Source organism: Drosophila novamexicana, unplaced genomic scaffold (assembly GCF_003285875.2).
Source record: "Drosophila novamexicana strain 15010-1031.04,08,12 unplaced genomic scaffold, DnovRS2.1 tig00001385-arrow-arrow-pilon, whole genome shotgun sequence".
Classification (NCBI taxonomy): domain Eukaryota; kingdom Metazoa; phylum Arthropoda; class Insecta; order Diptera; family Drosophilidae; genus Drosophila; species Drosophila novamexicana.
This window is the reverse complement of record NW_020824853.1, coordinates 664,231-946,496: the sequence shown is the minus strand read 5'-3', so window position 1 is coordinate 946,496 and position 282,266 is coordinate 664,231. Positions and strand designations below refer to the sequence as shown.

Sequence of the window (282,266 nt, the reverse complement as noted above, 5' to 3'; positions counted from 1 at the left end):
GTTGTATATGCGGCATAAATCCAATATCCCCATTCCCACATTTATTGCAATGTGCATTCCCATCGCGCATATTTATTGAAACCTTTTTTTCTGACATTTTTATTGAAACCTTTTTTTCTGACATTTTCATCATTCGTTTGGCGCGTCCTGTAAAAATTAGCCAGCCCATTGTCTTAACATTTGTGCAGAATCTATAGTATCATACAAATTCTGGTGCCTGGACGAAGGCGCAATTTTGGGAGTCAAGCTGGCTGCAACGATGAGCCTGGGCGCGAAAAGCAAACAACAACAAAATTTGTATTCAAACGTAATAATAAAGCATATATATTTTTTTTATTTTTATTATGTGGTTTTTTAAATTTTACTGTTACTATGGGAACATATGTAAACACTATGTTGTCTATTCCATTTTCGCCAGGAGCTTTTCTAGTCTTAAGCCCTTTTATGTGATCGGAGACTTTTTTGGCTGTGATTGGAGCAACTTTTCTGTGCACGTTTATTCTATTTGATTTTGTAATCTATTTAATGCAAATGAAACCTTCAAAGCCGTTTTAGGTTTGTTCATTACACAGCTCAATACCAATACCCAGCTTGTTGTACAACTGCTGTGCTACAGGGTATACAATTTTCAACAAACACCTAATCATATTACAAACGAGGTAAGAGTTAATGTCGATGCTGGCATAAAGATGTTGTGCGGCATATGTATTTGCATTTGCCTCGACAAATTCAAATTAACTGTCATCGAATATCAGCTGCAGCAAATGCTGATTGTAGATAATTATGGGAAATGTGCTATTAATTAACGTCAGTAACTATTGGAATAAATTCGAAACAAGGCAAACGTTGTAAGCGCAATAAATTCATTGCAATTAGCTGTTGATGAATTTTAATAAATGTACAAAAGTAAATAATCAAATCAAATAGCAAATAGCAAAAAAATCTAAATATATTATGCATAAACATTATATTAATATGTATTGGCAGCTCAATTATTTTGAAGTAAATTGACAAAGCCGACCGAATCAATAATTTTCAATATGACTGCAAACAACGCTACCGCACCCTCCCACCTTCCCACCGACGCGCTGCTGCAAAGGTAAATCAACCACATGGAATTTTCAATTTGCTAACCACAAAAGTAGCCTACAGCAACGCCCAGAAATCGACTAGACTTGCCTCACATTTGACAAACTGCGCCGCATATACGTATTTTTGCACCAGTGTTACCAACTACGAGAGCTGTCCAGTTAGTTCTTGCAGAATTGTATATCGTAGTGGTGCAAAACGCTTGATGTTAGCTCCAGTCGATGAAATCGATAGTCGGCAGCAACTCCCATTTTATCAGTTACTGTGACAAATATAAAAGTACACATTCCACCTGACCCAAAGAAAGGCGTGGGGAGGGGGGGTTTGGTGCGGATGCTTAGCATTAGATGTTTGGCATTCCAGAAGCAACTCAGAGACTCGCCAGAGCGCCTGCCAGCACAGTTCTTCAAAGCAAGGACTTATGAGAAAACGATTATGTTTCCTTAGAATTGCAGGACATTCGTTAAGAAGATTCTTATTTGTGTGTAGGTGTTTTATCCGCACAGCTCCGACGGGTGTCAGGGTGGGGCACCTGCAGCTTTTGATGCTGCAGTGCCTCGTTATTTCTGGACTTTGATAAACTTACTAAAGAGCCCTCGCTTTTAATGCAGAGTGTAGCGCTTGTAATCTACGGCTTCGCATCATGAAACTTATGATTGAGCCCTTAGCCACGCAAAGAAAACGGAAAAGCTGCTAACCGCATCACAGACCATGAAATGTTAAGTACACAAGAGTCTAGTCAAATGTCCAGAGACCTTGCCGGGCGGTGTGTGCTTGTGTGTGTGTTTGTATGTGTGTAAATAAAGCAACAGTTTGACCAGAATCCGAAAGAATACTTGCCTAACCACAAGTCAATAAAGCAATGTTCAACAGCCCACCCTCTGCATGCAATTGAAATCAAAATTAAATTTTAGATTCTAGCATTGAATCGTTGTCAAGAGCTTTTAACTTTATCCAACTACTATATTCAATCTGTGAGCCTTAAATCGCCTCCTATCAATATCATTTTTATGGAATCTCATTACATTTTCCCTTTAAATACGAATCAATTTCATTTTAAATCTGACGGAGTTCACTGTGAATTTTAATACAATCGCTTACCAACACTTATATTATGCCTAGATCTTAACTAAAGCTTAGGATTTTTAAGTAACTGCACAAGCCTAGATAAGACATATATTAAAATACTTCATTTAACTTCGATGACTATTTCGAAAATAAAACATTTTCAATTTATGGTTATCGAATTTACGGGCTCAAAAGTAATTATATTGAAATTGTAATATTTTTCAATACTTGTTTAGAAATGACCCCGTTCGTCAGCTCACATATGCTTTCCATTAGTTTGGATAAAATAAACTTTCCAAGCTTTTCCAGAATGTTTTTTTAAATACTTTTTTCTTGTGCAAAATCCAAATGTATGTAACAGGCAGAAGGAAGCATCTCCGATCCCATAAAGTATATATATTCTTGATCAGCATCAATAGCCGAGTCGATCTAGCCATGTCCGTCTGTCTGTCCGTCCGTCCGTATGTATGAGCGCAAGGATCTCAGAACCTATAAGAGCTTGAAATTTTTGATGTAGATGCCTAGGAGCAGATCTAGTTTGCTTCCGATAATCAATAACTTACTCCGTTTCTAAGCAATCGATAAAAATCGATATCGATATCCTGTTTTTTGGGCCAAAAACGGTGGACTTTGCAAGCGAAACGTTTTTTGGCCAACAACTTTTTTTTAATGAATGCCTTATGATAGTAGGGATCCGTACGCATTTAAAAAGGTATAACATTTTAAAATGAGATTATATTTACCCGAGATTATAAAAAAAAACTTCAAACAAGTTGAGATATTCGAACATACCCCGATTTTGGAAAAAAAACGTGATGTAACCCCTTGCTTTTTGGTCGATTTGGCTAAAAATTTAGATTTTTCCTTTTCTGATGCCAATCGATAGTACTGCTCCTTACGAGTCAAAAATAGTATAAAATTCCAAAATCTGAGATTATTTGGCAGAGATAGTCTAAAAAAATTATCAAATAAGGTTGATTTTACAAACGAAACGTTTTTTTGGTCAACAACCCATTTCGACCCATCAATTTTTAATTTGTTTGAATGGCTTATGATAGTAGGGATTCGTACGAATTCAAAAAGGTATAACATTTCAAAAACAGGATATATTTACCCGAGAGTTAAAAAAAAAATCGTCAAAAAAGTTTGTTTTTTTAATTTATATATGTTTATTGTATTGAATCAAAAAATAGCATACATTTTTATTACAAAGCCGTTAACTTAAGTATGTCGCCAATCCTGGTTGGCTCCTCAGGCTTTATCGTGGACAAACGTCAAAGCCGTCTTCTTTGAGTAAGGCTGCACCGTCACGTAGGTAGTCGGTGGGCTCTGGGGCTGCTCCTGTGTCGTGGTTGGAGGAGGTCTCTAAAGGATCTTTTCTTGAGCCTTCTGACTACACACCTCTCAGCGAGGTCTCTTGTATGGGTTGGCGAATGCTTCGACTCTGAGATTACTTGGCCGAGATAGTCTAAAAAAATAAACAAAAAAGGTTGATTATACCAACGAAACGTTTTTTGGTCAACAACTTTTTCCAACCCATCAATTAATCAATTAATTTCTTTGAATGCCATATGATAGTAGGGATCCGTACGAATTCAAAAAGGTATAATATTTTAAAATCAGATTATATTTACCGCAGATTTTCAAAAAAATATTCAAAAAGGTTTTGATATTCGAACGTACCCCAGGTAATAGCTCTCGGGTAATAGCTCTCGACTAATAGCTCCGCGTGAGATATGACGTACCAAAACGACATAACTCCGCGCGGAGATATGACGTTCCACAACGACATAACTCTGCGCGGAGATATGACGTTCCACAACGACATAACTCTGCGCGGAGATATGACGTTCCAAAACGACATAGCTCTGCGCGCAGATATGACGTTCCAAAACGACATAACTCCGCTTGGAGATATGACGTTCCAAAACGACATAACTTCCCTTGGAGATATGACGTTCCAAAACAACATAACTCCTCGCGGAGACACAACTCGGTGCGAAAATCGAAACTTTTTCGATGATTATACTCTGAACCCATCAAAAATGGCTATAATTTTTACTTTCTTTAAATGCCATATGATAGTAGGGATCCGTACGAATTCAGAAAGGTATAATATTTTAAAATCAGATTATATTTACCCGAGATTTTCAAAAAAATATTCAAAAAAGTTTTGATATTCGAACCTACCCTGGGTAATAGCTCTCGGGTAATAGCTCCACGCGGAGATATGACTTTCCAAAACAACATAACTCCGCGCGGAGGTATAACGTTCCAAAACGACATAACTCCGCGCGGAAATATGACGTTCCAAAACGACATAACTCGGTGGGGAGATATAACGTTCCAAAACGACATAACTCCGCTTGGAGATATGACGTTCCAAAACGACATAACTTCCCTTGGAGATATGACGTTCCAAAACGACATAACTCCTCGCGGAGACACAACTCGGTGCGAAAATCGAAACTTTTTCGATGATTATACTCTGAACCCATCAAAAATGGCTATAATTCTTACTTTCTTTAAATGCCATATGATAGTAGGGATCCGTACGAATTCAAAAAGGTATAATATTTTAAAATCAGATTATATTTACCCGAGATTTTCAAAAAAATATTCAGTTTTGATATTCGAACCTACCCTGGGTAATAGCTCTCGGGTAATAGCTCCGCGAAACTTTTTCGATGATTATACCCTGAACCCATCAAAAATGGGTATATGGTATTTGTGCAAAATCCAAATGTATGTAACAGGCAGAGGGAAGCTTCTCCGACCCCATAAAGTATATATATTCTTGATCAGCATCAATAGCCGAGTCGATCTAGCCATGTCCGTCTGTCTGTCCGTATGTATGAACGCAAGGTTCTCAGAACCTATAAAAGCTAGAGACTGAAATTAGATGTAGATGCTCCTAGTTCCCGCGCAGATCGAGTTTGTTTCCGATAATCGATAACTTACTCCGTTTGCAAGCAATCGATAAAAATAGATATCGATATCCTGTTTTTTTTTTTGCCAATTTTGGTGAATAATAAGAGCTAGAGCCACCAAACTTGACATATTTTTTTTTTTTTTTTTTTTTTAATTATATTTTGTTTATTAAGAAATCTGGTATCCTGTTACTCTATGTTAGCAACTTTTATCAGAGTGACATAATTACTTAGCTTAGCGATGATTGTGGTTTTACAATTAGTTTTACAATTAGGTTAACAGATTACAGAAACATATTTTGATGTAATTAACGAAGCTTGTCACTCGACATATACATAGCTTCTAAAATAGAAAATATATACATTTGATGTTGGAAGAAGAAGGGTTCAGGGTATCCCCTAGTCGGGAGCTCCCGACTAGAACCTCCTACTTGTTTTGATAATGCATTTGTTAGGAAACTTACCAAATAGTTATTTTCCGTTTTAATGGTAATATATGTGCTATATACATGTTAATATACTTAAATATGTACATTTCTCCTCTTGCAGTTGTAGAAGCACATATAACATTCTCCTTTACAACACTAATTTTTCGTCAAAACGCTGTCGTCCTTGACTTGTCGTCCTTTTTGTATTTAAAGGCAGATTTATTTTCCGTAAAATTTAGAAATCTGAATTGTGAACTTATAGAACAAAGTTAACATTGCCTGGGCACTCAGTTCTTTAGCAATACAATGCACAATTTTTGATGTATCACTGTCGTTTGTCTAAAATTCCAATATTCCCAATTCAATAAAAGAAAAATCAAAAATTATAGCTGCAGCCGAACTTGGTCGGAACAGGGCACAAAACGAAAAGTCTTTGGGCACACATCACGACAATGGCCGGAACTCGGGCGCGCATCAATATCTACGTACCAAGTGAGTGCCGCTTCCCGGAGCTGACTATCGTCGGCGGTAATAGGGATCCGGTACAATGGATGCTGCCCCGTATAAGTGGCGACAAGACGGAGCAGTCTGTCGTTGCCGAGGTGGCGGCTGCCACCAAGGAGGGGGATGCCGGTGTCAAGGGCAGCGGTCGCTCCCTCTATGTCTATGATAGCGAGGGACGTATGCTGGAGCATGTCCGTTACCAGGGTAACGATTATCGCAGCGCCCTGCGTGCCGCCATCAGTGCCACACCCAACCACTGGAGGGATTGAGCGCGTCCCGGCACACTAAACATCCAGATATAAATCAACATATGAGCCATCGTGCACCACCAAAATTCCACAATCAAATTTGCAGTCTCAATCAAGCAACCAAAATCCACCCACTCGAGGATTATTGCAGCGGGTAAATTCATTCATCAAAATTGATCGCTACAAAAACAATAACTAGAAAACAATTACAAAAACAATTGCAACAAAAAAAAAAAAAACAAAGAAATGAAAAACGAATTTTTTATTTTATAGCCACGGCTGCGGCCTGCCTTATTGTACATATACACATAACATATATGTACGTATCTATATGCTTCTACACGCGCTGTACGCACTCCATAATCATCTGTCACAAAATATATTTTTGAATTTACAACACTTTTTGACGTGAGCCATATATTTTGATGCAATGGGGACTCTATTAGACATAGCAGGAGTTAGATATGTACTGACTGATTGATTGAATGATTGATCATCAGCTTTTGGAGCTGGCGAGCTGCAATTTGCTCAGCACTTTATGGGAAATATTCTGGCCAAATTGTTGGAAAATTGGCACCGAAAATCCTTTTCTTTTTGTTTGTTTCCTGATTCGATTGGCTTTAAGCCATATACGGCACGAGCTTTCATTTGTTTTTTTTTTACACTTAATATATATTAACAAGAGGCTCAAGTCGAGAGCTCCCCGTGGAGTTATGTCGTTTTGGAACGTCATATCTCCGCGCGGAGCTATTACCCGAGAGCTATTACCCGGGGTAGGTTCGAATATCAAAACTTTTTTGAATATTTTTTTGAAAATCTCAGGTAAATATAATCTGATTTTAAAATATTATACCTTTTTGAATTCGTACGGATCCCTACTATCATATGGCATTCAAAGAAATTAAAATTTGATGGGTTGGAAAAAGTTGTTGACTAAAAAACGTTTCGTTGGTATAATCAACCTTTTTTGTTTATTTTTTTAGACTATCTCGGCCAAGTAATCTCAGAGTCGAAGCATTCGCCAACCCATACAAGAGACCTCGCTGAGAGGTGTGTAGTCAAAAGGCTCAAGAAAAGATCCTTTAGAGACCTCCTCCAACCACGACACAGGAGCAGCCCCAGAGCCCACCGACTACCTACGTGACGGTGCAGCCTTACTCAAAGAAGACGGCTTTGACGTTTGTCCACGATAAAGCCTGAGGAGCCAACCAGGATTGGCGACATACTTAAGTTAACGGCTTTGTAATAAAAATGTATGCTATTTTTTGATTCAATACAATAAACATATATAAATTAAAAAAACAAACTTTTTTGACGATTTTTTTTTGAACTCTCGGGTAAATATATCCTGTTTTTGAAATGTTATACCTTTTTGAATTCGTACGAATCCCTACTATCATAAGCCATTCAAACAAATTAAAAATTGATGGGTCGAAATGGGTTGTTGACCAAAAAAACGTTTCGTTTGTAAAATCAACCTTATTTGATAATTTTTTTAGACTATCTCTGCCAAATAATCTCAGATTTTGGAATTTTATACTATTTTTGACTCGTAAGGAGCAGTACTATCGATTGGCATCAGAAAAGGAAAAATCTAAATTTTTAGCCAAATCGACCAAAAAGCAAGGGGTTACATCACGTTTTTTTCCAAAATCGGGGTATGTTCGAATATCTCAACTTGTTTGAAGTTTTTTTTTATAATCTCGGGTAAATATAACCTCATTTTAAAATGTTATACCTTTTTAATGCGTACGAATCCCTACTATCATATAGCATTCATTAAAAAAAAGTTTTTGGCCAAACAACGTTTCGCTTGCAAAGTCCACCGTTTTTGGCCCAAAAAACAGGATATCGATATCGATTTTTATCGATTGCTTAGAAACGGAGTAAGTTATTGATTATCGGAAGCAAACTAGATCTGCTCCTAGGCATCTACATCAAAAATTTCAAGCTCTTATAGGTTCTGAGATCCTTGCGTTCATACATACGGACGGACGGACAGACAGACGGACATGGCTAGATCGACTCGGCTATTGATGCTGATCAAGAATATATATACTTTATGGGGTCGGAGAAGCTTCCCTCTGCCTGTTACATACATTTGGATTTTGCACAAATACAATATACCCTTATACCCATTTTTAATGGATTCAGGGTATAAAAATTAAATTGGAATAGCGTACTTTAGGTAAAAGGCATTTTGCAGGCGTGGTATATTGATGATATTGCCAGATAAATCCTGCTAGCACTTTATGTATATAATATTCTTTACATATATTTTATCTATACTCTATATATATTTTGTATTATTCTGTATACCTATTCCATAAATACACTGTTTGGCCTCCCTAGGTCGCTGCAGGCTTGGAAAATTGTTGAAATTACCAATTAAAGACGGGTAGTTTCGTATTATATTTGCCAGTATGTCTGTTTTCCTATTTCACATACACACCTTTTCGACCGTTTCATATATATATATATATATATATACGTGTTGTGCATATGTTAAGTGTGAAGATTACTTGACGACGTCTAGGGCAGACGTGATCAAAATAGATTGGCTGAGAGGCATTTTTGAACTGTGAACGGGTATTAGGCTGTTGGTTGCACTCGACTGCAACATGCATGTATAAACAGATTTCAAAATGTAAATTTCATAAAATTTTATAGCGATTTTGTAGCTGCATTGGGAAAGCCTAAAAGCATGCAACAGTTGGCCAATTAGGTGCAGCAGCGGGCCAGCAAGCCGCAGTCCAGGCGCAAATTGGCTGAACATGCTGAAAATTGGCTTAAATGGCGGATGCTGCCACCCAAACAGAAGCAAGGCCGCAGCAGGTGCTGCGATGTGCAGATGTGCCACATGCCGCATGCCGCATGCCGTGCGGCCCGTTACTTGTGCCGCGTCTCGACCCCTTTGTTGCCGGCCCATTTAAAGTTTCGAGTTGCGACGCGATAATGTTGCACACATGAACCCATCCTCCCGTTCCAGCCGCCTGTTTTGGCCGCCTGCGACAGTTGGCACGCCCATGGTCATGAACCTCATTGCCAATCCCCTCAGACTTAACTTAATTTATGACTTTTGGCGTTGCCAGCCCGCTGCCCGCTGCCCCTTGGCCTCCTGGCACCTGACCCGCCGCCGTGGCGGATGAGCTGCCCTGCGTGGCGGGCATTATGTTAAATTTTATGTGACTCTGCCATGGCAACAGGTCAAAGAGAGTGCTTCGCATTCGCATTCGGACACGGGGTCAGGCTTTTGCTGCAGGCTATTGGATTTTGGCTTGCGCCTTCTGGAATCCCGGTCGGAGTTCTGGCATCTCGCAGCAACGCATGACCGCACTTGGAAGTCTTGCATATTATACAACTTCTTGTTATATCCTGTAACCATTAGAGATCTGTAAGACGGTATATTGAAGCCGCGCAAATGCCAAGCACAGAGACATTTCCAATACCTTTTTATCAGTATTTATTGTTCGTAATATTATTTAAATATTATTAGATTCGGAATTTATAAGTTCGAATATTCGATGACTCTTTCCTCCAAATCGATTAGAATCGATATTTATAAGAGCTTGCGCTAGCATAGCTTAGCTTGTTTAAAATGCTAAAAAAATTTTGAAAGGCAGAGCCTAGCTCATATTTATGCACCGAAAATTGCATAGATATCGGACTACACATTCAGGGTATATCCTAGTCGGGTCATGCGGTCTGGAACCCTCTTGTTTCTATCTTTTTTAGTTGCATGCGTTCTCGAATTACACACACACACATACACACCCCACCACACGGGCATGCACACCCACGTGTGTGCAATAGATACCAACACCTGACGCATTGATGAACCCGCGTCGCCATGGAGCGAGCTGTCCATCTGTCGTCGTAATTGGTAGCGATGATCAACTTATGTAAGCACCACGTAGATATGATTGTGATTCGGTAACCAATGGAATCACGAGCACGCCAATTGAGCTTATGAAACGCTATCAAATTCAAATCAATTGTGAAATGTTGGCTCTGACAAGTAATTGGGGGTCTGTGGCTGGACACAATATTTATTGCAGAATGCTTGAATTTTTGCTTGCAGCTGCATTCCAGCAAATGTTTAACCATAATTCTGATTGGCCTTGGCAGTTAAAGAGAGTTAAATCTTTGTAAATGGAAATGTAAATGATATGTGAGAATGGTGGAGCTCGGAAATTCTGAGCTTGTTATCTATAAAATATCTTGGAAAATCTTGCCACACAAAAACTCTTTGCTCGTTTCATTTTTCATAAGATTTGGCTCATATTAAATCGACAGACTCTAATGTGTAAGTGCCAAACATGGCCGGGATATCTTTAAAAACAAAAAAGGTATCCATACCTGCTTCTCTACCGATAATTCCTAAGGCAGCTTTATGATATCGTGGTCTGATTCGGCCGATTCCGACATATGTACTTATGCGGTCGGAGTTTGAACCTTCGATGCGTTACACATTCCACGACATAATTGTAATACCCTTTACAAGGGTTCTACAACTGGTTATTTATGAAACCAAAAGGTTAGCATAATTCTGAAACTATTAAATTTAACATACTTAACTCTGTCTATTAAATACAAATACAAATACAAATAAATACAAATTGAAGCACAGCTCAAAACAAATTAAGTTAGCTTTTATTTAGTTAAACAATCATGTATTAGATATTTTTCGCCAGGTCACGGACATTACATTTTAATCTTGAATCATATATCATAAGTTTTTCAAATGAAACTCCCTTGGACTTTCTACTTAACTTACAACTGCAAGTTTATCTTGTATACTTACAAGTTCAAGGTTGGTTAACGAGAAACTGCTTAGGTTTCGATTATTGCTTAGGACTTTGTTATCGATTGTTACAGCCGAAACACAAAAATCAGCATGTTTTGCAAGGGCTCAAAGAGAGAGTGTGATTCCAAGTGCAGGCTGCCTTGGCAAGTCCTCTTCCCTCAGCCCCTTGCTTTGCCCGCTTGCATGAAAACTCTTGTGTGAAGGCGTTCTTTGCCGAAAACAACTACCAAATACTTATATATTTTGTATGCAGTTGGCCATGTTAGAGTTGGATATTAATCTATATGACGGCACGGCTTCTCTAGTGCTATAGAATATTCGTATACTCTTAAAAAGACAATTTTTTGGACACGGAGGAAGCTATCGTGTATCGGAAATATCAGCTCTAAGATTCTCACGTTCACATATACGGACGGACCGACGGACGAATTGATAGACGGACAGTCAGACGGACAGGGCTAGATCAACTCGGCTGTTGATGCTGGTCAAGAATATATATACTTTATGGGGTCGGAGATGCTTCCTTCTGCCTGTTACATACATTTATATCCTTTTTACCCATTTTTAATTGGTCCAGGGTAAAACTAATGTGAAGATTAGGGCACAAAATGGGAAAACAATTCAAATTTGGGGACAAACAAAATTCAAGAAGAAGTAGCTACCGCTGCTGGTCAGCTTATTCAAATGCTATGCACTTGGCTATGTTTAGAGAGTTCCGCTGAGATGGGTTTGCGGGCACGGTGGCTGTGGAAATCCCTAGCGTGCCGCAGCGAGCACGGATTGTGCGCTGAGCATTTAATGCGCGACGCGCTTAAGCTGCCGGCCAGAAAATATCTAATTAATTAGTAGAGTTGAGCGAAATGTTGCCCCGCCGTACGGTGGGATGGGCAGCATGACAGGGGTGGTGGCGGCGGTAAGGGGGGTGTATTGCCAACCACAAGCAACAGCAGGCAGAGCAGCGCCAAGGCAGCGGCAGCTGAATGTGAGCGGCCAATGGGCTTTGAGCAGTTGCTGCCCCGTTGGGCGCCAGACGCTGGGCGCCTCGGCGTCTGGAGCATGCGCTGAATGTGAGCGAGCGGTGCATGGGGGCTGCTGTGCGAGCGAGATAGCTGCTCAACTGTTGCTGGCCTTGGCGTTGGCGTTGGCGCTGGCAGCGGCAGCGGCAGCGGCAGCTGTGTCTCTTGCCCAAGGTTAACCTGTTGAAAGTGCATATTGCGCATACGCCTCGTCGGTCACGACCAGTGTTCAAATGTCCAACAGGTAAGCCACATGTGAGGGCGTTGCAGCCCCGCCCACACTTAAAGCATACGACGCACAATTGCATTTGACGGACAAGTCGAAGGGGTTTTGTTTTTGATACCCATTAAACATTGGAAAAACGGGGATATATACAGGTTGTGCACGTTGTGCATTTAACAGGCAAAATAAAGCATTTGCGACCCCAGACGAAAAGACAAATATTTTCGCTTATTACTGTAGTTTTGATAATTATAATACGTTAAAAATGGTCTCAAACTAAATTGCAGGCGCCATCAAACTTTCATATGCATAAACGGACAAACCCATTCCAAGAACATTTAACCATTTGTCATATGCCCAAAAGCATTAAGTGAATCTGCCTTAATTACTGTCAATAATGTCGACTGAATTCTGTGAAGAAGCCCTGAAATGTTGAAAAAGATCTGCAAAAGAAGCCAAAAGATATTCACGAAAACATTTCAGAGAGAGCAGAACCACAGCGCCTGCCCAAAGTGAGACGCGAGCTCAACTGTCTGAGTACAGGGCATCTGGTAGTCAGGCACAGCACAGTTGGCTTAAATGTTTTTACTATTGTTTTTGGGTGGTTTTCGTATTGCGTGTACGCACGAGCGGCGCCGCTGCTGTTTGCTGATTGGATGCATCCATCGTCAATAGCTGTCCGTTGTATATGAATTGCAGTCTATCTGGACTTTGATTTACATAGCCTCGCCACAAATATGCCAAATATGAAAAGTTAATTAAAAACACAAGAAAGAATTAATTAAATTTCAATTTTTGCATATTCGATTAATGCGAACTGCAATATATTAACACTCTTGCTGTGGTTAGGGCTTTGCCTAGATGCCCCAAGGCTTACAGCTTTGCATTTATTTGCATTTTACCAAAAAGACTCTTAGAGCTAGAGTTTTGAAATTTAGTTTGTAATAACTAACATCCAAATCATAATTGAGACTTACGTTTCTAGGCCAGAAGATTCTACTGCCCATTCATAATCCCATTTTATTTAGAAAATTCGTAGAGCTTGTAATATTGAGTATGTGCACTTTTAGGAACTTAAATAAGCTGGCATTATAATGTGTATTTCTACGCAAAGCCCAACTATCTGCTGCTACTCCTGGACAAGAATTAATTATATTTTTGATTAGTTAGACATGAGTAAGGTTTGTCACATGAGGTGCAAAGCGGTTGCAATCCAAAGGAACATTTAACCTATCTTTATATAAAAATATAAAGGGAATTCAATAAAATGTATCCCAAGTTTAACCTCTTGAGCTGAACTGAAAATAAATTGTAATTCTTAATTATTTTGTTGAGTTGGAAAAATGAGAGAATACAATGTCAAGATAATCCAAGATATTTCTTGGGCCTTAGGTTGTAAATGCCTTAGGCCTATGCTAACGCTTAGCCTCAGGCCAAATGGGAGCACATCTGTCTGACTGTGTGTGTGTGTGTGTGTGTGTGCGGCACAAGGCAAAGGAAAAGCCGCCCACGCGTTGCCAGCATTTCCCCAGCAGAAGACAATTCAGCGAAGCGCTGAGCATTGGCTGCCCCTGCGCGGCGCCGCCGCAGCATCGTCAGCAGCCACTGCCACACACGCAGACACACCAACACAACACCAACACCAACACAGACGCACACATACACACTGCGAAACCCCAAATCCCAAGAGCATGGAATCACCTGGGCGCACTGGTTGCCTGTTGCTGAAACGCCGCTGCCGCAGTCGCTGGCGCTGCCGCAGCTGGCGTCGTTGTTGGTGTCCTTCAGCAGGCAGCTGCTATAAAAGGAGGCGCAGACAAACAGCAGCGATTAGTCAACTGTGCATCGTGGGGCTTGTGTTATATATTTTTACAACGCGCCGCAGCAACAGCAGCAGCGCTTGCCACAGTTGCCACTTGTTGACGAAGGCCCAAAACAAGGACGAGCAGCATTGGAGAGCGGCAGCGACAGAAAGCGAGAGAGAGAGAGAGAGAGAAGGAGGTAGAGACTTAGAGCTAGTGAAAGAGAGAAGGGAGAGAAAGAGCGAGAGAGAGAGAGAGAGAGCAAGAACAGGACAGGGAACGAACGAATGCGATGCCAAAGCTGACGCCGACGCTGACGTTGACTTCGACAAGGCTGGCTCGTTAGTCGGGCAGCGTGCCACGCAACAGATGCTGTGCAACATCCAAGCCAAAAGGTTGTGTGCCACACGCCACAGCGCCGACAACAACGACATCGACGACGACGACAGCAGCAACAAGCGACTAGCGACTAGCGACAATCGACGAAGGAGCGACGCCCCCGCCACCCGCTGCCCGCTGCCCGCTGCCCACCGCCCGCAGCCAAAGTCCACACACACAAGTCCCAAAGTCCGTGCCCGCCACATGCGCAACGTGCAACAAGTTTTCCTTCCTGTTTCTATAAACTTTTTTTTTTGGGTGATCTAAACAAAATTTAAAGAGAAAAAAAAAAAAAAAACAAAACAAAATAACTTAAAACATAAATTTTTCTTGTACATTTTTTTTGCTGTGGTGTACGTAAGATAAACAAAAAATAAGTGTCTATTAATTGGTTTTTGTTGTTGTTTGTTGTTGTTTGTAATAATTATTGGTGCCGCAACGCGGACCGTCAGTGCTACAGTAGTACCTAACTACAGTAATCCAGAGGTACAAAAACATAAAATATATAGTATATAGAAACGCAAAGAACACTGAAGAACTTGTCGATCAGTAAACCCAACGAAACTCACCTGAAGCCAATCTTAAGTACAAGAGAGCGAGAGAGAGAGAGAAACCGAAGAAGGTATACATATACTAAGTAAATCTCTAAACTTAAAGGCATTTGAATATTGTATATATATATATATATAAAGCTTATCCATAATACTGAAGAATTATTGTTGACAACAATTGCGTCAAATTGAGCCCAACTGTTGCATTTCTTGTTCGTGTTCAGCATTGTTGTATTAACTTTAAACAAAACTTAAAAGAACCGAAATTAAAAACAGAAGATTTAAAACAATAATTTAAAGAAAACCCTAGACTATTATAAAAGAAAAAGAAAAACTAAAAAAAGAAGAACTCAGTCTACAGTAAATGCCCAAGAGAGGCAGCATACATATGACAGAAAGTCTGGTCAAGACCCAGCCAAATCCCAGCAGTACTTAAAAAGAACTTAAGATCAGATTAAAACCAACAAAACAACAAAACAACAAAACAACAAAAGAACAAAACAACAACACAGCAGCCAAAACAAAAGCCAAACAACTTAAACAACAAAAACAACGCGTCGCGCAGATGAAACAAAAATCAAAGAAAATTATAATAATAATTTAGGTAAAGCAAAGCAAATACTTCAACAGCAAGGACAACAAAAACAGCCCAAAAATGTGAGTATTGACATTTGAAGATATAATAGAACATATTTGAAATATATACAAATTTGGTATTGATTTTCAAACTTTCACATAACAGAACATTAATTTTGTTTTTAAATTAAAATAATTAACATACTATTAATTATATTTAACTGCAGAGCGTATTGTAATTTTATTATATATATATATATACGTATATTTTACATATTATACATATATTTGAAGAGAACCCTCATTTATATTGATTTATATTGATACAAATGTACAGAGAATAGCTGATAAGATATGACAGCATTTATCAAGTCAACCTGTATTCTGCAGGCTTTCATGTAAACCATATACTCTATATAAACACAATTCGACCAGCTCTCTGCACTATATCTTTTGGCTGTCAAAGCAGCAATTGATAGAAAGGTCTGAGAATATGAAATAGATGTGATATTAAGAATAGTTAATATACCTTTAAAATTTGAGTAGAATTTCTTAAACATTGCAATTACGGAACCCATAAAAGATTTGTTTATTCTGTGGCATTTTTCGAATAACTCAAACAAGTCCGCCCAAAGTAAGGGTAGGAAATGCAAACTTAAAACGTTGACCTTGCATTGAAACAATGAATAAATTAAATGTATGATAGAATACGCATCCTTGTGTAAACTTTCATTGAGGCAAATGGCAAATGGCAGCCCAGAAATAGACAGAGAGAGAGGGAGAGGGAGAGGGAGAGAGAGAGACAGAGATCTTTGTGGTGTGAAATTAATTTGATGCAAACACAAAATGCAATTATTGTGGGCATTAATTAATGCAAATGCATTAGACAATGCGCGGATGGCTTGTCCATAATAATTATACATATGTATACGTAAATAATTGCATATCGCTTACATTAGATGTATGCACACACTAATTATGCATACATGCATGTATATATTTACATAAAATTATGTTAAACAAATTTTGTGCAGATCATTTGATTAAATTAACTGCTCGCTCGTAAATGAATGAGCCAGCCGTTCAACGATGCCAATTACAACCACCGAAAATGAGTCTCAGGTAAACGAAATTGAGATTTTCGCCCCCCTTTAACTCAATTCGCGATGGGGAAAAACAGCCCACGTCCCTTGCCTGGTATCCAAGACAATTGCGTTAACTTTGCTTCAATCTCACACTTATTAAAAGATTTTCAACGTGATTTACTTTGTGATTTGTAAATTACCGAAACGGTGGTGTAAAACGTGATATCATGATAATGAATATGACTCATCTTTTGACTACGTCAAATTAAAGCATCTTCTTTCTATTTTAGAACATTTGCATTTGCCCAACAACTTTCTATGTATTACATATGTGAAAACTCTGACACTTTCTTCTTCTTAATACTCATGTAATGAAAACTGATGAAAACTAATGTTTAATTATTGGATATCAATCCAGCAGTTTCTCTCAACTTCTTAAGTACTCTCTATCCTTTCGTTCGATACCTAATAAATATAAATACTTCTTGCTAAATAGGAAACCAGTTGAAGGCGTTTAGATAAGGCGTCAGTTCTTTTTGCTTAACTAACCCACTTTTAAATAGTTTGAGAATATACCACAGAATATCATATGCCAGCTTATTTGGGTCTAGGGCTCCAGTTTGTATGTTAAGTAATTTTGGTAGAGGTCGCAATTGAACATCTCGTATCGCCCACAGGTAAGTACTGCCTAGATATAAGTAAAGCGAGAAACAAACCATTTCACAATTGTTCAGTTATTATTCATAAATTGCAAAATGAATAAAAGTGATTCTTAGCTTGAGTAAGCTTTTGCCTCTTACGTATTCTACAAATTCGTTTCTAATTCCCAAACAGTTTACGCTTAAGCCTGTCGATATTTCGAATTAAGGCACCTTTAAAGTGGCAAATGCCTCATTTACATGCCAATTATATATTATGCCTCAAGCTCTAAATTTGCGCCCAATTAAATATGCATCAGCAGGTGTTGACAGACTATTTTTAGTAACTGTTGACAGCCACACAGAAGACCAAGCAAATCGCACGGCTGTGTCAAATGATTAAATGACTTCAATGGCTGAGTGTGTGCTTTGTCTGCTGCTGTGGCATGTGTGCGTGTGTGCGCGCGTGTGTGTGTTGTATCCATTGTACTCATTGTACTACATTTATATTGTACTCGATTGTGGAAGCGATAGGACAGACAGACGGACAGACAGGCAGACAGCAAGACGGGACGACAATCATTTGTAAAATCAGTGAGATTAGTCGGCTCTGTCGCTCATCAGTGGAGCGATTGCCGTGAATCCTCTTCTGCTCATTAGTAGCACATTTGCCCAGTACGTGATTTAGCTGCAAATGTGCAGATACACAGATACTCAGATATCCAAGCTACAAGATACATTTCCCTGCACAAAAGCCAGAGCCCAGGCGTTAGACGTGGAGTCGAGCATGATAATAACTGTTTTCTACCAGCTGAATTTTATGGCTCAACTAGAGTACATCACATGTCCGTTGCTCTGACAGTGTGTGTGTGTGTGTTGTTGTGGGTGTGTAGGGGCGTGTAGTGTAGTGTAGTGTAGTGACACACTAGGGAATTTCTCATACAGACCTGCTGCCACATTTGCATTCGGGGCGTGTTGCAATTGAAATTCTCATACTGTCTGAGTTTCCACTGCTGTTGCTGATATTGTATGGTTCGATTGCATGTATCACTTATGGGGATAAGAAGTCTATTTGGAGCACTGCACACTGAAGCGTTCCGCAACTGTGTCAGACGCCCAACTAACGCTGCCCCTGCCACCAACTCTTTCCGCTCTGGGACAATGCTAGCAACAAGGAGAGCGAACTAAATGCAATAATTTAACGTTACTTTTAAAACATTTCTTTTCTTAGCCAATACCTTTCCAAATTGTAGGCATATTTTGGCCGGTTCATCATTTAAAGCTCAATACATCTCGGTTGGTAAACATATCAATATAGTTATTTCGGCGTAACCGACTAGAAGATACCCTAACCACAAGAGCGACTTAGCTTGACGTTCTGAACGAGAATATTTACCATTTTCACTTAATACCTTCGAAAATGTAACCTAAAAAAAACTTGAGCAATTTCCAGGCAAATACCTTTTTCAATTTTGATTATCTTTTTGTTATGACATCACAAATTTACTGGCAGCTAAAAGCTTCAAATTTGATGGCAAACATTTTTCACATTTACCGCAAAATGAAATCTCTTTTGTATACTTTTGGTTATTTCCTAGCCAATATTAAATCGTTCGCTGTACAAGTTTGCAATTTATGCTGACAAAATACGCCACACACACACACACACACACACACACACACACACACACACACACACACACACACACACACACACACACACACACACACACACACACACACACACACACACACACACACACACACACACACACACACACACACACACACACACACACACACACACACACACACACACACACACACACACACACACATGTACACGTACGCACACACCGATCAATGGCTGTCACATTTCCGGCTCATGGCAGAGCTTCCGATTTTTATCGTCGCTGTCTCTTTAGCTGGATGACAACTAAGGCTAAGGCTCTAAGTTGATTTACGCCATACGCAACCTCCGTTACAATCAGTACAAAGAAGCACATATCCACACAAACACACACACACACACACACACACTCACCTGCGCACAGTCATGCTTATGCCTCAGTGAAAATGTTCACTCAATTACGCTTTAAGACTTAATTCACAAAATTGGAGCAAATGTTGTTAACGGAAGTGGGCCACTGGGCGCCAGGCCAGCTTTCCAGCAGCAACAACAACAACAACAACTACCGTTGACCGCACACACATACGCACACACACACACACACAGCTCAGTCTATTGTAGCGTTCGCTACATATTTTCCCATTTTTCATGAGTTCCTGCCACTCAACTCCTGTTGTTTAGTTTTATAGTTATTTTTCCAAGTATTTTTTGTTTATCATCGACACTCAGAGAACTTAAACCTACACACATATGGTCTCTTATAACATATGCAGAGAGCGTATATTATATGCTAATAAGCTATGCTCTAGCTGAGGCAGTGTAAATAACGGCAAGAGAACTCCCAGTCTTTGGGAGTCCATTCGATTTAAACTGGTCACAAAATGTGTACACCCCATAAAAGGTCAGGCCAGTTTTATAGAGTATCGCAATCTAATTAACATTATGCTTTATGCCCATGTTGTGGTTTGCGGCCATAGCTATTTTTCGAGAATATTTTATAAATTAAATGCCACTTGATGGCTGCTATTTGGATAACAATATATTGTTAGGAATACATTAATTGTGGCTGGCTGTGTGCATTTTATGCACATAAGTGTTCAGTTTTTGCTATTTAGCTATTTATCCATAATTGAAATGTTTACGGAGCGCATAAAAATGAGCATAAGCTCCATGTTAACGCGGTGCTGTTGTTGCTAACATATTAGATACAGCTGATATTAGCGCAATCTACTTAAGCCAGCTGCTAATATTTTATCTGAAGATAAACAACATTTACATCTTAATAGAGTGGTTTATATTTGGATTTATCAACACACAAGTTCACTCTGCTTCTGTGACTAATTCGTTGTCGGCCATTAGCTCAACCAGAGCTGAGCTGGCAATGACATCTTGACTTGATTGGGTTGTTGGGCTCAAAGTTGGATAATAGCCCATAAGCTGATTTAGCAAACAGATACGAAACGGAGACAGAAGAACAAAAGCACACACGGCCAGCTCGATTAGTATTGTTGCCAAAGCATCAAATGCATCTCAATTTGTGGGCCAAATATGGGAGTGCGACTTCAATCTATACTACTTCACATCTGCCCCGCCGCACAGTGAAGAGAAAATCCGTTTGGTCGAGCGGCCTTTGAGGATTAGTTCGACTGTCTTATTTGGGGCCTCACCAAAGACATTCATAAAATACCCAATTAGAGTTATTAGCAGGCAGGCAGGCAGCTATCCAAAGGAAAGGAGATTCGCAATGCTCTATAAATTGGACTAATGCAAACAAGTTGGGCGGCTGAAAGCGACGCGTGTTTTGCCTCGTTTACCGCTGGCTTCAAGTACGCAGTCAGCAAGACAAAATTTTCATCAAAACAGGTGCCAATGAGCTGAAGGTATAAATAAATGTACGTTGAGCACACACTCACATACACATACACACGCACACATGGGGCTAAATGTGTGTCACCCTCGCTCTGGGATGGTACAGATATGCACTGGAGTGTTAAAATGCTATCGATTCGATGCTAAAAATAAGCAAAACGCCAAACAGGCATAAAACACACACAAACACACGCACACACACACACACACAGGTCTATATTTATGTGCGTGTGCCTTGAATGGGCCTAAGCCTGGCTTACGGCTGGTACAAAAATATTTCAGCGGCTAATTCAAAAAAATATTTAAGTTAGGGATACGAAACTAGTCGCACTCGATAAATTCAATAGGCGATAATTGACTTGATCGATACTTTCTAAAAAAATATATCGATAGCTTAACATTTTATTTGCTAAACGAGCTGTTGTCAAAGCCTATCGATCGCCATGCTATCGATTTAGAAACAACTATCGATGGGTTCAAATATTAGCTGAGATGATCATGTTTTAAATAATCCAAAGCGACTATCAACAGTTGACACCATCGAAACTATCGATAGCTTGATATATCGATGGCAGATTTTTATTTGGGATTTTGAGTAGAGTCTTTTTCAAGCTTATGTATAAATATTCGCTTTTGTTTCTATTATTTCAAAAGCCAATAGTCCAATCTTTGCCAATAATTAACATTCAAGAGCTGACGAAACGAGCTCATGGATTTCCAAAACTTTTCCTAGAACACATTATGTCAAATGAACTTAAAAGGAAGCCCAATTTGTATCAGCATTCATGTGAAATATGCAAAAAGGAATCAACAAAAAAATAAAAAAGCAAAAAGAGCAAAAATAAAGTAGAACAAAAATTAAAAAAATTGACGTCAAAACTCGATTTAGTGGGTAGGGACTCAGAGGGTAATTGGCAGGGGGTGTGGCTGTGGAAATAATTAAACTGAAATGTGACACGCGACATCAACGAAATAACCGAAAAATAACTGAAATGTTGAAAAGAATTTCATATTTACTTTGATAAGTCGCAAACGAAAAAAAAAAAAAATACATAAAATAATAATAAATGTTAAAGCGCTGTAAACAAAACAGAAGGGAATTGCTGACGCTCTTTTGAGTCAAATAGAGGCGAGTATGCGAATAAAAAAATTATATATCTCTTTCGAGCATGTTTCAAAGAATTCAGATGAAACGCAAACAAGTTTTAGGGTCCTTTGACAAGCATCGAAAATGTTTGAGTTATTATGAATACTTCTCATTCCCAATACTTGCAACGTATTCGCACAAAAATACTTGAATTTAAATTTAAGCACAAGCAATAAGCTTTAGACTTAACTGAATCGAACTAAATAAGTCTACATTTTGGTGTAACACACCTGTAAATTTATTCCTGATAGGGCTTCGAGCATGTTCGAGTGCAGTTTGATTGGCATCAAACATGTTTGATTTATAATTTAATTTCTACTTTTTATAAATATTTCTGTGCATGATTGCTGCGTGATCCGAACTGGCTTGGCGCCATCTGACTGCACACGTTGTGGATGCCACAAAATGAATGCCGCCAAATGAATGCCGCAAAATGCATAAGCTGAGCGAACGGTAAATTTAACACGAGACATTTCATTGACAGACGCCTACGGGTAGCGTTGTTGTGTGGCAAAAGGGCTACGGCATGTTGTTAACTTACATATATTCTTGCAGCCTGAGGTGCACACACACTCACGCACGCACACACAATGCGTGTATGCAACACTTGCGGCTGTCCGGCCGGCTGCTCCATTCAGTCGGGAGCATTCAAGTATGCCCCATACAATTTCCAAGCTGAATGCATGTCAGCAATTGTATAGGTGTTGCCAGATCCCAACATGCCCCTGGCCCACATTGTAAGCTACTGTGTGCCACACACAGACACAAACACGACCACACACACAGATTCATCAGAGGACATTCCCTACCCTTGCCGCATTTTCTGGCATGGTGCAAGCGTCAAGGACAGCGCGTTTTATAATAGCCATAACTAAACTATGACTTTAACATAGCAGCTGCTGTCTGTCCCAGCTGCCACGCTGCCGCCCTGCCGCCCTGCTGCTGCCGCCTTGGCTGCATCTTCTTTCTGCCGCTCTACATGGCGTATGAGCAATCAGTTTGGCCAATTAAATAGTTGAGCCCACGCGGCTGCTAGCTCCAATGATAGTCAAATGTCTAGCATATTACAAGCTGCTTACCTAAATCCGAATGGAAATACAAATGTGAACACAAATACAAACAGAAATCCAAACACAAGCCCATACCCTAGCCCACCGCCTAGCGCCTCTAGTAAATGGTGTGCCACATGTTTAATCCTGGCCGGCTTGTGGCAGCAAACCACATGACACACACACGCACACGCATATTTTTGCTGACAAGCCAAGCGCATGATTTACCTGTGCCGCATGTTCGACTCGGCTATGCCCTTTAGTGGCTGAAAGCTACAGACTAGTTAATCACCGTAAGCCGCCCAATATGAAATTGCTCACACGTCTCATACGATTCGCCACAGCGAATATGCCCCAACAGCAGATACCCTGCGAATTCTGAAACACCAGCTGCGCAGCCAGGAACATAAATATGCATGTGCAACATGCAAGTCTAGTGCCGTTCGCTCCCCTCTTTCATTCTCTCGCTCTCTCTCTATCTGTCTCTGTCTTGCTGTTTCTCCGTGTAGCTAGCATTTAAAATAATTACAAAAAATAAAAACAGCAACTATAACAAACATTAAAGACAACATCAGAAATGCCAAATGGCAAAATAGTTGCCAGCTCGAGTGCAAATATATGAAGTATATCAAAAAGAAGACGGCTAAAAAAATAATAGAAACATTTGCCACAACACGCAGAGCACTGAATACTCTTGCTGCAGCTGTTGCTGCATCCGCTACTATAGCTAATATACCTCATATCGTTTGAGAGTGAACTCATTTTTAACAAATGGCTTGGCAATCGGATGGGGAACACAGTTGCGGGTGTAAATGGTTTTGAAGCCGATCGGGTGGTAAACAAAAATTTGCATATAAACGTTTTTCGCCAATTTACCACAGTTACAGGTGCAATTTTCAAAATCGCTGAAACATGCATTCATTAATTCTAATATAGAGCTAGTTTATTTGATTTTGCGTTTCAAATGAATTTTCAGAAAGATCCTTAATAATGATTTTAAACCCGATCAAATCTCTGAGTTTCGAAATGTATGAAACACTCCTTTAAAAAACTCTCTCAGCTTGAGGCACGGCCGTTTTTCGCGATTTTTTCACACTTGCGCGTGGAATTTGCCAAAACCCCCTTCTTCAAGTGAATATCTTGATGATCAAACAATTTTAGTCTCTAGATCTTACGGTTTCGGCTGGTCGCTGAATCAGTCAGTGAGTCAGTTAGCCAGTGGGGCAGGGTAAACAGTTTTAAATAAAGAAAACGTATGGATATTGATTTTGTGTACACGATTCTTACTTAGTTTGTGGCTCTAGTCGATGGCGATGAATCGGCTCACTTCGATTTTCTTCCTTATTTTGTTGGCCCCTAATCTATGTTCATAAATAGTCGGGTGCAGAGCCGATTGCTCGGATACATGGATGGCAGGATGGATGGGTAGATGAATGGATGGATGGATGGGTGGGTCAATGGATTATTCGTTTGCTGAGACAATGGCTGGTGGCGGAGCTAGATGACAGACAGAATGAAAGTGGCTCTGGCCAAGGTTGATTTCAATCATGGCTGCCACAATGCGAAATATGTTTTACAAAGCCTGGTGAGAGTTCAATAATAAAAGGCAAAAGCTAATATAAAAACTCAAACGCAATCGCAAAGTAAGTTTTAACAGACTGCAAAAACTAGCGCAAATACGGCTAATGCAATTGGATAAGCTTGAAATTTACCACAATTGAGAAGTCAAGGGGGAGGCTTAAAGGATACTAGAGATACGCGGGCTAATAAGCTTTAACAAACATGAATAAAATCAAAAGCTGTTAAAATAGAGCAGCCCACAGACTGTTATGTTATAACTACAATAGCCTTACATTTAACAGTGCGCTGTTAACATAGCAGAAAATGTCATGCAACATTATGTTGCTAATATAACAGAATATGTTAATAACATTTAACTGATTGTGAGCATGATTAAATACCAACTAGTACTAACTAACGAGTATATGTGTAAAGGGCTTATAATCTCTACTGACACATCAGAGTCTTGAATAACTGAATACCCATAAACGGTTTGAAAACAAGCACAGCCAGAGTAATTAACGTAACTGGTGTAATTAGCAGTAATTTAAAGCAATCAGCACAACATACTACGTGCATATTTTAATAACACAGCTGACTATTGAAAGGGCGAGTCCCCATTCAAGTTCCTGCTAGTCAGATTTCAAGTAATATGCTCAGATTTTAAGAACCAGCACTTTGTAGAATGTAAGCACACATACTTATATTAAGTTGTGAAACGGAGAGGAGATGGCTGCGAGGGCCGGGTACGTCTTTTCTATGGAAAGCAGCGAATGGACAAGAATCGGTCGTGGCAACAGCTGCCATTCAGGAAAAAAAAGGGGGCGCAAATTGAGGTTATGTATATATTGCCACAAACTCATGGCATGAGCTGGGCATTTGGGGGTCAGTTGTGTCGAGGCATCTAGCTGGAGCAGCATCAGCTGCATATTTCTACCAATCTGCCCAAAATTCCAATAGCAAAAGTTGAAAATATTTGATCGTTAAACAGAGGCCGCCACCGCCGCTGCCACAACCGCCAGACAATTTCTATCAGCCGGCTATCGAGATTGCAGTACCCGGAATTCAGTAAATATTTTGATATCGTGCCATCATTTTCCCATCTGATGTGCGCACATTTTCGTATATAGGCAAATATGTTGTCATACACAGCAGCAAGTGGGGCGCGGACCTTGGCTTCTGATTTGTTGTGTTTTTATGTTTTGATTGAAATTTGTTCCACATAAATTGCATTTTATTAAAACTTTATATCGCACAAAACAGTTCGGGTTTTTCTTGTCTGCGGGTGAGCAATTATTGAAGCTTTATTACATTTTTAATAAAAACCTAGCGCGTAAAATATATATAAATTTGATTAAAAACTTGTCATGTTGCGTGTCAAGTGAGGTATTCATTTTTGACATATATAAATCTATATATATATATATATATTTATGTATAAATATAATATTTTTCATATTTTATTGGTTTATCGACGTAGTAAATTATATTTGGATATTTGACTATGTTTAATTTTTGGCCACAGTCAGTTCCTTAACAGGTTTCTGTTATTGTCAACAGCTCTGCTAGTTGGCTGCTGCCCCCCTCTTCAACCCTTTCGTCATGCTCGACCAAAATTACAATTGCAATTTATGCAAATAACAGAAACGGAAGCGGGCCAGCCAGCAGCAACAGCAGCAGCAGCAGCAAAAACAGCAACGGCAACAGCGACAATAAAACCCAATTGTAGCAGAGTTTTTTGGTGAGCTGTTTATTACAGACTCTGTTTGATTGCCAATATGTGCGTGGGTGTATGTATGTGTGTATGTGTGTGTGTGTGTGTGTGTGTGTGTGTGTGTGTGCTATTGACAGATGCTGGCGAAATTGATTAAAAATTGGCGGACGCAGAGCAGATAACGGAATGCTTTATTGCAATGCAGCAGCAATTGCATACTTTGCGACTGGTTCAGGCAAATTAACGAGCTCATTGCGATTACGTGGCTGACATGGTCAATAATGATATAAATGGAAATGAAGATTTTTGCTGTTAAGGAAGCCGAACAATATCACACAATTGTGGGGAATATATTACAGATATACAACGCGAAATAGCTTACTGCACTTGTTCCTTACGCTACGTTAAGTTAGCGGCCACAACAGCGGCTAATTATGTTATCGAGGAATGTTAATAACATATGCCGGTCTGCTTAATGTAAGCACATGCGATCGTAAGATATATTTTGCAATTTAATTCTCTTTTTGTGACGCGCTCACGAGCACGCCAATGCCAGCGTTATAACATTGTCTGGTTTGCGAGTCACTGATCCGAAAAGTGTTATTTTCGCACTATTACACAGTACTGGGTAATGTGGTAATGTCAAGAGCAACTGCAACTGCAACTGGCAATAAAGCTCGACTCGTTGAGTCCACATTAGTTGCACTATTTATGTAAGGCCCAACAGAACCAATTGAGTATCACATGAGTTATGTACGGGGCAAACATGTTATTTACAAGCATTTAACAGTACGACATTTTGTTTGAGTTGTGCTAACGTTCCCTCCGTTTGTGTGATCGAGGATTGCAGTATATTAAGCTTAGCAGTAATTTTATTTGAACAACACCTATTTCTGCTTAAGCTGAACGCCTTCACGTGGCAAAGGATGCCAACTCTAACAGAAAAGAGATTTTCATCTAGCAGCACTGCGTCCTTTGCTGTTAGCGGCTATTGAAGAGCAGTCGCGCCATGTTAATTTGATTATTTGTTTTTTTTTTTACTTATTTATTTTTATATTTATTATTTTCTTTGACCCACTCAACGTTCTCCAGCGACAATCGGTGTCCTCGTTATTCAGGATGTAACTGGAATGTCTCTTGCGCAAAGCTTTTCTGCACAGTCCTTTTGACATTTGGCTACCTTGAGGCAATGCGAGGCAAAGCAGCAGCAACTGGACTAATTAAAGACTCTAAAATGCAAATAGCAGACAGTTAGGCGAAGTGGGCGTGGGGAGCTTGCCAAGTCGATCAAGAGCTGTCTCAGCGAATTCCTTCTACTTCTCTCTTAATGCACTTTTTTTTTTTTTTGATTGTTTTGCCGATTTTAGATGATAGCAAATCGCATTAGCATACAAAAAAGAAACGGAGCCAAAGCTCCGAAATGCGGACGGCTGTCACCTCATGTGGCTCATCTAGATCCAGAAACGGACCCGGACCCCGACCCAGACCCAGACCCGGACCCATCAGTACTTGTTGTTCTTGCTGTCATGTTTCACTTTATTTTGTTGCCTGGCCCATAAGGCCATACAAATGATGCACACACCCATGCAAAAATAAAACATACACCCACACACAACCTAACATATGCACCCTCACATAGACACACACATACACACAAACAAACACACTCTCAGATAGAGAGAGAATCACCTGTGGGTTGTCTTTTGAAAGGCAAATTTTAATGCCAACATTGACAGGTAACGCCATATGCCCTCAAGTGTTCGCGAGTGTGTGCCGCGAGGGTGTGTGTGTGCGTGTGTGCGCAGGGCAACGAAGCGTATAAGCCAGGCGGCCAAAAGCGAGCGGGAGTGGGGACAACGGAGCCGGGGTTTAGGTCGACTGTGTGCCAATGTAGCCAGCCACTCAGCCATTGCACTGGCTACTGAGCCAATTTTGAGAGCACTCTCAGTTGCCCCGCAGTCCACACACACACACACACACACACACACACACACACACACACACACACACACACACGCACACATACACAGACAACACGTTCCTCCCCCCACACCGGGCACCGCCGTCCCACCCTCCCCCAAGCTTACTGTCTCTGGAGTCACTTTGCCCGCTGTGTGTGTATCTCGTTATTGGCGGATTAAGCAGCTTGTGTGTGTATGTGTGTGTGTGTGTAACAGCAAAGGAACAAAAAAAAGAAGGAACCTGGAAACAAATCGAAAAGTATTAGCGGCATATTCCTTTTGATTTTTTATTGCGCGATGTGTTTTTGCCATTGCACACACGCACACACACACACTGATGGCTTTATGTGTGTGTGTGTGTGTGTCAAGGTAACACCCCTCGCGTATGAGTGTGAATCAGCGCTTTAAACCTTCAGGCGTACACTCGTTTGAATCTAGCCCAAGGTGAAAACCAAAAAATGTTGCTAAAAGCACCAAAAAAAGACAAAATGAACAAAAACGGTTAACAACAAACAAGTGTTGCAAAACGGTGTTAAACAGAGTATAAAAATGCCAAAGAGCAAAATTATAAATAAATATGTGTACGGCTAGGTAAATAGAAAAAATAAAAACAATAGAGAGAGAAAGAAAGGGGCAATGCCTAAAAATATGTTTTCATAATCAAGCCTAGATTTTTTATAGAACCAACGAATCGGTTTAATTGCTGCTTAGCCAAGGGACTAAACTAACTAAACTAAGGCATAAATATTAACTAAAATCCTAATTATGCTTGGTTAGCTTATGCCCGTGGTGGGGCTAGAGCCGCATGTCTGGCATTCCAGGTGCTATCGGCATGTCTAGCCCGGGTTGCAGCTCTTCAAAGCAAGGATTCTCAAGAAAATGAGTCAGTTTCCTTGGAATTGCGGCAGAGGCGTTAAGTAGGAGCTTATTTGTGTGCAGGTGTTTTTATGCACACAGCTGCGACACGCGACAAGGTGCGGCATTTGCAACCTTTGACCCACACGCAGGATGATGCAGTGCCCCGTCATGACTCCACCCGTAAGCCGTTTATGGTTCTTGTTCTTGTTGAAGTGCAGCAGTTCAAAAGCCCGCTTGGCACTGTTTTCCGACCATAAAATGAAGCAGCTTGGCCCAGAGGCCCGCTGCCTCTTTATCTTTAATAACGTATATGCAATTTTAATTTACATATAGTTTTTTTCTTTACCTCTTTTTTTTTATTATTAATATTATTATTGTTATAATTACTATTCATCTGTTATCCTAGAGGAACCTGAAATCGAACTCTGAGTGCCTGAATGTAAGGCTCTTTATATACTAGAGTCGTAGTGCCAAACTGAACAAGGCAAAAGCCAGTGCTCATCAAAATCGTATCTCAGAAATTGGGGCATAGTTTCTACCTGTCAGAGCACCCAAGAGGCGTGTTTTTGGTGCGTACATATAACAGCATAGCATAACAATAACAATTCCAAAACAATCTCATGCAACTAGGGTCGTTTTGGTCCCGATTTCGAGCAGATTTACTGTTGCATACTTTTTGGAGCACAGATTCGTGGCGTGCCACGTTTATTATGAAATTGTTGAAGTGCTAACAAGAAATATGTTATGGAACAATTGAAAGTTGGCTGCGAATTTTTGGAGTGTTCAATTACATTTCATGTGCTGCACAAACAAAAGTGGCTGGAGTGGGCGGTGCGCTGGCCGGAGATGGCGGGAGGCAGTACTTAACGCCTCTTGTTGATGGTGTTTGCTCGTGTGTTGCCAACTTTTCCAGCACTGTTGTTGTTTATTGTTGTTGCTGTTGCGTAAAGTTGTTTGCATATATTATTTCTATGCATACGAAGCTGAGGTTGACACAAAGCGCCAAAGACACTCAGCGACTCATGCGTGTGTGGTGGCTGGAATTGGGATGGGGTCGGAATCGCAGTCGTAGTCGGAGTTGGAGTCGGAGTTGGAGTCGGAGTCGGAAGACGGCAACACCCACGCATCAAAATTAATGATATTTTAATGTAAAAACAATTCCAGCCACTTAAGCCCCATTCATACCCATTGTGTCTGCATGTGCATGTGTGTGTCCGTATAAGTGTGTGTGTGTGTGAGCATTTCAATTTATAAGCCAAAGCCCATGACGTAGTCCGTATTGAGCATGGCCATGGAAATTGAGCCCCGGCAACGAAAGGCAGCCCCACACAATAGCACGTCAGAAAGTTTCAGTAGAGCGTACTCAACTAATTGATACCCTGCAGGCAAAAAGTAATCTCTATCGCCAGGTCGATAATTTGGCGATACTTTCAGGAAGACTTGCCACATAATTTGTTCATGGAGAAAAGCATGTTATTGTATATTACACTTATTAAACACAAGGCTTTCATGTAAGGTTTTCAAAATGTTGCGAAACGTGTGAAATATCTATCAAATAAATTTATACAAAATTCTCTGAAGATAAGTTTGGGTTTGATCGAAAAGAAGAAACACAAGTTTCATATAAACGCTATTCGCGATGTTCCACACAGGCGGAAGCTTTCTTCTCCCTTCCTACGATTTGGGCTGTGCTTTGAACACCCATCAATCAATCAATCATCATACAGTCTTTCAGTCAGAAAAGACGCTTATTTATGTACACAGACTTCCGGTAGCATCATAAATGCCCATTCGTCAGTAGAGCACACTTCTGCATAATTCCAAAAGGGTGCAGGGTATTCAAAGACAAGAGGGAACTTTCCCATTTTTGGCAGCACAAGTTAATCCCTCTTAAATAATAGCAAACTACAGTGCTTCAAAAATCAAATTACATATAAAGTTTTTTTATATTTTTGATATTTTGTTATATTCACTTTTTTTGTTTTGTTGCTGGCTTTGCGCAGAATGTGGCACAGTTTTTCGGGCCGCAATTGTTTGTTCTCGTTATTATCATGCTGTTCGTCTTTGTTCCGCTTTTGTTGTCTGCCTCTCAATCTACGCGCTTTGTACAATGTACAAAAGGGTCAGCGGGTTGGGCAGAGTCAGAGAAGCGGACAAAAAATATGAAATGTAAGCTGGGAACGTAATATTGAAGTTGCCGCTTTGTGTTGCATTATCCGAGTGCTGCCTGAAGGGGGCCGCGACCCTTTCGAAGCGCCATCGACAAAAAAAAAAAAAATATATATATATAAAAAGTATTCAATTTTCATTTGATTCTGAATGACAAATTGCGACGGACAAAACGCAGAAGAGTTAGCCGGAATGGCACACAAGATAATTGACAAAATTGTTCAACATTTGCCCTAACTATATATGCCCAAGAATTGACAAAACCGAAAGTGAAACTTGGCGTGAAATATCCACAACAGAGATAATTTCTGGGATGGCACGTAAATTTATTTGCTTCGTATTTATGAAGGGTCGACAGTTTCGAGTTTCAACCCATGCATTTAGTATATGCTTATGAAGTTTCAATTAAAAGCAAGAGGCCTAATCACAATACGACAATTTCTAATAACATCCCCGACACCTTCGGGTCCGACCAGTCCCATTCTCACAGCTAGTTTGGAGTCTACAGCTTAAGAGCAAAGTGCTAATAGAGAAAATAGTATTCTGAAGTAGTTATTAAAATTAAATCTTAATTAACTATCAAAGTTGGGGAAAAGGTAACTAAGGAGAGTGAAGAAATTCGTATAAGAATAAAGACAGATGGAGCAACACAATAATGTAAATAGGTTACATTAAATAGAAATATGGGAAATCACTGAAAAACATAACTGTAACTGATTTGCTCAATAGGAGTTTTGATAGTCTACTTAAGATTTCAAGTCATCACAAATGACTCTGAGAGAGTCTAAGACCATTTTATTATGTTTCGTGTATTAAGCCTATTTGTTTGCTATTTCAATTGAATTCCATGTATAACAAAATTGAAGTCAAGCTCGAACCAAGGCCTCAGTTGAAAGACATGACAATCCAGAGTAACCTAACGAAGCAAGCCAAAAACTTGGCTCGAACCAAGAATCAAATTAAACAAAATTTGTAAATGACTTGCAACTTTAATACCTTTCAATATGATCAAAATCGTCAAGGGTTCAGCTCCTATAAAGCACAATCCATAGTGCACTCACAATAAACTCGACACAAATGTTCCGATACATAACTAACTTTAGATCGTTCAATTTGCTATAAAGGCTTTCCTAGTTTTAATAATCATGCGCCTGCCGGCAAGGCAACTGGGCGAGCTTTGCAACTGGTCCCAAGAAGGAATCAAATATAATGTGAGAGTACGTTAAGCGCCGGAGCTCGAGTTCTGTGTGCAGATGGATTTAATGTTATATTATGTAGCAAATGTTTTGCTTTGGCATTTAATGGACTTTTTGATCAATTTGCTGGAGGGGCGTCGAATATCAAAGCGCCAACTTGTATCCAGTTCTCTGACAATTTAATGAAATTGGAACTGAAACCAGTTCCTGGTACTTAGAGCCGCAGGCGCAAAGAACTCAACAACTTGTCCATAAGTGTAATTAAATTTACGCATGCGACCTGTTGCTGTTGTTCTTGTTGTTGTTGCCTGTTTTGATGGGGCGCCTCAAAGCAGGCTTTGATTTTGAGGCTGGGGCAAAATCAAAGCCCGAGCAAGACAAGACAAGACAAGCCGACGACTGACAGCTGCTGGGCGGGCAGTGGGCGTGTCAATAGGCATTAGTACAACCAGCCGCTAAGCTCAGCATGTGTGTGTGTGTGTGTGTGTGTGTGTGTGTGTGTGTGTGTGTGTGTGTGTGTGTGTGTGAATCTCTGTGATGTGCGCTTTACTCTCTAGAGACTTAGCGCTAATTCACTTTTACGCGACCAACTAAATTAATTGCAGACATTTTGCCAATCATACGCAGTACACACATAAACACACACGCACACATAATCACACACACACACACACATAAATAAACACACACAGACGCAAGCACACACCTCAGCCAGCAGTACGTGCGTGGCAGTGAAATTGTCAACTTGGGCACTCGCCTCACTTGCAATTGCCAACAAATTTGCCAACTTTAAGTACGTGCTGGTGCACCTTTGCCATGGCACTTGCCCTTGCCCATTCATGCTCATGGCCAAAGCCAGGCCACCTCCCGCCGCCCACACCTGAGATCGCAGCAAGTGTGATTTATATATTGTGGTGTGCACAGTTACTTGCAGACACCGCCATCTGGGCCGTTTCAGCCGTCTGGGCTTGTCTCGGCACCCACGCATGAAAAATCGACGGCAACATCTGAAATGCGCATAAATTACGCACAGAAGACCAGCTCGGACCTACCGCCTCGCACTCTGAACCACGTACCTTGCGGAGGGCCACCAAACCGTGCCCATTCAAGCGTCTAATAGCTATGATTCAATTAGAGGTCCAGCGGTGTCTTGAAGAACTTGCTCTTCTCCTGCTGCTGCTGCTACTGCTGCTTTCTCATGTGTGCTAATCAATTGCAAATTGGGCGCCCATGGAATGCATTGAGCAGCTCTTGACCTTCATCTGATGGGCGCCCATTATTGGTCGAGGGGGAGGCAGGGATAAGAGCTTGTTATTTGCTTAAGTGCTTTGGCTTTAGCGGGCAAGCTGTTTTACATTTGCCTGATCATTAATTATAATGTCTAACAAAGCCAAAAACGAGCTCCAACTGACTTTAAAATGTTGCCCAAATATTCGCTTACCAAGCATTCTCATCCCTGCCTAAGAGCCTTTTTAGATAGAAGAGCGAAGCACTAGAAACATAATCGGTAACTGTTTCGATAGAGACTTAAACGCATGTGGAGCTGCACATGAACTTATTTAAATACCCTTTAGATGAACTATAGTTAACATTTCAAGTTTTACTATTCTGGTGAATTAGCTGTGCTTGACTAAATACATAAACATAATAGTAGATACCACAAGCTTGCATTCCAACATACTCAACTGCATCATAGTTTACCCATCTATTTGAAGCAAGGTCGTATGCAGAAAGGGTTCTAATCAGGTTTTGAATTGCTGACAAATTTACCAAATATTCTCTGCCTCGGACATTCCTTATTTTTAGATAAATATTTGAATTTCACTCACCAATCTACTCATTTTAGGCCGAGCCAATTGTTTAGGGCTAGGTTAGACTATCTGCTAACTCGTAGAGAGCGTAGAGCGTGATCAACTCACTTCTCATTTAAAGAAATCAAATCAGCAATTGGTCATGATATCCAGATACTGGAGTTTATTATAGTTACATATAGGCATCTCTTTGCCGCTGGCGACGCTGACGATCCTTCTCCTCCATATAGGGTATAATCGAGGCCTTTGTAGGCAGGATGACCACAATGGGCAGCATTTTTTTGCACTTGTCCAATACATGATTCAAACGCTTCGCCGAGGGATAGTCAAGCAGAATGATGCCGATATTGGGGCGTTTGTATAAGGCTTGAAAAAACTCCTCAAGCTCGTCGAGCGTGGTGCCTAAAAAAGAGTATAGAAATGCAAAAATTGATAAGCGATCAAAATGTATTGACAGTACGAACCATGTTCAACCATTAGATAGTTGCGAAAGTTTTCACGATGATAACCGATGCCGGCAAGCAGTAGACCCAGGGTTACCTCCTGCAATCGATAAATGTAATATGGTATATGCATTTTGATATTTTATATAATCGATTTAGTATCATTGCTTTGCTTTGTTTCTAAAATGTTGTACAAATTGTATATCTGTTGGAGGTACAGCTTCACTCACAGAGTTCATTTGGTACGTTAAGTGTTAGATGGTGAGGTATTTGGTATGTGGTATAGGGGCATAGCAAGTTCCGAATGTTAGCTGTACTTACTGTATCGGCTATGACACCGATACGTATTACTGAAGGGTCCTCGGGCTCCTCTACTATCAACTCCTCCTCATCGGACTCCTCTTCGCTCTCCTCATCGCTTGCGTGCTTTTTCTGCTGAGCCTTTTCACTCATTGTATCTGGATATTAGATTTGTTTTGTTTTATTTTATGTTGTGCTCAAACTGAATGTGAATAGCTTTCTATCGGAGCACTTTGTTTAGTTTCGTTTGTCAGTTGAAAGTTGCGTCAAAAGTGCCACAATTTTTAGCTGAAGCCCTGCCCTGTTTCCGACATTCTGCGGGTGCTAACTCGAACCCCAAGCTGCTGTGTTTGCCCATGTTTATTTTTTATGACTTTTTAATGAGTTTCCAATAAATAGCAGTTACCACACAGCCCCGCCCTCACAACCACCCTGCAACACACACGCACATAAAGCAGCCCGAAATTGCAGAGCTTAAGCCTTAAGCCGGCAGATTGTGGCACAGCAATGGCTATAGATGGAATCCAAACTGAAGCTGGAGCCAGGGCGCTTTGTTGCTGTGTTGCTCCGTTGCTCCGTTGCTGGAGTGCCAAAATTAGTTTTTTCCTCTCACTTATTTTGCATTCATTTTAATTATTAAATTTGCGTTGGCTTTGGCCTGCTGCCTTGCCTCGAAAAATTGAGCCCAAAATGAAAATTCAATTATGACATGAGTTTACAGATTTCCTTGCCCGGAGCCCTCTTTGCGAGCGTGTTGCCCAATGGCATTGACGGCATTGAGACGGCATCTTTGTGGCTACTTTTAGAAAATTTATTAACTGCGACTTAACGAAAATTCGTTTACTTTGCGTTTTTTGTTATTTGTTATCCAGTTGATTAAGTCACTTGCCCCATCCCCAGCGCTCTGCCACCGCAAACTGGGCCAACCCTACCTTCGAATCGCAGACACTTGTAGCGCATCCCTATTTGGGTTCGATACATCGAACATTCTGTAAAGTTTAACATGTTTATAACTGTCTAGAAATAACATTGCAGCGCTTTCATAACAGCTGCACGACTGTTAAGGGGCTGTTAGCCAACAAGTGTGATAGCTTGTAACAGTTGAGCTTGTTGAAATAGAAGAAAAGGGGGGGCTAGTCATTTCCCTACCTTCCACATACGCATATACTTGTATCAAGCTAAAATAAACGTTTGTTTTCGGCTGGGTTTTCAAAGGGCTTCCTTCACCTCTGACACAGCGCTTAAGTATTGCGGTAGATGAAAGGATGTAAGTATCAGTGTCGCTTCAGAGAATTACCAAACTCTTCAATCATAATCTATAAATAGCTTGGCGCCTGCTTATTTGCTTATTAGGTAACAACTTCGATGGCGACTGTCAGACGTCTGATTAATCTAACCGCACTGAAGGCGTACAATCAGTTGGCCAGAACTGGGGCTGACAAGGAGGCTGAGACTGAGACTGCGACTGCGACTGAGACAGGCAACTGACAACTGACAACTGGCAACAGGCAACAGGCAGTCAAAGTTCAAATTGTTTTTGTTTTACTTTTATTTTGTGCTTTTTCTTTTTGCAACTCGTCAAGTTACATAAACAAGTTAGCCAGCAGAGCCCACACACACATACACACACACAGACACAAGGGGGAAGCCCAAGCGCAAAGAAAATGTGGCAGAAACAAGCAGAAGACGTAGTCTGAATAATCCAAATTACGCTATGAATAAAGCTAGTTTATCTTTATCAAGTAGCAAATGATTATCTAACCAAATATCATAGATTTTTTTTGTAAATATTTGGACTATCTTTGTATATTTATTTGATTTATCTAAATGCTATAAAATGTCGTGTTTATTTTGCAACAAATAGCTTAAATAAAACATTTTCAAGCTCTAGCAGCTGTATATTCAAAGTTCCTTGGGGTCATTGAGTGTATTATGACTCCTTTTGACACTGTGAGAACAGCTGTAGATTATCTTAAATTCATTTTACAGTTCTTAGAAGGAAACTACGTTGAAATCTTAATTATTTTCATGCTCGCTTGGTATGAATATGCCTGTAAAGAAATTTTGATAGCTTTGGCAGCCAAAAGCATTGCGTTCATCTTTTTGTGTCACCTTAAATGTAGCTTTCAAGTCGATAGGATTTGCGATACTTTCTTTGCCGCCCGCTTGCACATATTTGCATGGCCTTTTTTCTGAAGGTGAAGGGGGCAGGGACAGAGACAGAGCCGAAAAACAAAAAACCAAAAGACAAATTGACAGGCGCCATTTGGGCATTGACTTTGGCCCCCGGTGCCAGGGGGCGTGGCACGCAAGCTGACAGCAGAGTTTTGTAAATGAAAGTTATCTGGATTTTCATTTGGATTTGGATTTCGATTTCAATTTAATGTGAGCAGCTCTCAAAAGCCAAACAATACACGAAAATGCCGAAAGACAGAGGACTGAGCGACTTCTAAGGAGCTGGTTTAACTTAAAGGGTTGTTGTTGCCAAAACATGTTGTTCATGTTGTTCATGTTGTTGTTGTTGTAACGAAAGGCAACCACACACACACACACACACACACACACAAGCAGATAGACAGGCAGACAGATGGTAAAATTATTATGTTCAAAGTGAATATTACGTTAACCGTAACATGGGTCGTTGGGACGGACAGACAGACAGACAGACAGACAAACAAAAAGTCTGGCTGAGGGCAGAAATGACACAGTTACAAGGCAAAACATGCGGCAAATTGTAGTTAAGTATGAAGTACGTGAGCGAATATTTTAGAGACTTTTATGATTATATTTCAGTATATGGCTAATACGTTTAGGGGGCGGGGTGCTTGGCAATTGCAGCCCTGGGAAACTGGATCAAACAACTATTTGATGTAGCATCAAAGAATTCTCTTACTAAACAAGAGAGCGGGACTGGGAGAGAGGGAGAGGAAGTGAGGGATAGGAAGAGGCAGAGGGAAGTGAGCTGGAATAGGTCGATAGGTATACCTTCTGCAGCCCAGCCGTATCTTAAACTTTTCTTTTTCTTGAACTGGAGTTGAGTTAACCCAACACAAGCGATAGAAGATTCACAGAAAAATGTGAACTGGTCTCGTAAGTGAAATTATGAACCTGCTTGTCTTAGCTACAGGGCATCGGATAGTCGAGCTAACTGCTTTTAGGCCTGCAGCGCAAATGAACACAACAATCGCATAAGCGTGCATTTCAAAAAGGCAGGCAGACAAATTTCAATACATTTGCGCATTTTTGGAATTTCCCCGTTTGCCGCCCTGCCCTGCCCGCCCCTGGCACCACCAGCTATGACCTGAGCATAAAAAGTGCTTGCAATGTGCGCTGCAGGCCGTCGACTGCAAGCAGCAAAGCCTTTAGGACCAACCCCCCCCCCACACACACACACAGACACACACACACACACACACACACACACACACACACACACACACACACACACACACACACACACACACAGATTTTGGATTGTCCTTGTTGTGTAGCATATGTGTACACGTGGGTGGGTGGGTCAAATGTGGTGCGGCTTTAATAACAGCGTAAATTGCGTAAGCTACCAACAACCATTAATAACTTTTCTGCACCTGAGCGCAACCAAAAACAGAAGCTGCCAACCAGCGGGCGGCCGAGACCAGAAGAGAAGAATTGAGCAAATGGCCAAGGAGGGGGTGCGATATGGTAGAGCGGCGCACTGGGCGTATGCTCAATTTCAATGGGGAAACAAAAAAACTGACGTGCGCGTGGGTGTGTCTTTGTGACTGTGTGTGTGTGTGTGTGTGCGAATGTGTGTGTCAATTGTTTGCCTTTTGCTGTCTGCTGCTATTTCATTCAACGGATACACAAGCCCACACAAAATATTGTATATTTTTGTAGACATTGTATAGGCTGCTCATATACCCTGCACAAATGCGGCCGAGTCTAGTGGGCTTAGGCTACAAATGTAGACATGAAGACATGAGACATTTAAGGCTCATAACAGCCTCTATCCCTTAATGGATGAAAGGAAAGGATTAAGGAAGTCAGAGGCTCCAGGAATATTGATAATAATAATAATAATAATAATAATACTTGTGTGCTTAAATTGTCTATAAAAACAAAAAAAAAAACAAAATAATTCTATATTTGAGTTAGACGTTGTGCTAGTTTTTTGACGTAATCCTCACCCAAATGCGCCTATGCCAAAGTAACCCCAGTTCCAGCTCAAAAGACTCAGAGGCTGACAATGGTATTTGGTATGCCGACTTTCATCTGACATGAAAAATTGTTTGAAATTTTAAATAATCCTGAAAGTCCCTCAATATTATAAAGCTTTAATGTGTATATGTGACACGGGGCGTAATTAAATTTGTTTTCGTGCCATACTCAAAATATGCCGGCAAATGAAACTCGAGATGCTAGATAAAGGATGCTCTCTAGAGAGAGTGCAGGGTGCAGACTTGTTAAGAGCACTCTTATGTTTTCTGTGCGCGCGTGTGTGTGTGTGTGTGTGGGTGTGATGGCTGCTGCCCATTTAATTATTGATTTCAACATTGAGGTGATTAATATTTTCGTAACGTACCCGAAACGAAACGAATCGAATTAAATGGCCTCGAGTGGTTGTTGATTGTTTTTATGTGGCGTCATAATTGCATTTCCTTGTTACAGCCATTGTGCGTGTGTGTGTGTGAGTGTGTGTGTGAGTGTGTGGGTGAGTGTGTGGGTGGGTGTGTATGTGTGTCTTTGGGTGTATGTAGCGACTAGTGCACTTTAGGCATACGCACCGCAGGCCAAATGACAAGAGCAGCGGCTAACCACAGCTGAGTTGCCGCAGATTAGAATTGCTAATTGTCGAACACTGAAACGGCAGCGCCCTCTGGCGTTCGGATTGTGCAAATTGCTTTTTGTGCTAAGCAAGTATTTTTACATTTTCTTTTACTTTTTTTTTTTTGATTTTCAATCCAAAGTAGCAGAAACACTTTCAATGCAGCTTTAGATCTGAGATAAAGTTCTTTGCGCGTTAAGGTTTTTCCTCTAGTTTTTCCCTGTGTGTGTGTGGGGGGGGAGTATTGGGGAAAGTTAGTCGCAGTTGCGGCAAAATTTTTTTTTTAATACTAGTTACAATTGTAATTCTGTCATTTAATTAAAGCAACACTCGATTAACGGTTGCCCAACTGTTGCCTAATGGCAAATCCATTCAAGCGACAAACCCGAAAAAGTATGCTACAATTTTGCACCCCAAAGAGAAGACTTACTTGTGTGTCTTGCCTGGGTGTGTGTGTGTGTGTAGATGTGTTGTTACATGGCAAATATAATACACACCAGCTGTAAATTACTTTAGCCAAATACCCCAACCTCAGCCCGCATTTACATATGTGAATGTGTAGCAAAAAAGAAGAAAAGTTTGTTTTTTGTTTTATTCATTTTTCTTCTTATTCCTTTTGGGCATCAATCTTCCTCCATCATTGTCAGAGACGGCCCCAATGACGATGACGATGGCGATGACACAGCAGCAGCTTAAGCACACACAGCATCAGCTGGAGCCCACCCACACACCCACACACACACACACACACACACGCACAGCCCGACACACGCATATAAAATAAATGAAATATCATTGATGCAATTTCATAATTCTGCTGGCCAACAGGAATATATAGGAACAATTTCGCTTACTCCTCAGCCAATTTTGTTCTTTTTGTCCTTTGCCAGTTTTTTGCGGCGTATTTGCGACCTCAAATAATAAATTAATTATTTATTTACATTACCATCAATATTAATTTAATGCTTTTTGTTTGCCCTTGTTTCCCTTCAGCTTTGGCGCCTGCGATGAAAGCTTTTCGAATACTGCTGCTGCGGGGGGCAAAAAAAAAAAAAAAAAAAAAGAGAGAAAGAAAACCAAAAACATTTAAATTTCATTAAAAAGTTGAGCTTCTTAATTATGAGATATATTTTTTGCACGCATTTTATTACATTTATTTAAATATACTCAACATTCAATTCGATTAATACGTAATTAAATAGGTTAAATAATTTTAATGCCGCAAATTACTGGAAAATGCGAGAACTGACGCCTTCTATAGATTAAAGACCCTTTGCTGACATTGAATTGAGTAAGCGAAGTTGCTTTAAAAAGTCATTTAATTCTTTATTGACTTGTTTTTAAAGAGGATCAAATTAATTCATTTCCCTCGATTGCTTCTACTTTTCGATAGGGTAAATAAATTGCAGAATAACTACCCGTATCTTGCTGGGTAAACGAGACATTTGAATGCATTTCCAAGCACCAAATACTTGAAGCCAATAGAGCTATAAGAACAGCAACAGAGAGGTTGAGAGCGAGAGAGAGAGAGAGAGAGAGAGAGAGAAAGAAAATAATATGCTCAGTTGTAGCTTCGGTTGCATTCGTTTGTTCCTTCAGCTTCTTCGTGTGAAGCAAGTCATTCGAATGATTCGCAAATGCTAACACTTGCAATATCCATTTGAAGAAAATATTAACGAAATGCACAAATGAATTTGTTAGCAAAGGCCAACGAGTTGGTAGCGAGAACTGAGATCATACAGTTTATATGGCAGGTGTTTTTCCCAACAAATCAAATGCTGTCGTCACGCAAAACAAAAAAAAAAAAGAAACACAATAAATAAATAAAAAACAAGAGGAAAAACATAAAATAAAGAAGAAAGTTAAGCTTCCTCTTTATGTAGAAACTCATAATTTTAATGCAATAATTCACTTAGCTCGGCATAAACAAATTGGAAAACTTTTTCCAGGAGCTTTCACTTTACACTTTTTTGTGCATTTCGTGTTTGAGACAAGCTCTCCGTCATACCGAACCTACTCCCCTTTCATTTCAAACCATTTTCGCTCGGGGCGACCGCAGTCAGACAGACAGACAGACCGACAGACAGACAGACCGACAGACAGACTGGGCAGACATCCGGACGGACACGCCCCACAGCCCGGAGCCTGGAGCCCAGAGCCCAGCACAGCGCACACATGGATTGTCGTAGCCCGTTTAAATATGCCATGAACTAACATATGGGCGGATATACTATGAACTAAAGTCTGCCCCGAAAAGTTTTAGTTTTACTTTCATTCTGTTTCTTTTTGGCAACAGTTTTTCCAACCGGTTTGAAATGTATTTGGTTACAAGAAAGCCACAAGAAAAACCACTAAAAAACTAAAAGCAACAGAAACAAAAAACTGAGCCACAAAATAAACGGACTATTTTATGTTTAAGTGCAGCATTCAAAATGATGAATTTCATGGGACTGGCTTACGAAAAGTTTTGAGCTCAATCTAAAAACTTGAAAGAAGTTTGTTAAAGTGCACAAGCTCTTCGAGCTCTTTTGTCATGTTCCCAAAAACATCTGAAGTGCGCAAAACTTTTTCAAATTAACCCAAAAGAGATTTACGGTGCCAACTGAAAATTGTGTTAGATAAGTGCAGCTGTGCTTTGCACTACTTTCCAGAGGTCAAATGCAAATCGAAGCGATATTGAAGAAAACTTCGTGAGCTAACTTCTGGAGAAAACAACTGACAACAAGTTCAGGTTGATTCAATTATGATGAAAGAATTGCATACAATTCCCAACTTTTGCATATGTTTGCCGCTTTTAAATACTTTAATTTACATTTTAAAAAAATGCAAATTTGTGGAAACTATTTGAGAATACATCTTCGTAGGCTTGCAGTTATTCTTAAGCATACAAACAGAGGGCGGGATGCTGGCGAAACCATTTTTAAACCCAGCCCAAAAACATGAAGGCCAAACAAGTGACCATTTAAATGCAACACACAGTTGCCCAGTTAATTGAATTTAATGCTTCACACACACACACACAGGCATCAGAGTAAACATACATAAGGACACACACCCAAACACATTCACACACTCACACACACTGCAAGCAATAATATATATAAAAAAACATCGTCTTAGGCGCTTACCTGGCGCAGGCATTTTGGTGTATAATTTAAAATTTTGTTTGCGCTCGAGCTTAGGCCCGGCCCAGCAGCTGCCCCAAAAGGCAGGGCGAACTGAAGACGACCCCCGGCTCGAGAGTCACCCTCTCAAGCCCTGACGGCCAGCCAGGCAACAGGCAACAGGCTACAGGCAACAGGGAGACAGGCGAGGAACCAGCTAAAATATTTCTATCAAATTTCAATTTGTTGAAATTTGTTTTTTACAATTTCGTAAAGGGGCGGCCAAAGACGCATAGCCAGTGACAGCAATAGAGAGACAGACAGAGACAGATAAAGAGAGTAAGAGAGCGAGAGAGAGAGAGAGAGAGAGAGAGAGAGAGAGAGGGTGGCTGGGCTTAGAAAACTGTGAGTCGAAAGCTGCCTGCCACATAATTAAGCTACGTTCCAAAAACTTGAGCGAAAGCCCACAAAAGCCAAGCAAGCGCACGGCGGCTGTAATTAGAAATCCCCCTTAAAAATGTGAAAGATACCAAAAACGAAATACGCAATTCGTAGAAAAGGTACAAACAACAGGAACAGGCTATGGAGTTGGTGTATGGCACATAGAATATGGAAAATGGAAAATGGAATATGGAATATAAAGTAGGCTATACACAAATCTCCAAGATTTGCCCGAAGATGCTCGTCAAAAAGTAATGCAAAGCTTAAATAAAAATATAAAAATAATTTTTTATGCATAATTAATTACCTAGGGACTGCTGGGTGTGTGTGTGTGTGGGTGTGTGTACGTGCGTGTGGGTGTCTGTGTTGCCTAGCTAGAATGGCATTTAAAAGTGCGCCAAGGGGTTGGCCAAGCTTCAAGCCGTGGCTGCTGTTGGCCAAAGTTGTTTGACTGTGGCCAAACATTTGCCAGCGCATAGGCGAGTGCGGGTTATGCGATACTAATTAGCGGACAGTCGGACAGAAATTCCGCACGAGATGGAGATGCTGAGCCGTAGAATCCACGCAGATAGCATCTGACGTGCGGAAAAGTTATGGCGCGCTGCGGCAGCACTTAAGCCGCATTAAATGCGGATTTTGTTTACATTTTTACTCATTACTTTGACGCCAGTAGCGAGGCAAAAACAACAACAATAACAACAACAACAACGACATGGCCACAAATCCAGCTAATTTGCTTGTGTTCACATTGCGTGCCACACACCGTCGCGACTCTCCTCTCCAGCTGCTGCTGCCCCGCTGGCCAGGTGTCTCCAATAATGGTCAGCGAAAATCTCTAGTTGCTTTGACAGTGTGCCACTGTGTGAGTGTGCCACTCAGACGCACGGCCACACCACTGCTCATACAAATAGACACACAACACACAAATCAAGCATATTTATTTCGTACAGATAGATTTTGGTTGGGCAAAAACCATGCTCCAAACTAGCTGAAATCGATACTTTTACTAACTTATGAGTTCTCAACATATTTGAAAACAACCACAAAAGTTTCATAGAACAAATTTCCACGCATATTCCTAGCGTTCGAATGGATTGAAGAATGACGTCTAAAATGAACGTCTATTAAATGCAAATGGAATTTCATTTCTAGAAATTGCAACAAGTCTACATACATATCTAAAATCTTTTTATATTAATAGAACAAATTTAAGTAAGTTTTCGCATAGAATCGAAAAAAGAACAAGGAATACCAAAGCAGGGAAACATCTATGAAAATATAATACGTTCAACGCGAACTGTTACCAATCGACGCACTTGTTCTATCTTATTTGTAAAGAAATATGTTTTTCTGTGCTGCAACTATTAAATTGGTCTGCATTGTGCTTGGGCAGACACTAACATTCAAGCCTGCGACTACATATGCCAGGCCCAGTGTCCAGGAAACTGGGTGTTGGCATGGAGGCAGCGTTGAATTTCCGCTTGTGTTAATACAATTTTCTGTTACTTTACTTGCCTGTGCGTCGGTTCCTGTGACTGTTGATACCCTGCACAAGCCGCCCGGCTTGTTATCACAAAAAAAAGTAAACATGTATACTACTGGCAACTTGTTTTTATTGGTTACCCGCAACAGGGTAACTACTAGTCATAAGTCCTGTTCGCCTTGCGTTGAAGCTGCGACCTGGGACGTGGACAGCTGGAAGCCTGTCGTCGAAATATGCTTTGTCCACATGGTAACAAGGCACACACACACACTCACACACACACACAGCCGAACATACGGCTACACACACACGCACGCAGTGGGGCACTAATTGCATCGTTAGCAAATTTCAAACTGGCCTCAATGTCGTCCTGTTTATCCTTGTGTATCCTGTGCGCTTTCGGCTGCTTATACGAAGCTTTCATTTGCCACGCCCGCATGCACCTTCTTATTTATTCATGAGCTGTGAGAGCCACGCCCCACTTTTAATACCCTTGTAGAGGATGCCAGAATCATGTCGTAAGGTGTGTTACAGGAGACATCCTCGACCCCATAGCGTATATATATACCTGATCAGTGTCATCAGTCGTGTCGATATTTGTTCGTCTGTTCGTCTGTCTGTCTCTGAGCCTTAAGTCTATCGTTTTCAAACTTTGCATAGACCCATCTTTCTGTGGTCTTTCATATCTCGCTCGGAGAGAATCGGACCACTACACAATCTAGTTGCCATATGAAATATCGATCGAAAGTAGGGTAGGGTAACTCGGCCTTACTATTCCCACATATCTGCAAAACCATAAGATAAATGTCTGCAAGGGTATTAAAACTTCGACGTGCCGAGCCTGGTTGTTTTTTCTTGTTATTGATTGCCATTGCTCAAAGTTATGTTTACTCTCGAGCCAGCTGCGTCGTACACACACACACACACACACTTACACACACACATCAATTTTTAAAGCCTCTAGTTGATTTTTTACACTCGTTGACAATCATTTTGCAATAGTTAACTTCTCAAGTTGTTGATAAATGCTATTCACAGTGTGCGAAGTTTCATAACTTTTGCCTTATGAAATGGAATATTTTCCAAGTTTTAATTTTATGGAATTCAATTTTACGCCCATTTCTGGCTGAATGACATATTCATGTTTTTCAGTTTGCTTTTTCATCAATATTATCATAATTTTTAGTCATTATTTAGTGCAAGGTTTATGTGTCCTGTCCTGAAACCTGAGAGCTTCTGACAATGGTTGCTGCTGTCGTTTCTGTTGTTGCAGCTGTTGTTCTTTCAGTTGTTGTTGTTGTTGTTGTTGTTGCTGCTGTCGCTGTTGTAACTGTGTCCACATTAACCGCATTGCTTTGCAGCCCCGTTTGCCTCTCGTTTCGTCCTGTCGCGCCTGACAGCATCTAACTTTATTAGCTCGTTGCTGTCGGCGTTGAGTGCTGCCTCCGCGTACGTTCCACACCTCTGCACAGCCCTCTTCCGCTTGCCATGTCATGCCACATTCTCAATTTCTCCATCGCCTTTGTCTCTGTCTCTTTCTCTGTTCTGCCTCTGCCTCGCACGCTGTATCTGCCTCTGTCTCTGTCTCTGTCTCCAGCCAGGCAACAGGCGAAAAATGCGGCGTTAAATATGCCAAGCGCCATTGCGGCAAAATGTTCAATTTCCAAGTAGCGTCAAAAATGTTAGACCACAACGAAAACAGCACGAACAATGGGGCGTGGCTGGCGGACAGAGGCTGAATGGAAAGAGACAGGCAGCAGGCGGCAGGCGGCAGGCAGACAGGACTCTTCATAGGCATAGATTAGAGCAACTTGTCTTTAAACTCAACATTAAAGTAACCACCAAAGTGGGCCATAAAGAATTGTGATGCTCAGCTCAAGAAATCCATAAGCAATGCGGCTGCGGCTGCGGCTGCGGTTGTCCACCGAATGTGTGTGTGGCTGTGTCATCTGGAGTGTGTATCTATATGCATAAAGGAGCCTGTCTTGATTGACTGACTGACTGACCGAGATTCTTAAAGAAGTTTCGCTTTGAGTTAAAAGTGTGCAGTCATTCAGTTGGGAAAGGGATTCCATGAAAATCATTCAACTTTAAATGACCCTGGCTCGGTTAAGTAGAATCCGCAGATTTGCGATTCGAATACGCAACACTCTTCAAAAAAAAAAAAATATATATATATATATTTAAAACAAAGAATTATGTGAAAACGCGAGATGTTTGTTTTGAAGAATACAAGTCGATTTGGCAAGGAATCGATTATATTGTGCCTTTGCTACTAAGCGCTGCAGAATTGGCTTGTTTTACTCATTTCCACGCTCTTAACATCTTTTGTATTTATATGCAAATATTTAATAATATCTCGATTATTTCGCCACATTAACGCCTCCGCCTCGGGCGCTCGATCCACAAGCTAACAAGCCCAGCCCAAGAGGCGGCCAACAAATGGCTGAAGTTAATAACCTGAAAAGTGTCTTGCAAAAGACCAATTCTGGTGTCAATGGTGTCGCAGCTAAAGAAAGTCGCAACAAAAGGTGAACCGGCCAAATTAAAATGAAAATATCTCAGCGTTTCCCAAAAGTTTTTCATTATGCTCTCTTGCAAGGGGTTGTAATGGACGGCAAGTTGCCAAGTCGCCAAGACGAATACACGAATACCCTCACCAAGTGAAAAGCTCTGTTGTAAAATGAATTTGTAAAAGGCTGCGCAAACGCCCTGCGCAAGCTTAAATGCCCTCATGTAGGGCATGAAACAAATCAAACAAATTGTTTCAAAAAAAAATACGCTCATTAAACTTGCATTAATTGAAACAAAGTGATGCCCCGCCATACAAAAGGCCTTTTATTAAAGCCAAGAGACCTGGCCATGCCCTGCAGCTAACCCGGGCCACTCGACACGAGTGTGGGGCTGGAGCTGGAGCTGGGCCTCGGTCATTTGGCTCGATTACATTCCATTCCGTCAAGCAAATAACAAAATATCAAATCAACATTGAGCGCTTGTAAAATGATAATTAAATGCCGGCGAATTCCTCGGACTTGTCCGTAATTGTACGCATTCCTGGCGAGCGCTACACAAATAATTCTCCGTCATAAGCATTGCAATTACAATCACGAAATTATATAATTAAAGCAAAATTTATTGACAAATAAAACAAGCAAAGCTTCTCATATTAAATGACAAATGGAAAAACGCACTCAACGAATTATTACTTTTAAAAAAAATCGAAATGGAAATGAAACAAATAATAAGCTTTCCATAAGTACAGCAACAGACATAAAGGTCGTGAAACCTGTGTGGGTAAAAGTATATTTTTTAAATGAACAACTGAAAGCTGATAAAAACCAAAAACACAACAAAATTTGAGCGCAAAATGTTCCAGGAGGTGGAGCAAAACATTTCACAAGAATTTCTAAATGTTTTCACAGTATTATAATAGTTGTTTTGCCTTAATCCCGAAATGCGTCTTCAAAATAGTATGCAACTGTTTTCTCCGAAATTTCGCTTATATTTTCTTTGCAAAATTGCATCGCTTATGGGATTATTAATCATGTAACTATTTCCAGAAGCCCTCATCCGAATCAAGTGGTTGAGTTGCAATCATTATTTTTCAATTGCTAATTATCCAGCGAAAAGCCAAGCATGTTCGCCTGATTAGCATAAATCAGGTCCAATTGGACCAACAAACAATTATGGCCCAATTCCACTCATGTTCCGCATATCCCGTCGAGTGCTTGTTAGCCGGCGAGTGTATTTCCTACAATTGTTGATTTGTCATCCCCAACAGCACATCCTTCTCATTGGCATATAAGTATTATGCAGGCTAAAGCTAGCTATGATAGTGTTTTTCTTAGAACTATCGAGACATCAGCTTAATGCCATCCGCATTGTTTTCTGATTGGCAGCAATTTTCTTTAAAGAATTCGATTAGCTCTGATTGGAAATTTGTTAGCTTATTAGTGTGATAGCCCATTTAATAAATTGCATTCAACTGCCTTCAACGCCGAGGCCAAAGTATAGATATTTAATAACTTAATTGTTAGCTTTAATAGTATATATGCAATCAGCAGCGATAAGAGGATGAATAAGCACAAGAGGAGGAGGCGGCGTGTTGCAAAATGCTGCAAATTTAAAAGCCGAAAGCAGAAATTATGCTAATGAATTCTTTTGCTGTCGGAATCACGTTACAGGTGCCCGAAAAACGATTAACAATATGTACATGCATAAATCAAAGCCGTCCATTATGCTGCCAGAATGCAATCCGGCTAATAGGATGATCGGGCACGGGGCGAGGCCAGCCGCAGACGGGGGCAATCCCTTGGCTCGACGGGCAGCAAGAAAATCTTTAGTGAAGTTAACAACGCGCTACTTAACTGAACTTTAATTGTTGTTTATGTAAAATACCCAAAGGAGCTGGTGAGAGGGGAAAATGGAAAGGGAGTGGGATAGGGAAAAGGAAAGGGACGGAGGGCAGGACGCATGCATAATAATAATGCTAATGCAATAACAATAAACGGAAGCGGCGGCGCAAAGAACAACAGGCAAAAAGCAACAGGAAATGGCGCATGAAACGAATCAGTCGAAACGGAAGGAAATGCTTAAACGATATGAAAATCCTGCCGGCATATGCTGTAAATTTCCAGCTATTATTACTTGACGCCATTTCTGTTGCTGTTGTCGTTTGAATACCCTAACAAAATATTTGGGCCTATTAGCATTAGCTCCTTGATGCTGGAAGTGCCATATTGCATAGCAGTAAATCAGGATAATCGAATTTGATTTCAAGTGTTGTTTAACGCCCAAGCGATAAGTGCTTTAAATAATATATTTGTTTTGTTTGTGGTTTTTAGTGTTGGTAAGTCAGTAAGCCGCCTGCCGATAACAAGGATATTTCTCGTAAAAGTTTGAAATGGAATATTTTATGGTTTTTGATTTTTAGTGTTGTTAAACGCCCTACCGGAAGCAAGAATTTTGCCCGAGAAGTGGCTGAAATTATATAACTCTTGCCTTTTAGTGTTGTTAAATGCCCAACGGTAACAAGAATATTGTTCGTAAGAGTTTGAATTTTGTTTTTAATGTTGTTAAAAGCCCTAACGGAAACAAGAATATAGCTTGATTAGTGTATTCAGGTCTTAATTCAGGTGTTGCATAATGCACAAAAAAACACAATGCATATTGGCTTGCAACACTTAATCCTGACTTTATTACCATATAACTGAAATGTTGTGCAATGCATATATAAGAAAACACAGAAAGTGTGATTCTAGTGTTGAGTAATTCTAATAACAAAAGAGCTTGATGGATGGAAAAAATGGAATAAAATAAAAATATCTATACAAATTTGCTTTTAAGAGTAACCGAAATTCGTTGAATGCAGATTGGCTTTAAGCAGTTAAGCGAGTGGCTTCTGCTGCTGTTGTTGCTGTTGTTCTTGTGTTTTTGTTATTGCAGCTGTACTGAGGTGAAGCTGTGGGGGGTGAATGAGGACATTGACAACGACAGGTTAATGCTTTTTTCAGGCTCAGCCGCTGGCTGCTGTCGCTGTTGTTGTTGTTGTTGTTGGTGGTGTTGGTGGTGGTGTTGTTGTTGCTATTGTTGTTATTTCATGGCAGTTTTTAATAACGGGCTGACAGGCAAGTCGATGCGGCTGCTGTTGCTGTTGCAGCATCAAATTTTATGGCCACACTTAAACAAACAAACACACACACACACACACACTTACACCCAGACGCACACACACACATAAAGTCAAGCGCTGGGCTTGTGTTTAATGTGCTCGACACGGCGGCAATTAATAAACAAGCTACTTGCAACGATGGGGCAGGTTTTTATGTGGCACATTCTGCCATAACGCTTTCACTTTTTATAGTTTACTCATAAACCAACTAGATAAATGAAAGCAGATGCGAAAAAGTGACGGAAACAAAACGAGAGAGAGAAAGAGAGAGAGAGGGGGAGGAAGAGAAAGAAAGAGCAAGTGTGTGCGCAAGCGAAAGCATTTGGGAAAACTTTTAAGGGTAGCGCACAAATGTATGCTATGAAAATGTTTCTGTGATGCTCTCACACCAGAATTATAATTTATCTGTGGTTAAAAGTTGCTGCAAGTTGTGAAAGGACTTTACCAAAACTAAGACCATTTAATTGTCATCAAAAAAATACATCAACACGTACGTGCAGCAATTCTGCACAATTCTCAGAAGCTAAGTCCGAAACAAAACATTTGCCAACTAAAATAATTCGCATTAAAATTTAATTGCATTACATGTGCGCAGCCACTCTCTAAGCCAGCATTTTTGACATGGCAGGAACGGCATTTAGAATATTTCATATTTTAAATTTAAGCACTATTTCAGCAGCAATTAGCTAGTTTGGCAGGAATATTTCAAACGAACAGTTGAGCCCCTTCTTGTTGCCTCCCTTTGCAGAGGGTAGCATTTAGTTGGAAATATATCGTCATAATACCTTGCCTGAGTTCCTTCTGCAGTACATACGACCGGAACGGACTCTATCAATAAGCTGACATAGAAAAGATTGGCCGAACAATAATTCCTTATATGGAAAAGGGGTCTGGCTTTTGCAATGTTTTCCAATGCACAACAATTAGCAGCGACCTTTAATGCGATTACCTAGAAAAACAAGTTTATTTGGATTGAAAAATGCGAATGCATACAGAGTTTTCGGTTTATAAAAGAGCAAGAAACAAAGCAAAAGCAAAGCACAAAGCACGAAATTTCACTTGAAACAGTGCCTAAGTCAAACCCTTACTCTGACAATCATATTGATAGTTTCGACATCATATATTTTACCTTAAGAAATTTCTCAAGCAAAGCAATTAAAAGGTTTCCCAAGATTTAAAACCGGAATAAATGGATTTAAACGGAGCGGCTTTAGGCGTGTTCCCAAAAAGAAACTGAATACACTTTATAATTTTGTTTATTTGCACGCAAGCTACAACAGCTGGAGCAGCATACCAGGCAACAACAAATCGCTTAAACAGTTGCCAAAGTTTCATTTTCGCCTGTTCCATAAAATTTCGTTTTGAATATTAAACGACTTTTCATTAGAAGCCCAACACGCACACACGTACACACGCACACACAAGTGCTTTGCTTGAAATGTTGTTGATGACCAGCAAAGTGCACGAGTCAGGGGGCGCAACTCAGAAGGGCAAAAGGGGGGATCTCTGATTCTGTTTGAAGTGGCATTCAAGTGTCCGTTGGCCCGTTAGCGGGCTTCAGCTTCATTCAAGTGGACGCCCCAAAAATGTGTGTGCCTTCAAAAGCTGACAGCAGCCAGAGTGGGAAAGATGAATACAGTGAGAGAGAGAGAGAGAGAGAGAGAGAGAGAGAGAGAGAGAGAGAGAGAGAGAGAGAGAGAGAGAGAGAGAGAGAAAGAGAGTGAGTGGAAGAGAGAGAGAGTGAGCGAGAGCGAGAAGTAAAGCAAAAGACAGAGCACTGTCAAATGTCATGCGAGCAAACAATGCTAGCTATGCGAATGCATTTTAATGGATGATGCCACCAACTTTTACTGCGCTAGCCCACCCGCCACGCATCCCCCCCCCACATGCCCACAAGCGAAGCCATCACACTGGAAAGGTTGACTACTGTCAGCCAAAGCCTGGGCAATGGGAGCACAGGACTTGGCTGGCAACAATTACAGTTTCGCGCAAAATGCACAACTTTCAGTTTTTGAAACGATATTCGTGGCGCCCTTCGGAACAAAAGCGCGTTAAAGAAAATGTTGCCAGCGGCGACAGCGACAGACAATGAGAAAAGGCATATGGAAATGGAAGGACCCAGTACCAAGGACATGGAGCGTGGGGCGCAGGGCGTAGGCAGTGGGGTGTGGGGCGTGGGGTGTGGTGCGGACCAAAAGGACCAAAGCAAGTTGCGATGTTGGACTCTGAGGCAGTAAAATGCTCTTTTTTGTTGGTATTTTATGAACGCTTAAATTGCACGCATTGTAAATGCCAATGCACGTAAATACACACACACACACACACACCCATACACATAAACAGACAGACGGGCAACAGTTAAAAGTGAAAACAAACGTAAAATCATCGCAGGGCCTAGCACAAAAAGAAGGGAATAAAAAGCAAAAACGTGAATTTCATATTGCAAAATACTTGAATGCAGATTTTTTAAGAGCCTGCCCCAGACTTAACGACTAAACGACATTAAGTGCCACATGCAAAGTGGCCCAAACAAACACAATATGAGCCCAAGTGCTTAGGTCCCGCTTGAGGCCAGTTTTCAACTTTCATATCATGCAAACAGACCGCAATTTGGGTGTCCTGTCAGACAGTTTAATACAAACAACTAAATTGATATTATGACTAAGTTGGGCCGCGGCTGGCGCGTACATCCGGTGCCCATAACTCGTTGCGGTAGGAATTTAATAGGAAATAATCAAGCCTAACATATTTTCATTTATTTCATGAGAAATACTTCTACTATTTTATATTTCTTTTTATTTTGGGTAAAACCTGATTCTTTTTTTTTTAAATTCCTTAGTTGTTTCTTCAAGTATGGGCATGCAATTTCAACTATAATATGACAGGTATATACATATAAAGGCCACGCTTTATCAAATGAGCAAAGCTTAAGGGATATGTGTCAGAGATCAAGCTTGTAATACTGTAGCAAGGTCTTAACTATACTATGCGATTTCATAAACATCTTGAGAAAGTTTAACTTTACTGCAAATTGGCTTGCTCTAACTCTTACAGTCTCTATCGAGCGCGATCTTCGCCTAACAAGGGTCGGAGATCAGATAAGCCTCGTCAGCAGCCAGGGTCCTGGCTGAGACTATCTCAGGGAGCCGCCTGCACCCCAGCGACGGAAGGTCGAAGAGGCGAATCCTCTAAATATCTCACATTATTATGCTCCTCCTTGCCCACCTTCCGCTTCGTTGTCAATGTAAATATCATAACTATACTCACTTCACATTCATTCGCTTGGTAGAGATCAGAAGGTACTAGTCGATTTCAGCGCTAACTAAAGCAAGTTGAAAGCTCCTAAAGTCGCCCATTTCCAAAATGTGTTTGTTATCATAGTATTTAACTCTAGCTGGTATTTAGAAGAGAAGAAGCCACTAACTGAATTTACTTTCTGTAGATGTTCTACTTTCAGACTCCAATGAGCTGAGTATTAAGCATATATAAGACTGTTTGCCCTGACTGACTGACTACCTGACTGACTGACTGACGGACTGACGGACTGACGGACTGACGGACTGACTGACTGATCGGTGATCAACCCAAACCACAAAAAGCTACGAAACTGCAATTTTTTCTGTTGTTACATTGTGTGGTAAAGGTGCACGTTAAGACGGGGCTTCTGGAAATTCCACCTTCCTTTGTATAAAACTCTTTCCTAGTTCGATGTTATTTAAATATATTTACAAAAAAAAATGCAAATCAAGATGGCAAGGCAATACCCACAATTCTAAGCACAACATACTATAACTACCAAATTTTTGACAATAATATAAGTTTCTAAAAACTATTTGAGATTTTATGTGCGTTTCGTGCTGGAGAGACTGCATAGTTGCTGTCTTCAGTATGACAAATATTATTATACATTAACAATCGCTCACAACAGAAGATAGATGTGCTGCAAAATATGGTTTCATATCATAAGAGCATATTTCATTTGTTAAACAATAGACGAAAGCCGCAAATTGCATGCAACTAGATTCAACACCAGCCACAAAGCAATTTAACCAAAATGTGCTCATGATTTGTGTAGAGGCAGGAGACGAGAGATTCATTATGGTTATCTCAGAGCTACTTAGTTAAGCTGCTCAGTTGCTAAAGTAGTTGTTAATGCTGTCCAACAACAGCAGCTCGGAGCGCAAGCTGAACGACAACATCAACTGATTTTCCAGGAATTAAAAGCAGTTTTAGTGATATGAACATGTCAACCCAAATGTGATGGCACGGACGCCAGCAAGGGGCTGCCTTGATGGACGGCAAAGGACACGCACTATGGCTCGGACTCATATATTTTAATTATCATAATGATAATTACCTTTGCTCAGAGTGCGCCAGTGTGCTGTGAGGAGTCCTTTGAGCGCTTAGCATTCGGTTAAGTTCCCAATTTTTCGTTGTTGTTGTTGTTGTTGTTGTTGGTGGTGGGCGTCGTAAGGCCTGAGGGGGCTTGATGGGCTAGAGGGGCAACCTAATTTGTGTGGCACATTGGGGCAGTCTATTTAATATTTGATCGCCTAACGACTGAGAGGGAAGCGGGCAGCGGGCAGCGGGCAGCCCAATTCATTTACCTTTGATGTATCCTGCGCCTAATTGGATTGCAGCCTTATTAAGTATACGCAATGTTGCCGCAAGATTTTCAGCTTTATCTGCCAGTTGATTCTTTATTATTTATTTTATATCTATGTATCCAGATATATATATATATTTGTCATTTTTTTTAAGCTCACTTTCACAGTTTGTCAGCTTGTCAGTTTGCCAGCTTGTCAGTTGGTCTGTTTATCAGTTTCAGCGTCTGTTGCCTATGCAAATGATGTTTAAATAAGTTGGGGCAACGGCTCTGCAAAATAATTAAAATATGCTGGCAAAGGCAAATAACATTAAAAACAACAAACGAGGCAGCAAAAAACACGCAAAACAAATTGATAAATATGCAAATTTAATAGACTCCAGCGAGTATTTGCATAAATCTACACAGCGCAAAAATAAATAAATAAATTTGCAAGCGCTGGTAAAGGCCCGTACAGCCACATGCCCTGCCATACCCCGCCACACGCACACTTTACCCAAGGCAGATAAAAAATAAATTGAACACAAAGTCACGGCTGTCAAAGACCAAAACAAAGAAAACAAAATGTGTTCGACCTGGCTTATGCCCTATATCATTATTTGGAGTTATTTAAGAAATGATTTTGAGCAAAAGCCATATACAAATTGCCAGACTTTGCTCTTAAACCTAGGAAAAAACAAGAAAATAGAAATGGACTATGCCATTTTCTTTGTTCTCTAAGTTCGATGAATTTGTATAGCTTGAAGTTAGATGATACAATTATTAGATAAGTGCAGGATACTGTTAAACGCATTTTCCTTGAGAAGCTTGCCTTCTCCTTGAGATTCAATTTAGAGTTTTTAAGTTTCTATAAATATTCTGCATATAATACCAGTACAATATATGTCAAAACTATTTAAGATCAGAATATTTTTGAAAGCATTTAACTGGAGAAATTTGCCTTCAAGATATTCAAGATAGATTTAATAGAAAGCTTACAATTATATATCTATATAATATATTATTTTATTATATATTATAAGTATATTTGGCATATCGAAAAAGTTGAGAATATTTTTAAACGCGTTTTCTTCAAGAACTTTGCATTAGAAATAATCTGCTTGATATGCAGTCTACGATTTTTCAATATCCATATCTTACTATTTTTTTTATCAAATATTCGGCATATATGTATTTAGTGTATCTGTCTCTGTCAGCCGCCGAGCTCCAAGAGTTTCTATAGGGCTTTTGCTATGAATTTATAAAATGATAATATTTGGAGAGATTTTGTAGATGCGCTTGTAAGCATATTTTAGCCAATTATTTATGACGTAAAAGAGCAAGAAATCTTTTGGTATGACATATAATACTTAAAGCATGAATTTTTTGAAGTAGATAGATATCCTGTGTATTTTTACTGTCTCTTAATATACTATCTACATAATATATATTCGTAGCCTAAAACATTCTTCAAAAATAAATATGGAAATAGATAAATACATAAAGAAAATGAAAGAATAAAATAAAGTAATGTGAAGAAAAGGCTTTTCTTGAATCGACTCCATTTGAATGGGTTGCGTTAAGTGAGTGCTTACTGTAATTGCACACTTTACATACTAACTAACATCCTCCAACTGTGTTCGTGGGCCGAACAACAATTTGGCCAAATTCCAGCAGAGAACACAAATTCTTGGCATGTTTCGTATATTTCAGTTGGTTATTTAAATTGATGTTAAGTGAAAGGCAATCGACTGTGGATGCATTTGGCGCACAAATCAGCTATAAATACACACACAAAAGTACATATATGTATATACATACACACACACACACACACGCATACACTTGCACATATTGGCAGCTAGTAAAGCACTTTGTAGATATTGCGCATACGCCACGTTAATCTTGCGCCCGCTTCAGCAGACACACAAGCACACACACTCCCAAATCATACAAGAACAAAAAGATTTGTTTCTCTTCGGCTCAACTGCGCTGTTTATTTAACCACTCACTACCCCCGTCACCCCCTCTCCAGCCCGTGATCTACGCGTGTTTATTAACGTGCACATTATTTGTATACACGAGTGGCTTTTGCATATTAAAGGCGCGTTTAATGGGAGCCATAGAGCTTTCGAGGCATTCGATATATTCTTGAGCAACAAAATTTGCGGCGCGCTTTGCATATTTCCAGTGAGCGGCCAGGGGCAACCGACGGGGCCAGACGGGGCGCCGGGTATTGCAGCAACGTTGGCAACGTTGGCGACTTCAACGATTGTTTGGTGTTTAGTCAGTTGTGAAACGCCACAAGCCGCATTCAGCAGAATCTTTTGCCACAGTTGCTAATAAACCCATCAATGGTCAAAGCAGCATGGCAACGGGGGGCAAACGGCGGGCCAACGTGAAATGGAAATGGAAAACGGCATGTGGAGAAATGTCGTAATGCTAACTCGAGGCCCAATTGGGTCAGTTGTCAGTCCAGCTGCAAAGCATGTATTTGACGTGCTGCCCATGGGCCGACATGAAAAACATAATGAAACAAAGTCTGAAATGTGCAGGAAATGCCAGCAGAACGTGCGCATACCCTGCACACTTGCCAGAGAGGGCAACAGAGAAATAGCTGAGAAAAAAACAACTTAGGCTCAGCCCGAAGCAAAACGTATTTTCCAAAAATCAGTAGAAGAAAAGCAGCTGCAAGAAGAACTTTATATTAAAATACAAATAGAAATGCGATTGAATAAATTATATGTTAAACATTTTTGTCAATAAGCAAACGTCGAACGTGGTAAATCAATTAAAACTACAGGGTATACTTTAGCCACACACTACTCAAGCATATATGTAGTACATGAGAGGCAGATAGTACTCAGAAACAGGCATTTCCCTGGACTTTGAGTGGGCTATGTGAATTTTGCAATTCGTCACATTAAGCCCGAGCTATGCGAGGGCAAAAGAAGTCTTGAGTTTGAATCTGCAATTTTGGAAAAATTTCCAAGTCTTTTTCAATAGCACTTGCGCACACATGCTATGAACTCCACATGTGAAGCAGCACATTTGCCTACCCCCAATCACCCCCTTAGCTGTAAGCCTTGACTCGGATGGGGACAAACATGGGAAAACACTTAAATGCTCATTCGCGCTTCAACGAGCAACAAGCTCTGAAAATGCCTACACGACGAGTGGTAGGCGCGTGGCATGCCCCAGCACATGCGTGCCAGCAGATACCCTGTAAATATGTTAACCGACTTCGATTTGAATATAACGTGCTATTTAATGGAAAGAGAATTAGGGCTATATCTGAATATTTCATGCCCACAGCTGCCGACTTCCATGGTAACTGCTTTTCGAACTAAAACAAAGAAATGCACAGATTTAGTCGGCGGTTTGACTATTTTGCTTATTTAAATATATAAATTTGAAAATGAAATCAAAAACATCGCACACTTGCGCAACTTGTTGATGCCCTTCTTTTAGCTATAGAAATTGTTGCTCCTTTTGATTGTTTTTTTTTTTTGTAATTACAAGACATTTTTATGGAATGGCCTGTGGGGCAGCATAAACATAAATGAAACGAGAATTTGGTCAATTGGCACCTTTTGCTAGCCAAATAGCCCGCCATTGGTGCACTTGACGCACATTCTTGGCCATCAGCGACAGCGAAGCGACCGTGAGTACACCAAGGAAAACAAATACGTTGCGCCTGCTCAAAAGCCAGTCGAAGATGGAGCTTTTTGCTGGCGCCGCGTGCATATGATCTTGCTGCTTTGACACCTCCAGTTGCCATTCCTCCCGATCCAGCTCATCCTCCTCGTCCTCCTGCTCCCCCAGTTGCTGCTGTCGTTGCTGCTGTTGCTGTTGCTGCTGCTGCTGCTGTTGATGGTGGGAACGATGGTGCTGCTGTTGGTCCAGTTCCAGTTGCTGCTGCAGCAGCTGATTCTGTAGTATCTTCTTCCACTGGCGCCGCCGTATACCCTGCATCTTTTGTGTATAGTTCATGCTATAGATGAGCAGATAGCGCACCTGCAGCAGCTGGGGCAGCTCTGGCGATGCCTGGCGCAGTTGGCAAACGGCGATGCTGCGCAGCAGAGTGCCGCATATGGAATAGCCCCAGCCGGGACACCATTCAGCCATGCTGCATGCCTGCTCCAGATCATCGTAAAACTCCAGCTCCGAGCTGCTGATATCATGACTGCCGGCGGCAATCAGCGCATACAGCTCCTCCATGTCGCCGCAAAAGTAAACGCAATTGGTCACGTCCAGTGGCTCGACTGGCTCCGAATCCTGATTGCGCTGCTGTACTCGAAACACCAAATGTGGCCGTGGCTCTGGCTTTTGCTCCAGCTGGCGCCACAGCAGCAACTGATCGTTGCGCTGCAGCTGACGCAACTGAGGCGTGCCGCTCTGTATGAGCAGCCAGTGGAGCAGCTCCACCTGCTCCGGCGGCAGCACATTCTGCAGCAGACGGCGCTGAAAGCTGGCCAGCTCCGACATGGTGCCGGCCACATAGCTCAGCGAATTGATGTTGAAGCCGGCGGGTGTACAATACGCTGGCGGATACGGCACCAGCAGCTGCTCGTAGCGATAGCTCTGTATGGCCATGCCGAATAGCACCCATTTGGCATCGACGCCCAGCAGATCCTTGTCCAGCTCGGCACGCAGCTCGTCTATGACGCGCAAGCGCCTCGATTCGTTCATCACATGAATCAGCATTGGGTCCATGCTGTTGCGGGGCGCACAGACGCAGATGCGACCACGTCGGCCGCAGCTGCAGTTTCTCCACTCATATGTGTGCCGTCCACGTTCCATCTCCCACAAGATCGCTCGCTCGCTCTTGCTTTCAATCTCTCTCTCTCTCTCTCTTTCGTTCTCTCTCTCTCTCCCTATCTTGTCTCTGTCACTGTCACTGTCACTGTCACGCTCGCTTTCTCCAACACTCTGTCAGCGGCTTCGAGGAATTTAATTAATTTCTTTCAAATATATAGATATAGATATTTTCTTTATGCTTTTGATATGATTCTTAGCCGCCTTCGAAAACTCCTTGGAAAGCGAAGCAAAATTTTGAAATAGTGTTTTTTGTCGTTTTCCTCTTTTTAGTATTCAAAAGTAATATTGGAGTGGACTGTGCTCAATGAAAAGTTCTGCTTGGGTATCGGATACACGCTGCATATCACCGACAACTTGTCCCGCGACAATGCGTGAATATAATTTGGAAAAATTATTTAACATTGATATTATAATACAATAAATATAATAATATTCTCCCAAGTTTTTCGGCTGTATTGGCTTAGTGTTGTCAATGCAAAAGCTGAAAATTTACTGAATTGCTTGCAAAGCTCTCGACCAGAAAACATCCTACAAAAATGATACGAATTCAAAAGGCTACTTTGGCACTTTGGAAGCTAAACATCAAATTCCCTCCTCATTGTATCTATTATAACTATTTCTTAATAGAATTAATGCAGGGCATGGAACCGTTCGTGACTCACATCTTGAGCAGTTTTGTAAAGTTGTAAACCCTTTCGCCGGGCAGTTTTTAACAATTTATAATCCATTTGGAGATCTTCGCTCATGTGAAAAGCCAACTCACAAAAAGCAGCTAATGTGCGACAATAGAAACAACATTAAATCTGTTTCGGCGCACACTTTAAGTCGATTTTAAGCTCTATTTACCTCGAAGAAAAAATAGAAAACGTACCCAAATCGATTAGCCAAATAGAAAAAGGGGCATTCCCGCCCAAACGCTTGCTGCCCAAGTTTCGATCGGATGGAATGCTCTTTTAATAGCAAATAGACTTCTATATATATATACTTATATATATGTATATGTGTGTGTGTATGTGTGTGCGTTTCTATATAAGTATGTTGGCAGCGCCAATTCTGAGCTTTTTTAGAGTTAATTTTCTAGACGCTTGGGCTTTCTTCAATTACGAAAGTTTAGCCAACAAAACTTGGCCAAGTAAATAACATTTATCGCTCTTCATAAAACATGTGTGTGCGTGTGTGTATGTCCTTTTGGGCCAGGCTAAAAGTTATTGCAACAAGTTCAACCTCTTTGCCATATCCGGTTTCCGCATGGGATCTATTGCTTGCCCACCGCCTACCTCTTGCCCACCTTGTATAACTTGTAGCCAAACAAATTGTGCCGCACACACACACACTCCAGTTCTTAATAGTTGAGCAATTCCTTTTAAGTTCCTTTGCGCTGGTCGCCACTTGCCAAATTCTCGTGGGGATTCGACCCGCTGGCAGCTTCTGGCCTTCGGCTGCCCTGTTGCATTGGGCTAATTGATGGCTGACGTTTAAGTTTTTCATTTTCATTTTTGTTATCGTCTATTTATTTGTATACCCTGAACCCATTTAAGGATGGGTAGAATCAACAGCCAAGGCTATTTGGCCGTGTTCATCTGTTCACATGTGTCTCAGAGACTATAAGAACTAGAGACTTGCGAGCTTTAGCTGAACTGCTCCGATTACCCGCTAATTATCGACGAATTGTGGCCGCAGCTCTGCGCAGGCTATTTCCTAGTCGGACACTTCGGACTAGGGACTTGTCTTCAGCGAACAGCGGGATTTCCGACATTACTCGACAATTTTCTTAAGCAAATTTCCGCTTTGGATTTCCTGTCAGCGTCCCGTCAACGTCCATTGGCAAATCCGTCGACCATTCCGTCGGCCCGGCATAAATTATGCCCGGCAGCCATCAAGTCGGCGTTGGTACGCCCCCCTTGCCATTTTTTTGGTTGATCAGTGGAGCACAGCAAACAAACCAAAAAAAAAAAAAAAACAAAAGGAGAAATAATATGCATAAACATACTGAAAGCTGTCAGTAGCCGAACCGGAATGGGAACTGGTCGTTCGATGTGGGTGCCGGCAGCTCAAGAGTCAGTTGGGGGAGGGGGTCGGGAAACCAGGTGGGAGAGCTGGGATTGCGAGAGGTGAGAGAGCTGACCAGGCAAAAACCATGACATGAAACATCAAAGTAGCATTTGCCAAGTCTGTCCCACAGCTTTGCCGTGAGCATATCAAATAAAGCCACGCCTCCAGCCCCGCAGCCCGCCAGCCATCCAATTCAAACACTCCAGCCCTCGCCACGCCTCTGCGTTGGTGGCCCACACAATATGGTTAACTGGCGGCGGGTGGCGCAACCGCAACTACAGCTAACACAACTTTGCCACATGCTTTGCAATTTCGAAGGCAATCAATCGATTTTCGGTATGGAACTTACACTTCTTTACACTTTTTCTTCTTCCTGCTACACACATTAGCACAAATCCATGATACTTTGTTTTTTACCTTTCTCCATCAATGGGTGCAGGGTATTGTCAAAGTGGAACGGAGATAGAGAATGGCAAAGTGGGCGTTCCTTGCAAAGATTTGCTATTCAGAAAAACTTCTGACATGGAAGCACCATAAATAGTCCTTGCTTTGATATTTGTCGAAAAAACTGAGAAATGCGGGACAAAAAGGTTTTTTTTTTTTGAATGATTACAAAGATCGAAAAACAAGGAAATTGTAGTGTTCAGTTTCAACAGTTGACGAAACTTCCTTGCAGTCATATTGCTCGACTAAACAGAGCTAATAGAAGCTCAGCTTTCATTAACTGCTGCTCGATTGATAATAGCCAAGGACTTATTTATTCAAATGGAAAATCCGTTTTTTGGCCGTTTAATTTTTGAGCTTTGCAACTTGAGAACTTCATTTTCTCTTCAAATGAACTCAAGGCCGATTGGAATATAAGGAAAAGTCAGTCACTCAGTCAGCTGGTAAGCTGATTTAGCTTGGCGTGAGAAGCTAAGCAAACAGTCATATTGATCAATCAAATGGCCAGAAACTGGCTCGAGGCTCAACTTCAATCAACATGATGTACGCGAGCCGACGAGCAACGCGGCCAAAGCACAGCTGCCTAATTGAGCTGCCAGACACGCGCACATTGACTGTCGGCTTAGCCCAGGTAACAGGCCATGAGTGGGCAGCCCACTGAACTAATTTGATTGAGCAAACAATTGAAATTTATTTGATGTGTTGTTGATACGGCATAAACAATGTGATTGATGATTCAGCCAGCAGGGAGCCTGGTTTCCCGCTCACATCTCCTTCCCCAGTTCTTTTCCTGTTCCCATGCCTGTCTCTATTCCCAGCTACATTCCCCTCCGCACCCGCATCCGCATTCGCATCCGCATCGCTGCATTCGCTATTTATGAAATCGTTGACCACCTCACGATAATCGCTCTCGGTAAAGGCAATCGACTTGACCAGACGCCCATCTGTGGCGCAGATGTACATCTTATAGAAGCGCTCCTCTTGTGGCTTGATTGGCTCCAACGACTGCAAGTCGCCATCGGGCAGACAGGCGATCACGGTCAAATCCTTGGTCAAAGGATGTATATGCTGCTCCAGCTGAAAGCTGTATACTACGTGCTTCCGCTTTCGCTTCGGCTGCGGCTCCGGCTGCGTCTTATGCGACGACAAGTTCGTCGGCGATTGCGACATGACTTGAACACGAACAAGACAAAAATTCAGATACAAATTTTTACAAAATATTACAAAACAAAAGCAAAAAAAAAAAAAGAACACCAAAATTCCGAAAAAGAAAAGATTCAAATTGAATTTCGATGAGAACTGTTGCTGTATGTGCGAGTGTGTGTGTGTGTGTGTGTGTGTGGATTTCTGTGTATTTTGTTGTGCGGCCCTGACAGAGGGAGACAGGGAGCCACTAGATTCGAGTTGAAACACAACGCCTACAGAGTTGACTGGTAAGCAAGATGCCAACTTTTTGGCAACTCTTCAAGTTGGCCCAAAGGGCTAAAAACATGCCCCGCATAATGATGAACCGGGCCAAGCCGCAAAACTGGCCAACAACAAAATCTCGGCGTGTGCATGTGCGCGTATCCAAGCGCCTTGCTTCCTACCTTACAGCCCCCCCCCCCTTTCGTGTGTCTTGTTTACATTACTTTGCGCCATGCATGCCCCAGGCTGCTGGCAGCAGCAGCAGCAGCTCACATTTCCACAACTGCCCCCACAGCCTCAGCTCAACTCGAAACTCAACTCTCGACACACGACTCGATGCTCGACTCGGCTTTTATTATCATCTTTGGCAATCGCCTGCGGCTGGCCCTGGCTGAAAAATATGAAAACATGAAAACTTTTGCCCACAACTTCACAAGCCAGCCGAATAAGAATCAACAACAACAAAAACACTGAGATGGCTGCTCTATGAGCATTCCCGACCGGCATATACCCTGTGGCATGCTAATTTATATTGAGACTTCGCTTCAAGCGCATTTATGCGCTCGTTTTTCATATAAACGCTCTTGTCAAAAAGTATTATTTTATTGCGGAAATCAAATCGGAATCAACAAATAAATATTACTTGATTGAATACATGTATATGAAAAACCAGGTACATGAACTGATTTTTAAGGCGAGGCACTGACTTGAACTGTGAACCGAACCAAGGAATTGTTTGTTGCCTTTGCAAAAGGATAGCTTGTAGAATTGTAACCTCATCTAGATGACAAGTCCTGTTTAAGCTCGCAGATAATTTGGCTGACATGTCATGCAAGACAACTGGCAGGACAGGTCATCGCTGTTGTCGCGCATGACGTTCTTTACCATTTTGACAACTTGTCAGCCAGGTATTAAATCTGTTTTTCTTATACACGCGCAATCCACGTTTACAAAGCATTGAACATTTCATGATGACCATACATCATCATCAGTAATGTTTCAGTTTTGGGGGTTGCGCCGCCCGCCCGGTCGCCCGGTTCGAGGAAATCTCTGTTAAGGACTTACAACGGCAACCCATTCGCTGAGCATAAAATAAAAAATGAAAACTTAAGCATATGCAATCCAATGGCATTTTAAGCAGAGATGAATTATATGCTCCGCCAGCAGCCACGCCCCAGATTCGAGCTTAGCCCCAGGTAAGAGGCAAGCACCTGCTGGCGGTGCGGGCAGGCGCCAGACGTAGGCGCACCGCACGAAAAGGACGTCGTGTGCCTTTGGCTCGTTTTGCCACCTGATTTTATGGTTCATAAAGTTGTTGCCCAAGCAGCGGAAAGCGCCATTTGTGGGCTGGCTTAAATAAAAAACTGATTTTACATATATTTTGCTTATTTTTTTTTGTTCTTTTTTTTATATTTTATATTATTTTACTTTTATTATTATTATTTTTATTATAATTATTATGATTTGCTTTAGCAGCAATCGCGGTTGCTATACTTGAGTGTGTGTGTGTGTGTGTGTGTGTGTGTGTGACATATGGCACACACTTGAAAGTAATCATTATCATCATCTTCATCATTAGCATTGGCATGATGATGTTGTGTGCCGCTGACGAGTTGTTAATGATAAACAAAATGATGATAAAGTCGAGAACGTCTCGTCGCTTCTTGCTTCTTGATGAAAAACGCTTTGGGCCAAGAAAGTTGTTAACATAAAATGGCTGGCTGCACACACACGCACACACGCACATACAAATACACACGCACACGTGGCTGCTCTGTGTGCTCAGCAGCTTTGCTCTGATTTTCTCTTTTATATTTTTTCTTTCATTATTGAAATGTTTTGCATTGCCCGCTCCGTTTTGGCAACTGCCTGGGGGTTCATCTCTGCGACCGCCACTTGGCAACTGTTGGGAATTTATGGTCTCACATACACACACATACACACACACACACGCACGGTATTCACCTTTTCCCGTTAATAGCGGCCATCTGTCATTGCAATCGTTTTTCGGGCACATCAATTTCAGGCCTCAGCGCATTTTATGCTCATTTTATTTATAGTCACAACTTGCACAACTAAATCAAGCCCAGAACGTGGCCAAATAACACGATTTCATCATATTTTCAATTCGTGCGTCTCATGAGTAGCAAACAGAAACCTAAAACACACATGAGAATTGCCTTAAAGAGCAGCTCCTCAAGTTGTTTAAAGTACTCTCAAATCTGTTCAAGATGAAAATTAATTCCAAATTTGAATGAGGAAGGTAAATCAAATGCAGCATTCAGAAAACGAAGACTTGGAAAAAGAGAAGGTAACCAAAATTGTTTGGGATCATGCCGGTTCAAACCCTTAGTCACTATTTTTCTGTGATCTTTCTCAATTATTACGTGTTCGTCTAGTAGGGATAGAAAAGTTTAATTGGCTGGTCAAACTAGAAGCGTCGATTACCCTCGTAATTACCTTATGAATAAATATTGCACCAAGCATAGTTCTACGCTTAATTAAATATCATCAAAGGATATCCAACTTGATTAAGCGACAACTAACAAAAATATTTAATTTGTTTTATTGAAAATTTTCGACTAGATTCACGGTTCAAAGAAAATCAAGTTTACAACCCAAGCCAAATGGCGAGGCATGGGTTCAAGCCTTGGAAAAAAAAGACAGCTAATTAGCTTGACTTAATGAATATTTGGAGTTCAAATAAGTTGAAAGTTCACAGAATTAGTAAAACACATTAATTTAGAGAAGGTCGCCGGTTTGAATCACAGGCGTTTCAGTGTGTAAATACCATGACAAATGTTATGATAATACCAAAAAAAATAATAGTAACACTAATAATAATAATAATAATAATAATAATAATAATAATAATAATAATAATAATAATAATAATAATAATAATAATAATAATAATAATAATAATAATAATAATAATAATAATAATAATAATAATAATAATAATAATAGTAATGATAATGATAATAATATAATATAATATTAATAATAATAATAATATTATTAATAATAATAACAATAATAGTAATGATAATGATAATAATATAATGATAATAATATAATCTCTATATCGGAAAATTCCGGGGTATTATTGTCAGCAAACCATATACAATTCAATCTATATTTAAAATCTGTCCCTGATGTGCCAAGCACCTTGTGTGTAACGCATATAAAATGAAAGACTCGCAATTGTTAAGCTTTTAGCAGAAAACTAGCTCATTAAATGCTGAATTCTTTGCGGCTTTTTGAATGTTAAGCGTGAAATCGAGCCACTTTAATTTTGTTAAGCAGTGTAATCATCTGTTGGCTGAGATAATTGCGTTGCCGATAATTGTCATTAGAGTCGCCATTTTGGGGGACCGCTTAGGAGTGGGTAGCTGGGCGACCATCCCCTGGCCGGGCAGAGTAGCCCAGCTCCCACAAAGCAAGAAGAAGCAGACGCATAAGAAGAAGAAGAAGAAGACGAAAAGGAAAGAAGAACACAACAAGAAGGGAGACCCCAAAGAGCATGCTATCAATTTTATTTTTATTTATTTTATGCCCGCTCCGCAACTCTCGGCACATTTGTTTGCTTTTTTGGCGCTCAGCTTCAGCGCATTTTGTAGCTCGTAAAAGTTTTTGATATAAAATGTAAACAAGCGGCTGGCGAGGGCGGCAGACCGAATCGCGTGGGTGTGGACACTGGGAAGCGGGAAGCGGAAAGGGGAGAGGGCAAGGCGAAACTGGGGAAAACACACAATACGAGACTTTAAATTATATGCAAGAAATAAAAAGGAGTTAAACACGAACCTGACAGGCTCGCAGCCATCTATCGGCGCTCTGGCCGGCACGCCAGCTTAGCCGGAAACGGCTATGGCTACGGCTAAATTTGACAGAGCTGCCCCGTTCACGCACTTGCATGCTTTAATTAAAAGCTCCGGACCACAGACAGGCATCAGCTGCCTGAACGTGGTTGCAAATATAGCCCCCAGCCAGGGCGTGGAAGTTGGCCAGCCAACCAGTTAAAACAGAACTGAATTCGGAGCCAGAGCCACAGCTGGAGCCGGAGCTGGAGTCGAGCCGCAGACTGAACCGAACTATTTTTAGCGGCTGGCAGCTTCGTAAACAAACAAAACACACTCAGAAAAAAGCTAATTTATAGTGATACGACCAAGAAATACTCTACTATAAGCTAGCATTCACAATTATTCTGATATTGAAATTAACAAAGAAGAATGATATACGCCTTCTAAATATTTTTATATCAAATTGAGTTATCATAGATCCTCTAGTCTCTGAGTTCGTATAGTTTATGCCAAGCCGAGCTACGGCATAGTATGTATGGAATAAAAAACTATTGAAAAGTGTGGTTGCAGGCATACTCAAAAAGATTATAATTTCTTCAACAGACAGTAGCTCATCTAGTGCCAGTGATCAGGATTATAAGGGTACATATACGATATATAATATGTGTATGGCTTGGCTTAAGTGCCTTGAGCCAAGAACACAATATGCTTTTATAAAGCTTAAGCATGCTCTTTTTAATTATTTATAGCACATCCCAAAGCCTTGCTCTGCTGTTATGAAACCTATTTTAATGGATTTTACCCGACATATCTTAACACTAAAACAATTTGTAGTTACTTTTTGCATAAAAGCGACCATATATCAATTTTGCTGACAGCAGATCTTCGGGCTTCTGAGTTCCTTGGGTCTGGCAAACGTCTCAGCCGAAATTCACGCTGCCTTTCCTACACCTTACCCAAACTATTTGCCAACGTAACATGGGCAACTAACCCACAAAGCCTACCCTGCACAAGCAAAATAAAATAAAATAAAAGAGCAGCAGTTAGTGGACTTGCCTAAGCAGCGGCTTCTGCCCTCTGCACTCTGCCCTCTGCCTCCTGCACATTTATCAGCTGAGCAAGCGGCCAACGGGGCCCCACCCAGAGGCACAGGCACAGGCACAGGACCGTTTGCCCCGCTGCCCGCGCTGTGGCACCCTTCGCGGTGTGGGTCCTGCCAACTGTGCGTAACTATAATTAATTTCATTTTAGACTTGTTAGCAAATAAACGAGCAAACGATGCGGTCCATTGTTTGGCTGCAGACTTGCCATTGCAAAAGTGAAAGTCACCCACAGCACGAACAGGGCCAGGGTCGGGGGCATGAATGAAAAGGGGGTGGTTGGGAGTTTGTGTGTGCAGGCGTGGCACTATTTAGTTAGTCGCGCGCCGCCGGGCGTCCTCGGCACTTGTCCGCCACTTGAACAAGCTGCCAAGAGCGAGCTGTAGACGGAACGCCCTTCTCTTGCCATGCCACGTTCCGACCGCTGGCAACTGTTGCACCTAATTCCCATTGATTATTTGCTAATGAGAAGGAAATCGATTGCCATTTCTGATATGACTTTTGGTCGCTCTCTCGCTCGCTGTGGGGCTGTGCGATTTGAGCTGCTAGCAAAGTTACTTGATATCACCTGGCCAACAGTCGACCCGCTGCTTGAGCCGTACGACTTGTTGTGCACTTGAATTATGCAGGCACACAGCGCAAACACACGCACACACACACACACACACACACACACACACACACACACACACACTAACAGCATACACACAGGCCCATGGCTGATGTTGCCAAGGTGGCTGCTGTGGCGCATGCCAAAGGAAATTAGATTTTAGCTCCAACAGCAGCAGCAGCAACAACAACACCGGCTCTCAGCACAAAACACCGACAACAATAGCGGCAAACGGGACGTTGGGAGGGGGTTAAAGTTTTTGATGTTGGCTCTACTGGGGGGGGGGGGGGGGGGGGTGGGCACGTATGGGGGCAGCTGGGCTAAAACGGCTTAAATGCTTTGGCATCGCCTTTTCGCTTGATTTGCATAATGGCTCTTGGGGCTTGTATGGCGCCGAGAAGTATGCTACACATTTGCACACACGCACGCACGCACGCACGCACACAAACACACACACACACACATTCATTCTAAAGGGGGCTGCCCAGGGGCGGTTTCAGCACTTAAAGCGCGCCCAAGTCGATGTGCAGCCGAACTACTTTATAATGAACTCAATGAAGCGCTTCTAAGTATGCTAGCCATTTGCCAAGCTCCTGGTTAGCTGTTGCCCAGGGCCAAATCGGAGTTACAAACGGGCCCAAATCAATGCATACAGTCGAGCTCTCTCGAGTAAGCATTGTATGGGCGTTGCCCGTGGGCGAGTCAGACATTTGTATGCAGCTACACTACTTTACAACAGACGCAAGTGTGTGCGCTGTTAAGTATGCTACACTTTTGCACTGCCCGAGGACGCACCATATATATATACATACACATAAATGTACATACATACACAAAATATAAACAAGATAAATATTAACAACAAAAAAAACACTACACTTATCATAAAAAACTGGAGAGCCTACTTGAATTCTTGAGAATCAAGGAGTAGAGCACTTGGTAGAAATTCGTTTTGTTTGAATTTGCAGCACAGCGACAAATAAGTTTGTTCTGCGTTTGATAGAAAGCAACCATGGATGCATGCATATACAAACATACACACGACCACACACACAAACATACACATATATAATACTTATATGCATTAGTACAAAATACTTGTTTTATTATATACTTTGTTCCATATAAGCTCACTGTTATAAGATTTGTATAGAATATATACTTTATTTATTGCTAGTGTGTATATAGTCAAACAACTTTAGAATAAATTCTATTCTGTAGCCCGTGGTGGATCGAAAATTAGATAGGAGACTCAGACAGACAGAGAGAACATGCATAGGACAATTATTTGGCTTGACAAACACAATCAAAACACAATCCATCAATATTATCAGACCCAATTTCGGGTCATTCAGCATTTCCTAATGGTTGACCAACTTATCAATAATGGCAAGAAAAATGTATACCAAACTTAAAATTATAAAGCTAATCAATAAATCACAATTTAAGCACCTTGTGCCGGGCCAACAAAATGTTAGTATTTTGAATTTATTAAATTTCAAGATTTGAAGTCCTTTCAAACGCCTTGACACGGCCAGTTAACAGTGTTTTAGGTGCCCCACCCACAGTGAGTGCGCTTCGGCAGCTCCGTCCGTTCCGTCCGTTCCGTCCGTTTCCTACAGCTCGTGCGTTCCGTCGCTTCCATTTCGGTTGAGGCGTTTCGCATTGTCAGCGGAAATTATTTTGCTGTCAGCTGCCAGTCAGCATGTGAGGCCAGCGACTTGGCTGCATGTCCAATGGCCATTCATTCGCCTTCTGCCCTGTGCATTTCAAGCAGCTCAACCGCTCAGCACTGACCCAACAATGGGCGCCAGCCCCGCCCCGCCCCGTCCCGCTCCTTCTATGGCGCCCGTGCAGCATCATCAGCAGAAATCCAAATGGTTCCTGATGCGTGTGCCATCCGCTCCCTGGCCGTAGGTTCACTTTGCGCATATTAAAAACCCTGGACGCTGTGCATATCAAGACCGGAGCGCACTTTAATTATTTATTTATTCAAATGGTCTTGGGCTAAGCTGACAGCTGATATTTGATATAGCGAGTACAGCGCGGCGCGGGGAGGGCGCTTTGCATTTTTTACAAGCTACTTTTTGGGGTCCATTTAAAAATAAAAGCAAAAAGCAGCTAATAAATCATGCAGGCCAAAATGAATATTTATTTAAAACTACTTTCAGTAAACTCATTTCCAATTTCAGTTAGGATATTTATAGGTCCGTCTTATAGAGGGTCCAATGCAATAAACGGTGCCACTTATTCCATTAGTTATGCAGGTCAAAACTTCAATATAACATCATCCAGTTCAAGATTGAATCATAAATGAATTCTCAGTAAGAGGTTTTAGTCGGGAGCTCCCGACTAGGGGATACCCTGAACCCTCTTCTTTCAACATCAAATGCATATATATATTCTATTTTAGAAGCTATATGTCAAGTTATTTACCAAAATTGCCCAAAAACAGGATATCGATATCGATTTATATCGATTGCTTAAAAACGGAGTAAGTTATCGATTATTGAAAACAAACTCTATATGCGCAGGCACTAGGAGCATCTACATCTAAAATTTCAGTCTCTAGCTCTTATAGGTTCTGAGATCCTTGAGCTCATACATACGGACGGACAGACAGACGGACATGGCTAGATCGACTCGGCTATTGATGCTGATCAAGAATATATATACTGTATGGGGTCGGAGATGCTTCCTTCTGCCTGTTACATTTGGATTTTGCACAAATACAATATACCCTTATACCCATTTTAAATGGGTTCAGGGTATAAACAAAAATAGGAGAGGGAGGAGAGAGTGCGGGTAGAATTTCCCAAAACCCCATTGCGAAAACAGTTGCAAAATATATTTAGAAATGTTTATAGTAAAAAAACACGCACATCCCTTTCCTAGCATTTGGTAAACACTTATTAGCCTAGCATGATCTACGCTCTAGCTGAAGCGATTTTGACATAAGTTTGTTGCCCTGAAAATACCTAAAACTTGGCTTTCAATGAAAGAACTATTAGCTAAATGGGCACTTTACAACACTTACAAATGCCCAGCAGCAGCTGCTGCAGTTGCGTCTAGGTGAGCAGTTCGACAAAACTGAAGCAATTTAGTTAAATGGCGGACACTTACTGTAACAGCGCCCTCTCGCCACCCATCCCCCCCCCCCCCCCCCCCCACACACACACACACACACACACAATCTCTCTATAATATTCAATTCGTAATAGTGAAAAGAGAGCAAAAGGAAATATAGCTAGCGGAACCTAAACAGTTTGTGCGCCTAGCACCTGTCCGGCAACAAATGTGACGACGCCTAAGTAGATTTTCGTGTAGCACGAGGCAGGAGGCAGGAGGCATGTGCCAGGTGACAGGGGCGGGCGCAGTGCAGCGGACCGGGTAGGCGGACGGGCGGGTGGTGGCTGCCCAACAGCTATTTAGTTAATTTTTCGAGCGTCGTCTGGGCCATTGAAAAATTACTCGAAGCTCTCTAGCCAACATTTTTCTTTTGATGTAATTGCCCAGCAGTGCGGGGGAGGGGGCAATTGGGGCGCTAATGAATGGTGAGCGGGCGTGGCGAGGGGCGAGGGGCATACTGCTGACCAGTTGGGTGCGGCTATTCATTGATTAACTGCCAGGACTCAACACTGCTGCCCAGCTTAGACGCCTCTCGGGCTCCTTATTCATTTGACATTTTCATTTTGGGCTTTTTGAATTCTCTTCTGCTTCGTGGTATTTATTTATTTTTATTTTTTTTTTTTTTTCATTTTGTTGTCTTGGGGTTCCGGCTAGCATTCAAAGTTGAAATACCTGAAAATGTTTGGTAATTTAGATCAAAGGCGGCAAGAACGTGCAGGCATTTACGTGCCATATACCCCTAGCTACCCTGGCACGGCACGGCACGGCACGGCACGACATGGCCCACGACAGGCACCCAGTACCCGGCATACGGCACCGGCACTCGACACCCTTCACCACCTTGACAACCCAGCGCGGCGGGCAGAACATTCTGTGACACACGAAAATACTTCTTAAGTCGGATTAAGTAATTTTCGTGTGCCATTTTCAATTTGTTGTTGCTATATTTTGCCTTCAGCATTTTACTCCAATTTTTGTATTTTTTTTAAGAGCCTACAAAATGTTGGCAAAGTTTTTGAGCCTTTCTGGTCGGCTTTAGTGGGGCTTTTCTTTTATGTGCCCACCACGGAGCGCAGCTGCACAAATAATCCGAAAACAATAGAGCATAGGGATGGTACTTAAGGCAATTACACGCAGTCAAAAATCGATAAGTTGGGCAACGGCATCAAACAGAGGAAAGTCGATAGTTGCTCTTATTTTAATTACACTTTTGTTCAAATAGCTCGAAAGAAAAGATGAAAGAAAATCGAGAAAGAAAACTTCGTTTTTGACAGTTGCTTTGTTCATGTTTTTAGTGTGATCAACGCATCCGATTGGTCGAGCAGTGTTGCAAAACGAGCCTTTTAATTTGTCGTTGACAGAAAGCGAAATCAAAATGCAGTGCTCATTAAACGTGATCCAAGCGGCAAATGGGCCCATCTTCAACCATTTTCAGATCTACCTTGGGTCCAACCAGATCCCGTATATTATTAATGCCATACTTGATCATTGTGGGCCGCTCGAGCGAGAGGCCCCAAGCAATAACATTCACATCCTTCGGCAGGCCCATGGGCAACAGCAGCTCCGGTCGAAAGACGCCCGAGTTGCCCACCTCAATCCATTTGGCCAGGCCGGGATGATAGCAGAATATCTCCATGCTGGGCTCCGTGTACGGATTATATGCTGGCTTGAACTCCAGCCGGGTTATGCCCAATTTGCAAAAAAATTCATGCAGAGTGCCAATTAGATCGCCGAGGGTCAGGCCAACGTCAGCGATAACACCCTCAACCTGATGGAACTCGGCGAGGTGCGTTGCGTCCAGCGTTTCGTTCCGAAATACCTTGTCAATGCTAAAGTACTTGGCGGGCTTAAAGCCGCCCGCACGGTTGGCCAGCTGGAACAGAATGCGTGCACTCACGGCTGTTGTGTGGGTGCGCAATAGATTCTTTTGCGCCTCAGCCAGTTGCCACTCATAGCCGTAGCCCAGCGAGCCATAGCCACCCACCGAATGCACGGTCTGCACGCGCCGCACATAATCCTCGGGCAGTTCGCCACACTGGGCCGGCTGTTTGATGAAGAACGTATCGTGGGCATCGCGTGCCGGATGCTGTTGCGGCTGGAAGAGTGCATCGAAATTCCAGAACGATGCCTCCACATAGTTGTTGGTGGCCATCTCCGAGAAGCCCATCTCGAGAAAGATTTGACGAAACTCGGTGCGCACCTTGAGCAACGGATGCAGCTGTCCACGCATTGGCGATGCGCCCAGTGCATCGAAATTGTAGGCCTTGAACTTGAGCTGCTGCCACTGACCGGTGGCCAGCATGTCCATGGTGAGGTCCGTTTCCAACTTAGTCAGCGTGGTGGCAAACTCTGGTCCTTTGCTGAGCCGAAAGCTTTTGATGCTTAACTCCTGCAAGAGCTTGCGCTTTTTGTAGTCAGTCACATCCGGAGCCGACAGCTGCGCCTCGCCTCCTGCCAGCTGCAGCTGCAGCAGCTGCTCCTGCACATGGTCCACTATGTTGGCCACCCTGCGCCGGATTAGCGGCGGCTGCACGCTTTTGTCCAGCCACAGCCAACCTTGTGACATGGCCTTGCTGAAGCCCAGCTTGGCATTGCAGCCGCCCGAGGCCAGCAAGTCCGCCTGAGCTATGCCCCCCTCGTCGGGCACCGCAGCATAGATAATGGCCTCGTGGCTGCCATGCAACGCCACAGACTGTCCCTCGTCGGTCAGCTGAAGGGATTTGTGCGTAAGTGCCTCCGCTTTTAGCAGCTCGCCATGCGCCTGAATGCTCTTCATTGCGCCCACTATTTTCTGATGTTCAATGCCAAATTGTTGGGCCAAATGCAAAGTGTCAACCTCTTCGCAGCTCTCCAAATGCAGCAAAATGCGTTCTGTTAAATCGAACTCCATCTGGGAAGCCATTTTCACTTATCACGCAAATCTCCAGAGCCTTCAAATTGAAAACAAAATGGCGTACTCGAATTTACAGCTCAACTAGAAAGCATCGATTGCTGCTGTTTAGTCACTTTATCGATAACTACTCGTTGCGATAGTTTTAGATTATGAATGAGCTTTTTGAAATAGCCAGAACTGGCCGAAACGACGAATTTCCTAATTGTTTGAGCATAGCGGAATTTGGCTATAACATATGTCAAGGGAAGAATCTACATATAACCTAGCATTATGCATATTCTGGAACAAGCTAACAATCTATATTTTTTTATCAAAATTTCGATAAGCGCCGATGGAAAAGAGCAAGTGCGACATTTTTGAGGATTATCGTTAATCGGCTTTGTGTGAATATCAAAGCGTGTTCCTGTGCATATAATTTGCCAGAACTTTTTTGTTTATTTTCCTTTGCATGGCACTCAAGCTAAATAGGCATCAAAAGCAAATCTCATGCTTAAGTTAGGCGCATTAAAGGAGCTGTGCAATCAAGCTGCCAGTTTACTGGCATTAGTAATGAAATGTAAACACGCAATGTCAGCAAACTTTATACACACAGTGTAAATACATATGTATGTATGTATGTGTATGTGTTCAAGCGAATTGTAACAGACAATAGTTAGCAAAACAATGTTACGCATTTGAACAATTGCCTTTAGCTTTGTTACAAACTTTGTTGTAGATGAATTTCCCTTTGCTTTATCTGCGCTGAATCAAAATGTGAGACAAACTGCTGAAAGTCAGCTGCAGCGGATGCCCAGCAGAAAATGTTGGCGCTGCATTCTTCTCAGCTAACTGAGCTGCTATAGAAGTCTATCAAATTAGTTGACTGCAATATACCCTGTACGCAGTCTAAGAACTAAAGAATAGGCCATAGCTCTGGAATAGGACGCTTCTCAACAAATCTTTAGTTGAGAATTAAGAATGCGGCGCTATTTACATCGGTTTCTTATCTGTCAGTAGATAAAAGTGGTCCGATACTTTGCCTAGTAAAAAGCTTAGACAGCAAATATTTAAAGTAAAGTACATCGCATCAAAGTGAATACATATCGCTTGGCTTCACTCAACAATGTATCATTCGATACTGCTCCAAAGTATCTCGAAGGAGTATCGAACAGTCATTGTGTAAAGGGTGTACATTCAAATATTTACAGGGTATCTAGAAAGCTGAGGACGTACCTGCTCTCTGCCACAGTCTTCACTTTGCTGTTAACTACTTTCGTCTTTTGTGCATATTTGCATAACTTTATCAACTTCTAACTCAGCAACTTTATGGATTCGGCGTGTGTGCTTTGGGAAACATGAAGCTTGCTATGCAAATTGACAGCTGTCAATCAAACGGGTCAGGCCCGGACAAACGGCAGCAATCGGCTGTATTATGCGAGGCACCATCCACTTGAGTATATAAGTACGTGCTGCCCCAACAGATGCTATCAGAATACATCCAAGCAACTGCAGCTGGCGCTGCACTTCAAATTGATTAAGCGGCCCGATGCCGGCGGCGGGCCAGGTGGCAATTGGATTGGCCAAGTTAAGCTGCCAACTTTTTGCCCCAACTTGCGGGCCAAAACTTTGCCAGCAGCAGTCGCTTCTAATACCCTGTACCCGTTACACGGCCAGAAAGAGATATATATGTTCAGCCAAAGAGCCTATCCAGCTATTTGTATGCGCTAATATGAAACTATTTGGATTAAATGTGATATATAAGTGTTCTTAGAAATCAATTTGTGGCTCTGCTTTTTGCACACGAATCAAGTGTATTTCACTTTTTGCAGCCTGTCATCGTTTTGCCAAATATAAGAAGTTTACTCTTCTTGAGTTGGCCAACTCTGGCACCTGAAAACTTTGTGACGATCCGACAAAATGACCAAAAGTTAACTGAGAATGACAAATCTAGGGTATGCCTTAACCTCAACCACGAATCATCTCGATTAGAGCACTTCTACTTGTTTAAAAACTATTTTATTAAGTGACTAAAGGCCAATCTGCCATGTCATAAATGTGTGTCCGTGTTTTATTCTTTAATAGGAGGAAAAGCATTCAAAGCCGAAAATTGTGGGACTTTCACCCACTAAAACCACAAGCTATTCTCCGTTTCCCTCTCACGAGGGGGCATGGCATGAAAGCCTCTTCCAGAATCTTATCTAAAGCTAGAAAGTTCTAACTCAAGTGAGTTGCGCTGTCTTTCAGCGCGACGCAAGGATTTGATGATTTCTGTAGACTTGTGGGTTACTTCAACCCAATTGTTTTGCGTGCTAAGTAGGATATCTATCAAGTCAGTGACTGCAAAAGTTCTCCCAATACTTTGGCTTAGCTGTTCCCGTACAGTCGGGTGTGTCCGTGTGTGTGTGTGTGTCTGTGTGGGTGTGTGTGTGAGTAGCTGCCAACTTTTCTATCAACTCGCACACACTTGACAACTTCCGGTCGTGTTCATGTCTATGCAGCTACAACACACACACACACACACACTTCCGCCCACACACTCTGTGTGTGTGAGCGAATGGTTGGATTTCAGAGTCGACATCTGCCAGTTATTAAGTTTGCGGCCACAAACTTGCCGTCCACTAAAGTTTATGCTTCATTTTGATTGGCTTTGTAAGGTCACCACCCAACCACCCAACCACCCAATGACCCAATCGCCCACCCAGCGGCAGCGGCAAAAACCACGTGTCTTTTTTAGTGGCCAACTCATAAAACTTCATTTAATTTCAGTTTTTGTCTTAGCTTCCAAATGCGGCTTTCATACACTTAGATGTTACACATTTTGCCCACAGACTGTTTATAAAGCTTTGCTATATATATAAATATAGTTATATATATATATTTATATATATGGAGTATATATATATTTTTCTGGCAAGCATTATGTACGCTTTATAGCACACGTTATTCAGTTTTTAAGCTGATTTAACTGTGTAGTTTTGGGATTTTCATTTTAGGGAAAATGTTGTGTGTACTCCGCCCCATTTCTTTTGCTTTTATAAGTATGCCCAGCATATTTTCGCATTTATAAGTGCCGCTCGGGGCGTTTGTTATTTTAGCTCCTACCAACCATCCGCTCAAAAGCTGGATTGTTTTCTTTTTCCACTTAGCCTTTTTTTTCTAAATGTTATTATATGCAAGTGCCTCAAGCTACCAAAGACAGCACCTAACCCGCCCACAGTTCGGCGCTGTTGAAAAGTTTACTCTTCATTTTTTCAATTTCAATCTGAAATTTCGCATAAAAATTGTACTATTTGTACTGCAATTATTTGTATGCTCTTGCATACGATTTGTATTAACGAAATTGATTTGAGTATGAGCATGGGCACGAATATGAATATGAATATAAATATGAATAGGTTAACAAGCGTTCAAAAAATACTTTTCTCTGGCCATTTATGGTTTCACTAATTCACGTAAATTGAATGTTAAGCTGCTTGGATCGAATGAAATTTTACATTTCCATAAATCGAAAAGGAGCAAAAAGCAATCTGACATGGGTCTGGCATATCAGTCAGAGGCACCGTAAAGTGGGCAGCCTGCAAAGCTTTCATTTTACATTTAACATGCCCTTTTCAGGCATATTAACCTGGAATCGGCAGTAGGCAGGTTCGAAGGTAGCCAGTCGGAAAAAATAATAGGTCAGCGATTGATTCTATAATTTGTTATCATCGGAGTGTAGTTGTACCTATCATAAAGAGAAGTACTTCTTAGCATATTAAAAGACCTTCTTTTCTAAGAGCTAAACACACCAAAGTATTTCACTTCACAACGATCGGACTGAATGGTCCGATGCTATTTAAGAATACATATTCCCTAGTGTGCAGCAGAGAGAAGCTGCGTAATAGATTCAAAGTTGAGTTATAATACGCTCTGCAAAACTAATGTTATTATTAAGAAGTTTAATTAATACTTAGTCTTGAAACATCACAAACGAAGTAGCACAAATTGCATGTTTGATTCGTAGTCAGTTCAATTTGTTAAAAAATATACAAATATAACATATAATATTAGCTCTGTATATGTAATTATGTATGATTTAAGTGAATTTGCTTTAGAAACTTATATTTAAACTTAACTTAGTCCTGATATTCTTTACAAGTACGGATTTATATGCTTTTACGTAGTTTTGGTTTTACCCCAAATATTTGGATTCAAATAAAAAAAAAATAATTAAAAGAGAAAAAAAATTAATAAGAAATTCAAAATTGAATTTTACTTATGAAATCCCCTTAATGTGTTTTTAAACCAACAAATATTCTTTTCTTCAATTTTTTTCAGTGTATCTCTGTGTCTCTGTGTGTAGCAAAGTCCCCAATCCCCGCCCCACTTAATCAAAAACAAAAAAAAAAAACCGAAACGAAAAATAATCTCAACAAGCAAGCTCTTGATGTATGCTATTTGCTAGAAACTTTTGGACACTTCGGCTAGCCGAGGCTTAAATACTCTTTCCACATATAACATTAATTTGGGCGATATTTAGTAGATACTCCAACATTAGGAATCTCAAACTTGTCTGATAATATCAATAAAATATATATTCAAGAAAACTTAAATAAAAATGTCTTATGGAAACTTCAAGAGGAATTTCGAAAATAAAAGCGCAAAAAAATGTTCACAAATTTCACATACTTGAAATTACGTCAAGTAGACTTGAAAACTTATGTGAGCTGCATTAATGGACTGTTAAGCAAATTGAAGAGCTTGGCAAAACAATGGAAGATATTTGCAATAACTGCAGTTAAATAACTTGTTCAGAACAAGTAGCCTGGGGTAAATGCTTTGCGAAGGGAAAGAGTATATAAATTCCAATTGATTTCATTTTAATTTTCGAAACCAAACAGCAATACTCTACCTAAAAGCTAAACCAATAAAAAAAAAAAAAAAAAAAAAGAAGAAATCAAATTTGTTGGGTGCATTGGTGAAAGGTATGCAAAGGCGTTGTTAATTCAATGAAATACTAAATCACGTGCAAACTGAGGCAAGCACACGCACGACCGAAGGAACACGCCGGCAACAGGACAGCAACAACAGCAACAACAACAATAACAACAGCAGCAACAGCAACATCAACAACAACAGCAACAACAACAACTGAGAGTCATATAGCAATATTTGTGGCAACTAGCTCGGTTTGCAATTGGATAACTAAAGGGATCTGCACCGCTGCAGACGCAGAACGCCATGCGCCATGTCAAAACTGCGGCATTACAGGTCCATGGATCAGACCAGCAGCGGCGTCGTCATACGCAAAAAGTTAGCTAATGAACAAATCTTAACATCACTTCTTAGCAACTGACCAAGCATATCTAAACACACAATAAAACACAGCAACAACAACAACAAAAGCAACAGCTCGAAAAGCAGCTAATGTGACTTTAGCTTCTGTCGGAACGCACTTTAACTGCAGTTCTTTTGCGTTGCCATAAACATTTTTCAACTCCACCACAGGCACACATCAGCCCACCATAGCACATCACCCACAGCAAGAGCTTAAAGTTCAGCATGTCACATTTGCAGCTTTTTGAAACACTTTGCATGTCCTTTTATCGCATAAGCTTTTAGCATGTTATCATTTTGATTAAGCACTTTTCATTTTGCACTCGATTAAACAAAGCTCACAAGCGTTAGCGTAAGTCAGGCTTTACAGCCAAAGCTCTAACAGTGAAAGCTTTCTTGGGCAGCCAACATTCGTCCTGCCTTAACAGACAGGAAGCGATAAAGTCATGAACAGTTACAATCTTTTACACAGTTGCATGTTAATGATCAATTAAAATGGACGCCCGAGAGCTTTATAAACAATTTCTTAAATTGTCTCAAGTTGTTAAGTCCGATTTTGTAAAAAATATTCCGTTGAAAAAAGCTTTTTACATTGACAAAAGCTTTTACTCAATGTAGTGTCCTTCGTCTACAAATTTGGGCACATCCCATAAACTACCTAACGGTAATAAAAGCTCAAAAGGAAACTTCAATGAAAGCTTTCACTGTGCACGCTACCGAATACATGCACTTTTAGCTTTTACCAAGCTAAAAGCTCTTTCGCAAACCATTAACGACAAACAAATCCTTGCTCGACTTTGCCCGCGCCCAACTCAATCCGCACTTTCCTCACATACGCTCCGATTGCTTATCCCTGCCGCTTCCTCCTGTATTTACATGGCTGCTTCTTTATGCATTATCCTTGTCGTTGCAGGACTATGACAGCCGTATGCTTTGTGTGCAACCTGCCCATAATGTCGCATCAGGTTGGTCTGGTGTGGCAGGGCGGCAATGGCTGGGACGACTTGGTGCGCGAACAGGTTAGTCAAGTCCATGGCCTTGTCCCTAAACTCTCGCCTAAATCTTTATCGGTCTCTCTTTCTCTCTCCTTCTCTCTCGGTCTCTATATTTCTCGTAATCTCGGCAGCTCGAAGAATCTACGATACGCCAGCGTCTTGGAGGCCGTCGCGATTCGGCCGCACAGATCACAACGCCGCCGAGCTCATCACCGCCTCCTGGCTTGCAACGACGCCGGCGCAGCTCGCTGGCTCAACTCACTGACATCTTGCGCGAATGGAGCGGCGGTTCCAGCAGGCAGCAGCAGCAGCAACAACAGCAGCAGCAGCAGGCGGCTCGCAACAAGGCGCATCTGAATCGCCGCGAAACGCTAGCCGATCTGGCACGCAGCCTTCCCTGGCGCACCTCCACCACAGATGCCAGCACTGGCGGCAACGTTGGATCCGGCTCCGGCAGTGGGGTCGGGAACACCACCTATGTGACGCCGCGCAAGCGACGCGAATCGAGTGCCGATTCTGGGATACGCAGCATACGCTCCCGCCGCGACTCCAGCACCACCGAGTTCGTCAAGCACTGGAACCGTCGCGAGAGCACCACAGTTGAGGAGCAGTCCAGCAGCGTCGTTGTGCCCATTGTTGTCGAGTGCTCGAAGAGTGTAAGTCGGTTTTTATAATAGATTAAGCCCCCAGCAAGATACTCATCCTTGCGGAAGAGTATGCCTAACCAAACTCTATCTCAGGCTCTGTCTGCATTAGCTGCTCTCTAAAAGTACAACTCCATTGTTTGGAAGACCTTTATAAGCAGAAACTATGTAGATGGGCCAGATATAGTTGATAGGAAGGGGCTTTTGTTATCTAGAATTTACGGATTGGTATCCCCTGCATGCTATTATAATCAAGAAGTATCAGCCTTTAGGATTCCACGTTAAAGGACTCTCCTTAAGCCTTAAATCCGCTCCCATATTTGAACATATATTTTGGTTAATCAAACTATAAGAGGGTTGAAAAACAAAAATCTTTGAAATTGTTTTTTCCATTTAAAACAAACAGTATTGTTAAGGTAAGACCTCACACCTTTGTTGTCAGGGAAGTGTATAAGGATATAAGTGCTGGCCACGGTTATGGATTGAGGTTCCGTGCCTAAGAAACCTGCATAGACTAGAAAATGGTATACTTTCCAGCTCATCCAAGCTTCTATAGATATGCATATAGTTATCTGGCATAGGTAGAAAAAGTGCTAGAAAGTTCTCTTCTTCGAAACCGGTCGAACCACAACTATGGAGTGAACCGCCCAGAGGACAGAGTCTCTCATTGAGCCAGTCCAGCATCCACAACCAACTAACCTAACCTATGCACACCTCTCTTTGTCTCTCCCCCTCTCTCTTTTTTTCTTTTGTTTTCTTTCACTCGCTCTTGCGCACGTTGTCCTGTAACCAATGCATGCCGCAGGCCTCGCGACGCGGCTCCGGCGAGAGCTATTTGTCTAGCAGCCGACGCGACAGCAATGCTGCGAGTCGCGTGACAACGCCGCCTCCACCACCCAAATACCAGATGACCAAGAAGCGTGACTCGTTGGCCGCACCGGAATTTCCCAATTTTCGGCAGGAGCAGCGTCCCTCGACCAGCTCCGCCGGCTCCTGCTCAGACTCTGTGCCATTGATCTCAACCAGCACTTATCACCATCAGCAGGTAGATTCCGCCTGCCAGGCATTGCCGCCGCCGACCATTATAACCAGCTCGGTAACGCCGCCGGCCACCAGTCCGACGGCGCCGAAGGGTCGCCGGGACTCCACCACGCAGTGCGGACGTGTCAATCGGCGCGACTCCAAGGCGGGCATCAGTCCGGAACGGGCGCCACGGCTGCAGCGACTACAGCGGCAAGCAACCGCCTTCGATGAGAGCTGCCTGCCCGGCGGCAGTCGACGGGGCTCCCAGCCAGCACTCAGTCCTGATCCACCCGAGGACTGTGAGCGTCGCACCTCACGGCGCGATTCCCTCTCGCCGGACAGCGCATCGCGCGGCGGTCGACGCGACTCCCGCACACATCTCTCGCCGGATCGCTCGCACGAGCGCGACGGAAGTCCCAGGCGGCATACGCTGCGACGGCAAAGCAGCTCGGCGGCCCGTTCACCACGCTCCCCGGACTCCAACAGCTGCTCCTCATCGCGTGATCCCAGCCCGTGCTCGCGCCCGCAAACGACCACCGTCGAACAGAATCAACGGCCCGCCATACGGCGCCAGTCCACCACCGAGGAGATTCTTATAGCGCGCGGCTTCCGTCGCCAATCGACCACCGAGGAAATGATACGTTGTCGCAACTTTCGACGCCAGAGCTCCCAGAGCGATGATGTCTGTCGGTGCGTAACGCAGCCCATCCCACACATACTCCCAGATATCCTCGACTAATCAAACGTTTATCTCCCTTGCAGCTATCGTGGCAGACGCGACTCATCGGCCCAGATCATTGATGGCACCATCGGCACCATGACCGTGGAAACAACTAGCACCTTTTTTGACTCCAGCACCCAGACAGGTGAGTCCCACATACATCTATTTCTTTAACTTACTTGTTGAGTACGACAAAAAAAAAACCCCCTCTTGCTTAACGATGGACAAAAGACATCAAAGACAGAGATCACAGATTGATTTGAGGGTCAAGTTGGGATTAGAAACTGATTCTACTTAATCTCATAATGCATTGAGAGTTACTCTACTGACCATATATAATAACACTTTCTGATAAGGCTAAGTGGCTTGATTCAGTTTTAACCTATAGTTATCTTATGCTATATTTTACAAAGATATACGAGAATGAGAGTATAGTTTATCTGACTAAGATTCAAATTTTGGAAACAACAATCTCTGGCCATTTTAGTCTAGTGAAGTGGAATTTGCGAAAAGCGTGAAAGAGAAATCTAATGTGTTTACACACTGATCCATCAAAAAGAGTGAGAAGTCTTTCCATTTAGTGGCGTGGAATTTACGAAACGCGTGAAACACGTCTCTATTGAGTTTTCACAAAGACCTTTGAATATGAGTGGAACGACTCTCATAAATGCATTTAACTGTATTTAGAAGACGGTCAGACGCAGAAGCAGAAGCTTTGGCTCAACAAAATAAGGGGACTCCTACAATATGTGGGCCTTAGTAAATATTTCTAGATATTTCAAAAAAACTTTGAGAATTTAAAAAAATCTGTTGAATTAAGATTAGTTAAGCTTTTGAATCTTTGCATACTCGTAGCTTTACTGTTTTTTATATTCCAAGGAATGCCCCTATAAGTGCCTGAATAAAGAGTTGCCAGAGATGATAGATAGAAATGTATTTTTCGATAGCAAAAGCTTAGCGAATAGTCCTTAAATAAATTGTCTTCACAGAGCATGTAAAGCGTAGAAGGAAAAAGAAGATTCTCAATATTGGCGCACACAATGAGGTATTAATAAAAACCAAATATCTGCAATCGGATGCTAGTCACAAAAAAACCATTCCCACTGAGCAGCAAATCAAATTGTTGTGCTGTAGCTTTGCTTCTAGTGGTCCATTCCATTCGAAAATAAATTTCTGAATGAGAACCGAGCATAAATCAGACATCAATGCGTTTTGTACAACGCTGCGTATGCGCAACATTTTTCATGCAATAAACGCAGCGTGAGCCACAAAAATTAATTTTCAATTCTGTTTTGGCTTTTTGATTGGACTTTTCAAACAATTGAAAATGCATGCACAGGGTTTTTTATTTTCTCAATTTTTTTGAATCTCTGTATGGAAAACTCGATTCAATTGCCTTTGACATGGCTTTCAAAAGATTAGCTGGTGGATGGACGGAACGTCGGGTTGTCTATCTTGCTGCAGACATAATATATATATATGTATATATATACATATATCTGTGTCTCCATATGAATCGGACAGCTATATAATAGCTGCCATAAGAACTATGGCTCGAGTTATTGAGCTCCTTTTATGTTAATCCTTTTATCTTTTCGACATACAATTCCTAATATGCTCACATCTCATATCTTATTGGAATTGGAGTACTACCTTCCATTTCATAGCTGTTCTTACTGGCAAGCATTTGAAAAGCAAATGAATACGAACAGCTCCACAGGCGTTCAATGCCTTTTTGTCTCTGTATGAAAAACTTCTTTGTTTAAACATCCTTGCAACAGAAAAAAACACTACTTCGGGCACACAAAGGTATCTACTGTTGAGTAAGATCACCACGGAAACTATATTTGCTATGCTATCGAAGAAGAATTTGAAATAACTTAAAGTAGGAACTTGGCGGACCAAGCTTGTATTGGGTGAACCTCCTTATATTATTATACCAAAAATATACTCTATATGCCCTAAGACATCCTGCATACCAAATTTGTTGTAGCTCTTAAAAGCATCAAGTCATGTACAAAAAACAGGGTGTCGATAGCCATTTTGTTGACATGGATCAATTTCTCAATGATTTGACATAAGTTCGACCATTTCGTGCACTACGAAATTACAAAGTCTCCGAGATCAATGCCCTCATATGGACAGACGTTCGAACCGAGAGACGGACATGACTAGCTCGACTCGGAAGCAGCTGCTGTTCAAGAGCATATACATATACTTTATGGGCCTGCCTCTGCCTGTTATATGCATATCAGAAAAATATAATACCCTTAAAAAAGCCTGCTCCAACTCGGACCAATGCATCAAATTGTTGGCGCGAATCTTGAAATTCAAATAGCCAACATAGAAGGGGGCTGCCAACTTATGCGCATATCCCAGAGAGCTTTGCCGTAAGCTTTACTCCATGGCATTTGTTGCTGTAGCCAGGAGAAACGTTGTAAAAGCTAGCGAAAGCTTTGAACAGCTGCTGCCGCTTGGCACATCAGCTGTTAACTGGCGCCGCGCTGCCAACTTGGCCGAGAAAAGGGATGCCAGCGCCAGGCTGAGGAGACGCTGGCAATGACAACGCACGCTTGCCGTGCATCAGTTGGTGTTGAATACCTCAACGTGCCACAACAGCAGCAGAGCAGAGCCCCAAGCGCCACGACGAGCACACCGCGCCCCAAAACATTCAGAGTCCGCGAGCTAAGAGGCGAGAGAAGAGACGCCACGCGGGTTCCCCAATATCGTGTCGAGTCGAGTCGAGTTGATTCAAGTTGAGCTGAGTCGAGAGTTGGCTAGTAGAGAGTTTCGCATCAGATATAAACGCGGCCTTTTTTGCTATTGTTCGCATCGTAAACTGTAAATACAAATGAAAATTGGCCCACAGCGTTACGTTTTCCATTTTCCCGCTCCGCGTGCGTACTCGCCCCTGCCGGCCCGCGTCCCCTCCACCGACACGACCCCGCTAGTTCAGTCTCTGCGCATAAATTTATTATTCGTTCCCGCTCTTTCTCTATTTACTTTACTTTTTTTTTGTTCCTGTGCCGCACTTCACATATCAAAAATAAAATAGAAAATTCAAATAAACAAAAAAGCATAAAAAAGTCGAAAAAAGAACCAGTTAAGCGCGCAAAAAGTTATTGTTATTTTGTTTTTGTTTTTGTGCGCGGCATAGTTTTAGGCGCGTGCAGCAACAACAACAAACGGCAGCGCGGTGGCCCAATCCGTCGCCACCGACGCTGCGGCGCTGCGCTACGGTCGCCGTCACCAGCAGCAGCAGCAGCAGCAGCAGCAACATCAGCCGCAGCAGCAGTCGACCAGCAGCAGCGCCAGCAGCAGCAGCAACCGCAGCCGCAGCGGTCTGTATATAATTTTAATAGAAAATATCTAGATATATGTATATAACATTTCATCTAGATTCCAATCCCATATCGTATGTTTATTTATCTAGTCAAGGCAACTGTTGCTTTTGCCCACAATCATCTCAAGTCTTTGAATAATATATATTCACATATATCTGAATAATTTATGATGGTTCCTATATAGGCTGAGATCAGGTGATTTGAATACTGTCTGAGCATATCAAAAGTTTAAGCTCTGACTATAGTGTTGATTTCTATATATAGGGTCTTACAGTAGACTTACCTTTTCTAGTTTAAGAGCTAAACTGTTTTCTCCGTATTTACAAATCCAAGAGTGATTTTTCAAACAATATACAGATCCATATAATATATCATATTATGTGTTATCATATCCACATTTCTGAAATAAACGTAGTATTTTGCATAATAAATATAAATATATGAGTATAAAATATAAAAAATATGTGCAACAATTAGACGAGCGGTCTATTAGTTCTTGTAGGTTTTTTGTTTTGGATCATTCTTGAATAGTATAATACATTTATGAAATATAAATATACCTCTAATCTAAAACAGTTAGGCCTTGAGAAATACTAAAATATATTTTTACAACATTATAATTCCCCTGCAAGGGTATAAAATTGTACTCAATGGATTGGATAATAGTGTTCCGTAAACTGAATTTGATTAACTCCATAACCAAGGAGCTTCGATTTGAAAAACTTTTGAGTCTTATTGTACCATAGAATATTTGTATATTCCCAAAAAGTTAAGTTAAGCTAAGTTGTGCTAGCGGGGAGCTGGCGATAGCTATAAAATGAAAGATACTTGATATATATAAAAACTATTCTAGAAGTGTCAAGTTTGGTGACTCTAGCTCTTATAACTCAAGAGATTTGCTCAAAAAACAGGATTTTGATATCGATTTTTATCGATTGCTTAGAAACGGGGCAAGTTATAGAATATCGAAAACTTGTACTACGCGGGCACTAGGAGGATCCACATTCCAAATTTCAAGACGGATATGGCTAGATCGACTCGGCTATTGATGCTGTTCAAGAATTTTTATACTTAATACGGTCGGAGATGCTTCCTTTTGCCTTTTACATACATTTGCACAAATACATTATACCCTGTTACCCATTTTTAATGGGTTCAGAGTATAAAAATTGTTTATCCACGTACTTTCAGAGTATCATAGGTAAAACGTATCACATTAATATTTCTTGAAATCATTTTTCAAAAATCGTAAGGCTTAAGTATTTTTAAGCCAGAGCAAAATTGGGTGGGCAGCTAAACATTTAAAGTGAAATATGCATTTTATGAATGTATGACAAACCGAATTGTGAATCAAAATCTGAGTTCGGGAATGCGTAAAAGCGTTTTGAAGAACCTAACCTAAGGACAGTCAATTGATTTGAATCGTGCTGCAAGCCACAAACTTTCCTGATTTATAGTTTTAAACATAATCGCTTTTGGTTGGTTTCAGATGTGGCCCAACGAATGCATACGAGTATTCAGATATTTAGATAGATATTTTATTTCTTTAAACCTCAGATACCTCCATGGCTTATGTAGGCATATTCACACTTACAGCCGTGGCTAAAGGGCTGATAGAACAATTTGCTCTCCGCTTCAGTTTCAACTGTTGCTCCTGTCTGGCTGTGATACACATGCGTATGCTTTATATGCATTGTTAATCTATGGGCGGTATCTATTTTGGTTATATATATATCACATGGCTAGATAAAACGTTTATCTGGGCGAGTTCCGAATTTCTCGCTCTCGTGCCCCAAAAAGCAGGCAACGGCAATGGCACACATTCAACGCACTTTTACATGCCGCTTACATTCAACACGGTGCGTGTATGTGTGTGTGGGTGTGTGTGTGTGTGCTTTTGAAGTTCAAAGTACAGCAGTGTTGTGTTCACATGTGTAGGTATTATGTGTACACGTACACACACACACACATGCACACGCTGGAGCGCATTACAAATGCCAAAGAGTTAGCAAAGTGCGCCTCAGTTTGTCAAAGTAACTTTAATGAATGAAACTACCTACAGTGTATGTGTCTGTGTGTGTCTATGTGTGTGTGTGTGTGTGTGCTGACAGCGAACAAATGAATGAGCGTGCACTTGGCTAGCAGCCCCAGCTGCATTGCTATCACCCTTTCAAGCACTCTCCCTCTCTCTCTCTCTCTCTCGCACGCTCTGTGTTATGAATGAAATGTGAGTCAAGTTTTGCGTTCAGCTTTTACATTGCAAGCGCTGCGTACAACTCCACCTTAACATCGTATGCCCGCACCACCCGCAGCACCCACACCACCCCGCAGCCGCACACAATTCGGCTTGCCACAATTTTACACAGTTTGCGGCTGGTGCAACAAGTTTTGTCTGCACGCTGCTGACATCTTGCTGGCAATTTGAATCGAAATTCGCGTTTACTGCGTTTACTGCACGCAGCCAACTGCCAATTGGCATTCAAATATTCACGACTCTCTTATTCAAATGCACTCAAGCACACACACGTCCACATTTAGACCATTCATTTTATATGCTTGCCATTCAAACTGAGCATCTCCATCTGTATTTATTGTGCAACATTTATATTTATTGTGTAACTTACAGTTCTTAGGCACAACTGCTGTGATTCTCCATTTCTTCCATTTAGCCAATATCTGATTTTCTGTTGAGAGCATGAAGGAATTTTCTATATTTATTTTGCTTGACTTTCATGTCCAACACACACAACACACAGCTATTTTTTCTGCTCTTCAGCCCTTATTGTGATCAAAATGTATACAATGGTATTTGTATTTTGATATTTACCCAATTTGATTTATTTATATTATATCATTAGCTTTGGGATGTGGATTCTTAAGCACAACTTCACAATTTTTGAGAGCTAAATACACCTCGTTCTGTTTTCTTGTGCTCGTCTAGTATAAACAGATTATATATTATATATCTTACTATTTGGTTGCCTTTCTCAAAAAAAAAAACAACTTACTTTGAAAGATTTGCGCTTTCACATGCAGAAAACCCAATAAAGATCGGACAATAGAGGCCGAATATAATCAAGAAAGTATTTCCCAATCTGTGGACCTAAAGCAAGAAGAAGCCAATCTGCAACTAAAGCCTGTGTGTGTATGTGTGTCTCTGCATAAGTATATATAGAAGCAGTGTATAGGATGCCGTTCAGGGTATCTGCTAGTCGGTCCCTTCCAAGACCTGTGCACTCTCAGCCATAATCAGATTATGATTTTTTAAAGATCCATTTCAGATAGCTGTGAACTTTTCGGCTCGTTAGCGTAAATCCTACATAAGTGCCAAACTCTATATACCTTTGTCATCGAATTCAAAATAGAAACAACGAATGGTAAAATATATATATATATATATATATATATATGTATGCCAGACATGACCTACTGGCCAACAGTCAATGAAGTGTATAACAAATTATTGGGTTTCAGCTTGTTTTGTTTTCCGAATTCTTTTTTCTGTTCAATTGATCCGTACAACCAAAACTTTTGTCATCCAATTAGTTGCACACAAAAAGCTTTTTTCAACATATTCGTGACGTATTGCATCCAATTACCCATCGATATATGTGCCATACGTTGGGCTCGTCCAGCCCAGCTTCATCGAATTTCAGTCCAATTTTGTATGCAGCAGATTGCAATTAAAAGCGAACCAAACGAACTGCACTTCCACATGTTTTTTAACTCGATAATTTCGTTTCGCCGCAATTTATTCACGGTTTTTTCGCTTTTAATGAAGACCTAAAATTGGATTTATTTTTGGGATTTCTCCGCGGACGCTTTCGGCGCTTCCAGCCAAACAAAACGGCCGAACGCCCTTGTTTGATTATGAGGCAATAGCTTTATTGCACTTTACGAGCGTGACCACCATTAATTAATGGCCGCCAAAGGCAATTTCGAGAGCGCCAAAGAGGCCAAAAGTACAAAAAGAAAGCAAAATGTACACAGCCAGAGACTTGATAATACCCTGTATACCAAGACTTTAGAGTCTGCTTCTTATAATCTCTGAGATCGATGAGGTCGCATTGTTTTCTTCAGTTTCTAGTAAAGCTTTAAATCGAACTTTAACTGCACAGAAAACTGAAAAGAGGTATTTACTGAAAAATACAAAAAGAAATTATAATGTAAAATGCCAGAGACTGGTTAATACCCTGTAATCAGTAATGAAGCCTGCAAATATGTATCTCAAGTAAAAACTTCTTGCAGCTTTTTCCAAATCGAATGCACAACATTTAAATGAGTGATTCGAGGCTACATACAACTTAATACTCTTGTTGAATAGTTCTCTTTACCACTTTGAAAGACCTACCTGAATTCATATAACAAGCCTTGAGAGTCTGCCTCTTATAGTCCCTGAGTTCGATGAGCTCATATTGGCCATACGTATCCGAATACATACAATCGGGACCGCTATAAATAATTGATAGGTGCTGGCCGAGGACTTTGCGCTTTCTTGAGGTAAATAATAAGAAATGCATTCAACAGATTTACGGCAAGCATGGGCATTGCCCCTTGGCATTGGCACTGGCATTGCGTAGTTATCTGTTGCATTAAACTTGCAAATTGTTGCGCAAATTTGCAGCACGAAATCAACGAAAATTGGTCAAGTTGCCTGTTTTTATGGCCAGCTGCAACTGAGCCATGTTCGTAGTTCCTCAACTCTTGTTGCAAGCGCAGGTGGTGCCACAATGCAACGCCTGATCAAAGCTCTTGCCACAGGTCAACCGCAAACGCAGCGCAGTGCCGCACACACACACACGCATCCGTACATTCTTGATTCTAGTGAGATTTTCTTTGGCTACAAAGTGAAAATATGAACTTTGTGCTGTCATGAGTAGCGCTTAGTGCAGCATGCCACACATTCACACATTTTCATCATAAATTGAATGTGTTTCACGTCGGAAACACGCTCCACGGAATTGCAATTGCGATAGAAAAAAAATTGATATCGAATATAGGACGTGAAGTGGAGCAGCGCGTTCCAATCAGAAAGAACCTTACAAGAAAATCAACATATAAAATAATATACATAAAAAGCAAGTATGAACAGCACGCCGCATATTAAATACACTTTTCACTTCAAAGTGCTTCCATACATCAGCTTTAATTTAGAACAGCAGATATGTGATGTATTTGATCCGATTTGATGCGGATGTGTAGAAATGAAGGACATGGCTCGGATTTTGATACTGATCAATAATAAAAAACTATAAGGTGTGCGTTGCACACATAATGTCAAAATTTGAATGACTCCTAAAAAATGATATACACAGTCATCTGACAAACTCAGAGGTAGTTAAGCACCAAGGCTGCTGTGCTTCTTTGAGTGCGCTGCTAGTGTTGGACAACGTTGAAGTGCTAGCAGTATTGTATGAACATTAAAGTGAGAAACTTTTTGAGCACACAATATGCTTCTGACGTGAAAGAAATATAAGAAACCATTCTGATCTCATGCAACTCAAGACGTATTTACTAATCATTTAAAGAATATAGGCATAATATTCCCTAGGTGTGTATTGTATACTAATTGTATTGTAATCAGTTACATAATTCGAAACCTAATCCTATTTCTAATTAACTTGGACCTTGCCTTTTTCACCCACATTTGTCAAAACGGGATGATTTCTTGTGCATACCTATGGAAAGTAATTAGATAAAAAGAAAAACATATATTCATTTCCGCCTGTTAGCCAGGCCTGAGGCAAAAGGTTTCCAAAAGCCCGTCTCAGTGTTCACTTAAGTCTCCAAAAACTGTGAAACATATCAGTTTTCCTGCTCTCGCGGGTAATTTTCTTGCATATGCTAAGAGTAATCCTTTTTGAGCCCCAAGATGTATCTTAAAATAAAAAGTCGCCGCGTAAGACGCAGAACAGTAAAACAAACAAAAATTGTAAGCTCAAGAAAAGATTTAAATTTCCTGACACACTGGAAATATTTAAAATGATGCTCAATTTATGAAGTGTGTGTTATTTTTTTTCTCCAGTTTTTAGCCGTGTTTTCTCAAGCTTGTTGGAAGTAAATAATTGATGTACCATGTACTTACAGTACGGCACTTTTCAGTGAATAGAAAAGTAATTATTTTAATTGTCAAACAAATTAAAGTTCTTAATTTCTTAGAAAAATGCGTCAACATAAAGAAACAAAGCCTTGAGCTCCGCAAATTCTTTTGAATTTCTCGAACGCTTAAACGTAAGCTGTCAACTTAATTAAGACCGTGTTGCACGCAGCAGCTCCAGCCTTCTAGATAGATGTTATCCATGGTATAGAGATCTCAGGAACTGCAAGTATTTTGGTATACGAACTCTACTTAATGGCAGCTAGCTCAGTTGTGCGTGCCCTGTTAACAGGGCAGTAGATTCTGAGTTATGGGTGCTAAGTAAAATCAAAATGGAAGATAAATTTGTGAATTTGCAGCGCTTGCTTTGGACCAACTGCTATACAAAGCATATCTTGTACTTTGCCTTAAGGCATGACGGTCACACCCCTTCTAATTTTTATACTTAATTGCAGTTTGAATATAAAGCGCTGACCGAAGCAGACCCAAACACAAAGTTCTGGGTCTGTGCGGGCGTAGCGCGCAGAGGGAAAGAGGAAAGAGGGCAGCCACATTGGGTCGCAAGGGTTTCCGGCTGCGACACGCGTTCAAGTTAATTTATGAGTGCCGCTGGCGCTGGCCATTTTTAGATGGCCCGAAAGAGTAAGTGGCAACAAATGAGCAACAATGTGGTCCATTGGGGGCCCAAACTATATATGCGCACTATATGATGAACGCCATTGTCCAGTGTTGGTTAACACACAAGCTTGGCTAGGCACAGCTCCCGTCAAGGTCGTCTCCTCTTGTCCCGTCTTGGCTCGGCTCGATGTGCACGTTTCATTAGCCATTGATAGGTTTATGAATGAATTAATAACGTATCCAGCGCCTGGGACCTTAGTTTCATTTTGTTTTAATTGATGGATTATACTTGATTGATTTATGAAGCTCAGCACGTTTATAAGTATGTGTGTAATATGTTTGGGTTTTTTTTTTTCATTTTTTCTGCATTTTTGTATGTAGGTAAATTCAATTAAAGCTGTGCCTCGCAAACTTGATTGATTTGTCAATAAGTTTCGTTGACTAACTGATTGAACGCCGCCAGAGGGGTAGTTGAATTTGTTATGCAAGCTCTCACTTGCCTTAAATAGCTTAAGTTACTTTCGAAGTTTGTTCAAAGGCTTAGATTCTGAGCCAAGCAAGCCAAATGATATCATAATTTCTTGTTTAGGCGAGATTTTCTATGGTCAAGCTGGCAGTCGAACATTATTGACCCAAACATGATTGATTGCTTAATGATTAACGCTGACTGACTGATTGATGGACGCTACAGTTACGAAATAAACTTGCCTAAATTGCTTTGAGTTTGATTCCAACAAACTGTCAAAACCGAACGAAAACTGTTGAAAACGGTTTTCCTAGCAGTAAACAAATATTGACCCTGGATTGATTGATTGAAATGAGTTACAGCTCTTTGATTTTGAATAGTTTTCTGAGGATTTCAGAAATGAAGAGCGATCTTTACTAACTGTCGGTTCATTGATTTCAAAGTTCGAACTGATCGATTGATTGATTAATGATGTTTGTTGGCTGACTGACTGACTGACTGACTGACCGACTGATTGGCGCAGATTCTTAAATAGCCTAACCAGCTCAGACTTTAATAACAATTTAATTAAACAATTAATTAAATGACGAATGAGCGAGTAAACTGGCGCTCAATGATTTTACGAATCGATTAATTAACAAGCTATCGATTGATTAGACAGTCAGTAAGCAGACCCTCACAGAGCCTATGTTCATGGGACTATACTCATCCATTAATTAATGAATTATATGCCCCTACTATGGCTAGTAATAAAAAATATATATTCAGCAAAGAGTAGTTGCCAGTTGAAATACTCGTAGACTCGTAATTGATTGTTTTCTTAACGAGTTTCCGTTGACTAACTGATTGATTGGCTACTACACAGAAACTTGAATGGCATTTTCTATTGAGTCGCGCTCATAACGCAGCTCGTTTCAGGCAAATGCTGCAGGATTAACAGCTGCTGCTGCTGCTGCTGCCACAATCCTCAAAAATCTGCAACAGTTTTCGTGCCCATCATAAAACGCAAATTGTTATGGCAGCTATTCGGGCCAAACACTCAAGGCCTGGCCATAAACAACAACGGCGCCACAGCCGGACCAGGCCAAGCCATCGATGCCATCAATCTAATGGAATGAGTACAAGCTCGAGCTAACGAGTAACTCCCTCTACTCTACTCCAATCCAGCCCAGTCCACTCTTTATCCCCACATTTCTTTTCGATTCGCAGCTTTGGCTCTCGTCCAGCAGCTATCAGCAGCACTTAGCACTGACTCGGTCAAACGGCGACTCACCTGAAATTGCGGCCCCCCACAACCGCCAAGCCACCCCCACCCCCCCTCACTCTCTCAGTCTCCTTGCAGGATGTATAATGCCATTAACAGCTGTCATTTCTTGAAATATTTGACAACCGGACAGCATTTGGGGGAAATGTCGCAAAAAGAATAACAACAAGAAAAAATGCTCGCACAAAAAAAAAAACAAAAAAACAATTTAAAGAAAGAACGAAGACTGAATACCCTTGCACGTTGGATCTTTGAAATGTACTTAGTTAAACTCCAATTTTTTTCAGGCAAGCTATATGCTAGTGTTCCGGTTCTCAAAATTTCTTAAGATAACTCCTAAACTGAGAAGCCAGTTTGCATAAAAACAGACCAACGGACAGAAGCTATCCGACTCCCTCGCAGATGTCTCCATCCAAGTTAAAGTACCCTTTGCAAGGGTATAAAAGCATAAGCTAAACGAGGCAAATGCAGGCGCCGTGGTCATAATAATAATAATAGTAATAATGTTATTATTGTTATTATTGTTATTATTATTATTATCAATATTACTCATATTGAGACAGTATTTTAGTTTCGTGGCAATTGGGCCGCGTTTATTTGCCAAACGTTGCCCATTGTTATGATATTTATGTATTTGTATGCCTGTATGCCTGTGTGTGTGTGTGTGCCTGTGTGTGTGTGCTGTCTGACCCGAATTGCTCCCCAACCATGTTGTACACAGAATAACCTCCACGTGGCATGTGATAAGAGCAGCAGAGAGAAATTAGTGTGGAGTAGGATAAAATTAATTAATTTATTGCTGAAAATCGCAGCTTGAACGGAATTTTTTGGTTTAAGAAAAGATTTTGATTCTTAACACCTTTCGAAATCTTTTATATTGGAAAACAGTAAGAATTCGAAGTTTTTAAGAATTACTTTGCTGTCCAGTTCATAATTGCCTGGAGCTCCATATACCCTGTACCCAGCTGAGCCTCCATTCAACAATTTTGCACAAATGTGTTTCTTAAATAACTTTTGTAATAATTACACAATCTTAGCAAAAAATTATGAGCATAAAGATAGCAATCAACATGTTGCATATGCCAGTAGAAATGTTCTATACTCGATGCTGTCTGTCACAAGCTAGGGCACAACTTTGTCATACCCCTTCTCGAACATGCCAATGTGGTTACAGGGTATACGCAGCAGGTGATAAGAGCCACATTGAAGCGCTGCAAACGCTCACTAATTGAAGCAGCCTATCAGCTGGCTTGGCGCCGGCTAACGAAACAGGTAACTGGCATTAGGGTCCGTATGTGGGCGTGGCAGGGCGGAGCCAGCAAGGGGGTAAGGCGACGCTAAGACACAGCGTTTAGCTTAAGCTCAATTAACAGCATTTACAAATAGAATGGCCGAGCTGCTCGTACAGATTCATTAAAACACGAAAAACGCACACACCAACACACGCACACACAAGAACAGCGTGGACGCAGAGCCAAGCCACACCCACACACACACCTGCACACACTCAAACATACACACACACACACACACACACACACACACACAGTTGGACACACTCGTGGAAGGGAATGCAAACAAAAAAAACAGCTCAAACAAAGCAACGCTCCAAGAGGGGGCGATTTGTTTGTGTATGTGCGTGTGTCTGTGTGTGTCCGCGTGTGTGTGTTTGTGTATATTTTAGTAATTTGGATTAAACATGCAGAGTCCAGCAGCAAGACGTAGGGCAGCAGGCGACGACAATAGAAAATCACCTGACCCATTAGACGGCAAATGCGTATAAAACTTAAATGACATGTGCTATGTGTGTGTTTGTGTGTGTATAGGTGTGCGGGTGTGTGTGTGTGTGTGTGTGTGTGTGTGTGTGTGTGTGTGTGTGTGTGTGTGTGTGTGTGTGTGTGTGTGTGTGTGTGTGTGTGTGTGTGTGTGTGTGTGTTAGCCCTGTTGGTGTTGAAGTTTGAAGTTATTGCTTTCATTTTGGCTAGCCCGTTGTTAGTCGTGGGCAGAATTTCCATCGCTTTTTTTCTGCTTTTCTTGTTATGCCCTTTTTTATAAGGGTATTATAATTTTGTCACAAATTGTGTAACGCTAGAAAATTACTTCGCGGTTACCACAAGTTCACACATATGTCGGAAATGGCCGATATATCAAACATCGATATATCTTATAGCTGCCATAGTTGGTTTAAAGAATTGGGTTTTTGCATTTCCATTCCCCAAGATAAAAAACTCGACACTTATAAGCTGCAATATGTTTTTAGATACGAACCAAATCGGAATACTATATTATATAGCTGTCATAGGCAGAATAAGTCCCGAAATTAGTTTTTGTCTGCAAAGCTTCCAGCTTCACAATTCTTCGCACACATCTGCAAAGGCGTTAGCCTGATGCCTGCAAGTGTATTTGATCTTCGGTGTGTCGAGGTTGACGGTTCTTTTTTTCTGTTGGTTTTCTTTTTTTTTTTGAGTTTGCCAAACGTAAAGAATTTAATTAAGTTCCAAGTTGTGCGCCACACACATTCATATCAGTATTTACTGCTGCTAGCCACAGTACACACACACACATACACACATATATACGCACTCATACACATATATATGTATTATGGCATTAACCATTGTTGGTGCCAAATACATATATCCACATGAACGCCAAGTCCTTAACTAGCTGTGCTCCCGGACTGTTCTAGTCAGTCATTTAGTTGCTTTAATTAAAAGTGAACATATATCCAAAATTAATATTCAAGGAAATTCTATCTTATTGCAAGCTTAAACAGCTTATCGATAAATTCATCGATTTATTAGAAAAGTCAAAATATATAAAAAATAAATATGCAACTGAAATCAGTCTTTTGTAAGCAACTTATCGCTTAACTGATCGATTTCTAAGAAGAGACAAGATATAAAAAATAAATGAAAATAATTTAATCTTAGGCAAGCGTTACCAATAAATGTATCGACTTATATAAACAGACAAAATATATTAGAAATAAATATGCAAGTTGAGGCAATCTATTTGGAAGCTCAAAGAGTTAATCGAACAATTTATCAATTTTTTTAGAAAAGATAATATATATCAAAAATATATATGCAAGTGAAAGCTATCTGTTGTGGACAGTTTATCGATAAATTTATCGATTTATTCAAAGAGACAATCTGTTTGCATTCGTAAACAGTTTATCGGTAAATTTATCTATTGACTGGCTGAATGGATTATAAGGGAATTTAATATTCATTAAATCAGACAATTTTTTATTGAAAATAAATCCCTGATAAATAAATTCGTTGGCTGATGTGTACATGCATCAATTGGCACAGACATGACCTATCGACAAAACCTCCTTGGTCACTTTTTTAGCATATTATCTTAGCTTGTTCTAAATAGTTAAAGTGGCTTTGAACATTCATCAACTCGGACTTAAATTGTTCAATTGTCTGATTTATAAATGCACTAAATGACACAGACATGACCCCTCGGCATCGCCTCCTTGGTCAATTTAGTCGTTTGCATCCTGCACTTCGGCATACCTTCAGCCAATTAGCTTGACAGTTTTTAGCTATTTTTGTCAATTTCGCATCGAACGTTGATTGCATTTATAATTAAAACCCTTTGTCACTTGATTGGCTTTGCCTGTTGGCCTCTTGTTGCCAAAATGGCAGTTATCACCTCCATGGTCACTTTATGCACATTGCTAGCTTCATTCTCCATCTGATTCATCTTCATTATATGGCACACATTAATTGTTTGAATGAATCCTTCAGAGTTTGTGACTTAGCACCTCCATGCTCGCTTGCCAAATACAAAAATATCTTTCACGTGAATGGGTTGTGGTGTTTGGCAGTTGGCTTTTAAATAGTTTAATTTAGGAGTCCAGCCTACTTGATAGTCTCCATGGTCAGCTTTGGCCTTAGACTGTTCCTTTGCTAATTCCTCTGCTTATTCACGCTTCTAAAATCAACGGATAAGCTGTAAGCACTGTCTTTACCTCTAACCCCCTTGGGTTCTTTAGCCAACGTCCAGTGTGTGCCTCTTGGCTCTTCACAAAAGGAGCACACATTAAGTCCTTGAGCTTATATCATGGTCCATGCTGGTACACCTTGGTTAGCCCAATACTCTATGTACGTAGCACATGTCACCTCCATGGTCACATTCTGAGGTTTTCTTATGTTTCTATCAACTATAAACTTAATATGCTGGATATGATACTATTAGCAATATATGAATACAATTTACTTGCACAACCACTTTAATTGTCACATATATGTGTGTAGGTGTGCATGTATGTCTGCGTGTGAGTGTGTGTGTGTACACATATATGGTATTTTACTTTTGTTTATAACCAAAGCTTATTGTGATCCTGTTTGAGTTGATGAGGCATTTCGTGACTTGTCCAACATGTTGATGTGGCGACCGAGCTCAAGCCCCAATCCCCAACCTCTACACACTGTGCAATCACTCCTCCTGTCCTCTCTCTCTCACTCTCTCGCTCTCTCTGTTCCTTTCTCTATCTCTGTCGGGCACATTATATAATTCAGGCGGCAAAATCTGTGCCACAGAATAGAAGACAAAAAAAAAAAAGATAACAAGTGGCAAGCCAAGGACCGCAACATGTTGATGCTTTGCTAATTGGAGCAGCCGAAAGACTGAAAAACACCGGCCAGGATAACGAAGTAGGGAGGAGGGTTTGGGTTATGCGGGGGGTTGCATGACGTAGCAGCAGCAGCAGCAGCAGCAGCAGATGAAAATAATTACAAAACAGTTTACTCAATAAAATTCCGAATGATTTAACTACAACAACGAAGCGACAAGGCGAGAAGAAGTCTAAGGACAGCAGCTGGAGGAGTGAACCAGAAGCGAGCAGCATGACCACAGCCAGACGGACAGCGAGGCGGACAGCATCAAAGGCAAACTGAGCGAGGCGAAACTTCTGCTAGGATGCTTCGTAGGGGGCAGAACGGGCTTAGGTTTGGGCGGTCGCATAGCTGACATTGATTGAGCGAGAACGAGGGCGAAGTTGAGGACAAGGATGTGAGTGAATGAGCAAAGATTGTCAAGCATTCGATGCCGCAGACAGCGCTTGACTATGTACAGGCTCTCCCTACCCATTGCATTCTGCTGACTCGGCGCTCTCTCCCTCTCTAGTTTTCGCTCTATCTCTCTCTCTCTCTCGCTTTTACACAGCTGACTCACCTTTCTGAAATGCAAAGCTCCTAGCTTGTAGACCCCACAGCAATTTAGGGGTACATTGACCGACGATGACAGTGCTGCTTATACTGTGTGCACGCAAATCGACAATGACAGCTCACACACCACACACACACACACCGCACACACAAACACAAGCAAGCGCACACACACAAATACAGAAACTCGACGAGCTGAGCAACTTTTACGGCTGATTTATGAAATACTCTGTAAAATTTTGCTTGGCTTTCATAATTTCAATTAGCTAAGATGATTATTCGTTTTATAGCTCACTTTCTGCTAGAAACCTTTGGAAATTCTAAATATATTTTTGCTTATCTCGCGTGGATAAGACGCATATACAGCTATATGAGTAAAAAGTGTACAGATTATAAACATAGTTATATTTGATATAATTCAGACATTCTTTGCACTTAAACCACTTGGGAATAATAAAGAAATTCATGTTTCCAGACAATAGACTCATTTATAGCGTCTACCTTAAAATTACGCCCAGACACACTACAGCTTTTAAAATCATTTTGCATACTTAAGTCGTTTTTAGCTGAATATCTCTTTAAGAGATACTCTATAAATAATGTTGGCCCCCTTTCAAATTGCCCCATATATTTGCTCTGCAGGGTATGCCAAAAGGAAAACTTTTTATAAAAGTTTTTCGCTTTTCGCTTTGGCACGCAAACATAAGATTTTCACACTCACACACACACGCACAGGTTTTGTGCGTGCGTGCGAGTGTTTTATATTTAAGAAAGAAAAGAAAAAAGTTGCGCGTTTGAAACCATTTGAAAACTGAATTAACTTTTGTTGCACTTCGGTTGCTGTTTTTCTCCTTTTGTGGCCACCCTGAGCTCAATTCCACATATGCCCCCCCTCTCATACTCCACTAAAGAAACTTTTATGTAAATAGCTGAGCTCAACAGAGCAGCTGCAGCTGAATACGAGAAAAGGGCTAAGAATGGGAATACATATATGTGTGTGTATGTACACATATAGTATATGCATATATACATATATTTGTATTCAAAAGCACCGTCTAGAGACCTTTCGCTGCCGCCTGGCAATTAGACCGCATCCCTGCAGATATTTGCCATAGACGGTTGCAAGTCGTTTGGACTACAAATTGGAAATTAAAACAGAAAACTTTTCTATTGGATTTGCATTATCTATTGGGCGTGTGGGGCGTGCCTATACCCTTTAGCCGCAACGCAAGCAGTTTTTTTTTTGTTAGGGCTACGAAAGTGTCTAAGAGCCATACGTGTAGTATCTCCTCGCCTGGCACTCTCCAGCAAAATATGCCATTTTTTTTAGAAGATAAAGGAGATTATTTAAAAAAGGAGGAGGAAGATTTTAAGCCCAGTCCGTGGTATTGGGATATTGTGAGAGCTAACGAAAATAGGGAAATCTTATGACGATATTATTTTTCACTTGAATATGTGCACACATGCGATTTGTATCTACAACTGCAAATAATATTATAATTAATCGCATATATAAATATTTAACCTTTGCGACAATACGTCTGGCCTTGCCTTGCGCACACTTGCCGCATGCAACAAGTGGCACGAGTGTTGCATGTTTATAAATCAAATGCGCTATTCGCTTTAAGGCCGCACGACTCTCTGGTGTCCCTCCGCCAGCCAAATGGCCCAAAGTAAATCACATCGGGAACCGCAAAAAGCTGGGATGTGGCAACAAGACGACGGTTTTTCGTTTGGTGACTTAGTGCCGCACATGTGGCGAGTTATATTCCGTTGGAGGCGGGGCGGAGCGAGGCGGTGGGCGGGAGGCTGCTCTAAGAGCAAACGCTATATTTGTACGTACGTTAATTTCATTAGGAGGCGCATCAAGCCGCTGGCGCTTCTTTGCCGAGTGGGCGTGGCCAATCGAATTTATATTGCATACTTTTTGGCGAGGCACATAAGTGTGCGTGTGTGTGTGTGTCTATGTATGCATATATATTATATGATTTTGAACTCCCTCGCGCTGAATGCGCCTGCTTGTTCCTTGCCACCCCCCCCCCCCACCCCCGGGCCACTCTGGCTCTAAGCACTCCACCATCCCCCCTTTGTGTTCATTTACAAATTAATTAAAAATGAAGTGAAGTGACCCAAATGCCGTCACAGACATCGACGACGGCGCCAGAACAATGACGCCTCTGCCTCAGCTCCACGCTCCACGCTCGACACTAGACTCGCACGCCCCCATTGACCCAAAATATCAAATACGCACGTGCCACGCCCACACGACATACTTGCCACGACGTGGCAGCAGGCGCCCAGTCGCAATGGTTCATGACTGTCATATTTGTGAATTGGAGCTGGGGCAGAGACCTCGTGTAGTCGTTGGGGCAGTATGCAATCGTATGCAGCTAGGGGCTGCCGCCAAGCTGCCCCAAGTTATGGCAAGGCCGGAGCAATTTGTATAATTATATGCTACAGTCTAATCAACAAATGCGTCAGCTCCACTCTCGGACGCAGCTCGAGCCCTAAGCCTTTTGTTGGCATAACGACCTGCGAGCCGGCTAATTACAACTCCTGGTCACATAAACTGGAGTAAACGTTGACTGCGGCGTCTACTTCAACTGGCAGCCGAGTAACGAGTGCACTCAGAGAAATAATATACCAAAAACAGTCATATTTAGAGCTAAATTTGCATTCAAGTGGAATTGCACTAGAATTTGGTAGACTAAATATATCGGAGCATAAGAACAATTTGCTTAGTAAATGATTATTTAAATGCTTCCAGGGTAGGCGCAAAACTTTCAAGTGAACACTCCCGATCTTCTAGGAGAAACTTTCTCTCAGTGTCCTAATTACTATGCCATTATGCTGTCCGGATGCTTTTAAACTGTAGACCTGGTAAACCAAATCAATAAGTCAGTCAGTTGAACAATTTACCCTGCTCTCATTTCGTATGGTACAGTGCTCCCGAGCCTTACCGCCTTCCGTATCGTTCACAAGAACTTAATTGAATGTCGAGTTGCCCAAGTTTCGAAGTGGAGCTCCGTTTGTTGTTTAGTTGTCGAGACATGTGGCTACGAGTTCGAATCTTCAGCGAATGCATAATTGGAATGTGTTGATGATTTGTAACTATATCTCGAACTAATATTAATCGAAATTTTGGCTTCTAGAGTTTGGTTTGCTCAATCAGAGCTTCGATTTCGGGTATGCGCACATATTTGTAAGACATTTCAGGCATCGAATTTTCAAGGTGTGGCGTGAAGGGAAGAAGCAGCATAGCCACAGCCTTGAGTGTATGTGTTTTCGACTGTATACAAGATATCTGTTAGTTGGGAATTCTTTGGTCAAAGTCTGTACATTCTCAACTCTTTTTGGCTGTCAGCTTTAATTAATAATAGTCGAGCTTTCGATACTTGAGCTCGACAGTTACAAGTAGTGTGCGTGTGTGTGTGCGTGTGGGTGTGGGTGTGTGTGTGTGTGTGTGTGTGTGTGTGTGTGTGTGTGTGTGTGTGTGTGTGTGTGTGTGTGTGTGTGTGTGTGTGTGTGTGTGTGTGTGTGTGTGTGTGTGTGTGTGTGTGTGTTTTTAACATAGGAACGATATATGTTCGGCATTTGCCCATATCCCCATTAGGGCCTCATGCAAATTGGCAAATTCGATAATGTCAATAGAATGTTGGGCACAGCTCGAATCTGAGTTTAGGTTTTGTTGTCGCTGCGACAATTTGCCAATTGATATTTTCCCGGAAACGTGTGCATGGCAAGAAATGAAATCGTTTCCAAAAAACAATTTGTAGGATCTGAAGAGCTGTCGCGTTCGGCGGGATATTCACTGAATGCTGAATACTTGGAAATCGCTTAAATTTGCGCAACTCTGCGCTAAGATTTCACTAGTTTTGGTATTAATAACGCTCAATTAAGTTTTGAGTATTCACCGGCCACGCCCTCGCGCCCCCTAACTGCAGAAGAAGCAGCAGCAGCAGCTTCTTATTTGCAATTTTTGCACTAAACAAATTGCCTTAGAGGGCGGTAGGCGGGTAGGGGCAGTTGGGGCGTAGAATGCTCCCAAAATGCAATTCATTGCAGTCACAGTCTGTTGGCATTGTCAGGCCACGTTGCCCCTCACCCAGCCCCTCGGGCAGCACCGCACTTGAACGCTTTAACTGACGCTGGCTGCTAGTCACGAGCCATTAAGCAGCCATTGTTTTGGCCTGGCCCAAATAAAAGAACAAATGAGAGTGCTAGTGGCCGACTTTCAGATACCCTACACGCCGTTAAAAGCATTCAAATGCTCTCCTACACAAATATGTATACACACACGCAACGTCGCGCGGCATTGCTTCCATTCTCTGATAACTTCGCTGCCTACTGTCCTATCTTCACGAAATTTTCTGGACTTAACTAAGAAGAAGGAAAGTGCATGTATACTTAAGCGCAAGGCTCTACCTTTCCATATTGTTAAAAATGGGTATGTTAAACGTAAGATATAGGTAAGGTATTTAAAATAATAGTAATTCATAATCGGAGTATACCATAAAGGAACCACCTAGCTCTTGTAGTTCTCGAGTTATGATCAAAACACTATTTCAAAAAACTATTTATCGATATATTATAAAAATAGCGGGTGTGTCCAAGAAAGAAATTATACACATTCGTTTCGGTGCATGTGATAGGAGCTTATTTATGTCAAATTTTAAGTCTCCTGCTTTTGCAGTGCCGAGACTTCATGACTGTTACAACCAAAACATTCCTTCTTCGACATTTTGAACAGGTTCAGGGTATACGAAAACAAAAGCGAAAACTGTTGAACACTCAGCTCAACAAAGGAATTGCCAATGGATAGCAGTTGGCAGGGGTCGCAGACTCGAACCAGCACATCGCAGTTGCGCGTGCCACTTTCACTGTTGCACGCTTAATTTGGAGCTCAAAAAGTTGGCATTCGCTTATACACTAAAAGCGAGAAGTTTGGCATTCTTCTCGGTCATTAGTTGGTAATTTATCAAAGTCATGAATTTATATTTAAACGTCGTTCGCCCGCGCCGCTCGGCAACTGCAAATTGCAGCTGCAAAAGTTTTCATTTTCTTGCGGTAGCTGTCATAAAAGCAAATGGCGCAGTCGAAAAGTTCGCTTTATAGTAGAGTGTTGAGCGAGGGGCGATGTGTGGGGTAGTTTTGAAAATTTTGTTGGTTTTCAATTAGCAAATTTGTTTCATGAATAAATAAAACTCTTGAGTTTCTAGCCAGAGGGCTGCCCGAATAACTCAAGTCCTTCTGATGCGATTATGTGTGCTTGCACCAAAGTGAGTTTAATTTGCATTTAGGAGTTTTCGCACAGACATGCGAATTGTGTTGCGAAATATTCAAATTCTTTTGCAACAGCACATCTGCTTAACAAATTTCATGGCTCTACGTATCACAGACACCTGACTTCAGTCAAATTGCCCAAATGATTTAATGCTCCAGCTGTTGATTGACATTCGTGCGTGTCGCTGCATTCAATACCAAATTAATATCAGCATACTTATATTCTAAATTAGCGCAGCCGCATGCCAAATCTCATAGCTTCGAATATCGTTAGGGATACTCATGGGAAATGCTGCCTACATTTATCCACCCTGCACATAACGTATATTACCATATGCAACATATGAGCGACAGACAGGCAGAATGAAACGAAGAATAGAGAACGATTTTTTAGTTCGCCATAAACTGCATATTGTTGCAAACGGCCGGCAATTGCACTCTCGAACCCCTTTGAGCAGAGCAGCTATGGCTTTTGTTATTGCATGGTGCATAGATAAAAGATAAGGGCCCTCATCCGATGTGCCCCAATCAAAAAGCCATCCAATGAAAGTCAAAAGCAATCACTGCAAGCCATGCACAAAGGGGGTAAAACAAAAAAAACAAAAAAAAAAGAAACAACAAAAATAATCCACAGATGCCATAAATGATTTGAACTTTCCTCTAGGCACTGCTAGGTACTGGGTTCTGGCCTGGCATGCTCTGGTCTGGTCTGGACTATATTCTGTTATGTTTTGGATTTTGTAATTTGTGTCGCTCTTTTAGCTTGGCACACCCGCTCGAACCACACAGGCCAAGCATTTCCCTGGCAACTGCCTTGCACTTGACAGTACAATTTGCTGAACGCCTTCGTCCTCCGCTCCGGCACATTTTATGACATTTATTGCATAAGTTTAAGTTTTTCTTCTTTTTTTTTTGGCAACAACTTATGAGTTAAAGCACCAATTGAACTGAAACATTCCCGAAGCGCATATTATTTCATTATTTTAACAAGCAGTTTTATCTACAATCATATTTGAAGAAGTTATCAACATTTTAAATGATATTACAAGATAACGCATACGCACAGTGTGCCACAGCCAAAGTTAACAGCTTCAAATTAAAAAAAAATCTAAATCTAAAAGAAATAATATTATTTCATATGTGGCAGACATGAAGAAACCTTTCATGTGCAAAAAGTATCTTTAAATATCTTCTAAAGACAAATCTCATCCACGTTTCCACGATGTTTCGCTTTTTGTTCATGGTTTGACCTCTAGATCAATTTTCCAAATAAATCTGGCAACATTATTCTTGGTCAAAATTCATGTGAAATTAGTATCCTCAGAAATCCTATATAGACATAGGTAAAAATGTCCCACCCCCATAACTCGGTCAAAACGCATACGATTTGTACGAGGTGTGGCTCTTTCTTAAACGTACTGCAAGCAAAGCCGGGGTATACCCGCTAGTATATATGTGCTTGGACCTAACCTGGGACTTCCCAGGCACAGCATTTAAATTGTGTCTACTCCACACGAGTGTATTCACGAATAGATGCAATTCGCACAGAGCCTACCATTTGCTGACCATTTGGCTAACTGTTTAGCCAGTGCCAGTGGCATTCGCATGAGTATATTTGAATGCGGTGCTCATAATGTGTTTCCAGTTGCCTGATTCATTTAATTATGATTTCCGGTGTCTAGCGTTAAATGCGACACACACACACACACACACACACACACACACACATACAGAGGAGGGTGTGTGTGCGCCTGTATTTGCTTATTAATATATATAGCTACTTGATTGCTATGACACTGATAACAGCTGATGACACGCCTACCGCCCCTAAGGCAAGCCCTTGCCCCACAGCCCGCAAGCCTTACGCCGCACCCCGCACCCCCAACACAGAGCTAGCCAAAAGCAAAACCCATCAAACAGCCATTCATCAACTCAACAGGCAAATTTTTGCGCTTTTCCTGGCGCCGCCTGAGCCTGTGTCTGTGTCTGTATCTGTGTGTGTGTGTGTGCATGTGTGTAGATTGGTCTGTGCGGCATCAATTTGCTTGTATTAGAAACTCATTTCCGCTTGTAATTGACTCGCTCGGCAAACTGTCGACGGCTGCTGGGCCAGTTCCCCAGTTCCCCCGCGCCACCATCCCATCCATTGGCATGGCCGTTATGCAAATTAATGAGCGTGTTGTAGCTGCCACACACCGCTTCCACTGCTGCTGCCACCGCCCACATCGCTCTGACAACCCATCTGGCTGGCTGGCTGGCTGGCTGGCTGTGGCTGGCTGCCGGGGACAACCACAATGTGCACTTTGCTGTGCTTTGTGTGTGCGGCAGCAGTTGGTTGAATTGATTTGCATTCTGTGGGCATTTAATTCGATGCATTATCCCAACTTCAATTTCACTGTCGCACAAAAACTGGCAATACATAATGCAAATACACACTATACATGCATAGTATAGGTAACCTAACCCATTAAATGGGCTGGAAAACAATTTGAAGCAATTTCATTAAACTTTGCAATGAAATTTACAATTCCAGCAGAGCTTGTATAGAGCACCAACTGGGCAGGCTGTCTGTACAGCTAAGCATCAGCAGACTTGGCTATAGACTCAAGGATTGCAAATGCTTTCGCAGCTTTAACTAGTTGGGAATTGTAAGCGTCAAGTTATAAAACGTATGCAAAGCAAGCAAAGTTTGTTTTTTTATTATATATTTATCCAGTCCATATGGCCGCTAGGCAAGCAAGTCTCTCAGCTATAAAGCTTTCGGCATGAGCTTTCTTTTTTTAAGAACCATCTTTTGAGTTGGATCAGATAACTATACCAGAGAAAGTTAGTTACTTTCTTAGTCAGGTATTTTTGGGATGAGGTCTCAACATAAGCACAATCCTATTAACTTTACAAGGGAAGAAAATAGTTTCTATTTACAAAAAAAGCGTCAATCAAACTTCCCAAAAACTCAAATATAAAACGCACCTAAAGCTGTCCACATAATTTCTTACTCAAACAAAGCTTATTAACGGGAGAACTATTAACAATTCCCGGACTGTTGCCATGTTTTGTATGCCTATAAAATGGTCTAAGGCTCTCTAAAAGTTGAGCAGCAAAGTTGTACTTGAGTTTGATTCCACACATCTGAAGGTATTCTAACATAAGAAATAGTTTTAATCCCACAAACCTATCTATATCTGAATGAATCCTAAACTTGGGCAACTGTAAATTTGTACAGCCAGCTGTGAGCCTGAAACGCCTAAAACATCTAGCAATTCATGCAGAACGCAGCAGCGACTTTTTTAGTATATAACTTTAATTAAATATAATTTTATTCAAATATTCTAATTTGGATTTTTTTTACATTTGCAGAGCCTTCACCGCTTTATGATAATAATCATTATCATGAGGAATGTCTGCGCTGCAATTCGTGTGGTTTAAATTTGACTGGTCCGAACCAGAAGCGTGCCAGAAGGTTCAAGGTATGTGAACACACACACACACACACACACACACACACACAAACAAAGGCACAGTGAATACTCAGAGCTCATTCAGAATGCATTTGCTCATTTTGTGTGCAGGTCATTAAATAAACACTTTACGCATGAAATGTGAAACACGTTTTTGTATTCTCCTTTTTTTGTGTCCTTTTTTTTTTGTTTTTGTTTGGTAGCCACACACAAAATCACATTTACGCACATATTTACACACACAATGTTATGAAAGTCAATTATGTTAATGATGTTGCAATGCCCGAAAAAAAACGCGACTAAAAGCCGACAGCGCAATACTCTGTTCACAGTTTCATTATAATTCATTAATGAATTATCTACTAAAACGATGGGAAGTTGTGGTTACCTTAAAACTGTGACGCAAAGGCAGTGACTTTCAAACTGTTGAAGAATAGATCTACTATTATGATTTACGTGGGTGGGTTTTGGTCATGGAAGAGACATAATATAGCCCAGTCTGCAGAGTAGCACATCAGTTTGATAACTCTTTTAAAGTATAATTAACAAAAGGGCTACCTTCCTTGCAGATCAGGAAACAGAACATATTTCAATATAGAACTATATGTTATGGGATTTTGATAAGATGCTGCCTTTATGTAAGTTGTAGAGTAGAATTCGTGAATGCTTACTTTGGACAAAGAAACAAAAAAGTTAAGCAAGAACTTGTCAGCGCAGCTTAATGACATAATGGTCCGATCTGCTCAGTTTCGACTTTAAGAACTACAGTTGGACATGGCTATAGCGACTCGACTGTTGAAAAAAGTTTACCCTTTGACGGCGCTATATGCATATATTCCAAGCTTCTAACCTGAAGTGTGGCGCTTCAAATTGCCTTTGTACAAACAGAGCGACGGTTTGGTTAGACGGACCTGGAGACGGCTGGACTGAGATTGCATAAAACCAATTGGCGGTTTTTTTTTTTCACTTTGTGAACGCGTTGCACTCCTTTGTGGCGGTTGCCCCTTGGCATTTGCTTAGTTTGAAATGTGGCAGCAACAAAAAACAAACAAAAAAAAAACTTTTACAGACGTAGCTTTAACCCCTAACTCACAGTCTACCCGACTCTCTCCCACACTATCCATCTCTCTGACTGTGCTTTTCTGTGCTTTCTCCCCAACAGAACCAAATACTGTGTGATCTGCATTTCGCTGACGTGGCCCTAATGGAGTGCTCCGATTTTATGCAACAGCTGCGGAGCTTTAAGCCACAATCTTTGGGCTGTGCGGTCGCCAGGCGCAAGAGCTCAACGACGTTAATATTTCCACTGCCGCCGCAAGCTTGTTCAGGTATGTAGTCACTTGTCTTCTTTATTTTCAGTCGCGCCACGCCCCGCGCCGCCCCCACCCTCCACGCCCTCGCGCTAGCCAACGTTCTTTTGGTTCTCCTTCTCCTCTCGCCTGTAAATACCAAATGGTGCCCAGCATCTACAACAGCAGCAGGCAAAACCACTGCTCCGGAGTCGGAGCCAGCGCCGAGAGCCAAGAGCAAAGAGCCAAGAGCCAGGACCAAATGTAGCTAACAAAGCAGGCATCACTTTGGCACCCGCACCCTTATGCCGCCTTACACAGCCCCACTGCTTCCAACCTACCCTGCCTTGCCCTTCGCATATGCGCCACATACTGTTTTAACCCATACCCTGTACACATGTGCTCGGGCGTTGTGGTCTTTGTGTTGCTCTTGGCTACAGTTCACAAAGTTTATGTTAGTTGACATGCGGTTAAATTGTGTTACATTGCGCCATCTATGCTACTTGTCAAAAATGCGTGTAGGCCTGCCAACGCCAGATCAAAGTTCATGTTAGCTCACAGGGGCTTTAATTGCGTTTCATTCTCATAATTTCCCTTGTCAAAAAATGTTCGCAAGCAAAGCAGCACGAGGTCAATTTGAATTAATTTTACTTTTTATGCTTTTACAATATCCTGCCAGGTGGCAGCACTATTACACAAACCTCTTGTCAACTTGTTAACAGTTAGATAAACTAAATTTTGCAAGCCAACTTATCTAAAGAAAACGAAAACACAATTGACGAGCAGTTAAATTAACGGTTAGCAGAAATTTAAATGAAAGTAAACAGTTTAAGCAAAATAAGGTTTATAACTTTTGGTGCTTTACAACTCTGACTGCAACTTTACAACCACATTACTACATTTTTCAACACTATTGCCTGACAAGCAAGTTTGACAATGTGCTATAGTGACTGTTAAGCTTGACAGCAACATTAATGCCGAATGTTAAGTTTTGAAATCTATTTTAAGTACTATATATATTCTGATATTCGGATAGATGTTTCAATTGACAATTAGCATATTTAAGTTTACATTCAAACCAAATATCAATGTAACCGCAATATACTTTATTATGTTATATTAAAAAGTTAGGAGAACAGCGAGCCAACATAAGAGCTAACTGTTAGTACGAGAGCGCCATAGCTGTTAAAAAGAATTGATAACATGAACGCAATTATAGTACTTAATTAGCATTGCGAGGGCAAACAATAGAATCAATCAGCTGCCTTTGAAGAAAAGGGAATTTAAAAGTCACCTTTTTTAAAGCTGTAATAAAATACCCATGCATATATATATGTGTGTGTGTGTGTGCTTGTGTGTGTGTGTGTATGAAGCTGCCGGCGCCATCATTATAATTCAAATGAGATTTGCGCGCCTAGCAATATACACACACACACACGCACACACACACATATTTGCACTGCTTGAGAAAGGGGCAGGCATAGAAAAGCGCTTGCAAGTCCACAAGTTGAAGAATGTTTGGCATTTTGCGCAATAAAGTTGTTCAAACATATTTCGTGTAGCACGCACACACACACACAGACATGCAGGCACACACACACACGCACACACAGGAAGACAGAGCAGATATTTACAGAGAGCGAGATGGAAATAGAAGCCGCCATTTTTCCGCTGACAAAAACTTGCAATTCAGTTTTCATATTACTTTATTTCCTTTCATATTTGAGAAGAATAATAAAAATGTGCGTGCGTGTGCGTGTGTGTGTGTGCGTGTGTGGGAGGGGGTGTGCTTGCAGCCTATTTAATTAAAAGGGTTAAAGCGCACAAATCAACGTTTCAGCTTAAGAACGCGCTTGGGACGCACAGATACCCTGTAATTGCTCAAAAATACGAGAATAACCATATTGGATACCATTCACATTTTTCACAGGGTATGCGTGCTCGTATTTACATCTGCAATTTAATAGCCTTCATATATGGATGAACTGCCCGCCTGCCTGCCTGCTGCTAGATGTTTATTAAATGCATTTTTTTTGTTTCGTTTATTACGAAACTTTTGGTCTCTCCAAGCGCAGCTGAGCCGCCTTTCAGTTCGTTTGCCATGCGTTTCAATTATACAATTCCATGCGAAATAAGCCTTTACGCCTCCGAGCATTAATAGATGGGTAGTTTAAGTAAACAGAGATTTTCACCGCACACAGGCATACAACTCAACGCCGACGTAAATATCCATAAAAATAATAATAATCCGATTAATTGCAACGGTGGCCTCTTTCAGCCCATGTTTGGATGGGTGGCGTTCGCTAGTTGCTGGGCGCCAACTTTAAAAGCCTTTTCATTTTATTTATGGAGGCACACACACAAATGAGTATGGCTTAACAACTTTTTATGGCACAATATGTTTTTGTTGCTTAAAATCCGATTTTACGCCTGCAACCTTCATAAAGAATACCCAACAAATGAGCTAAATAGCAATATCTCTTGATAGAGCTAGAGATAGGTAGCTTCCAAGAGCGAAACTTGTCATTATATTGCAAGCAATCTCTATTCAAGCTTTAATGTGCTTTGAAAGCTTGTCATATAAACATTCAGCTGTCATGTGCTTTGAAAGCTCTTTTAGTAACTTATAGCCTGAATTAGTATGCATGTGCTTTTAAAGCTTGTCTCCGCTACATTTAGGAGAAGAAGCATTTAAGAAGACTCTTTGAAGCTCATTAAACAATCCAAATCCGTAGCATCATATATGTTATACACTTTATACTTAAACGGAAACAAACAGAAAAGCTTTTGCAATGACTACCAAAAAAAAATGTCTAGTGTTTCTCTATTTTTTGCTTTTTCTGCTTCTTTTTAAAATCTACTTCTTCGCTTGTCCGTTTCTATGATTGATCGTTATGTGTCCTTCTCAGCTGGTGGCATTGTATGCTTTCACCCATTCGTTTTATGTTTTTCTCTCCATCGCTTGCATCTCTAATTCATTGCATTCCTATTTGAGCGTACAACCCTCAACTTGCCACTGGGGCGTGGCTGTGGGGCACGGCGTTAAGTGCGCTCGTGTGAAGTGATTTGATGCGTGTCACATTCAAGTGCGAGTGCTATTCTGCTTAGAGAACTGACTGACATATTTGTGTTCTGCACTTCAGTGCCAAAAGCGAGCAACTGACAACTGCAAATCACACGCTCCCCACACACACACGCGCACACACACACACGCGCACACACGCACTCGAGCAAATGCAGTACGCATGCATTGTCAACAAAAATGATAAAGCAAACTCTTGTTGCTTGCCACGCGGCTAGCATAATACCCATACCCATACCCATATCCATGCCCCAACAGCGAGCCGCAGCCCACGCAACAGCAAAATGTACGCAACACTCATAAAAACTGAGCAACAACAACAATGTAGCTCTTTAACTGTGCTTTTATACCCTGTTATCCATAAAACGACTACAGCAACAACAAACTACTAAGAATGCTAAAGTCGCGCGTGCCCGACTAGCAGATACCCTAGTGTACCCTGACCACCCACCAAGCCACCTTCACAAACATTCTGCCTTCCTTCTACACATGCACACACACACTCTACGCTGCGGCCGTGCTTCTTCTTTGCTCCAGGCTTTGAAAAACGAGCTATTGAATAGCATCGGACCTAAAAGTCCGATCTTAATGAACTATTTAGCATACAAAAATGTTCAATTCAACAATTCACTAACAAACAGTTTGTGCCTTTGTAATTCTTTGCCAACTAGTTGAGTTATTTTTTATTAAATTGAATTTATTTAGTGTTTAAAAAGGAATTCAATTTGTAAACAGGGCACATCTCTTAGTGTTAATGGCTCAAACCTTTGGGCCGAAAGCCTGCAATGAAAGACAAATTTAGACCATTCCGCATGGTCAGCGAAAACAACAAGGAGCAAAATGCCAGTGCACATAAAAATAGATGAAATTATGCAGCAAATAAATCATTTAGAATGCTGATCCAAATAAATACGCATACGCCACGTAAACGGCGGGGAACACAGCACGTTTATGGCCCAATCGCGGGCCACAGTTATAAACACGTATTATAAGCCGCCTCGGCCCTCTGTCAAATAGATACACACCCCAGACACACACACAGACACACACACACACACACACACACACACACACACACACAGATGGATAGAAAGAGCGAACGAGAGAGGAAGAAGCATGTGTGTACGTGACAATTAAATTTATGAAACTCTATACGAAAAACCCCCAGCATAAAACTAAGGCCAAGTCCAAGTCCAAGTTCAAAAGCCAGTTCAGAAGTCGGCCAGCCGCCGCGCCCTGTCTTGGCTTATACGCGATGGCAATTGGGCGCGTGACTGCTGCCAAGATACGCCTAACTTGGCCCATTAGCAGCCAGACGAGCCATATCTGGCAATGAGGTGCGGATCAAGTAGCACAGCCACAGTCCACAGTCCGCAGTCCGCATGGGAATTAAGCTGTCAAACGAAGCTCCAAATGGAACTAGAGCCCGGCCAAATAATAACATCATGTGCAAACCACATACCCAACAATACAAATCCCAATATATATAATTCCATTTAGCAATTAAATCGACGACAAAATCAGCATGTCTAAATATATATAAACTATATGTCATAATATATTCAAGATTATTTAGGTCAGAAGAGCTTGGCTCTGGATACTCCAGCTCTGAATACTCCTAAATATGCATACTCCTAAATACTCCTAAATTTTATGCTATGAACCGAACCCTCAACCAAACCAAATTGGGTAAAAATCAAATTTAGCCCGCAATTTCCAAATGAAAATATCTACGATATGCGATATTTTCAGTAGAACGGGCAGCTATAAACGAAAAATTGAATTCAATAATAAACATGTTGAAAAGAAAGGATAAGCCAAGTATTGAACCAAAACAAGTTCAACAAGTAAGAGGTTCTAGTCATGAGCTCCCGACTAGGGGATACCCTGAACCCTTCCTCTTCCAACATCAAATGCATATATATATTCTATTTTAGAAGCTATATGTCAAGTTTGGTGACTCTAGCTCTTATTATTTACCAAAATTGCCCAAAAAACAGGATATCGATCTCGATATATATCGATTGCTTGAAAACGGAATAAGTTATCGATTATCGGAAACAAACTCGATCTGCGCGGGAACTAGGAGCATCTACATATCAATTTCAAGTCTCTAGCTCTTATAGGTTCTGAGATCCTTGCGTTTATACATACGGACGGACGGATGGACAGACAGACGGACATGGCTAAATCGACTCGGCTGTTGATGCTGATCAAGAATATATATACTTTATGGGGTCGAAGATGCTTCCTTCTGCCTAAATACATTTGGATTTTGCACAAATACAATATACCCTTATACCTTTTTTTAATGGGTTCAGGGTATAAAAATTGGAGTTGAAACAGAAAACTGGTTCGCTTGCAGCTTTTGGCTTAAGATTGCAGAAATTAATCTACAAACATTTCGAAATAGTTTACATATACATTTATATCTTCTTTTTTTTTTTGAAAATAGGTCGTGTATGTAACTTCGATGCAAAATGAGTTAATCATAAATTTCGTTTACTGTGGCTTTATCGCACGTTTTATGTAGTATTAAATTGGGCTGCCTGTCTCCTTACCTGGCAAGGCATTTACATTTTAATATGCATTATTAGCTAAATAATTGCGTTGGAACAAACTACCTTCGGGCGATGGCCTCACCCCCCTTCCCAACACCTGCTTGCAAGCCTGTCACTTTGCCATTTAGCGATTGTTTTGATGCCACGCCCCGCTTTCCTTTTGCCATAATAAATTCAAAGGAAGGTACAGCAACTTAGCACGGCAAAAACAAAATAAAACAAAATCAAGACAGTGTAGCCAAATTCGGCATGCCGAAATTAAAATACCCTCGCAGAGCCTTTTTTGTAAAAATTTTGTAGAGCTGAATTCTTACCTTATTTCCGAAACTTTCGAAAGATTCTTCTTATGATGGGCATATCATATACTCAACTGAAAGAGCTAGAAAAAAAAAATTAATAAATTAGAAGAGAAGCAGATTTGATTGGAAGAAGAAGATTAGGAGCGCAATGGATATGCATATATGTCACCATTTTCAAGCGATTTTCACCAAAATGCTTAAAAAATTTCGATTATCAATTAGTTGAAATCAGTTCGAAATATTTTAAAATACCAGAATACCAGGTTATAAACCTATATATTGGGGCCATTTCGAACATTCACAAAGTATTTCATTTAAAACCAATTTAGATTGTAGCAAGTTTTTTTGATCTTCCTGTTCCTGCGGACTTGATTCCGAATTCACAGCAGCTGTGACAGCTTCAATTGCATCAAAAGCGTTGGGCAACTGTAGTGCATATGCATTGCTTATTCATTTACAGGGTATTATAAGCAAAGACACGCCAAAATTGAAATATAAATTATTTGGCTGTCGCGTCCATCCATTTGTCAGCTGTGCGTTCTATTTGTTAGCGCCGCTTCTTTTGCTACCTTCTGCTCAGCGGGTCGCGACAACAAGAACAACAACAACAACATGAACGAGAACAACAACAGTGCCGCGCCCCCCGCCGCCACCCGTTCCCTTCCCCCACGAGCGCAGTTGCTACTCTCTGCGGCTATTTTAATATTTTAATATATCCTGGCACGCATCTCATCTCATTATTTGCGACACAAAACGCGGCTTTTCATGAAAAATGATTTTAATATTGCGCGCAGATTTTCCCACTTCGAGTTTTCATATTAATTTATGAAACAGGCTTTGCCTGCACTGCCAGCAATTAATTAATTGCCAGGCATTGTCTGCCTGCCACTGGCCGTATCAGCTGCTGGCCGGGCCAAGACCATGGCCAAGATGGGGATAGCTAACCGAAAACTTCTGCATTGTGCTGCATGTTGATTGCATTTTCCGGGCGCCAGCGGTCAGCTTTTCCGAATTACAAATTTATCCGCTCAGCGCACGCAAAATCTATTCAATCTCTTTGACAGAATATTTTAATTAATTTTAGCTGGCGCACATAAATACGAAAGCTGTGTGCATGTACATTAATCCATGAATTGATAATGCACTCTAAGAAAACTCTAATTTTAATATTCAATAACAAACATATTATATTCACATCACATTTGACTGATAATTTGCGAGTAAAAACATTTTTGCATCAGAATTTGAATATTGATTGAATAAATGCATTTCTGTAATCCGAGCCCATTTGAATGTAGCCTTAATTAATTATTTCTGTTGAAATTGCAATTATTTTTAGCATAATAATGGATTTTTAAATGCTAACGAGCATAACTCCAATATCAATGCGGTTTTGGTCCACGCTGCGTATGCGCAATACTCAGATTTCAGTGCCAGAAATTGCAGCGCGAGCCAAATATATTTATTATTTTGTTTTTGGCATTGCGACTGAAGTCTGCACAGAGTAAAAAGCTAAAGCATCTATCAGATATCGAGGTTGTTAATTCCACTAGCTAAATAATACGAACTTATCCACGATTAAATATCTAGGCCAAACCCTTCGATAAACTTCCAGCATACTTTCAGCAAATACTTATTAATTTCGAACTAAATGATATTTAATGTGGAATTAATTGAATCTTTTAACAATTTGAAGTACATAAGAACTTAAAGTTGGAAACAACATTATCCGCCCATTTTGGTATCATGATCTGAAACTCTAAGGAAAAATATAACCTGCTTATTCCATTTAGGCCAGTGGATTTAACGAAACGTCTGAAACACAAATGAGTATTCACAAAGTTCTTTGAAAATGAGTTTGAAGGCAATCGGATGATAAAGTAAAAAGTTGCACACAGCCGTTTTAGCCGATTAGAGGTGGATTTTCCCAGCACAAGCGTTTGCCCCGTTTAGTTCCACGCCTACGGGTGGAATTTCCCATCAGCTTTCAGTCAGGACAGATAGTTTTATATGTAGAGATTCTTGCTGTTTTAAAAGCTTTCATTCTCTTAAGCCCAGTTTCATAGAAACTCTGGTGACTTCTTCAGAACTTCAACTAACAACAAGTAAGAGTCTCTAATCGGGAATTCCCGATTAGGGGATACCCTGAACTGAACAGCCCGCGCTAGGGTATACAAATACAGCTGCGACATGTTGTTTAAGCTGTTGCCACAGTTAAATTGCAAGGTTTTGACTTACTAATTGTTTTAATTTTAAAATTAAACAAGACATGAAATTCAAAATGTTTTCAGTCTAGTTTCGGTACAGGTGTTTACCTCTAACACGCCCCCGCCAGCCTCGTGCCCGGCACGCTTATCGGAAAATGTGAGTGTGTGTGTTTTTGTAATTATTGTCACTGCTGACATGACAGAAACAGTTGCCGATTTTGCAGGTAGAATCTTGCCACGCCGCGGGGCAAGTGGCTCGTGTTCGATTATGCAGCACGTAGCACGAAGGCAAACACATTGCTGCCGACGACTATTAAAGGCGAAAGCAATTAAAATAAAATCAATAATAACAAATTTTACTTTAACGCTCTCGAACGTAAGGTGACAGAATTGTATGGCAGATAAAGCAAGTCAAAGTCTAGCCTCGGCGAGCGTGCCTGACTACGAGATACCCTACAAACAGCCAAGAACTGCCTTTACATACAATTCCAAAATCGAATTCTTTAATAATTATATAATTATGTTTATACCAAAAAGTAGGTCTAGACCAGAACAAATAATATTTCTTGTTTTCCAGTTATGGGAGTCAAAATTTAATATAATGCATACTTTACTCAAGTATTAGAGGGCACGGATTGCCGAGAGTGCTCATATGTTGTTGTTGAAAATCGATATTTATCGATGATATTATCGAAAAATAAACGATATTATACGATATTTCTAGCTGAACTTGTTTATCACATTTATTTACCGTTATCAACGCGATAAAACTGACTCGCTTGGAAATCGATATTTACCAATTTTGCTATCGGAAAATAATCGATAACATATTTTATACGATAGCCTATATTTCTAGCTGATCTTTGTTATGACTCTTGCTTGGAAATCGATATTTATCGGTTTTGTTATTGCAGAAAGAACGTTAACACGAGAACCCACATTTCAGGCAGGCAGGCCCTTGCTTGTCAATCGATACTTATCGATTTATCAATAAATCTAACATCCAAAGGCACCAGCAAATGCATATACATATGTACTAATGAATAATTGATCCATCTACCCGGTTTGGCTCACGCAACGTGTGCAGGGTATGTCAAGGAAATTTAAACAAAGTTCGTTAAGTTTTATTTGTTGTCGGCAATGGGAAGGCAGGTGCTACGGCAGCGACCAGCCCAGCTGTCGATGCACGACAAGGGCTTTGCTTATCAGCTGTTCCTTGAAACGCCAAATGTTATCGTCGCGCACCGGCGGCGGCTCTTTGAGCGTCTGCTTTATATCTGGCTCCCGATAGTGCTGCATCTGGCCAATGGCGGCGGACACATCGTGGGGGCCGCACGCCCCCCGCCAGCCTAGCGGAAAATGATTGTGCACCATGGTCACATAGGCAGTGGCATGCAGACACTTGATGGCGGAATTCGCATCCAAATGCTCTGCCACGCGTTGCACATGGCGCAGCATATAGAAGCTAGCTGGAGGCGTCCCATCCTCCGGCAGCTCCCTGGAGAAGTAGACATTGCGAAAGCACAGACTGCATTTGGCAAAACAGTTTTCAGCGCTCTCGCTTTTGCTGTTGCTGTTCCTGCTGTTGTTTGTATCTAACAGCTCCACCAGCGCCGTCCAGTTGTGCAGCTTGCCCAGCGGCATGATTACCTCATCCACGTCCATGACAGCCAAATAGTCAAACTCGTACATATTCCGATAGAGGCAATCGTTGTACATGAGCACCTCGTTTAGCCGCTTGCTCAGCCAGTAATTGGCCGCCGGCTTTGGATGGCCCTCGAGCAGCCGGAACGGAAGCAGCTGGAGCAGACCATCCTGCTCCGCATAGTGCTTCAGTGTGCGCATTGTGTTTGGCAACAGTGTTTGGCCGCCCAAATCGTAGGCGATCACGCGTTCGGCGCCCAGCAGACGCATCAGCTCCAGCCATTCCACGAAACGCTCAGACATGTCCACGGTGGGAAATTGCAAATCCTTGACGCAGACACCGAAACGTGTGGCACGTCGACGCTGTGGCGCCTCATAGTGCACACGGAGCGCGTTGCACGGCCGCGCGCAACGATCCCCAAAGACCAAGGACACCAGCTGGGGCACACGATGTTCTCGGGCGGTGCCCACCAGCGGGCAGGTCAACAGCACTGGATACACATGATCCGGTCCAAAGCCCCAGCTATCGAACCAACCAAACACGTGAGGCTCCATATCCACCAGCTCCGGCCAGGCGCTTTGCTCATACCACAGCTGGCAAAATGCACGCTCAAAGGGTCCCGAAAGGCTGCTAATCATGCCCAGCAGCACGACGCTCGGCGTCGTATCCATGGCCAGCCGGCGATCGTAGTAGGCGCTCATTAAATAATAGCTGACATTTCCGCCCCTGGTGTACTGATAGTACAGATTCTCAATGTGCAGATCCTCGAAGCGCGGATATGGCGCACAGTTGTCATTGAGCGACCAATTGCGAGCGGAATTCGCGCGCAGCAGCTGCTCCAATTCCAGTGGCTCGTTTATGGGCTTCGTTGTCCTCGTTGCCTTCGGTCTGTGCTCCGGCGGCGGCGGCGGCGGCGGCGGCGGCGCTGAGAGATTTAGTGAACAATCGGCCTCAAATGGTTTCCAGCCACTTACCAGGTGGTGCTCCATACACAGCACCTGCGCCAATCAATTTCGCTGCGTGCCTGACTGGGCTGCTTCTTATCCTTTCGGTTCGATTCATCAGCGACAGCAGCTTGATGCCAAAGGCGGCAAGCAGAAACCAGGCCAATAACTTAAACCATACCGACAGCTTGAACACCTTCATTGCACAATTGCGAATCGCTTATGATAGATACGGGCCGCAAAATCAACTCAAGCTCCAAACAATTAGCTCCAATTGTTAACAACAACTGCAACAAATATGCCTCTTCCTTAGACAACAATATGATAACTCATAAAAAAAGTAACAATGCTGCTCGCGGGAGTGTACACGAGCAGATACCCTACACAATGGATATGCGATAATTTTCTTAAGCTTAAGCTTTCGTCAAAAAATCAAGCCCAAATAAGAAACTATTGATGACTTTTGCATTAACGTTATCAACTTCCGATAAGTTACGACAGAAACAATTTATTGATTAATTTGTTTCGGCAAAAGACCCTCATTCAAATTTCTCGTTCTCGTTCTCAATAGGATGAAAATCCAAATTAACAATTTCATTTTTCAAAGTCCAGAGTCGTAATATCTAGCAGGTCGCCTATTGATGAGTCACAGAGTCAATCGCCTAAAATCGATATCTTCTGTTATCGATAAATATCGGCTCTGACGTTCGATCGGCCATAAGAACGAACAATATTATGCCTCACGCTTGGACAACTCTCCTATGCGCCATTGAGACAAATTCTAATGGGTATTGAATTTTTTACACATGCAATTACTTAGTGGGCAAAATACCTTCCATTGAATTGTTTGACTAGTTCCGCCTTGATGTTTCATGACGGAGAGCTGTGTCTGTCGAATACTTCAAATTAAAAAATAGTACAGAGATACTTGGCAACTATGATATCTGGATCATTAGGAAGAATAAAATAAAGAATGAAACGAAATGGGAGTGGAACAGCAGCAGCACAAGAAAACGAGTGAAAATGGAACAGCACGTGTGCAATATACAATAAATAATTGTAGGAACGAAATGAAAATGGAACAGCTTGAATACTTGCAGCCTATGGCCTTGTCTTAACTAGGAAACGATGAAATATGAAACAGCATGAGCTTTCAAGCTCATTTCTACAAATTCTCTTCAAGTTATGAGTACGACTTTAAAAAAAAATGTGCTGCACAACAAATTGAATGCGACGGCAGCCTTAAGCCGACAAATGAGGCATTTGAAACAAAAAATGCGAAACGAATGGAAATGGAACAATTAGTAGCAGCTAGTTGAATAACAAATACAGTTCGCATATTCAGCGGATCGAAACTAATTGCGATTCCCCGAAAATCGGCCTTAAAGCCCCTGCCTCAAAAGCCCGCCACCCTCCCGGCGACTTCAATAGCTCCAGTTCTGGTGTCCACGCGTTTTCAAGGGCCCTAACAAGCTGCAAACAAGGCCCAAACACATGGCCGGCATTATTATGGATGGCAACGTACCGTTAACGCCGCCAATGGCCACAATGACAAAAGAAGCAACCGAATTCGCCCCCCCGCGCAACATTCCCCCTTTCCCAAATATGCCCATTGACAAGTGTTTGGCGTGCGGGCACGTTGACGCGAGGGGTAAGTGGGACGCGTCACCTGCATTAAATTATTGATTCGATTTCGCGCGCGGCTCGTTTTCTATTGTGGTAAATATTTGAGGCTGAATGAATTGTGGCCGGAGCCATTGTCAATGTTGGCGCCGTTGCCTCAGCCAATTCTCCGCGCCCCTGTTCTTCATCATCACCATCCCCTGGCCGTGCCCCTGCCCCTGCCCCTGCTTTTTCCCGTGCCCATGCCCGTCACTCAGTTAGCCAGTTAGTCAATTTTTCATATGCCCTTTGCCACGCCCAGTAAGGCAACAGTAACAACAAGACCAGCAGCAAGAAGAAACAGCATTGGAATCAAATTTATGTGTCGTCTGTGTCGTCTGTTTGTATGTGTGAGTGTAGGTGTGTTTGTGTGTCTGTGTGAGTGTGTGGGAGTGTAGGTGTGTTTGTGTGACTGTGTGTGACTGTGGCTGACTGTGTGTGTATTCGCCAGGCAGCAAACAAGCCATAATCAATCACTTAACCCCGAAAAAAAGCAGGCGCACCAAACGTTCGTTTCAATTAAAGTTTCACTTTCATTCACTTAGCCCGGCCCTTCACTGAGCGAAAGTTAAGTAATCAATTTGTAGCTTCATAGAATCAATTTAGACATAAACTTAGACTTAAACTTAGATTTAGACTTAGAGTTGGGTCAGACTTACAGTTAGAGTTAGACTTAGAGTTAGATCTGAGTTAGACTTACAGTTAGAGTTAGCCTAGAGTTAGACCTAGACTTATACTTAGAGTTAGCGTTAGAGTTAGAGTTAGAGTTAGAGTTAGAGTTAGAGTTAGAGTTAGAGTTAGAGTTAGAGTTAGAGTTAGAGTTAGAGTTAGAGTTAGAGTTAGAGTTAGAGTTAGAGTTAGACTTCGGCTTCGACTTAGACTTTGATTTAGACTTCGGCTTAGAGTTAAAATAAGACTTAGACTTAGACATAGACTTTCACTTTGACTTAGACTTAGACTCAGAGTTAGACCTAGACTTAGACTTGGAGTTAGGCTTTAACTTAGGCTTAGAGCTAGAGTTACAATTAGACTCAGACCTTAGACTTTGATATAGACTTTGACACTTTAACTTTGGCATTGCACTAAGACACACGCAGATTTCTCTCACTGCGCACGTACTCAATCCCCCGACTTGTGCGGCCTCTGTTATGTGCAAAGGGGGAATTTCATCAGAAGAATGGGAAGGTGGCATGGGGATGGGTCTCCGTTTGGGCTTCTCGGCGACGGAAGCGACCAATTTCCGGCTGCAGCGAACGTTCTAGCTCACTTTGCATACATTTAGGTGCTTCGACGTCCCTCCACTCAGGGGTGTGTGTGGGTGTAGGTGTGGGTGTGAGTGTGGCTGTGAGTGGGGGTGTTGGCATTAGGTTTCAGCTAGAGAAATCATAAATCTGTTGCTTATTGTTGTCGCTGCTGCTGTAATTGAAGCAATGACGCATACAAAATTTGTTCAAGCGCTCAACAAGCCCAGCATTCCCCTCCTTGGCAACAACATCCACATTTCCTGCCGAGTTCCTTAACCGCCCCAAAGCGCGCACACACACACACACACACTTTACTCTCTGTTGTTGTGCACATGAAAGTCAATTTAGTTGAAGGTAATTTGCTTTATATAACAGCAAGTCCTTTCGAATCATTAAGAATTGAATTCACTGCAGAATTATTGATTAACCCTTGAATGAGTCTTGGCCGCAGCCCCTTTTCTTTGCTTCGCTTCTGCCAAAAAAGGATCCCTCCCCATCCCAGCCCCGCCACCACTTTTACATGGCTCAAATCACATTTTGCCGCACACATTTAGCATAATTTAGCACTTCATTACGAGGCACCAGGCAAGTGGCACAAAGCAAAAGCCGCAAGAGCGCCCGCAACAGCTGCCAGCTGAAAGTTTTCCACCACCCCCCGGGCCCCGGACCCCACAGCCCGCCTCCTGGTCTCTGCCTCACCGCCGTGTGGCAGTTGCGAGTTGATGGCTAGGCTCATGCGATTTGTCGCGCATAAGCAAATTGACAAAATCTTAAGACGCATGCTGCAGGTACGAGGAATTATATATGTTCGCATTATGTATCCCAAGTGATTATGCCACGCTGCCAGCCCCCGCTGGCCCCATTCCTCCCTCGTAATACCTAAAACAGCCCTAAACCATCCCCAGACATTGTGACGGGCGACAGGCGACAGGCAGCAAACAATTGAAACTGACAGAAACTTGTGTCATCTGCACTCAAGTTTTAGCTATTTTGTGTCAATTTCTAAAACGAGTCTCGACAAAACTTTCGCAAGTTGAAAACTACGCTGACATATTGTATTCTGTTGTGCGTACATATTATTTTAAATATGTCCTTGAACATGTCCCAACAACGAGCTCTTCATAAATTTTGGCCAAAACGCTTTGGCAGTTGTTTAATAATTCATCGAGTCTTTTACAGTTGAACCGCAAAGTTATAATGCCCAACTTTAGTATAAAAGCTATGTTGATGGAGCCCATTTCCATTATTTTCTTTTACTAGCTGCTATTTTCCGGCCTTGCCCGGTCCAAGTTTTTTGGAACTGCACGTCTCAAGTTATGTTACAATTATCTGATAAACAGCCAAAAATCTCTAATGGAACCTCAAGTGAACTGGTTCAACAGTGGTTCAGCGTTGTGAGTCAGCAAATATTCGAGCCTTTAAGCTCAATTTGAGAACTAGTTTTGTGTCAAATGAAGTCAATGTCAAATACAATTGACAAGCAGTTAATATTCTCTAGTTGCGCACTTAATGAACCGGTTCAGCACTGATTCAGTTCAGTTTGTCAGTAACTACTCAAGCACATGTTCGAATTTAAAATGTGAATTGCTTATGTTCTCCAAATTTACGAACACCACAGTGATCAATATGAGCTACAAACAAAACAATTTCATTCCGCTTCAAATGAACTGGTTCAGTTTTATGAGTCAGGACTTATACGAGCTTTACTGGTCAATTTACGAACTAGTTTTGTGTATAATGTAGTCGATGACAAATACCTCTTTCGACAAGTTGGTTATATTCTTTAGTTCCGCACGAAATGAACTGGATTAATTATGGTAAAGTTTTGTTTTTAAATGTGAACAATTAGGTACTACAAATATATATTATATTTATATTATATATTATATATTTTTTTTTATTAATCACAGATATCAGCCACAAAATTTCCTTCAGCTTCAAATGAACTGGTTCAACACTGGTTCAGTTTTGTGTCCCAGCAACCACTCAATTCATGGAGCTAAAACTTTAACTGTGGTTGAATAAATTTTGTTCTCAGTTGATGCCACGTGAAAAAACGCTTCACTTAACATTCCAATCAAACTTGACTAGCGCTACGATGAAATGTGTGCCCCCCCCCCCCCCCCCCCCAAAAAAAAAAAAAAAAAGCAACCAATCAAAATCGCACGACCCAACACTTGAAATTTGTGCATGTCAAAGACACCGAGTGTCCTCAGATGGGTATGCCCGACTGGGGAATACCCTGAACCAACCGCAAAGTAGCCATTAAAAACTTTCTTGTTACCTTCTATACATATATAAAGAATACCTTAATGTGCTTCTTCTTCTCCTAATCCCACAATATTTAACGAAAATTCATTCTTGACTAGCTTCGGTGCTTATAGTCCGATCATATTGAAATTATCTGGCATAAAAAGAACAAAATATGGCATGTATATGTGTATATACAAAACTGCAAAGCTTTAAATTACAAAATGAGTTTTTCCAATATTGTTTACAATGTGAGGAAGTGGAAAATTGATAATCTACACACTATACCATACTTTACTATAATATAATATACTATACTATACTAGACTATAGTATACCATGCTACTCGATACTACTATGAAACCTAAAATTTAAGAGCTGTGCTTAAATATAGGGTAAGATATCGAAAAAATATATGAACTTTTTCTGTTTATATATATATATATATATATATCTGATATTTGTGTTCTTAATGGGTTCGGAATTGCTTTCTTCTAAGTGTTACATGCATTTTTACAGCACCCTTTTTCAATGGATTCGGGTTCATGAAAAAAATGAAAACGTTTGGTCCAACGCTTTGCGGCCAGCAAGTTTATTGGCCAATTTGCAAGTTGATTAGCCGCAGAGCGGTGACAGTTTTGCCAATTTGTGGCCAGCGGCTGCTGTTGCAGCACTTACGCTTTTGGGGCTGCGGTGGCTCGACAGTAACCCGCTGCTGCCTCTGGCGATATGCTCATTGCATTGTCGATGCCATTGCGTGCGGCATGAATGAATGCATGAATGAATGAATGAATGAATGAATGCATGCATGAATGAATGCATGAGTTTGGAATGCGTTGCGCACGCGGACGCCCAACACTTTGAAGGCAATAAACTTTAATTGCTGATTACGTATACGACGTGTTGTTGCTGCTCTCTGCGCTGTCGGCGTCGCTGCCGGCGTCGTAGTCGGCGTCCGCGTCGCTACGGTGCATTTCATTGCAAATTGTGTTAACAACGCAGCCGTAACAAAGAAAAATATTTCAATAATCTTCTGCACTTGCTGTTGTTGTTGCTGTTGTCGTTGTTGTTGTTATTCCTTTTGTTGTTGTTGTTGCGGGCGCATAATTTGAAAATTGAAATTGCCGTCACGTACATAACGCCGGCAGCGACGTCGCTGTTGCGTCACTTGTCAACATGAATTTCCAATTTTCCGTTACCGCCGCACCGCTGTATGTTGCCATTTTTGGCCATACCCTAACCAAAATAAGGGAAGCCAGCTGTACACACAGCCCTTGACATACGCCAAACCGCAAGCCCAACAAACCAAAAACTTAATCGAGAAAACAAATTGCAATATCAAAAGTTTTGGGCATAAAGAGCTTTTCGCACCTGGAACCGGAAATTGAAATGGCATATAAATATCTATGAAAGCCTAGCATTAATAATAGTCCAACTGTTTCAAAACTCTGATCTAGATATTGTCTACTTTCAGAACGCACTTAACATATTTATGTTCAATCTCGATTAACATATATTCAATACACTGTTAACGTCACATTTACAAACGCAAATAATCCATTTACGTATGTTCAATATAATTTACGATGAAATTTGCTAAATAATCTGAGACTTAAGCCTAGTCATTCCTCTCTTTTAAACTTCACCAAAATAAAAAAGAATAAATCTCCAAAAAGTCACATCTTCTCTAACATTATGTTAACGTCGCGCTGTTAGCGTGCCAATAACATAGCCTGTTAAAGGGTGTCGCATTGTTAGTGTATTCCGTTGTCGACCTGATTGCCTTGACAGTCACCAAGTATTTCTCTTTCAAGATTTTGTTGTTTTTTAATAAGTACTTTGGCATCGTGGAGGCTGTTGGTTTTGTTTTTGCTGTTCCGTATTTAGACTTAACGCGCTTTAGGCTCACGTTCTCATCGCTTTGCCTTTTTCTTAATCTTATAGTAATGTGCCTTGGCAAGTTTTAAGAAAGTTGTCTTTGAATTTTAGTGAGCTCTGGAAATACACGTAGTGTCTAGCCGAAGATGTTACCAACTTTGCTGTCATGTTCTCGATTTTGAAAGCGCGTAAGATTTACAATTCGCTCGACAATTTGTCGGCTGATGTGGGTAAACATATAAAATATATTTGACTGGCATCTCTTATTGATTTATTTTGCATTTTGATTTGCTTTTAAGTGAAATCTTAATTTCAAACGTTCCAACATCAATAGTGAACCTCTTCTAAAGTGTTGCAAACAGTTGCAATTTGTTCTTTTTATTAAATGTTAAAAAGACTTTTGATCAGCATTTACTATTAAATTTTTAAGTTTCAGGTTTTATTTTTATAAGATATCAACCCAATTCCACATGTTCCTCTTTTTTTTAATTAAATAAGAAATGTTTTTTTTTAATGCTTTCGATTTTGTTAAACGTGCTTCATGATATAATAACATGTATGAAAATTCCATCAAAATCAATTCCAAATTTTAAAATTTACATCTTCGAACTGAATTCATCAAAACTGAATTCCACACGTTCCCGCAAAAGTTGGGACTAGAATCGATAAATATGGCTTTGAAAATTTAATCGAGAATTTGTAAACTCTAAAATTGCAAGATATTTCATTTAAGTGAGTGCAATGCAGAATATGCTTGCCTATAATCGAAATGAATATTAATAAATATCAATCGAACAAATTGTACAAAACTTTATTGTTTTTTATATTTTTTACTGCTGCTGCTGACCATAATTGCCATATACATATATATATCTTTTTGAACCACACACACCTCAAACCTTGCCGCTTCGTTTGTTAGCTTTGAAGTGCCCCTGGACAGCAGATTGTGTGTGTGAGTGTTTGTGTGTGTGTGTGTGTGGGTGTGCAGGTGTGTGCTGAGCTGGTAGTCAGCATTATCATCATTTTGATTAAACAACGCAAACAGCGTTGGCAACAAAATTAGTTGACATTTATGCAAATGCATGTCGGAGCTGACCGCCAACAGCCAGTTAAGGGCCCAGCGTGGCCCCAAATGCTCGACCCAGCCCCCTACCCCCGCCATCCGCCCCCCCCCCCCCCCTCACACCGAGCAGACTTTTGACTGCCTTATCGCGGACTCGCTGTAGCTGTAACCCCTTGTCCTGCTGCCCCTGACATTGTGGAACCGAGTTGCAGCCAAGTTTTAAATCCGCTTCAAATTTAAATTGTTGTTTCGCTTTTTTATTTTTTTTTTTGCTCATTTTATGCTCTTGTCACTTATTTGATTTTTTGGCGCTTTAATCTCCGTCGCTTTTATTATCTGGCATTATTTTGTTCATTTTTTGCAGGCTCTCAAATTAATAATAAAGAAATTTCGTGCTTACGCGTAGATGAGCAGCATTTTTTTTTTTTAATTTCTTTTTTTTATTTGCGGCTCTTCTCTGTGTTTTTGCTTTGCATAGATTTCTATCGCAAATTTACTTTTAAGTTTTTAATCTTAATGATTAGGGCTGGGGCATGCAACTGACAGAGGGCACATGCCACACACACACACACACACACACACACTTACACACACACACACACACACACACACACGTGCAACACGTCACAAGCTGGAATGACGTCACGCCCGCTGTAAAATGTAATCATCAGAGCGTCCTCTCAACCGCTTGGTGTTACTTCTTACAGTGAGTGCGACGGCCCAAGGTCCGACCGTAAATCATACATATGTATATAAGTATATATATGCCAGGCTACAGTGAAACCAATCGAAAATGGACAGCGGCATGTGAAAAAGTGCAAAGTAAAAAGGAGAAGAGAAAAAAAGTGTTTAATGGCAAGTGAAGTGAATTGAAATAAAATGCATAGAGGGAAATGCTGTTAATGCGATCATCTAAATGCGTTCAACCACACTCACACACATACACTCACATACACTCACATGCTCACATGCTCACACACTCATTCACTGACCCACTCACTCACACCCACTCGAAACACTCAGTTGCTCGCTGGCATCGAATCGCACGTGGAAAACTCGGTCACGTTGCTGCTGGAAATTGAAAAACGCTTTTCGTTCCGCTTTTTTACGTTTTCCTTTTGTATTCGGAGCCTCGCCTGTGTTGCCCTATTTCTAAAAGGTTATCACAACTTTGTCATCGACTTTTGAGGGTTTTCTTTTCCCCATTTCTTTTTTTTTTTTCTCTGTTTTTTGTTGATATTTTTTCAAGCGCTCGTTTTTATATCACTATGCAAAACCATTTCCGATCCAAAGCGTTTTCAAGTGCGAAATGCCAGCGAAATTATTCGCTTTGAAGTACTTTGTATTCTATCAATTGTTATGCAGCGACAACAACAGAATTTCAGCTCTGCTTTCCCTTCTAATGTAATCAAGTACTCAACTTGTCCAAAGAGATTTGCGTTCCACTTGCAATTATCATGTTTAGGGCGTTCCGTTGTTTCGTTGGCTGGAACTACCCAAAGAGATCTCAATTCCGTTTGTTTCTGCTCGACTAGGAACACGTGGAATTGAGATCTCTTTGGGTAGTTCCAGCTCGACTATTTCGCTGCTAGGTTGCTTTTGAATCTCAATTACTATTCCCAATTCCACTCTACTTCTAGATAGGCGGTTTTGTTTCTCCATCTTTTTGTAAGTCTAACAAGCAAATGTCTTAAATAAATTGAAATATATATATAGAAGAATATTTCAATTCCACACGTTTCAGTGAGTTTTGTTACCATGTGTTCAATGCTTTCCGTTACAAACTTTGTTTGAGAAAAGGTATTGAAAGTGCGACCAGTTTTGAGCCGAAGTTTTGATTCGTGTTGTTCCAATGGATTTTCGGTGGTGTTTGATTTCTATGCGCTTTATCAATTGGATTGTCGTTCTGCTCGCCTATTGTTGTTGTCTCACTCGACTACTCGCTTTTGCATGGTGGTTAGGTATACAACTTTGATAACAAGCACCAGCATTTGGCGACACATTGCGCGCTTAAAAGGGAAAATGCCAGAGCATTTGACGTTTTCACCATGTGCCTGGCTGGTGTCAGGGCGTGGCAGCGAGCAGGGGGAATGGTGTCGTCGGGAAAGCCCAGCAATGCGTTGCTAGTGTAAAGTAAAAAGGCACTTGCTACTTCAATCCAATATCCATTTGGGCTAAACCCCTCGCCAGGCAATTAGCAATCAACCATCAAATGCAAATAAAACCGGAAAATAGAAAGTACATTTTGGGGCGAGAGAATTGGGGGGGGAGGAGGATTGGACACGGCCTGGCGCCCTCTTGACCATGCCGTGGGCACTTTGTATTTTCATGCTAATGTTTATAATGTTTATTTGCTGACCTTATTGTCGGCATTGACATCATTAATGATGCCTCAAGTGTCCTCCATTTAGGCTGAACGAGCATCAAGAGTACAAATAAACCAAAAGGCAGACATATATTCAGCCCAAGGGCCAGGGAGCGACCGGCGTTTGCCGGAGGAGGCAACATCAATGCGAACAAAAACTGCAAAAAAAAAAAAAACCCGCTAAAAACCACGCCCCCTTCCCAACAAAAAAAGAACAAACGGCAACAACAAAAAAAAATAATATATAAAAAAAAAATAAGCGAAAAAAAAGCAAACGAAATGCGAAACGATGCGCAACAAATTCAAATAGAAAGAAAAGATAAAAAAGTCAAATGTGCTCCTTGACTTGTCGCTGGGCTTTGGGAAACCCGCCCCCCCCCCCTATCCCTCCCCCACCCCTTGTAAAATGACAATGACGAGGATTGTGGCACTTAATTCTCATGCAATGAACAAAGTTGATGGCCCCGTCGCGATAGAACCCAACTCGCGAAAGCTGAAACCACCAAAGGAAAAAAACAATAATAATAAAAAAAAAACAGGCAACAGCAAATCAAAACTGAAATCAAACATGTCTAACAATTATTCAAGATTTATTTAATGGAGGCCAAAAAGAATTCAATCATACAAAAAAAACACAACCTGGACTGTTGCAATGCAGGAACACGCGGAATCGGAACACTTGTGCAGGCTTGCAAAATGAAAAAGATTTTCAATCAAGTTTTCCTTAAACAGTTTCCAACTTGTGAAAACTTAAAAGAACTTAAAACAAGTTGAAACATTGCGTGCCATTTAAAGCTGCACAAACATGAAAGAGCGCCTGCTTTTTCTCTGTGTGTGTGAGCTTGCTCACTCTCAAACTGTAAACTCCAAGCTAATGGCTTTCAAACTGTAAGCTACGATATCATATCTTAGCAAAAATAAAACTATTCCAACTAGTGCATTTATCTATTTACTCATTGGTAGACGACAATCTTGTCTAGCACAAAAATTCTATTTGGAAATATAGATATAGAAAATATATTTTCATTAGAGCAGGCAGCCACAAGTTGGTCCAAGTTGGTCCGAACCACTTACCATATTAATTTTGGCTAAGATGCGGCTATCCTTCATCTAAATCAGCCTTAAATTAGAATACCTTAGAAACAGTTCAGCGAGCTCTGGATAGAAAATTAGCTTTGACTGTTTGAGCTGTTCGCAAAGCATTTGCAGAAGGGCGTCTCAGTATTGGGTTACGTCATAAAAGGTAACTACTAGTTGCACTTACAACATCGTGTTGCATGCATTCCGCAGTTCATTGTGTCTTTCCCCATTGAGAGAAGCACCTGTTTCAGCACTCTAAGGTCACATTGAATGCCAATGTGTGCATGGGGCAGGGTGTGCCATTGCAACGTGGCAACATAATGTGGCAGCTGCAGCTAGTTGTTCTTGCAGTTGTTAGCCATGTTAAGTGCGTGTTGTTGTCAGCTGCTTTGCATTGTTTTGCAGGGGCTGCTCACAAAGGCAACATTGCGGCCATCAAACCGACAAAAACGCGACCAACAACAGAAGCATCATGCCCACAGCCACAACCACGGCCACAGCCAAAGCTGCGTGGCAGCCACGCCTACCACCACATGCACCCTCCCCTCCCGTTGCGCAAGCGGAAATCCTTTGAATGGCGTCGCAAACAGCGAGTGCCCCAAAAGATTGCCACATAATGCTCTCGTGCAGATTTCTACGAATTTGAATAGACTAAATTACATAAAAATGATTTTTAAAAGAAACCCAAATCCAAATTGAACATGCAGCATGCCACAAAAAGCTGAGCATATATGTATTATGTATATATATATTATTTCAAGACCTTCTCAGTTCAAGCAATATGAAAAACGATGTCAATTTGTTTTAAAGAAATGTTTTATCCACGAATTCCTAAGCACAAAATTAAATCAAATTAATAAAATGCCACCATATTGATATCAAGAGAGATTTCCGAATACTTTTGCAGAGCTTTAGAAGTTGAAAACATTGAGAAAGGATTCGGCAAGCACACGTCCAGTTTTCTTCAATCTTCATATTGAGGTCTAAAAAAAAGGTTTACAAGCTAATATCAAGAGTCAAAATGATTGATCAACAGGTTAGAATATAAAAACTGTGTGAATTGCGAACTTTGTCTGATTATAAAAGAATTAAAAGTAAATTCTAAGAAACGAATTGGTCTAGAAGCCAAACCCCGACTAAAATCTATTTAAAACAAATTCATTTTGAAAGATTTATGACTGTCATGATGAGTTATTCGAAATTAATTTAGAAGCTTAGCCGCGACTAAAATTTAAATATATAAATAACAAATAGAATTTGACATTGACGAGTCGCTGTTGGATTTACGGCGAAAAGATGCAGCTCCATCTGCGAGTTGAAGGAGCATTGGGAGGGCCGAGTCACGTTTTCGTACTCACCTGTCACTTGCAAGTTGCCACAGCCCCACATGCTACATGCTACATGCCACATGCCACTTACCGCAACTGCATTTCATGTATGTTAATAACAGTTGATGGAATGTGTGATTGATATACAGCTATCAGTGCGACCCATGCGGCGTATACGTAACGCGCTTGCCACAGGCATCGCTCGAATTGAGGCGCCCGCAGCGCTACAGCAGCTGACATAAAATGTTTGGCATATTTATATGTTGACAGCGGAAAATTTAAGCGATACTTGGCTCAGTCGCGCCTTCTGCTTGAGGTCCACAGTTCAAGAAAAGATTTTTGCAAGATTTTGGCTTTTTCGATTTTTTGAATTTTTTTTTTTTTTATTTACATTTCCATTGCATTTTATTTAACAATACATTGGAATCAATAAACGAAAAACCTTGAAAAGAAATTCGTTCAACATTTCAACGTTATTCAACACTCACTGCAAAAATTTCAGGACTTTTAGTTGAGGGTATTCCCATTTCAATATTTGTGGAGCATACTCACAAGTTGAAAAGCCTCCCTTGGCATATTGTGCATTATGCCCCCAGATGATCAATTGGAATCAATCGTAATCAATCGTAGTCAATCATAGTCAATCATAGTCAATCATTAACCAGAACAAGTAAACATTTTGTATAGTGTATAAGTAACTTGCCAATTGTGTCGATGCCGTTCTATGAATTTTGCATTAAAACCCTAACGTCTTCAATGTGCTCGAACTCTGTAGTTGTCCTTTAGAGAAAAGATGACATTGAATATCTAACAACAATTGGCCCAACTTACCCAAGACATTATCGAAGTTGTGTTTGCTTTAAAACCATTTTTCTGTTTTATTTTCGTTTTTTCTTTTGAAACATATTTTCTCTTCGGTTTGTATGGTTTCTAAATTTTTGTTTTCGACCCGAACATCACAAGATCTAAAATGAAAATGAGCTCTGTTGAGTGGAGCCAGTCGTAGCCGACAATGAGGCTATTTTGAAGGTTTTAGCAATGGGAAATTGATTCAAGCCTACAATTGTGTGCCGTAATCAGCCAAAGAAAAGCTGCCTAGATCTAGGCGGGCAGCGAAGTAAGAAGCAGGAAGTGAAACAAGAAGTAAACTTGCGCAAAGAGCTGTCAGCTTCTCTAGAAGTTTAAGCGGCAGCGAGAAACCAATTAAAAGTAAAGAAAGAACTTAAGTTTGAAAATAAAAACCAAGTTAACTGTTAAATAAATAAGCTGCAGCGAAAAACGCGCCTTGAATGAAAAGTCAAGCGAGAAGCGACAAATTGAATTGCATCAAATAAGTTTGTAAAGTAGCAAAAGTGTAAGATTAGGGTGAAAATTAAAGACAAGAAAATATACTAGTCAAAAAGAAGCAACAAGCGAAACATAAGCGAGAAGCGAATGGAAAACACAAACGCTTAACACCTGCTAAAGCGAGAAGCGAACTTTGAAGCCAAGAAATACACAAACAATGATATGAATAGACATGAGAGCTAACACGCAAAAGATAAACGATAGCTTAGCGAAAAGCTTAAGCTGCAAAAAGAATAGAGAAGTGAAGCAAAAAGTGCAAGCTTATTAAGGTGAGAAGCAAAAACTAAAATTGGAACTCAGCTGTAAATGCAGCGAGAAGCGAAAGCCAAAACTTGAGATCAGCTGTAAATGCGGCGCGAAGTAAAAACTAAAACTGGAGCTCAGCTATAAGTGCAGCGAGAAGCGAAAGCCAGAACTAGAGCTTAGCTGTAAGTGCAGCGAGAAGCGAAAGCCAAAACTAGAGCTCAGCTATAAATACAGCGAGAAGCGAGAGCTATAACAAGAGCTCAGCTGAAAACGGAGTATGAAGCGCGAAGCTAATGCCCAAAAGAGAAGTAAAGCGAGAAACAGAGTGTTTTAAAGAAACAAAGCAGCATAGCAAAATGGTCGACCATGCTTACCCCAACCATTACTTATCGCTCAGAATATAACAGCTTCTCGCTGTGCTGCACTCTGCGAATATGACTCTGTGAAATATGTGCCACTCTGTTGGGGCATTAAAAACTCACGCCCTCAAAAAACTCGTCGGCCTGGGCTAGATGTAATTCTTTAATTCTGCATAAAAGTTTATTTAGCATTATATGCACGCACGCACATTGAGGGGGGCTGCTCGCACTTTAGAGATTCAATTTGCGGTTTTATCCCAAACGCAAAACGCATTAGGAACTGGCGCCAATGCAAATTGAGTGCGGCCCATACATTAGAGTGTTCGATAACTTTTGTGGGTGATAACTTGTGGCCGCTTCTCCGGGGACATCGTCATCGCCATCGTCATCGGAAATCGTTGGGCTGCCAACACGTGGCGCGCATCACTTTTAGACATATGATTGATGGACGTAGCCATAAACCCAGTCCAGCTTCGGCTTTGGGGGCAACAGAGCGTAGCATAATGGCCAATTGGTTTAATGTTCGACATTTTACGGCGTGCGGTCAGCGGAGGGGTGGGGGCTAGAAGTGGGGCACAGCCGAATTACGGCGTAAAAGTGTCAACGCTGACAGACAGCCGAGCAAATGGCAAATGAAATGCCGGCCCAGAGATTTGTCTATTTCCCTGCATCGAGCTTAAGATATAAACGGAATGGCTATATATGATGAACCCCCCCCCCACTCTCGGGCCATATCTAGTCTATTGGAAATGTATCGAATTACTTTGAAAGCGAAAATAAGTAAGGAATAAACTTTGGAATAGCTCTGGACATCTTCCTGTTCAAACTTCGCCAACTTCATTTCCATCTCCCAATCCCCCCCCCCCCCCCCCTCACCGGTAACTGCAGCTGCAATCCTTTAGTCAGCTTCAAATGGAAATCAAAAGAACATTTATGTTGCTGACAGCGGACGAGGGGCGTGGCATTGCATAATCATGCATTTTTCATGTTAAATCCAATTCATCTGAAAAGCTCATAATGGCGCAGCCTAAAAATATAATGTGAGGGCACTGCCCGTGTTCAGTTGGGGGAAGGGGCCAGGTGAAGGGCCGGTATTGCCGTTGTGTAACCAATTTTGATCAAATATTTTTGGGTAAGCCTGCACAGTGGAAAGTACCAGGCCAAGCCCATGCACAGTCAGCACTGGTTAAACCAGAAACTTGCTAACGCAGGCCACATCAAATACCCTGTAAAAAAATAAATATTCCTTTTGCATACCCTATTTTATGGTCGTTCGGATACATGAAAAGAATTCTCCACCTATTCACTGCCAAGGGGTGTGCTAAAGGGTATCTGATGGCCAATCAGTCTCTTATCCACAACAGGCTTGTTTGCAAATAGTTTGCTAGTTACTAAATGGGCTTAAAATAAGCCTTTCTAGTTTGGAAAATGTTTGCGTTTTCGAAACGCGTTTGTGGCTTTGGGTAAGAGGAAGAAGCGCCCGGCACAACCGCAAAACAGGCAACAACAACAGCAAAGAGGGCAGCAGCAGCCGCGTCAACAGTGGCCAAATTCATAGCCTACTTAGCGGCGCACGTTGCGAGCTTTTCAAATTTGAATTAGGCAACAGCAAGCCCTGAAACAGGGAACGTTTCCGTCTCCGGCAGCAGGTTCTGCGGCCACAATATGTTGTTGTTTTATGGCTGTCTCTGTTTGTGAGTGTTTATATATATATATATATATATATATATATGTGTGTGTGTGTGTGTGTGTGTGTGCATAACTGCCCTGTGTGTGTGCGTGTGTGTGTTTAGCTATAGAGGCCCTCGTCCAACGCTTGGGCAGCAGCTGTGCGCCTTGCTTTTAAAAGTATGCAACAACAACGACACATGCTACATGCTACATGCCACATGCCACATGCCATTTGCTAGATGCTGCGGTAAGCGCGAGCCTTAATTAGATCATAGTTGCTGCCACACAGCATATTATTGGCAAGAACGCGCAACCTGCCTAACATGTCTTGCCACATTATGCACAGGCTGCCAATAGAGCTGGTCTATCAAATTCCCAACTACCGCCATAGAACGCAGCCAAATTGGGCAGCCGCATCAAATTTCCAGCTCAATCAGTGGTTGAATCTTTGCGCCATTTACGGCTCATGTGGCAGCTGCTCTTGCTGCTTCAGCTCACCTTGCCATAGACCGCTTGCTGCCTTTGCGGTGTTTGCATTTTAATTGAATTGCACTAAATTATTATGTTTATAGCAATTTGGTTGCCATTTCAACTGGCAAAGCCAACAACTTGCCACAGCAACCGCACGTAACAAGAACTTTTGAGGATTTCAACTGTCAGAAACAAACTAAGTTATTTTCTTTCACTTTTATTGCAATGTGAAGAGCTCAAGCAAAGTGAAATATATGTTGTCTCTGCATACCATGTAATTTAAAGGCATGTAGTATTTTTTATGATGATCACTTTCCTACGATTTAAAATGCAAGAATTTCGCATCGACGTGGAAAACCCATTCATTATTTCATATTACTCGCATTTAAATGATCCCAAAACGAAAAGAGAGCGCATTGAGAGCACTGAGAGTAAGTGGGAGCGAGATGAAGAAAAAAAGAGCAATGCCGTTCTATTGCACAAATCATATGGAAGAGAGTGAGCCAAAGCAGTTTCACGCAGTGTAAGCGAATAAAAAGACATCATATGTATATCTTACTCTCTTGCTCGCGATTTTGGACCTGATGTCGTCGATTTGTGTGTGCCCACTCTGGTTGTACTGCATGTCCTATCTATATATGAATATTTATCGTAATATGTTCTATGCCAACCAACCAACATTTTATGTATTCAGATGCTAGACCATACTCAAATGATCTCTGGCTAAAATCAATAGAGTATTTAATTTTCAATATTTGCTAACAAACTTTACGAGTATACTAATTGGATATGCAGTTGTTTGAGTACTTGAGAGAATTAAACAAGTTTCCAGTTGGTTAATATTTTATGCACAACAAAAATTGCAAATAAATCTCTACGAAATATCTTCGATTCTAATGACTACAAAAACAGTCGGATTATTAATCCAAGCACTTGCTTGACCTACCTCTAAACAATACAACTGCAGTAAAGTAACAGATGCAGTTGCAGTAACACATATCGATTGCACTTAATGTGGCATTTCGAGTTGGCTTCACTCATCTGTTGTCTGGCATGACAAGGGGCAAAGGAGGCGGCGGCAGACCAAATCAGGGCAACAACCAAAACAAAGGCAACTGCAATCATTGTTAGGACTATGCCAGCATTTGAAGGCTATGCCTTAATCGGTTTTGCTCCCACTTGAAGTTGGCACTGATGGGTCTTAGGTGAGTTGGCATTACAATGGTCGGGAGGCGGGCGCATTCGACTGAGTTTCTCAGCTTGTGCCAACAATTGTAAGATGTGAATGATAGGATGTGTCCAATTAGTGTACATATTTAACAATGCTCAACTGAAGTATAAAGTGCGTAGTAATGTTGGCAATGTGGGAAACACAAGGTATTAGTTGAACTATTCAAGAAGAACCTAATTAAAGTAGCTGTCCTTCAAGAGATAGGAATAAGGTTAATGATAATGATATACTAAATAATAAGATATACTCAATAATGGAATAAGGGCTTCTTAAAAGTAAAACTAATCAATAGATTTTGCACATTTCCTCAAAACAGTTGATGGATTATAGTAAAATATACGGGGATTGAGGCAAGGTGTATAAATAAAGGTGAAGCTGAATCGGAAAACTGAGGTCAAACAATAGTTCAGCATTTAAATTCAACACAACTCAAGCAGCTGTTCTCAAAGTTCATTCATAAGACATAAAAATGTGTCTTGCACTGAGAATCGGGGGCAAATCGCTCGCTTTTAATTAAGCCAATTTGCCAATATTCTCCCCCAAATATGTTTGAATAGTAGATTATGCAAAGTGAGCTCAATTAATTTAAATATCGCCCTTGTTCTTGTCGCTGCAGATGAATTTTGCGAGGAGTATCCGCATAATTTGATGCCCACACCTGGCTATTGGATAGAGTGTTCACGACAGAAAATAACGCTGCCCACGCCGCATACGATTTGGGATGAGAGCGATTCGGAGCACGAGGATATACGCGCTGGAAGTGCCAGCGATGCGTATTTGGAGCGTGAGTGCAGTGACCTCTATGAGGACGATGAGGATTCGGAGGCAACGCCCAGTCCGCGCAAAAAAACAACCATTGAGGAGCAATGGGACCAGCAGGGCGCCTTTGAGCTAATCTCTGTGGAGCAGGAGACATACGAGAAATACTTTTATGGCACTGAGCATTGGAATTATTTTACAAGTGACGAGGATCTGGGCCCCGTTATCCTCTCCATCAAACAGGAGACGCTCAATGGACGGGATCAGTTTCGTATACTCGTGCGCGCCGGTTCCTACACGGTGCATGGACTGATACCGGCCTCCTGTGTGTTTGCCGATAGGTAAGATGCACTCCGGGCTTGAGAGTAATCGAAACAACATTTTAACAAAACTGAAATGCATTTCTGTTTTTTTTTTAGATATAATCGCGAGGAGGTAGTTAGATCTTTAGGTAAAGAAGTTAATTTAAATCCACCATTAACCTTAGGACAATTGCCCGATACGCCCGAGGAATTATTAAAATTAGATCAGGTGCGTGCGAGCAACGGCATTAGCTTATATGTCAACTCATTGGGCAACTTTCTTTTCTCAAGGTTTTTATAAAATCCGAATTAAAAGTCGGCGTCATATTCGTCAAAGAGGAACAATATAGCGAAGAGCAAATTCTGGACAATAATGAAAATTCACCGCTCTTCGATGAGTTCCTCACGCTGCTCGGCGATCGCGTTCGCCTACGCGGCTTCGACAAATACAAAGGTGGCCTTGATACGGTGCATGACCTCACAGGTGAGAGACAGCTCGACAAGCCCCCAACTACCTTAAACTCCCCCTCTCTCTCTCTCTCTCTCTCTCTCTCTCTCTCTCTCTCTTTACACACATTAATACTATTTATGTATATTTTATATACTATGCATCTGGCGCTCAGGTCTATTCTCCGTTTATACGAACTGGCGCAACATTGAGATCATGTTCCATGTGTCCACGCTGTTGCCCTACGAGAAACATGACCCACAGAAGCTTCAACGCAAACGCCATATCGGCAACGATATTGTCTGTGTCGTATTCCTCGAAGCGGACAACACCCGCTTCAGTCCCGCCTGCATCAAGAGTCATTTTCTGCACACCTTCATACTGGTAAGCCAACATTTGAGTCTGATGAGTCTGCATGAGTCTGCATGAGCTGTCTTCAATGTATGTTAGTCAGTCTGGACATACAATTTTATATCTATATTCTATAAATATAAATAGTGTGTCCTGACTGACTGATTCACATGTGATCAACGAACAGCTAAACTTGGAGGCGAGGCTTTCTTTCCTTATACGCGAGTGAAAAGCACGGGGTTAGTGGAAAGTCGATGGTCGAAGTTGGCTTGAAAAACCTTAAATAACAACGCTGAGCTAAAAGTTGGCTTTGCCAAGTATCTAAGCGTCGGATCGACAAGCGAAAGGTCGCCGGTTCAAACGCTGATTGATTGACAAGCGATGTTAGTTGACCGACAGTTGAGGGAAATCGGAAAAAAAACGCAGTGATATAATTGTGATTTGGCAGCGTGACGGGATCTCTCTTTAACGAGCGACCACTGTATGAAACTTTTCTCTCTCTCCCTCACTCCCTCACTCTCTCTTTCTGTTTTTGTCTACAATCGAAATACAGGTGCGTGTCTCAGCGCGCATTAAGCACAAGCCCACACGCTACGAGGTATCTGTGGTCACACGCGACGAGGTGGGCGCCTACAAGCCCTACCTATGGGAGCAGTCGGTCTTCGAGAAGGGGCCAATGTTTCGGTAAGTGTTAAACAGCGGCTTAATCCAATTGTAAATGATTATATGAAAGAGCATATTCTGTTTAGCGAGTGGCTGCTAACGAAAATTGTAAATGGCGAGCGCGCCTCGTATTCGGCGCCAAAATTTGCCAGAATGCAGGAGCGGACGCGCTCACAGATGCTCGAGGATCTGGTGATGAATCTATCGAATCATGCTGAAACTGGTCAAATACCGAAGCCATATAGACGCGGCTCCTGGCGGCCCATTGGTGAGGATGAATATTTCAAAATGTTGCATGCCAGAGTACTAGACAACAACAGATCACAACAACAACAACAACAATACCAACAACAACATGAACACATGAACAACTGTTGCTATTGTAATTGCAACGAGCAGCAGCAGCAGCAGCAGCAGCAGCAGCAGCAGCAGCTGGCACTGGGCACAACACACACACACACTAAACATAACAACAGCAACAACAACGCTGAGCAACGCCAACAGCAACAGCAACAACAAGAACAACAACAACAACTTCGCTGCAATTTGTGCTGTGCCTCTGTGATGCACCTCTGTGTGAGGCATAGTATGTGTATACCCACACACACTTACACACTCACACACTCACACACACACACACATCTACCCACAGTCAGTTATTTAAATGTTTCACCTGTTAAATGGGCGGGCTGCTTGTGGGCGTGGCAGCTGCTGCCGCTGCTTTGACAGCTATTTGCAGCAGCATTTCACTTTGTTGACTCTCGACTCTGCATGATTAATCGTTTTGCCATGTTGTTGCTGCTGTTTGTCGTTGCCATTGTTGTTGCAGCACTTCCGCATGCCAGGCCAAACACACACACACACGCGCGCACACACACATACGCGCTTACACTTCCGTTTCCGCCATTAACACATCCGCCTGTGTTTGCACGCGACGCGATTGCGCTGCGCAGCCTCTGTGGCATGCTGTGACAAATCTTACAACACAATCTGTTTGCTGCCACAGGATAGCCTTGCCCGACCCCCCCCCCCCCCCCCCCCCGCCACTCCTCCCGTCACAACTTTTGCACACACATGACACGCATCCACCTGCCCCTCCTCTGGCGCTGTTTCGCCTGGTTTTAGCGCGAATCTTAAGTTGTCCGGCATGAAATGTTGTACATTTTATCTGCTGCGGTCAATCTTTTGCGTCTTAGCACAGCCGAGCACACACACACACACACGTACACACACGCATACAAGCACACCCGCATCGCCTTCTGTCTGCCCATCCTATTGGGAGCTGTTGTTGTTGTTGTGATTTGTTTTAGATTTTCTGTTATTTATTTGTTGCATTAAACAAGACAAATCTAATTTGATTTATTCATGCACAGCAGAGGCACAATCCACACTCACACACAGACACACACACACACACACACACACACACACACACACACACACACACACACACACACACACACACACACACACACACACACACACACACACACACACACACACACACACACACACACACACACACACACACGCAGCCGCGTAGGTGTTGGCCAATTGACAGCCATGGGCCAGGCGTCCAGTATCTCTGCCGCCCCCTTTGCCCCCATTGCGCCCAATATGCGTAACGCACACTCGAACTAGTTATGCATATTAAAATAATGCAAATTATTGATTGATAGCTTCTGTGGACACACTGGGGATGCGGTGCGATCCCTGCTGAGTAGTTCCACACACTACCCCCAACCAGGACACGACCCAGCCCCCCTCCCACCAACCAACCGCCTTAGCTGCAGCTTGAAGACAACTCAATTAGATGATCCATAGGCAAATGTGACAGCGGCTTTAATATCAAATCAAAAGAGACACAAGAACAAAGTGCGGCATACCAAACCTTGAATACCCTAGCAAAAATATGGCCTACGTTCTTGCAGCTATGTGAGATGCATTTGTCTCGTAATTGTAGATATCTTGAAGAACAGAAGGCTTTTTGATTTCATAGAAACTCATTTTATGAGCGATTCTTTCTATATGATATAGGTTGAGCTTTATGTCCAAGCAGAGAGACAGATAGTCGCACATGATTATATCGATTTGACTTTAAATACTTGCATATACTTTATAGGGTCAATTCATGTTTAAAGCAAAATATGAAAGCCATATTTAAAGGAGAACCATATTTTCGTCGAATCTGTCCCATGTCAGGTATATGAAACATGGGTCCAATCTGGCTGTTCCGCTCATAAACTCTGCCATTGATTACACTAGCAATTTTTACGTGTACTTGTATTTGTGTTTGTTGGTAATAACCAGCATTTACCTGCAAACATGTAATGAAAGTTGAATAAACAAGTGTACACTAATCGGCATTGCTCGACTTGAAGTTACCCAGTACCAAGCGACGAGCTGCCGTTACCAAACAGTCTTGTTTTCTGCTACTACACACACAAAAGCAAAAAAGCACACACACAGAGTAGCACTCGATTGTGCTGCTTTTTCCCTCAGACTCAATCTATGGGAAGAGTATCCTTGAATAGCTTTGATGTTTATAGTCCAATTCTCAACAATTATCTGATTCTAAATATAAACATTTTATGGATCTCTGTTTAGCATATATGAGTCTAAAAAGTTCTTGTTTAAATATGGCCAAAAGGCCTTACATCGATATTTATCGATTTCTTGGGTTGGGTTATCGATTATTTGCAATAAACTCGATCTATCACTCTGACAGACATCCGATCGAAAGTATATACATATATATTTCTCTGGATGCTTCCTACCGGCCGTTGCATACATTTGCACAAAAATCTTATACCCCTTGTTGGACCCTTTCAGGGTATATCAGGTGCAGGTGAGGTCGTTACTTCGACCATTGCATGCAAACCAAACAATTGAATCGAATCGAATTGAATCGAATTGAAATCGAATCCAATGGCAATGCTTTTGGGCCTCTGCACAAGATGAATGGTGCCTGTTGCCAAGTGCATCGTAACACAATTTGCATATGGCCGCTGCGACCTCGAGAACTCCCATTAGGCATATTTGTATGTAGATGTGCAAGTATTTCGTATCCGCAAGATACAAGCAAGCCGTGTATGATTGATGGCACACATTCTATACACACTCACACACTCTCCCTCTCTCACACACACACACACACACACACACACACATAAGCGCGCGCGAGACGCAGACTTGGGCTATGCTACAATTGAGCAGCAGGTGAAGGTGGCTGCGGCTTAGCCAAATACCAGCTGCAAAGGCCAAAGGGTTCATATACCCTGTACTCGCATCATGATTAATAGGGGGTATATCAGCATATGGCATTATAAGGGTAGCTACTTTTGAATGTAGAATGTTGAGCACGTTCCCTTTAAGTCGAAACCCAACTTTGAGACATTTTGCTAACATACATTATCGTATTTGATATAAATGTTCATAATAATGTTTATAATATATTTAAGAGAATGTTTGAGCCAGCTATCGCTGATTGAAACCTACAAAGCATCGCGTGTACCTTGGCGCAGGGTATCTCATAGTCGATCATGCTTGCTAATTTGCCACGCACCACCAACCACAATATACACTAACAACAACAAAAATGAGCGATGTAACAAGTTTGTGAGAATATTTCACAAATATGCAAGCCATTTTTAAAAGCTGTCTTTTGCTTGTTCCAAGCTGTCATCGAAAGGGGCCTGTTCCCGACACATTAACACTAGTTAACATGCCACAAAAGCTAAGCCACAGCAATGTGAAGAAGAACAAATTTGTGGCATAACCAGACTTAACCCTCTGAAATTCATGTCTGCATAATTAACCTTGTAATTTACGTGAAAATAATAATATTGCAAGGATAAAGGGAATACATTTAAATTCGAATACATTTAACAAATATGAAATCATTTTAGTTTTATGAGATATTGTAATGTACGAAAAATGAAGATAATACTAGATAATATATCGATAGTTTTAGCTCATATATAAACTAAACTTTGACTCTTCTTAGACTAAACCAAGCTTTGAAATCAAGTTGGATTCAAGAACGAAATGTACTCGAAGTTCAAAGTAAAAATAGTTTGGATTTCATATCAAAGACATTATTCGATAGGAAATCGATCAGACCCATGGTATATCGATTGATTTGCTGCTTTCACATGAACTCAACTCAGACACTTTTTTTGTTGAACTCATTTCAAGCTGTGAGATCTAGTTTGATTCCCATCTAGTTTAGGTACACTCGAGAAGAAAATGTACGTGATATTAAATGTACAAATGTACAGTATTTCATGTCAAAGATATTATTCGATAGTATATCGATTGCTTTGAAGCTCTCAAATAGGCTCAGCCTAGACGCTTTGAGATCAAGTTTGATTCCTATCTAGTTTAGGTACATTCGAGAAAGTCATGTACTTGAAATTAAATGTACAAACGGTATGTTTTTCATGCCAAAGTCGCATCAGAATAAAGAATTGCATGTTTCTCTAAATATATACGAGTATTATTTATTTGTCATAAGCTAACTCTTAATTCATTAATTCGTATCCATAACTCCAAACATAATATATCATCCCAAAGCACACATATACGTAATGTAATTCTTGACGTATTCCTTTCTTTACATAGGCCACATGCGACCATCGTCACCGCTGCTGGATTCGGTAAGGGATCAGTTCGAGGATTACGATCAGCTGGCCAAGGACTTTACGCGTGTATTTCTAAACGACGAGCCATCGTGCCTCACAAATGCCCATCTGTTCGATGTGGTCTTTCTGGTGGGCCAGTCCAAGCAGAAGGCGCGTCTCATTGGGGTACGCGCCATACTAGGTGTGCGCAGTCGCGTCTTTCAGGTAAGAAGAGTTTTGGCGGTTCTCAAAAGTTCAAAGTTTTATGTATGGAATTTTTGGTATATATAGGAAATGCTTTATGGCATACAGACGGGCTTTGGATCACCGCAGATACCCGTTGCCGAGATCTTTGCACGGCCAGCGCCGTCGCTGGTCTCGCCGCAGAATCAAAAGCCGAAAAGTAACAACTATTTAACCGTACCGGATTCCGATTCCATACGACCCAAAAGTGTGCCCTCATCGCCGATGGTTAAGCGGGCGTTCTCGCGCCTTGGCACGATCACGGCCGGCTGGGGTCGTTCCATACGGAATAAGAATACGAATCAATTGAATCCGGATGATAAAAAGAAGTGGATATCATCGACAGATTGTTCGAGTAAGAGTTTTCTTTCAATGCAATGCAACAATATCGATGCGTGTTCTTTTTTCTTTCTCTCTTTTGCCTCTCTCTCTCTCTCTCTCTCTCGCTCTCTCTCTCTCTCTCTCTCTCTCTCTCTCTCTCTATTTGTTCTCTCTCTCTCTCTCCGTTTTTTGTGCTCTTTCTGTTAAACGTACCTGATTTTCCTAATATATACACACACCACCCACTAACTACTAAATAACGCCTTGGCTCCGCTCCTACGTACTACGTAACTTCGTAACTGCCTGTTTTACCACTAATACTTGCTAACAACTTGGCTAAAAACGAAATCAAATCGCAAATAACGCACGTCGCACGCCTTAACTACCTCACAAACTATCCAACTGCGTACTCTATATATGATATATGCATATACATATATTATATGTACATATATTATTATGTGATGTGTAATTTGTCCATATGTTAATTGTATAAAACGCATTCGGGCTCATCTGGTGTCGTTCACGTTCTGTTCGGCGTTATGGTTCTTGTCCTTTATCGTGTTGTTTTGCATACCGAATCTTTTCCACCAACAACAAATTCTTATTTTCTTTTCTTTTTTTTTTATTGTATCTTACTTATGCCAATTATTTTGCTTATATGCTTCCTTTTTATTGGCATTCCTTGCCTTAAATACCTTGGACGTGTCCTGCTAACGGTATCAACCGCTTAATGCACTCCCACCTCTCTGAACTCACCACCACCATAATCGGAATTCTAATCGGCTAATATCATAAACATATCCTATTTCCGTCAATGTTTCCCACTAAATATTGCTCCAACAATTTTTCAATTCCACACACACGACGTTATTAAATACTTCTGCTAATATTCAACATATCTGAAACTATAAATAATACTGCACAAATGGAATTCCAACGCACATGTTTCGCATATCGATAAACTCAACTCAACACAAACTCAACACATTTTACATCATCATCCATATTTCACCATACATATTTTCCAAGACCATACTCAACACACACACCGCAACTGACTATATTCAACTCTCATGCCATTCAACTCACCACTTTCATATTCACCACCGCAAAACATGCAAACTCCCAATATATTTATAAAATTATAACGTATCGCATTTGCTTGAAATTCTTTAAATTTGGACATACTAAACAATTTGCACAACTCACCACACTGCAACAATTACCCTCTCTCGCTCTCTCTCTCTCTCTCTCTCTTTCTCTCTTTCTTCCCAATCTAACGCGTTCAAACCATATTTAAAATTGATTGAATAACAATACAAACTATACAAATACAAATTTCATTAAATTAATTAAACAAAAATCGAAATTCTTGTCATTTTTCATCAAACACGCTTACCCAACCGCCATCCCCCACACCCGTCTCTCGCTCCATCTTTGTCTCGCTTTACCAAAATCAATTAACGCTATTTATTTGGATATTGATTTCTTAATAACCGTGCGATATTCCCAACCGCAAAACTGACCGCAATTATTTAATTTCGCAATTAAATTTTATTCATATTTTATTTGATGGTTTTCGTTTGCGTTTAATTTAATAATTTCGCGTTCACAAACCAACTTCAACCAAAAAAAAAAAAAAAAAAAAAAAAATAAATAAAAAATTTCACGACAACCGAATACCAAAATACCGAAATTCCACAAAACAAAAAAAAAAACATACGCCGAAAAAAATCAACTTCCAAACCTGACAGACAGAGATAGTAAAGACAAGGATAAGGACAAGCCGGGCAACAATCAATTGGCCATGCCCCGGCTCTCCGTCTGCGCCGACGCCCAAAAGGTGGACCGGGCCAAGCTAGCCCAAACGGAATTCAACATTATCGAATTCGATCCGGATACGTTTCGTGTGCTCCTGGACTATCTGCACACGGGCACCTGTCCACTGACCTGTGTCTCGATACCAGGTAAGCAAATCAATAGTTCATGTGGAAATGCTAGAAAGGGGAACACTTTGAATTGAAACAACCGCAAGAGCAGAGAATGTTTTGGTAGTATTGCCTTTGCGTAATGGAAAATAGTTGAAAATGGAGCACTTTGAAATGAAACATATGCAAAAACTGACAACATTCTAGTAGTATTTCCCTTACGTAAAGCAAACAAAGTTGAGAAGGGAGCACTTGGAAATGAAACACATGCAAAAACAAAGAACATTTTGGTGGTATTGCCCCTACGTAAAGGAAAAAAGTAGCAAAGAGAAATTGAAGCATAAGCGAGTAGAAAGAAAATTTTGGTAGCAGAGAGAATTATTATAAGTATGAGTATGAGTATCAGAAATTAATCTCGTCACCTGATTTTAATGTTTTTTTTTTTTGGAAAGAAAACAAATAAGAAAAGGGTAGCAACAAGTCGAATTTAAAATATAATTAAAAGTAGGAAACAAGTCTAGGCATAACAACAGGGAACATTCGGAATCGGACCATAGAGACTAAGAACAAATTTGAGTACAATATTGGAAAAAAAGAGAATAAAAACAAGCATGGAAAATGTATGAGAAGCAGAAGGATGTTTCAAGTACAATATAGCAAAAGTGAATAAGAAATTTATGCGGATTAGGAAGTATAGGAGACAACTTGCACTGATAGAGGAGGAACAAGCGGAATTGAAACGAATGAAAACAATTGTAATGGAAACCAGTGAAATAGAAAATAGATAATTGATTAGGAAAAGGGAAAGTTAACTATATTAACACAAATTGTTAAACATTTCTGTGACATTTTCATAGGTCTGCTCTGCGCCGCGGAGCACTATGATCTGCCAGAGCTGTTGCAGGCGTGCTTCCATCACTGCAAGCAGTTCCTGCGCATCGAGGTCGTCTGCCCGATGCTAATCTCGCTGGAGAACTACTACTGGCGTTACACATCCGCCTCCGAGCTGGTCAACATGATACTGTCGTTCGTGGAGAGCAAGGCGCATGCGCTGTTCAAATGCCCCGAATTTCTCCATCTGTCCGAGTCGATGGTGCAGATGATAATGTGCCGGGAGCTGCAAACGCCGGAGATACGTAAATTTGAGGCGATGCTCGCCTGGGCGCAGCACAAGGTTGCCAAGCTCAAGAATCATCCCAATAAGGACACACAATTCGAGTTCGAGTGCATCATGGAGCGACTGACGCGCGATCTAAATCTGTGCCGCATCTCGCCCAGCGAACTGCTCACCGTTGTATTGCCATCAAAATCGATGAAGAACGAGAGGATCATGGAGACGCTCATGGTGCAGGTGAATCTCGGCACCTATCGGATGCCCGAGCTGGATGCGTACCGTCAGCAGTTGCGACAGCAGGAGTCCGCCGAGGCCACCGTGCAAGTCCACCGGGGTGGATGAGACAGTAAGAATGTGAGTTTCGATTTGGATCAACAGCCGCTGGCGCTAGCCCCAAACACTGCCGCAACCAACGCAAAAATGGCGCGCACGCCCGACTATGCCGCCGGACTTTTCACACCCAATGCCGCTGGCGGCGGCACCATAACTAGCACCGTTGCGAGCGGCATAACCCTCCAATTGGATGCGCGCGCCTATGCGATGGCCTCCGTTGCCGTTGCCCTCGAACATCAACAACAACAGCAACAACTGCAGCAGCAACAACAACTTAATCAGGTGCAACAGGCGCCGCGCGACGCCACCGATGACGAGGTGGAGCTGTACGCCAGCTTTGATATGGCGCCCAGCACCAGCCGCGTTGCCGCCCAAATGCAGGCGGCCAAGGAGGCAAGGCGGAAGCGTTGGGCCGCCGACGGCGCCAGCGGCAGCAGCGACGGCGGCTGTGCCAGTGGCAGCAGCGGCAGCGGTCGGCGTTATTAAATTGGAAAAGAACAATAACGAAAAACAAATAACAAAAAACTAAATTCAAAACAAAATTGCACAGAGAACAGACAAACTTTGGCCAGCCGAAGTTGCAATACTCTTGCAGCTCTCATCAATATATACACATATATATCTTTCTATATTGTTGTAACTATATGCTAAATACCGAATTCCAACCTATTGTACATATTCCAAAGAGCAGTATTCCAAAGATATATGTTATTTCCAAGCCATCCGCATGATATCGTGTTCCGTTTCCACAAATTCCACCTAATAAATGACCTACAGCCAGCGCTTACAAGTTTCAAATGCATAACTAGCTAATATTGGGCTCAAAAAGTCTTCTCATCCCAAACCCAACAATAAATGAACACTTTTTTTGGCTAACTCAAATAATATGGTGTTCCATTTTCATGCATTCCGCTTAATAAATGCGCTGCCAGCAGCTGCACCATATTTTTATATACATGCTATACAGGTCTTACGGGACTTTGGGACTTCTGTAAAGCTTACATAATGTCCATAAAAGGAACAAGGAATAAGTGTTCCATTCCAACCGTTTCCTGTTCATAAACAGGCCAAATTAAGAGAAATAATACTAGATTGCTACAATTACAATACTGCAAGGGTATTTTGTGTGTGTGTGTGTGTGTGTGTGTGTGTGCGTGCAACTAACCCACCGCTCGTAAGCGCCCTGAGAAGCCGAACAAAGAGAACCATCCAAATCGAAGCTGACATTATTAACTCTTACATTCACCCCGCAAGACAAGAAATCAAAAGAAAAAAAAAAACAACAAAATTGAATGAAAAGCAAAGTAAATAAAGCAAAAAACATTTTCTACCAAGTATTACCTACACTTAAACAGAGATACATATACATAAAACCTATTGTAACTATGTATAGTACGAGTATATGCCAGGGAGAGGGAGAGGCAGGAAGAAGAGTTTTTTTTTTGGCATTTACATGTTATGTAAGCAAAGTAAACGTTGTTGGGAACCCAACACACAACAGCCCCAAAGAAAACAAGAAACAAAAAATACTGAAAAATACGAAAATATACCGAAAAAATACCCAAATGAAAACCAAACAAAAAAAACGCTTACTGATGTAAAACAAAGACTTAAGACAAATGATAAAACAAATTTTTTTAAATCAATATTATTGAAAATGTAAGCTCTACCAAGTTTTTGGAAAAACCAAAGAAAATTACCCAAAAAAAAAAAAAAAAAAACCTAGCATAACCTTGAAAAGAAAAACCTAAAAATATATATGTACATAGACATACATTTACACACTCGTATATGTATTTAAGTGTTAAACAACATCTCAAACTGATTGAATGGCTGCGTTTGTTTTTTTTTTTTTTTATGATAATAATATAAAAAAGAAAAACTACATAAAAAAAAATACCAACAAGAATATATTGGAAACTGAGCTAGCTATAGATCTATAACATATATATATATATACATTATACATTTGCTGTACCTAACAAATACAAGTGACTAACTAACTAACTTGCATTAAAATGGTTATCGTTGTAACTGTGCAAAAATAATACCACACTCAAGCAGAAAAATACTAAATGCATCTAAAAAATGAAAATGTGTTAATGTTCCGCTTATGGATTCGATTGCCTGTCCTTAAGAGTTACTAGTTATCCAGCAGCTGAAATATCACACATAGATATATAGATATGTATGTATATACCTGTTAAAATGTTCATGTTAGTTGACTAGAAGTTAATTTGTCAACCTGTCAGACCAAAAATCAGATGTCGATTAGCTGGCAACGCAAGTCGAAGAGTTTTATAAGGTATTTAAAACTAGGCGCCGCTTTTGTGTCTTGTTGCAACTGGTAGCGTAGCCGCCCACCAAGCTAACACAAGCATGTCAAGGTGGCTGGTAAATTTACCAGGAACATGTAAATAAACGCATTTGTATGGTTAAACAAAACTATCGCATTGATATTGACTAATTTGTCAGCTATTGACTGATGCCGCTTCTGCATATTTTAAATATGCATAAGCTACACAGAATACCCCTAATATAGGCTAAACCTTCAGTTGCTGGCATCTTGAGTGGAATGTGTCGTAACTACATAAATACTAAGTACAATATGCATATTTCTTTAATATATATACACCTACATAAATGTGCTATCTATATATACATTAACCGCATATTTGTCATACTACACAATAATAACAGACAGCTACAGAAAAATACAGATCTACAATATATACATATATATACATATACATTGAAAACCAAAGAAAAACAAATGAAATAACGTAACGGCAGCATTTTCAAAAAGGGTTTCACTTAACGGTTCAAATGTGTATATCAAAATTAAATACATGCATACCTAACAAAATGTTTATATAGTCTATGTATACATATGTACTTATTATATATATATATATATATATATATATATATATATATATACCAGCACAGCGCTGGGCATATGCTTAAAAACACTTATCCGTAAGAATATACCAAAAGAACATACCAATTAAAATACCAGTTTAAATACACACCGAAACAAACGTTGAATATGCTTTAAATGTGCAAAATGTTGAATATAACCATAAAACATAATCCAAACTTAATCTGTGTGTGAATTAATCCACCTCAGCCCAAATAATAGCTGAATTTGTTGTAAACTACAAAAACCAGAAAATAGAACTATACTCACAACAAGTAAATTAACCAACACTGGTAATTGCAAAACATTACAAATACAAAACTGAAAATGAAACGGTTGAATTAACAGTAGATGAACAAAATACAAAAAAAAAATACAATTTTTAAACAGTGTTTTTGCTGAACTAAATACAAAAAACAGTAAATAAAATTAAGAAAGAACACATCAAACAGAAATTTGAAAATGAAACATTACTCAACACTATCGCTGGAAAACAAATGGCAAATGGAACAGCTCGCATAGAACATTGAAACGAGAACTTTTGCTAGACAGCATGTGAAACGGAACATGCAGCAGACATTTGTTTTTTGTGCAATAAACAAGTTGAACTATCTGTTCGAAGAAACACTTGAAATGAAACAGTTTTAGACGAACCGTAATTCGTATAGCATTTTTCAAGAATATCATAAGACAGCAACGGAACGTGTGAAATAGAACATAAGCAACCTCTTCAATTGGTATCAAACCGATGAAAAATCCAAACAAAAGTTGGAGAAAATTGTTGTTTCTTTTTTTTTTTTTTTTTGTGCTAACAGTTGTCAAATTATTGAAACTGAACGCAAAAATACATAAAAAAAAGTATTTACTAACTCTAGCTAAGATACTTCAAAGAAAAACCCCTTAAAGGTTTGGAGAAACGGTAACTGAATATATATACATTACGAAAATATTTACATACAATACAGTATAAAAAAAAAACCAAAAAACAAAAGAATACTTACAACAAAACAATATTTTGCATAATTGCAACAAGTGTTTCTAAGTGTTTGTGCCGTGCTGTGTTACAACCAAAAATCTAAAGATTTAACTCATAGTACATACTATATAAACTCTTGATATCTCAAAAACGAAACGAAAAACAAAAAAAAATCAAAAAAAAAAAACCAAAAACAAATCAAATAAAAATGATGTAAAAGTAAAAGTGAAAACAATGAAAAAGACAACTTCGGATTTGCCGAAGTTCGGCATGTTCTATCTGAGAAAACTAAATGAACATATATATATATATATACTATATATATGAACATATATCCGATTGGAAACAAGGACAGAACATGCAGTGGCCGAATTTTTTGATGGAGTTAAGCAAAGAATATTAAAATACAAAAAACATAATTTAATCAAACTGAGTGTTAAACGCCGTGTGACTCCTTTTGAGCTCATCTAATTGTATACCATAAACAATCCAAGATAAACCCGATTAGATAATATCCGTTAAGCACACCGAATACTCTTATCAAACTAATTGAATATTGTAATTGACAGCTAAATCAATATAAACATGCATACATTAAAAACTCATACGACTTTACATTTGTACATCAACTTTATACTATATACAACATGATTACACTCCATATATGAATGTTATATACATGCATGTATTGCGACGACCTGAGGGCCAAGGCAACAGGTTCGCTGCGTTTCGACACTAATTATTTATAAAATTAATTTTACATTAACATATAATGAATGTACAACAATATGCTATATATGCCAATGGATGTATGTGTAATCAACCTATACAATAAGCCAGCATCTAAATTGATCTATCCATACTATGTTACGATATATGTGTGTATGTGTTTGCTCGTATGCTACCAACTATATGCAGACTAAACATATATACATATATATATATATATATTAATATATGTACTACTATATATACATATATGCATATATGTATATGTGTATGGGAGCAGTCGTTCCCCTTATGGGCCCGAACTGCATTGCTTGATTCTGGAATTTCAATTCAATATTTCGGCTACATTTTTCGGGTGTACAACATTTGTTTTGTCTGTTTATGGCCAAAAGTTATGCTAATATATATGATATGCTGGATATAAAACAATTGTATGACATTTATGGAACACATTGCGAAATATCTATATATATACATTAAATAAAACTGAATTTAAAAAAAAAAAAAAAAAACAATTCAATAATTGTGTTTTTTCATATTATTAACATTTGCGGGCAAAACGTGCGCGAACAATTGGAATTGGAACAGTTGCAAACGTTTGAGTGAAATTGAAACAAAAATGGAATTGGAATTAAAATATTGGTCAATTTGTAGGGAGTTGAGATAATAGATCGAATTGGAGAAACAATCGGAATTGGAACAGCAGTAAAGGCGTGAATGATCCAAAGAAAGTTTGAGGCAATAAACAGAAGTAGAGAAACAATTTGAATTGGAACAGTAGGAATTTCAGGTAGACCGAATTAGAGAAACAACTGGCATTGGAACAGAGGTAAAGGCATGAACGAAACTCAAACAGAAATGGAATTGGAATTAATATAAATTTGTCTCAATTTGTGAGTCTTTCAAGCTAATAGACAGAAGTTGAGAAACAATTGAAATTGGAACATAAAGGGGATTTGGATTAAATTAAAGAGAGAACAGTTGAAATTCAATTTAGAGAAACAATTGGCATTGGAATGCTTCTCATATAGAACTGTACAAATTGGGACCATGTGAATTGAAACAAAAATGACTACTTAAACGCTAAACTAATTGGTCATCAAATGGAACGTGTGGGATTGAAATTAAATTGATAAGTGCTTCACATGAAATGTTTGGAATTAAATAACTAAGCTTAGACTCCATTTTGTATTGAGGTTTTTAAGATCTGTTCAAATTGAATTTAGCGAAAGAGTTAAAATGGCAATTGTTATTATTTAGAGCTGTAGAAATATGGACTATGTTAAATTAAAACAAAAATTTAACAATTTAAACTAAAACTAAAACAGTTGCTTAACTAATTTGTCAACAAAAACAATGTTTGATATTGAAATTAAATTGATTGATGCTTAATATGAAATTTCTGAATGTAGAATCAAAGTATTTATCTTTCTGGTAAAGTAAACTGCATTTGTTTTTCTTCTTTTTTTTTATTGAGGGTTTTAAGATCTATTTTCATTTTTATTGAATTTTCGAATTATGTATTTTAATTATTACATTTATTATTATAATTATTATTATTATTATTATTGGTATTCATAAGAGTTTACATTCAATTGTTTTTGTTGATTTACTTTGTTTAATGCTCGCAACGTACATCATTTATATAATTTTTACAATATTTATACATATATGCATATCTATATACATATATATACATACATACATACATTCGCTTATATACGTATATATACATATATATATATATATATATTTATACTTACATACATATACTGTACATACATGTGTATATAGTAAAACTAAAAGGTAGACACTAAGACTGATGCGCACATATGTATATATGTACATATGCACACACACATACACCTCCATATACATACATACATAAGTATATAGTCCAAAAAGCCTTAACTTTAACACATAAATCAGTCGAAATACATCATTTAATTTATTATTATTTTTTTTTTATACTTGTTGCTTTATCTGATTTCAATAAATTAACGTACAAATAAATGGTGTTTTTTTTTCCTCTTCAGTTTTTTTCATTTCAATTGCAATTTTTAAACATACAAAGAGCCAAAAAATATATATATGGAAATTAAATTGTTTTTTTTTTTTTTCAAACAGCAAATGCAACATACCCTTTTCGCACGCTTTATATATAGGATATACATGCATATATATAAATATATAAGCATATGCATATATATACATACATATATATATATATATGAATATATATGAATATATCTTTGATTTTCTTTATAGTTTATATACAATTTTATAATTATGCATTAGCTTGAAAGTATTTTGTTTTTGTTTTATATGTTTTTGGGCTATATTGAAATAATCTATTCTTTAATTGTTATGCACGCGCAGGAACAAAACATTGAGGTCGCTAAGCTGCACACACTCACTCACACACTCACACACACACACACACTAACACACATGCACTCACACTTAGAGTTTTTAGTTTTGTGTTTTTGCTGCTCTTGTGGTAAGTATTTCGTAAGGAACTTGTTTTTTTTTTATAGAATTCTATTATAACAAAGCAAATAATACATAATAATACAAATAAACGGAGCTATATAGCAAGTATATAGTATATATATATGTGAATGAAAAGGCATTCCGTGCCGATCAAATTGTTATCTATCTGTTTTGCATTTAGTATATGAATATAACTATTTCGATTTGTTTACAGCAAATGCTTATAAAGCTACGTCAAAAGCTCAAAACAAATGTTGCTCGAGAAATTCAACTATTGCACTATTATTGTTGTCTCAGCATCTGAATACATCTACAATATAGATATGCGACTATATACGGGCATATGTAAACGAAACAAAAAAAAAGCAGCTGATTTATATACATATATATATATAGAGAGAGAGACATATATATTGATATAGTTATATAGGGCACAGTGTTCAATTTTGGCTATTAGTTCAGTTATATGTATACGCTATATATGCATATATATGCTGGATATATGGCTGGATATATTGCAGTTACAAAATTTAACTTGATTGTTGTTTAGTTTGTTGCCTAAAACAATTCCTATATACACAAACGCACACACACACACTCAAGCACACACAATTAAGAATTAAATTTAAAAAAAAAAAAAAAATTGCTTTTTGTTATAAATTAAAACAGAAACATTTTGTGAACTAGCTGAATTAACATTAAAAGACAACGCAACGCCTAGCTACGGCCTAAAATTTAAACGTTATATATACGACTTTTGAACACTTTCGTTTGCTGTTGTTGTTGGTTGTTGTTGTTGGTTGTTGTTGGTTGTTGTTGCTGTCGCTTTAAAAGTCCAGCGAGCGTCTGTGTGGCGCGCCTGTTGTTGCTGTTGTGCTTGTGTCCGCCGTTGTTGTCGCCGTGCTGCAGCTGTCGCCAGCAGCTGCCGGGTCATCGGGCGCCATCACATCATCGTCGAATCCATACCAACATCACATGACCATAATTTGCAGTGCTACTCATTGATCTATGGTCCGATAGATGCGTCGCTGCGGCTCGGGCGTATAGTGGATGCGCGTCCGGAAATGTTGCGGCGAGCCGGGCACACTCTCCGAGCCGCGACGCGGCGGCGGCAATGGCGGCGACGCCGAGACATAGCTATTTGAATGATGTTTAGATGATTAGTTGAACGCCAGCATTAGTCTAGTTGTGACGGTTGCGGCACACTTACCGTCGCTGCAGCAGCGGTGAGCCCGGCGGCTGGCCGCTCAGCTCGAGCAGATTTTTACGCAACAACAGCGGCGACTGGCCGCGATTGTAGCGCGGCGGCGGATCCGGACTGCGATGACGCCTATCCAGGCCGGCCAGCAAATGTGGACTGGCCGGTGTACTGTGGCTACCGCAGCTGTTGCCGCCGCCGCCGCCGCCGCCGACGGCCACGCCGCCGCTGCTGGCATAACGTCGCAAAAAGCCGCTGGTCGCTAGCACATGGCCAGCGGCAGAGGCTGCCGCAACGCCAGCTGCACCGCTGCCCGTCAGCGGCTCCGTTGTGGGTGAGGTGCTTTGGCTGGTATTGTGGCTGCTGCTGCTGCTCGCCGCGGACAGCGTCCGATAGTAATAGGATTTGCCTGTCGCATGGCCGCTGCTGCCATTGTTCATAATGCTCCGATAAGCCGGTGGCGGTGGTTGCGGTGGCTGCGCCGGCTCCAAGCCGCCCAGCTGCTCATTCCCATTGACATTGGGCGCCGTTGCCGTTGCCGTTGCCGTTGGCGTCGCTGTGGAATTCAATTGGGTTTTAACATAGGTCGCAAATTGTCGCTTCATGGCGCCGGCGATTGTATTGAACCAGCCTGATTGATCGATCGGTTGATTGATTGTTTGTTTGATTGTTTGTTTGTTTGTTGATTGATGGTTGATTGATGCAGTGCATGTGGAGCGTGTATGTGGTGCGGGCGAGCGTGCATGAGTTGTGCGTGCGTGTTTAAATATGTGCGTATAAGTGTGCGTGTGCGTGTGCGTGTGCGTGTGCGTGTGCGTGTGCGAGTGTGTGTGCGTGTGTGTAAACAAAGAGAAAGAACACAAACATAAAGAGCACAAGCGAGCGAAAGAATTAGTCGAGAGCCACAGAAAAAGCGCAAAATGCAACAACAACAAAATAGAAACTAAAAAAAAAGCGCAAGAAATTCAATTTCTAGAAAAAGAAAAAACGATTTGCCCGGTACCTAATTCATTTTGTTATACCCCGAACCCATTCAAAATGGGTAAAAAGGGTATATTGTATTTGTGCAAAATCCAAATGTATTTAACAGGCAGAAGGAAGCATCTCCGACCCCATAAAGTATATATATTCTTGATCAGCATCAATAGCCGAGTCGATCTAGCCATGTCTGTCCTTCCGTCCGTCTGTCCGTATGTATGAACGCAAGGATCTCAGAACCTATAAGAGCTAGAGATTTTAGATGTAGCCACTCCTAGTTCCCGCGCAGATCGAGTTTGTTTCCGATAATCGATAACTTACTTCGTTTCCAAGCAATCGATAAAAATCGATATTGATATACTGTTCTTTGGGCAATTTTGGTAAATAATAAGAGCTAGAGTCACCAAACTTGACATATAGCTTCTAAAATAGAATATATATATGCATTTGATGTTGAAAGAAGAGGGTTCAGGGTATTCCCTAGTCGGGAGCTCCCGACTAGCACCTCTTACTTGTTTTTAATTTCAGTTATTACTTTTCACTCATTTTCCGCCCGTGCGAATTGATATGCAAAACAAATGGAATTTGCATTGCGTGTAAAAACGTTTTAAATGCATTTTCCAAGAGGATCCAAGATCCAAGAGGATACCGTATGGTTAAGCAACCACTTTTCAAGGAATCCGCCCTTTTTCCACAATTGCTGGTGAAACTTCCTAAGACGCCAGCAACACGTTTTCATAAAGCTTTCAAATAAGTTTAAAAACGGCCGATCGGCCGAAATTTGAAGATGTCGGGCATGAATTTTCCAAGTTATGAAGCTAAAACAGAAAATTCAACTGCCCCATTTCCACACAGAAGGGTGGAATTAGCGAAAAGTGTGAAACTCGTCTGACATCAATTGCCAAGTGCATGAAATGGACGTGCCCAATTTTCGGGTGGATTTTGCGAAAAGCATTCTTTTGGGTAAGCAAAAAAAAAAAAAAATTGCATACAATCGTTTTTCGTGCAATTTTCACAGTTTCGAGTGAAATTTTCCAAAGCCCAAGATCACATAAGGTAACTTTAGTAAAAATTTGAGCTGTACATCGATCAGTCAGTCAACCCGTCAGTCATTCAGTCAGGACAAACCGTTATATATGTATATAGATATATACTTAAATATGAACACATAAAAAGATAATGAAATCAAGAAGAATTTTGTCAGGCACTCACCCGCATCCGCATGGCTGGAGTACACATGCTGCTCCCTGGCATCTAGATTATTGCTGCTGCTGCTGCTGCTGCTGTTGTTGCTCGTCTGGCCAATTAGCTGGCGACGGGCATACAATTTGCTCAGCTTGCTGCCCACCTGAAGACCAGCAGCAACAGATCCTCCGCCAACTTCGCCGCTAACATAATCCGGCTGCAGTTGCTCTGGTGATCTACAGGGCAAGCTGCTGTAGAATATGTTATCGCTAGTTCTTGTTGTCGTTGATGTTGTTGATTTTGCTGTTGTTGCTGTTGTTGCGGGCGTTGGCGTTGGCGTCAGCGGCAGCGGCTGATACTGCAACTGCGTCGCATTGCCGACGCCAAAGTGTCCGGCTGCTGTGGCACAAGGCGATGCTGGCGCTGCGCCGATGGCTATTTGCGAGCACGTCGACTGCGTCGATGACTGACTAGATGTGGAGTGCGAGGAGGGTGGCGCCACATAGTTGCTGTGAAACGGATTCGTGCTGGTGCCAATGACAGGCGCAGGACGCGGCGCCGCCGGCGCTGGCGCTGGCGTCGTCTGTGGCGGCTGATGAAAGTGATAATGTTGCGGTTGCGGCTGATAATGATGTTGCAGCTGCTGCTGCTGCTGCAGATGTTGCTGCTGCTGCTGCAGATGTTGCTGCTGGAAGTGATGTTGCCGCTCGGCTGCCTCCTTTTCGCGTAGCTGATTCTGCTGATGATAGAAACGCTGCAACACTGCAAAGAGCGAGAGGTAAATAGAGAAAGAGAAATAGAAAATTAGATAATGTTTGAATACAAATTTAGCTAAAATATCAAATAAAGACGAAGACTTAGACAAATCGTTAAAGAACCAAATAAGAAGCGACAAAGTTTTAGTTGCGCCTAAAATGCACTGACATAAGGCAAACGTGCAGGACATCGACATATATAAGACTATTTTGTATTTAAGACATTTTTAAAGAGAAAAAGAAATGCTCTATAATGTCGAAATAGGGCTAAGGTATGCCTTGAACATGGAGAACATGTAAGCTAGATTATTTGAATAGCTCTGTAAGCAATTCGCTAACTCAGAGAATAATATGTTCGTTAATAATGAACTCTACTTAAAGACAGCTTATTAAATTCTAAAATAAACTGAACATGGAGGACATGTTAGGCATATATTAACAATTTAAAGCAAGTCTTTGCAACGACAGAAGTCGTCAATATGAACAGGCAATAATTACTTATTATATACAAATGCACTTTATATGCTTTATATGTATAAAGTAAACATAAGGGCTGCCGGTTCGAACTCGCTTATTTTCTACTGTTCTGTTGCCAAAACTGGCTTGCTTGTACGAAAATATATACGACAAGCAATATTTTCAGAAGTAAATTCTAAACTAACCACAACCAGCCGGGCACAAATTGTTACATAAGGCATAAAGCTGGTTCGAATCCTGTTAAGTACACATATTTATATGATAATAATGCCTAGACTAGCCCCTCACCTATGGGACTCTGATTGCCTGGCTGCATACGCTGTTGTTGTTGTTGATTGTTGAGCTGCAATGCTGTTGTTGTTGTTGTTGTCGTTGCTGTTGTTGTTGTCGCTATCGTTGGCTCTGTTATCAGGCTTTTGGGCTGCAACGTGGGCGAGCCGAGGGCGCTGCAATTATCAATTCTACTATCACAGGTATCGTACGGCAACGTTCTCTGCGCTGCTGGCAGACGCCATTTGGGCGTGCTCATTAGCTCAGTCGGCGTTTTGGCTTTACTATGCGGCAGTGTTGTTATTATTGTTGTTGCAGTTGTTGTGGCAATCGGTGTTGTTGCTGTTGCTGCAATTGGTGTTGTTGCTGTGACAATCGCTTGATGTTTCTTTTGACTGAACGGCGATGTTGTCAAATTGCGTAATATCGATTGACCTGCCAATAAAATAAAAAGTATAGATTCAGTTACATTTGTCGCTGCACAAGTGACCATGTCCGCGTGTCCGGCATAGCTTACCAATGCTACTGAATACAGACTCCTTTTTGGGGCTCTCATCCGTGTACTTGTAGTGCGAGCCATTGCTCAGCTTGCGTTGCATGAACGGCGACTTGCGATACAGCTTGTTGATGTCGTTGCTGCTGATGCTGCTGCCACCACCTGGCGGCGACATGGGACTTGCGCTGCTGCTGCTGCCGCTGCCACCGCTGCCGCCGCTGCTGAAGTTGTTCAATGTTGTTGCTGTTGCTGCTGCTGCTGCTGCTTGTTGCTGTGGTTGTTGTTGAGGTAGTTGTGTGGCTGATTGCATGAAATACTGCGTACCCGTAGTAGCCGGCGCCTGCTGATAGCTTGGAATCTGTGTGGGTTTTATTGTCTTCAGCGTTTGCGTATTGCTTGGACTGCGCGTTGTCAATGCCGCCGCATTTCTTCCATACAATGTGGCAGCTTCTTTGGCGCGTGTTGCTGCTGCGGCTGCTGCTGCTGTTGTTGTTGTTGTCGCTCTGCAATTAACGCATAGTTTTTATTAATTTTTGCAGCTGCTTGTTGAGCCCGATATGTGCAAAAAAAACACACACACACATAAAATGTACGCCAGCATGACAGCGTTAGAGTAAAACAGACACAAAGAGAGCGAGAGAGTAAGAGAGAGAGAGAGAGAGAGAGAGAGAGAGAGAGAGAGAGAGAGAGAGAGAGAGAGAGAGAGAAGGAAATAGAGTTCAGTGCTATGCGGCGCGAGCGAGTGAGAGCAGGAGGCGTGAATGTGTGTGTGCATGTTTACATGTGTGTGTGTGTGTGTGTGCGTGTGTGTGTGTAAGGAGCGAGTGGGCAAATGTTTAGATGTCTCGACTGGATCATGGAACATATATGAGGTAAATGAGTTCAATGAGATAATAAGCGCAAGGAACAATTAGAAAGCAACATACCAACGAGAGAGAGACAGAGAGATAGAGACACAGAGAGAGAGAGAGAGAGAGAGAGAGAGTGAGAGAGAAGGAGAGACAGAGAGATGTATTGAGTGCGCGCTGAATAAGTGCAATTAAAAGAATGAGGCATAAGTCCTAATTTCGATAGTTATCGATTGCTAAGATAGCTTACGCCCTCTGTTATCGGTACTAAAATGTTTTGAAATTCTATTTCGAATATTATTAGGTCTAGAAACCGCGTAAATTAATGCCGACGTTTTAATAGAATATATACATATTTCACAAATTCGATTCACGATAACTATCGATAGTTATCGATTCAACACTATCAACTACTTTTCTTTCTCTGCCCCTCTCTTTCTCGCTCGCTTTTCAAAGCCTCACTTTCATCCTTATCAACGCTATCAACTACTGTTCTCTCTTCCCCCTCTCTTTGTCGATCGCCATTTAAAACCCAGAATGTATCACTTTTCACTATGTTCCCCACGCACAGCATCAAGGGGTATGACAATTTCGAGCCGCCAGAGGGCGCTGCAGAAACCGAAACAAGGAAAGCGTCGCCATTGTGGTGTGTTGAATTTGCACCAGAATCAAAATCAAAACTCAACACACCGAAGAGTGCCCGATAAAAAGCAAGAGATGATAACGAATGGGATGAAACAAGCGAAAGACAAGATAAATAAAGCACATCAGATAACATATATACACATATATATATATATATAAGGTTGGAACTTGTACATACATATAGACGGAAGCGGTATGTGCAATGTGGTGGCATTGAAACGAAACGAAATGGAATGGAATGGAATGAAACGGCAGCGAAAACAATTGCAATGAACGCCACAAATTGCGAAGCATACAACAAACACTTAAACTATGAGTAAATCAAATAAAAATATATGAAAAGAAAAATGAAAATTAAAAATTGCAAAAAATTTACCTCGTTTGATGTGTGAAGTCGTTTTTTTAAATATATATATATACATTTTTTTTTTTTGTGGCAAATGAATTAAGAAATAATTCGAAAAATTAAAATTGTTAAGCCCCAAGCAACATGCAGCAGAATAACAACAAGAATAATTATAAAAAAATACAACAAAGATGTTAATAAAAAAATTAATAATTAAAAATTAAAGAACATTAATGAATCAATGCGCATTAGTATAATCATAATAATAACAATAATAATAATAACAAGAAAACTCGGTAGTACTTACTGAATTTGACTTTTGATTTGGGAGGAGTTTTATTGTATTGATTTATGTTTTCATTTCTTTGATTATGGTTTCTTGCATTTGTCTCATTTATATATGTGTATATCATATCATGGTAAGGGTATATCAATTATTATTATATATTTATATATATATATATATGTATATGTGTATATAGATATATATGTATATATGTTGTTGATTGCTCGCATTATTGGTTATAATCAATTGGTTTTTGTTTTTGTGGATTTTTTTTTTTTTATAAGTTTTTATGTTTTGGTTTAAATCGGTTTTACAGTTTGCCTGGTTTTGTTTTTTGCATTTATTATAATAGCATATATATATTAGGAATTAAGTAACCTACAAAAAATGGTAATAAAAAAGATGAAAAAAGAAAATCAAAAAAAACACACAAATTAAATAGTCAATGAAACGCAAAACAAATTCGAATTATTCTTTTGTTTCTTTTCTAATTTTTCATGTAATATATATAATTATGTTTTTGGGCTTTTGCGGGGGCAGAGAGGGGGCTGTGTGTGTGAGGAGGAGAGTCTCCGTGGGGAGACTTGGCACTCACCAGAGCTGGGTGAGAATTCGGGGCCATATATATACATATATATATATTGTATATATATTGTAGGGTATATACAAAGTTGGCACTGACAATGCATCAATTCAAGCATTGCATCAATATGAAATCAATTCCATTTTTCTAGGCTATATTGAGGGTAGGTACAGCTGACACCGGTTAGGAACGAAACGGAATGGAACAACTCACTGAATGCCTGTCAGTGCCCGAATAAAGTGCATACGAAGTGCATTTAGAGCATGGTGGATAAGTGTTACAAAATAGAAGAAGAAGAAAATGTTGTCAAAATAGTAGTAGCAAAAAGGTAGTAGAATTGTGCTCCAAATAGTAGTAAATCAAGTTGAAAACCAAAACAAATCATAAAAAACAGTTAAGAAGAAGAAGAGTGTGTGAGCGTGGATAATAGAGAGACATGCCAACGTTAAGCTAAAGTTCTTTTCCTTTTTTTTGTTCTCTTTCTTTTTTTTTATTATTATTATTAATTTTTTAAGCTAGCAAACAGGAAATATTACAAACTTCAGCAAACACCCTACAATTAGGTACGGGTTTTAGTTGTATTTTGTTGTTGTTGTTTTTTTTTTGTTTTTTTTTTATTGCCTACCTGTTAAGAAATTTTGTTTGTTGTCAGAGTTAGCTAAAGAAATCAAAAGAAAACGCAACGTAACGGAATGAAACAAAAGCGGAAACGGAAACAAATATTGAAACGAAGCGTTGTTGTGTACATGGCGACCGCAAACACACACACACACACACGCACACACACACACACACACACACACACACACACACACACGCACACACGCACACACGCACACAGCCAACATCAGACAGGCAGGCAGTGGGCCACAGGGATTGGCATTATTGTTATTATCATTTTGAAAATGGGGGGCCGGGACAGCTTGGAAGCGGAGTCGGGTATTGGACTGGTAATGCTTAATAGAGAACTGGCGGCTCACCTCGTCAACGTGGAGTCGCCATTGGCGCGCAGTCGCTTGCCCGCAGCACAGTCGATCACATTCTGAAACCAGTTGGGCACATCGACATGGGCCAGCTCGTAGCTCTTGATGAATGGCTGGGCCAACAGCTCCGGATATTTGGGTCGATCCTGATGGTTCTTGGTGAGGCTGCAACGAAAGCAAACCAGAGACACATATGTAATCGTATGACAAGCTTAGCCATTGCTTGACGTTTACCACTTGATGACAAAATCACGAAACTGCTGACTGAAATTGTAGCCATCGCCGCTGGGCAAACACGGCGGCTCCGAGTCGAGTACCTTGGTTAGCACCTCAAAGTCCGTATTGCAGCCCTCGTACGGTGAACGTGCGGTGGCCAGCTCCACAAGCGTTATGCCCAGCGACCACACATCGGCGCGTATATCGTACTTTGGTTTCTTCGGATCAATGCGCTCCGGCTGCCAACAGCACATATAAAAATAGAACAGTACATTATTTAATTATCCTTGTTTTAAATGGGCTTCGCACTTACCGCCATGTAAGCTGCACAGCCAGCAGAACGTGTATTCGCCTTGGAGTCCACCAGGCGGCCGCTAATCCCAAAATCGCATAGCTTTATATTGCCGCGCTCATCGATCAAAATGTTCGACGGCTTCACATCACGATGGATGACGCCGTGTTTGTCCTTCAGATAGGACAATGCATTCACCGTCTGCACAGCGGGATATAGGAAGAGGAGCAGGCGAGGCGGGGGCAGGGCAGGGCAGGGGAGAAACAGAAGAACAGTGTTAGTTAACTAAGTAATATGAGCTTAATGTATCGCCTAGACATTAAATCAGTTTCAAATATATGCACAATTGCAAGCGAAAGGCTTTATTTAAATCAGTGTTGAAAAACGTACTTCGCGTGCTATTAACTAACACTGACAATGCACTTTTTAAGCTTTTGACATTTAAAATGGATTCATTTTATTCAAATTTATGATAACTCTCTCTCTCTTTTGTTCTACACTAGAAACATTTGAATGTAAAAAACAAACAGTGTTAAGTAACCTTAATTTTAAATGCACTGCAAATATTTGTAATCAGACAGTTAAGCATTTAATTAACACTGTCAATTTGGCACGAATTTCATTTGTTTTTTGTAAATTTAAATAAGTATTGCATAGTAGCAAAACTAAAGTAAACTTTTTTATGTAATTTACCAACACTATCAATTAAGTTCATTGTAGGTTGATAACATTGTCAGGAGATGCGTAATACCGTGAGGTAGCTATAAGGTATTCCTGATCATTATCCCGATCAATATAATCTAGTTTCTGTTGCAATATATCATTTATTTTCTTTAAGGATAAGGGAGTCAAGTTCGAATTGCGGAACATTCAAAAACAGTGTTGCATAGTTATATGACATGAGGAACTAGCAATTTTCAGCTCGTTACTCAACACTGCGCATTAATTACTTAAAACTCCGGTTTGTCAACACTGTTAGCTAGATTTATTGTTTTTCCCTATATCTTTCACATATCTCTATCTATCTATCTAATATATCTTCCTATTCATCGTATATTTCCATAATCTATATAATATCGCTAGCTATCTATCTAATATCTGTATCGATCTATCTAATATCTCAATCTATCTAACTAATGTATCTCTCACATATATCTGTCTATCTGTCTATCTATCTATCTAGCTTTATATCTAATATGTCTATCTTTCTACTATCTAAACTAATCTTTTTAGTATCTAGTCCCTATCTATTTACTTAATATCTCTATCTTTCTATCTAATATCTGCGACTATCTATCTTATATATCTCTATTCTGTATGTCTGTCTAATTATCTATTTTCTGTCTATCTATCTGTCTATTTATCTAACTATTTTTAGCTTGTGGATAGGAGTTAAATGCGGATTGACTTACCGCCACCGTGACCTTGCCGAGTATGGGCTCCGGCACCGGCTTCTTGGACAGTTTGAGGAGCTTATCAAAGCACATGGACATTAGCTCCATGCAGATCCACACATCCGGATCGCGGACAAAGCAGCCCAAACACTTGACAATATATTTGCAGTCGTGCGATTTGAGCACCACATCCAGATCCATTAGAATGCGTTTATTCTCCTCGGCGTTGCCGGTGCGACGCATCTGTTTGACGGCAATGACTGTGTTGCTGGAAACGTGCAGCATTTTGACCACATTGCCGCTGGTCCCGTTGCCCAGATCTCCCAGATGCTGCAGATCGTGTATATCTGTCGGATACTGTCGCCCATTAATGTTCAGTTTGCCCGTTTGGCCCATTATCATCTTCAGTTTCTTGTCCGTTTCCGTTTCCGAGGGATGCGCCTGTGTTGGCAGCGGCAACATCATGCGGCGCGTTCGAGTCGTGCCAGAATCACCTAGAGAAAGACCGAGAACGAGAGAGAGAGAGGGCCAGAGAGAGAGAGAGAGAGAGAGAGATAGACAGGGCGAAATTCATATGAATGTGGGTTGATAAGGCTCAAGTTTCAGCAATGCGCGGATAAATAATAATAAATATTGCCACTCAACAATTTGTTTTCGTCTCTAATAACCGTTAGTCAAACAAAGCGACCATGTGTGTGAGCGTGTGTGTGTGCGCATAGGAATACCATGCACACTGGCACAAACTACATTTGCTTCGGATGCATTCTCTAGTCAAGGTCAAAGCTATCAATTTCCTGGATTTTCATTGTGCGACATCGCTAGCCCAATAATGGGGCACTACTTAGGTCCACAAATGTTTCTTTTTAACTTGCGGAAGTCGTTTCTTATAGCCTGCACCCATTAAAAGTCTAAAAAGGGGTAAATGAAGGCAACTGTACTTTCATATAGTATATTTCTTCCTGATCAAACGAGTCGAGTGGACACCAAATTTGACATATAGACTCATGTGTGGTTATAAAACTTTAGTGCGACCTTTTTAGCGTAATACTAATAACAATTTTCAAAGCTTAAACTTGTTGAGAATTGCAAGCGAAATCGATTTTGCATAAACCAAAGAAATATACTTAGCTTAGCTCAAGTGTATATCATTTTCGAATTGTTTTCAAAAGTGCAACAGGGTATTTGCTAGTTAATCAATTGATTGAATATGATATGTACTCTGATCCGAAGATCTGCAGCCGCTTTTGTGAATGGGTCAAATGAAGCCCAAAACAAATCAAGCTTGTCCCACTGTGCATTACATTGACCACGAACTGTGAGCAGCATTATGTGTGCTGTTATTGTTAATACTATTATGACTATTATTATTGTTATTGTAAGCGTTAAATAAGTTATTACTTTTCAGCCGATTCAAATGAAATATTACAACTAACAACAACAGCAACAACTGCGAATCATAAAAATGATTTGTAAACAATGCGCGAATTGGCAAAACGCAAGACGAAGACAAATTTCGTCGCTATCGCCGCAAAACTCACGCGAGTCACGCTGTCTCCCTCACTCTCACCCTCGCCTTCGCCGTTGCCGTTGCCGTGGTGTGCGTGTGTCTGTTTGCGGGTGAAGAAACGCGAAACCAAAAGCGAATAAAAAAACAAACAACAATTCGAACAGAGGCGACGGCGACGGCGACTGCGGCGTCGGCGGCGAAGTACGCATATCAAGACATTACTCCGGAAATGCCAAAAAAAAATGCCAACAAACATGCCAAATGAAAGCGGCGACACACAGACACATGTACATGCACACACACACACACACATGCACACATAGAAACGCAAAAAATAGGCGAACGAGCGGAGAGAGTAAAAGAGAGCTGCAAGTGCATTTGCCGTTAATTCGCAGTGAGGCTCACGTGCGCACAGCATTCAATGGTCCAATTGGAGTTGTTTACGAAAAAGCTATTGGAAGCACATAAAAATGAGCTTGCAATTAATGCTTGCGTTCCTAAAAGTCGCAATCCAATTGGAATTGGAAATGGTCAAAAATATGTTCTCTCTATAGCTATTTCATATGCAAAAGACGCCATCACAAACTCCAATATCTGGAATAAGCATGCTTTGTTTAGAAATTCTAATTGGAATTGTGCAACTTTGATTTATCGATAACATTTGCCCATGCCGCCCAAAAGAATTACCAAATACGCGAACGTAAATCCAATAAGAAACAATGCGAATAAGACAACAACGCACACATACATACGTGCATAAGAACAAAAGCATGAAGCGAAAGCAGCAGCAGCAGCGGAAGCAGCGACGCTGGCTTCTGTAGAAACATTTGCATGTATTGATGCTGCGGGCTGCAATTGGCGAAAACAAGTTTGTTGTTTTTGGTTTGTTTTGCTCGCAGCGTGCGCTTATCTATGCAATCGAAACGCAGAGATCGATAACGAGGGCCCTTTGTTAAGCGTATTACATGCAAATACATGTGCAAGTGTATGTGTAAGTGCATGAGCACATGAGTAAACGAGCCTTTATCGTATCTATCGAAACGCCAATTTCTTATCAGCACACACACACGCACACACACAACTGCAGTTGTATTTGGTTTTTAACAGTATTTTTACTTACGTATGGGCAAACTCGGCGTTGTGCGCGTATTCCTGATGGGCGGGGCAAATCCCCCGCCAGCAAAGATGCCCGACGACAGCGACGTTGGCGCCGGCAGCGCACCAACTGCGGCTGGTCTAGTGGGTGAGGCGGCGTTATTGGCGGCAGCGGCGGCGGCAGCGACACTTGCAGCTGCTGATGCCGCTGCTGCTGCATCTGCTGCTGCAGCAGCAGCTGCTGCGGCGGCGCTAACGGCCGCTGCAGCATTTGGTGTTGTTGTTGTTGTTGTTGTTGTTGTTGCTGCTGCTGTTGTTGTTGTTGTTGTCGCTGCTGCTGCTGTTGCTGTTGCTGCCGTTATTGTTGTGGGCCAGACACGCGCGACGGCGTCGCGCGCATTCGATAAGACGATTTGTTCATGTGATTCGTTTTGCGCCTGCAGCGCAACCTCCAGCGATTGCAGGCGACTGCCAATTGTCTCAAATTCAATTGTGCTGGACATTGTTGCAGCTGTTATTGTGTTTGTTGTTGTGTTCTTCTTCCCTTTTGGCTTCTGCTTCGTTCAGTTGTTTTTGTTTCAAATTCGATTTTCCTGGCGTTGTGTATTTATGGCTGCAGTTGGCGCTGCTACCGCCACACACATACGAACACTCACACTCGCACACACACACACACAACACTCGCGCGCACACACACACACAGTGTGCGTGTGTGTGTCTTTTACTATTTTTTATGCACTTGTATGCGTGCGCGTGAACTTTCCACTTGCAGACGCCGCACAACAACAAAATTTTAACAAAATAACAAAAAAAAAAAAAAAAAAACCAAATAAAAACAGAAACGACAAGCGACACAGACGCACGCACGCACGAACAAACGAACAAACGCACGCACGCACGCACGCACGCACCCAGCACACAGCACAACAACAACAAATACAGCTCGCGATTCTTTTCCTTTTTTTTTTTTTTGATGCAGCACTCGTTATTTTTGTAGGCGTTCGCTTTGCACTCGAGCGTTACTTCGGCGTATGCTTATAATTGTTGCTGGCTGGCGCGAACACTTGCACTTTTGCATTAAACTTTAACTTTGATGTATTTGCTGGCTAGTTCGCAATGCACATCCTATAAAACAATGTGAAATTGTCCACCACCAACAAGAAGATAGTGTGTACAGTGTGACCATCCGGCGCTAGTATGTAAATACACTGAGCCACCAACCAGCTGGCATCGATGAATTGTGAAAATATCGATATATCGCTCAGTTTTGTGGTAAAACTGTTATGTTTTTGTGTGCTACGCTTTGCTCGTGTTCGCGTTGTACATTGAACAAAATAAAAAGCATAATAATGCACATTATTCAATATTAAACTTATTGGCAATCAATTGATATTTTGCCACAATCAAATCAAGAATTTCACTGCTCAAGGACAAACGCGAGCCAGTGTGACCACAGAAAATACTAGCATATTATGTGTGATTAAAAAACGAGCAGGAAACGGCTGAGTTGGCAACACTGCGATTATCCCACTGTATTGTTTTCAACGAGGACGAGTTGTGCGCGAGTGTTGGGTGAAAAAAAGAAAAAAGATATCAAAGAAAAGTAAAGCCCAAAAACCGCCATAATCGTACAGAGCGCGGCATTGCGACAGCATTTTTTTTTTCCAATTCGCACAATCGAATGCGCAGCAGGCATACATATCCACAACACGATTTGACCAAATGTGGTAAAAATAGCAAGAGCAGCAGCCGCCGCCGCCGTCGCCGCTCCATCGACGTCGCCGTCGCCGTCGTTGTTGTTTTTGTCGACGCCGACTCAAAAAATAACCCACACAACAGCAGCAGCAGCAGCAGCAATAAAAGTATCCAATAGCGGCCCCAACTAAAAGTGGAGCAAATAATTTCAGTTACCAGGCGAAACGTGCAGCGCAAAACGCGTGAAGAGTCAAAGAAGTGCAAGTGCAGGCCGCCAAAGACGCACACGCATATATACATACACCCACCTACTTATACATATACATATACACACATACACGTATTTCAACTACAGAGCGCAGCGCCGCAATGTCACGACCACGTCCGCGCCTCACACCCATTGGCATTTCGCGTGAGCCGGAACCGGCATTGTAAGTGCATTGGGGTTATGACATTATGACACTTGTTCGTTTTGCTTCTGCCTGTGCCTGTGCGCGTGCGTGCGTGTGTGTGTGTGTGTGTGCGTCCGCGTATGAATGTGTGAGCGCACAGAACCTAGCTAAAGTGTGCGAAGAGTGCGCAAAACAATCTGTTATAACATTTTTGGGCAAAAGCGTTTTGTTGTCGTCTGTATGTGTGTATGTGTGTGTGTGTGTCTGCTTATAGATTGAACTGGTTCGATGAACGACAAAAAAGCCCACAGCTATATTTGGCATGCCGAATATTGTATACCCTAACAAACCAATTGCAGCAATAGCTAGCTAATCCTTAGCTAAATTATTAAAAATGTATCTTATCAATTGTTACCGTTAAGGGAAACTGTCCGAAACATGCGAAATATGTAGACAAATAACAGCACCACACTTACAACTTACCCTATGCCATGTTAATGCTGTTGTCTCGTTCCAACCAATGGCAAAAGCAAAACGAACAGCCAGCAAGTGTCATGCCAGCATAAAGTGCAATCTTTAACATTCTGTTAATTGTGTTAACAGCGTGCCGCCGCGTAACCTGGACTCACGGGCAACCATACAAATTGGTGAGCAAACATTTGACATCGATGCCGACAGCCTGGAGAAGATCTGCGATTTGGGACGCGGCGCCTACGGCATTGTGGAGAAGATGCGGCATCGCCAAACGGGCACAGTGCTCGCCGTTAAGCGCATCCCAATGACTGTTAACTTCCGGGAACAGCAGCGCCTAATTATGGATCTGGACATATCGATGCGTTCCAGCGATTGCCCGTATACGGTCCACTTCTATGGCGCCATGTACCGCGAGGGCGATGTCTGGATATGCATGGAGGTGATGAACACCAGCCTGGACAAATTCTATCCGAAGGTGTTCAAAAATCAGCTAACCATGGAGGAGCCGGTGCTCGGCAAAGTGAGCGAATCTATGCAAAATATATTCAATATATAATTGATTCATATCCAATTGTGGACAGATTGCGATGAGCGTGGTCAGTGCGTTGCATTATCTGCACGCCCAGCTGAAGGTCATACATCGTGATGTAAAGCCATCAAATATACTGATCAATCGCGGCGGTCAGGTAAAAATATGCGATTTTGGCATCTCAGGTGAGCGCTGTTAACTGTACATAACCTCAATATTAGCATAGGCTCTGCATTCCGTTCCATTCCATTTCGTTCCGTTTCGTTTCGTTTTCGATTATATGACAAGCAATGGAAATAGCCTAATGTATTCCGATTTATATAAATCCAAAATTTTGATTACAACTGTTCCATTCCGTTTCGTTCACTTGAATATATGGAAATGAAATGGGAATTGGAACTGGAACTGCAACTGCAACTGGCTTCCATTTCCATGGCTTTTGTGTTAATCGAAATCACTTTTCACGCATTTTACTCTCCTCCTTCTCCTTCCGCAGGCTATCTAGTTGACTCCGTGGCCAAGACCATAGATGCCGGCTGCAAGCCTTATATGGCGCCGGAACGGATCGATCCGCAAGGTAACCCAGCCCAATATGATATACGCTCCGATGTCTGGTCGCTGGGCATCAGCATGATTGAAATGGCCACCGGCCAGTATCCCTATAATAAATGGCGAACGCCCTTCGAGCAGCTGCGTCAGGTGAGCACAGAGCACAGAGATCCCCTCCAGCCATAGACCTGACCTAACCCATTTCTATGCATTAGGTGGTTGAGGACGATCCGCCCAGGCTGCCGGCGGGCTCATTTTCCGCCGAGTTCGAGGACTTCATAGCGACATGCCTGAAGAAGGAGTACACGGCGCGACCCAACTATGAGCAGCTGCTGCGGCACGGATTCATTGTGGAGCATTTACAGCGCAATACGGACATCTCGGAGTTTGTTGCCAGGATATTGGATCTGCCCGATGAGCAGCCATCGCAGTAGGAGCCAAATTCGATGATCCAACGTCTTGTGCACGGATTCAATCAGAAACAAAAACAAAACAACTGTAAATTGCCGCCGTCTTCTACATGCATTTTTGTATGTGTGTGCGTGTGCGTGTGTGTGTGTGTGTGTCTCTTTCTTCCACTGTGCATGTGTGTGTGTATGTATGTGGAGCGAGAGAACTGCAAGAGAAACAAATTGTTAGGTTAAGTACGAAATCAAATCAAACACGCATACATACATACAATCAACTATATTATATATATATATATACTATGCATATATGTATGTATATATATACTGCAAGGTAATTTGTCGCATTTGCAGCGCTCAAGTGAAAATGAAATCAAATGAAACTAAATGCGTTTCGCAATAAGCAAAAATCTATAGAAACTAAAACCAAACTGTGCCTCAGCCTTGGCAGCCCAGCCAGTTGCTGTCAAACTGTACTATGTTAAACTTCTAGCTCTACATGCATATAACACTAAAGTCCACTTATCTAATGCAGCGTGCCACGTGCAACATGCCACAAAAATAAAAAAAAACAACTAGCATCAGAAATCGCCAAGCAAATTATGTAAATTGTTAACAAATATACGTGAAATAGCTAATTAATGTTGTATGTAATTATTTGTTGAATTATGTTTTTTTTTTTTTTTTTTTCTCTCTCTCTCTCTCTCTAATAATTAACTTATACGCATATACCTTAATATAAACTCACTGTAAAATGAAGCAAAAAAAAAAAACAAAAAAAAAAACTAAAAAAAATGTTATAGTTATAATAATGTAATATTTGATAAGGCCCAAAGGAAAAGTGTGCATCGGGTCTAACTAGAATTCAATTCTAATCTAAATCGAAAAGAAATGCTTTATTAATATATACATATGCATACATACATATACCAATACATATATATATACACATATGCATCCATATGTCTGCCTATATACTTATACATACAACACAAATACATATGCATTGTTAAGCACAACACATACGTAACGTATGTATGTATTGTACGAACCGTGAAAACTTCACATTTTTCGATTATTCAAGTGTGTGTGCGTGTGTGTGTGTGTGTGCGTGCGTGAGTGTCAATTATTACTTGAAACATAGGATTGAGACACGGCTGTCAATTACATAGATATATACATACATACATACGTTTACATACATAATTCATTTTAAGCAAAATAATTGAACAGAATAAATTGCAAGCATGTTAATTGCAAATGCATAGAAAAACGTTTCCACTGTGGCTTGTAAAGTTCTTAAAAAACGTATTGAATAAAACTATAAAATAGCTGCCCAAACAAAATCTGCTTTTTAATAATTACCAACCTTAGCATTATGGAAGAATCAGGGCAGAGTGACAATATATAGATTAATGCCTAATCTATTGGCAAAAATATTCAAATGTAACGGCTACTGTTATGTAGTGTGTGAGTCGTTGAAAAGTATCGCGCACGCGATCGATAGCAATCGATATATTGTTTAAGCCACCGTGTGTAAATCCCGTGGAAATACATTGGAATTTTAGTCCACTTCACTTAGTTTTCAACGAGCAGCTCATTTCCGACAGCGGCATTTGACATAATTGAGTACATCATTTAATACAAGCCATTAAAAGTTATCGATAACAGTCACGAGCTCAACAGTCGATATATCGATACTCGGAACGGCTCTTTGTTGCTTTTCAACTGTTGAGCGGGGCGTGCATGAGGGCTTTATCTGCAGCCATAAATATACATACTTGTGAAACAAACGATAATCCACTCAGTAACAGAGCAGAGTTGCAGCGAATAGTTGGCATTTCATATTGAAAGAAAAACAAAAAACTCACCTGGGCAACATTTAAAGGAATTTGAACAGACATAAATATGAACAGCGGAACGCGTAATTTGTTGTTGCTCTCATCGTCGCGCCTGCACGGGCATGGCTTTTTGGAGCATGCACGCGCCCAGCTGGAGGATCTGTTTCAGGCGTAAGTCTTGCATTTGCATTATTGCTATGCTATTGCAGGCGCTTCCTTTTCAGCAAGAACGTGAAAACGGTGCTCTTTGTGCCGTATGCCCAGCGGGATCATGACAAGTACACGGCCACGGTGCGCGATGCACTGCAGCCGTGGGGCTATACTGTCGAGGGTCTGCACACGAAAACGGATCTGGGACGGGCGCTGCGCGAGGCACAGGCCATCTTCGTGGGCGGCGGCAATACGTTTGTGCTGCTGAAGCAGCTGTACGATCTGCAGCTGGTGGAGCTGATACGCGAACTGGTGCTGCAGCAGGGCCTCACCTATGTGGGCAGCAGTGCTGGCACCAATGTGGCCACACGCTCCATACACACCACCAACGATATGCCCGTGCTGCAGCCGCCCAGCTTTGAGGCGCTGGCCCTGGTGCCGTTCAACATCAATCCGCACTATCTGGAAACGGAGGCGAATAGCCAGCACAAGGGCGAGACGCGCGACGAACGCATTTCCGAGTTTGTCAGCTACCATGGCCGGCCCGTGCTGGGGCTGCGCGAGGGCACCAGCGTGCGCGTCCAGGGCGATCAGGCAACGCTCCTGGGCGAACGCAATGCGAAGCTCTTCAAGCCGTAAGTTCTGATCCCATATGCATATGCCTGATGCACATTCTGATATTGATCCATGTTCATTTCACAGGGATGGCTCTGCCGTCGAGTATGCTCCCCAGTCTGATCTTAGTTTCCTGCTGCAGCCCTGAGACTGATCTATATATAGAAATATGAAATATTGTACAACATTTAAGCATTGTTTTATGCAACAATTATATATATATATATACATGTATATACATCGTCATGTTCGGGATGGAACTGCTTTATCATGGCATTGGCTTTATCATTGTAAAAACTATGACTAAGCATTATTATATATATATATATATATTGTTATTAACTGCGTCCATCAGCTAGAATGGATTAGACAACCTGAAGTCTTCCAATACGTTCGTTTATCCAAGTTAAATCAAAGTTTGAACAAGGTAATACAAATTTCCCAAGTATGACTCTTTCGACTTCTAATTATTATTGAAAGTTCAGGTAAAGTAAGTTCAGCTAGACTGAAATAAGTCTCACCTGTTCGATTGACAGTAATTCTCTTAGAATGAATTCTCGAAAACGCAGCAATTACAAATTTCCAGAGCGTTTATCGAACTTGATTAATGTATGTATATATATATATATATATGGAAAAATTAGTGTAATTTTATTTCATTTTTCAAGCCCTAATTTTAGCTTTAATAAAAGTTCTTGACGCAATAAATGATATGCCAAACGAAATGCAAAATGCGGTACAAAATGGTTTTCATATTGAAACAAATAACTGGCAGGCAACTTATTCGAACTCTAAATACTATATATTTGTTGTTTTGTATAACAGTTGGCACTTGTATAACAGTGACAATAGCATGCAATAGCAGGAATCGTAACGTATCAAGTATACTAGATCTTGGCATTTGTATAACAGTTGTTACATATATAACAGTAATTGTTACTTAATTTTTTATAACAGCTATTGTTTTCATATCAAATTGAGCTGAACTCAACAGTATAACAGTTAGAAATTGTATAACATGCTATTTCATCTTAAATTTTTAACAGAAATCGTAGCGAATAATATAATCTCCACGCTGGCTAGTAATTGATATAACAGTTCTCAATTGATTTTTGCGATACTTGCCTGACAGCGTTTACTATATTATTTAATATATTTATAAATAATTGTATAACAGCGCTCGTGTTTGTTAACAGTTGAACTCAATATAACAGTTAACAAGTAGACAATAGTATATTCGTAGACATGCGTGCTTTTTGGAATAGTGTCATATTTATAACAGTTTACAATATTTGCCTAAATACTAGAAACTGCAAAATGTCTACAAATGTTGCACATATTGATGTTGCACGATTATAACAGTTGCACAGTTGAGGTGAGGCAAGATTTTGGCCACATTAATTTTGGCAAAGCCGGCATATTTGCAGTTCAGATTGGAATTTACTTCAACAGCCACTTGTTAAACAAAGTGATATACAATATTAAATATATATATATATATGTGTGTGTGTATATATATACAAACACAGTATAACACTTAGCTATGCACTAAATATAATAGTATATATAGGAATTTGCGGCAAGTTATAATTACATGCTTATGTCTATAGATTAATAAATTATTTATATAGATATATATATATATATATATGTATATATATATATTGGCTAAATGAGAGCGGCTAATGACAAGCTACGTTGGACCTGGAATATTGGCTAATTTGTTGGCTGTTGTTTGACTGTTATACAACTGTTATACAACACACTTGCTAGGCAGCCTACAGACTACTTTCGATATAGCTAATTATTTATATATGTATAGTATATGCTTAAGCTTAAGCAAGCTAGTTGGCAGCTACAAGTTCCCCTTCCCCTTCCCCCACTCAACCCCACAGATACCCACTGACCCCGCCCAACCAGACGCAACAAAGCCCCCGTTCCCCCGTTTGAGCACTAATTATATAACAATTCTTGTCTACCATTTTGAGCATTAAAAGTTTCACTTTAAAGCAAGGCATTTACAAACAATAAAAAAAAAAAAGAAGAAAACCAACAAAAATTGTTTAAAACTAATCGCACACACACACACACGCACATTAATACACACGCACACGCACACTCTTGGCAATATATATATATATAGACATATATATGTATGTTTAGCAAGGAACTGATGATGATATCTCTATAATGTATAACAGTATAACAGCTGGAGCTGCCCTACTTTTGCAGAATACTTTTATCCTCGTAGCGTATGATCGCATCACCGATCTGTTTGCGCGACGCCAAATGGATGCACTGCTGCCGGCCACATCCATCCGTTGGCAACGTCGGCGGCAGCGAGCCGCCGCGCGCCAAATGACTACGGACAGACAGGCCGAAACGCAGATGTGGCTCAACGGCGCGCAATATGTGCACCGTATGCTGTGCGGCAACAAACATGTCCAGGATGCTCTCGACGCCGGCGGGACGTTGCGGCGCCTGCAGCAGCAGCTGCTCAATGTCCAGATCGCTGCGCATTATGGGCAGACCCAGGGGATCCAAAATTTTGCGAGCTGCAACCGAAAACAGGCCCAAATTAGTTGATGGCATAGATTGAAGAAGCGTAGATTTTTTACCCTGGACATAGTCGCGACTGTAGAAGGCAATGACATCGTGATTCTGGCGATCAAAATAGCCGCTGCTCTGGCTAATGTCGCAGGTGTCGCACTCCTTGCAGAAATGCGCCCAGTTGCAGGGATACAGCTGAAAGCCAATGGGCGCATAGACCTGAAAGCCCTGTATGGTGTTCATGCGCACACGATTGAGGAAATCCGTGCGAAAGAGCATGCCCGGCGGCGCCAGCAGCACCAGCGACTCGAGCCCCAGCTTGGGCAGTGCCAGATCCGCAACGGCTAGGCTGAGCAGCTGCTGGCTTCCGTACATGGAGGCGTGCAGCAGCCAATCGTCTGGCTTAATTGGTGCACTCAGCTGCTCCGGCAGCCGTATGGATACCCAGGCAATGCGTGAGCCATCCGTCTTGTATTTGGTGGATAAATCCAAGGCCAACTTCTTCAGAGTCTTGAAGGGATCATCGTCGCCCTTGCTGGGCGAGTCGAAGCGATACAGAAATATCTGAAAATGTACATATGTACATATATATATATACAGTGAAGAGTGCCCGACTAGCTGATACCCTGTATTCAATCGATTGCACTCACCAGCAGCAGAAAGGTATTGTCCTGGTTGGCCATGCAAATGCGCTCGTATTGCGCCACAAAATCGAGCGCATCGGTCACCTGATGCTCAAATGCCGGCACCAGGATCGCAATCCGTGTGCTCTCCGTGACATAGGGCGATGGCACCACCTCGACCCGACCCAGTGGCTTGATCACCTCAAAGCTTTTGAGCAACAGACGCTTCGGTGTGGCACCCTCGTACAGATTCAGATGCAGTTGATAGTCCATGCCGCGCGTGGCATCGAATTTGCGATAGGCACTGTGCAGATCCTGGTAATGCAGCTTCGGGTACTTCTGGGCGGCATACTGCAGCGCTATGTCCAGCACCTTGGCAAAGTCCAGTGCCTCGATGCGGCTGAGCGGCGCTACCGCGCGATCCGCATTGGCGTTCGGCAGAAAACTGTGTGTTCCATTCAGCAGCTGCCAGGTGAGCATATCGTGGCGCGTCTCTGGCGCACTGGGCGGCGGCACGCCCAATGGCCAACGGATTTCGAGTATTTTGTTGGAGATGCTGCCGTTGGCAATCCGATACGATTTCTGTTCCAGCGCATAGCCGCGCTGCTGCACCAGCTCCAGATGATGCTGTAATCGCAAAACGGGAAACGGACATTTCAATTTTGATCGCTTTAACAGCTCTTAACGGTCACTGCAAACAGTGCTTAACAGTGTCATGTGAATGCCTCTTTACAGTGCCATGTTATACATCTTGACATGCAAATGTTATCGCGATGTAAAACAATAAACAATAATACATAATAATTAATTGAATTTGCAGTTGCTTTTTTCGTTTTTATTATGGAACTTTGCGTTAGTTTCGAGTTATTATATATATTAATTATACTGTAATCCGCCTTTAACACACTTTCTCGCAGTCTATGCAATTTCGTTTACAGTAATCACTTAACAGCTCAATGTTATTGAACATTTATTCGAATGTAAGCAACATGATTGGTTAAGCATAGGATTTTTCCAATTTCTGTTCTTTCGTTAAGTTTTAGCTCTCTTTATGCAGTTTTCTGTTTCATTTTTTGCCTCCCCCTTTTCTTTTACATTTAAATGCAGGCTATGTAGTTAACAGTTCACAGCTCTATGTTAATACCCGTCAATGAAAATGCAATCAACAGTAGCTGTAATGCGAAAGCTTCATTAACAGGACGCGGTGGCGGAATACAGAATACATGTCGCATGCAAAACATTTTGAAAAGTTAACGGAATAAGCCCGTTAATTGCAGCTATCCGTTACACGAGTTTTCACTGAATATATATATGTATGTATATTTGATTTACATCGAGTACTTACCTTGGAATAGTAGGCGTGCAGGCGATAGAAATCCTCCGGCGTCTGCACGGGATAAACTGTGGTAGCATTGCGAAATGCCGGCTCCTTGGCCAGTATGCTGAGATCCTTATAGTGGCGCGCCTTTGTGTTCAAGGCATAGCTGTACTGGCGCATACCCTAAACAATTAAAAATAAAAAATTAGTTAGAACGGCGCCGTCAAATGTTCCATGAAATTAAAATCTACAAAAAAAAAGCGAGCTGACCCGGACCCAAACCAGAATCCACGATACAGTTATGAACATGTGTTTCACAGATCACAAAACAATAAACTTCCTTTATCGGCGTGTCGCATTTACGATCTCATTAAGCATTCCCGCAATTTCCGTTTCCCTTCCCATTCCCGTTTCCCTTCCCATTCGCATTTCCAGTCACCAAGAGGTGTGGGGGAGAGGGGTGGGGGTTAGCATAATTAAATTAACAGTGCCATGCTAACAGTTGGCGACGGCAATCGCTGGATGCGAGTTTGTTTAGAGGAGGCATCCGGCATATCCTATTGGGGCGTCTCTGACATTTGCAACAAACAGCAGCGCGCCATAAAACATAAAACATTTCTGCGGGGAGGGGGTTCTTTTTTTTCGCTGCAAATGCGACTAGTTAATTTGCCGGCTCACATTAATCAATTTAAATGGCAATATGTTTAAAAAGTGTCAGAGATGGCAATTGCAGCAAGCGACTGTAACGGCACTTTTGAAGATGCTGCTAAACAGAAATAACAGTTAAATGAGAGCGCGCATTTGAGTAATGCACTCGCCCAAAGTATACCCTGTAAGCTGATATCCACTTGCGGAATGGCTCGTAAAACTCTCTTAATTTGAAGAGCATAAAATACAGTTAATAAATTACAGTTTAAAATTGAAATGAAAACAGAAATCAACACGAGCACACATACACACACGTGTGTATAAATAACATACATACATATGCATGTTCATAAATCATTCCACGGTGCCTGCCAGCCGCATAAATAAACCCAAAATCCAAACAAACGAAATTCAAGTGAAAGACGTGCGTCAAGTTCTTGGCCCTGCGCTTCGTTTTATGCACACACACACACACACATACAAACATGTATGTAAAATACCAAAAAGAAAAAATAGGAAATAAAATTTCCTGGTAAATAGCGTGTGCAAAATGCGATTCCCTGCTGATATAAATAAATAGCAACTAGTTTAATTAACGCAAACATGCAGATGCCACCCAGCGCAATAAAGCTAAGCACAACAGCGCCAGCGCTTGTCAAACTGTTTGTCGAGTGCACTTCCAATTGACTGTGGATCGCCAGCGGCACCTCGCCTTATTATTGCCCACTCCTAACCTTTCTCCACACACACACACACACACACACACACACACATACCCGTTTCAAAAAAATTCTTCGGACCGTTGCCGTTGCTTGGAAATTAAATAAACTGTCCATCAAGTGGTGCTGCTGCTGGTGGCATGTCCGCTGAATGCCTGCCACAAGCCGGCAAACAGCTCTAAAACGTTTAACAGCACACGAAGACTTTGAAGTTGCTTTACTTCTGTTTTGTTCCTTTTTTTTTTTCATTCTGTCTTTCTTTTTCTCATTTGTACTCTCCGCTTTCCGCATCACATTTCGCTCTGCCGCTGCCGCTGCCGCTGCCGCAGCCAACGCTGATGCTCTTTTCAGGGTCACTTTTGTGTATCAATGAACTGATTTTTTGTTTTTATGTTCTTTTCTGGCATTCTGCTTGCGTGTGTGTTTTCCTTGTTCTGTCTCTCCCTCTCTCGCTCTCTTTGTGCGTCTTTTTAGTCAAAGGCAAATTGTTTAAATAAATAAAACGGCGTGTAGGAAGCAGAAAAGATCACACGACAAGCAAACGGCAAATTAACTCGCACAAGCACACACACATGCAAGCACTACGTATGTATGCACAGCAACGTTTGTTTGTGCGTATGCTCTATATGCTGGTTGCTGCAGACAGCAGTGCTTCTAAAACTGTTAACAGCTGCTGCCAGACGGCAAGCGACAAATGTTAATTTGTTAAGTCTGTTAAGCTGCCTGCTAATTGCTGGTGTAAATGAACTTTACACTTGTTCCAATTCCACACGTTCCAATGCTACATGCTAAACGCTAATGTACACATACATATGTATGTATCTATCACGTTCAACTCGTAAGTATCGAAATTTAATGTTGCTGTTGCTCACCTGAAAACTCTCTTGACAGCCAGCCACACGACTCGCATACTTGACACAGCGCCCAATATTGACACTGTGATCATTCGTAATGCCAATGCGTACACAGCGATCCAGATTGTTGCGCATCTTGCGGATGACGCTGCTGCTAAGCAGTATGCCCGCCTCCAGGGCACAATAGTTGCGATCACTGAGACCGGCAGCATCAGAATCATTCAAGGATTCATCGCCAGCAGCATTGCCAGCAGAGGGAGGCGCATCACTGGATTCGCCCAGTCCAACACGCGTGCCGCCCATATACAGGTCAAAGGTGATGCTCATGTGATAGAGCAGCGCAGTCAGCTTACGCGCATCCACATAGACATTGTCCGGCACCAGCAGAAAGTAATCATAGTCGTCCAGATAATTATCCGCAATATATTTGATCACATAGAATGGTCGGCGGCTTTCGCGCGTGTCGGTAAAGCCCACGATGTTCTTCAGCTGATAGTTGGTCTTTGCGCTGTCTGCGTTGATGAAGAACTTGATCTTGTTCACCAGATGGGCGGTGGTCCGATTGAAGGCGGTCGCATAGCTGTTGATGTTCTCCTGTGACGTCATCACACCAATAAAAATCTTCTCACGTATGCCCAACTCCGAGGAGTAATACCGCGGGCGGAGCACATTTTTTACCTGACAAAAATAAAAACAGACAAAACAGACTTTTGATTAGAAAATGTCTACGAACACTAACCGTATTTGCAAACCGCTTTTCATTTGAACCGGTTCGGGCTAGGAATTCCAATTTTAATTTAATTTTTGAAACGAACCAATTTTCAAAGCTGTGAACCGAACCAAAACAGTTCTTTAAAAAAAACATCAAAACTTAATCCGAAACGACTTTTGAATCGAACCGGTTCGAACTGGGAATTCCAATTTTGAAAGCTGTGAACCGAAACAAACCGGTTCGAACTGGGAATTCCAATTTTGAAAGCTGTGAACCGAAACAAAACGGTTCCTCAAAAAACAGCACAGCTCAATTACAAGCCGCGTTTGAATCGAACCGGTTCGAGCTGAGAATGCTGTGAACGGTAGCAAAATAGTTCCTCAAAAAGACACTTTTAATCGAACCGGTTTGAAGCGGGAATCCCAGTTTTCCAAGCTGCGTACCGGTTCGAAGCGGGAATTCTAATTTTGAAAGCTGTGAACCGGTTCGAGCTGGGAATTCCAATTTTGAAAGATGTGAACCGGTTCGAAGCAGGAATTCCAATTTTCCAAGCTGTGAACTGAACCGAAACAGTTCTTCAAAAAATAGAAAGCTCGAATTTCGTTCGATAACTGTTCGAGAATATATTGAATATAATTATAAAATATAAAATATAGTTCTAAAGAATGTTGACAATACAAAAATATAGAAAACAAACAATGCTTCAATATTATGCGAAACGAATCAGAGTTCGACTTATTAGGCATACAGAAAATCGAAAAAATGAAAAGGAATTCTTAAAATAAGTTCAGTTTAAAAGAATTCTGTTAAAAAATATAGTACACATCCAGTTTATTAGGCATATCTTCATTGATAGAGTTATTTGGCGCAATGCTCATTGCCTGAAAGGACAATATGATAAGTATTTTGTACCCATTACAATTATCTAGTCAAGCTGCACGGACTACACATTCATTCGGCCACTTGAGAACTCAGACCCACAAGGGACAGACAATCACAAAATGCCGGGCAGCTCAAGTGGCCACTTAAAAAGTGGTTCTTGATGATCAGATGATTATGTTATTCATGTGCGAGTAAACGAAGTACACCTCTTTTTTGTATTCATTCTTTATTTATTTAACTGTGTGTAAAACAAAAAAGAGAAGAGAAAAAATAATAATAATAGTACTCGTATCTATTTGAATCTGGGCCTTTATTAGGCCTGAGGTTCAACGTGCTCTATAAAGCGTTTACGATCATGAGCATGAGTTTTTAGTTCTTCTGGGCAAGAAATGCTTTAAATAAAAATACTTCGAATAGTTGAGCAATTCGAGTAACTACAGTAAGTGCAAGTGCATTCCATAGGCCCAAGAGAGTAAACAATATATAAATAAATAGAACATATAGAGGAAGATCTGGAGAATATGACAAAGCGGCATTCGATCAGATCTTGACTTATTTATTTGTTAATAACAAAAGCTAAAGCCTATATATATGAATGATCAGAAGATCTCTGTAGAAGATGGGAACTATTGGTTCGAGTTTTTCCATGAACAACTTTTGTTTTTGAAGATAGCTTAGCTTAGCCCCATATTAAATGATAAATCGGTATTCTTATTAAAATTATATCTCTATATAACTCTGATCGGTCAATAATTTAATTCATATATTAAACAACTTTTGTTGAAACTTAACCTGATCTTCATTAATCTCATCATAAGCTCCCAAACTCCCCAACATTTTACATACAATATACCTATATGATATAACCCTGGGAATAATCAGCTGGAGTCATTGCATAAAGGCTAGGATCGGAAGAATATATGGTTAGTGCATTGGCTATAAGTCTGTAGAGCATTTACGACATAATTCCCGAAAAGAACGTGTTTCTTGCTTGGCTCGTCGTCAATCTCAAGTTGGTTTTAGAGGCGGTCGTCGTTAGTTGAATGAAATTTTATGGGCAATTACAAATACTACCTCATAGTATTATGGGCCCATAAAGTTACGGCCTTCGCGCGAGTTCGCGGTTTTTATGACCTTTCAGAAGGGTATCATAATTTGGTAACGAAAAGTGGCAACATATATATATCGGTCCGAGCCGATAGAAACAGACAGCAGGACCTGGCCATATCGTAGCTTAAATAGGATATGTAGTTTGTAGATTGTAGTTTGTAGTCTGCAGTTTGTCGTTTGTAGTTTGTAGTTTGTAGTTTGTAGTTTGTAGTTTGTAGTTTGTAGTTTGTAGTTTGTAGTCTGCAGTTTGTCGTTTGTCGTTTGTAGTTTGTAGTTTGTAGTTTGTAGTTTGTAGTTTGTAGTTTGTAGTTTGTAGTTTGTAGTTTGTAGTTTGTAGTTTGTAGTTTGTAGTTTGTAGTTTGTAGTTTGTAGTTTGTAGTTTGTAGTTTGTAGTTTGTAGTTTGTAGTTTGTAGTTTGTAGTTTTTAGTTTGTAGTTTGTAGTTTGTGGTTTGTAGTTTCTTTACCCAATTTGGCATTTGCGAATTTCTGCATGATCCTTACTTATAGACAAAATCTTTGCAATATCGGACTACTATTATTATACAGCAGCATTTTCAAAAAATATTTTTCAAATCGGACTAACTTATCATATGCTATATGCGAACCGATAAAAAGGGTATTTAGGCTTCGGCAAGCCGAAAATAGCTTCTCTTTATTGTTGCTTATGCAACAGATTTTCTTCGTCTTTAATAGTTGCGTTTATAGACACTGACGTCAGATACAACTGGCTGACCCTTGAACCTTGTGCCCAGCTAGCTCGTGTGTTTTTTTTTTTGTTGTCTTTGTAGCTATTCCACTTGCATTGAGGGGGGCGTGGCTAGTGAACGGCTTTGGATTGCGGCTTGGTGAGCAGCAATTAGCGCTAATAACAAGCACAAATATTGTTTGTCTAGTTAGTTGCACTCACTAAGCGGCATGCACGACTGCTAAAAGCCCTGTACAAAATTATTGGCATTATGTTGAAATATTCATGGCGAAAGATCAGAAGGAAATTTAGCAAAGACGTGTGCCCGACTGGCAGATACCCTGTTGCCCAGCTTCGCACGCATTCCATTTCAGTTCCCTTCATATTCATTCTTAAAGAATTTCTCAGAACTTTAACGCAATACATATGATAAAATTCTCACGTCTTCAAGTTAATTAGAAGTATTTGTATTTTATACATAATTTAGCTATATATAATTAATTTTAACCAGTTTATAACCAAGTGGCATATAGAATAATAAAAAGCATAACAAATTTGCAGTTAATTGGAACATAAACACATTTTATTCGCGAGCTTTAGCTACTTGAGGCTCTTCGATCGTTGGACTTATACAGATGAGTGTATGAAATGCTTTCTGCTGTGAATCCGTGAATCTGTCGCTGCAGCAGGACGTGAAAACAGATATGCTTGTTTTTGGTTTGCGCATACAGGGTATATTATGATCGGCAATTGCTCTGCTAATTTGTGATTAACAAATCATTTCAATTTTTTTTTATATGTTTTTAATGAATGATTTAATTGTCAGCCAAAGCTGAGAACGGGCGAGTGTTATAGCAGCGAGCCGTCATGGCCAATGCACCCATTAAAAGGTAAATAAGAAATCGCCGGTCAGTGTCAAAGCAGAGAGTGTTGTAGCAGCGAGTGCTATATCAGCGAGAGTTATAGTAGTGAGTGTCATAGCAGCGAGTGTTATGGGAGCGAGTGTTATAGTAGTGAGTGTCATAGCAGCGAGTGTTATAGCAGCGAGCTGTCGTGGTCAATGCACCCCTTCCAAAGCAAATAACACCCCGACGGTCAGTGTCATAGCAGAGAGTGTTGTAGCAGCGAGTGCTATATCAGCGAGAGTTATAGTAGCGAGTTTCATAACAGCGAGTGTTATGGCAGCGAGCTGTCGTGGTCAATGCACCCCTTCAAAAGCAAATAACACCCCGCCCGTCAGTGTCATAGCGGAACGTGTTGTAGCTGTGAGTGCGTGTAGCAGCGAGTGTTATAACAGCGAGCTGACATGGCCTATTCACCGATTATAAGGCAAATAACACCCAGACGGTCAGTGTCATAGCAGAGAGTGTTGTAGCAGCGAATGCTATATCAGCGAGAGTTATAGAAGCGAGTGTTATAACAGCGAGCTGTCGTGGTCAATGTACCCCTTCAAAAGCAAATAACACCCCGACGGTCAGTGTCAAAGCAGAGAGTGTTGTAGCTGCGAGTGCCCCAGCAGCGAGTGCCATAGCAGCGAGTGTTATAATAGCGAGCTGTCATGGCCTATTTACCGATTATAAGGCAAATAACACCCCGACGGTCAGTGTCATAGCAGAGAGTGTTGTAGCAGCGAGTGCTATATCAGTGAGTGTTATAGTAGCGAGTGTCATAGCAGCGAGTGTTATAGCAGCGAGCTGTCGTGGTCAATTTACCCCTTCAAAAGCAAATAATACCCCGCCCGTCAGTGTCATAGCAGAGAGTGTTGTAGCAGCGAGTGCTATATCAGCGAGTGTTATAGTAGCGAGTGTCATAGCAGCGAGCTGTCATGGCCAATGCACCGATTAAAAGGCAAATAACACCCCGCCAGCCAGTTCCCGCCTGATTCGCATGCAAAACTAAGATGACCTTGTGCCGAAATTACGGCACCTTTTGCCACAGCCACATCCACAGTCACAGCAACAGCTCCGGACTGTACGCAATTAATTGTGTAAATATCTAAACACAACACACTGCGGCACAACAGGTAAACATTTGCCTAGCTGCCACACACACAGTAAGAAGCCCCTGCCAGTCAGCAGTCCCCTTCTCTGCAGCAGCATATGAAAAATATTTAATCTATTTAGCTTTTTGTGGGGGTAAATGAAAATACTTTCCAAAATATGCACAATATCTGTTTGTTTGCGTGTGCCTGTGTTGGCGGGCAAATGATGCATGCAAATTCCACGAAATTAATAATTGAAAATCGAAAGCAAACATTGACCGTTCCGAATCGAATTTCGAATTTTCTAATGCACGATAACTAATGAATGTTGTCCAGGCAACATATTTGCTTTGGCTTTTAGCGTTTTCATATGAATTACCAGAATCAGCAGCAGGAAATTGTGAATCAACAAGAACTGAGGCGAAGAAATGGTATTTGCCTCTAACTTTAGTTAGTCTAGTTTTGATTTTAGATTATATACACCATAAGAAAAGAATAAAGCAATATGTACACATACAGAATATGCTAGTCCAGTTTGCAGCCACTGTTTATCACAGAAGAGGTCAGGCCCTGCCTGAAATTTTGAGAATCGCAGAGGACGGCAGGCGTTACGTTTATTTAGGTACAGCCTTTCAAATTTCACATTGAACTTGATTTTATACGAACTGTTAATCACATAAAAAAAAAAGAAGGAAAATCACCAAGATTTCAGTCAATTGGGTAGGCCCTACTTGAATTTTTGAGAATCGCAGAGAAGAACGGCCGTTATTTTTAAATTGATAAATTCACATTTACGAACAAGTCAACGTCAGTCAGTTACAGGTGAGTATTTTTGACTTGATTTTCTTTTTTGTCCCGCTTATACTATCTCCCTCTTCTCTTCTAAGCGCTCTCTCTCTCTCTCTCTCTCTCTCTTTCTCTCTCTCTCTATGTCTTCTACTTACTCCTCTTCTACCCAGTCTCTAATACTCACTGTCTCCCTTCTACTCACGCTCTCTCTTCTACTCACACTCTCTCTTCTTCACCCTTTATGTTTTCTCCTTTCCCTCCCTCTGTCTCTTCTAATCAGTTTCTTACTCTTGTTTGCCCCTCTTAGGCTTTCTCGTTCTCCTTGTCTCTCTCTCTCTTCAGCCTGCCTTCTTTCTAACTCCTCTTTCTACATAATTTTGCCCCTCCTACTTTAACTTATTCACTCTCACATTCTTACTCATTCTATCTCCGTGATTTTTTTTCGATCACTTTCGAAGGGCGCCTTTCTCTTTTAGTTTCGCCCTCGCTTAATTGCTTCTTACATGCCCCCACCTGTTTACTTCCTTTCCTTAATGCTCTCTCTCTTACCTTCTCGATCTCTTTATTGATTTGACTTTAACTTTCTTTAACATTCTTCTCTACGAAAACTATCTTATACACTCACTTTTTTAAGCAATATTTTACCCTTTACTCTCTTGACGCCTCTCTCTTTCTCACTTCTACTCAGTCTCTTGGTTACAACAAGTGCTTCAAGCTGGAGTGTTTCATTGCCACTGTTTCAAGCAGCGCCAATCTTGTGAGAACCTGTTGAGAATTATAAGCGAAATCATTGTAGAATCATAAAATTTAAAGTATTCATGGACTATCAAAGTGAACTTAGCTGCGTAAGCTTGTTGGGGCACGTGGCTGGGCCAAATTCAATGCTTTGTTTTATGGTTTTCTTTTTATTTTATTTTTTATACTTTTTACTATTGATAAGCGATAGACATGACAACAACCTTGTGACGTAACAGCAGCCAACGGAAGTAAGTAGAAAAAGAGTAGTTCGATGTGTGCTTGTACGATTATTTTTTCCTTAAATTGATAGTTGCAAAACTAGCTAACATTAGCCCTACGACGAGCAGGCATTTATGCCAAGCGCTGAGCGTTATCAAATAGCTGTCTTATCAGCCAGAAGAAGCGACGAGCGAAGTGAGCTGTGGGCAACGTCACGAATGACAACAAAATATACTTATTTCCATTTTCCATGCCACAAATTTAATTAAACGTAGATATTGAATTATGTTTATTTGTGCCGCATTGGCGTCGACGCTGCGTCGCGTCGCATAGTTTTGCCCTCCACCTGGTTTACGATTTACACAATTGGATGCAGCCGGTCCAATTGGAGCCACAATTTGGCCGATGAGTCACTCGAAAATGGGTTTAAGTTGACAAATTATATGGTTTCTGGGCAATGAGCAAGGGTCGGTGTTACGGTTTTTCTGGTCGGCATTGGATATAATAAATGAATTTTAAGATAACTATCAATCATTCGTTTTTATCTACATCATGTAACAGTATATACGTATATGGCCCATTAAAAGGCTGCTTCTTTGGGTGTCGTATGCGATGATTGCTATGAATGAATGAATATTGTCGCGCATAAACAACTACTCATAGGAAGCGCAATGCTTTTGGACTGAATCATGCAGATGCAATTTCAATATTTGATTTGCTTGGCGCTCAACTAGCACGCAATATGAACTGTTTGCAGTACATGTGAATACATATGTGAGTGTGAGACACAGTTAAATGAATTTCATTGTCTCATTGGCTCATTCATAAGTGCGAGTAATGCTCATCATATAATGGCATGCGCAATTAATTAAAAGCTAATTAAATGATGCGAGTATTCGAATGCATTAAATAAATCGAGTCTATTATATGGCAAATAATCACTCAATATTTGAATTAACATTTTACAAATGATACAAGTTATTCGAATGTATTCAATGAAATGATTCGAGTAATTTAATACAATTTAAATTGTTCAAATAAAATGAGTCTATTGTAGGGCAAATAATCACTCAATAAGTATACAAATTTCAAATGAAATATTACAAATGATTCAAGTCAATCGAATGCATTCATTTGAATTATTCGAGTAAATCAAAACAATTGAAATTGTTCAAATAAATCGATTATATATTGTATGGCAAATAATCACTCAATAAGTATAAATACTTCAATTGAAATTTCATAAATGACTCAAGTAAATCAACACATAATGTGCAAATGTATTCATTTATATTGATTGAGTTTTTGAAATTCTTTCGGTTGTAATCCTAGTTATAATAATGCAGGAACATTTAAGGATTAGAGAGATGCGCATGATTAAAGCGAATGTATTCGAATGTATTCAATTACAATTGAAAATACTTTTACTGAAAACTCTTTAGCTAAACATGACCCATAAGCATTGATGCTAACTAAATGAATTGAGTTATGCAACTGCATTCGAATGATTCAAGTGATTCGAATGCATTTAGAATTTCTAAGAAATGTGAATACTTTGGGTTAGCCGCCCTGGACGATAGCTGAGGTGAGCTGAGGTGCACAACAAGTGCAATTACTTATAGCATATACTGTAGATACATATATACGTGTTTATGGAATCACATATTGCATGTGTCTCAATCTCGGCTCGTTTTCAATCGGGCACAAGACCCAAGTGGGCAATATGCATTGCATTGGATTTGACAAATCTTAATTGAAAGAAGTGCGCAGGCGGTGTCGGCTAGTTTGTTACAGATCGGTAGTTGTTATTTTTGTTATTGTTGGTTTAGCTGTAAATGCCAGATCGCCGGGTCGGTTGACTTCGTCTCGCGCTTATGACAATTAATTGAGCGCATTGTTGTGCACAGACATACATATATACATATATACACATATATATATATGAGGCCGTAAGCCGGAAATGCGACGCGCTTTTCAATTAGGGCAGCAAAATAAAGCTGCTCAATAGATTGACTTGCTTGGCCTTTGCATCTAGCTGAACTGAATCAAATGTGATGACAATATATATATATATATATATATATAAATATATCTTTTACACAAGCTTACAGCTGAAGGTCTCAAGTCTAAGGATTCTAGATATTCTAGCTGAAGGTCTCAAATTTAGGGATTCTAGATATTCTAGATATTCATCCGAACTCGGAAAAGATTTTATATATTTCTTACAGTTGAACTGATCAAGTTTAAGAAGCATTTGCTGCTTACTATTTGACGAGCTTATTATTCAAAGTATTTTTTAGATCCTGTTGCGTTGCTTTACTTAGCTGAAGATCACCTTTTCATACAGGAAACCGGAAACCGAAAAGAGACAATGTGTGCAACAGGCAAAAGGAAGCCATAAACTAGTACTATATTCTTGTTCATGTCCGTATGTATAAGTGTCTCGATTCCTGAACCTATACGAGCTGGATACTTGAAATGTAGGTTCCGATAACCGATAACTTGCCCCGTTACCAAAGCAATCGATACAAATCGATATCGAAAGGCGGTTCTTTGAGAAAATCTCTTAGTTCTCCTAATAGCTAGAGTCGCCAAATTTGAATAGTATATACAAACCTAGCTAAAGCTGCAGGTTCAGGGTATTCCCTAGTCGGACACTCTCGATCAGAGCTGATTCCAAACGAGATCAGACTGCGATCAAGCAAATGAAGGGACTTGCAAGCATTTTATGACAGTTTTTTAGGCTATTCTCAGCGGATGATCACTTGCCATCAAAAGTGATCGTTTTTCTTAAAGAAGATCGCATCGCGTTTAGCTCTCCAATATCAAAAAATAGCTGGATTTCTAAAATACATAGTTGCAAAATCCCTTGCTCATGATCTAATTTGAGATAACTGAATATTGATTTAATCGATCAGCTGATGAAAAACATTTTGGTGTGTACTTTCTAGGTGCTTACACAGTGGACTGCTATTGATAAGTGGCTTTATTTATAGACATATTGTGCTCCGGGAACGCCGATAAGTTGTATATATGTATATATATATATGTGAAGAATTAGGCTGTCACAAAGCAAACACGAACAGACTGTTGAATGTAATCCAATGAAATTCGCACGGTTCAATGTTTCTTGGCCTGCTGGCCGTTGCCATGCATCGAACCGGAGATCATGTACTTGTCAAACAGATAGTCACCGACCTCGGTCTGGGCGCGTTCCAATTGCCTAATGAAATCGGCCAATACCTTTTGGCCGTCGACCTGCTCCTGCAGAAAGTTGGCCTCTATGAAATCACACAGATTGGGATCGTTCTCTTTGCCGGCCAAGGCGTGCACATCCAACAGATGCTGATTCACCTCCATTTCCATTTGCAGTGCATGCTTCAGGGCCGACATCGTGTCCTCGAACTGTGGCACCGGCTCCGGCACACTGCTCAAAATGATTGAGCCACCGCGTTTGTTCATATACTTCATGATCTTCTCGGCATGCTCACGCTCCTCGACGCTGGCCTGCAGAAAGAAGCCATGGATGCCCGGCGAGCTGACATCGGCCCGATCGAAATGGTAGGCCTGCAGTACATACACATACACATACATATACAAATATATATATATATATATATATATATATATACATATACTATCCATATTTGTATCTTCATATATTTATTTTACAAAAACTAACCCTGAAGCGAACAGACAATCCATCTAATGACAACAAACTATGACATAATTGCACTTGGAAAACTAAATGCCAGCAAAACATCTTGACTATTGAAAAATGATTAGGTATGAATATCTTTGGCACACCGACGATTTAATACCCTCGTTAACATCTCCCTTTTGCAGATATGTGAGAATAGTAAGAACATACTCTTGGAGCGATCTTTTCTATGGCAGCTGTATGATATAGTGGAAGTTTAGTGAAACTTATAGTCCGCCCGTTGATGCCGATTCGCAATATATCTGCTATGATTATATATATAGAATATACTACATACTTTATGAATTCGGACAATATTATAATACCCTCTACAAGGGCATTAAAACTGGAACCGTAGAAGCTTCCTAGAGACAGCGCTCAGTGTATATCTATATCAATTTCTTTTATGTATACATTTCTACATCATCTTTTCCTATATCTACTTCTATAGTTTTTCAGATATCTCTAAATTTATATCAATATCTTGCTCCTATATGTGTATCTTACATACCTTTCGCTTAACCCAAGCCTCTATATCCTCTCCTATATATACATCTATAGCACACACCTATATCTCTTTATATAGCTCAATTCATATATCTTTTGCCCATGCACTGCCTTACCATGGCCAAATATTGATGGCAGGCCTTAAGTTCCATGTTGATCTGATCGTTCAGTTTCTCTTCACAGCTTTTGGCAAAGTTCTGCCGCATTATCATGCACAGGCGACGTATTATCCAAGGATTACACTTCGCCATATCGAAGCAACAAAATGTCGAGGATAAACCAACGAAGGGGAGAGAAAAGGAATCAAAAATTCTCGTGTATACCGAAATTTAACTAATTTATTTCAATTTTTTATATTATTTTATTTATTTTTTTTTTTTCAATTTTAACATAAAAGTGCCTGCATAGGCAACTAGTTTGATCAAACAGTCAGTTTGTCTAAACAGCATTGATGCCCTATATATACCCTATATGTACTTAAAGGATAGTATACACAGATCAGAAGGGATCTAGTTTTTGGCATATGCATATATATCATATGTATATATACCTTGTATAGCGATAAAAAATGTGTTACACGAATTTATTAAGAATACATTTTCCCTGAGAATAGAGGGAATCCTCTATTCTTAAGAGAGCGCTCTTTTCACAAGGCTTATACCCTCTACAAGGGTAGAGGGTATTAGAGTTTTGTCATGAAATGTGTAACGCATAGAAGGTGACATTTCCATCGCCATAGAGTATATAGCCTTAGCCCATCTCCGTCTGTCTCTTTCTATCTCTCCGTTTGAAACTTTGCGCAAGTCCGTCTTTCTGTTGCAGACAGTACATATTTTGATACCAAACGGATCGAAGCACTATATCATAAAGCTGCCACAGGAACGATCCGTCGATAAGTAGGTTCATGTATGGAAAACTTGTTTGTCTATCAAGTTATCGCGACCAAACTAGGTCTTTATTCTTTTCATTATGCTCCCCATATGCATATATATATATATATATACCAAATCTTAACCACATCGGAGCACTATATCATATGGCTGCCATCGGTTGAAGCGGTCGAAATTTAAGTTCTTGTGCGTATAACTCTTTTGTTTAACAAGATATCTTGACCAAACTATGACCCAAACCTAATCAATATCAGTCTACTATATTTTATATAGTCATATGTTGGAAGCGTCGACAGAAAAGTGAGTTTTTGTATGGCAAAATATCGGGTTCAGCTAGATAGTTTCATCAAACTATTTAACTAATTATTAAACGAAATAATTTAAGATATCCTTACATTCTCGTTTTCTAAAGTTAATTCATCTTTTGGCAAACAGAAAACTCTTTCCACACGAAAATACTCCATATCGTATTTAAAACCTCGAAATGGAGTTGTATAAAAAGCGAATAAAATCGAAACATTACAAAAGTGCCTATGCCCGATTAAGCGGCAGCTAGGAAAACAAACAAGTAAGAGGTTCTAGTCGGGAACTCCCGACCAGGCGTACCAAGTGCAAATATATATAGAAGCTATATGTCAAGTTTGGTTACTCTAGCTCGTATTATTTATAAAAATTGCCCAAAAAACAGGATATCGATATAGATTTTTATCGATTACTTAAAAACGGGGCAAGTTATCGATTATCGGAAACAAACTCGATCTACGCAGGCACTAGGAGGACCTACATCTAAAGTCTCTAGCTCTTATAGGCTCTGAGATCCTTGCGTTCATACATACGGACAGACGGACGGAAGGACAGACGGACGGACATGGCTAGATCGACTTGACTATTGATGCTGATCAAGAATATATATACTTTATGGGGTCGGAGATGCTTCGTTTTGCCTGTTACATACATTTGGATTTAGCACAAATACAATATACCCTTTTTACCCATTTTGAATGGGTTCAGGGTATAAAAACGTGTGAGATAATCGGTTGTTCATGAAAGATGCTTTTGTTGAAACATGACGGGTCAAAGGTTCAAAGTGCGCATTCAACTACAAATGTGATTTCACTTTTGTTTCTCTTTCGCTTTTGGCACTTAGTCAGTGTACACACACACACACACACACACACACACACGCACACACACATATGTACATATGTACCTGTTCATACCTTATGCTATATGTTTGCTTGAGCAACAACAACAACAACAACATGGTGTTAAGTAAACTTGAGTTATTGTCATTTACTTGTATTAAGTGAATGGAAAACGACTTTTTTGCTCAAGTTTCTTCTCTTTTTTTTGTTTTTGTTTTATTTTTTTTTGTACGAACAAGTTTTAAATATTATCTTTCGCTCGTGTCATCCACTAAGTAACTTACGCACATTAAACAAAAATAATAATAATAAGCCCACACACACACACACACACACACACACACACAGGCAGACAGAGACAAGCACTGGCCCATTAAGTCGAAATAATAAACATTATTTGTGAGCACATGAAACGCAAATCATCGTTAAATTCGAAAGACAAAAAATTGTTGAGCTTTAAGATTGTCTAAACGCACTGAACAACTTTCATGTTATACAACACTGTATAGGCAAATGTTCGTGCCATTCCATTGTAGCAACTATTAAAGTTGATTGTTTGTGAAGCATATATTAAATAAGGCATGGGAATAAAAATAAATAGAGCCTGAGCGTAAAGAGAAAGAAAAATTGGTTGGGGGAAAGCCAAAGGCGCAACTAAGTTCTGCCTTTGGATTGAACTTTTGTGACTCTCGAGGTTTTCTTGAATTTTGTTGTAATTCGCATTTCTGAAAGTAATCTAAGCGTGACTTATTTTGATATTCAACTGTTTTTTGCATGAAATCTGACCGAAATCCACACAATATTTACATTAAATTAAGAATTACAGTGAATGCCAAGAGTTGTTCCAATTCCACTTGTTCCTTTAACATATACTTTCAACTTTTAACATGCACTGTTAACGTTTATAAAGTGAAAAGTATTTGAGTGTTCCTAATCGGTATTAATGATATATCAAATTAAATGCATTTAACGAACGAATAAAACCATCTGCGGCAAATAAACTAATAGATTTGAAAGATATGGCAACTTAATTGTTTATCGTATTTATTAAAAGTGCCAGAAATCTTTGCAACTAATTGCGCATTATTGTTTCAGTCATAATTATCGATGATTGATTTTCCAAAAACAAAATAAACGTGCCAACATTTTCTTTTTTTTTGTTTTTATCAAGTTCATGCATATTTTTTTTTTCTACTTTTTTCACGTTGGTTGCTTAATTAAAACGCAAACGTTTGCATTGTTAACCAAATAAAAATAATAGATATAAAGAGAGAAAAAAAACGGCTCGCAAACAAAAAGTCAAAAATTGTATGGCGCGAAAGAATATAATAAATTACTCGAAATGTTAAGCAGACCGCAGTTCAAATACCCTTATATAGTACATATGTATATTTTGGAAATGTTTACCTGATCTTAATACGAAATTGGCTTGGAATATTTCTAATAAGGAAATTTGCTATATTATGTTTGTTCCGATTCCGCGCGCTTCCACTTAAAGGTAAGCCTGCAATTGGTATATGTATGCATGTATGTATATGTATATGCAAGCATAATAGAGTTAAATATGTAACACGCTGTATTACAGCTATTTTTCACTATTTTCCAGCTAAATGTTGGCTATTTCCAAAGTTCATTAGCCCCGGAAACATTGAAATTGTGACACTAGTTTAGCTTTTCTTATTAACAACACGTAAAAGCAACCCTGTTTATGCACTTGACAACACTGGTTACATGCTACATAGCATATTTAATGTACTTTCTAGAGCATAGCAATTTTTAATCGATTTTTGTTGGTTTTCCCAAATTGCTCGCGCCTTTAATTCAATAAATTTTGCAGCGTTCGATTTATGCCGGTAAAAGTACACATATTTATATATATATATATATACATATATATATGTTAGTACAATCGTACACATGTTCATGCATATGTGTGTATGTATGTATGTTGTTATGGCATGATGCATGTATCAGGCATCGGTTATTTACTCGGCTCTGGTTTATAAGTGAAATGCGTTTATTTATTTAAATGTAATTTATTCGCGCGCCAGTGGAATTTTTGTCGATCGCATGTTCTTTTTTATTTTTTTATTACTATTTTTTTTTTCATGATCAATTTTTGCAAGCAATGCTGAAATTGGCGCTCACTGTAATTGCCAAAAAAATGTAACTCTTATCGTGTATCACAAGGGAGAGAGAGCGAGAGAGAGCGAGGTAGAAATTAATGCATTAACACTGTTAATTTAACAGCGCATTATAATTAAACTGGTTACAGTGGCTGTCAAACTGTTGCATGGCTTCTGCTGCCGCTGCCGCTACTGCTGCTGCTGCTGCTGCTGCTGCTGCACGCCGGGTGTTAATTGTAAGAGAAATGGGTTTTTCCAAATTTAAACTAAGCGACTGCAAAGTGGTTGCTGGCTTTTAAAAGTTGTTGATCTTGTCTTTGCACAGTGAATGCCGCATTAACGTAGGCGGTGATAACGGCAATTGAAGCCGAAATATTGAAAAGTGACGTCTGCGCTGACGTTGTTGACGCATACACACATACACACATGCATCGGCAATATACATATACGTACATATATGTACGCATGTGTTTGTGTGTTTTCTGCCTGAAATGAGGTGGTAGGCGAAGTACGAAAGCGAATGCGATAAGCAAGAAGGTCAATAAATTGCTTGATATAATGAGCCATGTGCACAATTACACACACACACAAACGCTATCGCGCATATGCGCTCGCATTTACATATTTACATATATACATACATAAAACACGTGTCGATTTACCCAACAGGAACCCGAGCAACATTTCGGAAAGACGCACGCTGCAAAAGGCAGGACCAGCACATTCCAATATTTTGTTAGTCGACTTAAAAGTTAATTAATAACAAAATATGGCTTCTTTACTCGATATTGATTTAACATTTACATTATTTGATATTTTGTATATTACTCAAATTTCTGCGGTAGCACGAAATTTGATTTGTTAACGAGGGCGCGTCGCGTTCGTGTCACGAAAGAAAAAACGACACGCGCTCAACTCTATTTAGGACTCGAATTGGATACTGCTCTCTACGCTTGCCACGCTCTGATTGGCGCGTGGACCACGTGCAGAAAAACGTTTCGATATTGCGAGCAAGAGAGAAAGAGAGCGCAAGGGCGGGCGAGCAATTGAATGCGATTGAAATGGATGTTGATTTGTTAGGACTTACCGGCTTTTTGGCCGCCAGCGGCTTATTAATCAAATTCAAATGCGGCTCAAAGTCCTGGCCAAAGCGTTCGATGAGCAAATTTTCGGCAACCTCCTGCGGGCATTCCTCCTGCTGCACCAGCTCCCAAATGTCCTGCGGTATATAGCAGCTGAGCACCAGGCCCAGCAGCAGCCCGATCACAAAATAATGATTGCGACTCAACGCGGACGGTCTACGCATGTTTCAGGCGTATGGCAAATTGAAATTACATACATACATACATACACGCATATGTACATATAGGACGCTGATGCTTAATGGCGCTGTTGTCATGTGTACATCTTGTTGTTGCTGTTCGTACGCACAATTGTTGCAGCTGCTGCTGCTGCTTCCTCTTCGACTGTTGTTTCGTTTCGTTTGATTTGGTTTCCTTTTTAAATTGTTCGTTTTTGTTTTTGGCGGAAGCGATAAGCAGGCAGAGAACTCAAACAAGTGCGCTGACTGTGCCGGCTAATTTTGGCACTAGATGCGTGTTATTGTTGTTGTTGTTGTTGTGCAGCACGCACTTGCGTTTCTTTGATGTCGTTGTTGTTGTGTTTGTACTGTTGTAGCTGTTGTTTGCATTTGGCGCATTTTTAAAACAAATTCACAGCTATATAGGCAATCATTGCACTTACACCACACTGCACACATTTATTCGCATCGAGACGTTAATGCTACGAAATGCTTTAAAAAAAAAAGAAGTTGAACAAGCGCAAACAAGCGCCGCCTGGCCGCCGCACACCGCGTAACGTAAAAAAATGGGATCTTTTTATCTTCATTTCGTTTTGCACACTTAGCAGCGGCTGCTTCTGTTAGCTCACTGTAACGATTACCTGCTAGCCTGTCTGTTACTAAAGTGATATGTTATAAGCTAGTATGCTGCACACAGATCATGCAAGCTAAGCAAATTTGTTCAAACATTTTACAATTGAAAAATAATAAAATAGAAAATAAGTTAAAACTGTAATGGATAAAACGTTTTCAGATTAACGTTCTAATAATTAAATTGAATAAAATAACATAATACTACACACCCAAACTATGCTGCAGCACAATACAAGATCATGCACTCTCTGTTAATGCGCGCGCAATGTGCTGCTCAGCGTACTGGCCAAAGACTGACAGCCATCTGCTAACAGTATGTTACTTTTAACAGAGCGCTCATTTCTGCGTTTACATTACAGTTGACATCATGCGCAGCTGTTAACTCACTTTGGCGTTGCTGATATTGCGTTTGCGTTGTTGACATTGCCGGGTGGGCCGCACATTTGTCAAAAAGTTGATAAACAGGCCGACATGGCTGTGGTTGTGCTGGACAATGGTGCGTACACAGCCAAAGTGGGACTCGCAACACAGGATGAGCCGCAGGTGGTGCCCAATTGCATAATGAAGGCAAAAAGCGAGAGACGCCGCGCTTTTGTGGGCAACCAAATCGAAGAATGCCGCGATACCTCGGCGTTATTTTACATCCTGGCCTTTCAACGTGGTTATCTGCTGAACTGGGACACTCAAAAAACGGTCTGGGATTATATATTCAGCAAGGAGGGCATTGGCTGCACACTGGAGAATCGCAATATTGTCATTACCGAACCGCAAATGAACTTCCAGAGCGTGCAGGAGGCAATGCTCGAGATGCTCTTCGAGGAGTATCGCGTGGCGGGCATGTACAAGGCGACGGCCGCCGATCTGGCTGCATTCAACTATGTGGCGGACAGCGAGGAGCGCACCACAATGCAAACTCTCAACTGCATCATTATCGATGTCGGCTACAGCTTCACGCATATTGTGCCGTTTGTGCTGGGCCGGCGTGTCCTGGAAGCCATCCGGCGCATTGATGTGGGCGGCAAAGCGTTAACGAATCATCTCAAGGAGCTCATCTCCTACCGGCATCTGAACGTCATGGATGAGAGCCATGTGGTGAATCAAATCAAGGAGGACGTTTGCTTTGTAGCCGAAGACTTTAAGGATGCGATGAGCGTGCATCATAGCGAGAAACGGCGAAAGGAAATCGCCGTGGAATATGTCCTGCCCGACTTTACGACAGTCAAACGTGGCTATATACGTGTGCCCGGCCAGCCACGCGAGGATGAGGAACAACAGCAAATGGTGCCGCTGTGCAATGAACGTTTCACTGTGCCGGAGGTGCTCTTCAATCCATCGGACATCGGTATTCAGCAGGTGGGCATACCGGAGGCTGTTGCTGATGCCCTGCAGGCGTGTCCCTGGGAGGCGCATCGCGAACTCTTGCTCAACATTCTCATTGTTGGCGGCAGTTCACAGTTTCCCGGCTTCCTGCCGCGCCTCAAGCGCGATCTGCGCGCCCTGGTGCCAGATGATTTGGAGGTATCGCTCATCTGTCCCGAGGATCCGGTGCGTTATGCCTGGTACGGCGGCCGGGAAGTGGCCACCAGTCCCAACTTTGATGAGTTCATCTATACGCGAGATGATTACGAAGAGTTTGGCATACACGGCCTGCCGCAGCGCTAAATATTATGCATATTATGCCCATTGATTAGGTTTATAAATTATTTCTATAGCTAATTTTTATGTATGCCTGCTGTGTGTGCGAGTGTGCGTCTGTGTGTGTGTGTGCCGCCATTAAATAAACCATGAATGTCGCATGTAGATCCTTAAATGCCGCATTTCATGTATTACATGGAAACTGTGACCTGTTTTTATTATATTTGGTAGCTGGGAATGAACGCAGATTGTTTTGGAACTGGACTTCTGTGCGTCGGCCTGCCTTTCAGATATCTCCAGAGCAGCTCTTGGGCTTGGCGCGGTCGTCTCTTTAATCATGGAACGTCAGAGCTTAGGCATCGAAAGCTATCGCATCCTCGAAGCCAGAAGCATTCCCTCCTTTCGCATACCCTTGCCTAGAGTATTTTTATTCAGTCAGGATCTCCGGTAGAGTGTATGCCCAGCATGAGATGAAACCCTCCTGTTCCAGACGATCCATAATCCTGTTGAAAACAGAGTTAATATACTGAAAAGTATGCTAAACAAATAAGCATGTTTATAGAAAACAATCGTACCATTATGTATTACAGCTTCTAAAGCAACGATTGGTTTGCTCTTCAAGATGCCTTCAATCTTGTCCACATCGAGCTGCTCGATCCCACAACTGTCGCTCTTTATTATCAAGCGATAAGAATAGATTTGTTAGTAAACAATTATCGTTTTGTATTCTATTTGTTTATAATTTGAACTACATACATGCTAATGTACATACGTATATGTTATTTGAAGGATAACCTAAGAACAGTGTCAATTGGGCTCATTTGCCGCGCGCTTACGATTAATATGTAACTATAGAAAACAATCTTATGCATATATTTTCATAATAATCTTGCTTTCGTTTTTGTTGTGGAGCACCTTATGTGGTAGATTCTAGAAACGTATCGAGACAATTGAGTAGATGCTTTCGCAACGAGCGTTAGCAAAATAACAATTGCATTTGAAAAGAAATATACATAACACAAGCTGTAATATCTCTATATAAACTTAGATAATTTAGGTTTTTGCGAGGCGGGTCCGGTTCTGTAGAGAGAGCATGCCGCTGGCCTACCCCTCCCCCTCCACAAACGCTTTACATGCTGAAGGATTCGCCGCAACCACAGGTGCCCTTAATGTTCGGATTGTTGAACACAAACTCGCTGGTCAATTTGGATTCCACAAAGTCCATTTCGGTGCCTTTTGTTAGAATGAACACCAAAAACAAAAACGAGATAAAACGTTTGATTATATGATGAGGCATTATATAATGCAGAATGCGGCATCTGACATTACCTAGCAAAGACAGTTGCGCCTTCTTATCTATAAAGACCTTGACGCCATCCTGCACTACCTCCTCATCCAGTTTATCTGACCAAACAAAATATCAATAACATTTACAAACTGTACCCAAATAGATATGTATATATATATATTTATGTAGACGAACCTTTGGTGCTGGCATAGTCCAGTGTATAGGAGAGTCCGTTGCAGCCGCGCTGGCGCACACCGACCTTGAGACCGATCTGTGGAGACAAATTCAAGCATATAGACTTTGTTGTTAATACGCCTGGTTAGGCGACCTACCACCTCTGGTTTATCCTGGAGCAGCGACTTGATGCGTTGCACCGCAGCGGGCGTCTAGAAGGAAAAGCAGAGGCTAAATAACAATATTGATAAGCGAGCTGCAATGCTGCCCGTTTGGCTGTTACTTCATCAGAGAAACGTCTCTGTCATCTGCGCATATTTCATCAGAGAGTTTTGTGGCACTTACCAGCGTTAGTGCGGCCCGCGTTGCTATTAATTTTCGTCCCGTGACAGCGCGTACCGTTGCTGTTGCCACAACACGTGTTGCCATTTTTTTTTTGTTCAAGATTTATATAATTTGTTTTGCTAACAATTTCAACAATTTCTGTGCTGTTCGAAAAGTGTTACTAAACACTAACAATCTGTTCGTGTGTTAGGCGTTCCAGAGTTGACTAACAGCGTGCAGGTTATCGGGCGATACGATACACGGTTATCGTTTAGCTGGCCGTATTTCGTCACAAACTTGAAAATTACGTTTTTTATGGCAAAATTTTAAATTGAAAACTTTGTTTATAGCACGATCAAAACAACTTTTTAGAGCAAGCTATTTAAAATTTTTCACGTTTCTATGCCATTAACGTATTTAATTTATATACAAATATATTTTAGTCAAATTATATTATGATTAAACAGGTATATGAATAATATAAAAAACTTTATGGCACATTTGTAATACTAGTTGTTAGGCACATGCATATGCTTGACGAAATCTTCTAAAATCTCTGAGCACTGAAATCATCGATCAGTGCTCACTAACGCACAATTTTATCGATATATTTAGCGTAATATTGTCCGTTTCATATTTATTGTTTATACAATCATAAGCACAATGAGCGCCTTCAAATTAATGTACAAACTATATGGCAGACGCACCATAGCTCCCGTCACACGCGCCCTATACCGTGCACACAATCATGGCCAGCGTCAATACCATTTACTGGCCATATCAGCATTGCCAAACAACAAATACACGTGCCTGCAGCGCGCAACCTTCAGCGACAAGCTCGAAGCGGAAGCGGTAAGTGGCAGTGGATGCAACAGTTGAAGAACATTGTAATATACTTACTGTCTATTGCAGCAGGATGAAAGCCATCGGGTGGCCAGCAAGAGCATACCCTTGGCGGAGCTGCAGACCAAAATGCAGCTCATCTATACGTGCAAGGTGTGCCAGAGCAGGAACATGGAGACCATATCGAAGGTGGCCTACAACCGGGGCGTTGTTATTGTTACATGCAAAGGCTGTGCCAATCATCATCTAATTGCCGACAATTTAAATTGGTTCACGGATCTGAATGGCAAGCGCAACATTGAGGAAATATTGGCCGAAAAGGGGGAACAAGTTGTGAAAATTGTCAGTGATAAACATGAATATTTGCCAAGCAATTAAAACCCATGTTATTAGCTATAAACGTAGGCCACTTTATTGAGCAGTTCCCGCAGCCGACCAAGCTGCGGCAGCGCCTGAAGCTCGCCATAGAACTGACTGCGACACGGCGATTTGGTTGTGAGCAGCAAATGTGTCAAATAGAGCATCTCGTCCAGCGGCAGCGCTGCCATGGGCGCGTCACCTGTGCACTGTACATCATCCAAGCGCAGATGCGGCAACTGCTGCTGCCAATAGCCAAACAAATAGCTGCCCAAGGCGCCAGCGAAGCGGGCATGCATTAGCCAGCAGAACAGGCGCGAAACATTGCAGCTGCTGCTGCCGTTGGCAACGAAGTGGTAAATGTTTTGCACAAAGCAGGCGCTGGCCGGGCATGCTGTGCCCTCCGCCAGCATATCACAGATCATTTGGCGCAGCACATAGCAGCGTGTGTACAAGATGCTCTCCTTGGGCTCCCGAAACAGCTGCAGCCACAGTTCGCAGCTGATGAGCCGCATGGCGCGTTTGAGAGCAATTTTGATGTCGTCCACTGTGGCCAGGCGAAAGATGCGTCGCACCAATTGACGCATTTGCAGCACATTGACGTTCATTTCGACTGCTGCTGCTGCTGTTGCCGCGTCCAGCGTACTGTTGGCCTTCTTCTGGGCCATGGCTGACCAATCCAGATCCTTGATGATGCCCCAAGCGGGCTGCACTTCGGCATACGTCTTGTGCATGTGATATAAAAGTGGCGCATGCGCATGACCGTTATGCGTGCCGTTTACAATGTTGATGCACAGCTCCTTGATGCACTGTTCCCGATCCGTTTCACACTTGTCGTAGTAGCCTCTTATAGCGGCATGCGCCTGAGGGCACTGCAGCAGTACAGCTTCCACAAGCTCATCGCCATCCCGTGCATGACATTCATGCAGGTACAACGTGGCCTTGAACATGCACTCGATATCCGTGTGGGTCAATTCAAGATACTTTGGCTGCCCCAATTGCATCTGATCTTGGCAATCCAGTAGCCAAGCGATCAGCTTGGCGGAATGTGTTGCAGCTTGATCCAGCGTTAATTCGCTGTCTACACTCAGCTCATTTCGTATGTACGCATCCATCGTTGGCTTATTTCCAGCTTCTTTGGTTCTCTAATTTAATAGTATTTACATGTTATTTCATTTTTCATGCTGTACCCTGTTTAATATTATTTTTGATAAATGCATTTGAATGAAGTGTTATCGATAAACAGGCTCTGTTAACGAGCAGCTCTGTTATCTGAATGAGTCTGCGCAGAGCTGCCACTAGATAAGGCGGGCTATTAACCATAAACAGTTGGGCAGCACTGGCTTTTGAATTCGAACATTTTTCAACCCGACCGAAGTGTGCAAACGGTTTGTATGCTCTTTAGTTTTATTTTAATGTATGTATATATATATATATCATCTTAGATGAGCAAACTTATTGACGATATTATATATATATATATGTATATACATATATAAATATGTATATTCATAAATATATATATATATATATAAGTATATCTATATATCGCCAATGGGTTTATTCATCTCTCGCCCTCTCTTTCTCTTTTACTAAAGTTACATTTACTCATTAAAAAGATAAACATAAAATGCATAACATAGACTTATAGTTATATCAAATACCTATGCCTTCATTTCTTCCTTTCCTTTTTTTCTCGTGCATTTTAGTTTTTGTTTTTGTTTTGTTTTTAAATATTTATATAAACAAGAATCAAAGCGTAATCAGCATATTTTGCGTTTGCTTTGTTTCACACATATCCATGTGGGGATATGCTCGACTTAAGTAAATAAAAATATATTAGTTATTTTTTCGTGTTATTATTACTTTTTCAAAAATAGGGTTGCAAAAAAAATTATAAAATTAAGAAAACAGCTTTGAATATATTGATGTTGACTGATATACTTTTTTTTCCCCCATATGATAAATGATGTTATTCTTTGTGTGCTCTTTGCGTGGTTGTTCTTTCTTTTTTATCTTGTTATTTTTACTGTTAATCTTCGGTTTTTCCCTTCCTCTTTTTGAAAATTTATGAAAATATATATATATGCAAATATATATATATACATATATATGCATGTATATATATATATAGATATATATGTATTGTATATAATATACGCGCGAAAATTAATAATTAATTCAACATGTTTTCTTTATATATACTATATAACTATATGTACTATATGTATATGTTGTTGTCGCTGTTGTTGCTATCGCACATTTGCTGTGGCTGTTCTAATTATTTTTCTTCGCTGTTTTTGTTGTAGGAATTCTTGAAATTGTGTGGTGTGTGTGTGGTGTGTGTGTGGTGTGTGTGTGTGGTGTGTGTGTGTGGTGTGTGTGTGTGGTGTGTGTGTGTGGTGTGTGTGTGTGTCTTTGTGTGTGTTGCTGTAGCTGTTGGTTATTCTTATTTTAGTTGTTGTTGTTGTTATTTTTGTTGGGTGTGTTCGGACGGCACAGCTTAGGCAAAGCCAAAGCCCTCGGAGCACTCGTGTATGGCCTTGAGCAAACAGCTGCGCAACTTATCATACGACTTGTACATGGGCAGATCCAGTTGATTAAAGCTGCAGACAAAGTATGTTGAATTTAGTTAATATTTAAATAGAAATGTTTCAAATTGTAGCTAAGTAATTACCAGGTATGTGCGCAAGGCAAACGATCCGTGGAACGATCATCGCGATGTATTTGGAACTTTTGTATGCCATTCATGCCCTCCAGGGAGCCGAAGCCCTGCAACGGTACCTTCGAGGTGCCAGTGACAAACTGTAGGAATTTAGCACGATCCGCCTGATCGAAGCTGCGCAACGCGCGCCAAAACCATTGAATCTGTAAAAAGCACAAATTTATCATATATATTACACATACAAATAGTTAATAGATTTATTTGTTATATAGACACGCACCTGTGCCGATTTTGATGTGTACTTGTGGTACTCGGTGTTTGCCTTTAGATCTTCAATATCAATATCCGGCAAGCCGGATATGAGAAGCTCTAATTCCTGTTCGTTAAATATGGATATTAAATGCTTTGGAATTATATCATAGAAGCCTTCAAGGAATGCGTCCAATCTGCAATAGTTAACAATATGAAAGGCATTAGTTACAATTATATGTTTTCTATATATATAAAATTTAATTGATTCCACTACTCACTGCTGACGTATGGAGCCGCTCATCTTTAGCTGGCAAACAAGTTGAACATATTCAAATTTATTCTCCTCGGTGACGGCAATGTCGCGCCCATTTGGCTTGAGATCACGGATTTGTGTGACGCCAAACTCTTGCACCTCGGTGGAGAAGGTTAACTCATAGCCAAGCGTCGATATATCATTTTTCATAAGATAGTCCAGGCCCTTATAGAACTCATAATCCTGCGATTCCATATCAGTATGCTTCACCTGTTTGCCCAGGATGTGTTTATAAAATGAGCGTGTAAAATAGCACTCCAGCAGCTTATTATCATGCACGGCCTTGGCTATAATAGAGAATGGAGACAAGTTCGAATTTGTGGGACCTCCGGATTTGGGACTGGGACTCTAATTCTTACCAATGACTCGACCGACAAACTTGAAGTAGCTCAGATGATTGGGATTTGCATGACTTGATGGATTTATCATATAGGTGACGCGATCGCCCGGCGATACGCAGAACAAGGCATACATGGGATTAAAGATTTCGCGCGATATTATCACATACCATTCACGTAGCAGGCCGCCAGCATCCTGGCCTTCCTCATCTAAAAGCAATAAAAAAAAAAAACAATTATTTTCCATAACATTGGAAATCTAATTAGATTCAAACGCGCACTCACCCTCAAATACAATGTAGAAGCGATTCTTCCATTCCTCGGGACCGAGACGATAGAGGACACGGAATGAATCCTCAAAGACGGTAATACGTCGCACACTAACAGTATGTTCCTCACGGCGTATACCCTCGTCGAGGCGCTCCAATTCGGTCTGGAAGTATTTGCGCTTCACATCAAAGTCCAGGATGCGTGTATGATCCACCAAAACGGCGAATGGGCCATCGGATAGATGTGTGGCCGACTGACGTAGAATTTGATTAAGCACTGTGCGATGCTTCTCGGCGAATTGTAAAAACTTTTGGCGATCCTGTTTAAGTTGGGCCTCGTGTGCGGTTAGCGCCACCTGCTGACCAGCAGCGCCTGTGGAACCATCCTGCAAGCGGGATTCATCTGCAAAACAAAAGGGTCAATAAAGAATTTTGTATTACAATTCAATTTCGTTCTATGCTGAATATTTCTGTACGTACCCTCAAAACTGGCTGAATTTTGGGCTTGGCTGCTGTTGCTGCTGCTATTGGTATCATCCAGTTGTGGACTAATCTCGGATGCCACTGGATGGGGGACAACGCGCAAACCAGAGCCAACTGTTGCACTACCGGCGGCACCACGTCCTGGTTTCTTCGGTGTCACCCGATGTGAGGCGTGTATGAGGAAGAAGGCCTCAACGGTCGGTTGTAGAACCAGTACAGCAAACTCATCCTTGGACTCCTCCAGGGCCACCAGGCACTCGCTCAACGTGTGCCACAGCACGTCCAGGCATAGTATTTGACTAAGCGTTGGCTTAGCAGCGCTCTTTGAGCCGCCGCCAATGCCGCCGCCGGCACCGGCGCCACTACTGCCAGCGCTACTGTTCGAGCTATTATTGACATTTGATGCGGCGTCGTTGGTATCCATGCTGCTGACACCGGAAGCAGATGCGCTGCCTCCAACCGTTGAGCCCGCATCGCCAATAATATCAATGATGTCCTCGCTGTTGTCATCATTTTGACTATTCTGCAGCTCGTACATTTCACGCACCTGCATGAAGATCTTAAGGGTGCGCAGGAAATAAGGCTGTGCCGATGAATTGGACATTAGCTTCTTCATCGAGGGCAATTGCAGTTCACAGGTGGGCTTGGCATTCTTTGGGGCCGATATGATGACCGATTCAGCTGTGAACCGATCCTGCATAGTGCCCTCATGGACGGTTAAATTGGTTAGCAAAGTGGCGCCACCGCTGCTGCTGCTGCTGCTGTTGTTATTGTTATTGTTGTTGTTGATGTTGTTGATGTTATTGCTGCTGCTGGCGCTGGCGCTGCCGCTGCTGCTGGGCTTATTGTCCGGCTGTTGCGGCTTTGGCTGCAACTGCTGTTGGCCAAGGGTATTGTAGGCGCGAATCTCGTTGAGCAGCGTCTGTATGGCCTGACGCACCTCCTCGGCCAGGCCGAGTATGGCTGCCGTCAAGTACTGTATGAATATGGCATTCGATGCCTGAGAGCACTGTGTGAGATTCACAATCAGTTTGGTAACATTGTCCAGGCCCTCGGTGGTGCCGCACTGATGTGTTAGCACCTCGATAACCAACTGCAATTGGGAGAAGTTCTTGGCATAGATTTTGCGACGTGGCTTATTTGATTGCGATGGTGTTGATGGTGTTGGCTTTGGCACTGTTCCGCCGCCTACTGCACCCGAGTGCGATAGCTCATCATCCTCATCGTCTTCATCATCCTCCTCCTCGTCGTCATCGTCATCCTCGTCGTCTTCATCATCCTCCTCCTCCTCATCGTCGTCAAAGTCATGATGACGACCTGCCGCCAACAGCTGTTGTGGCCTCTCCGGAGCTGTTCTGCTGGCATTTGCTGCCAACTCTGCACTCCCTTCGTCACGCATCTCTTCATGGAATTGACTAAGAGGCGCCAGTGGCGGCAACAGGCTATCCTCTTGCTGTTGCGTTGGCATTTGCTCATCCTGTTGTTGTGGTTGTTGTTGCTGCTGTGTTGGCATTTGCTCATCCTGCTGTGGCAACGGCTGTTGCTGCTGTGGTGGTGGTGGTGGTTGTTGTTGTTGTTGTTGTTGCTGCTGTTGTTGTTGCTGCTGCTGCTGTTGTTGCTGTTGTTGTTGTTGCTGCTGCTGCTCCTCCTCTTTGGGCAAATCAACGCTCAGCGAGGCCAACAGTTTGACCAACATATCAGTTAAATGCGGCGAACGGCAGATAACCTTGTACGGCAACATCTCGAGCAGCTGGCCAAACGGCGAATCGGTAAAGGATAAAAATTCGCTATTATTGGTCTGCCATTTCCAGGCCGGCTGTGAGGTTAATGGAAACTGTGCCACATTGGCCAAACGCAGCGGAGTCTGACGATCAATATTTAACACCACATCCCAAAAGTTGTGCGCATTTGTTTGATAGGCAACAGTGGTGCCGTCAATGTTGTTGTTGTTGTTGTTGTTGTTATTATTATTATTGTTGTTGTTACTGCTCGGCTTGACGGCGCTGGCAGCTGCCTTGGCAGCAGCCGCTTTCGATGTGGATGGCGCCTCGTCCAGTGGCTGCGCCTTGGGCAGCTGTAGTTGCAACTGTTGATGCTGTTGCTGCTCATCCAAAATGCCGCGCAGCCGATTGGCCATTTGATAGCGATGATATCGTGATCGCAAATCTCCGCCAACGCCACCACCTGAACCACCACTCGCACCACCGGCGGCAGCAGCGGCAGCAGCAGCAGCAGCAGCAGCGGCATTACCAGCTGCCACCAGACTGGCTACGGCTGCCGGATCATCGAGACGTGCCGAGGCGCTCGCATTGGGCATGCCAAAAACGGCGCTGAGCATGCGAGCGCGTGCTTTTGGCTCACGATTGTAGGGCAAGAAGCTGAATGGATAATGCTTGGCCAGGACGAAGAGCAAATCAAGACAATTGCGCACTATCATTTGCGCTGCCTGCGGATTGATGCTAATGCTGCGTGCGCTGCCCTCGTACATCCGATTGATTAGGAATATGTTGCTCTTATAGCCAAAGGCGGCATCGACGCGCAGCTTAAGCCATTCAGGTTTGCTGCCCGAATTGGCCGCACCAAAGTTTGAATTATCCTCGTTTGTCTTCTGTATGATGCTGATCAGGGCTTTAATTATCCAGTCGCGCGTCGGCTCATGATGGCATAGATTGCGTATAACGCGATGCAAACGCACGCTGTTCACCTTCTGATCCTCAACAAACAGGAACAGCAAAAGCGTGGCCAGCGAATCTGGATCCAGCAGTATATTCTCATCCTCCATCATCAGCAGAGCGAGCGGCTTTCCAGTGCTTGGCGCAATATGATGATGATGCACAATTGTCGTGTGCTGATGATGTTGCGGCTGCGCATTGCCGCTGGCATCGTACCAAATGGCGCTATGCCAGCGCGCCTCATCCAGATTCTGCAGAGTTGACTGGAAGCGGGCTGTCAAACAAATCGAGGGATTTTCTATTAGAAAATGGTCAACCAAAAAAAACAGCAAGTACATCAGTCGGGTGTGTCCGACTCGAAGATAACCGGTTACAATCTACGCTCCAAACTAAGGGACGGTTCCGATATATGTACTGGCTGGGGCAGCAAGAAATACATAATAGACAGACAGGCGAAGATGGGGACTTGGCTATTGATGCTAATCTAGAGCATATGTTCTTTAGGGGATCGGAAATGTCTCCTTCTATGCGTTACACATATCATGTCAAAATTATAGTATCCCCCACAAGGGTGGGAAAAGACTTACACAGCGCATTGCTGGGTGGATGGGCATCCATGCGGGCGCCGTTGCGCGATTCCCAGTCGCGACGCAAGAACTGCGCCTCGGCAGCCAGTTCCGGGGGCAGGCTGGCTATCTGTGACTCCTCCATGTCGGTTAGTATCTGTGTTTTGCAAACATAATTTGATTAAAAAGAAGGTCATGCCAGGCCATTATTGGGGCACATGTACTCACAGCTTGACGCAAATTTTCGGGCAGATTCTGAAAGAATGCGGCGGTATCGACAGGATCATCCGGATTGGCGCTCTGCGCCGCCTGACGTTGCTGTTCGATGCGCTGCTGCATTAGCACTTCCGACTGTATATTGGGCGGCAGTGCGGCCAGAAATTCGGGATTAACCTCGACCAGTGAATCGTGCGCAATTTGTATGGCATTCTGCTGGGCACGCTGGCGTATACGCTGCATCCGCAAATGCTCCTGTATAACCTCCTCGCGCATCTCGCTGGGTAAGGCGGCCAGGAATGAGGGATCAACGCCCTCTGGCACCTCTAGGTCTCCCAATGCGGCACGCACCTCGGGACTCATGTCTGTGACAACGGCACTGGCTGCAGTGCTGGAGCCTCCTGTTGCGCCGCCTGCTCCAGCTGCTGGTGCAGCTTCACTAGCAGTAGCAGCAGCAGCAGCAGCAGCAGCAGCAGGAGCAGCAGAAGCAGGATCAGCAGCAGCAGCCGGAGCAGTATCTTCTAAGCTATTAGCCTCCACATCGTTGGCAGGCGCTTCTTCGGCGGCACCGAAATCTAGGCCGGAACTAGAATCTGTTTCGGGTACCGGGTCATGGGGACGCACCTCTAAATCCAATTCGGGCGGCTCCATATCGGGCAAATCTGGCAATGGATCTGCCTCAACGGCAGCCACCACAGCTGCGGCCACAGCGGATAGAGTAGCGCGATTTAGCTGATGATAGGGTTCAGGTACAGTGCTCAAGATTTCCCGGGCCTCGTCGTGCTGGTCATTGGCCATAAGCTGAGCGGCCAGCTCAGATATGGATACCGCTGGCGGGGCCGGTGCAAAGAGAGTGGTTGGATCTGTAACACCAGAAAAATCTGGCACCAAGTCCTGCTCGGAGTCCGACTCCTCCGGCCGCTGCTCCCCTTCCTCTTGATCGTTCGATGGCAGCTGTGACTGCTGCTGCTGCTGTTGCTCCTGCTGTTCTGGCGGCGGCGGCGGTGGAGGATCGGTAAAATTCAGCGTGCCTGGCACCACATCCAGCGTTGGCGGCAGCGGGAAATTCATATCAGCGCTAGGCATGCGAACTGGCGAATCGTGCCATTGCTCATCATTGGGGCCAGTATCACCGGAATTACTGCGTCCGGCCTGTATCGATATACGTTGCAGGCGGGCGGCGGGCAAATCGCGATTGGGCAGCGATTGTCGTGCATTCAACGGGCCAGCGCCGGCGGTGCGCGATGAGTTCGCGTTTGCATTGGCATTGTTGTTGCGGCGCGTCGAGTTCTGGCGTGGCTCGTTCATCTGCAAAATAGAATATTCAATCAATCAGCCAATTATTAATCAATTTAGAACAAATTAGAAGTCGGTTGGGGGTGGGGAAGGGGAGAGGCGGGCACACCCCGCTTAAACTAAACTTTCTTGGCTACATCGGCTTTTCATTCAACTCGCCCTTGCATTTATAATACGCCAATGGTAATCTTTGAACTCACCCCAAACTCCAGGATTTCAGCTACTTCGGCGCGTGTACGTGTACGCGATGGTCGCCCGCTGGAGGGCAGATGGGCAGATACTGTTGGATGACGTGGCGGATGCGACGGCGGTATAGCACTGCCAGCTGCATTCGTCGGACCCTGGGCACTGGGGAACAGTTGCGGCGGCGCTTGCTGTTGTGGTTGCGAATGTTGCGGAGGCCGTGGCGGCATATCGTTAATGCCCGACGCACCGGCAGCACCAGTTGACTCCTGCTCATTGGTCAAATCAATTTCAGCATAGATATTATAGAGCGCCTGATGGCGCGAGGCATTGTTGCGATGACGTGGACGCCGTGCCTCACCACCTGGTAAAGGGGGCAAAAAGAAGCACGTTTAATATTAAATAATTTAGAGTAGAGTATAGGCGCATGCCCCCACTTACCAGCAGCTGTATTGTTGCTGCTGCTGCTGTTGCTGCTGGTGTTGTTGCTGCTGCTGATGGTGGCCGTCAGTGTTGGCTGAATTGTGGTGCTGGCGGTTACAATGCTACCGCCATATGGAGTCGTTGCTGTCGTCACCGTTGCCAGAGATGCGGCATTCATGAACTGCATCGATGGAATCAGTCGGGGTATCGAACTTCGGAAATTGTTGGTTGCCGCCGATGTTGTTGTTGTTGCTGCTGTTGCCGTGCCCGGCGGTGGTGGTGGCGGCGCTATCGCGCCTGAGCTGCTGCTACTGTTGTTGCTGCTGCTGGTTGTGGTTGTCGAAGCGGAATTCGATAGCCAACTGTTGACATTGTTCATGCCCGTTGTAACACTGGTACTTCCACTTGCACTGGCATTTGCATTTGCATTTGGATTTGCAGCTGTCGCAGCAGCGCCTGGCTCAGCGGGCGCCGCGGCGGCGGCAGTGTTGGCAGCACCAGCACCGCCACCGGCACTGGCACCAGCACTAGCTCCAGCTGCTGCTGCAGCGGCAGCTCCAGCACCAGAATTGGAGGCGCCAGCTATGGCAGCAGCAGTAGCTGCTGCCGAAGCCTGACGATTGGCCTCCTCCTGTTTGCGCTGCTGATGAGCCAATTTCAGTTCTTTAATCAAATGCGGCAGCAGGAAATGTGCCGCATAGAGGCATGCATCGGTTTGACTTTCCATGTCCAGGGCTTTGGCTTCCTCCAGCCACCAATGGAGCGCTGGCAAAAGGCAACAAGCAAACAAAATAAGAGAGATTTAAATTTAATACATGTTTACATTAACTAAAACCTAGTTAAATATGAACTATTTATAATTCTCAAGTGGTTAACGTATGTTTCGCCTTGCAAATCAAGAATCGATAAAAAGAGTCTGCTGATAAAAGAACCCGAAGATTGTTTAAATACAAACAACCAGCTCCCGCTGGTTCTTCTTGGTGGCTATGACCAGCATTGGCCTCGAGCCGGCCATCTTAAAAGTTAGTTAACATTGAAAGCCAGACAAAACTAATTGAAAGTAGGTCTAAAGCTGGTTTCAAATTGGGTTTAAAATAATTCAGACCCGAATAAACTTTCTTTTATTCAACTTTTGACCTGCATTTGCCATCCAAGAGCGTATCTTGAAGCCGGATCGGATGGTAAACAAAAAAGTTCCTCACAAATGTATTTCGCGATTTTTACACACATGCGAGCGGAATTTTCAGAAACCCCGACTTAAGGTGCACGTGGAATATACTAATATATATATATGTATATATATATATATATAGCCCAGAGGCATAAAAGTATTGCAACTGTTGAAATGGACTTGAAATATTTTTGCATATGTGCGCACATTGAAAAAAAAGCTAACAACCAATTTGAGGTACATTTCAATTGGATTTTGCTATCAAACAATGATCGATGATGATCGTTGTACTCACCGTCCTGGGTGAACATCTCCATTTGCGTCTCCTCGGTCGGATTCTGATGGGTTGGCATGCACACACAGTACTGCTGATCCAGATAGAGGAGTCGCCGGCGCACACCATTGTTGCACAGCGAGGAATTATTATTGGGATGACTGGCGGCTGTGGTGGAGGCACCGCCAGCGCTGGCAGCGCCACTGTTGCCAGTGCCGATGGCAGCAGCTGGTGGCTGTTCGTCGAGCAGATTGCTCATATTCTGATTATTGGTAGCTCCACCGCCGGCATTGCGTTCCATTTGAACCATGGCGGGCGGCAGAAATGCATTCACATTGACGTCAGCCGCATTGGCATCGGCGCCGCTTCTGCCAATGAAATTGAAGTCTGGTGCCATCCATGAATCGGAGGAGGAACGCAATGCGGCTGCCACAGAATTGGCAGCCGAATTGTTGCGTCCACCACCGGCGGCAGCTGCAGCTGACGAGGACGAGGCACCGCCATTGACATCAATATCCAGGGGTAGGGCAATCGAGCTATTCATGCGCACCCGGAAATTGGACGGCGGCTGGGGCATCAGGTGTCCATGCCCGTGTCCATGACTGCCATGACCACCGCTATCACCGCCCAGACGCTCATACAAATAGGCATTGGAATCGCGGCCCGAGTCATCCATGCGATTGTCGTTATTGCCGGCACCGCTGCCGCCGTTGGGCTCAATGGCGGCACTGCGACGTGGTCGATTATTGGAATTGGCGGCTGCCGAAGTGCTTGTGCTGTTGCCGGTGCCATTCACTTGGGCGAGCACTTCGTCGATTAGAGCAGCATCGTCGGCGTTGCGAGCACGTGTATCCTCATCATCCTCGTCGTCGTCATCGTCATCCTCATCTTCATCCTCGTCATCATCCTCGGCATCGACATCGGCATCGTTGGATGCTGTTTCTGAGGACTCTGGCTCATAGATATGATCAAATACTTCAATAAATTGACGCGGACGCTCTTCATCTACATCGGTTTCGCTATGCTCGTCCACATCCTCGTCGGCGGCCTCATCATCATCGTCATCGTCCTCCTCCTCAGCGTTGCGCTCATCATTCTCCGTAGATGCCTCCGAATCTGAATCACTTGTGCTCACATCACCCAACAGGGAGGCGTTCATATCGCGTGCAGTGCGTGGACCACGTCCAACACCACCACCACCACCGCCGCCGCCTCCGCCGCCGCCACCGCCACCACTGCTGCCACCGTTGCCATTACCGCCACCGGTATCCGATGATGTGGAGGCGCCATCGCTGCCGCCACCGCCACCACTGCCGCCGCCATTGCCGCTCAAACCATTGTCATTGACGGCATTTGCGGAGGCATTGCCAGCCGAATTATTGCTGCTGTTGCCGCCGCCGCCGACGCCGCCCACATCGACATCCGAGTTGTTGCGCAAACGTGGATCACCTATGTTGCCAACGGCCGAGCTGGATGGGGAGCTGCCAATGACGCCGCCAAGGGCTTGTCCCGTACCGCTGGCATTGCTGCCATTCTGCTGAGCGGTGGTAGGACCGATAGCACCATTGGCATTGCCATTGCCAGCACTGTTCTGGCCGCGCGAGGCCAGAAAGAGACCCTCGCATTGCAGGAAATCATCCCAGAGCTGATCGAAGTTGAGCACCGGACGCACAGCGCTGCCGGGTGCTGCGGGTGGTGCCGGTTCAGCGGCCTCAGTGCCATTGCTGCGCTCATCGACCACATCAATGGCGGCTGCATTGTGATTACCAATGATGCCTGGTCCGCTGTTGCCAGCGCCAGAGCCAGACGAAGCCTGCGGTGCTGAATCCTCCGAGTCCACAGCCATCTCATCCGAATTGAAGATAAACTCAAATGCATGACGACGATCCGACAGCACATTGCGTATAATATCCCGCAGCACATGCTCGCCACCGCCCATGGCATTCGAGCGATCCGCGGCGCTGACAGCGGTGCGTGCAGCTAGACGGGGATACAGACGACGATTTATAATGGCGCTCACAGTATTGCCACCGCTCAGGCCGTTGGCATTGCTGTTGCCATTGTTGGCACCGTTGGCGGCCGAACTGGCGCCGCCAAAGAGTATGCGCTTCGAGCCGAGCGTTGTTGTGGCCACATTGAAGCGCAAGAGGATCTCCATGGGACGCAGTATGGCGCCGAGGGTGCTCAGTGTGTTGTGATTGGACAAATCCTTATATTGGGCCACCTTGGTCAGATAGGTCATGACACCCTGACGCAACAGCACACGGTACATGGTATTCCGATGCATATGGACCTTATCGTACAGCATGGGCGATTCAATCAGATTGGGAAACAGGCTCATTAACACCTGGAGACGTGTATGCTTCTCCGCCGAGTCCGGTTGAGCGAGTGCACGTGCCACGGCCGCATGCAGCTCCTCGGCCACCTGCTGCTGAACGCCCGTCTGCTGATAGCAATCGGATAGCGAACAAAGCAGCACACGCGCCATGGTGCTCACCTCGGGCACATGTTGACGCTGGGTTAGCGGCAGGAAGCGATCCAACAGCACAGCCAAAAATGTTTGCGGCCCGCTGCCAATCAGCGGACTATCCGCTGGCGCATAAACATGCGAGAGCAGCACGCGCGGCACCAGCGATTGATACGCGCGCGTCGTGTCCGCCAATAGCTTCAGCAATGTGGCACGCGACAATGTCGGCTTGTTGTGGCTATGTGCACTGGTCGGTATATGCCAGGTGCAGCAGCAAGGCTCATATTTGTCCGCCGATCCGCCGGCTGCCGAAGAACCAGCACCAGTCGATGGTGTCGCTGAGCCGCTAGTTTTCTTCAAAGTAGCCGATGTTTCCTGCAACATAGATGGGCAAATCAAGAGACATTAGACAACTGAAGAGGAGCATTAGGATAAGAAATATGTGTTAACGATTTAATAGATAAAAGGATAAGCTTGGCAGGTCGAAATAATAGAATTGAAATGGACTCACCTCATCATCGGGATTACCAATAGAGCCTGCAGCGCCTGGCGGCTGATCTGGCAGCAGCAGCTCGGCTGCATTTTGCTGTTGTTGATCTGGAGTGGTGCCGCCATAATGGCAACAGGGCTGCACCAGTGCCAGGAGCAGCTCTTTTAGCACAGAAATGGATGACTGCACCATCGGATCATCGATAATGTCATCTTTGGTCGGTGATGGGTCTTTCTGTGTGGCCGATGATGCAGCCGCACCAGCGGCTGTGTTTGCGGCTGCTGCGTTCGGTTGTTGTCCAAACTTGGATTTGACCATGACGCGTCCATCATCAATCAAATTGCTGGTGCTGTTCGCATTGATCATATACTCGCCCTTGAGCATCTCCTTGGCGGCGGCCACAAAAATCTTTGGATCACGGGACACCGCCGTCGAGACCTGGGTCAGAACATAGATGAGATCACGATGACCCACCGGCACAATGCCAGCGGCGCGCATGCCCAGCACACGTTCCATTGCCTCCTGCAGCACCGGTGGCGCCTCCAGTACATGACGCAATATAATAATGGCATAGGTGGGGAAGCCCATAAAGCTGCATGACTGCTGCAAATGGAGCAGCATGCGCACACCGCCACAGCGTATGAACACCTGGGCGTTCTCGAAGTTGCGCGTGAGTCGTGCACATAGCCGCAGCAGTGACAACTTTGTCTCGTGATGCAGCAGCTGTGTGGGCTGCAATAGGGCCACAATGCTGCCAATAATGTAGCCACAATCGAATTTACTGAGACCCACATTCTCCTCGTTCAGCACAATTTTCTGGGTGCGCTTGGGTATCGCGGATGTGCCCGTCGTGCTGGTGGTATGGCTAGCGCTGTTGTTGTTGTTGTTGGTGGTGCCAGAGTTAGATGATGCTGCAGCTGCGGCTGCCTTTGCTTTGGCTGCAGCGGCAGCGCTCTTCTGACGCGACTTGCTGCGTGTGGTCATGGCGGGCGGTGGTGAATAATTGCCACCCAGCTCATCATTGGCTGCAGCAGCGGCGCCGGCCGACTCCTGGCCCTGTGCCGCTGCAGCCGACGACGACGACGACGACTCCTGCGCTGGCGGTGGTGGTGGTGCTGTGGCGGGTTCATTGAAATTGATAAGCTGACGCAACGGCACCAGCTCATCGGATTGTATGGTACCATTGCCATCGGGCGCTGTGCGCACCACACGATTCAATATGTTATCAATTTTTTGGGGTGCTTTCGGATTTTGCAATTGACTGATGGCCTCGCATATTTTCAATGCCGGATAAACGGGACGGTGACTGCCCGAGGCATCGCTCACCTGGGTCATGCAATTGAAGCTAACCGTGCACCGCTGTCGTCCAATGTTGATGTGTAGCCAACGCTCGCCGGCGGCATAGGCGCTGCGTATTAGCTCATTGTTAGCCTCCGAATAGGCATTCCATTTGCCTGTGGATGCATCATACCAACGCCACAGATCACTGCTAACCGCACGCATATTGGCCTTGCGCTGCAATATATGACTGATGCTATCGATGGCATCAATGAGATCGACCAGATTTTGCACCCAACGCGGCACCGTTGCACGTGCCTGGTTATCCACAATTTGCGATTGCTCCAACATCCATTGGCTCATGCAGTCGAGCAATTTAACAAGCGACACCATCGCATCCTGTGCGGTTATGGCCTCGACCAATGGACGATGCATATCACTGTAGTTCTCCTCCAGCAGCAATGTAGATGTTTTCAATCGCACAAATAAACGTGTGGCCGTCATGCCTGTCAGGCATTCCTCCAGACGACCTGGTTTCGGCGCTGCCTTACTATTATTGCCATTGCCCGGCTGGTTGGCTGCGGATTGGGCACCTGCAGCTCCGCTGCTGGCTGCCCCCGATGCCGGCTCAAATAGCTGCAGCGTAAAGTCCACCCACTGTATAATGTTGCGCACAAAATTGGTGACAAACACCTGACGATTCAGCTGATTGAGGCGTCTGTAGAGGACCGCTATAAGATCGGCGGCACTGTTGACTGTATCCGGTATGGCCTCCATGAATTCAAAGGCACGCGACACGGCCTCATCGCAGAACCGATCGAATATGAATGGCGGCATCAATTTCAATTGCCTGTAATCATAGCCGCTTGTTGTTGCCGGTTTGACAACCAGAGCGGGTGCGGTTGCGGCAGCGCCAGCAGCAGCAGCAGCAGAAGCAGCAGCAGCATCACCGGCAACATCTGTGGCCAAACTGGATGTGGAAGCATTGGCGGCACCACCGCTGCCCGGCAACTCCATATCAATGTCCATATCACCAACAACAGCTGCATTCGATGCAGAGCTGCCCTGTGATAGGCTTTGCGTTGAGCCAGTACCAGTGCCGGTGCCGGGCCCAGTCTGTCCCTGTCCAGAATGGGATAGAGCACTTGCCTCCGGATTGTTAAGCAGATAATCGGTGGCCTCCTCGAGTGAGGCATTACTGCGCAGCGCTTCGATAATGTGATAATGACGGAAGCCCATATCGGTCAGAGTTTTGATGTGATCCGCATTGAGGCCATCGTCGGTGCTGCGTATATAAAGATTCTCGAATTTGATCTCCTTCATGCGCGTATGATAGCGATCGAGCAGCATTTGATGTGACTTGATTAGATGTTTGAGTATCAGCAGGATTGTCTCAAACATGCTGGCGCCATAATTTGGTATGGGTCGACGGCACCAGATGCGACGCAGCGCCTGCATGGCCAGCTGATGGATATGGATGAGATAAAATATTGGCTCAAATGGCACACTATCCGGCATATAATTGAGACGTGGACTCATTGTGTACGGTGAGTCGAGCATGGCCCGTGGATTCACCATTTTCTCGAGCAACTGCAGCCAGGCATCCAGAAATTCACCCGTTCCTTCCGGACAATCTCGTTTATCATCCTCGTGCGATTGCATTAGATCATCTAGCGGTGCCCATTGATCAAATACAAATTTCTGCGAGACATTATCCAGTGACAAGGCCCAATAGAACATCTCGAAAAATGCCTTCAGGCCATTCTCAGCGCAAAACTGTGAGATCATCAAATGGAAGGCGCTGCGTTTATCATCGAACAGCATCGGCCCGGTAAACCCAACCGAGCAGATGAGAAAGGTTAATTTCAATTTGGGCACCGGTTTTGGTAAAATGCTCTCATGACTGAATCCATTCACCAGTATCGAGCTGAGTATGCGGGCAATTTCGCGCGCCTCGGGCGTAGGAACTTTATTAATGTTGCTAATGAGGTCATTGATGCGACGCTGGCGCGTCTGTGGTGAGCCCACCGATAGCTTGACCAGTGTGCCCAGCAATTCAGCTAGGGCGCGTCCCAGACGCGAACTTGCCGCCAAAAGCGATTTGATATAGCGAAATTGCTCTTCGGGTGTATATTTGGTACGAAATTCAGCAGCGCGTTCCAATTTACGCGACAATTCGGCTTCAGTCATGGGATCCGCTGTGCCGGCTGCGGCTGACATTTGTGCAGCGATTTCATCCCAAATGAGATCCGGATGCTGTGTGGGCTCATCCGAGCATAAATTCAATAATATGGTGCTCTCCCACACCAGCGATATATACAGCTGGACAAGCTGTTGCAGCAGCTGTACGCCCGTCTCACGATTGGCGCCCCAACGTTTGAGCAGCACAGTTCGCATCTCGGTGGATGCATTGCGACATAGATGCACCAACATCACCACATAGCCATGCACAAAGCTCATGTTGTGCAAAATGGGCGTATATTCGGCATTGGCAAAACCATCCTCCAAACGCTGACAACAGACAAGCTCGGCGAGCAGCACACTGCCGCCGGGAAATGTGAAATGCTTGATTAATGGCTTCAGTTGTGCCACAATGTCAGCCAGCTGCTTGAGCGCCACATCCAGCACCTTAGTCTCCTGTGCCTGACTCAGTATGGCCTTGCAGACATTGGCCACGGCCTGCGATGTTGTTGATACGGGCGAGTCTACCGGCAAATTGGGCAGCGATAGCAGCTGCAATATGGGCGTTAAGCCATCCTTTTGTACAAATTCACGGCAATGATCACCATTTGGACTGTTGCTGAAGATTGCCTCAATGAATTTCATCACATTAAGTATATAATCAATTAGGGGTATAGCCTCGCGTTCAGGCTGTTGCGGTTGTGGTTGCTGCTGCTGCTGTTGCGGCTGCAACTGTTGCTGCTGTTGCTGTAGTTGTTGTTGTTGCTGCGGCTGCTGTGGGCGATTGGCTGCAACAGGATGCTGTTGTTGCTGCTGCTGATGTGCTGCACGCGACTGTTGCTGTTGTTGTTGTTGCTGCTGCTGTGATGCGGAGCTCATCTCATCGTCATCGTCATCATCATCGCCGCTGCTATCGTTATTATCTGCAGCACTCTGCAGCACAGGTCCAGCTGCCACCATGACCATAGCCGATGGCGAGGGCGTTGATGGTGCCGCGCTATGTGTGGCATTTGCCACGCTGCTCTCCTTATTGGCACGCCAGCATATAAAACTGGGATCAGAGCCAAGGCGAACCAATTCATTGAGCAGCCGCACAATTGCTTCGGTGGCATCGGCACGCAAATATGGATGATGCTTGATAAGATCATCCATGGCATTGCCCAAATTGGTAGCGGTATCACCCAATGGATCTGAGCTGCGGCGTCGGCGCATAGCCACCAGATAGTCCGGTGAGAGCAGAACCTTCAATACCTTATCAAATGGATCATACGACAAGAACTCAAAGAGTCCCCGCTCGTTAAGGCACAGCGCCGAGAAGACATTTGGCAAAGAGCCAAGCACCTCGCGTGTTGCGGGCACATCCTTCTGCAGCAGCGCCTTAAGCATCACACTGGTTATGCCCAAATCCTGTAGCGATGACAATAGAGATGGCTCATTGAATACATAAACGGTGACCACATCGGTGGCCAACAAAAACAATGATGGCCCATAATACTCGGCATTGGCGATAATGTGACGCAGCGATTGTGTCAAGCTGGTCTCCATAATGTTGCGCATATTACTAAAATGTGCATGATCCTGTATGCTCTTCTTTAAGAAGTTTAACATTGACTTTAGCAGCGCCGCTCGCTGGGTCACACATGATGGTTTCTTTGGCTGCAAACTGCTGGGTAACTGTGAGGACAGCTCCGCTTTGCGCTCGGCGAGCGGACGCGCATAATAGCTATTGGCTGGATACTGTACGGGTCTGTCGCGCGCAGCTGCATCGCCGCCGCTGCTACTGCTGGCTGCTGCGGCCAGGCTGCTCAGCGCATGGATGCCCGAACCGCGCGATCCAATATCCATCCAACCGGCTGGTGTGCCAGCACCAGCACCTCGAGGCTGATCACCGCCGCTGTGTTCCATATAGACGCGATACGCACGCTGAGCATGATCGCTGGCACTACCGCTGCCATCGCTGCTCGAATTATCGCGACGCGGCGATGCGCTGCCGCTGGCTACCGATGCATTCTCCGTGGCAGCATCTGAAATTTATTGAATGAGCTTAGCATAACAGTTAATTATGAATTTTATCCACTTACCGTCATCATCTGCCTGCTCCAGCGAGCTATCCAATTTATCTGTGAGGCTGTGCTCGTCGCGCAGCGTTGACTCCTTCAGTGTGATGCCAATTTCGGCCAGGGCACGACAACAGCTTTTGATCTCCTTCTCGAGACGATCGATGAAGACATTGAGCCCATTATTCTGATGGAAGCGTGCGATGTCTATGTTGGTGATTAGATCAATAACGCGTACAGCGCGTGTCACAAATGTTATGTGCTCCAGATCGACGCCGGGCCAGCTTATGACGCGCAACAGAGACTGCATCATGCCGCTCTTGACAAGCGCCGAACCGCCCAGCTCGTAACTGGCCAGATGGTAAAGCAGCGAGAATAGCGAGGTGGCCAATATTAATGGATAACGCTCCGTTAGGCCATGTGTGGTTAAATTATCGATGCAATCGCGCACCAGTAGCGGCAACGTACCGCCCTGTCTTTCAGCACCCGTATAATGAACAATTTTCATCAAACGGGATCCAGCTCTGCTGCAGCAAACGGTTGATAGGTCAAATGAGAAGGTGAGGGAAAGAAAAAATGGGTTTAAAAACAATCACCAAACAACAATAAAGCTAATCAAATAAACTTAATTCTAATGCTAACAATCAGCATATATAACTATCTATCCATAATGTGAGTTTTTCGAGCATCAATCGTTAGACGTGTTCGACATTTAACCCACAATTCCCCTTTCTCACCTTGGTACACTGGGATTGCGATCAAAGTGTAGCATTGATGTGAGTGTGCGCAGCACTGCGGCGCGTATTTCCACCAAATGCACATCCTCCTTATCGATTAGTTCGCATAGCTCCTCGCCGAAGCCAGGATAGAGCACCTTGTCTGTATTATCCTGCAGCGCGTTTGAATATATCAATATGGACACTGCCTGCAGACGTGCCTGCACAAATTGCAAACGCAACTTATAATTGTTGAAGCCAGAGATAAGGCGCACACGATGTGCAATGCGCATCTGTAAGATTAACAAATGTTTACACATCGAATAATCATTAGTTAATCATTGTACTCAAGAGTCGATAGAATTGATGCTAACCTTAATGGCCTCACTGGGCTTTGAGATCTGTCCGGCTATTGTTTTTATAACCTCGGGTGCTGCCGCTGTTTGGCAGAGATCCATCATGTCAGGTATTTCAAGCTGTGCGGCATGTCCATGCTCATCGACATAATCGATGCACAGTTGATAAAGAAACTCCAGCTTTGGCTCACCAATGCAGCAGTCCTTAAGCGATAGTCCGTAATTTGGATCGCCCCAACGCTGCAAAATAGAGCGAAAGGTCAACACTTCATTTAACATATCGATGAATTATTGATACTCACCTCAGCGATATTGAAAAGTTTGACAATAAGCAACTCCTTTTTCTCAAACGGCAAACGTGGAATGAAGTTGCTGCGTTTCGAGAACATGTAAAGCAGATTAAGCACGGCCAGCACAATGTCCATGTTCTGTGATGATAAAAGTTGCGTCAAATGCTCAATTGAATTGTACAAATGGCGCGAGAACGAGTGCTCAATCAGCAGAGTTGTGAAATTGAGTACGTGCAGCAGCAGGGTAACATCCTGTGAAAATAGAAGAAAAATTCAAAAAATTGATATATCTGTATGCATCAAACTAATAATTGGACATATATGTATCTTGTTTTGAATATTTAAACAATTCAATCAAGCACTCACTCACCGATTCTATAAATGTTGTGTCGCACTGCAGTACAAACTCATTGCCATTGACATGGCGGGCCGCCTCCTCGAGTATTTTGTCAAAGCGATCCAATATTTCAATCCAATGATATAGTTCACATTTACCATAAATCCAAACGTGCACAGTGTCCAAAAATTCAAGCAGCTCGGCACGCGTGCGTCGTTTGGTCAATTCATCAATCAGTTCGCGACATTCTGAAGTTAGCTCCGAAGAGCCTTTCTTCAGTTTAACGGTGTCCACCTTCATGGCTGACGCCTGCTGCTGCGTTAGCTGCCGACGCCGCCGTGCGTATGTGGTTGGTTCAATCAAGTTGGTGCGTTTTGTGTCTTCTCAATCTTATTAATTCGTATTATAATGCGTTCAAATTCAGTTTATCGTTTCGTATTTTTCTTGCTTGTAATAGCTTTGCATCGAGTTGTTCAAATTTTATACGTCAAAGTCTTCAATAAACTGCAATCGAGAAATGTCATCCGCGTATAAATTAAAAAATGACAAAAACAATTCATTTCTTAGCCGTAATACTAGATCAATCTGGCAAAAAATAATAACTAAATACAATTCACAATAATTCCCAACTGGTGTATGTAAACACTGAAATAAAATGCGATTTTGACAGACTCTTTCACACACACACACATACACACACACCAGCAGCCGCCAGGCAAAATGAAATTAACGCGAAAACTAACTGCGCTCGACGTCAGTTGTCAGCTGTGGCCGACGCCGACGACGACGCGAAGAACAACGTCGACGTCGACGTCGACGTAGTCGCCGCCGATTGTCTCAATTTCGCTGGCGAGTTGCAACAATAACACAAACAGCATGCAATTGGAGGCGAATTCCAACTAGCAACGATAATGGCAAGGAATAAAAAATAAAAAAAAATAAAAATATTTAAAAAAAAATAGATATATGAAAATAGCGAAAAGCGCCAGCGCGCGCACTGTTTGTGCGAGAGTAACAACAATTAGAGGGTAATGCTATTGCCTGCTTGCCTCAGCTCCGAACCTTGAATAAACACAATGCGAAGCTGCTGCTTTTAATAATCAGAAATTTTTAACATTAAAGAAAATGACTTGCCTAACCTGCCGATGCAGACGAAATGTTATCGATAATCGTCAGCTGTTCACTATTCAAACTGACATCAATCAAAGGGAACAAAAGTCTGGCCCCACTTGCTGTGTGTTTGTCTGTGTGCGTGTGACCAAATTTAATTATTTTTGTTTGTTTTTTTTTTTTTTAATTTGGAACTTTTAAGGGAAGCAAAACAATGTTTGGGTATTAGTTGCCATTAATGGCGGCTTTCTATGAAATAAACAAATCGTTTTATATCCCTTTCTCAGCTTAGTAAACTGCAGGAATGCCCCTATTATATGCTTTAGAATAATGCAAACAAACAGACGCAAATAAGGAGCATTTTAGGACAGTCATTACTATGTAAGCCACAACTTGTTTATAACTTCTACTAATTTCTTCCTATTGCGGTGCACACTTAAGAATAAACAACGAGTCTTAGGTGTCGTCGTCGTCGTCGTTGGTTGTCGTCGTCGTCGACGTCGCCGCGGTCGCGGCCGCTGCAGCTGCAACCACAACAGAAAAACGAATTCGCCGAAAAAGACCAGCAACAAATGCATATGTGTTTGTCCGTATGTGTGTTGTGTGAGTGTGAGTGTTTTGTTGCGTGTGTTTTGTGTCCGTGTATTTCACGAAAGCTATTGCATATAAAGAAATCTATGAGCAACAATATTTGGTTGTTGCATTTTAAGCAATGGCAACAAATGCCTTTTTGGTCGGACATATCCACACACATACAACGATGTATGCATGTTTGCACGTACATATGTACATACATACACATACATATATATTATGAGCGAGCACTTCACAGCATTTTGCAATAGCAGCAGCATAGCATATTTTACCTGCTTATTCTTAATTTTTTATACAGTTTAATGGTCCTTTGCGTATTTTTTTCACCGAAACCATCACACGCACACTCTCGCACACACGACGGCAAATTTTGTAGCACGAAGTGCAAAAAAAAAGAAAAAGAAAAACCGAAAGTGCCGAAGAAATATCAAAATAATCGTGTAGTCGCAAAAAAAAAAAAAATGTAACAAAAAGAAAAAAAAAAGAGATTGCCACAGGCTACACAATGCAGCATGCATGTGTGTGCGTAAATGCATTTATATAAAAAATTAATGATCGATACTTACATTTACATTAAACCGCAGCATATTGCTGCTATTATTGTTATCTTATTTTCGATCTAAAAACGTTCTTATTTGGTTTGACAATTGTAATTTCAGTTTGTAAAATTCCCTCAGCACGCACTTACACACTTATACTTTAGAAACAACACTGTCGTCTTGGGCAGCTCGTGAACAAATTGGTTCGATTGTGTGAACTACTTCAATGCGAACGAGCTTAGTTTGTTCACCAAGCGCAGGTGTTCTTTTGAATGAGTATGGTAAATGGGAAATTCTTTTGATTTATTTTGCTTACCCTTTAAAATATTAACTTTTCTCCAAAAACAAAACAATTGCTAGTTGCTGGATTTATGCGCAATTTCTATTCTCGTTACATATCAGGATGGCATAGAGCTGACTGGTTAATTTGAGCCGGCACCTAAAGCTTATGTAAATATATATATATATATATATATTTATATATTTATATAGTTATTATAATTTGGGTTTGTGTAAAAATAAAACTAAATTGACACATAATTATTAGCCAAAACTTACAACATTTTTATATAATTATTTAAATGTGGCCCACTTGGTTCCGTTCTTCTGAATTCGCTCATTCACCAAACGGATTTGATATGCAACACTGTTTTTTAGCGAACTGAGGGCTGCACAATATGTTAGAACTGCTTGAATATTTATCGATGTATGGACACGATATAATAACATAATCCTTTACTACGAGCGCAAATTTAAGTCAGCCGAAATTATTTGAGTTACAGTCAGCAAAATCAGGGCCTACTTTGAAACAATTTCGAACAATTAGCCATTTTGCATTAAGTTCTTGAATTTCACGATTATTTCACAACAGCCTTTCAAAAATCCAAATTCTGTTCATTCTTTAAGTTGCAGATTTTATTATTGAATAATTTAATAACTTAATTACAATATTTGGCTCATAGTACTAATAAGAACATGTACAAACGTAAATACTATATATACGACATATGGTAAATTTAAAAATTCAATTAATTATATGTTAAAAACTGTGCGAAAAACGTTCAAGGAAATGTTTTGAGTTTTACTACTTAATTCGAATATTTGGTTTATGTTTATCAATATACATACATATCAAAATAAATAAATACTATTTAATATAGTTAAAGGTAGGTCGAACAGATATATGAGTTAAAAATTCTAAAAGCTTAATGCATTTAAAATGTACATTAATTAATCTAATTAAATAAATATGTTTATTATGTACATCTGTATATATTCATGACTTAGAGTCCACTTTGTTTTAGTTGTCCTGGCTAAAAGCCATGCAAGTGTGGACTGACTGCTTCGCTGCTCTGTCCCGTCTCGGCCTCAAACAGGACCTGTTGGATGCGCAGCTTGGCAACGGAACGGGAATAGGGATCGGGTATTGTGCGCAGCTGTGAGGCAATGCTTTGACCAAAAACAAACAAATCATCATCGCTGCCGGCAACCTGTCCAGTTCCATTTGAGCCAGTAAAGCACACGCCATGGTTTGCGGCTGAGCTCAACTCCAGCTGCTGCGACGGCGATGGTGAAGCAAACGGCGTCGACAGCCTCTGATGTGGCTGCTGGGATTGTGACTGATGATTTTGCCCATAAGTCATGTACTTTAATTTACGTGGCGCCGTCTGCTGTTGCTGCTGATGTTGTGTTTGCTGCTGCTGCTGCTGCTGTTGCTGCTGCTGCTGTTGTTGTTGTTCTTGTTCCATGATGCACAGCGTGGAGTCATCGATGATGAGTTCGCTTTTGTTGGGCGCACGTGTGGAGCAATTGCTGGGCAACTCATCCGTTTGACTGCTCGCATTTGGCGGCTTGTTTGTGTTTGTGCCCGTGCTGACGGTCGTTTTTGTTGGATGCTCATTCAACTCTGTGTTATAGGCATCATCTGTCAGCTGTCCCACCGACGACTCCAACTCATCCTCATCCTCGCCCTGCTGCCGCTGCTGCAACGCATCCTCAATTAGCTCCGCAGTAGCGTTGAGCAGCATTCTTTGTGGTGCTTCCTTTTTGATGTCTACGCTTGTATTGTCCACATCAGCATCCTTGTTCTTGACCTATTAAATCAATATAGTGAATATGCATACATATATATATATATATATATGTATATATTATGCCAATTATATGGAGACTTACGCGTTTACAGTGCGAGAGAGAAACGGCGCGCAGAAACGAATCGGCGCGCTTGAACCAAAACAGCTTTGGCTCATAACATCTGCCCAGCTCCTTTTCGCGCATTAAAATCCTTAATTCTTTTGTGTAAACGGTGCGTACGCTTTTGATTTTCAATTTAATATCGAGCACAGTCAATTGCGGTATTTTGAGCGTCCTGATTATCGCCTCGTAAGCCTCCTCACGCGCCACACGATTCTTGTAGGTGTCCAGCAAGGAATTATAGAGGCATGGCTGGCGTCTGTAGGCCTCCAGAAATTCGGTGATTGGTATTTTTGTTTCATTTAACTTGGCCATCGTTTGGTGTTTGTTAAAACAAAAACAACAACAACGAAAACAAAAACAATAGCGCAATATATGTATGTGTTTTTGTTGTTTACACTGGATCCTAGAGATGGCATAATCAGCTGTGCTGTGCGCTTAGCACGGTTTCTTTTTCTGCTTCTATTATTTTTTTTTCTTTGCATGCAACAGTTATCGTTATCGTTAATCGACATTGTTAGTTTTGCAAGCCGGCAAGCAGCCGCTCGTAAAGATATTTGCCGCGTTTTATGCTTAAGCTTTGTTTACAGTTATCTGAGAGTTAAAGCGAAACAAACACAAAACAAACATAAAATGGATGGTATGTAGTTGTTATAGTTTATAATACAAATAACTAAAATGTACATGTCGCCTCAATTAGGTGGTGTGCTCGAGGACATGTGGACGCCGTACAAGCGTCTGTACGATATATGCCAGTTGGCCATAAGGAATCCCAATGAGGTCACGGCCGATTTTGAGCTGTGCCTCAAAAAGTACAAACAGAACTTTACCAATTTTCTGCGCAATCCGGTAAGTAGACACTCAAAATACTGACAAACAACATAACCTAAACCGCTCTCATCTCAACCCCTTTGCCATTGTCCATGATTCACTGGGGCGCAGCCGAAGAGTGAGAAGAGCCGTTCACACTTGCGCAATGCGCTACTGGAGGGTGTCATGCTGGCAGGGCAGTCGCGTAAAGTGGAACTCTCACAGGAAATAATTGATGAGGCCATCATATTGTCCGATATGTTTGATTTGGATGAGATATTTGCCTTGGAGCTGCTATGCACGGCACAGCGTCAACAGGTGCATCATCCGGGCTTACCGCGCGGTCTGGTCGCGGTATTGCTTTACTATGATGGTCGCAAGGCAATCACTTGTACACTGCGCGACATGTTTCAGGCTGTGAGCGGCGTTTCCTGGAGCACCGAACTGCCCAGAGAGGTGAGCGACATATATATAAATTTATTAATATAATATATGATAATTTAATGAATTTTTAATTTGCAGATGACCGCCTTGATCAACAACTACTGCCAGAATCTTGTAGAAGATTCCAACATACTTGGGCGTCTGCTGGAGCTGCTGGCCGAAATGGACATGGAGAGGGAGGTAAATATGATAAGCTCTGCAATATTAAACTCTACATAGAAGGCTAAACAACGAACACATTTACACAGATTAGTTTACTGACCAAAAATCGAGCCTTTGGCTCAAAGAAGCATCAGAATCAGGTACTGGCCCTCTATGAGGACACACGCAAAGCCTTGGCAATGGCCCTATTCCATTGGTCCGCTCAGCGTGGCCTGCCCAAAAACATTGCCATACGTTTGCTGCAGCATTTGGCCAATACGAAGTCAACCGATGCCGCCGGCAACATGGACGACGTAACCCTAATCATGCTGATGGCATTGCTTTATGCCTACGATACCTCCGTGCTGCTGATAACCGAATGCGATAGTCCGCATACGGCACGCCTGCCCATACTGAGCGATCCCGATTATGCCAAGTGTTTCTATGAGGCAATCTATGCGCAGAACAGCTGGCAGACTCAGCATCTGGATGCCATTATCAAGTATAGCTTTGGTTTGACATTGGCCAGTCTGCGACAAGCGCCAAGCGAACTGCAGGCAAATGCTGGCGCTCTAATCAATCGGGATGAGCAGCTAATTGACGAGGCGCTGGCGGCAAATGTTTTTACCTTTTTCTATCGCCAGCTACTGGAGAAAAATGTGGTCTATACGTGAGTTCTGGAAATCAGCTAATTATTGGATAAATTATTGAAGTTCTTAATATAATAATGCATTGCAGAACCGAATTCATTTATCGTCGCCTACACCTGCTCATCACGGATTTTATAGATTTCATGCATGCCAAGGTATCGGAGCTACGCGGTCGTGCGGATGAGACAGCTCGCACGGTGATTAGCTTTCAGAATGAAGGGCTCGAACCGCCGCCAAATCTGGATGTCAATTTTGAGCTGCTGATGCTGTGCGTGGCCAAGTTGTATGGCGATAAACGTGCCACCATCACGTTATGCAACGAGTATTGGGGTCCAACGGACACAACAACAGCTAACGGTGTCGCCAATTATGTTCAAAATACCTCACGCGCCGTCTCACTGTTCAAGTTTATACGCTTGGCCAGCGAGCTGCTGCCGCAAACTCTGTTCAGATCGTACTTGAAGATGATTGCTGGCCTAACACGCACTGAATTTGCGGCACGCTGCGCCTTCAATCTGCTCAAGAATTCGCAGAACTTGTCGTCCACCTATGCCGTCAGCTGGGATCATTTCTTCAATGCGCTCAACAATTATTTCAAGTACGTGGTGTAGAATTAATATCTCTCTATATTAATATGAAATGATATACGGCAGTCTTATGTTAATATTTTGTTTTATCCTTTACAGCAACATGCGCACCGACTTTGACAGCATGGCCAATGCCGGAGATTCGATTTATCGGAGCACTGGCATCCCACGTAATATGACGCCACGTGAAACGGAACACATGGCTGCTGTGATGGGCATTATGCAGGCCGTCGCTGAGAATGATGAAATTTCGCGAATTATGCTCTGTGAACAGGCCAATTGGCAGACGCCGCAGGTGCTGCTCGGCCTGGTGGCCTGCTCGACGCCGGTAATGCTTAAGGGCGAAATTTTGTTTACGCTGGCCGCGCTCAGTCGGTCCAAGGAGACGGCGCGCACCATTTGGTTTCATTTGGAGGAATCGCAAATCATACCCACCGTTACGATGGTGTCCAGTGCCCATGCCGAGTTTAGTCTGGCCGAAGAAATTGATCAGAATGAGAGCCGCCTGGAGACGTACAAGCTGACCCGCGGCATTCTGCAGCTGTTGTATACGCTGATGACCACACACATGCCGCGCAGCCTAGGCTGTGGTCCGCGCAAGCCCGGCTATGATCCATATTTGAAATTTGTCGTCGAATCCATATTGCTGAAGTTCTACAATCGTGCGTATAAGGATCCCACCGAGAAATGGGCTGTGGGCACCAAATGTCTGAAGCTATTGTATTTCCTGTTGGCCAGCTATCGGCCGAAGGCCTCAGATTTTCTGGAACAACGCGATGAGCACGCGTATCCGGGCTATCACATAATGCTCCAGCTGCAAGTCAAATCGGATATGTTGCGTCTGGTGTTGCGCATTATCGAGGAGGCACGCGAACGTCTCGACGATTACAATCAATTCAATGGCAAGGAGTTGCTCGAGGAGTGCGCACTTTATGCCTTGCTGCTGCTCGAGGTGGCCCTGGCCAAACAGAATGCTTTCTTCGAGGCGCACGCAACGGCAAATTGTTCGATATTGTTGCTTGGTCTCAATCGCATGCTCCTCGATCTGAATCCGCGCAGCCGCAGTCCCGACTATGTGCTCAATATTGTCAAATTTGTTACCTTCAACAGTTGGCTGCCGCGTCATGCATTGGCCTCAATTAAGATCCTGAGCGCGGTCAGCATGCTGCCGGATGTGGTCAGCCAGATATTGAATATGTATGCCCATGGCAGCACCGAGAAGCTGGAGATACGTCAGAGATTTGTCGAATGCCTCGAAATGGATATGCGTCGCGGCTCGCCGCTAAATGACGATGAGCTGACGGATCAATTTATTGGCATTGATCAATTTGGTTATCCGCTCGATGGCAATCTCAATGAGACCGATTTGCATGTGGATCTGGAGGCGCTCGACTATCGCAAGCCGCAGCGCATTGAGCTGCAGATCAAGGAGGCCATTGTTGAACTATTCGAAGTCAATCTTAGCCAGCCAATGCCCAATTTTGTTTACTTTCTGCTTGGCATCGATGTAATACGCGACTTTCTGGGCAATGAGAAGCAACAACTTGGTCTCGACGTCAACTGTTCCTGCATCAATTCGCTGGTCCTGCTGCTCGAGCATTATCTAGAGGTAGGTCTGGCTACTAACCAAGTTTTGACTATGTGTTCTGACAGTCGGTCCTCTCTCCTACAGCAACAGCGCCACAGCGACGATTATTGCGAGCACACGGCCCACATAGTCGAACGGATTTATCATCTCTTTCATGGACTGTGCGCCCATCGTCGCACCTCGGAGGCGATTTTACGCTACTTCCGGTTGACCTGCAATGACTTTCTGTTGCGCCATTTAACCGCAATGCCGTTCCGTCATTTTGGCGAGGATAATATCTTGCATGCGATGAGCCATCTGATGAACTGTGTATCAATTGAAATGAAATTGGCCGCCACATACGGCCAGACGACACGCTATGCCCTGCTGTCGGACATCCTGTTGGCCGTCAATTCGGAGACGCAACGCAACGGTCACAGTTTGCCGCTGGAAATGAGCAACAATATGCTGACACCGCCGTCAACCAACCATTTTGGTGATGTGCTGCCCGCCGGCCGTACAATGTTGCAGACAACATCGTTGGGCCTCCATGTGAATCGTTTGCTTGACTGCCTTACGCTGGAGACGCAAACTCTCGTCCAGCCCAGTCTGGAGTTTTTCGATGAGCGCCTGTTGAGCAATTTATTGGTCGATTGCGAGGCAAAGGGCAGCATGGGTGGCGCCGGCATGATAAATATACACAAGCTCCATGATATACTCCATGATGAGCTGCGTCATGTGCAGAGCACCATTGCCAGCGGTCAGCGTAAGTCGATTGTCAATGAGATAACCGTGCTGCTGCAATATGCCATCCAATTGAATGGGGTGCGCATGCAGAGATTTGCCACCTATAGCTATATGAGCGCCTGGTGTAATCTTGTCCAGGTGCTGTTCAGCATAATGCCCGATACTGTGCTGCCGGTTAGTGTGCGCAAACAGCATATTATCGATATCATCGAGAAGATCATGTTGAAGGTGGAGCCACAGCAGCCGTTGATTAAGATCTCCATACAGGTAACGGATACGATGCTCTTGCTGTCCGCCAATTTGAGGCATTGTTACTATCAGCTGGAGGATCAGCGTTCCCTTGACGAGCACGGCAATGTCGTTTGTCTTAGTGATATGCCCAGCTCTGTGGAGAGCAGCAGCCAGAGGAATGCGCACCAAAGAAGGAGCAGCAGCAGCGGCAGCAACAACAACAACAACAACACAAACAATACCAACAATAACATTAATAATAATATCAATAACAACAACAATAATAATAACAACAACAACAATAACATGAGCAGCAACAGCTGCAGCAGCAGCAATTTACGCTTCATACTAAAGCGCCTCATCGACTGGATCATGACCTGCGAGGTCAAGTCACAGAAGCTAAGCATCAATCTGTATGCCTCGCTGCTCAATTGCCTGCGCATTGTGAAGCGTGTGCGGAGCGAGGCGCAAGTGGAGTACGATGAAACGTAAGTATAATTAATTATATATGGCTTATGGCCAAAATGTTAGCCAGCTAATGCTTTGGCCAATTCTCAGATTTTTAGCCCGCACGGACGGCTATAAGAGCCAGCGCAGCCCAGACGGCGGGGAGATGTTCCAAAAGGAAATGGCCGCCGAGATAATTAGCAGCATGGGCGACAAATTGATTGACACCATTTGCCATGATGCCATCACTGGGCACGATGTGTGCAGCATGCTGGCGCTCTCCTGTCTGGACCTCATATCCGAGCTGCGCGCGTTCGGCACGCTAAGCGACACGGTTGCCCAACGTGGCTATTTGAAGCATATACTGAGCAGTCTGGCCAAATCGGATGAGCAGCTGCGCGAGGTGCTCAAACCAATGCCACATAATCTGAGGCCGCTTTTTGTATACGAATCGTGCATGGCATTCCTAACGCAAATGGCGCAAACACATCAGGGCGCCACCCTGCTCCTAGCCGAGGGTGCGCTCGGCGTCCTCTCCAATATGAGCATCTATGATATGCAGCCAGATATTAAGGCCAGCGAACTGGAGCGTAATGTTCCTGGCAACTTTATGCCAGCCATCGATGCACGTTTCCGTTCCATATTGATGCCGGCATTATCGCTATGCGATAGCATCATTGATTCCCTCGGCATTAGCAACAATAGCGCCTCGTTGCAGGTGCTCAATTTTCTGTTCGCACACATTGAAATGATTGAGGGCATGCTGCGTGCCGCATCGCCATTTATGCATTTGGGCTACCTAAAGCTGTTGGCCACGGTCACCAATCTGTTTGCCCGGACCACAACCTACGATGTGTCCACAATTGAGAAGTGCCTCAATATCCATCACGATGTCGAGATGAACAATCGCTTGAGCCGGCTGCAACAGCTGATGATTGTCGTATTTGGTCGTTTCACAATCAATGAGGCGACCATACGACGCATGCTGCATCAGGAGCGCACCCAGACCGATCTGCCGGACCTGTCCGAGGAGCAAAAGAGCCAGCATGTTAAATTCTTTTTAGACATAACCGCCAATCTATCATTGTTCTGCCGCCATGCCGTAACCAGCCATGTCCGGGACGGCATCACCTCCAAATATCTGATCACAACCATGATTAACGATGTGACACCGCTGTAAGATACATTTCTGCCATTCCGCAAATCTGCAAATTAATTATCCATTCGCATCCCATTGTAGGTCGGGCAAATCGGATTGCAAGAAACTGACCGCCGTCATGCAGATCATATTGAATCAGCTGAAAGGTTCCATTGCCTATTTTCTGTCACAAAAATCAATTGCCGACAATCTGGTGCAGCAGCGCGCCTCCCTGCCCAACATAACATTCGGACCCAGCGGTAAGCTATACAATAGATCCCATATGCTGTATATGGAGAGACATCTAACAATTTTTTGCTTTCTGCAGGCAAGCAAAACTATTTGGAACTAAGCCAACGCCACAATGAGAAACACAACGAACTGCTGCTGGCCGTTTTTATAGCCGAACAGAATTTGTATCTGCTCTGGATACATTTGGATTTCTATTTCCGCAATGCGGTCATCTATTCCCAGGAGAATCGCACTTCCATAAACGAAACCTGTTTGGGTAGGTTCACATTTTCTTGGATACTGAAAAATTATAATGAACAATGACATTCTGTTATCTTATAGATCCCAACAACATGTCCGTACTGAATGCCTCTCAGGACGAGATAACGCAGCTGAAGCAAATGCTTATCTCGAGTTTCAATGAAACATTCTGCACACAACTAATCACTGCCAGCGAAGAATATTCTTTGAAATGCAAAAACTTTAATACCGCGCTTTTGCGTCGCATTAAAGCGCTTGTTCAGTTTGCCCCGCAAATCTGCTGATGTATTCTATATGTTCTTTGTTTTTTCCTTGTGTTTTGCTCGCAAATGATCATTATAAAAACCATTCTCATTACGCGTCTTCATGTGTTGTCGTGTAATTTACATAATAATATGCAACATTTTATAATGATACAAATTGCTTAAGCCCTTCAACTGTTCTTTAAAATAGTACAATAAAATGTAAAACAAAAATTAAGTTTCACTTTGCATCTAAACGCCTATTTCTTTACTTTCTGTGTGTGTAATATGCTTAACCGTTATTCTCGAAGATCCCAGAAAAATATACCCTCTTATAAAATTCGTACTTATAAATGACGAAAAAAACAAAACCTAAGCTATTTTCTATTTTATGTTTAAAATGCTATCTATCTCTTTCTTTTCTATGTACACTTTATACACACACTCGATAACTGTTGTTCTCGAAGCTCATGTAAACAACAACACTTATTTCTCAGTCATATTCGTTTTTTAGAGCTGGTTAACGTTTAAATATTTAAAATTTGCACTGCATTTAATAGCACCAATCTTATATTACAAAAAGTCGTTCACTTAAAATAGAGTTAATTAGATATAATTTGCATTGATTTAATAGATACAACTGAGAATTTGGCAGCAAGGCTCAACACTTTATTATGTAAATTTGTTTTAAAACTTGCAACATTTATTATACCAACACTGTACGGACAGCACTGCAATTATTTCATCAGCAGCAATGACGTCACAGCCGTGCAGTTCTTTATGTTGAGAGATTGCCAGCTTATCAGACTGGTGCAAGATGCCACATTGTTAGCAGTTCTTGGCTTGTCTATGTGACAATTGAACCAACAAATTCGAAGTGGCATTTCCTTTTTGATTTACATGTAAATTTCGGGCCTGTTACCGATTGTTTGTATTAGTACAAGTTAACGAATGTGTGCTCTTTTTAAGTTCGTTGCACATTCTTTGCTCATCGAAGTGCTAGTTTGATCTGGCAGGGCTTTTGACGCTGAGTCTGGCAGGATATTCACCGATCGCTTCGAATATCGTTACGATATTTTACAGCACTATTTGTGTTGCATACTTTTTTTAAGACGTAGATACGACAGCGGGTTCTTGTTTCAACTAAATTGTGTTGATCATAATTTAAAATGGAGCTTAATTCGTCGAATATTACCGCAAACAATCGCATGGATTTCATAATTGAATCGAAGGATTACGTTAAACGGTGTCTAACGTATGTGCGTCGATCCTATCGGCTGAGTGATGCCGAGTTCGGACACTATCTGGAAAATGTAAGTCATCCTGAACCGGGCAGAAAAAGTTGAGTCTGAAAACTCGAACATTTGCAGATAACAAAGCACTTCCTGGCCAGGGAAACAGCTGCCTGTAACTTGGTTGGACACAAATTGCTGTTCGATAATATCGTCCGTGACAAACTCTTTACTTTCGTTAATGATTATCTTGACAAGAAGGGAGTCTTTCTGAGGCCCACGGAAGAGTAATAAAGCTGTGGAGTTTCGTTATATTTTTTATATTTTGCTATATATATTTAATTGCTATAATCGATAATACAAATAAATGCATACAATTACCTAGAATTAAATACGTGCATATGTATGCGTAGTATCTAACGGATCTTTTGCTTTATATACAAGATTTTGTCTGAATGCAAATGACGCGCGCAGCTGGACGCAGCAATCAAACGAGTGGTCTATCGAATATTAATCGTGCAAAAATATCGTTAGCCATCGCTCTTAACAATGAATTGTTGCATCCCTAGATGCTCTCTTTTTTAATATCCGGTTCACGCAATTGGTTAGTTTCGGGATTTCTTTTGCAATTTTGCATAAAATAATACACTTTTCAAAGATTTTACAAAAAACGTAAACATAAAACGAGTGCTACATACGATAGCCTAATAAAAAATGAAACTGCGAATTGTTGATGTGCTAAAATGAGACAGATGTCGCAGAATTACTTTTTTGTTATTTTTTGTTTGTTTTGTTTTTGTGATGCTCGTAATATTTGTATGTGCTATGAATGCAACTAAACTATGATTGGAACTTTGCCTTCCTCCAACAGTTGCTGACAGAAAATGGCGCCCAGAAAGGCAAAAGTTCAAAAGGAGGAAGTTCAGGTGCAGCTTGGCCCACAAGTACGCGACGGCGAGATCGTCTTTGGCGTTGCACACATATTCGCCAGCTTCAACGATACATTTGTCCATGTCACCGACTTGTCTGGGCGTGAGACCATCGCCCGTGTCACCGGCGGCATGAAGGTGAAAGCCGATCGTGATGAGGCATCTCCCTATGCGGCTATGTTGGCTGCTCAGGTAAGTGGCGAGCATTTGAACAATTCGACTATACGCAGCATATTTGAAATCGAAGTCTCTGCTTATAGGATGTGGCTGAGAAGTGCAAGACCCTCGGCATCACTGCTTTGCACATTAAATTGCGCGCAACCGGTGGCAACAAGACTAAGACACCCGGACCCGGTGCCCAGTCGGCGCTGCGCGCCCTTGCTCGTTCATCAATGAAAATTGGTCGTATCGAGGATGTGACACCCATCCCTTCGGACTCTACACGCAGGAAGGGTGGTCGTCGCGGTCGCCGTCTCTAAAGCGCTCCAGTGTACGGCACATTTCGTGCTGTTTTGGTTTGTTATGGATGCCACACTAGCTGTGTGCGTTGATGTATAAACGAAAAGAAAAATACAAAAGCGCTAACTCTAACATATAAATAAATACATCTTATAATGTAGTAATAAACGATTTAAGCATGACTTGTTATATTTCATTTGGATTGCAAAACTGACAAAAATGCCTAATTGTTTGGGTACTTTTATTTGTTGTTGTTGTCGAATTCCGATAATTACAGTCGATATAGTTATCGGTTAATGTTATCGTACATACATAACATAAATTATTTTTTTGGCAAATTGTGCTATGTGCCTTAATTTTGTGCACTACTTGAAGGCATTTTAAATTACCTAAAATTTGGTTAAATAAAAAAAAAACGGAGAACATAACAGCTGTTCGATACCTTAATGCCACACTGCTTATCGATTACTAGCAACATTGTTGCGCTCTTCTTCTTGTGCTTGCCAACGCATCGCTGTGACTGGCAGTTTTACAAGAACCACATAGCATTGCAGAGATAAAATTCACATATACAGAGACTGTGTAATTTCAACACACAAGAGCAAGCGAAATCCGACGAAATCAAGCACGTTTGTGGGCACAAAAACGATAATACAAATACGAATGAAATATAAAGCACGAGCTAACGTCAATGAGCAAAAGTAACTGATATTGTAATTGGCAAGTTCATTGCACGAATAATATATTTGGTTATATACATATATTTGTGTGTGCGTGTGCGTCCGTGTGTGTGTGTGTGTTTGTGTAGTAAGCATGTGTGTGAATAAGAAATTTGCAAACTCGATAAAACATCGTGCAAATTGTTAAGTGGCAGTCCGACCTACGTTCAATATATATACACATATACATATATATATATGTGCACAATGTGTTCGTGTTTCTCCTGCCAAAGCAGCGCATAAGCTCTCATAGGATGTTCATAGATAATAGTAGGTCGGGCAAGCAACGTCAAGAGGCAGAAACCGAAAACAGAAGCTGAAGCAGAACCGGAGCGAGATGTGAGAAGCGGCTAAAAAAAAGCTAAGCAATAGTGAGTCAAGTGTTTTGGTGCTGTTAAATTTTCCGTGTGTGTTTGTTTTGTATTTTTTTTTTCGTAATCCGAGCGTGCAGCCGTTGCACCAAAAATTTTCAAATTTCTTTTACATACATTAAATATATATATTTATATATATATAAACAAAAACCTTTGAAGCGCTAGGCAGCAGTGTTTTTTTTTTTTGTTTTTTTTTTTTCTTTTTGGCAATTTTCAAGCCAAACTCAAAAATCCCGCAGTGTAAAACGAGGCAGCAGCAGCAGCAGCAGCATAAGAAGAAGAACCAAAAAAGAAAACTTGTTTGAAACAAGCAAACGCAAGACGAGAGACAACGACGAACAAGACGCTAAAAGGCAATTTAAACTCTGAGCTGAGACGTGCAAAGCAAAGCAAAGCAAAGCAGAAACAGAAGCAGCAGCAGCAGCAGCGGCAGCAGCAGCGGCAGCGGCATTTGCAGTCGTCTGCCTTTTGAGCCAAAAGCAAGAATATCACATAGCGATAGCGATAGGCGATAGCAGCAGGTCGGGCAACGACGTCAGCGATATCAATACAACACATAACTATATAGCAGCATGGATGAAGATGACAACATATCCAATGCTGATATAAGTATCGATGATGATGACGACGATGGGCAGCAGCCGGAGAACAGACGACGGGCGGGCAATCGCGATCGCATCGAATTGGATGAGCTCGAGGCATATCCGCAGCAATTTCAGCTGGCGAATGTGGCCAGCAGCAGTAGCAGCAGCAGCAGCAGCAGTACAAGCAGCGCTGCCAGCGGCGGAGACGCCGCACCGCGCACAGCACGCAATGCTACCGTAGATGCTGGCACAGCCGGCAATTCGCCATTTCATGATTGGGACACACAAAGTAGCACCGCACGCGGCAGCAGCAGCAGCGGCGGTGGTGGCGGCGGCGGCGGAGGAGGAGAAGGAGGCGGTGGCCAGGCGAATGAGGAGGAGCTCAACGATGCCGGGGCTGGGAATGCGGGTGCCAAGCCAAGCTTCTTTTTCGGCACCTCATCGTTTATATTGCGCAGCCGCAAGGAGGTGGCCGCGCTAATTAATACGGAATGCTGCCGTGGCAGTCCAACGCCCGATTTGGATTCCATTATGGATACACTTTTTAATCCTGGCACGCCCATTGATAATCCCGACAATATTGAATGGATACGCTGGCTTATTGCTGGCGGTCGCACACCCAAGGAGTTTGTCAAAATTGGTGAGTACCCAAAACAAAGTGATACACCGTTAGAGATAAACAGACATAGCGAGCAAATAGTGGCAGGCGCAGATCGTCTAAAACAATGTTGTCAAATTTGGAATGGTTCAATTTATCGATAAGTTGCATAGCGATATGTGTATCGTTAGCGCCAGGGCTAAGCAGCTGATCGCGCAAGTCGTTGCCCCTGAAATTCGCTATGTGAGCGTGTGTATTGGTGTGCATACCTGTGCGCCCGCTTTGTGTGTGTGTGTGTGTGAAATGGTTGTAGGGCATGGTATATGGCACGCAAGCAAGAGCAAGGTGCAAGCAGCGTGACAGTGCAACGCCATGGTAACAAGAAACAACAAACGTATAAACACTTAAGCTACATACAGACAGCGCCTAATCAAACTCACACACACACACACACACGCACCGAGAGAATCAGTGTCCCATTCGTTAAGTTAAGCCCATTTAGCACAAATTAAATCTGGCATATTATCTATTTACGTTGCGTTGTGCGTTGTTGTGCCAGGCAGCATGCGTCGCGAACATTGTCAGCCCCCAAATGGACGATGTCCCATTTGTAACACGCACACACGCGCATGGCTAGCTGTTGCACCTTGTGCCTGTCAGCTGTTGTTCGGTTTGCCTTGCGTAATGCTTCCGCAGCATCAGTCCAAATAAACGCAGCTGCGTCTGTGCCCATATGTATGCGTGTGTGTGAAAAAATGCGACTGAGTGACCACCCTTGTCAAAGGCGGCGGAAAGAGAGCGCTGCATTGCTCTCTTTTTATACATTATTTTTGCTTTAATTTAGCAAGAAGCTACATACATTTGATTGCTTGTGTGTGTGTGTGTGTGTGTTTGTGTGTATCTGTATGTGCAAAAAAGAAATCATTTCAAACAATTGCAAAATTGCAAATGAAAACGCTACGTGCCAGTGCCATGGAAACACACACAAACGCACACACACACACACATACACAGAGAGAGAGACTCGCTAACATCTCTGTACACACATGCCCGGTGGGGTACACTGGGAAAAGTTTATTGACCGTCATTGTTGTTGATTTGACAATTGTTGACACGCCATGTTTCATGCACAGTGCAAGCAGCACACGATACACAGCGAAAGCTCCATAAAAATCGCACACAACCGAATTTACATTACAAATGCCGGCTTTGGCACCACGGTGCAATCTGCATGCATTTTGCTCGCTCGCTCGCTCTTGTTCTACTTTTAGTTTAGTTTATTTTATTTATGTATTTATTTTCTTTTGGGCCTTGCAATTGCTTGTTGACCGTTATTGTTGTTGCTTGCACACATACACGTATACATATGCATGCGCATTGAATTTGCTCATTCAATTCGTTAAAAGAAACAGAAAATCGTCAAATGGCCGTTGAGTCGAACGTTGTCAAAAAAAAAAAAAAAAACAATTTTGTGCTCAGCATGACAACGGATGGGGACACGGGACACGGTAGCAAGTGGAAGAGAAACACACGCAGAGTTGCATGGCAGCTTGTCGATCGCCATTGCCAGACCATTTCACAAAATTGTCAATCAACTTTACTGTTTCATTGCGTTAACTGTTCTTGATATTATTTTTGTTGTTGCTAGTTCTGCCGCTTTCAATGGGTTTCCTTCCGCATTAGGTTGACCTTTTTGGCGAGGCCCAGGCAAACAAAAGTCAAAGACAAGTCACGCAACCAAGCAAAACATTAAATATGCCAGCAGCAATGAGTGCATCATATTTATTTTTGGAATTTAATCAAATCAATAAAACGACCGTATCAACAACAACGAACGCTTTCGCGTCTCTGGGTGGGGTAAGCTGATCGCGCCCAGCGAGCAATACGAATTGGTTATCGTGGCCAGTGTTGCCAAATTTCGAAAAAGAAAAACCATTTCTATGGAGAAAAGAAGAAAAAGAACCATATTTCGTGTTCAAAATGAGTCAAACCAACAGGAAAAACAGGCTTCACCAGCCCCGAACCTCAACGCGGTGCATTGTTACGATTCGTAAACCGCATCGCCGAACTTTTTTTGTTGGGATATGGGAACATTTATAAACTGGCTGATAAATTAACATTTCTATATGTATTTTCTATTTTTGAATATACCAATGCATATTGCAAAGCAATATTGCTCGGTTTTAGTTTCTACATCTTGTAGATTTCACTAAATGTCGATCATTCTGGTTATAGTAGAAAACCCAGCCCTTTAACTTGAATATTTTGTATCTTAGGAGCATTTCAAACATTTTAATATCGCTCACGTGCATTACGATATAATCAGAAATAATTTAATTCAATTCTAGTTACAAAATAACACGCCTTAGTGAGAATAAAACTACTAAAATTGAAAATGTAAATTATTTTAAAAAGCTACTCTCGCGCTTGTCATTATCCTCTGGTGTATCTAATCGATAACATATCGCAGCAATTTAATATATCGATATCTAGGTTAATATCGATAATGTGCTAAAGAGACACCGAAAGCCCAACATACAATTGCTAATAAAACCTTTTATTGTTCGGTATCTTTTGCAGTACGCAGCTATGATAACCATGCGAAGTGCGGCCTGGTCTGGGTGCCCCACGTGGTGGCGTATCGCTGTCGCACCTGCGGCATTTCGCCATGCATGTCCATATGTCGCGATTGCTTCAAGAAGGGCAATCACACCAACCATGACTTCAACATGTTCTTGTCACAGGCGGGCGGCGCCTGCGATTGCGGCGATACATCGGTTATGAAGGCGGAGGGCTTCTGCAGTGATCACGGCATTAATAATCGGGTCAATCGGGATCCAGTGCCCAACAATTTGTTGGCCGTTGCCGAGGCTATAATGCCCAAATTGCTGTTCCGCTTGCTGCAGCATTTTCGTGAGCATAGCGATGCCTCATTGCAGGCGCATGCCGTCACCTCATATTCGTGCGAGGCATTCGCCAATATGCTAATCGATTTGAACAATATGGGCGAAATAATGCGCAAAGTGATGACGCGCACGCTAATCAATACAGATGTCTATTCATATTTTATGGAGACACCCTGCCAGGATACGCGCAATGGTCGCTTTCTCAAGGCCAATCGCGAGAAATATGAGGATGCGGTCAATCGTTTTCCCAATCCCGAACCGCCCGATGAATACCGCGATTTGCCGGCGCTGGGCAAGAAGCTGGTGCATACCACACTGCTCGAGGAATTTATATTTTGGACATTCAAATTTGAGTTTCCGCAGACGCTGGTTTGTTTTCTGCTTAACATGTTGCCCGATCAGGACTACAAGGTAAGTGGCACAGACAAAATATTCCCAAAGCCAATCAGTGTTGCCAAAATGATTTTGGAAATTTTCTCAAAATGTTGAGCGGACAACACTGATTGCTATAAATATCGATAGTATTTTATATCGCCGTTATTGCATTGCAACATAGAGTCGCTAAATGCACGAACGTTAATTTCAAAATTTCAAATTGTTATTGAAAATTTGTGTTTTAATTTTCAGGAGCATCTGACGCGCACATTTGTGATGCACTACAGCCGCATTCCATCGGTGCTGGAAATGTCCCGCGATCCGGACACGCTCAGCAACCGTGTCGTCCATATGAGCGTTCAGCTCTTCTCCAATGAGAGTTTGGCCTTAAAAATGGTCAACGAACTGTCGCTGCTGCATGTCATGATTATTAGTTTAAAACTGATGATGTCCAAGATACTCATACAGAATACGCTGCATGGTAGGTGACCATAATTCATGCCAATGTCCCATCTGTGAACAACTCTCATTTTTGATCAATTCATTTGCAGATCCCACAAAGAATTTTCACTTTGTGATCGACTGCACGCGTCAGGTGATGAAGGATCACTGCTATTGGCCACTGGTGTCGGACTTCAATAATGTGCTGTCGCATGAGTCGGTGGCGCTGGTCTTTCTACGGGATGATAATCTCATCGATATGTGGTTTCAGTTTCTGCAAATGCTGCAGGGCATGAATGTGAATGTGCGCGAAACAGCCTCGCATGTGGAATTCGAACCGAATAGCTATTATGCGGCATTCTCATGCGAGCTGGAGGCCAGCGCGTATCCCATGTGGTCCATTATATCCCATCTGCAGGATGGCACACATGCACATCTAGCCAAAAAGATCATCAACTACTGCGTGACGACGCTGCACGAGTGGCTCGACTCCATCTACTTCAGGGAGCCCAAATTGTCACTGGTACAATAATCTTTTTTCATCACATTTCTACCCCGTCAAATGCTAATTGCAATTTCTCTTTTACAGGAGGAAATGATGCAGGCTTCATTTCATTTCCCGTTGCATCGCTACCTGGCCGCCTTTGTCTGTCAAGCGGTTACAAAAATGGGCATCAGCCTGAGCGATGTGCTGCCCTCGCGTCCAGACATTTTGCCCCTGCTTATGATACATCCGTTGCGTGTGCAGGTGAGTTCACAGCCAATAATAATTATATCAATGTCAACTGAATAGGATGCCTTTTATATAAAGCTGTCATTGAGTTTTTTTGTGCTCAACTGAATTTGTTTTCCAAGATACGGGATTCAATAGGCTCCCAATATGACTAAAGTCTTATCAACATCGGTCTCTAGCATATATGTGTATAGCTTTCTGATGTGTAAACAGAATGTTTCTTCTATTGATATTTTAAGGAAACGTTGTTTTCATTTTTGCCTACAAGAGCAACATGTTGTCAACATTGGACTACCAGCAACAGCTTAGCCTTTCCATAGAGCTTTAGATATAGATCACATGTAACCGTCAGTTAGGGTATCATAGGCGTCGGTATTCCCCAAAGCTAGCTGCTGCATTCTTGTTTTCATAATCGTTTCGCTTACGATATTTAATCTTAGAGATTTCGTTGGCAACCGTGTTTGTTTATATGATTTACAACTGAGGCGTGTCTCGATATTGTTTATGCATTGTCTAACTGAAGAAAAACACAATTGTTTGGGTTTAAAACGTTTTCTTTTATTCTTTTTTTTTAAATATACATATTTGTGTCTATGTATATTTGTGTATTCCGATAGGTAACGCGTTTCTTTATGGCTAATTTTTCAATTAAAGTATGTTTGTTTTTTTGTTTTCAAATCTTTCTTCTGGAGTTTTGTTTGTCACAAAAATGTGCTCGTTTTTTGTATTTAATATCGATAAGAAGGAATTAGATGTACACCTACATATAGAAAGCTATTATATTATCTTGAGATGTCCATGCCGAAAACCAGGCCAGGCCACCTAGTTAATGCTCTTTGGCAGCTGGACGTGTGGCGTAAAATCATAGGTAATGATTTTGGGCGCTAGAAAGCCTCCATAGCCGGGACGACCCTTATAATAGATGCCAATGCCGGCTAGCGGCACTGGCGGTTGAGAAACCACATCCTGTATATCGAGAAACGGTACAGTGCTCTGCGCTGCATCCTTGTCCATGCCCGAATTGACGAAGTCAATGTACTGATTGTGCTTGGACAGCGGCAAAGAGGTGACCACCGTGCGTGTGGGCACATCTGCGTTGTAGAGGATCAGCTTTTGTCTGCAGAAGAGATATAAATAAAGGTTTTTGCGTTGTACATGTGTGTGTGTGTGTGCTTCTCCTACCTGCGTTCACCGCTAACATCGGTATTGTCATTCGATTGCCAAACGCTGTTCACCTCTGGTTGGATAAGTTCGCCCTTCTTGAAATCAAACTCACTAAGACGTGCCTCTAGATTCAGATGGGCGCCCAAGACTCGAAAACGCACGCCCGTGACCACAAAGGTATTGTCATCCGTTTTCATAATATCATCCAAATCGATGGAACGGCTTTCATAGCTCAATGTATGATAGTCAATGCCTTTGGCCACATTTCTATCAAAGATTTTGTACTCATCGACGGGCTTCCATGACAGCGTCGATTCATTGATGGCGCCGCGTGGCAACAGCTGACCCTCCTGTATCTGAAGATGGAATATGCGATTCTTCTTCAAAAAACGCAAACCCGTGATTACTCTGTACAAAACAAAAAAAAAAAGGCCATAAAATATATCGATTTACTTGAACTCCTCTGACTTTTGTGCACTCACTTGTTCTGCCTGACATCCGAAACGGATTCGCGTAGATTGAAGAAACGATCAGATTTCAGGCCCTGCTCATCGCACAGACAGAAGCAGTAGCTGCAATGCCATAACAGATAGCGCCACCAGCTGTCCACTTTGGTGGTGCCACGAACACAGTTCTTGCGCTGCCCAAGCACACGTCCATTCTCGTACTCGATATACTCGTAGCGACGTGTGCTGCTCAATGGTGCCGGGCACACCCACATATCGGAGTCAACAAACTGACAGCCGTACAGTTTGCCCGTACACTTTGGCTGCCGTGAGCAATATAGATTCTTGAAACAGCCCTCGCTGCGTGTTGATTGATAAAATGCGCACGTTTCACGGCACGTCTCATCTGAATTCAGATCCACCTCGTTCTCAATGTAGCCCTGCAGCAGGCGTGTCACCTCATCGTAGGTAACTTGCGGTACATGCTTGTCGGGATCACAGCGCCAGACAATGCGATCAGCACGTCGCATCACCTCCTTAAGTAACTTCAGTGTGCGCTCAGTGCGCCTCTCGTAGTCGCGTCGCATCAGTTCCGCTTCCTGTGAGTAATTGCCACGGCCGTAGACGCGCAGCATCATCCAGGAGAACTCCATCATGGTGTAGCCTTTCAGTTCCGTTAGAGCAACGTCAGTGTACAGTGAATACACAAATTGTTGTGCCGATTGTCTTGTGCTGCACATTTCGTCTGCCGATACCTGGAAATGTGAGAAAAAAAAAAACCATTAGTAATGTGTATAAATAATATAAATATTTGCAGGAAACTTCAAGAAACGGTATTTAGTTACGTGCAGTCGATATTACACCTGAGCTGCCATACATTCTAATAAAAACAAAAAATAGCTTTCGCTATCTCTTTCTATTTCACTCTAACTCCTGCTGATGTGCAATGCAATGTTATCGATGGAACATCTCAATTACAGTTATGACCTGCCATACGTTCCAGTTAAAGAGCTGCTTCATAAATCTGAGCGCAGCAACTGTTTCGCACACTTTCCCTCTCTCTTATTTGTATTCTACGAATATACAAACATCAACGTTCCATTTCCGTTGTGTCGTTATATCGAGTTGGGGTGCAAACAAAAACAAACGGCTGTCTGATAAGCCAACACAAACATGCAGGGCAGAGAGAGAAAGAGAGAGAGCGAGCTTAAGTAATTGGTGTAATGTCCCATTCTCACAATCTCACGCAAACCATTTGGCAAATGCAATTAAACGAACCACCATTGCCCTGTAGTAAAGCGTTTGCTTGACCATAATGTGCTCGATTTCCTGGAATATTTGCGACATTGAAAATGATGTATCATTGCGCAACACCTCCTCGGCTAGATCCAATACGGCGCGTTCATCCAGTCCAGTGCTTGTGATTGGGCTCATTAGAGTGTTCTGATAAGAATTAGATGTTTATATATTATATACTTTGGCTTCCGGCTGCTGTCGTTTTTTTTTTTTTTTTTTTGGTAATAGGTACCTTATAGAAGTCAAAAAGACGGTTCAGATTTGACAATTGAGACTCCAGCATCATCCACTCGTAATGATGCATTACATCGTATTTTTTGCTGTCAAATATGCGACCCATTTGCCGCTTATTGATAAAGCTGCGATGCAAATCGTACACCTTGCGCAGCTGTGTTTCTCTATTGTTTAGGCTATTGGCCGTTTTCTGCAGATATTGCCATAGCGAACGCTCCAAGCTAAGATACTCGTTACGCAGGGCATCCACCTCGATGATGGGCGTGCGATGCACATAAGTTGACTGCGCAGCGGCGGCGGCGACAGCAACAATCAAGAGCAGCGGCAACAACAACAACATTATTATCGCTGACATTGGGCTTTTGTTGTTGCTCTTGCGCGCCATGTTTTGCGCAGTAGATGTTCGTTACTTTGGGGAGTTCCAGGAATATTTTTGCTTGTTTCGTTTTTTTTTTTTCTTTCTTCTTCTTTTTGATAGCCAATTCACTAACAACTTTTACCGCTTGTGCCGCGCGTGCCTTTTGAAGTTTGCCAAAACGAACAAGAATTCAGCGTTGCCAGCCTTTTCTAAACAAAGACTGCCTCACTCAGTTTTTAATGCATACATATGTACACATACATATGTACGTTTTATTTTTTTTTTGATTTGTTCGCTTCCTCTCGTTCGCACACGCGCAATGCAATTTGTTAAATGAAATTTTCAATTTAGTTTTGTTTGCCTGTTTCGAAATGTTTGCATTATTTAATTTTGCGATTTATTTTAATTTGTTATTGGACGCTTTTAGCTTTGTGACGCTGCTGTTGCTGGTTGTTCTGCTACTGTTTGCTGCTTTCGGCCGCTCTGCTGGCTTTTGTGAAATATGTGTTGTATATGTGTGCGACTGTGTGTGTGTGTGACTCGTACTCGTACACAAATCAGAATCAGAAAATACTCCCGTTCGTTGTGTTCTCTCCCTTGAGCCGCTTTCGAGCGTTTTTTTTTTCTTTTTATTTCTCGTATTATATGGTTCTTGTGTCTCGTGCTCATTTTCGACGATGTCGCTTGCGCTCGCAGCAAATCGCTAACTCAGCTGACTTTTTTTTTTCTTGCTGTGTGGCCAGGCGTGGAGCAGCTTAAGCAAACTGAATGTGGCTGTGCTCTACCCACACGAATGCACTTTTGTACACACTTTCGAGTGTGAGTGAGCGCGGGCAATTTGAGTTTAGGCGAAGTCTGTTCGTATTTGGCACACATAGTGTGAGACGCAAAGCTATGCGCGATCAGCTGTATGCACCTGCCACCTTTGGCTTAATATCGATAAACGTGACGTCACAGACATATTTTTGTGTATCGAAATCAGCTGTATAAATTGAGCTAACCTGTCTCTGCGCTCTCTCGGTCGCCCTCTCACTTTTTTTTTGGCTCGTTTACTCTCACGAATACGCGTACTCTCTCGTGTGCGTGCTATGCCACCACCATGACATGCACTTAAAAGGGGGGAGGGTGAAAAACAAAGACATGCCCCAGCATTGTTGGGGGCAGCATATACCTGCATTGCTCTATGGTTAAAACAACTCGTTTTGTTCTTGTTTGTTTTTTGACTGCTTGTGCGCAATGTTTACAATCAAGAAGACCTTTGACCTCAGTATGCGTATGTAAATAGACGCTTACATATGTATATTCATGTATATATGTATGTATGTATGTACGTCTGTCTGTTTGGTGTGTATACAATGCAGCGTTTGCAAATATGAAACGAGTGATATTTTAGCAGCACCTTTAACATTGATTAAATTAAATTTTAAAATCGCTGCTAATTCGCATGCGTGCGCTTGTATTTTGCGTGTGTGTACGTATGCATATGCGTGTGTGCGTAAGTGTGGCTCATCTTCTGGCTCTGCTTTTGTGTCGGCCGTCCGTCCCATTACATTCCGTTGTCTCCGCTAGCGATGAGTAATACATATTGTATATCGGTGCGACGCCGACGCCGTCGCAGTTTTAAACATGGACTTTCTTTTGGGGTTGCCCCATTGGCGAAAAAATAATAAGTACAAAGGCAAAAGGCAAGAAACGTTTAACGGCGAGACCGGAAAGTCGGGTTCAATTGAGAGCACTTCTGGGAACGTTTTATCGGCAACAACAACACTAACTAACTAACTAAACCAACTCAATGCGATGATTCATTCATTCATTCCATATAGGAAGTCAAGTCGCATGCACAAGATTTTTTGATTGGAATTTGCATCGTTTAAGTTACCTCATAGTTTGACGCCAGTTGGGTTAGCAAATTGCTGGATGATGAGTTTAACTTCTCATCGTTGCCATTGCCCAGAAGGGTTAAATGCAGTCGATCCATGAGATGATGCACCGAATGAGCATTTGGCGATACGGTCCACTCGGCAAATGTGATCAGTGTGCTCATCTCTAGTTTATCCTTGTGCGCCTCATAGCTTTGCATTTGCTGATAACGTGACGAAATGCGATTCATCGTGTCCGAGATTTCGTTCATTTTGGTCATTAACGGTACATTGTGGCTGATGAATTTGTTCACGGACTCAATGGCCAGCGCCACATATTGTGCGTGCTGAAATCAATGCAAATTTGTATGTTGAGTATGTATGTAAGGATACGTTATATACTTTTGCCCACCTGCGCCTCCGTCTCGTCAATTTGCTGGCTGACCATCTTCAGACGCTGCAGCACTTTGCGCTGTTTTTCGCGCATTAGGGGAAATTCAATACTGGCCGCCAATGGCGATGATTGTACAATTTCCCAGGCCTTTAGCACACCGGTGGTCACCTCCTTGACAACATGTATGATATCCAGCACATCTTCTATAAGCGCCGCCGTTGGTGCTGGCTGACCACCGATCAGCAGCAGCAGCAGTAACAACGGTAGCGACAGCGTTGCCCATTTTTTTTGTGACTGCAGCAGCTGCATTTTTCCACTAGCGTGCGTTTTTGTTGTTTGCAAACACCAACGAGAAACTCTGACACAAGAACAAGCAACGGCAACGGCAACAGCAACAGCAACAGCAACAACAGACAGCGAATGCAAACGCAACGCAACCGCGCCAGTTGAAAATCAAAATGCGAATGGCGGCAGCGACGGCAGCGGCGTCGTCTAGCGGTTTGAGCGTGCTCGCTTGTATCTGTGGCTCGGTCTGATGGCTGCTCTCGCTGTTTATTAGGTTTTATTGTGTTACTTCTTTTGGCTGAAGACAGTTTCTCTTTGTTTTGTTGTTATTTTTACAGTATAATGCCACCAGCGCAGGTCAAAGCATGAGTGCGAGTGAGCACACATCAACATACATGCGTGTGGGTCGGTTGCGATGCTGCCACTGTGTTGAAAATGTACTTTCAAAAAATACAATCAACTGCGCGCGCTATTTCTTATCGATAACTCAAAATAGGTGGTGGAAATCGCCACAGTTCCCTCGCGCGCACATTTTAAGTATTCAAATTTGATTTTGTTTATTTGTTCGTATATGTGCGAATTAGATCGTTTATACATTTTCTATGTTAATATACCTATGAACTATTGCAGTGCTGCCACGGTGTTAAAAATTTATGTTGTGCTGCGCAATTTATCGATAACTAATTGGCAACATCTCTTTAATATAGGAAAAAACTTTGCTAATTTATTATATTTTTCATTTATATATTTTTTGTAGAGCTTTTTCTACGAAATTCTCGCTGGCAAATGGGTGCGCAATGGTCTGCAAATAAAGGGACAAGCCATGACCTACATACAGGCGAACTTTTGCAATTCCATGGCCGATATGGATCTATTCTTTCTGCAAATCTGCGCAACAAATTTGTCGCAATATTTCTTTCTGCAGAACACAATTGAACTGTTCGATGTGGGCCAATGGCTGGAAACGGCGCCCCTGAAGCAACCACAGAAACCAGAGCAATCATCCATGCTGGAGGGTTTTCTCACATTCCTGGCCACCCTGGTGACGAGTCGCACCAATTTGGGCAACGATGAGGCTACCCAGTGCATCATTGAGATTAGCGCCCTGCTGGCCACCGAAAATAAGACGCACTCGCAACTGCTCGAACTGATGCCGGAACGTTCGGGCAATGTGCATACCAAGAATTTCGAGACGTTCCTTAAGAAGCTATCCGTGTACAAGGCACCATCCAGCGGCTCAGAAAATCTCGAACAAGGCCTGTTCACGCCCATCGATGAGGTGTGGGAGGAATATTATGATCCATTGCACGTACTGCTGCGTGCTGTCCATCGTCGGGACTTTCAATCGTCGCTAGATCGTTTCACCAACTATGTCAAGTCCAAGGATAAAATGCCAGCCAGCGGCAATCTATGGCCACCATTTCGCCTGCCACTGCCGGTGGGCAGCTCGTTCACGGATCCCTGTCGCATACTGAACTCTCGCCTCTTCCACTCCACAATACTCTCGATATTCTTTCGGGCGGTGCATACGCGCGATGTATCCGAGCATCTGCTAGCTTTAGCTGTATTCCTGCTTGAGATTGCCGTTGAGACGAGCAGTGATATGAATGCTGCTGCTGGGTCATCATCGGGCGCTTTTCCAGGCGGTGCCTCAGCCTCGCCCGTTGCCATGGTCGAGTGCGAGCCCCAGCATAAGTCGGGCTATTATTATGGCGGAAACAGGCGTGAGCCGCCCAAGCTCTTCCATTGCTATCCCACAGATAATCTTAGCTGTAATCTGAGGCATGTTGTGACCAAAGTGTCGCTAAAATCGCGGGATCCACAAGTGACCACATCCAGTTATCGCTCCAATTCCTTCTTCTCGGATCTGGACTTTGATGTCGATACAGAGGCGATGCGCATGATTGGTGACACCTATGGACTGGACGATCTCGACGAGACATCGGGTGCAATGAGCGTGGCGCGCACTCAACAGCAGCGAAATAATGCCATCTCGCGTAGCATGCGAATGGAGGTGGCCTTGGTGCCGGATTTGTCGGTGGTTGCCGAAACGGGCGTTGTCCTCCTTCAGCCGGATGGCAATGATGATGGCCATGATACGGCCATGGACATGAGTCCGGCAGCACAAGATTTTCATCATTTCCCATTGCAACAGATAACGCTGCCCGAGAGCGGCATGGAAGTGGCCATAAGACGTGATCTCCTGCTCGCAGAGACGACAACGATCGATGATCGCGACCGGGATCGGGATCGTGATCGCGATCGAGATAGGGAGCCGCGCACTGGCTCCACTAGCACAACCAATGAAATGTTCTCACCCACAACGCCCACGGGCAGCGGCATGCTGTTGCCCTTCCAGCGGGTGCGTCTGCCGGTTGCGGTGCCCAGCAGCAACATGGACGTGGTGCCATCGAATGCGCTAAGCGGCGGAGTTGTTGGACCCGGCGGTCGCATGAGCTACGATCCGAGCGGTGCACGCAAACGCACCGTTGACATTGCCATCGGCGGTGCCGGCAACAAGGATGAGCTGCACATGGACGAGAGCATATTGTCGCTGCTGCTCAAGCTGCACTCACAGCTAAGCGGCAATCTGGACAGCTTTTCGCTCAGCGATGGCGGCAACACAATGGCCGCCGGCGCCGCATCTCCCATGGATGTTGACTGCAATGAGGCGAGCACCTCGACAAGCACAGCGCTGGCCGAGCGTGGCCACAGCTATGGCAACTACAACTACAAGCATATACATGTGTCCAGTTCGCGGATTGGCGACGGACCATTCTTTATTGGCAATCTGTTGCGCAAGATTGCCACGAGGGATGAGCAGTGCGCGCAGAGCATCGATGACATACGGGCACGGCTCTGGCCCAATCAGCGCGAGAAACAGGCGGAGGCGCGCGCACGCGAAACCAAGGAGAAGGAGGAGCGACGGAAGAAGGCGCGCGAACGCCAACAGAAAATGATGCAGGATTTTGCCAATAAACAGAAACAGTTTATGCAATCGGCTGCCGCGGCGGCCAACAATTTGGACTTTGGCTTGGAGGATGAGGACGAGGATTCCATGTATGAGGAGCAGCCGCGCGAAAAGGAATACGATTGCATCATTTGCAATTGCACAACGGCCAGCACCGAAACGAATCCCATCGGTCTCGTCGTCCTCGTCGAGTCCAGCGGCATTGTCGGCCATCGCCGGCGAATTGCCGAGCGTCTGCCACTCCCCCTTAACGATGCGGACAAAGAGCGTCTGGCGCACACAACGCGACTGGCCAGCGAATTCGCTAGGCGCACCGAACTGCTTGGCCTCAAGTTTGGCGACGAGTCTTGGTATCTGTCCAATAATATGGCCTACGACAACGGCGTTCATGTGCAGTCGTGCGGCCATCATGTCCATCTCAGCTGCCTGGAGGCGTACCTCAAGACGCTCTATACAACCCAGCGGCAGCCCGTGCAGGATCGTGGCGAATTCTATTGTCCTGTCTGCCGACAGCTATCCAATTCTGTGCTGCCCCTTAGTCCGCAGCTGGACAGGCCTATGCATCTGGTCCGTTCCGGTAACCAGCCGTTCGAACAGCTTGTCGCCGATCTCACGGATTTGATTAAGGAGAACGAAACGATACCGGTGAGTGCAAACATGAAATGGATCAGCTTTATAATATTCCAATTCCCATTGTATTTTTATGTCTATATGCGTAAATGTGTGTCTACATGTATGTATGTAATAAGCTCATCTGCATGCACGCATGTATGTATGTAATATGCACATCTGCATGCATGCATGTATGTTATATGTTTATTTCAGCATATTGTATGTATGTATAGATGAGTATGTGTATGTGTGTGTGGATGCATGTATGTATGTATGTATGTAGGTATGTTTAAAACGGATGCATGTGTGAATGCATTTATGTTTTATTATAATAAAGGCAAACCAAGTTAAATTCCTTCTGCATTGCAAATTTAAAATTAACGTTCATATAAACACAGCTCTCCTCCTCGATTCTCAAAAGTTCAAGTAATCCACGCAGATTTCGTGCTTTGACTAGTACGTTTTTTTTTTTTTGTGTTTTGTGTATGTATGTGTTTGTGTATGTATGTGTGTGTAGGTGTGTATGTATGTATGTATGTATGTATGTATGTATGTATGTATGTATGTGTGTATGTATGTATGTATGTATGTATGTATGTATGTATGTGTGTATGTATGTATGTATGTATGTATGTGTGTGTGTATGTATGTATGTGTGTGTGTATGTATGTATGTGTGTGTGTGTGTATGTATGTATGTATGTATGTATGTATGTATGTATGTATGTATGTATGTATGTATGTATGTATGTATGTATGAATTTATGAATGTGTGTATGAATGTGTCGAAAGTATGAATGTGCTTATGAGTGTGTATACAAGTTCTCTTGTAGCAAAGGATGACAGAGTTTACTTAACTTGTATTTAATACTAGTTAATTGTTAATTGTATGTTTTGTAGCAACCCACGAAACTCACAGAGGCCATGGGTCACGCCATGGAGGTGATGACAAACATAGCGCAGCGGAAGGTCAAATCGACAAAAATAACGTTCCGGAAGCTGTTCATATTTGTGACATCGATAGCCCGGACCAATCTGGAGGCAGAGATCATACAGCGCGGCGGCTCACTGTGCTCATCGAATGCCACACGCTACAAGCCGAAGCGGGACTGCATTGTCCCTCTGTTGCATGTGCTGTCCGTGCACGTGCGTGTCCTCGTCGAGTGGCCACTGTGGAGCAGTTGGGCGTCGCTGGCCGGGATGCCGGTGCGCGATACGGAGCCATTGCCCACACATTGCCGGGAGGTGATACCTAGTCTGCTGGCGGATCCCATTGCGTTGCTGCTCAAATTTATATTGCTCGCACCGCTGCATCTCGATCAGGGTAAGTACAAGCAAGAAAATAAAATGAAGTTCAATTGATATTTATAAGAACATCTACGTGCTCGTCACAGATTATTTCACCTGCATGGTAAAGGTCATGTACAATCTGCTCTACTATCAGATTGTTGTGCAATTGTGCGTTACGCTCACCGATTTCGAGTGCGATCACATTTTGGCCAACTACAGCAGCAGCAAGTCCGAAGCAACCGCCACAAGTTCCTCCTCCGCCTCCGCCTCCGCCTCCTCCTCGACACAAGCAACTGCAAGTGCAACAGCGACCAGTAGCAGCAGCAGCAGCAGCGGCAGCAGCAGCAGCAGCAGTAGTGGCAGTGGCATTGGCAATCGCCGGAGCAGCGCCGCGCGTTTTGGGCCGCTGAAGAGCTGCGCGGAGCTGGGCAAGGCCATGGCTTTGGTTTTGAATCAAACGAATCGCCTGTCGCATCTGCGACGTGACAGCATACCCAGCACCAGCGCCAGTGCCAGCAACAGCAGCAATAGCAGCAGCAGCACAACAACAACAACAACAGAAGCAGCAGCAGCAGCAGCAGGATCAGCAACAGGAAAGGAGGCAACAGCAGCAACTGCTGGAGGCAGCAGCAACAGCCCAACGGCAGAGGTTAATCTCAAGTCGATGGAACTGCAGCTGCAATCGCTTTGTTTACCATTTTTGCGAATTGCGGCGCTGCTGCGTCAACATTTGTATAGGCACGAGATGCCGGAAATATCAGCGCCTGGTTTGGAATTTGTGCGTCTGGTTTATTATTTGGAATTGGTCACAGATTCAATGGACTGGGATTGTTTTAATGCATCCAAGGGCCTATGCTTTATACCCGGCACGGAGCAAACGTTGCCACAATTTTGGTGCAAACAGCTAATGGACGTTCATCCGCCGTCGGATACGGTGCGCGAGTTGATACTCATGAATCAGCACTCGTTGTGGCAGCAGCCGCGTCTGCTGGAGCTGCCGCGCGAATACGAGCGTCTCTTTACGGTGAGTTCATAATGTCGCTCTCTAATATGGAAGCCTTCATGTTAACGTGCAGCTCCCTTAATGCTATATTAACACTATGTTATGCCTAGAAATGTTAACGACTTTCCTTTGCCTATGTTATCGCACTGTTGTTTGGCAAAGTTATGTAAACAGTTGTTAAAAGTCCGCTAGGAAGACAACTCTGTGCTGTAACATTTTGTTAAGCTTTTAATATTACAAGCTTACTTCTTAAACATATGTAAAGCCCGAATTTTCGAATATTTATATGAACGATTTGGCAGAGGCCCTCAAATGTTATTTACAGCCCGTTACTCTGTAACAAGCTGCTTAACATTTGTGAGTAAAAGCTGACCACAGAGCAACTTGTGCAAACTTTTTGGAGGCATATTGTTGCTAATATGTTAATAACAGTGTGTTAACATAGCAGACAGCTGTTAAGCGAAATATGTGCATGCTTTTCAAACAGTTTTGATATCAATTTAGCTAGAGTAACAATTGAATTGTTTTCATTTATGTAAACAGTACTATCATGAGCGTCCATGCCTCAACTGCTACAAGGTGCCCAAGGAGAGCTCCATTTGTCTGCTGTGCGGCACAATTGTGTGCCTCAAGCAGAATTGCTGTGCCGAAAAGGAATGCTGTGAGGCAGTGCGGGTGAGTGTCAATTGCCAGGCGGCTTATTCAATATATAAATTAAACATTTTCTGTTTCACACAGCACACATTGTCCTGCGGCGGCGGCATTGGCATCTTTCTGGTTGTCACCTCGACCTATATAATTGTCATTAGGGGGCGACGCGCCTGCCTCTGGGGCTCACTATATCTGGATGATTTCGATGAGGAGGATCGGGATCTCAAGTACGTACGCGCTCAACCTCTGAAATAACTATTACTCTACGTGTTTATATTCATTTATTTGCAGACGCGGCAAGCCGCTTTATCTGAGTCAGGATCGCTTCAATTTGCTGGAGTCACAGTGGCTGTCACATAAATTTGCACACACAAAGCACACGTGGGTGTTCCATCGTGATCTCTTGTGAAACATGGAAGATCTATTGCGGAGCATACAGGAGCTGGTTGGCCAGATCTGAGCACATTTGCCCGAAACAAAACAAAAAAAATATACATAATATAAAAACCGAACCCAAAACCGAATCGAAACCAACTGCAAAACGAAACGATGCGAATTCTGCAATTGGGCCAAGTCATAAACTGCAAACCTGGTCTCTTACCAGCTCCTATAACAACATACACACACACACACACCCAACTCTTTTGGCCGCTAAACACAACAAATTACAAGTTGCATGCCGCATCCAGCTATGATTGACTATGATAATGAACATATATGTGTATATATATATACATACGTATGCATGGCGTGATGAGCAGCAAGTGCAGCTGATTGTAGTTATAACGAGTCATATTTAACATAAACATAACTATATATAGTTATATATGCATATATATATATACATATATATATATATATATGTATAGATTAGGTCGAGCGAGAAACTGATATTAAGTCGCATTCATAAATATATATATTTAATATACATATATATATATATCTATATATATATTGTAGTATGGCCCCCTATCTAAAAAAGCAAAAACACAAAAAATACAATAACTAACTATTATTATTATACATATATACTCTATAAACACACGAACTTTCTGAAATATTTAACCTGTACGACTTATAAATATTGTTGAAACAACTCGCCACGTCTTTTGCTCTAAACTCTAACCCCACCCCCCCCCCCCCCCCCCCCCCATACCTTGCTCTCCCCCTCACCTAGTTGCTCTCCATTTTGCAATCTATATCTATATATGATATATATATATATATATATATAAGTCTTGATATTTGGTTAGGATTATTTAAGCTATACTAACAAACACACACACACACACACACACACACACACACACACACACACACACACACAAGCACACACACACACAATCAGAACCCTTGGCCTCATGAGTTTGTGCATGTAAAAAACGAAAACGAAAAATGAATTCATATAGTTAAAGGATATATATATATATATATATACACACACACACACACACATATATATATATATATAAATATTTACCAAGCAACATATGCAACATTTACAGTAATCAAGCAAAAGCTAAAAGAAATTCCACACAAAATGTTAAACGAAAAGCGTATTGTGAGAATTGCATAGAAAATTAGTAAAGAACGCGAACAGAGAAAGAGACGAGAGACATTGAACGAGCGCTAAAAAAGAATGAAGAATAATAATAATAAAAACAAAGAACAATTTATTAAAATATATGGCAAAAATACGCCAAGCAAATCAATTGTGAAAAACAAAAACAAAAAAGAAATGTTTGTGAATTTGTTATTAGTTTTTAATAATTGCAAGCTAATATTGTTTAATGTACAACTGTATAAAACTATAACTAAAACTAAAAAAAAAAAGAACAACAACAAAATCAACTCAAATTGTCTAATTCCATGGCGTTAGTCAGCTAGAGCTAGAGCTAGAGTTCGAGTGATTTGGGCAGGTCACAAACAAGCCGGAAGAGAGTACGTTAGCATTAGGGGCACTCACTGCTCAAGCGGTTTTTTTTTTATATTTTTCTTCTGATAAATTCTTGTCTGGAATCTCAATACTAGAATTAAGCTAGCGGTTTGTCTGAATTGTCAATTCGTATTGTGGCGAAGCAATTGAGAAACAGAATATAATAATTATATATGTGTATATTTATGCTTTAATCAAAAGTTGACCACATAAAAAAAAAAGAAAAACAAAAGCAAACAAAAATTAAATGTTAAAAACAAGATTTGTTTTATTATTATTATTTTTTTTTTTGATTCTTGCTTGTTTTTTTTTTTTCAAATTTCAATGGCGCACTTTTATTGTAAATATTTATTAGATATCCAAATTTCAATTGTTGTAGCAATCGTAAAGAGATTAATACATATATATATATATATATATATATATTTGACGAGGCACTAATATTGCGTATACGCAAAAAGAAAACTCCATTTTTTTTTCGCAGTTTTTTCTTTTGTACTACTTTTTTTTTAAATTTATTATATAAATATATAAATAGTTTTGATTTTCTATATAGGAACAATATAAATAAATAACTATATATGTGTACATATAGATATATATGTATATATATTTATTTTTGGCAAGGCACGATCGCGCGATATGTGTATGTGTGTGTGTGTGTATAAATGTGTATATCGATATGTATCGATAGTTGTGTGCAGCAAGGCGCGATTCTCGAAATTAATCGAATTTGAATTTGAGAATATTCGAATCTAATTACAATGCAAACCGCATTCGGCGCACTTCTTGCCGCGCCTCTTGCGCTCCGCGGAGCGTTCCTGGCTCGGATTCGTTGGGCTTGGCATCGGACTTGGATTCGGTTTACGGGCGCGCGGCATGCCCGTCGATGCCATTTGGGCGCGTATCTCGTCGCGGCGCAGCATCAGATCGAGCCATTGCACCTGGGCACGGCGTATAACATGCTGATTCACATAGTTGGAGGCCAGCTTGATGCCGGCGTTCTCCAGTTTCCTGAGCATATCGACAATGTCCTCTGGCTGGCCGCGCAGTGTGAAGAACCACAGACCCATATTGCTGCGGCTTTTCATTGGCTCCTCCAATGGTTTTTCCAATGCCTTGGCGCCGATCTCCTCGGCGCAGCCGTCGAATGGCGTTGTGTCGCGATCGTCCTCGCCGCAGTCCTCGTAGAATGGCGTTGTCGAACGGTCGTCTTCATTGTCGTCGGATGGCTCATTGTGCTGTGCCAGTTCTTCCTCTTCCAATTCTTCCAAGGACTCTTCTAAGTATTCTTCCTCAAATTCAAACTCCTCCTCCCCGTCGTCCTCAGTCTCCTCCTCCTCATCGTCCTCGTCCTCGCCCTCCTCCTCCTGTTCCTCCTCCTCCTCCTCAAGTTCCTCGTCCAGATTCTCCTCCTCGTCCTCTTCCTCTTCGTCTGTTTGCTTCCCACCCCTTTGCCGCTTTTGCATTTGACGTTCAGGAAAATTGAGCTTCTGCTCAAGCTCAAAAAGCTTGGGCAACGGCTTCAGCTCCTGGCGCGCCATCTTGATCTCGTCGAGCACAGACAACTGAGCCGGCGACGCTTGGATTGGTGTAGCTGAAGCTGGTGCCATGTTCACCATAAAACTCTGCTGCGGAAAGATGAACACCGACGGCGTCACCTGCTCCTTCCACATGCCAATGAATACTGGCGGCATAATGGCCACGTTGCGCTGCATCTGGGGCGGCGCATCCTTCAGCAGGCCCTCAAACAGGCTCTCCGGCAAGGTGCCGGGCCCAAAGACACAGCCCGCCTCGAAGCCGGGCGGCAGAAAGCGCTGCGGCAAGAATACCGGAGCACGTTTAATCGAGCAGGTCTCCATGGAGAAGTACTCCTGCGGCAGCTTAAATTTGGTCGCCTTCTCGCGCATAACGGCAAACGCCACCTCAGACTCGTGCGGATGCACCACATCCGAGAGCACGGTCATGCACAGCTTGGTCTTAAAGTGCACCATCATCGGAACCGTGCTCAGATCGGGCACATATATCCGATATTGGGTCTGCTGATGGGCAAAGCGATCCACCTTGGCCAGCGAATCGGCATGCGCGATAATGTAGCCGACACTGAGATCGGGATGCAGCTGGGCATTGCTGTTGCTGTTGTTGTTGCTATTGTTGTTGCTGTTGTTGTTGCTGTTGTTGTTGCTGTTGCTGTTGTTGTTGTGGCCACAGTTGGGCACCGGCACCGGGATCTGGGACAGTGGCATGCCCACGTAGGCGGCGCACGTATACGGCAGGCTCTTGTGCAGACTGTGCCGCTCGACGCGACGTCGGCCCACAAACAGCGCAGGTGTGGGTCCGCAGTGATGCGGCTGCAGCAGTCCGTGCGGATAGTATTTGTGGGCCAGGACGCCCGGCGGAAAGACGCCGCCGGCATCGAATTCGCCCGGCAGCAGCTGCGGCGGCAAATACGTGATCTTGTTAAGCGGCGAGTGCCGTGGAAACAGATTGCGCGGCAGCTCGAACACGATGCAGTGCATCTCCTGCAATTGAGCCGCGGCCGTGGCATCATGGCCATGCTGCTCCGGCGAGAGCATGCCCAGCACAAACGAGTCCACGTCGATGTAGCCCTTGCTCAAGACCAGCTCGCTTAAATTTGGCAAATAACGCGGCTTCCTGTTGGTCACGAATTCAGGCACAGCATTGCGGCACTTTTTAACCTTCTTTTTGCCTGCTTATAAGAAAGGCAAAAAAAAATACACACAACAAAAAAGTGAGGTTAGAATTGTCGCAAAATTTGCGGGCTGTTTGGCTTCTCGCGCTTGCCTGGACCCGTCGCAATGCCCAATAGCACGGCCTTATTGCAGTTGGGCTCCTGCGCAGCTGCAGCTGCTGTCGAGGAGGCATTCATGTTTTGATTGAGCTGCACAAATTGATGCACTTTGTGCATATTTACAGTTGACAGTTGGCGAAATTTTGCCAACTGTCAGCGAAACGGAGAATTGACACACTGTCGAGTGCTGCCAGGCTAATCGATTGTTTTGGCAAATTCAAAGCTTAACGTCAACTGGCCAACTATCGCATAGCCTGCGTTGCGTTGCGTTGCGTTTGCTTTCAATTAGCAGCAAAATTCTGGTATTGGAACAATTCAAAAAGCAGAAAGCAAACTTATTCAAATACCAAACACTTTTAACGGCACATAAAACAACAACATTCAATTTTGGACGGCGCACAGAGATGGAGTTGAGCAACAGCATGGGCAGCACTGGCCGTCAGCGGCGATCTGGCAGCACTGCCGCTGCAAACAAATCTGCTGCTGCTCGCCGAAACGAACCGTGCCATGGCATTGTCAAACGTCCGCCCATTAACGTGAACGTCAACGTTAACGTGCACGTTAAACGCAGACAAGCAGCAACTGCTGTGGCCTCGCAGTCAACGCACCGCAAGCCGAACAAAGCCAGCCGGCAGAAGGCGGCGCCGCTGGAGCTGCTCGTGGTCGGACATCAGGTGACAATGCGGCCCATGTTTAGCCGGATGCCGTTGCCGCCGTACCGGACGCCAACGGACAGGAGCCCGGTGCCAGTGTCCGGCAAATCGCAAAGCATCTATCCTTTGGCCTTCAGAGCCGGAACCAGAGCCGGAGCCGTAGCCAGAGCTGGTGGCGCAGCCGAATGTGGACTCGTGGCCGGATCCGGACTGGCAGCATTGGCTGGATCGCACATCCTGCCGGCGGGGCAGGCGACAGCTGTTCAGCTGCTGGAAGACTCGGAATTCGTTTACGTCTACGAGTCGTATCCATTGGAGGAGCTGTGGACAGCCGCACAGCTGGACATGCCGCAGGAGTCGCCGCCGTGCAAGGACAAACAGCTACAGCTGCTGCAGCTGCCGGCGCTGCCGGAGCTGTCGGAGCTGCCGGTGGCCCAGCAGGTGCTCGACGCACGCTTCCTCGCCGAGCTCTGCGACGAGCTGCTCATGCTCGTGGAATAATTGTTATAGTCTCTCACATTTCGTTGCGCGACCATCCGTTCGTTTCATTTCATTTGTGTTATGTTATTAGGCTAAACATTTCGACTTTCAATATATAAATCCACAATTCTGGCGGAAGGGTTTCTTTCAGTCTTTCAATCAATCAGTTTCAATCAAGCAATCTTATTCAGATATATCATTTATATAGATCTACTCAGCTTACTCCGGGCCAAGTTTTTATTTTCTTTCAATTTTGCACATCATTGACTGACGGATTGACTGATAGACTGACTGAATGATTGACTGACTGACTGATTGACTGACTAGCTGACTGACTGACTAACTGATTGACTGACTGATTGACTGACTGACTGATTGACTGACTGACTAACTGATTGACTGACTGACTAACTGATTGACTAACTGATTGACCGGCTAACTGATTGACTGACTGACAGGCAACGCCACAGCCCAAATCGAAAGAACTGGGATGTTCCGAATCCAAGCCAAAACCGAAAAGTTAGTTTCAAAAATTGGTTAGATAACTAACAATATTTCCAGTTAAAGCTAATACAAAATATTGCTAGAGGAAAAAAAAAACGTTTTATGGATTGTACTTTCAAATTGTTGACATTTATTTGCTTGCTCAGCTTAAAAAAAAAATCGACCATAAAAAAAAACGATCTCCTTGCTTTCCTCTTTTCTGTTGTTGTTGTTCTTCTTCTTCTTGTTTCTTAATTAAAAATAAGGAGCTGTGTGGGTTGTGTGTGAGGATGGGCAAAGGGATGCCTGGCGAGGGGGGAGAGGGAGGGAGTTAGATGCCATATATATACATATATATATATATATATGTGTGTGTGTGTGTGTGTGCATATGTACATCAACTTGAAGCATATATACGTATATATAAAATATCAATGTGTGTGTGTGTGTATATCATTTGGGTTCGGTAAAAATATATATATAAAGAGCTCTTATGCTCTTATACATATTCTTGCATTCATATATATATATATATATATATATATAATTACATATGCATACACATGTACACACATACATACACACGCATGCGTGCATACATAGAGGTGAGAGCAGCTGCTGCAATACGGTGCCTTTTCGTGTGGATAGGGATTCAAGTGTGTGTGCGTGTGTGTGTGTGTGTGTGTGTGTGTGTGTGTGTGTGTGTGTGTGCGTGTGTGTGTGTGTGTGATTAGCTAAAGCTAAGCCTAAATATGATGTACACTTATTTAACTAAACGATAACGATTTCATTGTCATTATTTACTACATAATCAATGGAGATTTTGTTGGCCAGCTGAATGGTCCATTTGCTCCATCCGCTCCAGCTCCAGCTCCAGTTCTGGTTCCGGTTCCGGCTGCTGCTCCGATTCCTGCCATGTTAATATATATAGGTATATATATTTATCTCAGACAGACGCGCTTCCATTTATAGCTAGTTTTTGGTATCAGTTTTTGTTAAATTCCCCTGCTGCTGATCCTGCTGCTCCTTCTGCTGCTCTTCTGGCTTCTGCTTCAGCTGCTGTTCCAGCTGCTTGAGCTCATCCTCCTCGCTGGAATGCGGCAACGTTTGCGTTGTCGCCTCGGCCATTGTGGCCGGATGCAATGTGACCATGCTGTCCCTCTGCTGCATCGATGATCTTTCCTGTGGCTGCTTCTGCTTGGACTTCTGTCGGCGCTTGTGCTCCCTGTCCAGCTTGTCGTAGCTGGGATGCTTCTCCTTCGGCTTGCTGTTGGCCGGCAATGGCAGCAGGTTCGCCTGGCTGGAGGTCGGCGACAGTGCGTGCTGTTTGTTTGGCGTCGGCGGCGTCGATTGCGTCGCCTTGTCCACCTTGCGCTCCAGCTCCAGATCGATCTCCACATCGGAGTCCATTTCAGTCTCTGAGAAGGATAGCGAGTTGCCCGCCCGAGGCACTTGTATGCGGCGTCGATCCTGTGCACAGACACAATACAAAATTCAGTACAAGCCACAGGTGCTCTAGTCGGTTGTGCCCGACTAGCCGGATACCCTGTGCATACCCTGTGCGCACAGCTCGCTGCTGGTAATTATCCATCATATTATTTTCTCATTTCTACATCAATTTTCATTGTCATTGTCATTTTCTTAATCGATTCTTTTGAACTTTTCAGCTGCATCGATATTTATCGATTTCAGCCCAAGCCAAAATCGATATTTATCGAAGATAAGATGTGAACAAAAGCCCATGCTGAAAATCGATATCTATCGAATTGTGAAAGATGAAAGGACCTATCGATATCTATCGAATTGTGAAAGATTAAAGGACCTATCGATATATATCGAATTGTGAAAGATGAAAGGACCTATCGATATCTAACGAATTGTGAAAGATTAAAGGACCTATCGATATCTATCGAATTGCGAAATATGAAAGGACCTATCGATATCTATCGAATTGCGAACGATTAAAGGACCTATCGATAATGCCCACAAAAGTAGACTCCCTAATGGACGGAGGAACACAACGATACAGGGTATAAAAGGTATGCTCGAATTAATAGTCAATATGTACCATATTTAGAGTTGTTGGCTCCGATATGTAGCCATCGAAATCCTCATCCTCGCTGAATATATCGGCCGTATTTAGGGCATATGTCTCCGGCAGCTTGCAGACGATCTGCGCCAGATCGATGAACGTGTATTCGTTGAGGGAGGCGTGGTTGCCGCGCTTCGGCGGCTCCTTGTTGAACCACTGATTGAAGCGGCCCAAACGGCCCGCCTTGGCCATGTTATCGAAGTAGTTCTTGCCAAAGACATAGCCCACGTCGCGTATCTCATCGAAGCTGCCAAAGGCGAGCGTCTTGTACTTATCTATAGGCGGCCGTATATACTCGCAATAGTCCGAGTTTTTTACCTCCTGAAAGAAGGAATATATATATAGAGAATATATATATATTTGTACGATTTATGAGGCAAGTTTTGGAGGATTCTTATCTTCTTGGTGTCGTTACACGCCCATCTCTAGTCGACAATACTCACCTCTAGCTGGCGAACACAGGACACGTAGGCGAGACGGGATTGTATGTCCGGCAGATCGGGCACTTTGACGGGCGATGTGAACGGATTCCATTTCTTATAAAGCAGCCACCAGCCGCTCAGATCGTCGCCATAGTTGGTCAGATCCGTGTCGTCCTGTGAGCCCACATCAATGGCAATTATGTGCGCGGCGCCCAGATTGTGCATAACATCAGCTATGTTGTTGTTTGTTTTACATAAATGTTATATAAATGTTAGCAGAATGTTAAACTATGCAGAGCTATCAACAGTGTGTTGTCCAGTGGAATCAGAGTGTTGGATTCTGTTACTGTTACTGTTACTGGTACTGTTATTGGTTACCTGGCACATTGTTCGTATAGCATCCATCGAGCAGCAGGTGCCCGTCACGATAGTCACAGAAGGGGGGAAAGACGCCGGCAATGGACATACTGGCGCGACAATAACGCCACAGATGACCTGATCAAGTGGTAACACACATCATCACACACGCAAAATGGACAGTATGTAGACATATATGTGTGCGTGTGTGTGTGTTTATGTGTGGATGTGGACAAGGTGAGATTACCACACATATACATGTGCATAATTTTGTATAGTTTGTATGTGGAGAGACAGAGAAAGAGAGAGAGAAGAGAGAGAGAGAAAAAGAATACACAATTTTATTGCCATCGTTGCTGTGTGTGTATCTGTGTGTATGTGTGTGCGCAAACGAATTAACGGTTTATGCATATTTACTCTTGTGCTAGACTACGTTGAAAATTTATGTTTTAACAGCATTAAAAGTACAACAAATAAATCACATACAAATACAAAAATACACAACTCAAAACAATTTAACAGCAACTAAATGTGTCTGCTAAAAAATATATATGTACATATGTATGTATGTATATACAAATGTTTTCAATGTACAATTCATGTTTTTAAGAGAGCAAGTAAATTTAACTATGTAATTCTTTGTACATACGTGTGTCGAGGTATGTACATGTGTATGTTCATGTGCGTGTGCGTGAGAAACAAAACCAAAATGGCCGCTTTAGAAATGCGATCCACACAGGTCTTTAATCAATGGCAGCGTTGCCAACAGAGCGAAACTTATGTTGTGCGCGCACTCTCTGCATTAGGGGTAGGGGCAGGGGGTCTATTGGACGAACAAGTATGCAATGCAATGCAAATAACCAATTAACAGTTACAGTTATACAGTCGCTAGGAAATTATCCAACACTCTGCGCTCTCTGTGCCACCAATAGCTCTAAATTGAAAATTTATATTTAAAGAATAGATTATCGGTTGTTTTTCAACATTGTTTTTTTTTAGTTGCTAGTTGCTAGTTGCTATTTACCTGGCAAATTATTTACATAGCCGCCATCCAGCAGAAGATGTCCATCTTGTGGATCGCATAGCGGCGGCATATAGCCGCTGAGTGACATTGAGGAGCGCACATAACGCCACAGAGATCCTGCGACAGTTTATTTGGCAAGTGAGCGAGCATGTGTGTGTGTGTGTGTGTGTGTGGGTGTTTATGTATGTGTGTGTGGGTGTGTGTGTGTAGAAAGAGAGAAATAGAGAGAAAGAGAAACAGCTTTGAATTTGAGCGTTTTGTGAGCGAACGAGAGAGAATATTGTTGACCAATCACAGATCGTTCGTTGAGTATTTTTATCAACAGGTTAGTTTCTAGCTAAGACACAGACACGCAGCAGAGTGGGGAATAGCAGCAAGTGCAACACTTTTGACAAAAGACAATTCAACATTTAGCACAAATGCATATGTATATTTACGTTAAAAACAAAAATAAATAGAACAACAACCAAAAAGACGCGTTATCCAGTTTGAAGATGTCGGCTGGCCGGCCCTCTCACATCTTCGCAAAAGAATTAATTACAACAGCAACAAGAACAACAACAACAACAACTGAGATGGACTCAACTGTGCTGCTGCCAGCTGATGACGTCACATAAAGAGCAAAAATGTCTGTCACTCTTTAGTGGGAGTTGCGTGAATGTCTCTCTTAATTACATGTGTGTTCAGACATATACTACTGCCTGTGTATGTACATATATGTGTGTGTGTGTTTGTGTTTGTGTGTGTGTGTGTGTGTGTTCGTGTTCTTCCTACAAGCTACATCAAAATATCAAACACCAAACGAGTATAACAGTTATAATAAAAAAAACCAAAGCAGCATTTAACATTGACAAAAAAATGATAACAAAGCGTAAGAGAAACAAATGCATGCTAAAGAGAATGCACAAATCTAAAGACGAGCAGCTACATGAGTGAATGAGATAGCAACAGCAGCCGCAGCCGCAGTCGTTGGACACTCACCGTTGGTGTGAATGCGATGGCAACTGGCGGTTATGTCTGTGGTGAGCGTAAAATACGGTATCCACAGATCCTCGATGCTAACGTCTCCGAAGGTGTCGTGTATCGTCTTGTTGAACTCACGGCCGGAGAACATCGATGTTATGGGATACGTGAGGTCCAGCAGTTGAAGGAACCATTTTGTCATTTTCTGCAAACAAAAATAACGTTTTCATTTCATTTAATTAATTAAAGGAGTCAAAATTATATCACGAAGGATCTATCGACTAAGGTTAGACGTTCCTCCAACGTTATATATTATATTATGTATTATGAATACCACGCCACAGCATGTCATCGCTTGCCGTAGAAGGCGACTAAAAGAGACACTTTCCTGGTGGCTCAAACCCTACTGGATAAGGCAGCTCATCCAGGTCCTTTGTAGGGATCGGCCCCTGCTCGATTCGTGTCAAATATCTACCTAGATAGATTCCAGCTGTATATCGATTTTGAATTGAACCGATTCGAGCCCGATAACAAATCCAGCCGTCAACTTATAAAGGGAAAAAGAAAAAGCACTGGTTCTAACTGTGAAACGAACACCTTTGTTTGGCTTACGCCTTCAGAAACGGGATATTCGCTTAATAAACAGGATGAACCGTGAAGCAAACGAGCTGAAACCAGCCGTAATATGATATGCATATAAATCAAGAATTCCTGTTCGCGATCCGCCAGTTATGGTTACTTTTCTTGCTGAGCCACAAGGCCAATACCTTACAAGGTGGAATCAAACTTCGATATCAATTGAGAAAGAAGAGCGAAGCTCGACACCCGTAACTGGAGCATCGCGGACAGGAATACATGATGGGCGCCCAACGTGGGGCACTCGTTAACTTATATATATATGCTTAGTTAAATATTAAATGCATTCTTAACGTACTTTGGACCATTCGCGCGCCTTCTGCGTGACGGTGGTTATGTTACGTTCGGAGCACCACAGAGCGCCCATGAGGGCGCCGATGCTGACGCCGCCCACCATGTCAATGGGTATGCCCGCCTCCTGGATGGCCTTCAGCATGCCAATGTGGGCAGCACCGCGGGCACCGCCGCCGCCCAAGACGAGGCCAATCGAATTGCCAGTTAGCCAGCGGGCCAGACGCGAGAAATCGGAATGCATGTTGGGCTCGGAGAGCAGCACGCGACTGTAGAGATCGTTCTGGACAAAATGAAAGAGTTGGGAGCGCGATTAATGGGAGAAGGAGTGAATAATGGGCGAGAGTCTTAGCTCTACCGTACTCACAATGCGATACTGGCTCTTGCGCGTAAAGATGCGCTTCACGCAGAGCACGTGATGGTGCTTGGTCACCCAGGGACGTGCATTTAGCCAGCTGAGCGTGTTCGCCGGCTTGGCATTTGTGGTCTCGGGATAGAGCAGGACCAGCTCCTTCTGTGTGCGCATCGCCAGCTTGTCAATCTCCCGCTCGAACTTGCCAACCAAATGGGATCGTTCGCCAAGGCCCACAATCAGCACCACGTCCGCCTGTCGCATACAGCGCTGTGTCCAAGGACTCAGCGAGCTGTCGCACTGGTACAGCGTGATTATGTTGCGATCCTCCTGCTGTGCCAGCCACGAGGTCAGGCGGTACTCGTTGGCCGCCTCAAAGATGTTAATGCCCAGCTGTTTGCGCACCACCTCCGATGTCAGACGCAGCACAGGACCTGCAGGCAATAAAGAGAAGAAAAGGATTATAGCTAGTTGCTGAAATAGGCCACAAAAAACTCTCTGTATACCTAAGCGCAAGGCTTTACCTATAATAATAAAGTCTTTATCTATTTTGGTGGAATTGGTGAAAGCTATCCAAAAAGTGAAACATTCCTAGGCTGTGTATCCTATAGGAGAGCCTACATACCAAATTTGGTGTATCTAGCCCTTCTAGCATTCGAGATATGCTACAAAATGCATGCCTCCGGACCGATATTTATCGATATTGTGAAATATTTGATAATATTGGTGAAAGGTATCCAAAAAGTGAAACATTCCTACGTGTATCCTATGGGAGAGCCTACATACCCTTCTAGTCTTCGAGCTATGCTACAAAATGCATGCCTCAAGATCGATATTTATCGATATTGTGAAACATTTGATAATATTGGTGAAAGGTATCCAAAAAGTGAAACATTCCTTGGCTGTGTATCCTATGGGAGAGTCTACATACCAAATTTGGTGTATCTAGCCCTTCTAGCCTTCGAGATATGCTACAAAATGCATGCCTCAAGATCGATATTTATCGATATTGTGAAACATTTGATAATATTGGTGAAAGGTATCCAAAAAGTGAAACATTCCTTGGCTGTGTATCCTATGGGAGAGCCTACATACCCTTCTAGTCTTCGAGCTATGCTACAAAATGCATGCCTCAGGATCGATATTTATCGATATTATGAAACATTTGATATAATAGCGGAAAAGGTGATCGTTCTGCGATCATCTACGATGAGGCAACTTACCAATGGCACAGAGCGAATGGTAGAGCTCGTAGGTGAAGGGCGTCAGGGGCACATCGTCTGTGATGGGCACGAGGGCAACTGTTGAATATTTGTGCGTTACGGGATTTGCCTCAACGGGCCCGCCGGCCGCATTGCTGCCGCGCGTCTGCATCGAGCCAAGAAAACGATGGCTTAGAAAACTGATCAGCCTGGTGACCACAATCGGGTAGCGCAATTTGATCGCATTGAACAGGCCCTCCGGCAGCTTGGCCAGCTCGGAGTCGCGCACGGCCATGACGGTTGTGGTGCGTGAGGTTTCCGTTATCATTTCGACAATGCCCACCAGATCGCCCTTGCCGTATTCGCCGATAATCTCCTTTTTGCCGCCCGGATGCGTAATAACCGAACGCATGCGTCCGCTCAGCACAATATAGGTGCTGTCGCTGCTCTCGTCCTGCCGATAGACGGCCCGTCCCGACTCCAGAAATATCCAGTCCAGCGCATAGTCGCATTGACGCACCAGCGGCGACAGGCGACGCACCACCCCATTGCCCAGATCGAGCACGATGCGGGGACGCTGACGCATTATCCTGCAATTTTCAAAGATCGATTTCGTTAAATCCACGATTTGGGGTGAAAATGAACAACGATTACAAGGTGAAACTTTAAAGTGTTTGAAATAAATTATCTGATAATCTTATGTGAACAATTTTCAAAGATCGATTTTGTTAAATCCACGATTTGAGGTGAAAGTGCTTGAAATAAATTATCTGATAATATTATGTAAGCAATTTTCGAAGATGTGGTAAATCGGTTTTGTTGAATCCACGTTTTTAGGTGAAAATGAAAATGAATATGCACAATTGCAAGACAACAAAAATTACAGTTGTTAACTATGTTTTTCAAAAAAGAGCCATGAAATATTTATGTGTAAATGTTTCACTGGCTTTGTTGAATCCACGCCGCTTGGCGGAAAATATGTGAAGAAGTGAGTTTGAATTTTCAGCAGCCTCGTGGATGTCATGGAATACCAGCTGTTAGCGATTAAAGTGTCTGGTTCGCATGACTCTGATGAAACCACGCAAACGGGTGGAAAATAGATGGATTCGGATGGTTCTAACTCACTGATAGATGGCGGCGCGTCGTATGTAGGCCACGCGACTATTGCTCCGCGCACGGATCGTGTAGGCGCTCGCCTCGCCGGTGAGCATCGCCAGGCCGCCGACTATTTCGCCGGGATGCACAAAGTGGATGAGCACATCGTTCTTGCTGTCCTGTTTGGTGGCACGCGTTGCATCCGCATTGCTCTGATAGACGGCCAATGTGCCGGTCATTACAAACCAGACGCAAACATCCTCCGCATTGCCCTCGGTGATGAGTGTGACATTCGGCTCCAGTTCGCGCACCTCAACAAACGGCTCAATGATCTGGGCATCATCCTCGCTGAGGCCCAGCTCACGGCGCAGACTGTCCACGGCAGATGACTGCACCAGACGCTGATCAATGGATGTGCCGGCCGCAGTGTTGGCATTGCCATTGGGCGATTCACCACTCGGTCCGTACGTGGTCGAGCTGCGTCGCGTGCCCGCCTGGTTGACGGAGACGGCGCTCGACTGCTGCTGCTGATGATGGTAGAGATCAATGTACGGCGCATCGCCGTGCACCTCGGCAAAGAGCAGGGCATTCGCATTCGGATTCGGATCCGGATCGGAGAGTGTGTGCTCCTCGCGCGACAAGCGCGAGTTCGGCGATGTTGGCGCCCGTGCCGCCGGACGGGATGCCTGTGATGCCTGGGCGAGCACCGCGCCCCCGACCGCATTAGGAACCACACTGCTGCCCTTGGTCCGCATATGATTCTGTACGAGCTCCGCATTGAGACCCAAATAGTTGCGCAGCGCCGTGAAGAGGACGCGCTGCAGCCGTATCATGATCACCTGTATTACACGTATCATCACATCCGGATTCTCCTCGAACACCTCCTCGAAGGCCTGTGGATCAGCAGCAGCAGCAACAACAAAATTGGTATGTTAATATTTGGCGAACGTTTCAATCTCTGCCCACTGCAACTCACCTGCATGGGCAGCCGTATGACGACAGACTTCTCCATGGCCTTGGCCGTGACGGTCTTGTAGTAGCTGGAATTGCCGGAGAGCACATCGATGAAGCTGAGCAGCGACGTCACAGATTCACCCTTGCGCACCGTTTTTAGGGAGAGGGTGCTGCCATCGGCATTGCAAATGTATACATTGATCATGCCCGACTGGACAATGTAGACGCTGTCATCGGGATCGGTGATCTTGAATAGATAATCGCCGGCCATCAGCTGCAGGAGCTGTGTATGCTTGCAGAGCTTTAGAAAGATGGGCTTCTCGAAATGGCCAAAGATGCGTATGCTCTGGAGCATATAGAGTGCATCCGGCGGCACGCGATCGCTGCCCTCGATGGTCTCCTCCAGATATTCGGCCGGCGGCTCCACTGTCTTCATTTCCAGCGGCCTGTTCTCGCGCTGCAGCTGCAGGATGCGGCGCGCGAAACGCATCACCGCCCGCCGCTTATAGCCCTTGCCGCTGCTGTACATCTGGCCGCTGACGTTCTTCATTTTGCGCAGCATCCGGCGGCCATAGAAGAGCATCTTGTCCCTCTTGCGGAAGCGCAGGCCGCGATGATCGCCGCCCGATGACGTCACCGCGCTCAGCGATCGGGCAATCTCGTCGCGCAGGCGCAGCCGTGCCAGGCGCTTAAAGTACAGGAACCAGGCGATGAATAGCACGCCGATAACAAGCAGCGCGCCGTACCAGTACATCTGCAAGCGGATATCGATAACGATAACAGTGGTTGAGGATAATCAACAATAAGAGAAAAGTATATTCGGCGGTGCCGACGACTAAATGCTCTGCTGCACTCGTCAGTTTACACGGACACATGGAACTTAATAGTGTGATATCGAGATATCATTTGCCATATGTATGGCACATAGTTTTTCTATCTTAAGATAAGTTTAGAATGCCGTCAGAGATGCTCTGCTTTATGCGTTACATATTGCATTACAAACTTCAAATACTTTGATTAGAAACTGCTCCCCTCTCGCGCTCTCTCGCTCGCTCTCCCTCTCTCTCTTTTCATGCAAATCGTTAAAGAAAAAAAAGAACTGTAATGCTTATGCATATGAGTGGGCACACTTAAAAGTCTTACTCACACTCATACGTGCGCTCTCGCTCTCTTGCTGTGTGGCTCTCTTGCTCTCTTGCGCTCCCACTAATTTGCGTCTCAATCAAAATACATTTTGCAATGTTAATCGTTGACGCGTCGCTGCCAACACTTGTTGTTGTTATGCACGCTAACCCCCTTCCGCATTTGAATTCTCATTTGCTTTGTTTTTGACATTCGCTGTCGCTGCAGCGCGCGGCTGCAGTTGCTGTTTGTTGTTGTTCTTGCAATTCGCTTATGGTTTATTTCTGTAACAGGTTTCAGCGAATGCGGCAAATATAAAATCAAAACAGTGACGGCAGCGCCACAACAAATTCAAATTGAAAACGCACACGCAATAAAAGGCACAACAAAAAAAAACAACGATTGATATTGCCGATGTCTCATTTCCAGCTAATTGGCAGCGCTGCTGCGCCGTCTAACGGCGTCACGATAACACAATTTTCCATATTACTTCGATTTCTAAGTATGACTAGGCACAAAAATAAATCCACTAAGCAGCATGCATGTGCATGTGCATGTGTGTCTGTCTGCATGCATGTATGTACATATGTATGTGTGTTTGTATGCTAGTATTCGCACGCACCTGCGATGATTTCTGAATTGTGGAATACCCTGCAACCGTTATTAAATGTACAGAAAAGGGTATACGCACTTCGATAAATAGCGTTATTTAGCCAACGTTTTTAATAATCTCCGATAAGAAAAATAACTGCATTTTATAGAGTATACTTTCCAGAGTGTTGAATATATTTATGTATATGCGTATATGCACATACATATGTAGCACAGCTGGATATAGAGTAACTGCCAGTCGGGCAGCCTTGACTCGTTTTGTTCGTGTCTTGGATCAACGCTTGGCAACAAGTCACAAGACGGCTTTCAATTGATTTGGCCCCAAGGGGTTAATTGAATTATGGCAAACTGATTTTGGTCTTTTGGGGGCGGGTGCGTCGCTGCCGCTGCCGCTGCCGCCGCCGCTGCTGCACGTGCTTTGTTATTGTTCTATTTGGCCGATTCATTTGATTTACCCAACTAAACCCAATTGCCATTGCCAACTGCCATTGGCTGTCTAATCAGCGTAATCAGTTATGGTCTAAGCACTGCTGATGCGTTTTCGGGGTCAGGCCTTAAGCTATTATCACTATGCCCAACGATAACACATACATACATACATACATACATGCATACATACATACGTGCCTACAAAACACACATGGGCACATATCTATGAACATTTGTTACTTTTATAAGATTAAGACAGATATAAATACGTTCAAAGTTTATAAATCAAAAAAAAAAAGGAAATGATAACTAATTCAAAATAACTGTAACTGTGTGTATGTATTTTCTCTTAGCATGTTTATGTAAGTTGGCAGCTTTTGTCTGCGAATCAAAACACAGCGAGCGATCGTCTTATGTTGACGGAAGTGTGCGCAAATCGAAATGCCAAACGCACACACACACACAAGCATGCATATATTTGTATATGCTTGCGCGCGTGTGGTAAAAGAGACGAAAATAAGACAATTCCAACAACAGCAATAGTAACAGCAGCAGCAGCAGCTGCTGCTGCTGCTCCACGATCGTCGCTTATCTCAGACACCAACCGTTGACATGTTATCCTGCCCGCAACTTAACAGTGCACTTTGTACATGAGTCACGACGAGCCCCCGTCCAGACAAAGAGAAGCCAAGCTGTGCACGTGTGCTTTCTGTGTGCGTGTGCGTGCATGTGTGTGTGTGTATGACATTGTATTTGTATTAATATTGGCACTTACCGTGGTCGCGATTTGTTTGGAGACATATTGAAACCAGGCATCGGAGAATAATGTATTGTAACAGCCGTTGGCGCTCGCACGGAGCAGTTCCAGGACATCCATTTGGTTGTCGCGTGTGTGTGCTGCACATACGTTTAAAGTACGTGTCCTTGGCTATGTTATTGTTGCTGCTCTCCTCTGTTGGTGGTGGTCGTGCTGCTGTTGTTGTTCACACGGTGGCAGCCACGGCCTAAACGTGTTCTATGTAGAATTCTTGTTGTTGATATTTCAAATGCGGAAATGTTATGTTGTGGTGTTGTTGTTCTTGTTCTTGTTGTTGTTCTTGTTTACTGTTTTTGTTTGAGCACGCGCTGCCCAACACCCCCGCCAAATCACAGTCGTGCGAAGGCAAGAGAGTGAGCGAGACAACAAGCGACGGCTGTTAAGAACTATTTTGTTGTTGTTGTTGTTGTTGTGTCGCGACGTTCGCTGTTGTTGTTGCTGCTGCTGCTTGGCTTTGTTGAATGCTGGGTATTTGGGTTTGAGTATTGGCTAGCTGCGGCTATAGGCGACCGACAGCCCCTCCCCCCACAGTCAGTTGATTTGAGCGTTTCTTGTGCAATTTTTTGTCTTTCTTAAGTTTCTTGTTTTTGTAATCTGTTTTATTGTAATGCACGCGCCATCTTCACAGCCTTCTCGACGTCCAACACGTATCCGCAAAGGATGAACAAAACACAAAATTGCAAAAAAAAAAAAACAAAAACAATATATAAAACAAAACAAAAAAAAATTGTTGTCCAATAGGGCGAAATTTTGTTTGGCTCTCTTGCGGGCTGCTGGCGGCTATCCGGAATCAAATTGTTTTGTTGAATGAAACTAGAGAAAGGGTAGCATGTGAAATGCGGTCGCGTATTGAGACGTAACGTTGAAACGTTGAAAATGGCGTTTGCAAGCACCGCACCGCACACAATTCCAAAAAAAAAATGTTGCTCTCGAAAGTACTTAAATTTAAATTAACTGAGCATTATATCGTTTCGATTTTGTTTCGCGTTGTTCTGGTTCGGTTCTGTGACCAAGCTGTCAACTTGACTGCCTGCTGTGCATCAGCTGTTGGCCACTGTGAACGACAGTGCTGCCAACTGGTGTGACAATTTGTTAGCTGTTGACAACTCTGTTACAATACTGATTCGAACCAATAACAGTTGCTGAGCAGCTCTTTGGACTTTTTTCTTTCTAATCATTAATTGCTTTGTGTGTGTGTGTGTTTTTTTTGGCGGCCCCGCGT

At 42.3% G+C, this 282,266-nt stretch overlaps 24 protein-coding genes and 1 long non-coding RNA gene across 33 annotated transcripts; 9 read left to right on the top strand and 16 right to left on the bottom strand.

Annotated features, from left to right (window-relative positions):
- The first annotated feature begins 5,813 nt into the window (after nucleotides 1–5,813).
- On the top strand, nucleotides 5,814–6,646 carry LOC115767356. The gene has a single exon (XM_030711613.1). The coding sequence runs from the start codon at nucleotides 5,968–5,970 to the stop codon at nucleotides 6,286–6,288; it is 321 nt and encodes a 106-aa protein (XP_030567473.1). The 5' UTR covers nucleotides 5,814–5,967; the 3' UTR covers nucleotides 6,289–6,646.
- A 27,800-nt stretch (nucleotides 6,647–34,446) lies between these two features.
- LOC115767368 (V-type proton ATPase subunit F) lies at nucleotides 34,447–35,267 on the bottom strand. Its single transcript, XM_030711627.1, has 3 exons — nucleotides 35,072–35,267; nucleotides 34,772–34,850; nucleotides 34,447–34,709 (listed from the first exon to the last, which is right to left on the bottom strand). The coding sequence occupies exons 1-3, from the start codon at nucleotides 35,201–35,203 to the stop codon at nucleotides 34,480–34,482; spliced, it is 441 nt and encodes a 146-aa protein (XP_030567487.1). The 5' UTR covers nucleotides 35,204–35,267; the 3' UTR covers nucleotides 34,447–34,479.
- A 22,993-nt stretch (nucleotides 35,268–58,260) lies between these two features.
- On the bottom strand, nucleotides 58,261–59,944 carry LOC115767339 (protein mono-ADP-ribosyltransferase PARP16-like). The gene is made up of 2 exons (XM_030711590.1): nucleotides 59,110–59,944; nucleotides 58,261–58,364 (listed from the first exon to the last, which is right to left on the bottom strand). Exons 1-2 carry the CDS (start codon nucleotides 59,942–59,944, stop codon nucleotides 58,261–58,263), a joined length of 939 nt encoding a protein of 312 aa, XP_030567450.1.
- A 3,185-nt stretch (nucleotides 59,945–63,129) lies between these two features.
- On the bottom strand, nucleotides 63,130–63,702 carry LOC115767362. The gene has a single exon (XM_030711620.1). It carries the CDS (start codon nucleotides 63,626–63,628, stop codon nucleotides 63,149–63,151), a length of 480 nt encoding a protein of 159 aa, XP_030567480.1. The 5' UTR covers nucleotides 63,629–63,702; the 3' UTR covers nucleotides 63,130–63,148.
- A 10,016-nt stretch (nucleotides 63,703–73,718) lies between these two features.
- LOC115767354 (phenylalanine--tRNA ligase alpha subunit-like) lies at nucleotides 73,719–75,457 on the bottom strand. Its single transcript, XM_030711607.1, has one exon. It carries the CDS (start codon nucleotides 75,407–75,409, stop codon nucleotides 73,895–73,897), a length of 1,515 nt encoding a protein of 504 aa, XP_030567467.1. The 5' UTR covers nucleotides 75,410–75,457; the 3' UTR covers nucleotides 73,719–73,894.
- A 5,149-nt stretch (nucleotides 75,458–80,606) lies between these two features.
- LOC115767390 lies at nucleotides 80,607–151,586 on the top strand. Its single transcript, XM_030711653.1, is given in 19 exon segments — nucleotides 80,607–80,671; nucleotides 81,609–81,714; nucleotides 81,822–82,346; nucleotides 83,140–84,047; nucleotides 84,120–84,223; nucleotides 109,691–109,800; nucleotides 110,954–111,119; nucleotides 140,630–141,113; nucleotides 141,192–141,303; nucleotides 141,366–141,558; nucleotides 141,698–141,906; nucleotides 142,427–142,557; nucleotides 142,623–143,122; nucleotides 147,160–147,383; nucleotides 147,450–147,756; nucleotides 149,480–149,692; nucleotides 150,511–151,121; nucleotides 151,271–151,284; nucleotides 151,286–151,586. Coding segments are annotated over 19 exon segments (5,283 nt in total).
- Nucleotides 120,310–122,020, bottom strand: LOC115767404. Its single transcript, XM_030711670.1, has 2 exons — nucleotides 121,849–122,020; nucleotides 120,310–121,799 (listed from the first exon to the last, which is right to left on the bottom strand). The coding sequence occupies exons 1-2, from the start codon at nucleotides 122,018–122,020 to the stop codon at nucleotides 120,385–120,387; spliced, it is 1,587 nt and encodes a 528-aa protein (XP_030567530.1). The 3' UTR covers nucleotides 120,310–120,384.
- Nucleotides 134,329–135,645, bottom strand: LOC115767391. 2 transcript variants are annotated; one of them, XR_004018374.1, is made up of 4 exons: nucleotides 135,520–135,645; nucleotides 135,241–135,468; nucleotides 134,719–135,175; nucleotides 134,329–134,343 (listed from the first exon to the last, which is right to left on the bottom strand). It is a non-coding gene; the product is annotated as an uncharacterized LOC115767391 (long non-coding RNA). The 2 variants fall into 2 exon arrangements; XR_004018375.1 differs by lacking the exon at nucleotides 134,329–134,343 and adding an exon at nucleotides 134,349–134,363.
- A 7,260-nt stretch (nucleotides 151,587–158,846) lies between the features above and the next one.
- On the bottom strand, nucleotides 158,847–171,866 carry LOC115767394 (dual specificity mitogen-activated protein kinase kinase hemipterous-like). The gene is made up of 10 exons (XM_030711658.1): nucleotides 171,798–171,866; nucleotides 169,189–169,664; nucleotides 167,798–167,977; nucleotides 167,503–167,723; nucleotides 167,266–167,433; nucleotides 163,599–164,080; nucleotides 163,100–163,516; nucleotides 161,607–162,341; nucleotides 159,429–160,047; nucleotides 158,847–159,355 (listed from the first exon to the last, which is right to left on the bottom strand). The coding sequence occupies exons 2-10, from the start codon at nucleotides 169,633–169,635 to the stop codon at nucleotides 159,217–159,219; spliced, it is 3,408 nt and encodes a 1,135-aa protein (XP_030567518.1). The 5' UTR covers nucleotides 169,636–169,664; nucleotides 171,798–171,866; the 3' UTR covers nucleotides 158,847–159,216.
- A 1,249-nt stretch (nucleotides 171,867–173,115) lies between these two features.
- On the top strand, nucleotides 173,116–177,164 carry LOC115767381 (dual specificity mitogen-activated protein kinase kinase 6). Its single transcript, XM_030711641.1, has 5 exons — nucleotides 173,116–173,898; nucleotides 174,463–174,853; nucleotides 174,915–175,047; nucleotides 175,359–175,561; nucleotides 175,627–177,164. Exons 1-5 carry the CDS (start codon nucleotides 173,837–173,839, stop codon nucleotides 175,843–175,845), a joined length of 1,008 nt encoding a protein of 335 aa, XP_030567501.1. The 5' UTR covers nucleotides 173,116–173,836; the 3' UTR covers nucleotides 175,846–177,164.
- A 415-nt stretch (nucleotides 177,165–177,579) lies between these two features.
- LOC115767397 (probable alpha-aspartyl dipeptidase) lies at nucleotides 177,580–180,264 on the top strand. Its single transcript, XM_030711660.1, has 3 exons — nucleotides 177,580–177,830; nucleotides 177,884–178,444; nucleotides 178,512–180,264. The coding sequence occupies exons 1-3, from the start codon at nucleotides 177,727–177,729 to the stop codon at nucleotides 178,570–178,572; spliced, it is 726 nt and encodes a 241-aa protein (XP_030567520.1). The 5' UTR covers nucleotides 177,580–177,726; the 3' UTR covers nucleotides 178,573–180,264.
- A 265-nt stretch (nucleotides 180,265–180,529) lies between these two features.
- LOC115767386 (chondroitin sulfate synthase 2) lies at nucleotides 180,530–202,451 on the bottom strand. 2 transcript variants are annotated; one of them, XM_030711648.1, is made up of 6 exons: nucleotides 201,709–202,451; nucleotides 185,155–185,814; nucleotides 182,943–183,098; nucleotides 181,625–182,224; nucleotides 181,043–181,538; nucleotides 180,530–180,979 (listed from the first exon to the last, which is right to left on the bottom strand). In XM_030711648.1, exons 1-6 carry the CDS (start codon nucleotides 201,925–201,927, stop codon nucleotides 180,645–180,647), a joined length of 2,466 nt encoding a protein of 821 aa, XP_030567508.1. In that variant the 5' UTR covers nucleotides 201,928–202,451; the 3' UTR covers nucleotides 180,530–180,644. The 2 variants fall into 2 exon arrangements, with proteins under 2 accessions (XP_030567508.1, XP_030567509.1); XM_030711649.1 differs by lacking the exons at nucleotides 185,155–185,814; nucleotides 201,709–202,451 and adding an exon at nucleotides 183,186–183,516.
- Nucleotides 195,213–196,828, bottom strand: LOC115767387 (soma ferritin). Its single transcript, XM_030711650.1, has 2 exons — nucleotides 196,577–196,828; nucleotides 195,213–195,820 (listed from the first exon to the last, which is right to left on the bottom strand). Exons 1-2 carry the CDS (start codon nucleotides 196,709–196,711, stop codon nucleotides 195,374–195,376), a joined length of 582 nt encoding a protein of 193 aa, XP_030567510.1. The 5' UTR covers nucleotides 196,712–196,828; the 3' UTR covers nucleotides 195,213–195,373.
- Nucleotides 202,452–202,742: 291 nt separating the features above from the next.
- LOC115767348 (actin-related protein 6) lies at nucleotides 202,743–204,360 on the top strand. The gene has a single exon (XM_030711598.1). It carries the CDS (start codon nucleotides 203,026–203,028, stop codon nucleotides 204,214–204,216), a length of 1,191 nt encoding a protein of 396 aa, XP_030567458.1. The 5' UTR covers nucleotides 202,743–203,025; the 3' UTR covers nucleotides 204,217–204,360.
- Nucleotides 204,361–204,609: 249 nt separating this feature from the next.
- On the bottom strand, nucleotides 204,610–206,162 carry LOC115767351 (iron-sulfur cluster assembly 1 homolog, mitochondrial). 2 transcript variants are annotated; one of them, XR_004018369.1, is made up of 6 exons: nucleotides 205,997–206,162; nucleotides 205,813–205,863; nucleotides 205,673–205,748; nucleotides 205,519–205,593; nucleotides 204,765–205,422; nucleotides 204,610–204,692 (listed from the first exon to the last, which is right to left on the bottom strand). XR_004018369.1 is itself a non-coding variant. In XM_030711603.1 (5 exons), exons 1-5 carry the CDS (start codon nucleotides 206,078–206,080, stop codon nucleotides 205,319–205,321), a joined length of 393 nt encoding a protein of 130 aa, XP_030567463.1. In that variant the 5' UTR covers nucleotides 206,081–206,153; the 3' UTR covers nucleotides 204,765–205,318. The 2 variants fall into 2 exon arrangements, 1 of the variants encoding a protein (XP_030567463.1); XM_030711603.1 differs by lacking the exon at nucleotides 204,610–204,692 and having other exon boundaries at nucleotides 205,810–205,863; nucleotides 205,997–206,153.
- A 276-nt stretch (nucleotides 206,163–206,438) lies between these two features.
- On the top strand, nucleotides 206,439–207,218 carry LOC115767350 (uncharacterized protein C24H6.02c). Of its 2 annotated transcripts, none has more exons than XM_030711602.1 (2): nucleotides 206,439–206,827; nucleotides 206,891–207,218. In XM_030711602.1, the coding sequence occupies exons 1-2, from the start codon at nucleotides 206,639–206,641 to the stop codon at nucleotides 207,194–207,196; spliced, it is 495 nt and encodes a 164-aa protein (XP_030567462.1). In that variant the 5' UTR covers nucleotides 206,439–206,638; the 3' UTR covers nucleotides 207,197–207,218. The 2 variants fall into 2 exon arrangements, with proteins under 2 accessions (XP_030567462.1, XP_030567461.1); XM_030711601.1 differs by having other exon boundaries at nucleotides 206,444–206,827; nucleotides 206,888–207,218.
- Nucleotides 207,202–208,499, bottom strand: LOC115767349. Its single transcript, XM_030711600.1, has one exon. The coding sequence runs from the start codon at nucleotides 208,288–208,290 to the stop codon at nucleotides 207,208–207,210; it is 1,083 nt and encodes a 360-aa protein (XP_030567460.1). The 5' UTR covers nucleotides 208,291–208,499; the 3' UTR covers nucleotides 207,202–207,207.
- A 1,129-nt stretch (nucleotides 208,500–209,628) lies between these two features.
- Nucleotides 209,629–231,091, bottom strand: LOC115767405 (E3 ubiquitin-protein ligase HUWE1). The gene is made up of 20 exons (XM_030711671.1): nucleotides 231,028–231,091; nucleotides 228,502–228,972; nucleotides 228,144–228,383; nucleotides 227,860–228,081; nucleotides 227,507–227,778; nucleotides 226,794–227,293; nucleotides 221,275–226,736; nucleotides 219,560–221,138; nucleotides 218,318–219,508; nucleotides 216,870–217,616; nucleotides 216,446–216,792; nucleotides 214,962–216,257; nucleotides 214,755–214,890; nucleotides 211,493–214,441; nucleotides 211,029–211,415; nucleotides 210,765–210,953; nucleotides 210,371–210,692; nucleotides 210,121–210,286; nucleotides 209,853–210,043; nucleotides 209,629–209,781 (listed from the first exon to the last, which is right to left on the bottom strand). The coding sequence occupies exons 2-20, from the start codon at nucleotides 228,766–228,768 to the stop codon at nucleotides 209,679–209,681; spliced, it is 16,566 nt and encodes a 5,521-aa protein (XP_030567531.1). The 5' UTR covers nucleotides 228,769–228,972; nucleotides 231,028–231,091; the 3' UTR covers nucleotides 209,629–209,678.
- Nucleotides 231,092–231,901: 810 nt separating this feature from the next.
- On the bottom strand, nucleotides 231,902–233,285 carry LOC115767358 (adenylate cyclase, terminal-differentiation specific). The gene is made up of 2 exons (XM_030711615.1): nucleotides 232,887–233,285; nucleotides 231,902–232,804 (listed from the first exon to the last, which is right to left on the bottom strand). Exons 1-2 carry the CDS (start codon nucleotides 233,217–233,219, stop codon nucleotides 232,025–232,027), a joined length of 1,113 nt encoding a protein of 370 aa, XP_030567475.1. The 5' UTR covers nucleotides 233,220–233,285; the 3' UTR covers nucleotides 231,902–232,024.
- Nucleotides 233,286–233,478: 193 nt separating this feature from the next.
- On the top strand, nucleotides 233,479–240,611 carry LOC115767388 (nuclear pore complex protein Nup205). The gene is made up of 12 exons (XM_030711651.1): nucleotides 233,479–233,544; nucleotides 233,605–233,753; nucleotides 233,847–234,170; nucleotides 234,237–234,338; nucleotides 234,407–234,969; nucleotides 235,038–235,547; nucleotides 235,636–237,145; nucleotides 237,209–238,569; nucleotides 238,640–239,704; nucleotides 239,769–239,926; nucleotides 239,995–240,174; nucleotides 240,240–240,611. Exons 1-12 carry the CDS (start codon nucleotides 233,538–233,540, stop codon nucleotides 240,440–240,442), a joined length of 6,132 nt encoding a protein of 2,043 aa, XP_030567511.1. The 5' UTR covers nucleotides 233,479–233,537; the 3' UTR covers nucleotides 240,443–240,611.
- A 1,892-nt stretch (nucleotides 240,612–242,503) lies between these two features.
- Nucleotides 242,504–243,202, top strand: LOC115767385 (40S ribosomal protein S14a). The gene is made up of 2 exons (XM_030711646.1): nucleotides 242,504–242,753; nucleotides 242,822–243,202. Exons 1-2 carry the CDS (start codon nucleotides 242,517–242,519, stop codon nucleotides 243,038–243,040), a joined length of 456 nt encoding a protein of 151 aa, XP_030567506.1. The 5' UTR covers nucleotides 242,504–242,516; the 3' UTR covers nucleotides 243,041–243,202.
- Nucleotides 243,203–243,364: 162 nt separating this feature from the next.
- Nucleotides 243,365–263,252, top strand: LOC115767382 (E3 ubiquitin-protein ligase Ubr3). 2 transcript variants are annotated; one of them, XM_030711643.1, is made up of 12 exons: nucleotides 243,365–244,110; nucleotides 244,353–245,337; nucleotides 247,876–248,612; nucleotides 248,829–249,057; nucleotides 249,128–249,540; nucleotides 249,607–249,765; nucleotides 256,544–259,402; nucleotides 260,269–260,692; nucleotides 260,763–261,682; nucleotides 262,205–262,336; nucleotides 262,400–262,539; nucleotides 262,604–263,252. In XM_030711643.1, exons 2-12 carry the CDS (start codon nucleotides 244,686–244,688, stop codon nucleotides 262,719–262,721), a joined length of 6,783 nt encoding a protein of 2,260 aa, XP_030567503.1. In that variant the 5' UTR covers nucleotides 243,365–244,110; nucleotides 244,353–244,685; the 3' UTR covers nucleotides 262,722–263,252. The 2 variants fall into 2 exon arrangements, with proteins under 2 accessions (XP_030567503.1, XP_030567502.1); XM_030711642.1 differs by lacking the exon at nucleotides 243,365–244,110 and having other exon boundaries at nucleotides 244,318–245,337.
- On the bottom strand, nucleotides 250,302–255,927 carry LOC115767384. Of its 2 annotated transcripts, none has more exons than XM_030711644.1 (5): nucleotides 255,520–255,927; nucleotides 255,128–255,454; nucleotides 251,397–252,115; nucleotides 250,933–251,322; nucleotides 250,302–250,867 (listed from the first exon to the last, which is right to left on the bottom strand). In XM_030711644.1, the coding sequence occupies exons 1-5, from the start codon at nucleotides 255,808–255,810 to the stop codon at nucleotides 250,573–250,575; spliced, it is 2,022 nt and encodes a 673-aa protein (XP_030567504.1). In that variant the 5' UTR covers nucleotides 255,811–255,927; the 3' UTR covers nucleotides 250,302–250,572. The 2 variants fall into 2 exon arrangements, with proteins under 2 accessions (XP_030567504.1, XP_030567505.1); XM_030711645.1 differs by lacking the exons at nucleotides 255,128–255,454; nucleotides 255,520–255,927 and adding exons at nucleotides 252,639–252,803; nucleotides 252,889–253,633.
- A 1,751-nt stretch (nucleotides 263,253–265,003) lies between the features above and the next one.
- Nucleotides 265,004–267,210, bottom strand: LOC115767338 (DM7 family protein GE17493). Its single transcript, XM_030711589.1, has 3 exons — nucleotides 267,054–267,210; nucleotides 265,637–266,958; nucleotides 265,004–265,489 (listed from the first exon to the last, which is right to left on the bottom strand). Exons 1-3 carry the CDS (start codon nucleotides 267,175–267,177, stop codon nucleotides 265,004–265,006), a joined length of 1,932 nt encoding a protein of 643 aa, XP_030567449.1. The 5' UTR covers nucleotides 267,178–267,210.
- A 1,411-nt stretch (nucleotides 267,211–268,621) lies between these two features.
- Nucleotides 268,622–282,024, bottom strand: LOC115767353 (neuropathy target esterase sws). Of its 3 annotated transcripts, XR_004018371.1 has the most exons (12): nucleotides 281,003–282,024; nucleotides 278,087–278,818; nucleotides 277,141–278,003; nucleotides 276,037–276,605; nucleotides 274,829–275,247; nucleotides 274,469–274,744; nucleotides 273,553–273,739; nucleotides 271,569–271,685; nucleotides 271,212–271,423; nucleotides 270,745–271,089; nucleotides 269,481–270,146; nucleotides 268,622–268,982 (listed from the first exon to the last, which is right to left on the bottom strand). XR_004018371.1 is itself a non-coding variant. In XM_030711606.1 (11 exons), the coding sequence occupies exons 1-11, from the start codon at nucleotides 281,102–281,104 to the stop codon at nucleotides 269,649–269,651; spliced, it is 4,320 nt and encodes a 1,439-aa protein (XP_030567466.1). In that variant the 5' UTR covers nucleotides 281,105–282,024; the 3' UTR covers nucleotides 269,248–269,648. The 3 variants fall into 3 exon arrangements, 2 of the variants coding, with proteins under 2 accessions (XP_030567466.1, XP_030567465.1); XM_030711606.1 differs by lacking the exons at nucleotides 268,622–268,982; nucleotides 271,569–271,685 and adding an exon at nucleotides 272,572–272,688 and having other exon boundaries at nucleotides 269,248–270,146; XM_030711605.1 differs by lacking the exon at nucleotides 268,622–268,982 and having other exon boundaries at nucleotides 269,248–270,146.
- Nucleotides 282,025–282,266: the final 242 nt, after the last annotated feature.

Excerpts from the sequence above, each read along its gene's own strand:
- LOC115767387 (XM_030711650.1), bottom strand. The coding sequence starts at position 196,711 with ATGGCGAAGTGTAATCCTTGGATAATACGTCGCCTGTGCATGATAATG. Across the intron at positions 195,821-196,576 it reads GCCATCAATATTTGGCCATG|GCCTACCATTTCGATCGGGC; the intron begins GTAAGGCAGTGC and ends TATGTACTGCAG.
- LOC115767338 (XM_030711589.1), bottom strand. The coding sequence starts at position 267,177 with ATGCACAAAGTGCATCAATTTGTGCAGCTCAATCAAAACATGAATGCC. Across the intron at positions 266,959-267,053 it reads GGGCATTGCGACGGGTCCAG|GCAAAAAGAAGGTTAAAAAG; the intron begins GCAAGCGCGAGA and ends TCTTATAAGCAG. Across the intron at positions 265,490-265,636 it reads ATCTGGACGAGGAACTTGAG|CACAATGAGCCATCCGACGA; the intron begins GAGGAGGAGGAG and ends GAACTGGCACAG.
- LOC115767353 (XM_030711606.1), bottom strand. The coding sequence starts at position 281,104 with ATGGATGTCCTGGAACTGCTCCGTGCGAGCGCCAACGGCTGTTACAAT. Across the intron at positions 271,090-271,211 it reads CCTGTGTTCGCCAGCTAGAG|GAGGTAAAAAACTCGGACTA; the intron begins GTGAGTATTGTC and ends TCCTTCTTTCAG. Across the intron at positions 270,147-270,744 it reads AGCCAACAACTCTAAATATG|GATCGACGCCGCATACAAGT; the intron begins GTACATATTGAC and ends GTCTGTGCACAG.
- LOC115767404 (XM_030711670.1), bottom strand. The coding sequence starts at position 122,020 with ATGAAGGTGTTCAAGCTGTCGGTATGGTTTAAGTTATTGGCCTGGTTT. Across the intron at positions 121,800-121,848 it reads TGTGTATGGAGCACCACCTG|CGCCGCCGCCGCCGCCGCCG; the intron begins GTAAGTGGCTGG and ends TAAATCTCTCAG.
- LOC115767394 (XM_030711658.1), bottom strand. The coding sequence starts at position 169,635 with ATGATGTTGCCGCTGCCAACACAGGCGCATCCCTCGGAAACGGAAACG. Across the intron at positions 167,978-169,188 it reads TCGGCAAGGTCACGGTGGCG|ACGGTGAATGCATTGTCCTA; the intron begins GTAAGTCAATCC and ends CCCGCTGTGCAG. Across the intron at positions 162,342-163,099 it reads AGGCAATCAGAGTCCCATAG|TGTTGCAGCGTTTCTATCAT; the intron begins GTGAGGGGCTAG and ends CGCTCTTTGCAG.
- LOC115767405 (XM_030711671.1), bottom strand. The coding sequence starts at position 228,768 with ATGAAGGTGGACACCGTTAAACTGAAGAAAGGCTCTTCGGAGCTAACT. Across the intron at positions 228,384-228,501 it reads ACACAACATTTATAGAATCG|GATGTTACCCTGCTGCTGCA; the intron begins GTGAGTGAGTGC and ends CTATTTTCACAG. Across the intron at positions 209,782-209,852 it reads TTGCCTTGCGCACATACCTG|CTTTAATCAACTGGATCTGC; the intron begins GTAATTACTTAG and ends CTTTGTCTGCAG.
- LOC115767386 (XM_030711648.1), bottom strand. The coding sequence starts at position 201,927 with ATGCGTAGACCGTCCGCGTTGAGTCGCAATCATTATTTTGTGATCGGG. Across the intron at positions 183,099-185,154 it reads GCTGTCAAGAGAGTTTTCAG|GGTATGCGCCAGTACAGCTA; the intron begins GTGAGCAACAGC and ends TTAATTGTTTAG. Across the intron at positions 180,980-181,042 it reads CAGTCGCGACTATGTCCAGG|CTCGCAAAATTTTGGATCCC; the intron begins GTAAAAAATCTA and ends TTTCGGTTGCAG.
- LOC115767339 (XM_030711590.1), bottom strand. The coding sequence starts at position 59,944 with ATGGAACGTGGACGGCACACATATGAGTGGAGAAACTGCAGCTGCGGC. Across the intron at positions 58,365-59,109 it reads CTATACACAAAAGATGCAGG|GGTATCTGCTGGCACGCATG; the intron begins GTATACGGCGGC and ends ACATATTTACAG.
- LOC115767368 (XM_030711627.1), bottom strand. The coding sequence starts at position 35,203 with ATGAGTGAAAAGGCTCAGCAGAAAAAGCACGCAAGCGATGAGGAGAGC. Across the intron at positions 34,851-35,071 it reads TCGGTGTCATAGCCGATACA|GAGGTAACCCTGGGTCTACT; the intron begins GTAAGTACAGCT and ends TATCGATTGCAG. Across the intron at positions 34,710-34,771 it reads CTATCTAATGGTTGAACATG|GCACCACGCTCGACGAGCTT; the intron begins GTTCGTACTGTC and ends ACTCTTTTTTAG.
- LOC115767397 (XM_030711660.1), top strand. The coding sequence starts at position 177,727 with ATGAACAGCGGAACGCGTAATTTGTTGTTGCTCTCATCGTCGCGCCTG. Across the intron at positions 177,831-177,883 it reads CTGGAGGATCTGTTTCAGGC|CAAGAACGTGAAAACGGTGC; the intron begins GTAAGTCTTGCA and ends CTTCCTTTTCAG. Across the intron at positions 178,445-178,511 it reads AATGCGAAGCTCTTCAAGCC|GGATGGCTCTGCCGTCGAGT; the intron begins GTAAGTTCTGAT and ends TTCATTTCACAG.
- LOC115767382 (XM_030711643.1), top strand. The coding sequence starts at position 244,686 with ATGGATGAAGATGACAACATATCCAATGCTGATATAAGTATCGATGAT. Across the intron at positions 249,541-249,606 it reads GGGAGCCCAAATTGTCACTG|GAGGAAATGATGCAGGCTTC; the intron begins GTACAATAATCT and ends TCTCTTTTACAG. Across the intron at positions 249,766-256,543 it reads TACATCCGTTGCGTGTGCAG|AGCTTTTTCTACGAAATTCT; the intron begins GTGAGTTCACAG and ends TATTTTTTGTAG.
- LOC115767358 (XM_030711615.1), bottom strand. The coding sequence starts at position 233,219 with ATGGCCAAGTTAAATGAAACAAAAATACCAATCACCGAATTTCTGGAG. Across the intron at positions 232,805-232,886 it reads CTCTCTCGCACTGTAAACGC|GTCAAGAACAAGGATGCTGA; the intron begins GTAAGTCTCCAT and ends TTGATTTAATAG.
- LOC115767381 (XM_030711641.1), top strand. The coding sequence starts at position 173,837 with ATGTCACGACCACGTCCGCGCCTCACACCCATTGGCATTTCGCGTGAG. Across the intron at positions 175,048-175,358 it reads ATGCGATTTTGGCATCTCAG|GCTATCTAGTTGACTCCGTG; the intron begins GTGAGCGCTGTT and ends CTCCTTCCGCAG. Across the intron at positions 175,562-175,626 it reads CCTTCGAGCAGCTGCGTCAG|GTGGTTGAGGACGATCCGCC; the intron begins GTGAGCACAGAG and ends TCTATGCATTAG.
- LOC115767385 (XM_030711646.1), top strand. The coding sequence starts at position 242,517 with ATGGCGCCCAGAAAGGCAAAAGTTCAAAAGGAGGAAGTTCAGGTGCAG. Across the intron at positions 242,754-242,821 it reads CGGCTATGTTGGCTGCTCAG|GATGTGGCTGAGAAGTGCAA; the intron begins GTAAGTGGCGAG and ends CTCTGCTTATAG.
- LOC115767354 (XM_030711607.1), bottom strand. The coding sequence starts at position 75,409 with ATGGCTTCCCAGATGGAGTTCGATTTAACAGAACGCATTTTGCTGCAT.
- LOC115767362 (XM_030711620.1), bottom strand. The coding sequence starts at position 63,628 with ATGTCGCAATCGCCGACGAACTTGTCGTCGCATAAGACGCAGCCGGAG.
- LOC115767351 (XM_030711603.1), bottom strand. The coding sequence starts at position 206,080 with ATGGCAACACGTGTTGTGGCAACAGCAACGGTACGCGCTGTCACGGGA. Across the intron at positions 205,864-205,996 it reads CGCGGGCCGCACTAACGCTG|ACGCCCGCTGCGGTGCAACG; the intron begins GTAAGTGCCACA and ends TTTTCCTTCTAG. Across the intron at positions 205,423-205,518 it reads GGCGCAACTGTCTTTGCTAG|GCACCGAAATGGACTTTGTG; the intron begins GTAATGTCAGAT and ends TTCTAACAAAAG.
- LOC115767388 (XM_030711651.1), top strand. Across the intron at positions 234,171-234,236 it reads GCACCGAACTGCCCAGAGAG|ATGACCGCCTTGATCAACAA; the intron begins GTGAGCGACATA and ends TTTAATTTGCAG. Across the intron at positions 235,548-235,635 it reads GCGCTCAACAATTATTTCAA|CAACATGCGCACCGACTTTG; the intron begins GTACGTGGTGTA and ends TATCCTTTACAG.
- LOC115767350 (XM_030711601.1), top strand. The coding sequence starts at position 206,639 with ATGAGCGCCTTCAAATTAATGTACAAACTATATGGCAGACGCACCATA. Across the intron at positions 206,828-206,887 it reads ACAAGCTCGAAGCGGAAGCG|CAGGATGAAAGCCATCGGGT; the intron begins GTAAGTGGCAGT and ends TGTCTATTGCAG.
- LOC115767348 (XM_030711598.1), top strand. The coding sequence starts at position 203,026 with ATGGCTGTGGTTGTGCTGGACAATGGTGCGTACACAGCCAAAGTGGGA.
- LOC115767384 (XM_030711644.1), bottom strand. The coding sequence starts at position 255,810 with ATGCAGCTGCTGCAGTCACAAAAAAAATGGGCAACGCTGTCGCTACCG. Across the intron at positions 252,116-255,127 it reads AACTGGCGTCAAACTATGAG|GTATCGGCAGACGAAATGTG; the intron begins GTAACTTAAACG and ends TCACATTTCCAG. Across the intron at positions 250,868-250,932 it reads GATGTTAGCGGTGAACGCAG|ACAAAAGCTGATCCTCTACA; the intron begins GTAGGAGAAGCA and ends TCTCTTCTGCAG.
- LOC115767349 (XM_030711600.1), bottom strand. The coding sequence starts at position 208,290 with ATGGATGCGTACATACGAAATGAGCTGAGTGTAGACAGCGAATTAACG.
- LOC115767356 (XM_030711613.1), top strand. The coding sequence starts at position 5,968 with ATGGCCGGAACTCGGGCGCGCATCAATATCTACGTACCAAGTGAGTGC.